The following is a 239,524-nucleotide window of genomic DNA, read 5'->3' as shown; positions in this document are numbered from 1 at the left end:
TTGTCCCACTGTTGGGCACGGGCCTCCTCTATTACTGAAAGGGATTAGACCTTAGTCCACCACGCTGCCCTAGTGCGGGTTGGTAGACTTCACACACCCTCGAAAATTCCTAATAGAGAATTTCTCAGGTGTTTACCTCACGATGTTTTCCTTCGCCGTTGAAGCAAGCGATAATTCACAAAGAATACACACATAATTTATAGAAAAGTTAGAGGTGTGTTTGGGATTTGAACCTGCGGACATTCGTCTCGGCAATCCGTTACACAACCAACTAGGCTATCGCCGCTTCTAAAACCAATAATACTTTAATTATGCCTAACCTGAAGCCGTCCTCAAGCCTGTAGGTGTGGCCTAGCTACAGAGCCAATACGCCTTTATACAATCGTGGACGCTCATTACAGAGAACTGAAAAAAAATATGGGAATGCCATCCTAACGACAATCCTAATAATAACGTTAACTATTAAGAAATAGCTACGGCCTCTGGAATATCCAGAGTGCAGTCATCAGTTACTTGTACACGTGCGTCCCAGAAAGTAATCGCGTGACCAAATCGAACACCCAAACATATTGTTAAACGCTCTTTTTACAGTAAACATATTAGTAAAATAATTACAGAATACAATTTTAGACATTTTTCTTGGCAACATCCAAGCAGAGAGAATAATAGAATAGTCGCCGCGTGACATATCTTCTCTTCTGCCAGCCTGACCGCGCAGCCGAATACTTCCGGAAACGCCCGATGTCATCGACTAGGATAGCGGCGCGTAACAATATATTAGTAGTGTTTACTGCATTTATGTATGAGGACCTAAGGGTTGTAAATATGGTTTGAGTAAGGAATGTTAGTAAGCTTTTTCGGACTTGAAGGCTTGTAAAGGTAGGTATTAAACCTATTAGGACATAAAGACATGTAGTCCATTGAAATGTTACATTTTTTAGGCCTTACCTTGCGTTTTTTAGAGGACGCAATTTTATTTTTTTGAAGTGTAGGGGGGGTCAGTCTAAAGCTAAAACCAAGTTTGTGGGGTCGCCACCCTTGTCCCACGGCCGCCATCTTGAAAATAGAGGTTGAAGTGGTTTTTACGATGTATCTCTTAAACTATTTATCTGACAAAAAAATTTATAAACATTTTTTGTTGCAAATTAAATTCTCTACAACTTTGGTCTAGTAACTTTTGTCGTAGAACTATAAATAAAAAAGTTATAAGCGAAAATGTTAAGAAATTCAATGTTAAGCAATGTCCATTGCAACGTCATCAGAACGTGTGTTTATAAGGTTCATAATACTTTTTTTGTACTATCATTAATACCCAAATACCCAATGGACCATTAGGGAACAAAAGAACATCTGCCTGCTATTATTATTATTATTTCTACCCTCTTATTGTAAGAATAGCTGATAATATTGTGTTGAAGTTGTCGTTCAAATTCAGATTGCATCGCTAGATAACAGAGCTTTCGTCGTGCAGTTTCCTTGCAGTAACTGTAAGAACGCATGTAGTAAAATCCTTTCTGCTTGTAAAAAAATTACTTGAGAACGGCTGGAACGAATGACATTTTCATGGAAAAAAATTGAGAAGTATATTATAATATACTTACTGTCCCACTGCTGGACATGGGCCTTCTCTACTACTGAGAGAGATTAGACCTTAGTCCACCATGCTGGCCTAGTGAGGATTTCTACACCATATTTTTTTTATATCTTAAAATGGTCAGTCAACTGCAGGCTGCCTTTGTTTACACGACTCACTGTAGAAACCAAAGTGCAAAAATATACAATGAAATTGAAATCATATTCGCGAAAGTTGAAACAATAATAGTCTTTATGAAGAACAATGAACAATTTCCTATTCATAAGGCAATATAATGATACCACTTGTTCAGTGCTATTTGTAAACTAGTTTATAAGGTTCGATGATTTAATTTTGCTAGAAATCCATGATATTGCATTTTAAACTAACTACTCATATTTATTTATTTATTTATAAATTTAATGAAAGTTTACAACACTAGGCCAAGACATTTATATCTATTTAACAATATTAGGCAATAAAAATAAAATAAAATTCATACAAATTAATTAAAGTAAACAACATTTTAATCGTTTCTAAAAATAACTTAACACTTTGTTACTTAGACTATATAAATGTAAACAAAATATCCTTAGTATAGTCGTGAAAGCAGCGATAGCCTGGTTGGGTGTGGAACGGACTGCCAAGACGAATGTCTGCAGGTTCAAATCCCAAGAGCACACACCTCTGACTTTTCTAAAATCATGTGTATTCTTTGTGAATTTATCGTTCGCTTTAACGGTGAAGGAAAACATTGTGAGGAAACCTGCACATCGGAAAAGTTTTCTATAGGAATTTCGAAGGTGTGTGAAGTCTACCAATCCGCAGTAGGCCAGCGTGGTGGACTAAGGCCTAATCCCTCTCAGTAGTAGACGAGGCCCGTGCTCAGCAGTGGGCAAGTATGCAATACAGGGCTGATATTATTATTATTATTTTAGTCGTTAACGTGATTCCAATACAGTATCACGGATTCAATGTAGGAGCTGTATTTAGGGGGCATAGGTAATATATAGAGAGAGTTATACGAAAAACTGACAAAATGCCTTTCATTAACTAACCTACATAAAATTGCGCATTACCCAAAATATAAGAAAATTAAACCGTGTAATAAATAAAAATAAATACACAGTCGGCGTTCTCATCCACATAAAAGAGATACCTAAATACTTACCTCAAATAACGTTCGCCAAAAAATACATTGCACATAGCTTTTTTAAACACAATTCCTTAAACCGTACATTATAGCATACCTTTACGTGTTTAAGCGGGGCAAGCGTATCAAATAGCGGAACCTCGCCTTCTGCCGATAGCCCACTTGAGTAAAACACTTAAGCCTACGTAAACATTAAATGAACACATTGGAAAAATAATCTTACCTAAGCAAGGGCACATGTATTAGAATACAACCTAAATTATGTGTTGTTTTACAGTCATTTTCAACAAACGATTCAAATTGATTTCTCCGATCTATCTCAAAAATAGAGCAATCAAAATAAACATTTCTTGGCATGCTTACAAATGACGTATTATGATTGGTTCATTCTCAGCATCGGATTGAAGTTTTAGATCGGGATCGTTTATTGAAAACGGTTGTTAGTTTGTTTAAAGTTGTAATAAAGTAATCATGACGAAAAAGGAAACTTAAAACATTGGGTGATATAATTAGCAAATGGTACTTGTAACAGAATCAGTAAAATGGGGGGAATAGAAACAAAGTTTCGAGGACTATTTCCAGATGAGCAACTTAACCATAAATAATATTTCATAAATTACTATGGGCGTGTAAATATGCATATCAAACATAATTTTTAAAACCTTAGTTATTATATGTACCTAAAAACACTACACCGCAGTTATCTTTTGTGTAGCAAAACACATACACATTCGTAGGTACTCCTTGTAAGCTGTTAAAAGATAACACATGTTTTTTTGTTTATTTTATTGTTGAGTTTGCATAAGCAAATATAAAGGCCCTTGGTGTTATGGGAAATGCCAACATAATATTATTTAAATTGTTGAAGTTGGAACGACTGAAATATACAACTGCTGCTGAATTGTGTGTGTCTTTTCAAAGCTGTTTTAGCATGTGTTTTTGACGTACCATGATTTGTCTACTAATAGAGGTTATTCTAATGGATATCAAGTTTGCTATCACTCTCTTAACACGCTAGTTCCGATGTGCGAGCCACTACGATATATAGCCCAATAGAAAGATGGTATACATATTTTCTTTTTTTATGTAGGAGGGCTTCAGAAGCCCCCGTGCAGCCGAAGGACGCTCTCGTGGTCAACGGCAGCATGAGCCCTACCTTCTACGCAGCCGTCCATCCTAGACGTCACCACAATGTACGAAATGTGCACAACGTACACTAAGGGCGGACGGTCCCCTGCCGCCCGCCGATGGCCCCTAGTACTCGCCTTTTACGACAGGCAGGTGATACCGTGGTGGAATTCTTCAAACGCCCCCAATCCACAGGACGGAGGTTCTTTTAAGCTAATAATCTTCTAACACCGTAGAACGTGACCTAACAATGCTTTTGAATGAAATTTGAAGTAGCCACGTGTCCTAATTGTCAAAAACATTACATGAATGGTGTACCCCACTCTTGGCACCCTGTGTCATGATGGGTATGAAAACAGAATAACATCTTCAAATGATAGGATAATCTTTTTCGTAAACAATTATGGTAGTGTATTAATTCTCTTGTCAATTATAAAGACACAAAGCAAAAATGTAATAAATTATAATCATCTGTAAATAACAACTGTAGCACAGGAACATGTGAAAATTGAAATAAAATATACATAAATAGGACCATGCCATTTTGTCTCTTGATATAAAACGTCACAATTAATTTGAGAAAAACGTCACCATATGGCTAATAATTTCACTGCAATGGTTGAATCTCACTATACTTAATTATTGTGTATAGTAAGTGAAGTTTAAATAGATCAGTCAGTCGGTAATGGTGCATCCACACCGCAGTTACTTTTTGTGGGGCAAGGCTTCCAAGTGTTACTCAGCAACATCTAATAGCAAGAAGTTATCTATTGCTATGTATATGAAACGGACTGCCAAAACGAATGTCCGCAGGTTCAAATATCAAAGGCACACACATCTGACTTTTTTTAAATATTTGTGTATTCTTTAGGAAATATCACTTGCTTTAATATTGAAGGAAAACATCGTGAGGAAACCTGCATACCTCTGAGGTTCTCTATGAGAATTTTGAGGGTGTGTGAAGTCTACCATTCCGCGCTAAGCCAGCGTGGTGGACTAAAGCCTTATCTCAATAGTAGAGAAGATCCTTGTCCAGCAGGGGATCCTTATACAGCGCTGATATTATTATAATTATAAGAAATCCGTACGCATGAATTTATTTTATACATGGCTAAAAAACAAATGTATTGTAAAATGTACGTGGATATTGTAACTTTGACTTTTCGAACATTCAACACCTCACTTCTCCCCGTGACCATGAAGGCTGTAAAGTCTTCGGAACGTCGAGAATAAATCATAATACTTCCAAAAAATCGCGATAAAATTCGAAAATTAATATTTCAATACGTTTTTTTTAATTAAGCTTAGATTCACCTTTAGCACATTACCAAAATTTTTACAAAATAAAATCGAATATTAGTAATAATAATTTCATCTACAAATAATTCGCCAATATTATTTATTACTATTAAAGATAGCCCTATCCAACTTACCGTATTCAATGTTCTAAGAATGTGAAATTACATATGATTCAGAGGTGAGTCATCGTTGACCCCTGGCACCCCCGGTACACCCCAAAACATAAACAGAGCGGTGCACACACGTGTTGAACTAATTTGAACTTTAAAATAATACTCATAAGTTTTTGTACCAATAAATCCGTCTTAAAGTGATGCCCGAAAAAAATTGGGTTCACCTCGGGTTGATTGTCGACACCTTTCGATAATTAGTTTGATTAGACCATTGATGTAGGACGAAATTTCAATCGCATATAAAATCAAATCCTTGCATTAAATAGTCCTATCCTAGTTTTACATAATTGTATATTTGTTATAAGTAAAAAAAATATTTTACTAATATTTAAAAATTATTAAATTGTAATAAAAATATGATTATCTTTGCTAAACAGCTGCACATTATCTTTACAGTCTATATAAATGTTAAAGGAAATAAGAAGGTAGGTATTTAATTTTTATCGCGTTTCTTTCTTACGTCTCGCCATCTATTCATCACAGAAAAAACTCTCTCTGTGAAAGCTGACGTAGCGGCAATCGAGATCTAAAATCTTTTTGATCACATGCTTCTATTTATGTACCTTTATTTGCTGTCGTTTTATGCAAAAAATATACCAACTTTTTTTATTTTACCTTTAAAATTAATCCAAGGGAAATCGAGTTACGCTAAATAAAGTATTTTCGCGTTATTTATTGTTCTCATAAAGTATATAGTGTAATTTCCCCAAATAACGCATCTACAATCCTTTTTTATCAAGTACGGTTGTCAACCTGATACGTGATATAGATAAGTACCTAAATACTTAATTAAAATAAAGGCAGATATTTCTGTAGACCGAAAAATCTAGCTCCTCTGAACTCCATGATTAATCTCACATTCTTGCTCGCTAAAATCGATTTATATTCAAAGTACATAAGTATGATTCTGCTCGTTTACACCTGATAAATTTTACTGCTTTATAGGCTTTTAAATAAAAAGTAATATATATTGTAAATAATATAATAACGCAGCATAAATAAATAAAAACGCTTCGCAAACAAATTTCTTATATAACCGACTACAAAAGTTACCATCCTTTAATACAGATTCCAGCGAAATAGAAAAAGTAATGTTTGCAAATCAACTTTGCGATGTTAAGAACATTAATTAAAAATACAATTTTCCGACTAGAGAAAAATAACAAATGGTCTTTGCGGGCTTCATAGTTGTTGCTAATTTTATAATTCCTTTGGGAAGACAGTATTTTTAGACTTAAGAGTGGTGACTGGTGTAGACATACCCCGGTAACCAGGCCCGCTACTTGCATCTGTTTGGTTGGTGAAGCTGTTCGATCTAATGGTATAGATACGACTTAAAGAAAGAAATCCCTCTTCTGGTAACAATGAATTGACAAACTGATCGAAACGAAAATCCAGCTTATTTAATAATCTCTTGTCGAAGATCTGCTTCTGTACGAGCTGAATCATGATTTCTAAGACAGAGCATAACAATCCAGCTCTCAATCCATGCTGTATAAATACATTTACCTTCAACCACCACTATAAATAGAACTGCTAAACAAAGCGCGCCGATATTTTACCTCTACAGGATATACTTAACGGCAGGATTTCTGTGATTTGATTAAGAGGCTAGCTTTGGAAGCCGATTCCCCTATTCCGACGCACACTCGAGGAAGCTTGCCAACAAGAACTCCTAATTGTAATTACACGAATGCACATTTAATGAAAAGGGTTTTAATGAACTTGCGATATGCTAGTCCTAGGGGAACACCCCCAACTTCGCCGGCCAATTTAACTTGGACTGCCTTTAAATGAGTCAGGTAAGCGGTGAAAGACCTGCGGTATTGGTGGCTCATATCACATGTTGGACGAGATACATAAAAGGCCTATTTATACGACATTGTTGCGTAGAAATGAGTTCTATTTTGTGGTTATTAAAGAACATATTGCGCCGAATACAAGAATAGTTTTTTTTGTAAACAAACACCCCAAAACGATGCACGTGACTGGACGTTAGGAAGATACGCCATTTTTAAATAATTTTGACAGAAATTAGGATATTAATATTATGTTTTCAATGAAAACTAAATAAATTACATGACTACGTTAATGTCAAGTTTAGTATCAAATATTTATTATATTGTTGTGAGAAAGTAGTTGTAAGTTAAAATATATAAGTATTCAAGTTATAATTTATTCTTAACTATTTAACATACTTCTCTTGGGGGCGGGGAGATATAAACGGAGCTATTATCTTTTGCTGCGGTATCATAATATAATATGAAATCAAAATTACATTATTATACTATTTATTTATCCATTATAAATTACTAGTGAAGAATTACCGTACACATACTACAAATGTAAAATAGGTCGATTTTTTATTTCACGTATGCCTTTATTTCTTCCGTAAGAATTTATATACTGCCTTGATGGAACTACATAAGTAACCGCACATTATAAGCGTGTAAAATATTTTAAACTTCATGTTATACATTTATGCATTTTTATAGAGACCTTGTCCACGTTATTCTTAACGTCGCGTACAGAGCAATACCTGGCATTAAAAGTTCCAGTAAAAAGTTTATTCCGTATAAAGTTTTTGACGGGATCACTCGTGGCAGTAGTGAATTAATAATAATCTCGAACATTTAACACTAAAGAAATCGCTGAATAAGAAACAAACAGGATTTAAGGTATGTAAAGAGAAAAAATAGTTATAAATAAATACGATATACAGCGATCGTGTTATTGACGCATTTTTAAATACTTTTTCTGAAATCTAAATTTGTTTTAATAAGGTTTTCCAAAAAGAAATAGTATAATTGTTATGCTATTTAAAAAGGAGTACTTAATTCACATAAGCATGCTAATTACATGTTCATCACGTTAGTTAAAAATTGGGGTTAAAAAAAAGTAAAAATTAAAAAAAAAATCAACGAGATCAAATTAAGGTGTTTCTTGCTTGTGGACATTTCTTGCTTGTATGTTTTTCACTATTAATATACTACTACTCTAATTGTGCACTGCGAGTTAGCATGATTAAAATCTTTGTTTTCTCGATTTTATAAACAAATTAACAGGTACAAACAAACCATTTTAGATTTTTGTACCTTTATCTTTACATGTCATGGTGGATAAGAATTTATTTCGATTGAGAAATAGGTGCTTATGCTACCTAGATTTCCTTTTGAGAACTTTGGCCTGAGAAGGCACAGTTGAACGTCATGTTCCATTAAAGTTAAACCAAGAATTTACTTTTTAAGATAAATTAAACTTTTCAATGAAGGTCTTGATTTAGGAATGGTTTTCAATATATTTATGCCAACAAATCACGAAACTATAGATAGTTTTGTAATTATGCCTCTGGTTTATTTATATCTTCATATTATACCTTCATATATATAAAGTACAAAGTATGGGAAAAATATAAGTTTATTCCTTAATATAAAATGTTTATCGATATTCATGACTCATTATTTTATTGTCGAATGGCAGTTGAAAGAAAGTATAATTGATAATACATATGGACTTCATATTTACACTATTTACTAGCTTATTTTATAATTTGTTTGGGGACAATGACTTTAAAGACTTGGAGTAATCTCCCATCATGTGACAGACCACTTGACCCTAAGGTTGAAAGGTATTAACCTTTCATCACTTTCAGATCCTGGTAAAAGTGCTCACCATGTTCTTCACTTTATAGTGAAAAGACTCCTCATAATATTAAGATTTAAGAGTGGTATTTTTTATGGTATATCCTGTAGATTGCTAAGCGGCAAAACGACTCTTAGGATCTACACTTTATACCAACGGTATATGTTATCGCGCGCATTTGATGCACAAATTCGTAAGTAGATTACACAGTTCAAGGACTCCGCGTTTATTTCGCGCGTTAGTTTTTGTAGCACGGCGTCGGCTCGTTTAAAAACGTCGTGTGCGGAGGCTTTTAGTTGAGTTGCTAATTTCAGACGAGTCAGAATATTCTTCTTTGTTTTCTTCATGACCGAAGATCGTGCCCGCTTTGGTAAGTTTGGTTGTGGCGGGAACGATCTCCACTCAACCCTGTCTTGTGCCTGCCGCAAAGCATCCGTGATTGGATTTGCATGACTTCTCTGACAGTATTAGACTATCGAGTAGGTGATCGATGATATTTGTCATTATCGTCTTTCTACGATTTTTGTTAATTACTAGTTTTATGCTAATTTACGAGATTTGCAATGGGTATTTTATACCATAATATCAACCTTTTCGAGTCATTACCGTAGCTTGTATCACTTCCGAGTTGGCTTGTGATAGCCCCTGTCAGGATGGCACTAACCGTGTGCTTTCAGTGAAAGAGAATATCAGAGTACAAATGAACACGATCTCACAAGTCGGTAACTGCGATGTTGATAACATTAAGCAGGCGAGGGAATAAGAATATAGTCCAGAAACACTTTAAAACCTTGCTATTACACCCGAAAATTATAGCTAATCACCTTCCAGATATTCATTATCTTATTTTTAAAAACCAGTAACCATCGTTTAATATCTTACCCTGTCTAGCAAAAACGTAGTGCTTAAAAATAAATTCTGGCTGTCAATAAGGGTCACATTATACTTGTTTTATTCATGGTCCCATCATAGCACTGCACAGCTATACTTAGCTAAAAAAATTCACGATCATTAAACCCTTCTTTTATTCTGATTGAAGAAAACAAACCAGTGATTTAGTTCTTACTTATTCCGGATTGAATCACGCCGTCCGCCCCAACCTCATCAAATATTTATCGTTCGACAGCCGCCTGCAAGGTTTAATAAATAAATTATTAACATTTTATTTTTCGTAATAATTGTTCCAATTTCCGCTGATTTTATAATTATTTAAAATAGGCACGGATTAAAGATATATTTGAGAGACATTTTTTTACAAAACAACTAAATTTATGTGCGTGCAAAAGAAGTTAATTAACATGCTTATAACTTGAAAAAAATTGCATTAGTAATCTTTTATGCAAAATAAAATCTTCCTATAACTAACTCCCGACTCTTTCGTCTTCTCATGATTGTAAATGTACGTGTCGTTTATCAGTAATATTTTTACGTCACATAAGAATCTTAGTTTTCTGAATATAAATTACTCAATGCCTATACGTGTTCATTAAAAAAGCTCTACAAATCGGAGCTTTTTCGTTTATTACCAGCTTTTACGATTTCACACAATGCATGAGTCACTTTGAAAAGAGGGTTGCGTGCGTTTCTGTACTTCTACTCCCTCCAGCGAAACTTGAACCACGCACCCCTTCTGCTCTATTGGTAATTGATTAAATAGAGTCCACGCTTCAGAGCTAACAGGTCAACATAAACTAGTTATATGCAAATTTACCGCTGTGCGTATTGTAATGTTTTGTATGACTCACGATTAAGAAATTTTTCTTTTGATGTTTATTATCTAAGATTCCCGCATGCCGTTATTTGATAGCCAAATAATCAGTAGCGAATACTCGCCATTTAATATGCAACACTATGGCGCTCGCATAGCTAGCGACTGCAGAAATGCATCAGAAATTCTTAATCTCGACTCTTTTTACCGTCTCGTTTATCGCTCGGTGGCTCGCTGCTAAACCGAGCGGATGAGTAGCTGATGTAACCAAGTGCACGTGCAAAAACATGTATAAACGTATGACATTTAGATTGTCCCTGCGTATGAATTTTTTATGAAGACGACTTACAGCTCGTACTACGGCAACGCAGTACCAACCGAGTGCATCACCAGTAACACTTGTTCGGCATCTACCCTCTAAACGTCATGAGGCGACAAGTTCTAAGGTCGCGTGGCCGGTACAGAATATTCAGTATAAAAATTCGTTCCGATGTTTTAAAAAGAATATTGTATTGGAGTAAGTCTTAATTTTATTTTTGACTTCTCATGCGACGGCAAATGAATTTAAATCTGAATCATTTATTGTGTCTGATTAGTTATTATTTGTTAGTAAAGGATTTTGCGACAGTTCGAAATTACTTTGTGCAAGGCGAATATTTTTTATTGTTCATGAATTCAATAAAATGTGCAAAGTGATTTTAGTTAGTAATTATTGAGAGATATATTTTTGTTTCAGAACTCATAACAATGTGCTTGTACGGTATTTTCTGCATCGTTTTTACATTGGCAACCGTTTTGTTGGCCGATACTGGTGAGTTACGATTCAGTTATTTATTTTGCCCCATTTTTACTTATTTATTTTTTCTTAGAAAAAGTGAAAAATAATATTGTGCCTGCATAAAACATTTGGATCTTAAGAAAAAATAATCAACAGATATAATAATTCGTATTATTATTGGTTATTAGTATTCAATACAGAAGATACAATTTGTCACGATAATAGAATTTAATTACAATTATTCTACATCTTAGACTGTAGAAATATTGTTGAGTACCAATTCGCCACGTATATATACATTCACCGACCTCCTAATTGCTGTTCATGAATTATATTATAAGAAGACTAAAGGCATCAAAACCTTTCGAGCACATCTAAATTTTATCTCTTAATCCAGCATTGAAGTGTGTATACACTTCCATGGCCTTTTTTTACACGCTTGGCAAAGTTACCCCTCTGTTTCTAGAAGTTGTAGTGCTCCGGGCGGTCCGCGGGCGCGACGCTCGCCTCCCCTGCGGACAAGGGAAGGTGTTCCTGGACGGACCCGACTCTTACGTACTGTGGCTGAAGAACGACCGCGACTTCCTCTACAGGTTCCCGAATGAGGAGTCCGAAAAACGGTAAGTGGAAAAAAATTGGGAGCGTTGAACAACAAGTTCCTTGCAAGCAATCTTTGAAGAAATATAAAAGGAAATGTATTTTTTATTCATAAGGTCTACTTGACTATCGGACGATGTGAGGGTAAAATTAGACGACAAACTTATAAGTTAATTACAAAAAAAAAAGTTCTTGGAACTAAATATAATTATAATTTGCCAATAGTTATTTCCTATTGATTTTTCTTTGAGACCGTCACCGGAGCAAACGGTCTTGAGAATTCCTTCTACACTTTTATAGCGCATGAGTTACAGGAAAGAATATGCGAAGATTTAGAAATCATTTCGTTATAATTTAATTTGTACGTTTTTTTAAATTATAAACTACCAGAATATTCCTTATTAGATAAACTAATCATATTGGTAACAAATTAAAATGCTGTTTATCTTAAGCGGTGATGCACGGCATTAACAATTTTACGTACATTTTATATCTAGAGTATATATAAAAATGCGGTTCGCATTAGCATTTTTTGGGGACAGCGCTTTAAATTGAGAAATGAACCAATGATCGAGCCCATATATAAAATATTTCTAAGTCTACTAACATCTGTCTTGGAAGTACTACCGTGAGTGATCCTTATAAAGAAACTTCTTTGCGGCGAAGGTAGAGTGTTTCTTGAACGAAACCGACTCCTCTTGTGCATTAGCGACTAAAAAGGAACCACCTTTCTCCACGCTCATTCATAATAAGTCACATTCTATAACATAAATTGGATAATCACAGTCACAAGTGTTAGAGAATGAATATATACTTAGCAACAACCGTAATTAAATGTCGTCAGCTATCTAATTACTATAAATGACGCTCTTGTCGCTAACGGTTCCGCATAAGTGAAAAAAATATTCCTGCAATAAAAGTTTGTACAGATTTTCGGTATAAAAAAAAAAAAAAGTCGATATGGTCATCCATAACATCTCCTGGAGACTATTTGTACTAAATATGTTACAATAGCTGTAGTTAATAACTGTCCCAGCCCGTCCATATGGCGAACGGAACGGCCATTCTAAGCGTCAAGGGTCAGGGGGTGCGCTCTGACCCTTGGTGGAGAAGGCTGCTATGTGCCACCTTAGCGTCAGTAGGGTAGAGCCAGCTCATAGGAAAGGCGTTTCAGAGCCTGTATACATATAATATACCTATGATTTAAGAAGAAGTCGCCGGAAAAAGAGGCGCCAAAAATTATTTCACTCGGGGCGCAGGAATAGCTAACGACTGGTTAATAATTATTTTGTGTGTGTGTTTTTACTTATGTGATATTCAATAAAGGATTGTCTATCTATTTAGTTATATATAAACGCAAGTACGACATATTTGATGTAATAAGTAAGTTTCTGCGTAGTTGAATAATTTCCCAAAGCATTTGATACCACAGCCTTAGTTAAAAATTGTCGTGTCTAAGAAATACCGCCGAAGTTACAGTATATCATATTCAAACCAATGTCCTTGCGAAAGTAAGACATGAGCTGATGATCTAAGTCTGAATAGATCTTCATAAATTATATCTAAGGACCATCTTGAACTCAAAAAATCTTTTTTTTTGGAAGCAGTGATGTTACAGACAGACATATATATATACCCACCTTAAACTTATAACACCCATCATTTTCCGTGATTCCTCACAGAAAATGATGGGTGTTATAAATAACTTGCTGAAATTGGTCAAGCAACTATTAGTTTCATGTAGTGAATCGCATCTGCGCAACTAGCAGAGAAGCCTTGCGCGTCAACAAAAAATTATTGATTTCAAAAGAAAGATTTCTTTCTCGCGATTTTTAAGGTCTTGTATGAATAAGTATATATGAGTAAATTTTTCTGTACGTTAGACATATTTGAATATTGTTTCCGTAAATTCTATGGAGGTAATTTACCTAACAAAAATTTCTCGAGACGCATTTTTATCAGTATCAAGTTTAATAAAATCGATAGCAATAGATTGAATATATCACGACCTTCCCACGGCCGTTTTATCATTTGCTAGGGTGTCTTGATAAAATTGTCTTTGTCAAGGAAATTTCCAACGACAAAAATTATATACATTTGTTATTCCGTTTATAGACGAGACGTGTTTTATTCTGCAGTAGGACCTTGACTTTTGTAATAATATATGTACTACCATGAGGAATATTGACCGTGAAGTCCTAAATAATAAAGTATATTATATGAAAAGACCATAAGCTGCTTTCCGGTGGTAAAAACTATTTAAAAAAGAAGCAATACTACTCATAACTTCAACTTAAAACGCCTTATAGCAAAGTATATGACATTATGTGATTATCACCAAAATAAATTGCAAAGAGCCATTCATAATGAATAGAATTATATTGTAGTGTTAATACTACGTAGATAGGTAACTATTTAAAGATTTTGCATAGTCATCGTATGGAGCCTTTACTAGCCCTCAAACGTTACAACCGCTTCAACTTTCCCAGAAGCCTCGCCCGGGACCGCATCTTCGGCACATCCTGCGTGTCCGGGACATGCTACGACGACACTTCGCTTTTACTCAAGCACATCAGCGACTCCGAGGCAGCGCTGTATCGCTGCCGCGTGCACTACCAGGCCTCGCCTTCCGTGGACTACGTCATCGAAGTCAGGCTAGTTGGTAAGTGGTTACAGGAATCTCCTTAGCTTGTAGTCCGTCATGCTACATGTCCATACTGCTCAAATACATCAGCGAATCCGAAGCTGGACTGGACCGCTACAGCGTTGACTACTATGCAGGATAGTATCCCAATCATAACAGAGCCACTCCCCTTTGCTTTCATGTTTTTTATTATAATATATTATTTTAAAAGGTTTGGTCTGAAAATCTGAAGATAATGGTACGAAGCTGTTTAATTTGAATACATTATAAGGCAACAGAATGATTTTTGTTTTTTTTTTTTTCACCAACAAGAATATCCATAAACGTAATAGAACTTAACCATAATGATGTAATGTGACCATATGGTCCAATTGTAATGACGTGCGACCCCAAACGATAACATCGGGGTTTAATAAGTGGTTAATTACTATAAACCGCATACTAGCTCTCGCCCCGCGGCTCTCACCGATATGCTTGGTTACGCACCTTGTTTATGTTTACCATCACGTTATCATATTTAACGTGTCTATAAATCAATGCAACTGACAAAGCTATTAATGAGCAGATGTGGAAGATTTTGTTAGAGCAGTCAGTGTTATGATTTTAAAAGAAATTACTGCTGGTTTAAAAAGGAAAGGGCTTTCCGGAAACGGAATACGACCATTTATGGAATAGAAAAATCGAATTCGTACCCCTTTTCAACCAATTGTTGTTTAAAAACCAGTTTTAATAAAGGATCACGGCAAAAGCAAAAAATTTCGATTTAGTAATTCTAAAAAAACGAAATGCCGTGAACTTTAGCATATTACAGACATTTGTTTGTAACCTTCAATTATTCGCTACCTCGTTCGAATCATGTGGTAGCGAAACATATTAAGTATGCATTATCCCCTTTCTAGTCGAAATACAATCCGTTCTATGCAATACCGCATTTACATGGATACTGATCGATGGCTGAGAGTTCGATGTTATTGCGTAGTTGTGAAAAAATAAGCGCAATACGTTCTGCACTTTGTGTAAAAAGGTGTGTTGCACTAACCCCACGTTTTAGTGGGATAAGGGAGCGTGACACATCGGGCGCGAGTGTGGCGCGTACATGGGTTTGCCCGCGTACGCAATTGAACACGCAATGTGTAAACGAAGCTGCGAACTCGAAAGTTTTCATGCTGCATCTTTTAGTATATTTAACCGACTACAATATTTTTGTATGGAACAGACAGGCGTTGGAGATAGGAAATTACAAAAAAAACTCATTATTTTAACTTTTGAGAGGTGTTTTGCGTTAGGGATAGTTTAGATTTTAGTAATTTTTGATGTAACTACCTAGAAATATTTTTTTAACTAACACTCAACCGACTCCGACAAACTGTGCAATCAAAAAATAATTAAACTTTATATTCACGTTAATAAGAAATTCTTAAAACACAAGCAAAGTAATTTTGCTTTCCTATACGTCTCTTCATTTTGTTGTTTTTTTTTTTTATTTTAGTCGTTTTTTAACTTTATTTATATATTATTTTTAAATCTCAAATTTAAGAAGACTTTGTCAATACACGTAGTCGTTGATCATTTCAGACTGCAACAGTCAATGTAAAGTCTCACTTAGAACTAAATACTTAAAACTAAGAAATACTGAGATTCTTAATTTGAACAAAGACATGTGCGTAATGAGCGTATGTTATGACTTTGTTGTAGATTCTCCTGGACAACCGAAAATATTCAACGGACAGGGCACAGAAATCACCAAGAGCTTCGTCGGACCGCTGAGTCTAGGGTTCGATCTTACTCTCGTATGCGAAGTTGATGACGGTAAGCTGTTCAAACATAGATATTTACATTGCGTAATATTTCCAAAAAATATTGTTTGCGGCTATTATTGCATCCTCGACGATAGTACAATAAGCATAAGTGACAAAAATAAAGTTTTTCATCAAAAGTTAAACCTGGAAGTGTCGATTATTTACTTAGCATTTAATGTATCTGAGTCAATTTGGCTTTTTCGTCACTTACTCTGTATTTAATAATGCTTTTGATATTGCACAATCCCCGTCAGAATTATTTCGTTTCACAATATCTTATGCACTACAATCTGATTGACGAATGTTATGATTATGATGATTTTACTAATGACGATGGCGGCAATGTTGGCGTTATATTCCCCTTAACTCTGTAATCTTGGTCATATGCCCCCCTATCTTGCAGACCAACCCGACACCCTGGTATACTGGCGTCGCAATGGCGTGGTGGTTGAACGCGCACAGTCCGCTCGTCCTGGTGTCTTGCGCGCTGAAGTCAACATTCGGAACGCCACTCGCGACGAGTTAGACGCGCATTACGAGTGCCTGGCGCAAAACGCTGACGTCACCGAACCCCTCACAGCCAGCGTAGTCATTAAGATGTATTGTGAGTGAATATGGAAAATACGACCTGGTTAAAATGGCAACAGGTCGCTGCATGGATCAGATTGGTCTGGAAATCATTAGGAAGTCCTTAGTTTAGCAGTTAAATAACCGAAGGTTGAAGGTGATGATGGTGACGATTATGTTCATAGATATTTATGGATGATGCAGTAGTTTACAACTTATCAGTAGTCCAAGAGGTGTAGGTTACTATAACTTTTTGGCTATCGAGATGCAATAAATAAGACTACATTAATACTTATCTTCAGATCTAGTTTACATATTTTACTGTGGTTTATATTGTAATACCTATATATATCAATAGACACATGATTGCTCAACGATACTCTACGGGATCAATATTTTTCCTCGCTTCATTTTAACCTCTTGGAACTACCTTATTTGAAACCGACGCGATTTCATACACCACATAGATACAGTAGGACTAGTACTTATATGATGACATATCATACCCAGTGGCGCCTCTAAGCGTCGAGATCCGACTGAACAATAACTTCGACTTCGAGGCCGGGCAACCACGCGTGGTGGATTGCGTGGTGGTGGGGTGCGTGCCGCCACCGTCCATTACCTGGCATCTGGGCGACACTATGCTCAGGCCTACCGTACACAAGGTTAGTTTATAGTGAAATTAGTCTATACTAGCTTTCCACTATATGCATTCCAGAGAAAATTAAAATTTATAATCTTCGGTCCGTAAGTATAGTTTATTACAAAATTTACGAAAAGCTTTTCCTAACTGTTATCGTCATTAGAAAGGCCAAAAAATTTTCTTATTTGAGTAAAAAAAAAATTACGACTATCAGCCTAATAGTTCAGTTATGAAATTTAGTAAGTTCGACTATCATAAAAAAATTACACAAATCTAAATAACTTGCAGTCTATATAAGCTCTCTTATTTAAACACCCTGTATATCCAAAAGACCTAAAAAATATTATACCCTTAGGAAAATGCATGATGATTCCCACAGGAACTCCACGATGGCAACTACACGGTTTCCTCGCTGACCCTGGCGCCGTCCCTGCGTGACAGTAGACGGGAGCTCGTCTGCAGGGCCCACAACTCGCACCAACCTAGCGTCGTATTCGAAGATAAGGTCGTGCTTAATGTTGGATGTAAGTTGGAAATATTTCTAATATATATAAATGGCCGCTGAAATATCAATGCGCAGTCGAAGCTAACAGAGTATGCACAGACAGACATGATACAGACTTTAATATAGAAGAATTTCTTTGGCATTTCTATTTCCAAATGTTCTGTAAACACTGATAATACGCAGCGAGTAAGGTTTTTAAAGGATAATCTTATATTAATTTACGAAGTGCAATGTAATTTAGATCGGCCAATATGCGTGTCGACTCGCGAGGAGACTATCGGAGCCATGGAGCGCGAAGCGGAGACGATCACGTGCGTGGTGGAGGGATCCCCGGAGCCGCTTCAGTTCAGCTGGACCTTCGCTGATTCTAGGACTCTCTATACTAGCGTTAAGGTGAGAAGTCAGATATTATCTTGAAATCTTTGTTATCGTAACCATATTATATTTTTGTATTTAAAAATATCCTATTGCTGAATAATATTAAAACAAACACAATGTAATGCTGTACAATAATTTCATAAAATAACACCACCATTTGGATTAGGATACTATCTGTAGGTGAATATATTATACTTCTGCATACTTTAGTATTTATTATTATGTAACAGAAAGTCCCTGGCCATCATCATCGCTACTCCTCGAGCTTGACCTGGCTCCCACGAGAGGGAGATATTGGGCTGCTTCTCTGTCGGGCCACCAACGCATTCGGGGAGCAAAAGAGACCTTGCACCTTCACCGTCTCCCCTGGAGGACCACCTCAAGCTCCTGAATGTGTCGTGCTGAGAGCATTTCCTAGTGCACTGCGCGTCCAGTGCAAGAAAGGTTTGTTTTTAGTTCACCAGAGACCATGCTTCGCTTTGCCTTGGCTAAAAGGCATGCATAGAATTTAACTGTGATGTTACCTACTTACTTCGGAAAAAGCAAGTAATGTCCTTGTTTACTAATATTTAAAAGTGATTGATGAACATTTAACAACCCTCATTCACATATGCACATTGGGTTCCCTACCTACTTTAAATTTAACTTGATGCTCAAACAAAACAAATAAATAACTTTAATCTTCGCAGATCTAGAATAAGGAATTTCAAGGGTTTTAATATATAACTTACAATGTCAAACTTAAATCCACCTACTTTCCCGACAGCATGGGACGGCGGACGCCCTCAGACAGTCCACCTGGAACTCTTGGATGAGGACGGCGCGCTGTTGCACAACATCTCCGACCCGGCCGGCCACTTCCAGCTGCCGAGCGTGACGGATGATCGCAACCTGACGGCTCTCGTGTACGCCACCAGCGAGCGTGGCCGCAGCGAGACTACCACAATGCATCTTAACAGCTTCAAACCCTTAACTGCGTCTGGTAAAATGTGGATTTCTTTCCCTACAAAGAGTTGCAAATAATTATAATGTTTAATTTCTTTGTTCCTGCTTTAAATCCTAGTGAAATGTTCTCGTTTATAATTGATTACTTGGAAGATTTTGCAGTGAATAATTAAAATTTCGAATATATACTTTATTATCAGACTTTCAACCAAAATCAATTATCACACAAAAAGAACATGACATCATACTGATTTCCTTAAGTGTCGAATCCATTATATCTTGATAAAAACTTAATATTGATAATTTGATATGTATGTTTTATCGAAAAATTATTGATGCGTTTGTATTTCAGCAGTGGTTGAGAAGGCGCCGATGCCAGTGTGGGCCCGCTGGCTGGAGGCGGCCGCTGCGACCATCGTCATCAGCGTGGTCATCGTCGCCATCGCGATGTGCATCAAGACGCTAAAGGGCAAGCGCAACAACTCCGAGCTCAACCCTGACCTCGTGCCGCGGTCTGATGGTGAGGATCATGAAAATCTAGTAGGCCACAGTAAGTTAGGAGATAGACTCCGAATACACATGACGTACCTGTATTTACGAATAATCTTTTTTAATGGTTTCTGCAAAGTAACTGGGCCTGGTGGTAAGTGGAGCGGCGACCAGATATAGCATCGACTGATGAAAGATGATTATCCCTGGCCAGTTGACACAATTATGCCGGCCTGTTCAGCCTTTACGCAGAAGCTGCAAATTAAAAATGTTCTAGTTTACAGATTTTGGAATCAAAATGTTGAATAATCGTTTTAACGTGTTTCAGAGTTAATTTGCTTTTATTTATCTATAGGCTCATTCCATCGCGAACCAGATTTCGCGCGAGAGGAGCGTCTCCTGGGCACGACTAACATCACTGTCAACCAACTGGCAGCTTGCCAGAACGTAAGTACTTTAGGATTAAACCGAGCTTTCATAACCAACCTCTTTTAATACGAACTCAGTCCTAATGTAACAATATCGTTTGTCGAATTAATTCCAAATTTTTTCTCGCGGAATTTTTGTTTGTTTTATGTATTATTTTTAACCTAAAATCGAAATGGATTCAATATGTAACACGGAGAAGAACTTAGCACCTCCATGATTTTTAATTCCTTCTACTATTCGCCCATGAAGTTACAACTATTTTACTTTGTCAAATTTAACTTCATAAAAATAATGACAAACTATACTATAAACCATCAATGATTACAATAAATATAATTTAATATTATAGAAAACGTTTTAATTAATTCTCTTCCTCAGCAATACTCAACAACGCCGGTGCCATCATGCCGCGTGATGGTGGGATGCGCAGGACACACGAGCACCCAGGACTCCTGCCCAGCCGCGCAGCACTCCTACTACGTCTAAACGTGGATATAGATCCGGCGTAACACCTTTACACGCGTATTGGAAACTGTAGGGCAGATAATGCCGTTCACCGAAATTAGATCAAACACACAATTTTATTTGGAATGTTACAAATTGTAGGAGGAAACTAAGTTGTTCAATGCAGTGTTATTTGGCAAGGATTTTCTCAAAGCGAGTTGAGTGTCACCTATTTAAATAAATATTTCTTGTTATCCAGATGGCAACTCAAACTAGTCTTATATTAAGTTGGGAAATATTACTGTATTTAATTGCTATCAGCTCGAATAAGTTGTGTGAAGTTGGTCAATGGAAATGCTAGGGTAAGGGCGCGGTTTAATGTGCGTTCAATTACTGTCAAGCATACAAAACGTACGTAAACCTTAATAAAGCGATTCTATAGGAAGTACGTGTAGACAACGCGTCACACAACGTTGTACATGTACGACTTAAACTGGACCTTAGAGTAAATGCATATAGTTGCATATAATTTAGCACAACATTAATGCGTTTATAGGATTATTTTAAATAATGGAAACCTAACAACGGCCGTGGAAAACTATAACTCGTTATAAACGATAAAAAATCTGTTAACTATAACACAGCACTATGAATCAATGTATTAGATCAATGAGGAAAAGTCTGAGCTAGTCTTTAGCGAACAGAAGCTAGTCATCCGCTCCACGGTCGCTGCCCGTTTTCACACATCTAGTCAGACTAGTCTATATTGCACATAAGCTGGAATAAGTGGTCTCAACCATTTTACTCTGTGTATTTAAAATAAACATATATTCCTGAATATGAATGCTTCATTTATCTTTTCCCCTAGAAAAAAGTATTACGTCTTCGTTCAATTCTTTTGTAAACTGGCGGGAGCCTAGTCGAGAGTGAATCGGACTACCGAGAGAAATGTCCGCAGGTTTAAATAACAAGGGCACTATAGCGTTTCCAAGGTTATCTGTGTATTTTTTGTGAGTTACTGCTTCCTTTAACAGTGAAAACGTCGTGCGTATGTTTAATATATGTATCTGCATACCTGAGAAGTTTTCTAAAGGAATTTCAAGGGTGTGTGAAGTCTACCAATCCGCAGTTGGCCAGACTAGGACTAGGGCCTAATGCGCTTCAGTACTAGAAGCGGCCGTGCTTAGTGGGACAGTAATTAATAGAGGGCTGATGTTATATATTAAGGATACTTTGGAATAAATAAGCAATTATTTATTTATCTTATAACCATCCATCTACTAATAAACTTTAATCGTTATCTACTTTAAAAAACATTATTTTTGATGCTAATCATGTAAAAAACAATAAGAATAAAAATCATTGTTTTTTATGTAAGAAAAATATATTTTCGACGGAGAATTGAACCCTGGTCCACTAAGAGGAAATGCGATATCAGCTGAGCTGCTGTTAAACTAAAGTCAGTATCTTAAAATAGTCGCTGTTTAATAAATTCGTATTAACATCAGTACTGGATGCGGGTCGCTTCTTATTAGAAGAGCTTGATCTGGAAATTTTTGGGGGAGGGTCCCATTTTCACCAGTGGACAGCCTACGGCTGATGACGTTCGTACATCAATAAACAAACTCAACAAACTACATCTTATGTCACAAAATGTCACGGATTTTGGCAGCTGAGTGTTATGTATTTTATAGCTGACTCAGCAGAATAAATGATAGCTTAAATTTGCGCTAACCCACCAACCGCAATTAGTAAGTGGTATAGTAAATTCGCTTCTTTATTGTTATGAAAGTACATATTTACGGTTTCTGATTTTTGCTTTATCCACTAACACATTGATTCTTATCGAATTTTATGATTCTAGGTCAATGGAAAGAATTCTATTTTTTTAATTCATTTGTAGAATCGGAAAATATAATATTAGTAACAACTCTTTTTACTATTAGCAAATATTTTCTGCTCTCTGGTTCACTACAAATGCGATATAGATCATTTCATCAACGAAAACGCGCCCCATTAACTTTCCTAATCGCTTACAATGTACGTGAGTATAGCATGAGTGTATACTACGATGGATTGCTTCGAGGCTGGGGCTTGGATCAGCCCCTTAACCTGAAACATGCCCGTTAAAAAAGTGGTTGAGCGCGTCTCCATGTATGAAATGAGTTATACCTTAGTAATCTTTTATGTGTATTATTATTTATTATGTACGTGTTCTGTGACAGACATGATGTCGGACACTCTTAATTAGTACTACCATCCATTTGTAAACACCTTCATTGGACTTGTCGCAATATCCTTGCGGAAAATATGACACCAATGTCTTAGTCATTGGCTACGGAACTGCCGTTCTCTGATATGAATTCACTGTGGTCACTTCAACACATGAATAACAGATTCATTGTAAAAGCGTTATGTCAACAGAATCCGGCTTGCAAAACTACTCAATAAACTGGAAAAATTATGCTTTCATCCTCACTATATCGAAGGAAAAGCAATCGTATTGCAATAAAACAAAGTCCACATTGATACTACTGTTCCAATCTTAAGTCAATTCATAAAGTATAACTCATGAATACGACAAAGGAAATTGCATTTTATGGTACATAATTAGAATTTAATTTGCCTTAATGAGTACATTCACAGTATCGACGAGTAAATTTTTATTAACGATTACCTAACAGAGCGTAAACGGAAGATTACTGATACGTATAATTGTTTATTTAATATTTGCAACACTTATCGAGCTTTGAATGACGTAGGATTTTATTACTAAACAAATGTGTTTAAAATATAGAAAATCATAAAATATAAATATTTAGCAAATATTTGTGATTTGCTATATTTTAAATACATTGCGTCATAATGGTACGTTTTGTTACCATAAGAACCTGTTGGACATATTTCAAGTCAATTAAATTAGTCAGTTATCATATTAATGTGGCTTTTTTGTGTAGTGCCTCAGTGCCTCTGTCACAATAATCAGGAACGGATTACTGTTATCCAGGGAACGCGAGGCCCTCGCGGTAGTAACAAGAGCGATGTGACGCCTTGAGTAGAGTAAAAAAGCCCCGGATTTTCCTACAACCTATCCTTTGTTCTTTCCTTACCTGGGAAGGAGGCTCAAGAAAGGTCTTCCATAGCACTGCAAGAACCACGACAAGGGGAACTCTTCTGCCTGCTTCATTTGTCTTTAAATTTATTGTAATTTAAACCTGCCACCAAAGTGATCGTAATTGAATCCTATTCCCAATTTTGTAACGGAGATTGAACCTACGAGCTCAGAAATCCGCACACGGACTTAAACTTTTAGCTAATTTCGAATCGAATTATAACACATTACGATATTACTCATAGCTGGCCTGTATTTTTACAAATACAAAGAACGTACCGTAATGCATTTCTTGCATTCATTTATGGACAAAATAGAACATTGCTTTGCACCGTTTAGAGGTGTACAAAGAAAACATCTAACGGAAACAAGGTCATCTCTACTTGAAGGCCTTTTATACTCATATTAGAGTTCAGTTGTTAATTAAAAATGAGAATTAAGATCACTGTTCGCAATAAAATTCTATTCACATTCTTAAACAAATTAGTGAACAATAAAGAGGTGTTTACGCCCGGATTGTGAAATAATCGAAATAGTGACCATTTCTTTTTAATTCCTAGAACTTCAGTTAAAAACTGACTAATATAATCTAAATCAGAAGCGACGAAATTAAATAACACACAGCCGACAGCACCAAAACGTTTTGACATTAAACTTGTACATTTTTATGGAACAACATGCTTGCAGGAGAAAACTCTGATCAGGTCTATAATGAGATCAGAGTAGTTCACTTAAAAATGAAACTACTATGTTAATGTATAACATTTGAGTGAGACAGTTTATGGAACGGAGTAGAAAGCAAGGGGTTAGGAGCGGCCGGGCGGCGCTCGTGGCCGCGTAGTGCGCGCGCGCCGTCCACTCGTCGGAGCAGCGCGGTACGGCTGCGCGCGCTCTACCTGCGGCGCGCACCTGCGTCATAAGCGGACGCGATTTTAATCACTTTCCTACTAGATTTAACAATATTAGAAAGACTTTAAATTTAAACTTATTCTACAGTAATTAAATAATAGCAATTCATATTGAAGAATAAATTATAATCAAATGAAAAATTATATGTTTGCGCGGAAAATAGTTCAATTAGGTATTATAATTCGGTAAATGCAATTCAAACTGATTGATATTTTTATATCAAATAATTTAAAAATAAACTCAAATACTTCAGCATTTGAGTTTATTTTTAAATTATTTGATATAAAATAAGATGATGAGTAGCATTCGCGTTTAAGCCTGAAGGCTATCATCTTACTAATATTATAAATGCTAGAGTTTATGAAAATGTTTGGATGTTTGTAGGAAGTAAACACTGATATAACTGAACGGATTTAGATTAGATATGGTACACGGGTGAACCTTGTCCTGGATTAACATGTAGACTGCTTCTTATGTCGGTAATTTGCTCTAATAAGAATTTAGGACTTTCAGTGGGAATGCCTTTTCGCGCCGGCGAAGCCGCCAAGAACATATAGTTGAGGATATAATTAGGGCAAATATAAGTCACTCTATTAATTACGATGTTAAACGAATGCTTTCATATCAGTCGTCTAATACGATAACTTTACTTTAAGATTCACAATAGAAATAAGAAACAGGCCCAAACCATGGAAAAAGTATATACTAAGAGATACAATCAAGAGTTTTATTTTTATAAACGTAAATCCAATCTAAAGCTGGTTTACACTCAGAATGACCTTAAATTGCCAATAATAATATGTCACATTATGATGAAATATATAGGTATTATAGATTGTGTATTTCCATTTATTAATTATTTTTTCTAATAAGAATCCTATAAAAATATTTACATGACATCCTGTATTATGATACTCATAATTTTATCTATACCTCACTGTATAACTCATAAATAAAGCACTTATTTACACAAAAGAACAACAGAAACAATTTTGGATTCACCGTCGTTTCGTTACGCATTCAGTTTTGTGTGACCTTTACACCGCATCTCTTTTACGTAAGGATAAAAAAGTTTTCTTCGAAATGCATAACTTTATAAACTAATAATGGATGCTGTAAAGAATATAAAGAAGTTACTTAAATGCCACTTAGAAACATCTGTATTTTTTGTTTACGCTTATTATTATCGCTTTTCTTATGACGCGACAGTCGCCTTAGACAGAAAGAGACGAAAGATGCCCAGAGTCGAGAAGTGAAGATCGAGGAGGGAGGCCAGTACCGCCGCAAGAGTGTTAAGTGTGCATGAGTGTTCCAAAAAATTGTGCGTTATTACGGTGTCCGATAATGTTTTAATATTATTAAGGTATGTATTATTTATTATAATTTGAATGTTGTAATTTAAGTATTTTAGAAAATTAAATATAATTTACTACCCAAATTGTGTGCGGATGCGGGCGAACCGGTTGGGCAATAAACCACTCTTACGAGACAGCCATGTTTAGTTGTGCTGTTTTTTTTTTAATTCGCAATATTTATGCCGGGATAAAAGGAGTTCAGATTGTACATTAGAAATTTTTTTTTCAGTTAAAATTATTTCGGCCAGAATTGATTTTTCAATTGATTTTTCGATACTGGCCGAAATATTGTTTTTTACTGTTTTTTTAATTGATATTTTGTATTATTTACACTTTATTCTAATTATTTAAATATTAGCGAATAACATTTAAAATTGGATATGTAGTGATTAAAATTATATTGTAACGCGTTTGAGAATGCTTTTGCAACGGGACTTGCGCCTGAAAGCGGTTGTTACACTAAATAAACATTGCGATGTAGAAAGTACAATAGGAGTAAGTCACCGTAATTTATTTTATATTTATTACGAAATATTTACGTCTAGTTATCATATAGTTTTCTTACTAGTATTTTTTGATAAATTGTTGTTAATTTATTAGTTGGAGACTTTGAAAATAAAGAACATTGCAGACATCCAATTGCATGAAAAATATAATAGATTACCCTAGAACCACACGAAAATTAATTTCTTCCTCATTCTTCTTTCTTCGTTAAAATACCAATCAATTTCACTTTTATCTACAAGAAATCCTTACTTCATGAAATAAGCAATTACTATATTATTTTTTATGACGTTTAACAACTATTAGTTTACATAAGTTGACGGAAAGAAAAAATTGCAACACCCTCTATTTGCCGAACATTTCAGAGGCTTAAGAGAGGCTTAAGTCTAAACTCTGCTGTCAGCTTAACCTTACACTAACACTATGCTCGAAAGTCAAGATAAAATTTTAATTTCCTTTGCTATAGACAAATAATAATAAGTTACGAATCAAGGCAACTAATCTATCGATAACGTTTTTGTGACTTCGTTTTCGGAATTATGTATTATGTAAATACTTTTTATATTCATATCATTGTTAAAACGGATACATATCGCTAGCTAAATATTACAAGGTCCTCTGTTATTATTTATTATGTAGCAAAAAGTAAATTTGTAAATTTTCCTTCAGGAATGATTGGTAATTTTCACTGTAAAATACATACGTATGATGTTTATAATTAAATTTATACGTCAAAAATAATACGGAACCTTGTAATAGTGAGTCAGCTATTTTATTTTACTCTCGGAAACTTTGTGGTTATAAAATATCGTCAACTTTAAGTTTACTTTTTTCTTCAAATCTTTGTTTAGTTCGGGGTTTTTTATTCATGGGCCGGAAAATATAAAAACCGTAATAAAATCCGAGAAATAGTTTAATTTTAATGTCTAATATTCGCATAAACATAAAAAAATATTACTAACGAGTGATTCTCATAATTTGTCTCAATATGGAAAAATCAGCGCATCGATATTTTTCTTCTAATTGCATGTCCGAATAATTTCCTACTTACAAAGCAATACATATTATTACTATTATTGTTTATTTGTATATGCTTTTTTATTATAGCAAGAGGAAATAACATACTCATGTCTCCATAAATTAAAAGATTCCCAATGTATATAAAAATTACAAATAATGCCGCTGAATTTTGGTGCTTATATTACAATTGGCAATAAATTATCTAATAATAGTGCATCTGTACATGTCAACTCGGCACAAAACTTCAACGTAGGTCTTACAGCACCAACAAACAAAATTCATGTATTATATTATCATTTGCAAACTTCGAAACGTATATTATTATAATAAGGTAGAATAGATAAGATGTGATCCGCTTGGATTTATTTTTAATATTCTATAATTTGAACTTTGAATTGTGGAAAATCCATGGAAGTCTTCCCTCGATTATTTCAAGCACCTGGAACGTAGCACCCGTTTTGCCCCCACGTGAAAGATTTTCCCAGATTAACAGTGAAAATAAAATGCTTTAAACTATATTATTTATAAATAAAATTTTAATATCTGGTCCCAGATATTGCCCCATCTATGCCTCTTGTTCCCTGGTGAGAACTGCTTTCCTAACTGGTGGTTGAGTTAATATTGACGGAATCTGAATAATGTATTGCATTTTACAAGTTCAAATAACTTTCATTTCATTGAAATTAAACTAATTTTCGGATTCTTTTGGGGTTTTTGGTATTTTTTTTTCTCCCGACGATTCGAAGACTTTGCAGCCTTTATGGTCACGGGGGGAACCATGAAGGCAAAGTCTTCGAAACGTCGGGAGAAAAAAAAATACAAAAAACAACGATAGCATCCGAAAATTAGTTTAATCTCAATGTCTAACATTCGCGTAAACATAAGAAACTTTCATTTCATTTCAAAACATATCTTCGATTCGATTTTCAATATATCGACGATTATTACCGATTCCACACACAAATAATCAGTTATATCAATATATGTATATCGGCGGAAATCTACGAATTACATTTGCAGCTGCGATCTAGTCCCCTGTTCCCAATTCGCCGCGCCGCTATTGGACGGAACACGTTTGCAAACCCTTACTTACATAAGTAATGTCCGACCGGTTTTCGGCCAACTGCACTCGAAAAACATTTGCAGCCGACAACGCGATCGGCTCGGGCAGCTGCGGAATATAGGCCAATATGCCTAGACATCTGCCTAGCCGTGCTGCGGCCATTGTCTACATACATATTTAGGGAAGCAGAATTGTAAAAATTGTAAAAGGTTGTACGAATTGTGTGGTCATTTGAGTAAGATTTCAATGCCATTTTTCAATTATGAAATGATGATATAATTAACTAACAAGTTTGATAACTAACCGATTTTGCACATTTTAATGTAATTCGTGTTACAGTACCGTAGCATAATATCTAGTATTATTTAAAGTTTCTGAAATTAAATTTCTATTTATCAAATTTCGTAAATATGGTTTCTCAACAAATGTATAGGTTTTTATTCATTCTGAAATTTAAAACTATATTGTCAATATTCTTGATACTTTTTATTGCAAAACATTTCTATATAGACAGAGAGGCGATAAAATACTTCAATAAATCATTCCCATAAGAGTTAATTATTTAAAATTTCCCTCCACAATATACATAAATGTAATCATGTACGTAATACGTAAATCACAATAATCGTAATCATCTAGCCAATTTCAAGAAAATTTTCTAAATCTTGATTCCAGCTTCAGAGAGTACATTTCAGATTGGTAGTGCTATTGTCGAGATATATTCTTTGAAAATTTCTCGTGAAATTTGTCTGAAACCAACTTGTATACCGAGAAAGGAATTTCGCGCGGGCGGAGCCGCAAGCAATAATATATAGTATATAATATATATACAGGGTGAGACACAACAAAGCGTTTGACTGAAGCAGGTCGATAGAGGACCTAAAAAAACATCGATCTAACCCCATAAGTTGCCCAAAATTTCATAGTTTAAAGGTTATTTAGATATGTGTATTTTTTATGAAAGTCGACCTTACCACGAAACTTCGTAATTAAAGGTGTACAATTAGGTCTCCAGTCGCCATTTCTTTTAAATAATTACAAAAAATTCCGTAAAGGTTTATACTATCTCTAAATACGCGAAACACTGTTTCTAACTATTATAATCATTAGAGGGGCCAAATATTATTACCATTGGAATAAAATATCACAACTGTAGAGCTAATAGTGTAGCTTTAATAAAGAAATTTAGTGGTAATGTAGAGTTCCTTAAAATGAATTTAAACTACGCAATATCACAACAAACTGCACATTAAAGCCTCTTAAGTCCTGCATCAATTGGACACTATTGTACTACATCCTGTATATATAACAAAAATAACACAAACAATATGCATAATATGTGATAGTTAGCTCGGCTAAAGAAAACCGGACCGGCTTGATTACTTTCACTCAAAAATACCACTGTTATACTGATATAAGCGGTGTTGATTCACGGACTTTAGCGGGCCCGGACTCAGGAGAACCGGGGGTCATTGTGAGGTAATATTATAATTGTCGACATCATTGCCTTCGCGCAGTGTGAACTCGACTTCACATCCATCATGTATAATTCACAGTAACTAAATGTTTTGTTTTTAGTTACGTTCCATTAACACACATTTTATTTTTCGATTTATACTTATTCTATTAATGAACATAAATTTTGTTTTTCAGTTTATACTAATTCTGTTAATTTCAGTCTTCTAGGGTATGGGAATGTATCCTGAACTGTTCGAAGTTCAAAAAAGTTCGAAATAAATATTTTGACTCCTCAAATCTGCCCTAAATCCGGGCCTGTGCTGCGTTACCTCACAATGATCTCGATTTGTATAAGGACGCCAATATTAACCAACTACTTTTACTGTTCGATTATGCAATCGTCAACGGGAAAACTGCAATATTCATTTCAAAATATTACTAATGTAATAAAACAATTTGTTTTATTATTCCAAAAATAAAATTCATTTATATTAATTTGTTTATTAATAATATAGGTTAAACAAGCCGATATAATAACAAATATCATGTATCTTTAATACTGTATCACCAAGCATTAATTAAATATTATCAAAAAAAATTGCCACTAATATAATAAGTTCATTACAATTTTTCAAACTGAATTACTGATAAATCGCATAACTTTTTTTCACTACCCTGTATTGAATTTATCTCACACCAGCCACTAAACTACAGCGCAAGTTCTCTATACTACGGGAAACACGTGATATTTATGTAAATCGTAGCCGGCTATCAAACACGTCTTGGATCGAGTTACTGTCGTTTAAAAGCGAAAATGCATATTTCCATGGAAATACTTTTAATGTGAATTAGAAATCGTTGGCATTAATATGTGGGACTAGATACTGAAGGTAACTAACTGTTTATAATATATATGTAATATTTTACGAGAAATATTAAGCACTTAGCTTTAAATAAGTAACCCCCGGCACGAAAAAATCTCTAAAAAGAAACAATGAACCTCACTGCACCTGACTGGAGATGAAAATACGTATTTAGCGGTCTCCGACGCCACGTTTGGATCAAATCAGTACGGAGTAATTATACTTAAAAGACAAACAAACTATTTTTTTTTTAATGTTTAGATATTCCTAATTTTTTATAGCTTTAAATGACGAAATAAGCTTGCCGTTCACCTGATGGTCAGCGATGCGATCGCCCATAAACAGTAGAAACACAATCCAACACCTTGAACTACAAAGTATTGTTTGGTATTTCACTGCACTCGCCATCCTGAGACATGATAGTCAATTCTTATTATATCTAGTAGTTACACTGGCTACAATGCGCTTCAAACCGGAACACAACAGTGACTACACACTGCTGCTTGGCAGCAGAAACAGACATTGCGGTTCTACCCACCCAGGCGGACTCTCACATATAGATCTACCACCAGTACCTTTCAAACATACAAACTTTCACATTCACAATAAATACATACTTAGTATATTAACATGCGCGCAATTGGTGACAAGTGAATCTAGAAGCCGACGTATAAAATGTGCCGTTTTGGGTCGTGAATATAATTTGAGAAACATACCGCATTGTGTGTTACATATCGAATTCAAACACTTAGTGCAGGGCCCAGGCTAGCTGTTTAAAGCAAGTTAAAGCTATTTGCATGGAATACGTCGTGAGGATGGCTTATAAGATGAATAAAACGATGCTAATGCTGAGAGCGTAGCGTGGGACGCTCTTTGGACAGATGGCGGGACGGGTTATACAAGAGGGCCGGCAGCGACTGCATGCATATAGCAGCAGACCGAGCTCTGTGGCTTACCTTGGGAGAGGATTGTCAAGTAATGGACTGCAACGGGCTGATAAATGCTGAGTATTTACCGGGTTTTTTATTATAGTCCAATGATATATAGTTCGTTGATTAGGTAGAGGGACAACACAACCGTTACCATTCTGCTTTAGAATATCGTCTTCTTCAGCCTTTGAAAGTCCACGGATATGCTTCCGTCAAAGATATAGAAACTTAAGGATGTAAAAAATACTTTTGAAATTAAGTTTTATCTTCGCATTATTTTTTTATTGTTGTTTATTAATATTTTACCTTTAAAGAAATAATAAGATTTTATCTGGTCAATTTATGTAAGTTTTAAAAAGGAATTGTATGTAATTTTTTTTTTTTCGTTTCATACGTAAAGATCGTAATCATGACAATATTCACTACAAAGTTGCAATACCGTTAAAAGACATCTTTTCGATATAATATAAAATGTTATTATTCTTAGTCCGGTATACAAAGCATTAGTAATAAGAATTGTATCAACTATACAAATAGAGTAAGTTAACGATCAAGTCATTTAAGTTTACATCAAATAATCATACTGTCATTTCCCACAATTTTTTGAGGTTTCTTTTACCATGGTCGCACGATTTATTTTTCGACATTTAATCGTGACCAACAATAACGCTAACTTATTTCCAAATAAGTTCACGGGGCACTGATCAAATTTCTATACAAATATTTACTTAAACGAAACTATTAAGTAGACGATACGATAACACGTGATCTCGTGCTTGGAATACAGAACTCTACTTTTGTAAAGGAGCGCGTTGATGTCTATTGTATGCACGTACTTATTTTACCGTACTAGATATTGTGGTTAGCACTTCATTTCATGATAAGGATTATGTTATGTTTATGTGTTTTACTTTTTCACATTTTTATATTCAATTTCTAATTTTTAAAACAGAACCGTATCGCTTATTATTTACGATCTAGATTAAAGTTTTTATGAACAACTTTTTTTTAAAGTTTGGCAAAGAACTTCATTAAAATTAAATAATATAAAAATGACATATAACAAGACAATACTAGTTTAACTTATACGTGCTAACATAACATTATAATAAAAACAAAAACACTCGATCCAACAAACCAAAAACACTCAAGCAAAAACAGCATATAATTTGTCACAGTACTATCTCGGGGCACATGCACGAATAACTCCGAAACAGGATACAGAGATAAAGAAACATTAACACCGTATGCAAACAGCACGCTCCAATAACAATAAGAGAAAGTCTTAGTATATAAAAATGTAACAGTGCGCAGAGATTGCACATTTTGTATGTTTTCCCATTGTTACAAAGTGTAACAATCGTATTCCTTAGTGAAAACTAGAGAGTAACGGGCGGTCTGGCGCGGATTTATGTTATTGTTTATTCCTTCGTAATTTTGTTGATTGATTGTGTTTTAAATGGTTATGTTTATATGCGAAAGTCGAATTTCACGTTCTGGGTTAAATTTAAAATATATTATTAAAATGAATTCCTAGATATGCATGAACTGGAGAGAACAATCAACCTATATTTTACGTTGTTTATATACTACGTTTTCTTGCGGCTCCGCCTGTGCCGAAAACCTTTCCCGTTATATAAGTGTCACTAACTATTTTTCAGATAAAAAGTTGGCTGTGAGTTAATCGAATAAGTTGTCTATCTCTTTGCTAAACTCCAAATTCAATCAGCGGCATGAATGTTTATTCCTAACAAACGTACTTACAATCATTTTCACAAAATATGTTACGATATTCATGTAATATATGGGTATTTTAAATTCTAGAATGAATAGTATATCATTTGTACTTGGTTGTTTTAATCATCAATCTTAAATCAAGTGGTCAAGGTCAACCAGATATTAAGAATTTTGAACACCCTAAATATAATCTATTAAAAATCATAGCACGGTGTCAGCACATTTATAACAGTGTAAATCTAAAGCCTCATTTAGATGGAGCATTTTTCTTGCGTCGCACGAACAATTCTTGAAAGGACGTAGAAAAGTTGATCCCGTCTGAACATCGCATTGGCAAAGTCATTTTCGCCGTCTTGAACAGGCTAACTTGTCATACCTAATATAATCGTATACTAGATTTTTTGACAGAGACTCAAAACAATTCGGAAGATTCTCGCATGTTCGAGAAAAATATTACGGTGCAGTCACAAAGGACGACAAATTAGCTCGAGCGATTATTTTAAAATATAAACGGTTGCGAGTTTATAGTTCTCGCCTGCGTCTGAACAGTATCATACCACAATCTCGTGACAATTAATTCAACAATAATGCGTACGATTCTTTCCCGCAATCGCTCCGTCTAAATGCTTCACTCACAAATAAACAGTAGTTTTGCGAATTTGCACCACTGTGATGGCTATCCGACAAGATGCTATTATTATTATTTTTTTCCTTTGAATGACGAGACGAGCTTGCCGTTCGCCTGATGGTAAGCGATACGACCGCCCATAAACAGTAGAAACACCATCCAACACCTTGAATTATAAAGTATTGTTCGGTATTTCACTGCGCTCGCCATCCTGAGACATGAGAAGTTAAGTCTTATTATGTCCAATAGTTACACTGGCTATAATGCCCTTCAAACCGGAACACAACAGTGACTTCACACTGATACTAGGCGGCAGAAGTAGACATTGCGGTGGTACCTACCCAGGCGGACTCTCACATGTGAGAGACCAGTTAATGTCATTATACTGTATCTCAATTACCATATAAAAGTATAAAACCTGAATAAAGTGGCTCTATGACACGTTCATCTGTTATACTATTTAATTGGATCACCATGAGCCGTGGGCCCTGTGATGTTTCAACGAACTTAGTAGCTTTGAATACGAAACAGTATAAAATTCCTTTTTTTTTGCCTTGGCTTCACAAATTGATTACAAATTTCAGTGCAAATTACAAATTACAAATTACAATCAAATTACAAATCAAATCATGTCTTTACCGAATAGCGTCAAATATTACGTCTTGTAATATTTGACGTTGTCAAATATTCGACTGTATCGTCAAAAAGCAATATCAATATTGAAAGAATTCCATGATAATACTGTGTTACCGCTCTATCATATAAAACGTTTGGAATGCCAACTACAATTCAATACTAACATACTACCACTTAAAGACAAAGCGTTAGCGGGTGCCCGTATCAACTTTTGTACCCGAATGAGATATCAATACAGTAGCGTAATAATAGGTTGGAAGAACGGGCAAAATGCTAAGAGACCTAGCTAAAGGGGGCCTGAACCGTGGCGGACTGCGCATTAATACACAGGACTAAAATATAATAAATCCTAACTGATTACGGATGTTAATTCATTCATGTGCCGGATCGTCCAGCTATAAGATGTCTGTCTCCCACCCTACCCGGTCCTGTCATGGGATTAGGATGATATCTTTTAGCTGGATTTACATCACAAAAAGGCTCCATCGCATATATTTGCCATGAGCCGCGGCATAGACCCCACTGACCTCTTAGTATACGACTTAGTTGAATTAAAATATATATTAGGCCCTGTCTATATACTATGAAAATTTCGATTGAACAACTATTATAACGTTATTGCTTCGTATATATCTATGAATAGATATAATATCCATTTAGAGGCTCTTTTATGCTGTTTTATTTTCCGTTTTAAATGTCTAGAATGCCATTTTTTGTAGCAAAGGTCAAATCAGAAAAGGTAGATATTTTATTACTTATTGCATCGTGTGTGGGGAATTTTAATTCGGCTTTTATAAATTCTGTGTGGATAACAAAAATATAATAGTTGAGATGAAGATGTTCCATTTATTCCTTGCATAACAAACACTGTAAAATATATAATAATAATTAGGCACTAAAAGAATTCATTCTGCTATATTTCAACTTCATTATAATGTTTCTCTCCTTGATCTTTATAACAAAATGTAAACAATATACATTAACGTTCAATACCGCGTCCTTATTGTAGTCAAGTAAAAAAATCAGCATTCTTTTCTTATTTTTTGCTGTTTCTCGTCGGGCGCAAATTGTTTGCAAGACTCGATTACAAAGTAAATGTAACAAATGATTTAATCACTATCAAGGTCGTGAGGGATGAGAGATTCGGCGCGAACATTACCTCCGCTAAACTTGTACCATTGAAAAAGGAATCGTCTAATAATTGACAAATGAAATATTGAATGTTTGAAAAAAGAATATAATAAAAGAATAAATATTGATAACACAATGTAGGAAATAAGAATGATTTAAAAACATGATAGGTATTATCAGTCCGTAGATGTTCATCTGATAGAATGATTTATATTAATTTGTATATTCGTGCTTCATCATTATTATCTTATAACGTTGCTGTTTAAATTACATACTTATGAATTCGTATAAAACATAATCACTGTTCAATTTATTTGTTAACGTCAAATTTTATTTTTGCTGTTACTTATATTCTTAAGTCTAGTCTATTTGTTGCAGGATGTCGGATTACGAGAAGATTAGAACGTCGTGCCTGCAACGCGAGGTCCTGTGGGAGGACCCGGACTTCCCCGCCAACCAAACCTCCGTGTTCTATTACCAGACGCCGCCCTTCCATTTCGTATGGAAACGTGCTTCGGTACGTACTGTATACTGTTATACAAGCCAAATAAAGCCCTAATCCAGGTTTGAAGAGACACAATTGCAAGAAATGTACAGATTTTACTTTAATTTTTGGAGAATTAGTGTAAGAAATAATAATTTAAATGAGAAGTGGTATTTTTACAATTTTGTTTTATATCAATACTAACACATATAAACTATTGCTAATTAGGTAGAGTATGCTGGCTTACCAATTCTCCCAATAATTACTGCCGAGTACTGTACACCGATCCTAAACATCTGAAAAGGCACGTGGGCGATATATCAACACATGCTTTAAAGAAAACAAAAACTAAAGACTAGGCGACCTCCACCGGTCGACTTTCACTCGCACGCGGCTTCGCGCGCCTCGTGTCCAATCGTAGCGTAAATACTGCGAGGTGTTTGAACTCCTTTTTTAACACAATTCTCTAGAATATTCGTGCGTTGCCGCCAATTGAATCATGAAGTACTACGAGAAAGTGAATTTAGAACAAAATGCTGCTTTTAAGTCAACCTAGTGTTGAATTACCCCGAATATATATCAGACTATTTCTAATAAGTTTATTCAGTATGTATTTTTGAGACCTATTTAAATACGCGACAGTTCATGCTTGCGTGAACGTTTTAAAAATAGACGGAAATAAATGACAGAGTAAACATAAAAAAGTATATTCTCCCAACGTGTGAGTACCCTTGTGTTATCTACTTATTTGACCCATCTTACAGTCATTACACATGATATTACCCTTAAACAGATCCGTTTTCCGTTCATACTTTAAACCTAGCTTAAGACTAGCAAAAATGACTAGATAATAAAATGGAAACCACCCACTCCATTCAAATATGTAAAAATCTGGTTACATATTTTCTCCTTTTTTTATTTTTATTGCTTTGAACGGCGAGACGAGCTTTTCGTTCTCGTGATAGTAAACGATACGGCGCCGCATACATAGTAAAAATACCATCTTTACTCCTTCAATTACAAAGTATTGTTTGATAAATAAATAAATGAAATAAAAGTATTCCACTGCCTTCGCCATCCTGAGACATAAGTTGTTAAGTCTTATTAATGTCCAGTCAAATTCTTATTATGTCCTTCAAACCGGAACACAACAGTCACTACACACTGCTGCCCGGCGACATAAATCGAAATTGCTGTGGTACGTAACCAGGCGAACTCTCACATATGAGAGATCTACCACCAGTAAGATCATCGCGTTATTTTACCACATTCTCTAACATAACTATTGCCTCACTTATTCAACTTACAATCACTTATATCGCCTGTAACATGAGTGACCAAAAACACTTTCATTAGACCTCTATCGTATCAAATGTCTAGCTGCAAGATTCGCGATAACATTGCGCAATCGCAGTTAATCATTATTTAACACGGATACCTGTTAAGGTGCATTTCCTTACTAACCGCACTGCAGCTTTTGAGTAAGATTTCTAGAAGAGAATATTAAGCTCACTTCTGAATGCACAGTAAAATTCTACACTAGCGCCACAAGAGAGTATCGGTGAAGTAACTTGTGTGGCGAAAAGACCATATTACCTGCTGCTGGCTTTCCTTTTGTAATTTATGTAAAATATAACATTCAGCGATTTGCTTAACACATTTATGCATATTAGAACCTATACGTTGTGACGGTTTTTCTTATGGAAAATTTCGCCCTTCGCCTCTGTCACTTATATATAAGTGAGATCTTTTGTGTATTACACTAATTATTCGGTAACAAATTTTTATAATATTGTGAATCAGGCGCTTCGCATAATCTTACCAGAGATGTTACTTACTTTGCGTATTTATAGAATTGCACTATATATCAGATTTATTTATAAATTATATCGCTTATGTGATAGTTTACTGACCACGGAATTGAATATTCAATTATACAGATCAGTACGAAGTTGTAGAACGCGCTGGTGGTGTAGTGTGCGAAATGACCCCTTAAGACGAATCAAAATTTGCTGTGGAAGTGTCCGAATTCCTCGTATGTTACGTGCATGTTTTCAATAATTCACATGGGACATTACCGTTTTTGGATTCATATTGCCGTAAAATCCGGAGAATTAAAAAAACCTTTCGTATATAATTGTTATGTCATTATAAAGAAGCCAAATGTCTAATCTACGAGCTGAATGAATAAGGCCTGGTCACATTACAGTCTTTAATTATGAAGAAAAATAAATTGTTCAATTAAAGTATTATAATTAACGACTGAAGTTACTCTATCGATGTAAATTGTATTCCATCCTGCAATGCGTCTTAAATAAGTCAATTTTAGAATATAAGTCAAAAGAATAAAGTTTCACCTTGTCACACGAATATGCGATTTAAGCTTTCATATCAGTGATGGTAAAATGACGTCATACAATATTTCACGCCATACGTTACTTTCATTCTAAAGTCAGGCCCATTAAGACGCTTCCCATAGCAAATGACCTTGAGCATTCGTTACCTACGTGTTCGGAGTACGACTTATGGCGGGAATATGCTAGGATTGACGAATATGATTTTTTTTAAATCAATTATAGGTATTTTCGAAAATTTTAAACTACTAAAATATTTCTTATCAAGTCGTCTATTTCATAGTGTTTGTTGAAAATTACAATTATGTGTACGATTAGGAAATGTAACGAATAAACGGTTTTAGTAACATTTGCATTTTGCAATAAATGCCACAATATTCCCTTTAAAAAAAATGTAACAACTAAACTTAAGGTACAATATTGTAGAAATAGGATGTTTAATTTATTTCTATTAGTTTTAAAAATTATGAATAAGTTCTAAAAATGCGGTTAGCGCGCCGTTTTGCTCGGGGAGCATCTAAAGCATTCTGATGATTATTTACCTAACTTAGCCGTGAGTAATTTTGGCTGCCGACACACAAACCATATAAGCCCATAGTAGTTTCACACGAACCTACTCGCTATTATGAAGGTAATTAACACCAACCCACACGCACTAAAATGGTTCTGTTTATTTATATCTTATTAACAGAATACGCAAAACTGATTTCTGACTTGCTTTCTTGGATATATAATTTGAATTCGTTATGCAAACAAAAAAGATGTATATATTCGCCTATTTTAGTCACAAATATTATCGATTTTATGTTTATTAAACTCATCTACGCGTGACTGGTTTTAGTTACATAACATAACATAACATCACGCATTTTTATCCCCGAAGGGATATGCAGAGGCGCAACTAGGGCACCCACTTTTCGCCAAGTATGTTCCGTCCCATGATGTGATAGGGGGCGAGCCTATTGCCATATCGGGCACAAATTCCAGACTCCGGGCTGATACTGAGCAGAAAAACCCAAATATCACTTTGCCCGACCCGGGATTCGAACCCAGGACCTCAGAGCGCTATTGAACCGGACGTGCAATACAACTACGCCACCGAGGCAGTCAGTGGTTTTAGTTAGGTTTGATTATAAGCGCCTATACCAACGTTATGGATAGGTATATGATTTAAAAATTCGCTATCAGCACATCGTGACGAAAATATCGGAATTTAATGTCACGAGTGCATAATTTTCTTAGTGTAATTTGCACGGCGCGTCAACGAACAACTGTAAATAAATGCGCATTTCGCATGAAATTGTTAGATCGAAGACCGGCAGCATCAAAGATGTCAGCGCCGTAGTGTGGCGAATGTTTTACCAAATCAAATTCGACCTTGTCCAAATAAATTAAACCACAAACTACAATCTCTGTATTCGCTCTGTGATGAGAGTGACAATAAGGTTCAAAATTATAAAACGCACGCCTCGTCGAGTTCAATAACCACGTGATAACATTGTGACTCGCTCCATTCGGACCATTCTCAAAAGGCCGGCTGGCGCTTCTCTAAAAGTCATCTCGGCCGATTAAATACAAGCTTTGACCTTGTCATGCATACTTATCGCGAATAGACTGACAACAGTTTATTATATAGATATATATAGATTATAGGTGGTATAATAACATTTTGTCTTTTTTTTTTAATAGCACGAGAAGGCTTTTCTTTATTTCTCTTTCCATTAAAATTTTAATACAATGTTCATCTACCTCAAACCTCCCTGATCAACTTTCTCTAATAATAATTCATAGCCATGTATCAATCATAATAGCTTGACCAATTCCCGGACTTCACTCACGTTCAACACTAAAATGTAATCCATATAAATGCCGAAACAAGACACTGTTGTAGATTCAGTGCGCACGAGAGCCGATGACGTCATGCGCAAAGTTGCGAAAAAAGATTATTAGCCAGGCGCACCACGCGCGCGATGTTTAGGGTTGTCAAGCTGTACAAAATGTTCATTATAGTATGTCACAAGAAAGAATACTAACATAAAACACACATGTAAAAAAGATTATAATGCATTATTTATTACAACGTAACGTGTTTATTTCTCACATCTTTGACTATCTTTATAATTTACCAATGCAGCGCCATATGATAAACGTAATCCGATTCCCCTAACATGTATAATATGTTGTGGGGCCATCCTTTATGCCTGGAAATAAGACTAGTACATGTTACCATCTATTTGAATGTTAAACAAAAAAGCAATCACATTAAGTTAATGGCACAGTTGGCAACCCTAGGAGTGTGGGACGCCGCGCTGAAGTGCAGTACCGTTAGCGAATGTGACCAGCCTTCATTATTTACTCACGTTTACCTGGATTTACAATTTGTTTTTTGTAGAATACTGAATTGTTTTGCTATATTTGTAACGTTTTTTCCGTAACAAAGGCTTTTTTTATTTTATATGAAGACTTTGCATGTTATACAGTGTCATTTTCACATTGCGTTGCTAAATTAAACCACATATATATTCTAGAAAATAATACCCTACAAGAAATTACTAGAACCGTTGATGTAAAATAAAAAGTGATAGTTTCGAGCAAAATATCAATAAAGCTATAATTCAAATTTTACACATACATACTACTCTAACAGAATTAGTTGCAGTGGCAACATCACATTCAGTCAGAAATACACTCACGCACACACTATATTCGCACTAAAATATAAATGATAAAAAAAAAAAAAACAAAAAATTTAAATCTGGATTTTTGTTGAAAATATTCGTTGTTCATATGTAAATTTTGACACAATGCTTGCAGAGGTAGAGACGATGTCACAATGTCATTTTTAACCTATCTGCTTGCTGAGAGCTATACAATATATTACCATAAAGCCAAGAGAATCAATCTTTCCATCTTTAACCTTGCGTGGGCTTTACAGATATCCTTAACAACAAACCCTAAATGTTTAGACCTATTTTATTGGAGCTATTTATAATGTAACTACTGTTGTAATTATAAATAAATAAACTCTGTAGAGAACTATAAGAGAATGGACAAACATGATTCATCTCACAAAATAGCAATATCATCTCTATTACTTAACTGTAAGCGATTGTGAACACGCAAGTTGTTTAACCATTACGATATCTTTACATCGACAATGTTTGAACACTTTTGAGCGATTATTATGTTAGTTATTCTTTTTAAATGGATTATGTTTTATCGCCATCTTCATTGTTTTAACGATGTAATGATGAAGAGTTATATACTATGGGGTATCTCAGAAATACAAACATTAACAGTTCCAAAACTGATCAGTTCTGCCTCCAATTCTGCCGTGCTAAGCGCAAAAGCGATGTGTCAGGGAAACCTTATTTCGAGATAATCAAAGATTTGTAAATATAGATTTATAATTTTTTAAGTAATACTGAGATAAAGAAAAGTCTTTTAAGGTTTAATTAAAAAGTTCTAAAGATACCGTTATTCAGATAAGTTTATTGGATGGGCATTTCTTTAAGCTATCTGACGCTAAAAATCAAGGTTTTGTTTTTTTTTTTGAGATACCGCTTTTGAGCTTAGCACATCAGAATTAACAATAAAACCATCCAACAAATAACCGCTAACTATTTAACCAGTAACAACTATCCAGGACGTCCAGTCAGGTCTCCTATATGAAGACTGCACTCGTCTATTGCAAGCCCGCTCCGTGACTCGGTCGGCCGGTCGCCCTTTCATCCCATCCCAATAGTGTTGCCAGCGTACGTAAAGTTAATTTGACTCCTTATACACATTTAAATTTATAAAATCTAATATTATTCATATATATTTTATAAAACTTTACACTCGACCATCCTGATGACGTATGAACATGTTGCTATCAGGTGGAATCTTGCAAGACATTTATTAGCACGAAAGAACCGCCGTTAGGTTAAGTTAGGTTAGGTTTGTTGGACTATAGTTAAGTTATCGAAGACGCCTACGCCAGACGGTACTGAGTGTGCACATCGGCTGCAAATAAGAGACCACCATTCACAGTCCCAACGTTAATATATATATAGTGCAATGTCTATTTCTGCCGCCCAGCAGCAGTCTGTAGTCACACACGTGGGACATCTCACGTCTCAGGATGGCGAGGGCGAATATCAAACAATTCTTTGTAATTCAAGGTGTTGGATGAAGTTTCTACTGTTTACGAGCGGTCGTATCGCTTACCAGCAGGCGAACGGCAACCTCGTCAAGTCATTCAAAGCAATGAAAAATAAAAACTAATTTACACGATATTTACAATCGCTGTATTTACAATCGAAAACGGTGTGATATCTTATTTGTACATATTATATCGGCCCAATCATTAACATAATGAAATTGTATATCATCTTGCTTAAGAACATTGTTTAAACTAAGTATTGCTATAATTTAAGAATTTCGTTCTGTTTAATTATTGAAAGAACTATTGACATAAAAAACTATGTTCTATTGGATAGTTCTGCGTAATGTAGAACTGCGAGATAGCGGTACCGTGTTATTTGCCCAGACAAATCGCGATACACTGCATGGAAATCACAAATACTCGGGAAAAACGACCTTCGCGAATCGGACGGATAATCTAACCATTTGTATTGAAGTTAATGGAAAACTATTCCTTGCGTATTATAGAGCAAAGTTCCCTGTAGCGTTATTCTATCTGTCTATCTGAACGCTCTGAACTCAAAAACTACCGAACGTATTTCGATTACCTAATACTTATGATGTTTTGGGATCCCAAGAATGATATGGGCTTCTGTTCATCAAAGAAACATATACAACGGGACTTCTATCCCGGAAAAAAATCTTACACGTGGCGAAGCGGCAAACAAAGCTTACATTATTATTCCAGAATGTAATATTTAATTTGATATAAAGTCAAACCATGATATCCACGGTTAAAAGGCTAATTGACCTAGGCGACATGTTATTTTCGAAAAAATTTAAGTAGGTTAAAAAAATAGTAAAAAGTGCTGATATTAATGTATGAAACATAGTGTCGCAAAAAAAAGTGCTTCAGTCAATTAACCTTTAAACCGTCGATATCATTATAATTACTGAATCTGGATGCTTTAAACTTTGCACCAGATACTAACTCAAATAGTATTGTGAGTAAATTATTTTAACTGACTACAACCGTTTTTTACAATGTTCTTTATCATTCTTGTTAGACTTGGGCATTGTGTTTAGACAATCGCTTGGTCAAAATAAATATAATAATATATGCGGTATGCAGGGAAAACTCTGCTGCAACCACTACACACTAAAAAAATCTCGAAATTTTGTAACCGCCGTGTGCGCTCTCCCTGACCAGAAAGGTTAGAGATTTTGCATGACGTCATTCGTCTCTCGACTCGCTTAATCGACTTTTTACATTCATTTAAGAGATTGGCTTTGATATTGAAGATATAAAAACTGTTATTTACTGTTGATTAACTTACGAAGCAATGATATTTATAAACTTAAGTGGTAATAGTGTTCCTCATTAGTAACAGCAAAGTAATTAATTATTTAACTTATATGGTTTCAAATCACATGGATTTCAATAAAATGGCTTAATTCGGTAAATACACGATTTTTTTCCAAATACTACACAAACTTTGACATATAAATCATCAAAATTATTATATAAGTAATATCCTCTGAGTATTAGAAGTAGGATGTAGGAGGGTTTGATTCCGATATTTAATACGTAGTTTAATACATATGAGTTAAGAATTGGAATATTATAGGGCATTAAAGCTTGACCGTGAGTACATTTGTTACATTTCTGCCTACCGTCTGAGGGCCTAAGCTATCTATACAGCATCAGCATGATTAGTAAACTATTATATGTTATGATGATGCATTATTTACGTATTTTGCGTCACCACAATCGAATGCATTCAACTAGTTTTGATTATGTAAACACGATGGGGCGATTGTATCACCTATAATTATTCAAAAGAAAAAAAATGCAACTAAGCATTTATTCTTATTTAGTCGCCAAGTTGTCGTAGTTCGACTGTCATTACAATTTTTAGTTGAAGTAACTTTGTTCTACTGGCTAACATTCCATTTCATATTGGCAGCAGTGGTAATAGGTGATATTTTTCAAAATACCCCGATGCAAAACTACCCTAATTAATATATCGCGGCCAATTTAAGAGAAATCGCGACAAACTTTAATAAACTTAAAAGGGAAGCCGGTTGGAATCGGGTTGTATGTACATTTCACCACTGATTAGCAGCATCTCGAACATAGGCCTCAAGTATGTATAACATAACATACCTACATACGGAGCGACATAATCGTGAAATAACGACCAAGCTCCTTAAATAAATATGTAAAAAGAAATACTGTACCTAGATAAAATTATCTTTAAAAAATTACGTAGTATCTACTCTACACCACGGGTACAATATTGAACACCTGCAACTTACAAATGCCAAAAATAATTGTAACTGAGGTTTCTCATCTTAAAAATTACTTAGTCGCAGCTCGGAGTCATGACATGGGCGGTGTGATACCCCCGTGCCTTGGAAAGCACGTAACGCAGTTGGTCCTGCGCCTGATCTCTCTTCAGTCATGTCGGATTACTGTCTTACTTGGATTACGAGTGTTAAGGAACAGAGAGTGCACCTGTTTATTGCGCACACAGTTGTATACTATAATATCTCCCGCGTACTTGGTTGATCTCCGTTGCTATTGGCTGCCGTGGCCGAATTTCGGTTAGAAGGAATTCTTTCACATAATAAACACACGTCATTAAAAAGTTATAAGTTAAGATAACGTTTAAGTCTTGTTGACATCGCGTGGGCAGCTGTGGGCCGACTCATTCACCTGCTATTCATTCAACCATTCATTCAAATGTCACCGAGTTTGTATTGAAGGTATGCTGATTACTATTTGAGACGATAACGGATTAATCACCGCGGAAATCGTATCTTCCTAGTATTATTAATGATGAAAGATTGTTTATATGTTAGAAATTTTAAATAAGGAATAAAAACAATACATGTACTTAAAAAATAAATAAATAAAATTACATTATTCACATAAGTAAAATACACTACTTTAGAACTTTGTAGTGCGCAGGCTAAACACATGTACTGAACATATACTACCAAAAGAATAAAAGAATATAAAATGTAGCATAAAGGCTGGTTGAACGCTGTTCCTTTTTCAAATATCATGACGCATTTTCGTTTCATCGAGTTTCAAATCATAAGGATTGTAAAGATGTTTCTCTTAAAAAAATCGCTAAAAATTAAAAGAAGTTTGGTACAGAAATGGAGTATGCTCGGGATTATTATATTATCAGCATTCGTTGTATAGTGAATGATAAAAAAAAAATACTTCGACAAACCTTAACCCCCATGCAAGTGTGAGCAAAAAAACCAAACCACTCTAAACGCGCCGAAATTACGTAAATTGGTAGTCTGTTATTTAATACAGCTAAAACTTTTATTGGGGACAGGGGGAATTGATTGCAAATATTTTATTAGTAGTCTTTAGTAACGCTTAAAAAATTCAAAACTTAAGTCTGGAAATTAGCATTATCATAAAGACTACAAAACGTAAATCAGTAAACAACATTTCGAAGAATTGAAATCAATTAGGTACAATCTACACGCTTATTTTGCATAACAACATTACAATGAACATGGCGAAACTTTGTGATTATGTCCAAAAATAAAACAGTTTCCGCTTCACTTCAGTTTTTTTGCGAAAAAAACCTAATAAGGTTTCTCTAAAACAACTACCACTTCACTTATGAAAAAAACTTTGTACAACTTCGTTTTTATCCATTGTTCAGGCGGATTGAAATCATAATATATAAACTTAAAATCTTTTCTTTCCCGGCAATGTCGAAATGGAACCTACTGATAAGAGCAAAACAGTTCAAATTAATAAAACATTGACTAGCAGAAGAAGCTGTATCGGTCGTCGATCGGCAAAATCATGGCGCTTTTAAATCCTTTAAAATGCAGCAAGTAAAGCCGTTAATAACACCGAGCAGTTTCAAAAGGCGAAATTTTCTTAAAGGGAACCAGACACAACATATAGAAACTATATGCATAATGTGGTCTGCAAATCGTTCTAATGTTAATTAGATTCTACATCAATTCTACGTAAAAGGAAGCCGGTAGGAATCGGGTTATATGGTCCCTTCGCAACTGATAGTCCACACATGTGTACACTCGCATCGTGGGCGTACACTGCACACGCTCGCCAAGGCTACCACCTACCACTTACGGGCTGTTACCTTTTACTTTTTAATACTCGTGCATTTATACTTAACAGTATTTTGGTCAGGAAAGTGAGTATTTCAGCAATAAATCTTTATGGCATAGGGTCCCCTGACCTTATCCAATTCTTCGCCAACGTGCCTGGTTTTACAAGTATTGGATAAGTATTAGAAATCAACGAAGGAATCAAGGCTACTTGTCTGTGTTCGGCTAAGTTGGCACCAACACTTTCCACAGGTACGTGGTCAAAATAGCGTCACGTCGGTGCCTTCGGTTGATACAAGGTCAATGGCCTTAAAACACAAGATCCTAGCGGAAAATTTATAGTTTATTAAATACATCATTGACCATATTTATGCTGTATACTATTTTAGTAGAAAACAAAAAGTAAAGGTGTCATACATTTTTCTGGTATACCAAATATAAATCAACGTGTTGAGAACTTTCACCTTTTTTTAAGTTCGATCAAATTCGAATTTTTTGTCATAATTATAGTTGAAGTACAATTTCTGGAACTACTGATCTGCATCTTATTCCATTACTCATAGACAATGACACAGTTAGTTCAAATTTCTTTTTTACACAGAAAAATCATTTTGATGTACCACTTTATTACACTAAAAAGGCACTGAACGAATACTATATTTCAACGTATTTTTTTCACATAAAAGGCTCTACACGGCGAAGTAGCACAAACAGGCCTATTTCAGTTTTCTAAAGCATAATTTACTTTCTATATCCCTTCAGACCTTAACTCAAAACCCGTGCAATAGTTACGCGACCGGCGATAATATACAATGGTCGGATAGTTCGGACGGAAGCCAATGTTTGAAAAGCGGATATTTGGCTACCAACCCGATTAGACGCTGCACCGTATAAATGCTCGGTTTACAGCTTTCTATTACACGAATACCGATTTTCTTTACGCGTAGCACTGACAGTTCTAATTGTATGCCCGCTTAAAAGTTTTCTGAATGAAAGCACTTTGTACACATTAATAAATCTTGTTGTAGGAATGATACCATGTGATGTTTCACATGGTATGTATTTACACATATTCTCTGAAAACATTATATATTATATAACTACACGAACATATGACTGAAGTCATTCACAAATAACATTAATTGGCGTTGTTTGTCTGCGCTGGAGAACACTTTGCGAAGTTTATTTACGCTTTCTACAAAAGGGATGACGATAATTTATTGATTAACACGTCATTATTTACGAAAAAATAAACAATAATATGTGACGTCTCATGCAAGACCCGGCTTTAATTATTGGAACACCGGTTCCTTATTTTTTAAGATTCCAACACTATTTGAATATTTCCTAATTATTGGCTTATTGGCGTGCCCAAAATATACCTCTCTTACCATTAGTTCGTCATTGATCTAGAAACTATTTGAAATATACGAAAGATTATTGAAAATCCTTTATGTGGTAACAGATGACACGAACTGACATCATTACTAGGTGGAACTGCTGAGTAACATCATTCTCGGAAATGTTACGCAGTATAAGCCTTCGCTTTACGTAATAATATGAGTAAATGGGAACTAAGTTGATCGCATTATCGGCTTGTCAACATACAAGCGTGAACAACAAAAAGAAACAGTAGGCATATTACAGATATTTCTTTTTTGTATTCTATATTTAATTCGGTTTTATAACGATATGATAGTGCTATTATCAACTTATACGTAAAATACACATATATAGATAGTTTCATCCACGAAGACGCGCCCCACTGCTTTCTCTAATCACTTACAGTGTGCGTGAGCAGTAAGCGTGTACACGCACACTACGATGAATAGCGTTAAGGAAAGCGCATGGATCAGTCCCCTTACCCCGCGACACCCCGCAACACCCCCGCTCAAAAGGAAGTGAGGCGCGTCATTGTGGATGAAATAATCTATATCGGACAGATCACTCGCCTCCATCACAGAAGGTAAAGTGTTACATTTACCAATTTTATAATCAAACTTAGGGAATAGTACTTATTTAATATCATGTCTGATAGTTAAGTCTATTTGACATAGTTTCTTTCAAACCTATTCGTTTATTGTATTAAGTTAATCGCTCCTATTACCTTAAGATAAAGATCGAAATGCGCTGTTAATAACATATATCTTTGCAGGAAATTTACACAAATCCGTCGTTCGTGTTGGATAAATGCGACACTTTCGACGTCGTTCCGGGGAAATTGGGTAAGAACAACGTTTTTTAATATTATACCGAAATATTACTTTGCACCTACGTGAATAAATACCTACCAAACAAACTTTTATACTAAAGACGGTTGAAACTATAGTAGTATGTGCAAGAATATGTAAATAAAGTTGTAATAGAAATCCTTTATTGCAGAATGTACTTAATATACAGGTGGTTGTACGTATAATAATGTTCCAATTCTACCGGGATAAGTACCGTTGTGCAATACTAATATAATACATAGTGTCTGTACTTTAATTTTACATACATACATACATAACATCACGCATTTATTCCCGAAGGGGTATGCAGAGGCGCAACTAGGGCACCCACTTTTCGCCAAACTTGTTCCGTCCCATGATGTAATAGGGGGCGAGCCTATCGCCATATCGGGCACAAATTCCAGACTCCGGGCTGATACTGAGCAGAAAAAACCCAAATATCATTTTGCCCGACCCGGGATTCGAACCCAGGACCTCAGAGCTCTATTGTACCGGACATGCAATACAACTACGCCATCGAGGCAGTCTTACTTACTTTAATTTTATTTTATATATAAAGTTCTCAGTGATTTTCTTATACATTTACGATATTCTTTGTAGAACAGAACATCGTTTACAAACAGCGCGATAATTTCTTTTTAAATATCGATCTACTGTTAATATTTTTTCCTTTTCGCTAAATGGGTATAGTCTATAGATATAGCAACATGACAAAGTTATTAGAGTATTGTTTTTCATACAGTTTACTTTCTATTTTCCAATCTTAATAATGTTAATTATCGACATATTATCAACGTTTATTGCAGTTGTAACTAACATAATATGTACTGTGTTTCTAAGTTAGTCACATGCAGCGAATTCTAAATATTTATAGACAATTTTTAACAATATTAATTATGAATTATATAATTTATAAAATTGTTAACGCGAAAGTGGATAGCTAAAGGTTACCTTCATAATTAATTCCGAGAAAATTATTGCATGCATATTATGAATTCAGAATAACACATAAGTTATATAATATAAATATTTTATTTGTTGGCTAAAGGTCAACCAAATTAGCTAGTTTTATCAATCCGTAACCAATTTGACGCAAAGCAACACGAGTGTTACCAGTCTTCATCAGTTCGCTGGTGTTAGGATATGTTTTATATCCGCCCGTATAGCGACCATCATAAACATGGTGTTTAAACAGTCTCACGTTCCGGGACCAGCCTGTGTATATCCGGATCCAACAGCATAATTGTGTCAACTGCCTAGGAGTAATCAGCTCTCATGAGTTGGCATTCTACTGGACCCCGCTCCACTTACCACTAAATGCAGTGGGGCCACATTACCGATAAAAATAAGTCTGGGTACTAACGATTTGTTTGTTTTGCTAAAAGCTGCAGTAGGCGAGCACTTTCATGTTCAGTTTGAAGTACATTGGAGCAGTTTTATTATTATATATACTAATACATTATTCAATATATCAGGGCAATAACTACTTAGTCTGGCCATAAATACTGTTACACTTAATTATAAAAAAATATTACATTTGAATTTCGAATCTGTCATTTTTATACGATTGTTCATTGTGTTTTCTCATTTTGGCGCCAATACATTGTAAAATATTTTGCGATATTAAAATGGTGTGGGGTGATAAAGAGAACCGAATCGCTGTGATAGCATTACACAAAGTAGGTATGGAGCCAAATGCAATTTTTAAAACTCTCCATACACTTGGTATTAGTAAAATGTTTGTGTACCGGGCTATTAATAGGTACAATGAGACCTCCTCTGTTTGTGACAGAAAAAGATCTGGCCGTCCACGTAGTGTTCGTACGAAAAAGGTGGTCAAAGCAGTAAGGGAAAGAATTCGAAGAAATCCTGTCCGAAAGCAAAAGGTTTTATCTCGGGAAATGAAGATAGCACCTAGAACCATGTCGCGTATTTTAAAAGATGACTTAGGACTTGCAGCCTATAAGAGACGCACTGGCCATTTCTTAACTGATAATTTAAAGAAGAATAGGGTGGTAAAATCGAAACAACTACTGAAGCGGTACGCAAAGGGAGGTCACAGAAAAATTTTGTTTACGGATGAGAAAATTTTTACAATTGAGCAACATTTTAACAAACAAAATGACCGTATTTATGCTCAAAGCTCTAAGGAAGCTTCCCAATTAGTCGACAGAGTGCAACGTGGACATTATCCGACTTCAGTGATGGTTTGGTGGGGTGTTAGCTATGAAGGAGTGACTGAGCCATATTTTTGTGAAAAAGGTATCAAAACATCGGCACAAGTGTATCAAGATACCATTCTTGAGAAGGTAGTTAAGCCCCTTAACATCACCATGTTCAATAACCAAGTATGGTCCTTCCAGCAAGACTCGGCGCCGGGTCATAAAGCTCGGTCCACGCAGTCTTGGTTGGAATCGAACGTTTCGGACTTCATCAGAGCTGAAGACTGGCCGTCGTCTAGTCCCGATCTTAATCCGCTGGATTATGATTTGTGGTCAGTTTTAGAGAGTACAGCTTGCTCTAAACGCCATGATAATTTGGAGTCCCTAAAACAATCTATACGATTGGCAGTGAAGAATTTTCCCATGGAAAGAGTGCGTGCTTCTATTGATAACTGGCCTCATCGTTTAAAGGACTGTATTGCAGCCAATGGAGACCACTTCGAATAAGCTTTTTATATTTTTAATTGTTTTATATTTATGTATTAAACTGACACACTGTAAAAGTAATAAATGTTATTTGCAGTTAACAATTTTCTTTTTTCTTTATTACAATATTTATGGCAAGACTAGGTATATAGTGAAATATTTTGTAAAGTAAGGCCTATTTGACCCTGTTGTTGTTTATATGTCATCAATCAGTATATAATATTCAGTTTAACTCCTTTTTAGTCCTTATAAAGTATTTGTCTACTGTCATGACGGACTACATAAGTAATTTTCAAATTGGCAGTGCCTTAAGAGCCAATCGCAGTTGCAAGTAATTTTTTGTTAGCAGATGCAGAAACCCACATTTGAGATTGGTTTATCAACGTTTAGAAAAATTTGCCACGAGCATAATTAGAAATTGTGTGTGCACGGTACAAGTACCACCATCGTGCTGAGGTCCTGTGTTCGATGCCCGGCACGAGACAAAACTAATTAAGACTAGATTTTTTCATTTTAAAATTTACTCAGTCGCAGCTCGGAGTCAGGAAGCTGCGGTGTGATACCCCCGTGCCTCAGAAAGCACGTAAGGCCGTTGGTCCTACGCCTGATCTCTCTCCGGTCATGTCGGATTGTCGTCTCAACGGCTTATGAGAGTGAAGGAATTGCGTATTGTGCAAACACTGTAATATATCCTGCATATTTGGCTGATCTTCGTTGGGATTGGCCGCCGTAACCGAAATTCGGTTAACGGAGGGGTGCGAATATAGGTTGGATCCCGGAACGGAACGAGGCAACAAATCTAGCAAGGCCTGTCTTTTTATGTTATAGGACTTCAAACTCATGTTGAATCAACAAGTCAATAATGGGTCTTAATATTATCAGAAGAAACAATTTTACAATTTCTAAATAAATAACTTACATGCAGCAGGTTATATGCTCGTCAAACACTCCGCGTTAATGGAAAACATAATACTTATAAATGAATGTGTAATTTATTAGAATTTATCTTTTTTTATATTTTTGTTTAAAAAATAAGCTCCTCGGCGGGGGATCGAACCCCGGTCTCCCACGTGACAGGCGGGTATACTGACCACTATACTACCGAGGATTGTGATTAATATGCCAACTTACGGGATAACATTCAAAGAATTGAAGCAATAAATCGAGCTAAAACCAACTTTTCGCGTTATGGAACTTCAAAAAGATGTAGTAGAATCCACAGAATCTTAATAAAATATAAAATCTTTGAAGAATACTGGTTAAGATTTTTATATTCGTTTGTAACGTAGACTTTCAGGGTGCCGCCAGGCGTCAGGCTGACGCACTAGGATACATCCAAACGAACCCAATGTCAATGCAATGGTCCGCAAACACGTGTAATAACAGCCTTCGATACGCTAAGCGATGACGCAATTTTGTTCCCGGCTCGTCAGATGGCGCTCCCCCTAAACCGAGAATGTAAAGCCTTCGTAAGAGACAGTTTTTAAAATTATAAAATTGTTTTTTTGTTACTAAAATCTGTTGGTTTCGCTGATTCTAGACCATTGGGAAATTTTATAACGCAAAAAGTAGGAGCTAGGCGGATCCGTTGCCTTGTTTGTCTGAAAGCCATCCTGTAACTTGGCATATCTTCACAATCCTCGGTAGTATAGTGGTCAGTATACCCGCCTGTCACGTGGGAGACCGGGGTTCGATCCCCCGCCGAGGAGCTTATGTTTTTTACCCATAAAATAAAAAAGAGGTATTTACATTCTTATAAATTTAATTTTTTTATATAAGTATTATGTTTTCCCTAGATGAACTTAGCGTGCGCGTAGAAGTTTGGCCAAGTGGGAGGCCGATTTCTTAATTGTTTCCTTCCAATATTGTTTAAACCTGCTAATGATTCGTTAATTCTGAATCAATAGGAGGTCCTTTAACGCAAAAAGAGGGTCCCAGCTGAATCGGTTGCATCGATTCTCTGAAAGCTTTCCGTAAATTTGCATACTGTTGGCAGTCCTCGGTAGTATAGCTGGTCAGTATACCCGCCTGTCACGTGGGAGACCGGGGTTCGAGCCCCCGCCGGGGAGTCATTTTTTTCACAAAAATATAATTTAGGAATTATTATTAAACGTTACTTTATTTAAATAATTTTGATCGTTAACCTGGACTGCGTTTTATCTGATTTGCGGTTTAATGAAGATAACAAGGCAGAATAATATTGTAATAGTATCTATAATAAAAAATTGGAAAAATTCCGAAATTATTTGTCATAATTGCCAACAAATTTTATATAATTTTACTCACAGCGAATTCATAATATTTTTCCAATGCGATTGCGAAGTAACTAATTTCGTACATTAAAATTATAATATTGTAATAAATAATAATACCTATAAGAGACCTAAGAGCATATTTGATAAAAAAAAAATAAAAAAAAACTTAAATTAGACTGCACGCAGTTTTGATGGGCAGACACCACGACTTTATCTAGCGATGTATGAACTCGATTCTTTTTCTATAAACTATATGGCCTATAATAGTTTCTCTTCAAAGCTCATAATTTACAAGATTACAGATTTATTTCTAGTTATTAATATTTGTTTGTTTTGTGTGATTGTTGACTTTCTATAGGAATAAATCACGAATTATTGAGTGAAACTAACTATAAACTGTAGTAAGTATTGTTTGCAAGAAGAATTAATTTATTATCTTTAATGAATCTAAATAGTAAGCGTTTTTTATTAACTAGCTTTTGCCTGCGACTCCGCTCGCGTGAAAATGTTTTTCCGGGATTAATATTACGGGATATAACGTAGCTTATAGCGCTTAGTAGTAATGTAGCTTCCTATCAGTTAATCAAAATCGGTTTAATAGTTCCTTAGTTTAGCGTGTTCAAACACACAAACAAACAAACTCCTCAGATTTATACTATCAATATCTCTACATACAATAAATAAATAAAAATAAAAAAACTCCTATTATGTCTGTCTGTATGTTATCGATTTTCTCCAAATCTACCGAACGGATTTTTATGATTTTTTTATGGAGGTAGTTTAAGACTCTGGGAAGGTTATAGGCTACATTCTATTCCAGGAAAATATAGCCAGACATTTATCCCGGAAAACTAGTTCACGCGGGCGAAGCCACGAACAAAAGTTAGTAAATAATAAAGTACTAATACTTAAGTTACAAGATGACTTACGTAATGTATTTTGTGCACCAAATACTTCACACTTTTACTTACAATATTAAAGCCACATTTGAAGCAAACCGCACTTAGGGCCGTATTAATCAAATCAATCTCACCTTTGAGTAGGATTTTAAATCGACATTTAATGTATGGAACTATTTAAAAAACAAAGCTTAAGTTCTCATTTAAGACTTAAGAGCATTCTTAGTTAAGTCATCTACGTTTAATAAGCATTTGATACAATCTGTCATATGTCGTGACGTAATATATGATTTGAGATGTTGATATTCGTTTATTATATAGCGAAGATCTTAAGATGCTGACTTTTTTTTATAGCGCCGCGTCTCAGTTGATATCGTACTTGAGAGTGTTGCATTTTATTATAAATTTTTTAAACAGCTTTCTAAATATGTATAGTATAATTATAATTCTTTCTTGTTCCACATACTCCCGCCCCCCCTGTCTTATCACCCTAAATGCCTTGGGGTTGTAATGTACTAAAGAAACATTTTTAATTAGCAGTTAAGGTAATCAAATATAATAAGAGGCTCTTTGGCTCTCAGTTACAACACCAATTTATAAAAGGGGGATTCATAGACGGTACCAACAAACTACACGGTTTTAGTCCTTGTTTATTAAAAGGCTCTCAAAACGCAGACGCTCAAAAATACACAAATATTATTATAGTCTAGATTGGTATTGCTTTTACGTAGTTATATAATGATAGGTAAGTGCAGCGCGTCTGTTCGGAGCCCGTTCCCACGATCTACATGCGAGCGACGTGTGCCTCGAATAATCATCGCCTATGTGGGTTAACTACTTAGCAGTCGGTGCCAACTGCCGGCTCACTGCTAGCATTACCCGCGTACGCTAATGTGCACAACATATAGCGGCCTTCGTTTATCTAATACATCTTGTGAGAGTATTAAAGCATCCGGCCGATGGTGTAGATCAGCTATAATTAACCTGCGGCGAGCTTTTGCAAAATTGAGCATACATTTGTTTTTTTTTTTTTTTTAATTTGCCATCTAAGTTTAAACTTAAAAACTTTTGCTAAGATCGCTAGAAGTATTTGAACTCTAATAGGATATAATTATTCAGTTTATTGCAAAAAAAATATTAAAATAAAGAAAAAAAGTTTAATATCATTTTTAACACCTAACTAGGTCAATGATTTCAGTTTGTGGGTTGCGAAGCTCTATAACTGAGACCTCATTATGGCAAGAATAAAAAAAAATCACGTCGAATTGATAACCTCCTCTTTTTTTTAAGTCGGTTAAAAAAGGTTAAGTACGACTGTTTTAAATAGTCAGCTAGAGGAAATATAACTAGGTGAGCACCAACTCGGATTGTAATATTGTTTTCAGTAATTTGAATTGCCACACAATTCCTAATATTCACTTCCAATGCCTTCCCTTCTGCTTCCTTCCGACTTCCCGTTCAAACCTACTGAACTTTTTGATATACGCGTCTGCGATTGTGATTTTTGTGTACTTTTACATTTTTAAACAAAATTTCATTTTTACTTTTTATCTGTATTACACTTTATTACCTTATGAGCGCTGTGTGCGAAATCATTTTATTTCTTATATTGTGTGAATGTGCTTATTGTAAACACAATCTTAAGACTTCGAAATTCAAATTTTAATTCGTCGTAATCATTACGTAATTTTACTCATTTCAACAAAGAGATTATGATTCTTATTAACAACAATTATTGTTTCATAATATTTTATTCACAATTTACTTACGTACAATGCAATGAAATAATGCGACTACTCAGAGATACGTTTTCTACATTTTGATCACGATTAATTGTAAGTCTACATACCCAATGCGCATGTGTTTTTCCTGTTTATGTGCAATTTGCCTTTTATTTATCAGTATGTATTTCACCTGCCAGTACCGAAAACCTAAATAATTAATAATTATCTACTCCTTTTTCAAATTCTTTTTAGATCTATTAATTCTTACTGCCACGTTATTTACCAGTCTACCTTCGTCATTATATTGTTCTGGTTTGAAATGAATATATTGTTTGTGGTTTATTTGTGATCGGTAGGCACGTTTACTCTTCGATTCTATGAACTTTTAAGTCGCATTACTACGCATAATATATTAATGGTGATTGATTTTATAGGTAAAACTAATATGCTCGTTATAATCATTATTTGGATATTTGTTTATATTCCTGGAACAATCTGGAAGAACACTATACCTGTATTGTAATGTTGCAGGCGACAAATGGTTCGTGTCTTGTCTCGGGGTCCTGTACCTGTGCAAAGGCCTATTCTACAGAGTGGTGCCCGCTGACCAGCGCATGGACACCTCCTACGCCGGTATATTTAGGTGAGGATAATTTTTGACAATAATTTTTCTCCTTTCTGGCTCCGCTTGTGTGACAAACCGTTATTCCGTCCTTTCGCGTTTTTTCCATGCGTATTATTGTAATCAAATCTAATAATGTGACCTATCACAAAATTAATAATTAAATTTTATGCGTAGTGCTTTACAAGTGGCTTATCTAGTTGTAAACGTCCCTATACTTGAGGTTAAAATGCCACCTTAGTTCACTATTTTGTCTCCGACTTTGCTATGGAGGGAAGTGGATAATTAATATTTCCAACTACTCTCTATTCTATCCCTATTTGTTTAATTTCGTTGCAAGATAATGACGAATTATCTTTCCCTAAGACTCGCCGAGCTTCACTGCTCGGCGAGTCTCAGGGAGGAGGTTACAACAACTTACAGGAGTTGTAGTGGTGCGTGTTATGGCTGGAAAGTAAAAAAAAATAACCAGGACTTTTCAAATGGGTAACCATTACAAAACTCCTTAAAACAATGCGATACAATACTCCTATACGAATTCCAATTAATAAATTGCATTATTTCTTATGGGCTTTATTTTTTAAGAAGCGGCGATAGCCTAGTTGGTCGTGGAACGGACTGCCAAGACGAATGTCCGCAGGTTCAAATCCCAAGGGCACACACCTCTGACTTTTCTAAAATCATGTGTGTATTCTTTGTGAATTTATCGTTCGCTTTAACGGTGAAGGAAAACATCGTGAGGAAACCTGCACATCTGAGAAGTTTTCTATAGGAATTTCGAAGGTGTGTGAAGTCTACCAATCTGTACTAGGCCAGCGTGGTGGACAAAGGCCTAATCCCTCTCAGTAGTAGAGGAGGCCCGTGCTCAGCAGTGGGCAAGTATATAATACAGGGCTGATATTATTATTATTTCTTATGGGAGCTTTCAAATAACCGCAGTAAAAAGTTGCCCATATGTCAATCCAGGCCATGAATCTCTCCATGTGCTAAATTACATCCAAATCCTGTCAGTTACTTGAACAAACATTCCAACGTCGAACATTTTCGCTAACTTTAGAATTTATATTATTAATAATATAGATGACGTGACGGGCCTGAGAAAGCGCATGGGCCCGGCAGCCCCGGGTCAGGAGGTGCATATGGGGTATTTTGTTATGTACATAGCCATCGATCGCGTCTGTTTCGGGCTTTGTTAGCTTCCGGCATATTGGTGGACAGTCACTGTTCCTATAAATGTATGTACCAGGTTTAGATATTCAAACAAGGAGTAACGAACTAACGTGATGGAATAAATGAGGTTTAAATACATATATGCAAGCTCTGAGTAACGAACTTATGTGATGATAAATAGAAACTATGGACTAAATAGTAGGTATGTAACGTCGTGTAAGTAAAGCTTTCCTATCTGTCGCTATCTTTATGCCGGCCAGTTTTACTAGATGTACCCCACAGACCCTGTTATGGAATTTTAAGTATGATAATCCTTAGCCCGGGTACAAAGTATATTTGATTTTCATCAGTTTAAAACTTCCTAACCCAAGCTTGGAAAAAAATACTATATAATTCAGATCCTCTATATACATCATATAATCTCCAGGTTCCGGCTGTGGTGGTGCGGGCAGTGGGTGGAGGTGTTGGTAGACGACCGTCTGCCCACAGTCAACGGCAAGCTCGCGTTTCTACAAACCAGCCACACGGACCAGCTCTGGCCAGCTCTCTTAGAGAAGGCGTATGCCAAGTGAGTTTCAAAAATACACATACTCACACCTTTTATACCCGAAGGTTAGCAGAAGCGGAACTAACTTCCATGTGGAAGTACCATGAGGTGATAGGGTGCGAGCATATCGCTTCATATTCCTTCGGGTAGATCTTAAATTTGATGGATCCCAGGGATCGAACCCGGGACCCTCGGTAGTCGTAATACAACTACGGCAACGAGACAGTTTCAAAAATATTCTCTTACAATCCCTTTCTTTATTTAATTCTTCCTTTTTTAAGTCGAAAATATTACAGTTTCTGTTTCTCTAGCTTTGTGTTCGTGGGTGATGGCTACTTAGGATTAGATGAACGATAAAAGGCGATGTCAGTCTAGGCTCTATAACTAATTAAAATTCCCTTTTCATTAAATAAATTATAGATACTTATAAAGTGAATTAAGTAATCCATTAAAGGATGTAAATCATCGAACATCAATAATATATACATTATTACTTCTGACATAAAGTTTTCGAAGCGGAAATATAATTCTCGTCTACCCGTTTACAGGAGAGTTCCAGCTGAACGATCTCCAGCCAATTACGAGTACATCAAAGAGCCGTTGCTACTAGCAACGAAATTGTAGACTCAAAATGGCCAGACGGCGTGCTAAATCGATTATTAGTACATACAGACCAGACTAGGAGGTTGGAGAGGACTATCCTCATAGGACACCTCATAATAAACGCATGCGCGATATATAAATCAATAACCAAAATTTGGTAACTGCGCACATCTGAGCTAGGTCCCCCTTTGTGAACCTAATGTTTATAACATACGGTCAGTCAAAACTGACCGTGCCGCTTGAAACACGTACAGCTAACTTCATAATATTAACGCTTGAACTCTACATCAGTATTTCCTCTTGGAAGTCTATATAACTTTCTATGACCCTACAGTACATAATATAGTTTCATACACGAATATTTTGTATTTAGGTAGTACGTGTAATTATGTATATCTGACTATATTTACCACCAATTAGTTTTGGTTTCTGACTCGCCTATACATTTCTATTTAATTAGTTTTATTGCAGATATCGACATATATGTACTACGTACTAGATTTCATGTTCACTAAGACTCGCCGAACTTCACCGCTCGGTGTCATATGATGCGTGTCTTCACATCCTGGTTAAAGGAATTGTAGTGGTAGGTGTAAGGCGGAATAGAATATCCTACAAAGACGGACCTAGAGCAACGCACGTGTTAAATAAATACTAGGTTATATGCAAATTGTATTGGCGGTAAGATCTCCAGACTTTCTAAAATAATTTTTATATCCCCTAAAATTTAAAGTTTGTTTACTTGGTGGCTACCAAAAGGTGTTGCATCACAGAGACTTTTAGTATATCATAACATTTATTACGATAATATTTTTCAAACAAGTAAGCAACTAGATTAGAGTCTAAACATAATTATTGGGTTTCGTAAATAATTTCTGTAAAAGGATTTTCTATACGTAAAATCCAATTGCTATAAATTTTAATATAAAAGCTTTCAGGTATAGCTACCAAAAATTATTTAATGTCAAATTCGGATCGCTCTAACACAGAAGTAATTTTAATTAAGTACATAATTTCAGCCCCGTATCTTAATTTTTTTCAAAGCGGGGCAAGATCTGGAAAATGCCGCGCCCATCCACCTATATATATTTGTCTTTGTCATCATCATCATTTCGAGAACCGCTGAAAATAATTTATGTGTTTAATTTACTGGACGTCTCACTAGTCAAAGTTGCGTTATTGATGAGTTGGGTATTCGTCTGCCAAGTTAGATTTTGCCGCCCTCTGAATTACTGGCATGGGTCTCGGCTTGCCCCCCTCTAGATCCGGGACTCCATAATTTATACAAAACAAAAAATAATAATAACTGGGTTCTATAGTCCATACAGTGAAAATGTAAGTCTATAATTCCAAGAACCATCGTGGCACTAGGACTATTACGTGCTTTTCGATAGAATTATCAAACATCATAGAACTAATAAAATAGACTAATAATTTACACACTCAGTTACACCAAAAACCTTTAAAAATTATGGTGTAGATTCATATTAGTTTTTGACGAATTCCTTTAAGATTCTAAATTGTTTTAATATATGTACAACTTGTTTTAATATATGTACCCCGTGTAATAAAAATACAGCTGAGTAAAATTTTTTATCAGACATTCACGTCATTTTATTTGTGGTACATAATTTAATAATCAATTTCGTTACTTTTAATATATATTTAAATATAAATTCTTCTTTTTAAACTTTTTATGTTGCAATTTGTTCTAAGTTGTTAACTCTTTTTGTTAAGGTGTGAATTTGTTATTTCCATTGCATAAAGACCGGCCTTTATATGATAAAGCACAGCGTAGAAAATTTTTTACTGTCAACCTATTATCAACATAAATTAACGCAACATTTTTTAATTGTGTTAATTTATGTTGATAACGTTTAACAGTAGAAAAAGTCTGCGCTGCGTTCCGCCATACATGCGCCTCTGTAATGTTTTTCATTGCAGGCATATTACCTTGAAGAACTCTATAAACTTGGTGCAGTAATCTATAAGATACTGTAGAAATTTATCTGTAGAACTATATGTTTTTAATATCATTGTCTCTCTTCTTATTCTTCTTCATCTCTTGGCACATTAATTGCTGAGGTTGTTTCAATAGGGAACCCCACCTTGGAGCGGTGTTAGCTTTGAAATTACAACGCATTTTATTGATTTTTTAACTGATTTTCCACCGGTGAAAGGCTGTACTTTCACAGGCGGAAAATCAGTTAAATCAATAATATATTAAAGGGAAAGTATCTATATACTTTCCCTTTAATACAGGTTTCATTCAACCTATCGATAGAGTTCACATGAAATCACAAAATAATTAGGCATTAATCTGCTACCAAACGAACATGAATTTAAATTATTGATTTATAGCTTAGTAAGGAAGTCCTTTACGGAGACTAATTAACCATATAATGACTTAAGTGTTTTAAGACAAATCCTTCCAAAACCCTTCTAGTATTGTAATTTTTTAATATAGCATAACTTATTTCTGAAAAAGGAAAAATCTCCTTTAAAATTTAAAAGCGCGCGTCGCAGCTCCGTCAGTATGAACTGATCATTTGTCGGCGCCCTTAGTTAGCAAGTTTAGTCCACACGGCGTCCTAGACGCGCCACGGGTTATACTTCCTCATTTCCTTTGTGATAAGTCAGCTCAGGTACACTATAATTTGCATCAGCGTTCTTTATAATTGAAAAATCTATGCTAGTAAAAGATATAGGATTCTTGGCCATGAGTTCACGAGTGGCCAGTTAACTATGACATTAGTTTTTAAAATGTAATTCAGTGTTTAACTTTGTACTTTAATTGGTGTGAATAATTAATTGATTTGAAATTGTAATGTGTGAATTTTAGTATTGTGATTCTATTCAATTTTTAGATTGTGGTTCATTATTGTGATTCGTGATTGGGATATTCATGTGATTTCGTTGCGACGGCACTGACCACGCCATCTTCTCCAGATTGCACGGTTCCTACGAAGCGTTGAAATACGGCAGTCTTCTCGACGGGCTGGCTGACCTTACCGGCGGCATCACCGAGTCAATCGTGGTCTCCGAGCTGCCCAACCCTGAAGTCCTGAAGACTCTTCTCTCCTGCACCAGCGTTGTGACAGCACACCACTTGCCTCTGGTGAGTTAATTTCTATAGATGCGCTAACAATAGTTTTCATAGCAAAGTCTAAAAGATATTAAGGTATTTTGGCCCAGTTCTGCAGCTGCTAACTCTTGTGTAGTCATTTTATTTGGGCAAGACAATTATAATGAATCAAAGTTACTTGTAGGCTTTCTCAGCTTTAGTTTACATATTTCTGAATAGGATGTAGGGCTAATTTTGCTTTCATTTTCAGCAAGCTGAAGATAGGAATATCCCTGGGCTAGAACTCGAAATGAACTACAGGATAACAGATATTCAGCAGGTAAGCAATAGTTCAGTTTTTACACAAGCAAATGACGCTAAATGCCAAGCCTACTTCTAAATATGATTATCCATTACACGCTGACTTTGCGTTCCTAACCTTCAGAAATCATATATGTCATAATGCACAATGATAACATTGGTCAAAAATACAATGTAGACTGCTATTTGGCAAATCAAATCAACAATAATACAGACGAAATGTTGTTTACGACCACCTATTTCGCTACAAGGACATATGTTACCCAGGTCCACACGACGGACAAGCCAGTATACCTGCTGCGCCTGCGTCGGCCTCCGACTCCTGGAGAAACGCGTGTCTCGCACATCGTAGTCGATCAGGCTCTGTACGTATAACTTTAATTACACATTTGACTACTACAGCAACTACACTTCAAGAAAAGCATTAAGTCATCAGTCAACTAGACACACACCTAAACGTGTTCTATGGATAAATCCATAGAACACGTTTAGGTTTATATTGTTAAAACAATAAAAGACTCCTCTGGTTAAACTATAGGGTACGCTTAGAATCAAAACGGTTTTATGAAAACTTCAAATAACTAGACAGAAAACTATAATAGTCAACCACGGCTAAGCTTCTCTTCTCTGATAACTTATTATCTCGACATCCACAATTCCTTTTACAAATATCACGATCGCCGTGTTACTCCTTACTACTAAATTACCAACCCTGCATGAATTGCCCATAAAAGGTCGTTGCTCTAGTAATTTCTACCACATTTCACCATAAACGGAGCAAAATTACCATCAAAAATATGTCTGCCCCTAGTTGGAAGACGGTTCTCCAATACGAACGTGATAGATTACTCAACACCACCAAGGGTTTCTGGATGATGTACGAGGACTTCCTTCGGCTGTTCCCGCGCATCGACATGGTGCACCTGGATGCAGAAACCAGCCGCGCCGAGCCATCCCTCGCTGATATCACCAAGTGGCACATGAAAACGCATCACGGCGCGTGGAAACGCGGCGTGTCAGCTGGTGGCTGCAGGAATTACTTTAGTACGTACAATAACTTCGAGTGAAATGTTTATCAAAATACAAATTACTTATCATAGGTCTTGGTTCTTCGCTACTAACATTTCTATTAAGTTGGATCATTTTTTATATTGTTATGGTAAATGATGAAAATTCCATGTCATGAAGCAGCAAAATAAATCGTGATTACAGACTCTTTACCTGATACCATAATTGACTTGAATTACGGGCGATATTTTATCAATGCCTAACTTTGATATGATTCCATTTAGCATTTCTATGAGCACCTGCTTTGACATGCTTCTTTTTTTCTTTATAGTGGCTATGCGTCATTACATCTATGAGCCAGTAGGTAAGCATAGTTAGCATTCCGCGCACCGCAATTCACAATTGACAAAAGACAGTGAATTTTACCTGCGCAAGAGCGGCGATTGGGAGCCACCGTTAAAAGCTAACTAACACATAATCTGAGTAGGGCGGTAAATAACAAAAAAAGGCCTTCATGCTAACTTATTGCTGGGAAATAAGGGTGCAATAACATGAAATATTGGTCTATAAACACAATAATTAGTCGGGTGTCATGAATCGTCTTTGTCGCTTGTACTTTACGCGGTGCGCTGAATGCTATGTCTTAACGTAATTCACAATCTCCAAGGATATTCGACGAACTTAACAGCTTTCATCAATCACAAGTGCGGTGCTGTGCTTCACGATTACTAAAACCAGGTCTGCTTTACAAATAACTTCAAGGTGTTTTTGGTAATTGGTTCTTACTTCTTAGCAAGTTAACTTACCTAATTCAATAGATTACTATTACTATTATTAACACTGTTTGCTTAACTCTTTGCATTAACCTTTTGGTGTAAGGTAGCATGGAACTATCGTGGCCAAAAGACGAGAACTCATAGTGGTATATTGTTTTAACTCTTGGCAAATTACTTATGTAACTTGAAAAAAATCTTAAAAACAAACAAGTACTTTACAGTGCAGATTTTTCAAGTTTTTTAAGGTTTCAAATTTTTTAAGTCCTCTTACATTTTTATTATTATGAATGTTCAACCTTGTTGGCACACCACAAATACATAACGTATCCGCAGACTTCTTCCACACCAATCCACAAATCCAAATAATCCTCACGGAGCCGGATACGGTGATCATCTCGCTGAACCAGCACAGCATCATGGAGCCCAAGGTGATCGGTTTCAGCGTGTACAAGATGCCCAAATTCTTAACGGAGACGGCACCGCAGTTGTTCTTCAGACGAATCAAGAGCACCATCAACTCTCAGTATACCAACAGCCGACAAGTCAGCCAGAGGTATGATGGATGATAGAAGGCATAAATGTCATGAATGTCTAATATGCAAACAATTTTTTTAATTCATCTTGGGTATAATTTTGTAATGAAAAATAAACATAGTTTTCAACATGTTTTGGTAAAAATATAGGGTACCCTATATTCTACATTAGTATAAGAGTCATAGTTTATAGTTTAAAATGCAATGTGTATTGTTGCTAGCGAGCTGCTTATTGCGAAATTTTGCAATATTGAGGCTTGAGCGAAATATCTCTGATTAGTACCTATTCCCGCACATGTAAAATATAACGTAAGCGAAACTTAACCCTAAAATAGCGAGAAACGTTTCACAGATGCGACTTAGATTCCGGAGCGTATCTGATATTGCCCACCACCTTCGAGCCGCGGGAAGTAGCCAGCTTCACCCTCAAAATTTACTCGGGCAAGACCCTGAAGATGAAGGTGCTGGATGACCCACCGCAAATGACGAAGGCGGCACTAATCAGGGCCCCTGCAGGGTCGGAGGGCAATGGCTTCTTCCAGTACGAGTCGCTGTTTCTCCAACTGGCTGATGAGCACAGGACTATCGACGTGTTCGAGCTGCAGGAACTGCTAGATGCTTGCCTTCCCAATGATTATATTAAGAGCTGTGTCTCCATCGATACGTGCCGCCAGATAGTGCTGGCAATGGATGTATCCTTTTCGTAATAAAAAAATTGCCTCGCAGAAGAACTATGCTATTTACGGGCTATATTGACTAATAAACACTTCGAATTCAGCCGTACGCACTTAGAGTAGATTAATTTACTTAATCCAAATATTTTTATGCAGCAATGACTAACCTTTATATTTGTTACTACTACGCCACTCGTTTCAATTTCCTGAACACAAGCCAGAGAAAGGGTACAGGGCGTATTTCCCTCACCGACTTTAAGGATCTGATCTGCAGCCTGAAGCACCTGCAGCAGGTATTCAAAGACCATGCTCGCGAAAAGATGGGCGTACTGAGGGTAGAGCGACTACGAGACGCCCTTCGCGATGTAGGGTTCGTGGTGCCAGAGCGCGCCATGACGTTACTCGTCTTCCGCTACATGAGGAAAGATGGTATGCTTCGGTTCGGGGACTTTGTCTCCGCTGTGATGCATTTGCATCGAGTTTTCGGTGAGTATGATGTTACTCGATAGCGTGAATGAGCGACTTCACCACCAAATATGGTGCACATAAGCTATGATATCAATGTCCAATCAGGTCCCGAAATACCCTCGTGACCCGAGAGCTTCGTTGTTGCTTTTGATACTGCCAATGCAAAGCCGTTGGTCCAAAATATGTCCCCCTTCCTCCCAATTCCCATTTCCTAAAGATTATTAACGCACCCATGAGTCCTCGGGCTTTATGTCTATTCCTGTTCAGACGATACCATACTCGTTTCACGCTCTCCGAACACACAATTGTGGTGGACAACGTTGGTCCCAAAATCAACGGACGATTTTATAATTATGAATATATTTCAGAACTCTTCTACATGAATGATGCCCGCCGCTCCGACATATTGCAGCTCAATCTTACAGATGTAAGTATGTAACAAGTGATAGATATGTCATAAGTCATAACACAGTTACTGTTTCGAAATTATACCTCTTGCTAAAATTTAATTAAGGTGATCTTAGGAGTCGTAAAATACTATGTTAAATATATTATTTACTTTTCGCGTTTAATATCACTCGTGGTTCCTGATAGCCACCCTACATAGAGTTTCATACCTCTTTAGGACTGTGTGTGCCGATGGATGTACCTACCTTATTTGTTATTAATTTCTATAAAATGGCCCCTTTATTAGTTTGATTTTCTCCTTTCCAGTGGCTGAAGAACGCGTTAATGTGTTAAGCTGCTTGCCATTTCCACAAGGAAAAGTAAATATTATGTGTGTGTTTGTGTTTCGTGACTGTGTCTATGCTATCATAAAAACTATAATCGGAACTCGTCGTTTCTTGACGCATGTCGAATAATATCTTTAGATGTAAGTATTCCTTCGCTGAATGAAGTGATTGCGTGTAACTTAATATAATATTTAATTGTGTACTTAATATTTTTCAATACAAGTTGCAGGCGATGTAAAAAATCTCATGTGAAATTTTATGAATACGCGAGTAATATAAGTGCATAAACTTAAAGATTATGCACCGTTATCAAAATTGCAATAGTCACCGTTATGTCAAAGATTTATCGTAATATTATTTAGAATTAATAATAACGAAAAACGGAATGAGTATTGATATAGAAGCCAATGCATTTACACACTTATTTTTGTTTACGAATTGTTTTAATGCCTAGCTTAATTAACCTTGTACGAAGTTTTGTGTAAAATGAAATAGAAACCTTGCAACACCATGGAACTCTTGGAAATTATCGTTGTGGGAATTTCGCAAAATGTATATATATATACAGCGGCTGCAAATTCTATTGAAAAATATTTTAAATAGGCGCGGATCTAAGAATTTAGAGATGAAAATAAACACTATTTGAATTTGAGCCTAAATATCATTGTGCACGAAGGACAGGGTGAAAAATCATGGATCCAAAATGGCTGGTTTGTCTTACTTAGCTGAAACCAATTCCTAAGCTAACGTAGGCGTGGTCAAGATGTCCACTTATACCTACTTCCTAAAACAAAGTAGAAACATGCAAGCCTGGGCTTGTCTAGGGAGTATCAAGTCGCTAAGAGAACCTTGATCAGCTTGTGTCACCAATGGCCTCATGTCTGCTACAAAATTGAATGATGATGTTGTATTGATGTCTTATATCCGCGCCTCGTCGAAAACGTACCGTCGTGTCGTTTTCTCATGAATTCTCAAGTCCTGTTGCCTTTTTTTACAATTATGTATTTTTAACATATTGGCGAACAAACTATGGTCGCCACGAAGTTTGGACTTTATTATTTTGGAGTGAAGCTCTAAAATCGTGAATTTAAAATAAATGGTGTCAAGTGGCCCAGATTTCTCGTCAATATAACTGAATTGTGTTTATATAAGAATGATCGAGCGATCTCTACCTTGTGTTAAAATCCAGATGCAACTTTGAAACGTATTTCATAGTCTGCCTGTAAAAACAGGTAACATTTTTCCTCAGAACTATATGATTTAAGTAATTTAAGCTATTTTAGATGTTTATGTTAAATTATTTCGGTTTGATTAATTTACAAAACTAGAATAGTGAAATAGTAACTGAAATTCATTTGTTAGACCTTTTGTATATACTTAGTGAGTTCTTTCTGTTCGTTCTATCTATGCGATTTATAAGTCCCTAAACCAATGAAATCTACATCATTATACCGTGTGATCTAGGCATAATGGAGCCTGGAAACCATAAATCTTAAAGTACTATTTCTTACATTCCGTATGATCGTATACACACTGTTTAATTAGTTATTATAGAGTCATTTCGACATTTTGTTACAAAATGAAACTTATATTCTTAAAATTACACTTTGCAGTAATTTACTCAAACCGTAGATACTTAATAAAAAAGTATATGTTTCGAACAGAATAAATATCAATTAAAAGTATTTTTTTACACGACCATTATTACTATTGAGCGTGTACGTCACACTTTCAGTCATAAATACACTTACGCACACCATATATTTGAATAAGTTATAAATTATAAAAATAAAAAAAACAGAGATGTAAAACTGGAATTTTTGTTGAAAATATTAGTTATTCAGGCATGTTTTTTTGGCACAATTTACTTATATATTTTATTTTCAATCATAATTTAGGAGCTTGGTAGTAATTTCATGTCCATCGCTTCATAGATCCGCTTTCACTTCACAATATTAGCAAAAGTAAAATTAATATTGCGATTTCTTAATAATGCGGTGTCAAAATGCCTCTATATGTATAGCAATAATACAGAAATTCATTTATATTTCGGTATTACAGTAGGGTGCTTACATATATTCGTAATAAGTTTGAGTAAACTCGTTCCGCACACCGGGCAAGATCGCGAACGATCACGAATATTGTGTTGTTATATATAGATACCTATTATTTATTTATTCTAAGTTATTTTCTTTGTAACTTCACAAATTGTAAATGTTTCTACAATTTAGTTTTTTTGTTTTTCAACGGGATCTTGAAGAACTCCGCTGCTATAAAGTGACGTGACAATAAATTATATTTAATAAGTACTAAGGATTAAGGAAGATTATTCTTACGTTTCATGCCCAATTGTATTTTTATGTCCAAAATTAATTTAATTCTAAGCTCACTCTCACGATCTTATGATCAACACTTTTTATATAAATCTTTTTGATGTCCCCAAAAGTTTGAGACGGAATACATTGTGTGGGGTGCCAAAAACCGAATTTACCTGCATAATATATAAGAGGAATTAGAGAGTTTTTGTACGTATCTACTCGTTCGGTACAGGGTGTTTACTGTTTGCTATAACTTGAACTACTCATTTAATGGTCTTAAGGTTTGAAGGTGATGATAATATGGAATTTTTATATTTACTGTTTTCGGACCAAAAAAACAATATGCACCTATAATATTATAAAATGTAAAAATTACTGTTAAGGCCCCCTAAACGGCCTTGAGCATTCGTTCCATACACATACAGCCCATAATTACGATGATACTTAATATGAAAAATATCACGAATAATTGCTATAAAACAAATCATTTTTAGTTCTTTTTAAAAAATTTAAACTACCAATGTGTGTACCTAATCGTGTTAGTTGCAAATTAATGTGTGTACTTTAGGAAGACATGCATGGTATGAACAATTTTAGTGTTATTTTCATTATGAAATGAATAAAACAATATTCACATTACACACAATTTTAAATTACCAAAGTACCTAAAAGATGACATACGGAAAATATATGGTTAGCGCACCGTTTTGCGTGGAGCACTGCTTTAATTGGCCTTAAAAATCACAATCTTCCTGCCAGTCTAACTTGTCTACAATATTTAAAACTTTAAATTTGCCTTTCTTCTGGACATAGTAATAATTCTTTTAAGCGTTTTTACTCATCACTAAAGGATTTTAAGTATTTATTTACGAAGACTTACGCCATACTTCATATTCATAAAGGTAAAATCATCCCTCACTTTACAAAGGGCCATAATATTCTTTCTCTAAAAAATTTATACGCAATGCATTTATTTTAGCATGTAATCTTTTGTGTGATTTTAAAAATACTTTACAATACAAAAGGCGTGCTTTTTTCTTTCCAAATTTGTATTATAGTCCACACGAGGTAGTTTATTACCTTGTGGCATTATAATATCAAAGGAGTCAGGTTAGTACATTGTATCAAAAGTTAGAGCACTATAATAATACCCATGAATTGTAAGGACGGAGTATCGATCTTGCTTTATTTAAACTATCGTCTAATCTAGATCCGGTCTTAGTTTCTAAGATTATGAAACAATTATTGGCTCGCATTCAGAATTCAGGCCCGAAATTCATATTCATATTTATGTCTAGTAATCATTTCTATATTATTAAATGTCAAACTATTAGTGAAGGGGTCGCTAAGAAAATGATACATTTTAATTAAACAATTGATTTATTAAAGTTTTAAAATATGCTCTAGCTTTTAAGTGATATAGTTGCAACACGAACTACGGTTTTCATTTTTGAGGAAGGTAGAGCTTACCATCCGTTTCAGAAACAGTATTCAAAAATACTGTTTCTGAATTCAGCGACCAATTAGTAAAACCCGACCGGCGGCCGATCACATCGTATGGGCGTTACTCAGGTCCCTTTTAAATTACGAGCTCTACACTACACCGGGTAACTACTTTTTAATGTAACGCACTTTTTCCCGTATATACATGGTAAGCCAGTAAGGACTCTCAAAAACCATACTTACCGTATTCCAAATTATTTCACGAACTTAGTATAAGTATACGTGTGAAAACTAAATTTTATAATCACGCTATATTACTGGAATGTGTAACTGTAGTTTTTTCGACGTGATATATATAGATGTAATTAGTTGTAAGCTATTATGTATTTTTATTTCGATCTAAAATAACTTACCTTAGTTGAAAATTATTTTTGTACATTCATTAGTTTACGTATTTAGCATCTATACTCCTGTGATTCAGTTAGGTTTCACTTTAATTTTATTGTACTTTACAATAAATAAACTAATAAATAAATAGTGGTGGATATGTTGTTTTATTACCCCATTGTTTTAATGTTGGGAAACATCATTCTACCGTATTATCTTAAACGAGCGAAGATAAAACTAACTAAAGCTAACAAAAAGACGATAGATCCTGACTGACAAACCCTACGTGAAAGCTGACAGATATGGTATTTATTTTTTTCGACAGATTTTTGTCAATTCTAGCTGAGCAACTCTACGAGCAAATATTTTAGCCGACTAAAGCAAATAGCTGGTACAAATATTTATACCGAATCTACTGAACATTTATAACAGATACGGGTAAATAAGCGAACCGATACCCCGAAATATAATTAATTAAATAAAATATCTTCGCAAACTACAGCGTAGCGTGGATATACATCCACACGCCCCATCCTCCCTCTACTGGTAGGTATTTTGGAAGTGGCAAAATACGTAAAACTGCTATAAAACAGTACATTATAGCAGACAACGGCAATATCTCTTATAGAAAACCTAAAATCCGCCGTGAGTCGCCACTCGTTGTCCTTTACGTTAAATTATAACTCTACAGTACATTGTATAGTATACCAGCGCGGCGCATTACCAAATACTGACCGAGCGCACTATCGTACTTAGGTTTATGTTAGGATTCTCTATGACGGTGCGACCTGTACCTCTGTGCATTTCCGTGGCGCGCTAGCTTTTAGCATTGACGGCTGTCACGTAGTGTTTGACAACTTTTACAAGCGTCACCAGGCGTCGCTGCAATCGTTTGCACAAAAGCGCGATCCGACATTGTGGAACGAGTTACCCACATTTAAATAGAATATAAAAGAGAACAAACGTTTAAAATGTCCGGTTACGAGAAATTCATGAGTAGCATCCTAAGAACAGGATATGCTTCTATAGAGCCTGAGCCTGAAGAATTTCTCATGGAGGACTCCGATGAGATGTTCGCGGAGGAGTCCGAAGAGGAGTTCGAGGAGCCCGACCAGTATATGGAGGACCCTAAGCAGCCAGAGCCGAAGATTCATGTGCAAGCGGACTCAGTATGGCCACCGCTCATCAATCAGTACAACTTCTTCGGGGCGACACAACAACCCGGCGAGTCCTACACGGACTTCGCGATCAGACTACGCGATTTGTCGCTCACCTGCAATTTGCCTAATCTCGAGGACTCTTTATGGCACCGTTTTTATTTGGGTATGTTGCCTGGACCGGAGAGGGCGATGTTATGCTCCGTGAAGCTGTGTCAACCCATGACGCTGGCTAAGGCGGTAGCTTTTGTCGAGGGAATGCAGTACACTCGTGGAGTGTCAAAGCAGTGGGTGCCGCCGCCGATGTCGCTGTTGACGTCCATGGAGGAGGCGGAGGAGAGGTCCCAGTCTAGCCCTAGGTCGCCGAGTAAGACCTACAAACCAGGACAGCGCTATAAAGCAACCACATTTAGGATGCCGTACCACAAAGGATATGGACGCTCTGAGAATGGTTTCCGCGTAGATTTTTTCGGGAACACCAAGGCATGGTACGGCCGTGATAATGAGAATAATTAAAGAAAAATAACAATTCTTTAAATTTCACAGAAATCCATTTACTTTTCGATGACGTGTATTTAAATCTTAAACTCTAAATCTACATCACACTTGGAACTAATTTAATTTACTAATCACAAAACACGATACATACATTAAAAATTGCTAACTTTAAATACATAAAAATAACAAAAGCTATTAATTACGTACAAACATATTTTAATTCAATTCATACTGGATTTTTTTCGTGGCAAAAAAAGTTCCCCCAACAAAGCTTTGGTAAATTAAATATTATAATTGTGTTAAACATTTTAACGGAGCAAAAAAATCTCACTGACCTATTATTTGTCATTACATTATTAGATCCACCATTTTATAACAAATAATATTATCCAGTGACTATGTGTAATACTAGTTGATGTTTAAATCATAAAATATATTCACATCAGTACATTTTACCTCAACATCCACAGGTTCTGTTTGTCTGGGGTACCATGATTTCACTGATTAATAGATTAGTTTGATTCTGACTTCGCAATAATACTATTTCTAATGACTTTTTTTCGATTTGTCCGGAACAACTCTATGCAAAATTTTGTAAATCAGGATGTTACAGTAGCTTAGTATGTGTGCTCAATTTTCCTGTTTCATAAACATAGTGCATCAAAACAAATTTGCAGTGTAATATTGTTACAGTTTGTTAACTGTTGTCGTCAAAGTGTGAGAGCAAATGAATAAAAATTTACCATTGCTGAAATCTCGATGATGCCTAAAAGCTAAAAGCTATATAGTCACAGGCGCTTTCAGGTGGAACTGTATAAATATTTTGTGCCTCCCACGACACGACGCCTTATGCAAAATACCGGTATAATAGCTTTGTGGTAGCCACTTTAACAAGCTCGGTCTCTAGTGAGATCACTAACACCTATTTTTTTTCTTTAACTATTGTGTCTGGTGGGTTTTCATCAGTTTCCGCTGCGGCTGCCTTGTGGAGCTCATAAAGCTGCACCAGCTGATCATCTGTCATATGTTCTAGCATCTGCGGGTCCAAGTACTGACCAACTCTCTTTGTCTTTGCTTGCTGTAGAGGTTTCATTTGTTTTGCAAGGTTTATTGCATAATCCTGGAAGTAGAAATAATGGTATAAAACATAGTGCATCATGATCTTGTCTATATATAATTGGTTTCTAAACCCAGCCACGCCCACATAGGCAATGTTCCATTAGGCATGTCAGATGACAATTACACTGGTAGGTTAAAATGTATACTCTTATATAGTAGTTTGTACCTGACTGCCACTTTCAGCACTACCCGCACCTTGCATAAGTGTGTAGTTTATACATTATTGTGATTTGACAGATCATAGCATGTTTAATTATTTCAGCCATGACAAAGGGCTAACTAAGTTCACATATTTAGCAATTTTATAATGTGAATTATGCAATTTGTAACTGTGATTTATTTTTTACACTATTTCCTAACTAATATTAAGCTGTGATGTTATGTTAAGATTAAATATCTAACTAAATTAATATCATTTAAGTTATTTCTTACATTTGTAAATATCATTAGTTCATCAATTCACAAATTCTTATTAGATATTTCATTTATAACCAATTGGCAAAAATAATAACATCCAATTGTTTTTAGAACATTTGATGAAAACAATGTGATACAAATAATGCTAACAATTTATTGTAACAAATTATGAATGAGCAACATTTTCTTAGTCTTTCAATGCTATGATCTTACCTCAATAGTATAATCCATATGGTATACAATAACTCTAGGTATATAAGAAAATAAAATGTCCTTACAGTCCACTCGTGGAGGAATATGTTAGCCTCCTGGGCATTACATTTCTTATGCCGTTTGAACTCTTCTCTAGCATAGTTATCACCGAGCACTCGTAGCTCTGCCGGCAGACCTCTGTGCAGGCGAAATATTAACTTGTACAGTCTGCGGACTCGTGATATGTGCTCTGAGGATAACATCTTCCTAGAATAATATACTTAAAGTTCATTTTATATATCTAAAAAGGCCACTTTTAGGCGATAAGGAAATGAATTATTACCATTTGATAAAGTCAATTTAAAATTTTATGATATGCTTTTTGAACTGATTAGGCGAATACTGTATGACCTTTAAGTGAGCCTTTTTAAGTGTGTAGGACATGGCCTAAACTGAGGCTTTATGTAATGTTTCATGTAATACTATGTTCATATTTAATCACATATCTAATGTATTTAATAATTAATTGTCAATTTTGACTAAGTATACTCTGCAATAAATAATCACTTTCATTTTAAGAGAATCTGGGTTTTCATTTCCAGATAATAATAGTGTTTGTATCATGTCAATTTTGTCTCTAAAAAACTGATTACATTTTCTTTTAAATGTATGTGATGTCCGACGATTATTCAACGAAAATACTGAGTTTCTAATACACATTGTAGTCCAGTACTGACGCTTGAGTAGCATGAATTGAAATTCATTATAAAATATTATCTACGTCGGAATAACAAAAAGTGAAATGTATGTTATTCCGCAAGTGTGTTCAAAGCGATCTCTTGATTATTATAAAGCCGAGTGTACTAACCACTAGAAAAGTATGTGTGTCTATTTATGAAAAAAATCTATTATGAAACCAAAACATAACCTATTAAACAAATTAAATATGATATAAAATATAATGTCACCTGTATTGGAGGTACTTATAGTTATAAATATTTAAATATATCAGTATTGTAAAAATACATAATTTATTTCAAATATGTGTACTAAAAATAAAATGTTTCGATTTCAATACTTCTAAAGACTTTCTAAATTCTTGACATTCATAGTTATAATTTCTTTCAAATCCAACTTGACTTGAGAAATGATAACAGCAAAGGGCATTAGCAAAAAAGAAGTCTAAGTGTTACCAATTTACCAAAATAAGTAGGTATGACAGTTTTTCTTTATTTTTATTCAATTAAAATATTTAGATGGTTCAAATACATGCAAACGCTTGCGATTTACGAGCATAGAAAATCACAGAATCTGCCCGGTTCCTTTAACATTTTTGGGATTAATAGGTACGCTCCAGTTCAAAACATTTTGCAGTAATTATGTTAATTTTCTAAACTTGAGTAAGGAACATAGACAACTAAATCGCGTGGCGTATCATACGCTATGTATAACTCGCTCGAGATAGGTCATAAACTACACAACGATCGCATCGACCGTCGTACCGTGGAAAGCGACGTATGGGTATGTATACACTGGGCTTTTTTGTGGGGGCACGCTGAGAGTTACCGTGCCCCCAAAGCAGTGCCGGATTTATATTTTTTATGAGTATTATAGGCCACTTTACTTCCGCTGCCTCATGTAAGTAGGTTTATGTATGGAAGGTGAACTGTATTTTTATGAAAGTTTCATACAAATCCGTTCAGTAGATTTTTGCTTCATGTGTGTTGTTTTTTGTTTCATACAAACGTTCATCCATCGTCACAAACTTTCGCATTTATATTAGTAGGATTATCAAGTATAATTAATTATAAAAGTAAGCGAGTTTATCTCCACTTTTCTTCGGGTAGCTATGGAAAAGCTAGTAAGCTAGTTTCACTGGGCCTGTTTGTCATCACCGATTAAGATCGCAACACGTAGGTAAGTACTTACTTATTTTTACAAAATATTGATCTCTCTCTATATTTTCTATTCTTACCCTCCCAGCTCGAGCTGGCTTTTTTACTTTAGTACTACAATATTATGCTTTGCTGTTTAATTTACTTCTAGCACTAAGTTACTGTTGCGTTATATACTTACGTAAGTACTTACTTAATTCCTTATTAAATATACTTAATTATTATTTTCATGTATATTGACCTGTCATAACCCATATGTAAAGAATAGAATGAACAATTTACCCTCACAAAATCCCCACTGCAATGGGAACTTCTCACCACCATCAAAAGGTGCTCTTCAGTGGAGTAACCAGGAACTATGTGTACTTAAAAATATACTTACTATAGTATATGTAAAAAAAAGATTAGTTTTATATTAAAGTATTTATCCAAGTCCGAGGCGTCCCGGTGCACTTCACCGCGTAGCTGTGTTGTAACTATGCCCCTGGTGTTTGAACAGAATCTAACAGCTCCTCAAGTCTGCATCTGTATCCTACTCACCTGAATAAATCCTGCAATGTTCTCACAATTACACATTTCCTTCATTTGCGTAACATAATTGTGAATATTAGATAAAAATGGTCACTTTAGCGTTACGTAACTTTAGGTGTGGGGGCGAACGATACAGAAAAACGTTACGGCGGGTTACCTGGCGGGCGGCGAACGTCAAGAATCTTCAAATTTGCGTGACGTAATACTTGAACGGCTCCTAATATGAACGCCGCCCCTCCATATCTAGCTTAGGCCCGGCTTTTACTGATCGCAACATGAAAGATCTGCCTGGCAACTGGCATTCAGCAATACTTTATAAAATATTAAGTCTTTTGCTATACTTACAGTTAGAATCTCAATAATAATTATGACTTGTGCCTTGTCAAAGTTTAAAGGGCTGGCTAAAATTCTTTCGAAGACTCCTTTTTCTATATAATAATCCTTAGATAATACCTATTATTTTGCGAATGTTTCTCTCTTTCGTTTAGAAACAAAACCCCGTAAACCTAAGTACTTAGGGTAAATAAAACAATATTTATCCATTGCTGTAATATAATTCAATTACTGCAATTACAACAGGCTTTTTCAAAATTTATATTTATTAAAATAAATTACTTCAATATTAATTAAACAAATTTATTTACTTTGAAATTATAAAAGCAAACAGTGTTTCAGTCTCTTCCATTATTTAAATCAACAATTCGTGTCTTAATACAGTAGGTATCTATCTAGGTAAACGAGTTATTCAATTCATATAGTAATAAATATCGCAAAAATACCACGAAACTATGGTTATTTTTGTGGTATAGTCTTCTTGGTGTGTTACTTTGACTCGCTGGGCAGTTTTGGCCTTGGACAACCACCTAGGGCCTCGCGCTTATAAAAGCACTCCGATGGATGTTACCAAACTCAGCGTGGCCTCCGCTGCAGAACAAGAGACCCGTGGACCCTTACTTTTGTTCCCTCCCGCCTGGAGCATTGCATTTATTATCTCTTGTCGCTGGAAGTAGCCCTGTGGTTGTCAGACAGTGGAAATGCAGCCCGGGATCATTTAACTTTCTTGGTAACTCAACGTTCTAGTCTTCATCTTCAATGTCAGCAGCTGTACAATAAATATTGCTGTTATCATATAAATACATAACAAACTGAATCCTAAAGAGAAACCAAGTGGACAGTTTATATGATAAAATTTTTGCACTAGCCAAAATTAATATCTTGTTATTAAATTAAGAACGAATGATTTTTTTCAAAGCAACAATTTTAATTATGCTATATCCAAACGATAACATTTAATTGAGGACGAGTACAACAAATTTAAGGTTTTTAGATAAGGTAAGTACATGCTTACGGCACGTACATTAAACAGCGAAATTTTGGTGGTAGATGACAATGTCATGTAGCTCAGGAACATCGGGAATGCAACTCGACTGGCCCCTAACGCCGCTCATGCCCGCCACCTGTAACAAAGGCGTCGCAGGATCCACAGTCAAGGATATCCACCATATAACGGTTTCAAACTTCGATGCCTTTAATTACACTGGTTGTTGATTCGCGCCGCCGTAATCTTTTCACTTGGAGATCAGCCGTAGAACTTCTGCATCTATGACTGTCCCAGGCGTCAGCTCAGTACCAGGTTCTGCTCGCCGGCGAGCCTCCCTGCACAGGAAAATACATAAGTGGAGCTGCGCAATGGAATTCGGACGAGACACTTACGACGGTGATGCAGTGGCGAGCAAAATATGGTCGATGTGTCCCTGCACCTCGTCAACCTGTACAGAGCGTAATATTTCTTCGTTACGCCGCCTCAGTCAGATGCGGTCCATGATAATATAATCAGGACATTCTTTATCGTGAAACTTTTGCCAGGATCCGTTAAAGATGTCCTCATTCATATTACGATTCCGTTCAATACAATATTTTGTTGACATCGCCCAAAGAAACTACATTGAAACAAGTAAGAAGTCATGAATGGAACAGACTCCATACTCGAGTCAATTTAGCTTCAATAAGCATTATTTCTTCCAGTCGTAAGCCTATATTATTATACAAATTGAAAAATATTAGTAATAATTATATTAGACGAGTTACGATTTTGTTTTCTTCTCATCATCCGTGCATTTCTTGAACTATACAGCATCAAAGAAGCAGAATTGATCCAAGCAGGGAGTCTTGTGAGAGTAAACAGACTACCTACTCAAGTCAATTAGGCCTCAATGACACATTCTTGTCCTCCGAGCTTCCAGTGCAAACACCACAAATTGTGTTGCAAAATTTAATTTCAAATGCATGAAGCTGCCCGAGCGCTTGGGAACAAGGTTAAGTTCAGATGTAGCGCACGTCGGCACACGAAAACGCGTGTCAATGTTCGCTACCTCCGAACATCGCCTCATGCGCATCTTATTAATACTAAGGGCATAACGTAAAAAGAAACGTAACTGAAATATAAATACCATTTTGGTATTTGTATTTCAACTCCATATTTTCATTACATTTGAATACTGTCCCATAAAATTATACCCACTTGCCTGTAAGTATAATTTTATTTTGCCAACAACAGGTTAATAAATAGCACATCTATGGGAATATGTATTTATAATCTGTTGACAAACTTATTACAACACACAAGTAAATTCCTAAAATTAAGCAACATTATTTCATGATATTACAATGAAACATAAACACATAATATAATTTGTAAAATAGACAATATTCATCTCTTCTGTAACAAATCAGTCTTCATTTTCGTTTTCTGTGATGTTTTTTTTCTGTACAGCACCAAAGAAATCGGATTGACTCAAGAAGAGAGTCAAGCCAATTAGACTCTCCTCTAAGTCAATTGGACATCAATGTGCTCCAACGTCCTTCTCTCTTTAAGTCTTCTTTCAATTTTTTTCCATAAGCGTACACTGTTTATAAAAGGTAACAATTACAAAATAGCACAGTAAATAAATAAAATGAATGTAAATAGTCTTCAAAATAATTTTCCGGCTTCAAAAACAATTCAGTTAACAAAAGATGTTACAGAAAAGTCAATTAGGACAATAGTTTAAAATCACCCCTAATAAGTAGATCTAAATTGAAATATCAATGAGTTTTTACATAATTTTGTTCTTATTATGCCAATATTTATTTATCTTGCTTAATTCTACAATATTATTTTTTTAATAAAACAAACATAGTAGTAAGTTCCACAACAAAAGTTTAATTATAATTAATTAATTGCTGGCTTCTTATAAGATTCTATGTTATATTTTTTGCACACTTGAATGATGCAATGTATTGCATGATTTGATGCCTTCTTCAGTTAAAATTTCCAACAATACCGGAATATAGGTAAAGGGTAACCATGCATTATTGTCTTTCTTAATATTTCCAAACAAAAAAATTTAAATCTCATATTTCCAACACAACTAAATATTATCACCGGGTTTTACATTATTGAGGCAATATAGGTATATTCCTCCATTTTAACTAATAAAGTAGCTGTATCATCAATATTTGTATTAAAACCAGCTTTAAAGAAAGGCATAATATGGAATTTAAACAAAGATAATTAAAGAATATATAATTATATTCCATATATTATTTTAAGACCAAGACGATATTTTTTTTATAAAATAAATGTCTTTTCCGTAATACTTATACTTGAATTTTGTGTGGGTTGCCAATCAACCACGCAAGTACTAAATTTAGTTCTCGATACGTATTTTACGCAACAACGTCGTTTTAAAATAATAAGTCTAATAATTCCAAGTATCAATAGAAATATTAAATGAAAATCTTCTAATAAAGTACTAGATAAAGCAAAAGCTGTACAAAAAGCTTTGATTTTATGTTCCCGGCATAGAGCCATTGGCTGGCAAATACCACCGGGACGAACGCACAAGGCAGAAACACAACTCTATGCGTGTATAGCGCAAACTGCTATTTCGACTATTAAATACGTATAATCAGTTAATATCTTACCTATGCGAATGGAGATCAACTCAGAAAACTGTATTCTACACTTTTCCATTAAATAAATGTAAACTTTATGTCATAATTGTAAATGAAAACCAAATTTTCCACTTAAATTTTCTTCAGCGCAACATTGCGTTCGCGAATTTACACGACTGTCAAAGCCGAACACAGTTGGGGTTGCCAGGTCAAGAAATTCTCCCGGCAAAAAGTGATAAAATTTAATTCGGGAAAAAATAATAACATACATAGCACTAAAATCAAAAATAATCCCGCGCCAAATGTACCTTAGCTTTAATTTTTTTTAAAACTGACCTAACTTCAATTTAGACCATACCAAATTTTTGTTATAACAATTTATGCAAGGATGAATATTTCTGGACATCAGTGTCAGTTACCTATTTATCTCAATCTGTGCGGAGTTTCTTTTCACCTAAATTTCTTTCAAATTATATTCGTTCTACACCATACGTAAACAAAATGATAAAAAATATTTATTGAAATGAAAAAGGTATGTATTATGAAGTAATATACTCCATAGATAAGTGAATTTTGAGATATTTTCATAATGTCATAAAATTAAATATATAAAGCAAAAATATTTGAAACGGAACTGGCAACACAGAACGAGGGAGTAGGGACACTCCCACCAATGGCAGGCGTAAGCAGGAGGTGCATAAAATCAATACGGCGCGACGCGACGAGACGCCCAGACACGATAGATACCTACCTGCCTATTTGCCTACGGTAACATGGCGGTTATATTCTCTTTGTCTGTCTACCTAGCGTAGTTGATTATTGATTCTTATACCCCCTAATGGCATTAAAGATGATGTTATAATTTAAAATAATATTAGGTTTAGATAAGTATTTGCTTTTCAGGACTATTGTAAGTGGGTTAGCAAAAGAATCCCAATTAAAATCGCATGTATAGTAAGTAATGCTTTGCGGGCATTTCTAACAAACGCAGTTTCTTCTCGTGATTGAAATTAGTCTCAAATATAATACAAATCAACTATGAAACTAATCCATTAGTTTATAGCTAAGCATGAATATTTTATTTATACCTCCGACTCTATTAATTGCTTACGCAAAATAAAGCCCATTTTTGTGATTTTGAATCCAATTATTAGTTTTGTCGTAATACGCCAAGGAATATTTGAGCAAATACGAATAGAAGAAAATTTCGAAGACTCTTGCGTTTAGTTACTAATTCAGTTTTTTTTAATATTTAATGTAGACACGACCTATTAAGATTTTGATACATGTATATATAGTCAGAGGGTTCTATTGCGTCTAGGGGGTACCTCCGTGGTCTTGCAATTACGGGCGTTTTTATCAAAGTACAGTTTTGATAGCCTTTCAAATAACTAGGGGATTTTTTACTCTTGGACATATGGGCAACAAAGCTGTGCTTCGACTAGAAAGTCCGTAACTGCAAAAAGACGGATATGCCTCCCTCGAAGAATAAGGCCCCCTGACTAATTAAGTTATTCAGTTAGTATTAGGGGTTTAAAAAAAAAGAAATATATTTTCAATAAATCATTTATTATCTTGTAATTGTAATTCAACATCATGTACAAGGCAGTTCCAGTAGTACAAGTATACAATATAAAAGTATGTTACAATACAACATGCAATAAATATTGTAAAACACAATGTTTTCTGTGTTAAAATATGACTATTACCATAACATTTTCTGACGCCATCTAATCTTTTAAATATTACAAAACATAATTCATAAAATAAATACCTACTTATTCGTAAAAAAAAAGATCGCTTTGCAACTAAAATCATTCGCCAATGCCAAAAAACTGATATGCAATCATTTAACAAAGAAAACATCTCGCTTAGGAATGGCAATGGAAAAAGCAATGCAAGGTTTTCTCAATAACGCTTCATTATACCCTCTAAGTCATGGGCTCTCGAAAAAATAATGGATGACAAGCACGTTTTTTATGAGACATTTTCTAAACCTGGTATTTGTGAATACCCAAAGAACTCTGAAAATCTGAAAATATCTAGACAAAACTTCATTTTAACGTACCTTAGACCTGGCAAATGTTTTATATGACTTAGCTCTTCAAACCCTTTATATATAATAGAAATAACTGCAAAAATTTTACATAATATATAAACATCCTATTTGTGGCAATTTATGTGAACCTGATACATTTTTCTTCTTCATTAAATCTGCTGTTTTTCTATTTAGCTATTGTAGCAAATTATCTGCTACTTTATCTAGCTAATGCGTAGTAGCTTACTAGAAACATAATATTTTGTTTAATTGTGTAATTATTTTTAAGACGCAAATATATCTTGAACATCAATAACAAAAAATATCACCCAGTATCTTCTAAACCATACACTAATATTAAAATATATCATCATTGTTACAACATAAAAAAATAATAATTATGTAAATATTAAGAGACTAATCTAACAATATTAATGAACAGCTGCAATATCTTGTTGACTTCTTCTGGATCTAGAAATTGCGCTGGTATAGTCATCATGTAGGTAAATCGACGCAATTAGGGAGTCGCTTAGGCAAAAGGACTCCCTACAATTGGTCAATTCAACCACAAGTACTATAAGTTCTTGTTCCAATATCATAACTGCCACTGGTAGATGAAGAGCTGGAAAATCCACAACCTTGAAGCCATAAATCATAATGGATAATATTATTGGAGTTTATCACCATTCTTCTTCTTTTGCTATGTACTTGATAAATAAATATTGCAGATATAATTAGATACAAATAATAGTTTTTTTTTGAGATCATCAAGAACAATAATACAAATAATGGAAAATATATGATCTAAATCTAAATTACTTTGTCACCCTCATTATCATATCACAATATGCACTCCAACACAAGTATATTAAGTTATATTTATTTAATATCAACAAGATAACATACAAATCATTTCCTATTATTTTCCTCCATGCTACTTAAACTTGAGTCATGCTACAGCGTAGTGAAATCGACGCAATTAGGGAGTCACTAATGGCAAAAGGACTCCCTACAATTGGTCAATTCAACCACAATGAGCTGTTACTATTCTTCAGTCGTCTACTTCTTTTGCAGGAATGTAATCATCTAACCAGAAGATATTTTATGTTAGCAGGTTAGCTTTCTTCTTATTTTAAGGTGATCCAGATGCTCAGTTTTATTTACATAATTCTGGAATATGAAAAAGTATTACTAAAACGATTTATGACTGCATACTATAGCATACACGGGGCACAAATAATGATACATGCAGGCGAAGATGAAATTATAGCAAAAATGAATAAATAAAATTAAAACAGTGAAATTATGAATGAAAAATGCTTACCATGAATTTGGATGTGAACTGTTTGATGTTTATGCAATGTAATCCAACAAAATCACAAAGCACCAAATGACACCGCAAAATGATAATCACATGTTGAATTGTATTTTTGATGTTATTTATGAGTAAAGCAGCATATCTAGCATGAGTGACACCCGGGGAGTATTTTAAGAAATGTTACTCCATAAAAATGTTGGGATTATTTCAACACAGGAAAAGCTGGTTTTTGTACAGCAGAGCAGAATTATTTTATTATATTTACTAATTATTTTGTAGAATTAGTCAATGTTTTCAATAGTACAATGTACAAATATCTGATTTTACACCAAAGGTGAGAGCCAGTCGAGGCTCGGCCTCCACCCCCGTACCCACTAAATAGTGTTGACCCTGACCATGCCTGGCTATGCCAATTAATTTCTTTAGGTCTATTTTAAGGAGCTTTGTTATATGTGGCTATTATTTCACACCATATTATGTCTACTTTGATTGAAGCCTTTCCCCTTATACTATTAAAATATTTTTTACCTAAAATCCTAGCCTCTTCTGACACATGAACAGACAACACATTATTAAATTCCTTTGTATTATTCTCCCACTCCACAGTTAGAGCAGGTTGGTGGACCTGTCACACACACAAGTTGTTTAAACATAACTGTCTGAGTGTGCCCAAAGCCGAGTTTCATGACTGCCAATAACTCCTGTCTGCTTAACAACAAAATCCTAGATATTGGCTCAGGTTAGAAAAGCAAAAGCAAAAAGCCCAAAGCCTTTTTCTTGAGAATGGTTACCAAAAAATTCCTTCCGCAGTTGCCTACAGTGATACTTCATTTGAACTAACAAAAAAGTATGAGGTGCATGGCTTAGTTATACAGTGTGTATGCCCTTTAATAAAATGGATAAAATTTCAACTATCATTAATTAAATCTAAAGGGCATTTAGTAAATCTTTAAATTGGGCATAGGCTTCATGGTCTTTTAGACAGGCATTGTAATAATTGATATTTATGTGATTGATATATTTCCGATATTATTGCAAAATACCTTTCATACAAGACTTCATCAAGTGGGATGAGGCATATGTGATTTAAGAGATTTTATTTAATATTAGACTTTACATGACCAAGCATTTATGTATACTCACATTTTCTGCTTACTGGATTACCGCCAGTCTTCTTCACCTCCCCACGTAGACTGCATAAAACTGGGAAATAATGACTTAAATAAGAAAGAGTATGATAAAAAAACACGATGTAATGTTAAGTTTTTTTGCAAGTCATCATGAAACAACTGCAAATGCACTGTGCAACTAAATCACGATATAAGGGAGGAGTACCTTGCTACTCGCTACATCACGCATGAACCGAAATGTACATCGTCGCAACAGAACCAATTATCACTAACACATATTTAATAGAGGAATTTAATTGTAAATGGTTTGCTACGACTTTCCAATAACGAGATGGGACTACATGAAAACTACCCTTCCGATTGCGAGGCGACGCACGCATTCGCCATGGGTACATAGGTGTCTATAGGTAATGTCCTGCGAAAATCGAAATGCGCAGTAAAAGGACCAATTTGGATGCGCGAAACATAAATTCAATATTTTGCGGTGGGACACACCCATACAATTTAATGTTACGACGAATTTCAATATCTGAATTCTTCAATAATTTCTGAAAATCTTATATGAATTTATAAAAATTTTAACAATATTCAGTTAATAATTTGGTATTCCATTGGTTTCCTCACGCGTTTCATCTTAATGAATTGAATTTCTTCGTATGAATAAAAAGTATTTATAATTTCTATGCTATTGTATTACTAAAACAAACAAGAATTTATTTTAAATATGCGATATACCTTGATGGGCGAAAGAAAAAAAATCCGAATACTACACGAAATGGGATTCGTTTAGTAACATATGAAAAACTCACCTAATGTATTACAATATCTTCATTTTGCAGTCTACAAATATTCACTTTTGGATTTTCAATAATTTTCTTCAGTGCAACGCCGCGCCGTGCAGTTTTCACGGCCATTTTCCGTTGAAGACAGTGTTGCCATTTGCTATTATGATTTTAACCAAATTTGACAAGAAATATCCCCATAAATTTTAAAAATCCCTAATTTTAGGGAACATTATAAAACAAATGGCTTATCGTGTATAAATAACATAAAACAATGCATAAAACAGATATCTCAGTACAACTAGATCCCTTACTATACAATCTTCGTGAATGTCCATTACAAATTGTTAAGTATCCTTAGCATGGATAATAGGAGTATAAAGTTTAATAATAGGTAAGTAAGTCGTAACAATTTAATTACAATGATGAAAAATAGTAGATAGATCCTTCTAACCATCAAACCATACTACACACACTTAACGACGGTCGCATGGACTATTACATGAGCCTATTCCTCCTGTTTCATTTAGATTATTGATAAATTACTTGGCGAATAATTCGTGCTCGAATGACACCAATGTAATTATATAAACCTCAGGTATAAACTCAGAGAAATGACAAGCAGGTATAAATCTATACTTACTCTTCACTTTTATATTAGGTCCTTACACATTTAGACGAGAGTCGATAATTTTTGAGTAAAAAAAAAATATCAACAGTATGGAACCCATTCGAAAAGGTCTTCCTTTTCGAATATTTTCTTAAATATAACAAAAATAGTTTACGGGCCATCTGAGGTCGGGCATGTGGGAGGGTGGGGAGAGTTTTTAAGGGTAAAAATGGTTTATCGCAATTTCCGACAAAACTATAAGTCCTATGAAAAAAGTTAAATAGCAAAGTTGTAGGCAATAAAAAAATCTTTTGTATTTAATTTTTTTTCACATAACCCCACAATTTCTGTAAAAAATTCCAACAACCAAGTTTTTGGTTTTTTTTATTTTTATTTCCGTATTGTTTTTAATGGTGTAAAAAAATATACATTACTGTGCAAAATTTTCTCAAAAAATTCAAATACTTAACCGATAACAACTTTTTTTCAAGACTATAAAATTTTGAGCTATTTATTAAAATTTACACTTTAATTACTCGAAAAACTTAAGATTTTACATTGATAAGCTAAAAAAAATCATTTGTAACCGTTATTGATAAAAATAATAAAAAAAAAAAAACAAAAAATGTTTTATATAAATTATTTATTTTCCATCAATATTGACAAAGATTTCGACATTCGAGTCATAAATGAATATGTAGAATTAAATACAGTTAGTGGACTACAGGGTACGTCCTTCTAATCACTACAATATTAAGTTGCACAAAACGCATTGCAATGTTTCCAAGCAAACAGAATAACATAAGTGACACAATACTGCAGAAAAAAATCTACGGGACCATAATAAGTCCACAAGTAAAAAAAATATATTAATAAATTCACTAGAAAATATCTTAGACAACCCGCTTTGGCAATATTTTTTGTTTTGATTATCGACAATAGTTACGAGATGTGAGTTGTACAAATAAACTATAAATAAAATATATACTTAGGAAAATTTTTACAAATTTTCTCTTTGCTTGACTAAAGTTTGCACCAACAAGAATTTATTCCTCGTCGTTTTTTTTTAATCCTTAACTAAAAGTTTCTAATAAAACAATTGACTTAAATTATATTCAACATATAGTATATATAAAAAATATTATAAGTGTAATACATACTACAAAGTAATTGCACAAAGATTTGATAAATGTATCGTATTGCCTTACTGCTAAAAGACTGGTAAACACTAACGCCCGTATTCATAAACGTTTTTTATCTAAGGATGGAGTAAAGCTGTGATAACAAGTCTGTTTCTCAGTGCCCAACGCCACTGGGAGTCAGACATAGAGCCGTTGTGATTGGCTAATATTGAGATACAACAATATTAGCCAATCACAACGGCCCTATATCTACGCACTGCGAAGGCTGCCATGCGTCATCACTGAGAAACAGACTTGTTATCACAGCTTTACTCCGTCCTTAGATAAAAAACGTCTATTAATAAGGGGGTAACTACACAGATCATTACTTCAAAAGTCCAATATATTATTCCGAAAACACATTTATCACATTTACTTACTTGCTAGTCGCACCAAAACAAATATTTAGAAATAATAATCACGAAACTACGCTCTATTATATTATTATTGATGGTAGGGTAATATTAGTTCCTTGCATATGAAATTGGCGTTTTGTATGGCAGGAATACAAAGTCCATTTGTTTTTTGTCCTTTAATTAATCAAAATTGGCACCATTATTATCTATGCACTTGTGCCATCTCATAGGGAGATCATTGATCCCTTTACCCAAAAAAACATAGGGGCTAGAATCAAAAAACTCTCTGTAGGCGGTTTGGACTGCCACAACGTAGTCGAATTTTTTTCCTTCTAATAAGTTATCCAAATTACAGTGAAGGTGGTAGTCTGTTGGAGCATGGTACGGGGAGTATGGTACTCGTAGATGTCGCAGACATTCCAATTGCCACTCCTCTGGTTAATCAGCCGTCTGTTGTGCAGTGTGTGGTCTAGCGTTGTCCTGCAGCAGCAGTGGCCTAGAGCGATTGACCAGTCTCGGTTGTTTAGCTAGATCTTCCATCATGGTTTGCAGTCATTGATAATAGATATCTGCCATCCAACACTCACAAGTAATTTCTTGTTTGTAAATTTTCGCTTGGGGCAGGATTTGTTTGGTTCACCAGGATTCAACCATTATGACGAGCGCTTTCGAATTTCGTACAAGATCCACTTTTCATTACAGGTAATGATTCGACTTAAAGTCTCTTGTTGTCGTGGCGGTTGAGCAAACAGCATTCGACGAGTGTTTGTTGGATTGATTTACTCAATTCATGAGGAACCCTTTCAAGCCTTTTTACTTTCAAGTGAATTAAAACAGTTATCACTCAAACCGAAGCCTGCAGCTAACTCTGAAGTGGTTTGCGATAGACCCGCTTCCATAAATATAACCTTCAATTTCTCATTTTTGTTTCGACACCAGCGCCACACAAATCGTTGATCCTTCGGGCTGTTTCTGCAGCACTGGTGTTACGGTGGCACACATACTCGCAAATATAGCGATATTTCATATTTTCCATCGTACAATATGAAAGATGCTAAAAAAAACTAACAGGAAAAAGCCAATTTCATATTATGTAAGGATCTAAAATTACATAGTCTATATTAGTGATGAAATGGAAGTGATTCAACGTCAGCATAAACAGAAATAGATGCCAAAAAAAAAATCTTAGCGGAAACGGAAACAGAAACGGATCTTGAAGCGGAAGTGGACATTATATTATGTAAAAAAACATTTATTCATTTTTGTGAAATTAAATTAATATTTAAAATTAAGTACGCAGCGGTAAGTTGTATTTCTTTTTAAGTAGTAGTACCATACCGCCACCGCCAAGCAAACCGTAACTATCGCCGCGCCGCGCTGTGGTGGTTCACCGCCACGCTGGCTAAATATTATTTTATTCTTGCAAAAAATGCAATTTTTATTGACTAGATAATTTTCAAAATCTGTGAATGGAAATGCAAATGTCAAAAATGATGAACAGTCTTCTAAGAAAGTTTTCCTGTACCTACAGCGGCTAAGGAAACTGCCCTCTCTGCTCCTTCTCAAAAATCCCTGGATACTGTTTACTATTATGAGATTATACGTTATTTTTGAGTATTTTGGCAACATCATCATCTTGTGACCGAGAACGATGTAATGTATAATTTTTGCACTGTTTTTAACATTTTATGAGGTGACAAGATGTCCCGTTTTAAACGGGATTTTCTCCCCCATTTCCACACAAACACATGTACTTATAATTAAGATGCTCCCTCAGCAAAACAGCACGCTGACCGAATTTTATTACCTATTCGAAATGTATAAAACATAAGGGAAACATTTTTTACATGATACTTCTACAATATATTGTTATCTTAACATTAGTTGTTTATTTTTTTTTATAATATTGATATTATATCATTAATTACACAAAAAAAATCACAAAAAATATTTGATTCTGTACATCTCCTCCTAAAATGCATATCATTTTAATTTGCAACCAACAATAATAAACAATTTTGTAAGGAATGTTTTGGTAGTCTAAAATGTTCAAAAACACCCATAATTGATTTTTTAAATAAATTATTCGTAAATTTTCATATATATTTCCGTCCGTAACTCTTGCACCGAAAGTGTATGAAACGAATGGCCAAGGCCGTTTGCTCGAGGGAGAGCCTTAAATCGAAATCCCAAAAAAAATATATATTTCTATTTACATTCCCATACCGTTTTGTTGAGTCATTAATGACCATAATTTCAATGTCAAATGTTGAACAAATATGGGACGTAAAAAGTGATTTGAAAATGTCTAACATTAATGGTAACAATAAAATTGTACCACATCTACGGACATTCCTTTTCGAGTCTAAAAATGTCACCTTAGCACATATTATCACATTTACATTACATTAGAAAGTAGAAGTGTTACTAATTATATACTTATAAATTCATTTTCCTTACTAAAAGCTTATCACGAAATTTTTCGTTTTGTTTGCAGCTAAGGCTGGCAATTTTATAACACCACTGACGGGTTTTTACAATAAACGGTTGCGATAACTTAATCGTCAATCCGATCCTGAAAAAGTGAATCCGATCAATGTAACCTTTTTTTTAGACGTGCACGTCAAATTGAACCCTCTGCGCCTGATGGTAAGTAGAGTGGGGTCCAATATAATGTCTATTGACGAGAGATGATTACCCCTCGACAGTCGACACAATTATGCCGGCCTGTTGGAACCGGATTTACACTGGTTTAGCACCTTGTGTACGGTGGTCGCTATCAGGGCGGATATAAATGATATCCTACCAGCAAAATGTATTTATAGACATTTAAAAGGCATGTCAAAAATACCTTGATCTGATTGGTCCATTTTCACGATGGACAGAAAATACGATCGGCGTTGTTTAATGACAACGGCGGTAAGTCTACATGTTTCGATTGGTGTAACAACGGCGATCATCGATCAACTTAATTATCACGGCAAAATATAAAAGTTAATAATAATAAAAAAAATAATTTCATTCAGTTAAGATATAGAACACGCATAGTTTAAATTTTATCGTCCATTACTACATAGTTCGTTCACATAATAACATTATATTGTTGATATTAATAGACACTCAATAAATTACGTACTAACATCGAATTGATAAGAGATTGTTGTAAACACGATCATAATATTATAACTAAGCACATGTTCTTGAATTCTATGTTTTAAAACACCAATTACTCATAGTAAGTGTTTATATTTCAAAAAATCCAATATAAGCATATTTATATCGGTAGGTGTCCTAGCAGTCAGCATCGGGAGAAACCTTCAAGTGGGATACTGGAATCCCCGGGCTTAGCGACTGAAGAAACCCCTTGGAGGGTGGGGATGGAAAAGGTGAAAGTTGGGGAACTTCCTAGAATATGTGGAGGGGATAATGAAGGGAAATGTTAGTGGGCTCTTATAGGCCTCAATGCCTATTTGCATTTTTTGCATAGCGTACTGTGTGCCCAGGGCCGCGAGAAGTTACCTCGTACATGGGCATGAATTCGGCATGTAAACCGGGGGCGGAGCGGGGATATGTAAGCATATTACCAATAAGTATGCAATAAATAAGACCGATTTTAACCACTGGCTACATAAATGATGATATGCGATCCATCTACATATGGGTTATGTTATCATAACCATATTATGTGTACAGTGTTACAACTCCAACTTAGAATATTTTCTACTTGTTCTCCGCTTTCTTCTCATTAGCCATGTGCAGTGATGGAATCAGCGTCAGTGTTTATATCTTCTCCTGTATGAAGGGGTGACTGAGGCAGTGGTTGACGGAGGCTCGCCTGGCAGGGTCCAGCATCAGCATGCGCTCCAGCAGGTCCTTGAGCTGCGTCATCTTCTTGGCCTCGGGCACGGGCAGGCGGTGGTGCGCCGGCGCCAGCTCCGCTTGCAGGTCGCGCTTCGCTCTAATACTTGGCATCACCAAAACTTTCACCTGTAACAAATTGAGATTCAGATGGTTGTTAATTATCCGCTCCATCACTTAGGAGAGCAAGGATGTGATCGCGATAAGCCTGTAGTTTGTAGGGTCCGACCAATTACTCAATTTCAAGAGCAAGATCAATGAGTTATGCAGTACTCTGCACCCATAAGTTATTTATTAATTAGATTCAATTGGCTATATAAGGCCAGAATAGACATTAATTTAAAAACTTACGACGGATATTCATGGAGATTTTTTTATGCATTTTTAATAAAATAACATAGTTTGTCTAATTCTTAAAGAATCATCTTGGTCTCTTAAAGAATAATCTCTATTGTTCTACATTACTTACCCTCTCCGTAATTTTATCCACCTCCTGATATAAGAAATTGTAATTTGCGTCAAAATGATGATCTTTGAATAGTCCTTTCTTGACAATCTTATTTGGCAACTTCCCTTTCAGATCCATGAAATATTTTAACATTTCATTATTGGATTTTCCTCTGAACATAATCTTGCTGGTAGACAGCTCGTATATGGTGCAAGCCGTGGACCACATGTCGATCCCGTGGTCATAGCTCACACCGAGGATGATCTCCGGGGCTCGATAGAAACGTGAGACGAGGTACGGCGTGATCTCGCTTTCGGCAACGTGAGACGCGGAACCGAAGTCGCACAGTTTGAGCATCAGCTTGCTCTCGTTCACGAGGATATTGTCGGGTTTGATATCTGTGGGAAAATATATTATAGAAACATAAGAAAATGCAGAGTGGTATTCCCTTCGCGTCTGCCTTACTCAACTGATTGCCTCCACCAGATATCGCATTTCTTACCTGTGGTATTCTTAACTAAGCGCCCATAAACAATAATTTCAACACACGATTCCGATACAGGCTCGCTCTCTCAGGAAATTCTTCACACTTCGCTTAAAAGTAAAAATGTAAATCAATACTCTGTTTTAATAAGGTTTTTAGGCTTCTAAATGGTCTAACAAAACCATGAAATAATAATTATTATATTGTTAGACGAGCCATGTACATTATACATTATGTGTGTACATTATGTATGTACATTATATGCTGACTTTTTTAACCCGCTTTAAAGATCCTGGGATTAACTCATAGTCTGACCGCGACTTTCCACGCCTTAGGTAGCTGCGCGACAATGCGGGAGGGGGGCATTACAGCCGACTACAAACTGTCATTTTGTCGCCAGGCGGCATGAGCCCTATTATATATAAGATAAAATGTCTAAAGATGGGTCATATTTCTAATCTCGTGATTTAAAAACCGTTATTGGTAATGTTTGTAAAATTTTGTAATGTCAATTAAATGTCAGCCGAATATTTTCTAAAAGGAAATTAGATAGGGAAAGCTATGAATACTTACGCAATTATGGAATATATATTGTATTTACACTATAGTTTTAATTACAACAAAGAGCGTTATCTGTTGATGTTACTGAAAACATATGGGCAAAAAATAATTACGATGTCTAAAAATGGTTAAAGTTACATTGATTAATATTTCTGGTTTTCTAGCATACATTAGCCACTTCTTACAAGTTGATAGCTTTTACAATGTTTTTTTTTTTGTGGCAATTAGTGCCGATGTCGACAATTCTGCCACTGTCAAATGTTCGATGAGTACTCGTGTGTTTTAGCGTTTAACATACGGCATTGAATGCTAAGATTGAATTTTACAATGTCTTATTGTCATTCCATAAATAATCGTCTCTTACGCATATTTCTGGATAACGCCACCTATCAAGACGCGCCACACTTCTTCTTCCCCGTTACCGCATGCAGCATGCGTGAGCACTATCAGAGCACACGCACACTACAATGAATAGCGTCAACAAAGTGCATTATCGCGTAAGTGACAGAAATGAGTATATGATTATCAAATAAAAGTTTTGTTTATTAAGTATCGATTTCAATTGTAAAGTTTTTGACACTTTCGCAGTACTGCACTATCGTTTACGCACCGCACGCAATGGAAGCTCGCAAAAGGAATAATTTTTTCTCATTTTTGCAAATGTTTTTATTGATAGTATAATGTTATATAGTCTAAAACCTTCCTCCATAAATAAGCTATTCAACACTAAAATATTTTTCCAATTTGAATCAGCAGTCCTTAACATTAGCGCGTTCAAACAAACATACAAACTCTTCAGCTTTTATATTAGTATTGACTGCCTCGATGGCATAGTTGTAGTATTAGCTATTACAGTACGACTGCAGTGCTGAGGTCTCTGTGTGTGTGCGCGTCTCTCCCTCTCTCTCACTCTCTCTCTCGTTCTCTTTCTCTCTCTCTCTCTCTCTCTCTCTCTTTATGTGTGTGTGTGTGTGTATGTGTGTTTGAGAGTGCGCGCGTGAGCGTGTTTGTGTGCGTACGCGTGTACTCGTACGCATGTGCTCATACATGTGCGTTTGCGTGTGCGTGTGCGTGCGCGTCCGCGGCCCAAATATATCTTGTTATTATCATAATAATACCTCGATAAACATCTCCCTTGGTAATGACTATACTGTGAGGTTAGTTTACGTGATCTTCATTTTTGTGGCAGATTTTTTGTAGAATTTCGTTGTTTTTAATATTGTACAGTATTGTATACTATAGTTTTTTTTAATAATCTGCATATCTATCTATATTGTCGAACGATCATCAAACTCAAAGAACATTATGATGATTTCACGCAAATATTTAGTTATATCAAGACTTTTATTTCTACTTATTTTTAGGCAAGTTTTACATATTTATTACATTTGAATTATTCAACGTTATATTACATAAAAATTCTAAATGAAGTAATTTAAAGTGGTAAAAGGTATTTTATATTTTAAGAAAAATAAATGAAAATATATCACTTTCGTAATTAGATGACCAGGCAAAAAAACATTAATTATTCTACCAATTGATTTGTTTTTTATTTTTATTATTTACAGAAGAGTTTCTTTCAAATATTTTTTTATTAAACGCATATTAATCGATAACGCTTACAATAACATACAAGCGGTAATCATTTTTACATATAATAAAAATTTGTCTCTAATTCCTTTGATCATCGCATCACGTGTGATCAGATGGACCAATTTCGCTTCTAATTTTTTTGTAGTGTTAAGTGAGTTAAATGGATCATTAGAAAATTTAAGAATACTTAACGACAATATTAATTTTACATAACTGACAGTTGTTTGAAATAACTGTCAGCGATTGACAGAATTAGACGACAGGACGTCTGTCGGGTCAGTTAGTACGGTTGTTCAACTATGTGAAGATATTATAGTAAGTTCAAAAGTAATTTTCGCTTAGACTTACTTACGTATTTACCAGTGGCTAAGGAAGAAATTTTTCAAAAGTTAACCCGAGGCAAGAAACCATGTCTTAGTTAACATATCTCAGTCAATTTAACAGAAAACAAAAACGAAGACAATCGTAAATAAACCTAAAAGGTAAGCCGGTAGGAATCGGGTCGTATGGACCTAATAAATATGTTTTCGGTTTATTGTTCAACAATTTTGCATGTGGTGTTTACCTACAATAGTGAATTATACATACTATGCTTTTAATTTGATGTTAATTTCTAAGCATTGGTGTGATAAACGCTGGTAAGCCCAATAAATAAAATAAAATTTCTGACAGCCCCTAACTGTTCACTGTAACTACTAAAATATTACACAGTCACTCCATTTTTCCCCGAAGGGGTAGATGGAGGCGTAGCTGGTACACCTACTTACAGCCTATTAAAATACTAAAAACCAAATTCAATAAGTAAATACCATAAAAACTAACCTGGCAGTATAGTGATACTGCCAGGTTAGTTATGGGGAAGGAAAAGCAAAATTAGACATTATAGTGATAATGTCTAATTTTGCTTTCCCTTCCCCATGACCAAGGCGCGGCAAATCACTTGTGGTCGGACTATACTAAAAATGCATGTTTAGTTTAGTGACTCTTATTAGTATCAATAAGCGAAGCGTGAAGAAAAATATATACAGTTTAAATGCTCTGCAACACACAGGTCCATTGGGCTGTTAATCACAAGGCTTACCAGCATGCAATATCCCGGTTTTTTTCAACAGCTTCAACGCCAGCAGTATCTGTTGCGTGTAGCTCCTGACTGCCTTGATGTGGATGCCGCTTTTCTTCCCGTACTTCTTTAGCACCTCACGCAGGTTCATCGACAGCGGCTCCAACACCATGCACAAGTGTCGCTTGTGGAAGAAGTGCCTAAACAAACGGAGACAGTGGAACTTGTCGTTGGGGTCCGCCTCGTTCAGCCTTTTCAAGATTTCCAGCTCACGGAGTCCGGTCTTGTGCCTGAAAAAATAATATTTAAAAAAATATATTTTTTTTTATGTTTAGAATCCGTGACTCCCACTCAATGTCCCCTGTCCCCACACGCCTTAAGGGCATGCTGCTCTCATAACAAATGATTTATATAAATCGAATACTTTTGGCCAAGAAAAGTTTAAATTTCCCTATATTTGTCGTAAATTGGAGATCTCATACACATTCGTAATGATAAGTGTTGTAAATGCTTGTATAATGTATAGGTACGTACATGATATCGTTGTTGCGTATGATCTTGACGGCGACATCAGCGCTTTCTTGCAACAGATCGCGCGCGCGCACCACGTTGGAGAACACGCCCTGCCCTGTGTACCCGTAAACGCTGTACCGCGTGTCCAGCGTCTCGCCCACGCGCACCCTACAATCGTAGAGTAGTAGTGATATCAAATGTGGCACATATTTGTAATTTCTTTTATTCGCCGCTACGATAGAGGTAAAGTTGTTTTACTGGCCACTATCCTCGGATCCACATTATCTAGGAGGCAAGGTAATGCGACGCCAGTGAGGTTGTTAACACTCTCGCCACGTCTCATCGTCACTCGCCTCGCGTATGTTCTGCTGGTCAAAGAAACAAAGCGCGAGACGAGCATACTAGCCACGCTCTCACCGACTCGAGCGCGTGCGCAGTGTGCTATTTTACCCTGATGCAGTGTATTATCGTCATTTACCATCTTTTCCTTTTTTGTGCTGTCTCCATACACTAAATTGACATTTATTGGACTCTCAAGGTGCATTCTCGAATCTGGATTCAGGGCTGGAAATAGAATTGCAAGAACTTGCCTAGATTGGGGATCCACTCGGACAGAAGATCTATTATTTGATATATGTCTGTACATGAATGCTATATTTAATTGAATTCTTGTATATGATTAAAGTTAAAATCAATTTACTTAATTTACCTGTAGTATCCGTCAGCATCGTCCCAATTGTCGGTGAGCGATGGGTTATCTGATGTGAACCTGTTTCGGGAGCTCCCGGGGGTTAATGCCTGTGATAAGAAAAGATATTTGGCTCAAATATCGAATACCAACAATATAAGCATTACTCCTTGAAATGTATAGTGGGGAAAATATAAATGTCATCCTTTATTACTCAATGTTCTTCATTTACGAATGTCACTGACTGTTTTATAAATAACTAGACTCAAAATACGGTTAACTTTAGGCGGATAAGATTGATGCAGTCATTAAAGTTGTACTTACTGCTGCGCCACCGAAGCTGTCCTGCTCGGCGAACATATCCCAGCCGGAAATATTAACACTATTTATCTCTTTACCGCTATTGTTGGCTTCTTCCGCGTCACCTTCCGTGTCCATTTTGCTCTGAGCCTCAGCCTGCTTTTCGTTAAAATCTGCTTTTTTTGACGCCGGTATCTCCGGGGTATCTGATTTCGGTGAGGCTTGGGTTGTTGTCTCGTTTTTTTCTCTGGGGTCGGATTTTGTAGGTGCAATCTTAACGCCTATTCTCTATGACAAAATATTGTATTTGTTGAGTAAATTATTTTATCTCCCTTCACTAATGGAATTAAATTAATATATCGCTCAAAACAATTAGAGGAACACGATTTTGGTGAATTCTATTAATCAATAGTAAACCACAATAAAGTAAAAAATAAATCATTAATTCCCAAAGTGCTCCAAGTGGGCCCCCAGGGGTCCACGGGACACTTGACGGGGGTCTATGTTGACGTGACCAAAAAATGGGAGTTCACAATTCGTAAGCGGGGTTCCACGAAAATGTATAGGTTTTATGGCAAAGATTTAAAATTATGGTAAAGATCTAAAATTATGATTAAATTCACTAAATAATGTAGGCAGATAATATTGATAAACAAAAAAAAGGTCTACCGGAACCAGCAAAATTTGGATAGTGGTATATGAGAAAAAAGTCTAGGAACCTCTGAAATAATTTTGTGGTAATTTATTTATTAAAAATTGTACATTGTTGACAAAAAACTAATTGATTTTAAAAAAATGTCCGTCAAAGAAATAGTCTTATATCGATTACATATTCAATTCAAGGACTTTTAGTAAAGTGTGTGGCCTCCATGTGCCCTGACACAGCTTGACATCGACGCGGAATGCCTCATATGATCCTCCGAATATCTTCTTCTAGCATGGCCCATTCTTAAATCAACGCTTCCATGAGTTGCTGCAATGTTTGACGTGTAATAGAATGCTTCCAAATGCGCCTGTCAAGCAAGTCTTCAATGTGTTCAATCAGATTTAGGTCAGGACCTATGCGATGTCATGATGCCGTAAGTAATCTGACGAGATGGCATGATGTGGCCTGGCATTATCTTGCATTAAAAAACTGGGCCGATACTATATGCCGTGGGCAAAACATGATCATCGAGTACGTTTCCGATGTAAGCTTGAGATTGTCGGAAATTTCTACACCAGTATCCGTCCTTAGTGTATTTTGAAGATCTCTTGCTGGGGTGCGGTTACGTAAGGCATAGTTGACGATGTAGGATCTTGCAAACGTGTTTTTATCTCTTTCACCCCTCACCACGCCTTCGTGAGTATTCTCCCGTCTCACAGTATCGCTTCCAAAGTCTGTAGATAACAAAAGGGGCTACTCCTAGATCATTTCCTACATAACGCATAGTTCGACCCTCTTCCAGCGAAAGAATAGCTCGAGAGACATGCAATTCAATCTCATCTGGCATTATGATCTAAATTTGATTACTTCAATGAATAACAATACTCAGATACTTCAATCTCTATTATTACTCAAAAGATTTGAAAAACCATTTAAAATGTGTTTTCCGAAATTAGAAAATAAATAAAATTCAATGGAGTCACTTCGTTTTTAGGTTTTATAGACTCTTGGCCACTTTACTGAGAACAACTAACGAAAACGCCGATGATCTTTTGTTTTTTAATTTTATCGTCAATGCCTACACATTATTTAGGGCCAGTTATCAATTAAAACCTTAATATAAGCAAAAAGATTAGTTCTACTTTAAAGTTTTGTTCCCCTAATTATTTTGAGCAGGATGTTTATTTGGTGCTATTTTATAAATTGTAAGTCAGAGCATCGTATCAGTCGGTCGGTCGGTCGAATAGAAATTTCCAGGTATAAATTCATTTTTCATCTGTCTCAATACGCTCGGGAGACTGGCTCTGTGTCCTCTTTAGAATATTTTTCCCAATTGACCTCTAGGTACCCAACGATAAATCTCCGCGGAGACCCGGGCAAACGGTCGACAACCGCTATACCAAGTCTTGTCCGACCTGGGACACGATTTTAGGTCCCGAGTCCAAGTACGCTGCCTTTTAACCATTACAATAATACATATTTCCATGTAATATTTACCTTGATTAGCAGTTCCCTCTCCTTGCGCCGACGTTCGATGATTTGCTCCTCTGTCTCTTCGTTATCCGAATTTATTTCAATGCTAAGCTCCTCGCTCGAGCTAGGCACTTCTTGCGGCATGGGCTCAGCAGACGGAGTCTAAAAAATATTTAAATCTTCAAGCGTATGAATAATATGTTGTTTTACTAAATATGAGGAACGCTATTTTAAATCCTGCATTATACAGAATCATCATCAGCCGCAGGATGTCCACTGCTAAACATGAGCCACCCCAAAGAGAAATTATATTGAATACTTTCTTTTTAACTAATGGGAAAGCCTAGCTGAGGAGCGTGCAATCTGTCGAAAAACTATCTTTGATGACGTAACCACACACTATAATGTCTGGCTTAAAGACCTAGTCGTGAAACGTGCAAATGGACACGAACATGCTAGCAACCCTTTATCGTCCTGGGCGAATTCTGGTAATAATGTCTATACATCGTGTGGCCGGATTTCCCCTTCTCGCGTTGGTCTATACAGCCATCGAAGAAAATACCCAAAACAAACTTCTATTGTTAACGCTGTTCAAATCGTGTAAATAGATAAACTAACAAAAAGAAATCCTTTACTTCTACTTGAATACTGGAGCTAATTAAATGAAAAGATCTGAATTAAATAATAGAGCATAATGCCTATATAAATTATTTCCTACCCTTTGAAAATAATGTTGATCCCAGCTATGTCCAGGAGCATCTAAGTCGTTATGTCGCTCTGGGCTTGACTCTCGTGTATGTCGTTCTCTATCGGAAGGTTTTCTATCTCGCCGGCTTCGTTCACGTAATTTCTTGCGACATTTTGATGGCTTGCTTTCTCGTCGGTTATGGTTGGGAGAAATACAATCTCTGTCTTGATCCTTCTCTTTATGCCTCTCCCGCTCTTTTACTCTATCGTAATCCCTGTCTCGGCTCCGATCACGATCTCGGTCACGATTTTTTTCACGGTTTCGCTCACGATCTCTTCCACGATCTCTTTCGCGATCCCTTTCGCGATCCCTTTCGCGATCCCTTTCGCGATCCCTTTCGCGATCCCTTTCGCGATCCCTTTCGCGATCCCTTTCGCGATCTCTTTGGCGATCTCTTTCACGGTTTCGATCGCAGTCTCTTTCACGGTCGCGATCGCGATCTCTTTCTTTTGGCATATCTCTTTCCCGATCGCGTTCTCTTATTTCGTTTCGACGCTCCCGTTCCTTCTTGTCACGGTAATCTTTTTCTTCCTGTCGCTTCTGTTGCTCCCTCCTGGACTCCCTGTTAATAGTATCTCGGAGATCCTCCTTCTGTCTTTTTGACCATAGTTTCTCCTTCTCTGGGGATCTGCCTTGGCTGACTTTATGTTTACTGCACCGTCTATGTGCGTGATGTTTATGTTTCTTATGTTTTTTAGAAGTTGGTGATGTTGTGTCATCGACAGATAATACTTCAACACTTCTAGGTTTTATAGTCAGGCACAGCTGATCATCACTTTTATCAGATTCATAAGCCTCTAACCTTGCTTCAAGAAGTTCTTTCTCCCTCATGAGTTCCTCAAGGTCTAAATGTTCATCTATTAATATCAATTCTGGGCTGGCGCAATCTTCCTGATAGTTTTCCTCACCAGAATCAGATGATGAGATTTCTAAAGTTTCGAGAATCTGGCTGTGAGATTTCGAACTACCGTTTTTCTTTTCTAATAAACTTAGTGGAAGAACGGTAGCAATAGGTTTAGTTGGAGATTTTGCTGGTGGATCTTTGTGATCTCTATCATTTTGTTTTATTTTTCTTTTTCTTTCCGCTTTTATTAACTCCTCAACATCTGTGTCACTATCAGATTTAATATCTTTATGTTTAGATTTTTTGTGCTTTTTATGCTTTTTGTGATGACTTTTTATCTCACCAGATTCTGTTGATCCCTTATGTTTTTTGTGTTTCCTGCTTTTCTTTTTCTTTTTTGCTTCTTCTTCATTTTTATCGCTGGACGTAGGTGTTTGTTCAGACATATGAAGCCTAGAAATAAACATATACATCATTAGTATACATTAGATAATATCTATTTGGAAACTTGCCATATTATGCAAAAGCACAAAACGCTATTTTTATGGCGTTGTTGCGTATATTAGTACGTTTTATAATTTATTTACTTGCACAATTTAGTAGGAAAATATGTTAGACGTTCTGTAAAGAGAAAGATTGAAAACAGTAGCTCCCTTCTGTGTTCACTATCAGAAAAAAATCAGTGGCAATTTAAATGCTGTTTTTTGTAAAAAAAAAATACAACAACGGGTTTTGAAGAAATAAATATGTTTACGCATTTATCAATAGCATCAGTAAACTCGACCTGAGGAATTAATACAGTCCTTTGACAGACCTAAACCTGAAGAGTTTATTAGAAGTTTTAAAATGGGTAATTTTATAGATTTCGATGCTCTTTCCAAACTTCAACTTTGCCACCTTAGTATCTTTGCCGGTTGCGACGCCATTTTGGTATTATAATAATAATAAATAATAATAATAAGTTTTTTTTATTAAAAAGTACATAATGTGTTTTACAGTTAAAAAAAAAAACAGTGGTATAACAAAACAAATTTCTAAAAACAAAAATAAAGTATTTACCAGTGGTACCCAAACTTAGGCGTATTCTGAGGCATATATGCATTTTTTTTAAAATATGTCTCTTCCAACTCATTTCATGATAACAATTTGAATACTAGATGGAACTAGACAAAAATCCTACATTTTATAGTATACTAATCTTTTTTCGTAAAATATGATTGATAGTTTTGGCGTAGGAGTGCCGCAAACCATTACACATCTACGCTATAACGTAACATTCAATTCTAACCAATAACATTTGTGAATGATAAGATTAAACTACATTGAAATACTGTAACTAACAATAAATACTCATATGCGTCAAAATACTATGGATTGTAAAGTCCACCCCAGGCATGGAGGAATGCGCTGTCATTTTATCGGGTCTCTCTATTTCCTTTCTACGAAACAACTGCTGGCATGTTCATGCCTATCGCTTTACAATGTAGTTTACATTTATATAACCATGGTTTCTAATGAAGTAAACTGTCTTATTTACAAGAAAGTGAACTGATCCTTGTGAAGGAAAGAAGCTTGGAGACTTCGAAATCTATAAAATTACACTTTTTTTAAACTACAGAAAAGCTTTCCAGATACTAAATTTTCAGTACCATATGACTGTACTAACGAGGTTATTGCAGAAATGACGCTTTTTTTTATTCTATCTAGTCAGTTTATGTAGAGATTATTAATATGAAATATCAAAACTTCACAAGTTTGCTCTAAATAATATTATATAAAATTATTTAATTGTATTCTATATTGGGCCCTTATTCTGTATGACACTGTAAACGCGTAACACGACCGCGTGGAATGCCTTTCTGTATGTCAATTCATATTGCCTAAGCGTGATGAGGTGCATTAAGTGCTTATTACGCACTATTAAAATAATGTGTGGAATGAAGAATAAGGCTACTATAATGTAATTTAATATATACACTAAAAGTAAAATCACCACAAATAACGCAAAAAGCGTCTGGTTCGTTCAAATAGTATCCACTGTGCAACCATTGTATTACTGCCGGTGAATGATTTGATAACTTAGAGATGAGAAACTCTAACTCCTTTTTGCTGGTGGTAGGCTATATTTTATATTCGTCTGGATAGCGTATACAAGGTGTTACAACTCGTCATGGTCGCCCAACTAAGTGTGTCGTGTTCTGGGATCAGTCTGTGTATGTCTGGTACCGACAGACCGGCATATTGTGTCGAATGCCGAGGGCGTTCTATTGGAATCCACTCTACTTACCATCAGGTGCAGTAGGATCATAGGCGTGACCGAAAAAAATAATAATATTATAAAGTCAAATAGAAATGAGGATGATTTGAGAATTTACCACACATAAATGTAATATACATTTGATATAATTATTTAAAAAAATACTTGACAGTTATTGACAACTGTAATATTATAATATTAAATGTACTCACTGCCTCTCCATCTTCAATGAAGTTACTCGTTAGTCAATAAGTAGTAAAGTCTTACTGCAAACTCTGAAAAAAAAAGTATTATATGTTTACCGTACAAAACCTCATTGATACCAGAACACATTATTTATTATAACATAAGCCTCTGCTATTTCACAGTCAAACCTCTGCTATTTCGCAGTCCCAGAAAACTCGTAAACCTTTACTAGTTTTAATTTATTATTTAGCAACTACATAATATACTAATTCGCAATAGAACTCTAGTAAAACCCTGTCTTACAAAAGCACGTAATAATATTATATGGTGAACGATAAAAAAAAAACGAACTACAACCATTACTACACCAAACCATAATTCCTATCCCACTCAAGATGGGGAATAGTTTGTTATCCACTTGTAAAAATAAACTTATTTAGACAATATTACCTGAGAATTCAACCTAGAAGATTCAGAGCCCAATCAAGCTACCACTAACTAAATCACTGATACAGATTGTTATAATATTAATGTGGTATAAAAGTGATATATTAATATATTTATTTAAGGTGGTAGCTCAAGGTCCATTTTCATACATTTTGTTTCGGCTTTAATCTGGGTAACTAAACAAGTATTGGCAAGTAAAGAATTTAAATTCACGTCTAGTTAGTGATTAGTTCTCGCAGTTGAAGAAAAATGTAAAAATAATTAATAATCATGGATATTTCTGCCTTTAAAATTTCGTCATATTAAATTTTAAAGGCCGAAATATCCATGATTATTAATTATTTTACATTTTTCTTTCAACTGCGAGAACTAATCACTAACTAGACGTGAATTTAAATTCTTTACTTGCCAATACTTGTTTAGTTACCCAGATTAAAGCCGAAACAAAATGTATGAAAATGGACCTTGAGGTATCGCCTTAAAGAAGAATAGAACAAAACGCTCTTGCAAATCCGACGCAGGGAGTTCATTCTATTGTGACATATTATATTTTATGTTACCTACTATAAATTGTATAGAATTTTAATCAAGTTAGCGTTTCTGAACGTCACATCTCTAGTGCGCGTGAGTGTCATTTCGGCGGGACGAGTTTTAAAACGCCACTTTCCTTCCATTGGCTCGAGAGCAGTGATGCCAGAAGGTTGCATTTCTTACATTTTTCGTTACTTTTGACCCCCTCGCGCAACATGTAAGTAATTTTTATATCTAAGGCAATTTTCGTAACTTTTGAGAACAACGATATTTGTAATACAAATTTTTTATTGTAAACAGTTTACAAACGCATTTCTACTCAAAGCATCCAAATTGAATGCACGTAAAACTAACGGATCTAAAAAGTATTTCACTCCTTATCACACTTAGAGATGGCTCGCCATGAAACGTATCTTGCATATATTAAAACTTGATTTTGCTTGAGTTGATTTGCTTGAGCATTTTTGTAGCTACAGAAATGCTTGCCCAAAAACGCGTAAATAAAAAAAAACAATAATGTTACTTTTGCAGCAAAAATTTAACATTTCAGGAAACGAAACGTAACTTACGACTCAAGGGCCCTGGCAACACTGCTCGAGAGTCAAGGTGATCATGTTTTAAATCTGAAGTGATCGTCGAGTATTTTTATAAATTTTGGCTTAAAATGGTCTAATTAAGTGATATTAAACACATCCCTACGTGGGTAGTTGTTATTTTTGTGTTTGTTGCTGATAAATCCAAAGGCTGTAATTTGCTTAATTGGAAATTTTGGAATGAACGGACGCATAGCGTTCGGTATTTTTATTTTATCCGACGTTTTACCCGCTGTTTTACCTGTCGTTTTACCCGCAGAGTATTATCCGCCGTTTTCAGTTGTTTTTTAGTTTATGTTACGCTTCTTTTTTATGATTTACTACAATCGGTTTTATAGGATTTCGCCTTGTGGACTGGCTTATTCTTTGTTGGAGGAATCTTCTATGAAACTCGCGATTAGTATTTTTCGCTACCATTTGGTTATTTAAGAGGTATATAAATATTTCAAGTTATTTTGGCTTCTATCGACTGAGGGAGTGCAACATTGACCAAAAAATTATAATGTAATAATAGCATTAATGTAATAATAACAAATTATAAAGTGTATTGGTTTGATTTTCCACTCCCCTAAAATTAAAAGCTAATATGCCTACCCTGAACTGAACTTGTCTGTTGGCTTATTTAGATAAATAAATCGGCTGTTTTAGTCTTTATAGATTACTCTGCCGGGTGCCCCAAATTTAAATTCTCTTGTTAATCTTATAACCCCACTATAACTTTTTTTTTTTTTATTACACTTTTTATAATTTTACTCCATTAATAAAACTACCATCGTCAAAGCAGAATGTGTTCATTCAATTGCAATAAAAAGAAAAAAATTGAAACCAAAGCTTAACTAGTATTAATATTATAGCAATACAATGATTTTGAGCAATAACTTTGTATTATTTGACTTATTTATTTCTATCGCTGAGCAAGCAAGCTCAAGCTTTCATGGAGCATTTGTGTCCTAAAAAAATTTGTGTATTACATTATAATGGTAACATAATGGTTTTCAAAATTTAACAATTGGGCTAATGTATTTAATATTAACTATGGGTGTTATTCTTATCAACTTATAAACCGTCATGTCTGCTCCATTTATTCTATTGTGATTTTAAAAGAACATATGTTCATCGGTTAATTATATTTGGTATTGATGTGTGTCATGAGTAATCTTTTATGTGTCAAAATGTTCAAATAAAATAATTAAATACTATATTGAATCTTGAATAATAATTGGATTATAATTAATGGTCTTTTGGACCAATGTAATCAATTAAAAGTACTGCAATAACTGCAAAAATCATTCGCTAAAGCAATGTGAGCAATATTCTAAGTGCCACATGACTGGTATACATGTTTTTTGTTTTATGACAGAACAAAGGCATCATTGTCTTGTACTAGCCGGGCATGGTGGATAAAGCCTTACATCCTATCAGTAGTAGAGTAAGTCCATGCTCAGCAATGAGTAGTTTAAAATACAGGTCTGACATCTTTATTTACATAAACAATTTAGTAAGTAGTTATATGAATGTAATTTATTATAATAAACATATATATACTTAGTTATAAAAGATTAAACATTTTTGGTTTTCATATTTTTTTTACAAAGTCTATCACTCTACCTGTGTATATTTAATTAATAACTAAAATAATGCATTGGCCATTTTATATATACCACTGTCTCACAGAAGTAACATTTGCCTTGCACTGTACACTAATTAGGGTTTTTTAAGGATCAAGAAATTTCATCCCCCCCTCCCCTCCCCCCTTCAACATTTTACCTCTTCCTTAATGTATAATGGAATAATCAACCCTAATACAAATTCTCATAGAGCAAGGCATCAAACTTCAACACTCACTCAGTGGGGTGGCGCTGTGGGCGCGAGCGGCCCGCCCCGGGCGACAAAATGCGTAAAATAAAACCTTTAATTTTTGCATGTACCACTGGCTAGGGCAGGTGCGCTTCTTTCTTATTCGTTGAAATTATTATTTTTTTGCTTTCGCCCGGTGCCTTTTGCGTAAAATCTGATATCATTCCCGGGCGGCTGAAACCAGCGCTGTCAGTGCATCTTCTTCATTATATGCTAGGCATATTTTGCGGGCGATGTATATAAAACGCGAAAAAATTAATATTCTATTTAACGTCATAAATCTTATACAGATAACACTCGCAAAATTCGCGTTAACATTGAAACCAATTCGCAATCTATAGTATTCGCATTTATTGATCTGCAAGTAGTTTCGCGTATTGATTTTCTCATCTTATAAATTACAAACGAAGCCTACATAGTAATATTATAATACCTGCATTTCATAGATGAAATCAATTGTATACTAGTGTATACCCATTGATAGACTGCATTGTTTAATACACTTTATAATCACCAAAACAATAAAAATTCACAAGGACACAATAGAACATTTTCACGTTTCTGTCATTCCGGAAATTTTCACATTTCCTTTCACAGATAATACACTTCATGTAGGTAAGGATTCCTTTTTACTCACTTGTTCATTCACTGGCTCCCGTTCCCGATTGATTTTTCCACAGACGTATAAAAAGCAGACCTAACGAGGACCCTGCGCGAGGACCTAACAATATAGGTGAAAAATCGTACCAAACACAGATTACTGATTCTATATAGTGTCAATAACACTTTCATCCTAGTGTAACTAGGGTTGCCACCTTTGGCAAATAAAGTTCATTGGTAAATTGGCTGTGGAAAAAAAAGTACATGGTCTCAAAATAAGGTACACATTAATTGTACTTTATTATTTTGTTTATAAACATACTAGCTGTTACTCGCGGCTCCGCCCGCCTGATATAGTTTTTTAACAAAAAATAAAGTTTTCCCTTATAAAGGTCCCGGGATAGAAAGTAGCCTTTTTTCTGTCCAAGGTTTGAAACTAATCCATACCAAATGTCATCTAAATCCGTTGGGTAGTTTTTGAGTTTAGCTCAGACAGGCAGACAGATGCGGCGGGGTATTTTGTTTTATAATAATATATTTTTAGAACTTTTTAACAGGAACATTTCCGTCTTTATTTCATAACTTTAACCGATTACTTAGCGTACGCAAAGAAAGCTCGAAGCTCTCGGAAGCGGAATAAATTTTCCCAGTTCTACCAACATTTTTTATTACTGCTTTGCTCCCAATGGTCATAGCGCAATGATATATACCCTACAGCCTTCCCCGATAAATTAAGTAACTTTCAAACATTTAAATATGTTTTCTATTCGAACCTATAGGTACGTCCAGATATTAGCGCTTTCAAATAAAAAAAAAAGTTCAATATTCCGGAACAATAACGGATTTTCCACTGAATATTTGTTACATTGTATAAATCATCGGATAAATCCAATTTCCCGGTTGTCATCGGTTTTATCGCTTTAAGACGTCTATCTCGGTCTTAGTCGTGCCACATAAATGCCCCAGTATTATATAATCGTTCGTCGGTCGAAGCTTACTATACTGAGGAAAGCTGCTGCAATTTTTCCATGGGTACCTTTTTCGCAGAGATGTGAAAAATGGTTTAGAAAAAGTATTTAAATACAAAATGCAAATGCTTTGTTACTTTACTATTTAAAATAGAAAAACAAAATACTTTTCAATAAAAGTATTTAAATACAAAATGCAAGATACGTAATTTCAAAATATGTTTTCCAAATAAAAAACCTTGTACTTATTTAACTGATTTTAATACTAATGTTTGTTCCAAGAGTTCATCTTTCATGTTGATTCTATGGGGCCTCATAATAATTATACCGAATGAAAATAGTCGTTCAACCGGTGCAGAACTTTGTAAGCAGGTATTAAATTTAAGGAAGAGTTTTTTTTACATTTGAACATCTGTTCAAGGATTCTAAAGCATTGTCTTCATCTTTTAAATATTGTAGGGTTTCCAGATCTAATGTAGTCATCGCTATTGACCTCAAATTTGTTTGATGCGCAATGTTGGCTTAATATTGTTTGTGGTGACAATAGTGACCACATTAAGAATCACGATCAGAGTGTTCATAAATGAACTAATTTTGGATGAATGAAAAATAAGAATGAATTAAAAATTTAACATCTTTTTGTATTTAGAAGATGTATTTGTATTTGTAAGATACAAAATTAAAAATTTTGTATCTTACTAATACAAAATATTTATATAAAGTATTTAAAATAAAATACTAAATACATTTCGAAAAAAGTATTTAGAATATAAAATTAAAATAAGTATTTTGAATTTTGTATTTATATTTAAAATACATGTAAGTATTTCAAATAATTCACATCTCTGCTTTTTCGACCTTAGTTGTCAAAAGTACAAATGTGCTGAACTTTAGCTTAGCTTCAGGTTCTAAAATGGCAAACTAGATCTAGATCGACAGAGTCATTTTAGCTATGTACACCCAGGACAAAATGGATTTACCTACTCAGCTTTCCACTCGAGGCTAAGGTGGGTAGGCAGGAGCATGAGTTATAGCAGAAATTTCATATAACAAAATAGTTCCTACTACAGACCTCCCAACGTGGGCAATCATTTAGATAGCATATAAATACAAAAGTTAAATGTGTCTAAAGTACTATGTGTTACAATCACATCGCTTGCTAGGATAATTCCCATAATTCTGTATTTTATATTTTACTAACTGGTAGTAATAATAATGGTGTAAACAATTTCTGTATTCTTAACCAAAATAACAACTAATCCTGTAATAAATATCAATTCTCCGAAGAACCTTATTTCATTTATTTATACTTAAGGTAGCCTGCCGACACCCACACTTACCTAGCACCTATTGCTAAGCGTACTAGTGTAGCGTAGGCGTGTAGAAGAAAAGTAAAATTCGAATTGTTTAATAAAAATAAAGACACATTTTACTTTATTATAGTATATTTAAAGTTATAAAAATATTAATACAAGTTCTTAATCCTTTGGACTGTATAAATATTGGACTTATAATAACATTTTATTTGTTTGAACTTTGAAGTTCTCAACATTTTTAATGCATCTGAGTATAGCGTTTTGTTTCCTAATTCGAGTTTTCTAAATTATTTGGATTGATATGTTCTTACCTCCTATTTTCCAAGGCCTGAACTCATGAAATGGTAAAAAGATATTGAAAGTCAAACTGCCGACACAGCTGTAACTGTGTATATGTATGTGTATGTGTGTGGATAACAGATAGCCGAGCCTAGCAAACAAAAATAGAGTTTTCTTTGTTTCTTCTTTCGATGATCTGGTCTCTAATATTCAGCGCCGATAAATCTTGACGCTAGCGTTGATTATGTAATCTCAGCTAAAGGTAATTGACCCGAGTAGGGAGTCCTGTGGAATACAGACTCCCTACGTAAGTCAATTTCCCTTCACTGAGATTTTGATATTTTTCTTTTTGAAGGATACAACTGTAAGAGAAAAAAGAATATATTTCTCATTTGGTCGCAGCTTTACCGTCAGTTCTCGAACTGAAAAATAACAGTGGATATAAAACACTCAGATAATAAAAAAAAAAACAATCAAATTAATTTTTTTTTTTTTGGAATTGGGTAACTTTTTCATCAACTTAACATTTTTTTACTAACATCCACTAATCTATACTTATAAAAAATCTGTAGAGAGGTCAATTCTGTACATGAAATATATTTCCAAAATAACTATCAGGGGGTGATTAGGGATCGATACTGATGCCAAAAATGCAATTAGTAAATTTTTTATCTATCTGTCTGTCTGTATAACCGTTATAGAAACAAAAACTACTCGACGGATTTTAACGAAACTTGGTACAATTATTTTTCATACTCCTGAGCTGGTTATAGTATACGTTTCATCACGCTACAATTAATAGGAGCAGAGCAGTGAAGGGAAATGTTGGGAAAACGAGAGAAGTTACTCAATTTTTTAAGCTTCCGTCGCGTGTGCAACCTTAATGGTTAAAGCTACACAGAAATCATGTATGATGAAAATGTTCTCCTTAAAATTATATAAAAAATATCCCACGACAGCATATGTCTATCTTTTATGGTTGACTCACAATAACACGTGTAACTCCCGATAACTTAGCAGTTCGAAGCTTTCTTATTATATTTGTCTACTCTTACGTTTATAACACTCTCAGTCATCCCTAATTAAAAAAAGTTAACATTATTAAATATTCCATAAAAAAGAATCATAGAAATCGGTATAGAAACACCAAAGTTATACATGAAATACGCTAATAATAAGCCATCACGCGTGAATACTGAATCATGCTATAAGGATTATTTTTGTATCTATACTATTATATAAAGCTGAAGAGTTTGTTTGTTTGTTTGTTTGTTTGTTTGTTTGTTTGTTTGTTTGTTTGTTTGTTTGAACGCGCTAATCTCAGGAACTACCGGTCCAAACTGAAAAATTCTTTTTGCGTTGGATAGCCCTTTGTTCGTGGAGTGCTATAGGCTATATATCATCACGCTATACCCAATAGGAGCGGGGCAGTAATGGCTAATCTCAGGAACTACCGGTCCAAACTGAAAAATTCTTTTTGCGTTGGATAGCCCTTTGTTCGTGGAGTGCTATAGGCTATATATCATCACGCTATACCCAATAGGAGCGGGGCAGTAATGGCTAATCTCAGGAACTACCGGTCCAAACTGAAAAATTCTTTTGCGTTGGATAGCCCTTTGTTCGTGGAGTGCTATAGGCTATATATCATTACGCTATACCCAATAGGAGCGAGGCAGTAATGGCTAATCTCAGGAACTACCGGTCCAAACTGAAAAATTCTTTTTACGTTGGATAGCCCTTTGTTCGTGGAGTGCTATAGGCTATATATCATCACGCTATATTCAATAGGAGCGGAGCAGTAATGTCTAATCTCAGGAACTACCGATTCAAACTGAAATATATTTTTGTGTTGAATAGTACTTTGTTTGTGGAGTGCTCAAAGTTATATATCATCACGCTATGACCAATAGGAGCGGAGCAGTAATGAAACATGTTGCAAAACCGGGGAAAATTATGAGTTTTGAGAGCTTCCGTTGCCTGCGCTGCGTAAACGATTAAAGTTATGCAACAATGATGTATGACGGGAATGTTTCACTTAAAAAGTTCTAAAAAATATATTATAAAACAAAAGTCCCCCGCTGCATCTGTCTGCCTGAACGTATTAAACTCAAAAACTACCCAACGTATTAAGATGAAATTTGGTATGGAGACAGTTTGAGACCCTGGGAAGAACATAGGCTCCCGGGAAACTACTACTTTTATAACGGAAAACTTTAGCCTGAAAAACTTTATAACGCGGGCGGAGCCGCGGGCAAAAGCTAGTATAATATATATAAGGTCGCGAACGCACAGGCAGGCGGCTTGCTTGGCACCAAGAGGCTAGCGAATCACCTAGCGAGTAGCTTCGTTAAACGAATATGCTCGAACGTTCGCGACCGGCTCCATTTTTGAAGTCCGAAATCCACGCTGGCGAAGCTGCGGGCGGAAGCTAGTCCTGTAATAATTTCGTCTACTTAAGTCAATTCTTCGAAGATCATATTTTTATTTATTTTAACATTAGCCTGCCTACACCTAAGCGTAGGTACTAAAGTAGATGAAAAATCAAATTAAAATTGTTTAATAAAAATAAAGACATATAATTTATCTATAGAATATTTAAAGTTATACAAATATGAATAAAAGTTCTTAATACGTTGGACCGTATAAATACTGGTCTTGTATGTTCATATTTTAATTGTTTGAACTTTGAAGTTCTAAATCTTGCCGATGTACCTGGGTATTGCGTTTTGACGTTTAATACGGCTTTTCTAAATTCTCGATTGATAAAATCTAGATTTTTATGTATGTACTTACAACTTTCCAATGCCCTAAAATAAAATGGCAAAATTTTTTTTTTTTTTTTATTTTTTTTTTATTTTTAATTTTTATTCCAAGTGCAACTGCCCACCCAGCTATAACTGTGTAATTGGATAACAAATGGCCCGGCCTAGCAAACAAAAATAAAATTTTCTTTGTTTCTTCTTCCAATGATCTGTTTTCTAATATTCGGCGACGATGAATCTTGACGCTTGCGTTGATAATAAACTTCAGCTAAAGGTAATTGACCCGAGCAGGGAGTCCTATGGAATACAGACTCCCTACGTAAGTCAATTTCCCTTCACTGAGTTTTTTTATATTTTTCTCTTTGAAGGACACTGTAAGAAAATAAATATATATCTCATTTAGTCGCAGCTTTACCGTCAGTTCTCGAAGTGAAAAGTAACGGTAGACATTAAACACTCTGAGATAATGTAGATTGTAGGTTCCTTAAAGAATATAAGTAGTAAATAAAGAATAAAACAAAAAAATAATAATCAAATCGTTTCAATCAATAGCAAATTTCATTGTAATTTTTTTTCGTAATTGCCTAACTTATTTGGCGCCTTAACAATTTTTAGAGTTTACTCCTTAACAATCGATTTAATATACGCTCATTGGTTATATTGCAATAAATTAATTTTTACAAGCCTTAACTCAAAAGCGTTACATTTTTCTGCACAATGTACCTTCCTGGCCGACATTTCACTTTGAGTTTATATTTCTGTCAATCATAATGTTACCGACATAATCGACCTTATTCACATTATTAAGAATACATACATGTGTTCAATATTATGTGAGATGCGTTTATACTGTTATATTTAAATGTTTATTTTCTTTCTCTATTGCATATTCCAAGACATCGTACCTCAGGAGTAAACTCCAGTCGTGCGTCGGAGCGACAAACTTATCTCTAGAACGTAATAAAATGAAAATTTCTACAGGAAAAAATAATTGTTATGTTACTTCATGGCACCAATGGACTGATATTCTAGCAAAATCGTGCAAGTAAAAAATGCATCCTGCTCCACTCAATTGACAGCTTGCTTCTTGCTCTTTTACCGTTCTTGAATTTTCAATTATTTTTTCATTTAACACCAAAAATTAAATATATAGGAAAAACATCACAATAATATAAGTAAAGGCATACTATTATTTAGATTTGTCTTCACATCGATTCACATTGTTCATATTATTGTCCTTGATAGTTGATAGCACCTATGAAGCGTTATTGACTGTATGCAGGTAGACGTGCGTTAAAGACAGACTACCTACACAAGTCAATTTAGCCTCAAAGAGCTCATTTATCATTCTTCAATATTCTCTTCTTTTCACTTGCACTTGATAATAAAATGAACAATTATTTACAGATGCGCTATTGTTTAAATTATCTACGTCGGAACTTTTCTCTTGCATTATTTCCTGAACATAGCTCCAATGAAGTGGTATTAACACAAGCAAAGAGTCATGCACGGAAAACAGACTCCTTCCTCATGTCAATTACACCTCAATGAGCTTTTAATACTCTTCTCTTGTTCTTCTTCTGTTTTTTGTCAGTCAAATATTTTTGCGCTCTTATTTAGGTACATTTGTCAATAAAAAAAGGTTCTACATTTAAGACATCTTGAACCTTACGGCAACATAACATTTTATATAAATGTGTCCCCACATATGATGTGTTTAATATTCAATAATATTATTTAACAAAATTTATAATATACTATGTTACAATTTCTGATTAATTGTTAAGGCCGGTTGCATTACAAAATTGAGTTTAGTTTGTTTAGTTCAGCTCATAGAGATGAGAAAACTACAGATTGCACAGTTTAGGCAACACAGTTCTCAGTATGCACACAAGTATGAACAAATATCTCGTCTATGCGAGTTAAGCTAACTCACTATTAGCTCTTGGTCTGCATTATGCAACCGGCTAAGAGCACATAATCGTATTTATTAAATAAAATTATTATATCGCTGGTTCACTATGGTAAGTAAATTCGTAAATTTTTTACTTATGTGGGAAAACTGAGATTTAAAATTTTATGGTTATTAAAAAAAATATGGTTCCCGCTCTGTTTAATTGCAGGGATTATTGGAATTTTTTACTGAAGGAGACATAGAAGAATGTGATATAGATATACTATTTATAATACAATTTGTACAAAAGTTATATCATAGAATCATGTAATAGTGAGCCAGCGATTTATACACAATAAATTTGGTCACAATTAAAATAAATTGAATTAAATTAAATAAAACGAAATTCGCGCCATGTAGTACGCGTGTGATGTATTCTCCGATATTGCCAACTGTAAAAAACAATCCTGAATATCGTTCGGAATTCGGGAAGACATTCTTAATCTCAAAAAACGAATTATATTATATTTTAATTACAAATCATGGTTTGATACATTATATACGGTATGTTATGTTGGGCGAGGGAGGACCCTCATGAATAGAAATTTAAGAAGGACATACAGCGTTCGATTCTCATCCCAAATATACATACAATATACTGGAATTTTATATCCCAAATATACCTACTATTTTACTGGAATTTTAGCATATATTTTTGTCTTCTCAAGCTGTGCTTGAAGAATGAAGGCAAAATGGATCATACTTAAAGGTTATATAAATACTCAATGACCCATAATGTAGGTGAAAAAAGTAGCAAGTTAGCACAAGAGACTCACACGCTCGCGTTGGGAGCCTTTTTACAATTATTGTTTTTTGAGGTTTACTCTATCATTTATCATTATATTTGCATAGTTATATTATTATTAGTTCTTGCAAGCATGAGTAGTGTGTTTAAATAGGTGCCTCTACTAAAATAGGTACAACTATATAGTTTTATATTTAATATACATGCCCATTATACATATTATATATGTGTGTGTCTGTCCGGTGTTGTAGCTGTATTACGGTACGACTGCAGTGATGAAGTCTCGAGGTCCATCCCGGATCGGGAAGGTGATATTGGGGTTTTCTACTCAGTACCAGCCCGGAGTATGAAGTTTGGGTCGGATATGGTGATAGGCTCACCCCCTATCACATTATAGGACGAACTTAGCGTAGAAGTGAGTGCACCAGTTGCAGCTCTGCCTACCCTTTAGATAAAGGGGTGTGTATGCATGTGCGTGTGTAAAATCCATATAGCTAGCTTCGGTCCTACATTTGTAGAAAACATGGGTGTCTACAAAAATTTCCCTAACCTTAACGTAGAGGTACGAATCTAGCTTTAATGATGATAATTGTCATTGACTTACAGTAGATACGTACCTACATACAATAAATAAGAATTCAATGTTTACTCTCATATCGTTTATTTACTGTTAAATAAATTTGATTATCTTAACAAAATTTCAAATCCAGTCAGTTTTACAAGACCAGAAATCGTCACATTTTCTTCATTTTAACTGTGAAGTTTTAAATCTTGCAGACGATGCAGCGCTTTAAACCTCTTCTACCTTTTACTATGTTGTGATTGATTTAAAGGATTTTCCACTACTCCAAATCTGAATTTGAAAAAAATACCAAAAAAAATAAATTTTCGAATTCTCGGGGACAAAGACTTTCCCGCCCTCACACCCACCACTACAACTCCTGTAAGCCAGGAGCAGCAGTGGCACGCATTTTATGACACCGAGTAGGGAAGCTCGGCGAGTCTCAGGGAAAACTAGTTTGTCATTATCCCGCAACGAAATTAATCAAATAGAAAGATAGGGAGGAATTGAAAATGTAAATTTTCGGGGACAGACCTATCGTTTCGAACCAAAAGAAACGCGATGCTAACGGCGTCACTCTAGTCTCTAATGCAGCCGTGCTAAAGTTTTTGGTATGCGGGCCGCAAAATATCTTAGTTATAGTGCCTCGGGCTAAAACATAAATTCATTGATTTTCTTTAGTATCTTATCACATAATTAGAATTATACGTTTTCTTTATATAAAAAGTTAGAAATAAGTACAATTAATCAAATGTTTTTATTTTATAGAATAGATCTTTGGAAAAGTTTCTTTATTTTAAATAATTTTTAAGAAAAGAAAAGCTAAGCGGGCCGCATATTGGGTATAGATGCTGTAAAGAAACTAGCTTAAAAAACGTCGCTAAACACCAAAATGAAACATAAAACAAAACTAAAAATATTGCATAAACTGAAGAAAACACGAATTATTTAACATATCAAATTAGTAAACATATCAAGTGATTAATTTTTTCAAGTTTTTAATATAGCATATACTTACATTTTTTACGGGATCATTAGAACATTACATGAAATTCCATTGCACTACCAAAGCATTTTTGAGGTCTTCTATCCAACCAGGTAGGTATTAGATTTTATTTTTTCTTTTGATTTTCAAGAGAATCCCATAATGCTCTATCCGAGATTTGACAAGGATATTGATTACTCCAAAACTTGCATCTTAATACCTGCAATGGTATTTTAAAAATATCGCTGCAGCGCGGAACTGTAGATTCGGCCCGAGCAGGCGCACGTTTAAATAAACGCGCGGCGTGGCGCTAGCAATTGTTAAAAAATGAGGCCACGTCTACTGGAAGGAGACGGTACCAGTGTTGTTGCAAATCTATTGAATTTTCTTCTTTCGATGTTAGCTTCTAATCTTCACACGTATTGGACTTAAGCAGACAAACTTATCAAAATGATATTGAAACAAACAAGGGACTCATGTGGCATACAGAGTCCCTAGCCGTGTCAATTGCACTTCAATAAGGATTGAGCTGTTCATTTTATTTGTCTTGTAGTTACAGTACGTGGAAAAACAATGTTTAGACATTGCTATAATCCTTACTCGCACTCAGTGATCAGGTGTGACGAAGAATATTCCATCACACAACATACAAACTTATAAGGACAGGTACTTACAGGTAATGGGCCTCTTGGATAGTCTATTAATACCAAAAAACTTATATGTTTTTAGGTGTTCCTTTCTGCATGGGTTTACGTGCACAATCACAACTTATATAAGCAATGATAATTAGGTACAGATCACTCACATGGCAGGATAATATATGACATTGGAGTCAGTGATATTGGAAATTAGTATGTTGTAATAGCGCCATGCAGTGTATTGTAATTCAATATACTGCATGGTATTATTGTTTATGGGCTGTCGTGTCGTTTATCAAGAAGAACGCAGGAAGCTCGTCGCATAATTTAGGTGTAAAAAAAAAATCCACAAAGGACCATTAAAACATTAAACATAAACAAGTAAATCCAAATTTCAGATCACTGGTTATCGTCGCGAATTCATAGGAAAATCCCATGGGAAAAACACTTGAAATAATTCTCGTTTGTTCCAATATTCTCAAATTCTATTCGAAATATTAAGGGCATTTCAAAAATAAGATTTAACCAAGTCGGTTCTGCTGTTCTCGAGTGATACGCTTACCAACGAATGGCACTTCCTATTTATATTTGCATTCTATATCGTGGTGACTCCTCTGTACCGTGATGTGTATTGTGTACGTACTTCTATATTTACGTGTTGCCATCTGCGAAAAAAAATTAAACGCATTTTTATTTTGAAACAACAGATGTCTCTAGCAAATGCTAGTAAACAAATACGAAAGTACAAAATAAACCATGACAGGTCAACCATCGTTGGTTGGTATCATAAACCATTCAAAAACGTGTAGCTGCAATACAGGAACAGTTTTTTTATACTTATGTAGTAAAATCTAAGGCTATTTTACATTTTAAATGCATAAATCAACATACAGTATTCTTCGTTCGTTGTAAATCGAGGTTCTTATTAATTCTTGAATGAGTTAATCTTACAGAAGTTACATTGACGCAAGACAGATGTCACAATGGCACACGGACATTTTACTCACGTCAATTTTACCTCTATAAGCTTTTGAGTCTTGAATTTCTTCGGTTTGAAATGATTTTTTTTCACATATAAGTCCATATCAGCTATAATATATTGTAGATAGGTTCTTAGGGCCGGCGCATACATGGCGGAGCGCAGCGCAGAGAACTTTACACTGTAAAACTATTATCGACATTGACTTCATTGAAATAATATTTAAAATCAGTTAACATAACATAAATTCCTGAAGAATATCAAAGCGACTACATGCGAATGGTAGCACCCAGGTACGCGACTACGCGAGCATGCGCGTTAATCCGCGCGCATCCGCTTTCGGTCGCCTGGTTTGACGAAAGGACGGTTGTGCGATATGGCCGGGAGCCGCCATTTTGTTGTCCACACTCGTACCTTATATTACTTTCGTGTAGCGAACAGCACGTCTCAATCCCTCCTTTTAATTTATGTAAACGTTATGACTGTCGAAAAATTGCAAAACGAATGACGATAGTCTCAATTTGTCCGGTCTAGTGCATACTCGTGCATCCGCATGCAGTGTCGAGGGTGCTCGCACATTCTCAAATAGAAATTCGTCTAACGTGTCACATTTAGAAAACTTCGCAAGCATGTTCTGCTGCGCGCCGCCGTATATGCGCCGGCCCTTAGATATTAATAATCAATACAAGAAATTAAATTAAAATTTTGTTACGATAGGATCCAGGAGGGCATGATGAGTTCTTTTTTTGTAGTAGGCATACACAATATTGCCATCCCTTCCCTATTGGACAACATCATTAATTATAACTATCTCTTTAAGTGAAAAGCGGAGGAGTCAAAGTGCAATAAAACATTTTTTTGAGTTTTGACCCTCTTCACTTACACACATCTGAACTAATCTCTTTTTTTAACAAACTTCTAATAATCGAAATATTTTATATCCTGATTCACTGATTTCTATTCCGTCTTCTTAAATAAATTAGCATCAAAGAAGTTTAATTAACCCAAATAGGGAGTTGCAATTTAAAAGCAAGCTCCATACTCAGGTCAATTTTACCTCTACGAGCTTTTGTTATTCTTCGGTCTTCTCTTCTTTTTTCATCCCAAAATTATAATAGGCAAAAATGTCTTCAAACTATCTAAAGACGCGATGAGGAAATATAATCTCGGTTTTCATTAAATCTTAAATAATTTTTAAACAGTTTATTCCTCACTCTATTGAGTTTGTAGAATTGGCGACCACAAATCATTCGCAGATCCATTGATTGTGAAAAACAGTAACGATTGAGAAGCCGATGGCGAAAATGGACAAAGTTTAAAATTAGATTGAAAAAGCCTGTCTTAGAAACCGTACTTACTTATTCATAGATGCAGCGTGTAGGCCGGGTGATTATTTTAACATGCAGACAGTTACTGGTCGGTATCTGGGTTGACAACATCTAAACACTATATATTCCGTATTTACTCGGTAATACTGACATAAAATCCGATGAATCTGTGACAACGTAAGGTTGGCGAGCATTAACAGATCTAGTTTAAAAATCCATCTCCTAATGAAATCTATAGATACCTAGCGGCAGCTCGGACTTCGTCGCATGAAAAGCCCTTAACTTCAAAAATCAGTAAAGCGAACTACAGCGCCATCTACTTATAAACAAAATCAAATACTTTTGACGGTAGCAAATTACTGAGATATAAGTTAGATATGTGTTAATCTAGGACATCGACGACATGATCTATCCGTGTACCAAATTCCATCCATATACGTGCAATAGTTACTGTGTTTACTTTTAACAAACATTCAAACATTTTCACAAATTTGCGCATTCATATTTGTAAGAAAGGAGATAAGATATAGGTAACTACAAAGGGAGAAAATTTAAACACATTTGCTATCTTACTATCAGGCAAGATCACGAATGGGTTAAACTCAAGCGCAAACTGATCCCACCAAAGCCCGTTTTGCCAAACTCGACTCGAAATTATTTTTCCTCAGCGCGGGAATATTATTTTCGGGTAGTCTTCACATCGTTGTATCAGCCATACTTCTTCGAACTCCCGGCACCAATGAAGCCGTATTGACGAAAGCAAAGAGCCGTGAAAGGGAACAGACTCCTTTCTCAAGTCAATTAGGCCTCAGTGGACCTTTGCTATCTTCATGCTTGCAGGCGCGTGCTTTTCCAATTCTTAGTAAATCCTTACCATTCTGCTTCCTGGTTAAGCTTTGTCGACGGTCTTAGCAAGCAACGGTAGGCATGTATATTGTAAATACATTGCACATACGTCGATAGAAAACAAAACACAGCCTAGTCAACCATAGATGTTATGAACCCGCGGCGCACGAATAAGCGCCTGCGAGCTGACGCACGCAGTATAACACGAGTTTATAGAAGTTACAAATATTAAGTACTTACAAAGTAGAGTATTATAATATAATGGATTAAAAGTATATAATGTACATTCAACACGATATAGGATATTTTGATACAAATACCATAATACCAGTTACCTCTTAGGCCGGTAGCAGCTTCTGCCAGTTGTGTCAAAAAGACATAAGAATCCGCTGTTGGATAATGGAACTAATGTACTTACTTGGTATAGTGAGATTTGAGATCTTATGTCCTAATGCAAAAAGCGCAGGGTAAATTTATCCTATAATATTTAATAGTTTCGAAGAACGTTGCTATTGTTTATAGATAGGCGTTTATTTTCAGCTGGCTGTTCTTTTAAGAGTTTTGAAAAATAAGTATAGAAATTATAGACGTTAGTGCTCTTTATATTACTCTACAGAACAGTGAAATTGTTGCGATAGACGATATACGGGCTTTATAACAGTTATGTAACTAATTCCATAATGGGATTGATCTGTTTTTAGAATTTCAGTGTACAATTAAAGTTTCCGTCGTTCTACGTTGTTTTTGAGCTAAGAGTCGAATGGATTACGTAAGGACTCACTCATGTGACATTTCAGTTTTGCCTTATTATTCAGATTTCCCCTTTCGTAACATGTATTATTGCCATTGACGTATATTCTATAGACACGAACGTCCATATAAACTATTTGTTCTAAATCTGAACTGAAATGGCGACCAAAACTTCACTGTCGTAATCTATTTATTCACTTGTACAACAAATAATTTTACTTATTTGACTAATATTTTTTATTCACACCCAGGTTTGCACTTAGACTCGCGTTTTTATATTATGAGCGTACTCCGTAAACAACCAAACGCATCAATATTCACACCATGCTGAAATACGTTTGAATGGATTACAGTTCGATTCAGTTGAACGCAATGAATGTTCGGAACGCCAAATCTAGTACATAGAACATATACTTATGATGATTGTTGCTCTTTATTTTCTCTATCTAGTATTTGTATTAACTCCAAGGAAGTCTGATACAATTGTTACAGGATGTACTTATAGTCATTTTAATTAAAGATAAAATAAGCAAAAACATTTACGTTTACCAGAAATTTAGTTTTATTTTAATTGATGGCGCCTCAAAGTTTGTATATGTTAAAGACCCTCTTTCAATATATGCTTTATGTTTTTTTTTGAGAATCTCACATATATATACAGATAGAATGCTCGCTTTGCCGGTTTAGGTATTCGTAAATTTCTCTTAAAATTCGAACACATAACTTTTTTACCATGGCAAAAGAAATTATTTTCATTCCTCATTTCATATAGGTAGATGAGACATCACTTGCATGTTTATTTCAAAATACTCTTACCCTTCGAGGTGGGAATTGTCATCATATATATTAATACCTACCAAATTTCTCTCTCAAACAGCTTTCCAATACATATTTTCGAATACAATGACTATGACAACGAACGTATAGATATGATTACACCGGAACATCTTATTTTGTTATGGAATCCTAAATAATGATAATGAACATGAAGTTACCTTTATAAGTGGGCCTGTACTGGCCTCTTGACGATGATCTTCTAGTCTATGGTGATTCCTATTCTAAGTTGATGTTGATGGGCCGCCAATTGCGCGACGTCATTCGGTGAATTCTGAAGAAAGAATTCATAATAAATAATAACGTCCAGGTCGATATTTTATTTTACCAGCAGTTTTTATCGTGATTTGTAAAAAAATTAAAACATAAGTACAATGGATAGGCCATTGTGATATCTAATATTCCATAAGTCTGGTCACACGGCTCGTGGTCAGTTATCGAAGACGTAGGCATTACGTGACGCTCCTCTCTATCTATACTATTATATAAAGCTGAAGAGTTTGTTTGTTTGTTTGTTTGTTTTTGTTTGTTTGTTTGTTTGTTTGTTTGTTTGAACGCGCTAATCTCAGGAACTACCGGTCCAAACTGAAAAATTCTTTTTGCGTTGGATAGCCCTTTGTTCGTGGAGTGCTATAGGCTATATATCATCACGCTATACCCGATAGGAGCGGGGCAGTAATGGCTAATCTCAGGAACTACCGGTCCAAACTGAAAAATTCTTTTTGCGTTGGATAGCCCTTTATTCGTGGAGTGCTATAGGCTATATATCATCACGCTATACCCAATAGGAGCGGGGCAGTAATGGCTAATCTCAGGAACTACCGGTCCAAACTGAAAAATTCTTTTTGCGTTGGATAGCCCTTTGTTCGTGGAGTGCTATAGGCTATATATCATCACGCTATACCCGATAGGAGCGGGGCAGTAATGGCTAATCTCAGGAACTACCGGTCCAAACTGAAAAATTCTTTTGCGTTGGATAGCCCTTTATTCGTGGAGTGCTATAGGCTATATATCATCACGCTATACCCAATAGGAGCGGAGCAGTAATGGCTAATCTCAGGAACTACCGGTTTCAACTGAAAAATTCGTTTTGTGTTGGATAGCCCTTTGTTCGTGGAGAGCTATAGGCTATATATTATCACGCTATATTCAATAGGAGCGGAGCAGTAATGGCTAATCTCAGGAACTACCGATTCGAACTGAAAAAATATTTTTGTGTTGAATAGTCCTTTGTTTGTGGAGTGCTCAAAGTTATATATCATAACGCTATGACCAATAGGAGCGGAGCAGTAATGAAACATGTTGCAAAAACGGGGAAAATTATGAGTTTTGAGAGCTTCCGTTGCCTGCGCTGCGTAAACGGTTAAAGTTATGCAACAATGATGTATGACGGGATTGTTTCACTTAAAAAGTTCTAAATAATATAACAAAAGTCCCCCGCTGCATCTGTCTGCCTTAACGTGTTAAACTCAAAAACTACCTAACGTATTAAGATGAAATTTGGTATGGAGACAGTTTGAGACCCTGGGAAGAACATAGGCTCCCGGGAAACTACTATTTTTATAACGGAAAACTTTAGCCTGAATAACTTTATAACGCGGGCGGAGCCGCGAGCAAAAGCTAGTATGAAATATTAATAAAATATGTTGCTGTGACCATAGGTAATATACAGGAAGATACTATTCTAAGCCTCTGCGATATAAGCATTAGTAGGTATATATTTTGTGAAGGGTCAGTACTAGTTTCCTTCCCATGTTGAAGAATAACTTGGGGGACAGCAATCCTAACTTACTACGAAGTCTTTTGGATACCTACTAATAATACAATGCTCGCTTATGTCATCTATAAAAAAATCGATGACAGAAAGCGCCTGGTTTTTCAAAATAGTTATGTCACCTTTAGACAGATATGTTTGTGATGTGAATATTTTATTTGCTAATATTCAACATTTCTATTATACCAATATTTGATATAAACATATCGCAAAAGGCGACAACGTTAACCACTGACAATGAGCGTCGAACTTCTAAATAATGTATGCAATGGGGCGAGTATACATGGGACATCCTATCGATTCTGCTGTCAGCTATGAAAAATTAATATAGTTTCGATTTTGTGCAGTATTGATTTGAAGCTAATCCAAACTTTACAGTTTACAAGGCCCTTGCACTGTAACAGATAAAAATATATCATTTTCTGTGAAGGTGAGCACTTATTACAAAAATAAGTTTTCATTCAATATAACAATCTTGCCAATTAATACAGTAATTTGTATCTGGTACTTAATTAACTTCGTGGCGTTGCAAAAGATTATTGAGCATGGCAAGAAGAAGTTAGTGAGTTCGAATCCCGCATTGAGGGATGGTTTTATATATTTAATAAATGATTACTTCCGGAATTTATATATTGGAATTGAGATTTTGAAACAGTCCTTGTAAGTTTATTTACCTTATGAATAAAGGGATTGTTTAATAAAATAAAGTTCAATTTGTCCGCCGTTGTATAGGGCATGTCATGCAAGATAATTTATTTAGATAGAACTCCAAAAAACGAGCCTATTGAATTAAATTATTCTATTTTAGACTTCCGATTTTGAGCTTTTTATAATTTTATATTACCTCATCATTACACTTGAAATAAACGCTTACGATATATAATTGTTTGTTCAATTGGAACGCACCCAAAAGAAAAAAATAGTAGTCAAAAATCCAGTGTTCTTGTCTCTCTTTCACAACAAATTGAAATTTGAAGTATAACCGCGAATGACCATATTTTATTTTTCCTTTACATCAACGAACGACAACTGAAAGCTACCTATTACACCTCTATTGACGAATCAATGAAGTTATTTTTATGAGTCTCATCGCCAGATTTCATTCTAAATATTTCTATAAATGTAGGGGTCTAAAATTATTCTAACGTACACATTTTTGCTACTTTATCATGGAATAAGTTTAAAGTTAGTTGGAATTTGTTCGAAATAAAGAATAGAAAAGAAGTACTTTTTACTATTGTGCCGAAATATTACCAGGTGCGCTTGCGACGGTCAAATTTTGTCATTTTTCGTTTTAACATTATCTTGCAGTAACTAAAACGCATCTCAAATACTTTATTTTTAATAGTTAGCTAGATGTTGCGAAGTACTTATAATGGGTTTTATATGAGTTTCGGTTGCTTTGCAAGCGTGTTTCTAATTTTATCGTGCAACGTTCAAGGCCGTAGATTTTTCACCATTTACTGCGACTTAGGGCTGGTTTAATAGAGATTTAATACCATCGTAGAGCTTTAGCCACGGTACCAAAGTATAAATAACAAAGAAATTTAAAAATATTTCCCTTTTGCTTATAAAGCCGTAGATGTAGTTTATTTGGTTTGTTATTTTACCACATTACTCAAAAATACTTGAATGATGATATTGTAACTGTATCTATAGTTTTGGGTTCATATATTAGTAGGAATTCTGGGTAAAAAGACACTAATCATCATTTGCTGCTATGCAGGTTAAATCAGCTAACATGAAAAAACGTTTGATACCTAAACATTTTATTAATCAGCAATATTGACGTAAAGAAATCAACAATCAAGTCACAGAACATTAACACTATTGGAGTACCTAGTCAGCAGACTGCACGCCATGTCTTATTCGATTATGAATTCACTAATATGTAACACAAACTTTGTTGATATTAAATAAAAATAGAATTCAAATTTTAGCTATTGTTACGGCCCAAAACAATCCAGAACGAAATGAATCATTCACATTACATACAGATACATAAAGGCCATTAGTAACTCGAGACCATGTCAGCAATAGATCGTAGGAACTAACAATATATGCAGCAATTTTATACAATAAATATATACTTATGTAAAACCGATTCTACTGCACCAAAACAACAAAACAAATATGTTTTAAAAAATGGCGAGATTTTCCTTTGATTTGCCATTCAGGCTACGCCCTACTCTTGTGGTAACAGTCTATTTCCAACAAAAGTATAGTAACAGTAGACTCGGCTTCTTGATATCAATAAACACAATTTATCTAAAAAAGCAATTTTTAACATAAGTTCCTTTGCACTTAATAGTATTAACTACTAAATCAAAGCGAAACTCTTACAATATGCAAAATAAAGTTCACAAAGTACACATAGCTTCAAGGAAAATGCATGCAAATATTCAGGAATGTGCAGGACAGCAGAGTTTAAGTTTGTGTGACATAATATACTTGATACCTTTGCAGTAGGGTATGTCGGGACAGAACATTGGATGATAACCATTCACAGCACAGGCTCGCTTATTGCCAATGTAGTGGCACGGAGACTTACATCGTGACCGTTGCTTTCCATGTGCATAGAATATAGCATTATCCCGCTACAGTCTACATAGATGATTACCATGATTATATACGTACAACACATTGTGCAAGCAATGTAAGTATCTCATTTTACTCAATAAATGAAACCAGAAACTATCCGATGGCCTTTTTTTTTCATTTTAAACTGTGCACGTTATGGCTAAAATTTACCATAGAATAACAACCGTTGGTTGTTGCACTTTTACTAACGCGTGCTAACAAATACAACTAAACTTTAGAAAATAATGCTTATAAAATATTCACAAATATCAATTTTATTCCCCTATTATCTATGTTGTTTACAAATTTCATCTGAAGGCAAAGTGTACATTGGGTGATATTGTAACACTGCTAGGTTAAAATAATTTTCAAATTGCTTCATATTATACTTGGATAATTTCATAGCTTTGAAAGTAGTAAGAAAAAAGCAATTGACGACTCTTATAATTACTGAAACCACACTATAATTACACACTATAAAATTTACATGTTGTTAATTATATTTGTATGATGTTATTAGGTGTTACGCTTGATCCACTGTGAGATTACATCCCCTCCCACCCCCTAAGCTTAGTGCGTTAACAGTCTGTTTCCTTCCTCTTCTTAACTCTTCCTTCCTAATATCAATAGTTGTCTGTCGGTCAAATTGAAATGCCATCGACGTTTATCGCGTCTTGTGAGTAAGTCCAAAGATAATGTAACACTATGGCACAAGAGGGCAGTTCCTTAGAAAAAACAATACGACGCTTTCAGAAACATGTACTAGACTTAATATAAAAAAAAATATGGGGCCCATGACGTAATGTAAGAGCTGCCAATATGATCACCTTAAATAGGGATGTACATTTTACAGGCACGCACACTTTTAATCGATAAATATGTCGCTGCAGAAATGTAGGGTTACTAGTATTTTGTTCATTTTGTATTTTAAATAACCACCAACGCCAAAGCTAACTCTCGGTTTAAACTATGGTTACGTGGCAATTTTCTGACAAGTACCAGTTAACGTTTGTGTAAGAAGAAAAATAATCCAATGTATAGTCGAATTATATAGTTTATTAGTAATAAAATCACTATATAAAATGTGTCAATGATTCTGCCGACTTTTAGTCTAAAGATATACAGATAGAACAGTAGTTTTCCTTAATTGAGCTTTTTGCAGTAATTTCCTTTGACAGGCAATAACTGCAAAAATTTTAGTTGTTGTAGTTTTCCAATGAGTATGTAAACAAAGTCTTCTTTTTCGGTATCTTTAACCCATTGTTCGCATCTAGCAAAATACGTTTAATGCATTATTATATTAGCAGTGCATTTATAAATTTTATGAACATAAAATTGTGAATGTAAATTTAAATATCGATAAAACTAATGACAAACACTATTCACACCGCTGATAGGGTATTTTTTAAAATTAGTATTATTTTGTAGCCTAAACCGGTTAAATTACGTAATTCGTTTACTCTAATAGCCTTACAAAATTGTTTCTGATGCTTTCCTATCTTCATCCAAAGGACATTAGACCATTAAAATTCGCTTTTGGTCATTAAGCCGACACGTTTTTATATCACATATTTCACATTTTCTTTAAATATTACTCCACGATCATTCACTTGACATAAAAACGAATTTATGTAATTAATTCAAAACCTACCATAAGTTTAAAACAATCAAACAATTTTCACAACATGATGACAAGACGGCATTTGAATTTAGTGACAGACAACTATTGGCATTATATATAAACATTAAGAAAAATAAGCAAACACACACCGCAAACGCAATGCTCAGGGGCGTAATCTCACAGTGTGCCGAGCTACGAGTGAAACCGATATATTTGTTTTCTATCCATCGGGGGGGAAGTTTCATTAAAATCAACATTTGGACTATACTACTCCGCGGGACCTGCGGTGTTACAAACCCACCGACAAAGTGGAGAGCGCGGATATCGGACTGATTTATACTCTTAAACGCTTGCCACCTGGTCCAGTTAAAGCAGACAAGTTAAGCATAGCCATTATATCTTCTCCTGTATGAAAGGGTGCGCCAGGCAATGGTTGACGGACGCTCGTTTGGCGGGGTCCAGCATCAGCATGCGCTCCAGCAGGTCCTTGAGCTGCGTCATCTTCTTGGCCTCGGGCACGGGCAGGCGGTGGTGCGCCGGCGCCAGCTCCGCTTGCAGGTCGCGCGTCGCTTTTATACTTGAAATTGTCACTACTTTTTCCTGTAGAAAAAACAAATATGTTCAGGTGATACCCACGGCAGGCCGATGTAATAACCGCATTTATTGGAGGGTATCTATTAAAAAATTAGACTACAATAGAAAGAAAGTAAACATTATTTTAGGATGTTTAAAGATTTGGTTGTTTATTTTTTTTAATTATTCGTAAATATTTGCACATTCCCGCTCGTACATCGTGCGGTCATTTACAAATGGGCATATCATGGATATAAAATTTGTATTTATTTTTGTTGAAATTGATTTTTGTAACATCAAATGAAACATGTAATGCCATCTGTTGAAAACAATGTTAAGTAGTAATCGAAACGAAGTGCATAATTCATTCAATTTTGGTTCATTAGTTATCATTCGGAACAAATATATGTTTCTTTTTATTGATTAGTTTTTATAAAATATATTGTGCACTGTTCGCCGTCTTGAAAAAAAGCAACGCGTTTTATAAATTTTTATACAATCGTATAATTTACCGCGACGAGTAAGTTTTTATAATATATGTTAGCAATAATTCCTGTATAGTGATTATATTCAAAAATATTTATACAACGCGCCAAAAATTCGTTACTCAATAGAAACTTATTAATGTATACTGAAACATTTACTACATTTATTACTACATTAAAACAATCCCGTATTTGGAAAGGCATTTCAGAATATACTATAATGGATATATATTTTGTTTTGTATCAGATTCGGTATTGTTCGCGGCTTCGCCCACATACAATGCCTTTCTTGTTACAAGGCTCCCTAAAACAGTACAGTGTACAAAGCGCAGCATATATTTCTGCCTGATTACTGCAGACTGTATGATCGCAGCTAAGGTCATTTTAAATGTCCAAATAAAAAAAAATGTTTATTTCCCATGCGAATAAATTTATTTTAGCAAATTACTGGGATACAGTGTACCCTACGTGTTAATCCAGGACACGGTCTATGCGTGTGCCAAATTTCATCCAAATCCGTTAAGATATTTACGCGTTTACTTTCAACAAACATCCAAACATTTTCGCAAACTTCCACGTTGTATTAGTTAAATTGGTTCGAAAATGTTCCTTGTAAATTGTCCTAATAAAGTCAAATCATGTTTTAAAGGCGAATATGTCTTCAAGACTATTTCAAAATATATTAAAACCTCGCAGTTACAGATAAAAGTAAACAAGTAAGATACAGTACCAAGAATCGCATAGACGAACAGTATTTTTTTTTAATTAACATTCGGAACTATACATTGATGAATGATGAATATCGGTAAAGTAACGCCATTTAACAAATTTTTCCCATACTTACCAATATCCATAACAAAATAATGTAACAATTTTCAAAAACAATATTGCATGGAACATTAAGTTCAACATCTTTGAAGTTATAATACTATAATACTATATTATGCATATTGCAGTACCTATATGGCACTGTGGTTCTTTTACCTGTCCCTACTTGTTTCAGGAGAAATCAAAGTATATTATCACGAATCACCGTATTATTGTAACATTGTTATAATTTTATAAAGCATCTTTATCACTGAATCATATAACTGATATACTGTAAAGGTACTCACTCTCTCGGTAATTTTATCCAACTCGTGGTACATAAAGTTGCAGTTTGAGTCAAAGTGTTGATCTTTGAAATGACCCTTCTTGATGATCTTATTTGGAATTTTTCCCTTTAAATCCATAAAGTATTTTAACATTTCGTTATTTGACTTCCCGCTGAACATGATCTTGCCAGTTGACAGCTCGTATATGGTGCAAGCCGTGGACCACATGTCGATCCCGTGGTCATAGCTCACACCGAGGATGATCTCCGGGGCTCGATAGAAACGTGAGACGAGGTACGGCGTGATGTCGTTGTCTGAGACGTGAGACGCGGAGCCGAAGTCGCACAGTTTGAGCATCAGCTTGCTCTCATTCACCAAGATATTATCGGGCTTTATGTCTAAAAAAGTAAAAACTGTTAACATCTATACTGCAGCAAGGAAAATGAAATTAAGTCCTCGAAGAGAAGTAAGTCTTCTGTTGCGCCTTAACACAAATTAAACTTACCTGCGTGCAATATACCAGTTTTCTTCAACAATTTTAATGCCAACAATATCTGTTGCGTGTAGCTCCTGACGGCCTTGATGTGAATACCGCTGTTTTTGCCGTACTTCTTGAGCACCTCGCGCAGGTTCATCGACAGCGGCTCCAACACCATGCACAAGTGTCGTTTGTGGAAGAAGTGCCTAAACAAACGGAGACAGTGGAACTTGTCATCGGTGTCCGCGTCGTTTAACCGCTTCAAAATCTCCAACTCGCGAAGACCAGTTTTGTGCCTGTACAAATGATCAATATTAAATTTCACTGCATATTAGCGACTACTATATTTTGTTGCGTTATCACATGACCTGTTGACCAAACTGGTGTATAAGTTGTCGGCGTCGCTTTATGATGTCAGCAATACCAGAACAAAGTCAAGCCACTGCTCATGATGGACGGTCTCTCTGGACAACACATTCAAAAAGATACAAAAATTTATCTAATTTATACTAAAACGTAGGAGATTATGAGGACATACATAATTTCGTTGTTGCGAATAATCTTCACGGCGACGTCAGCGTTGTCGCGAGCTAGATCGCGCGCGCGCACTACGTTCGAGAACACGCCATGTCCTGTGTACCCGTAAACGCTATAACGATTGTCCAGAGTTTCTCCTATTCGGACCCTGCGAAACGAGAGAGTTTATCATATTCCATTATGTTTCTATTTTAAAGCCTCATTACTGTTTTCATACCTATAGTATCCTTCAGCGTCATCCCAGTTGTCTGTAAGCGATGGATTTTCCAATACGTTTTTACTTCTAGGCTTACCGGCAGTAGGAGTCTGAAATAAAAAACAAAGAATGTAATATAACCCAGAATATGTTAAGATTATCGCCCATAAAGCAGCACGAAGTTATACTTTTTTGCGTTTTATAATTATAACGCGGCATGACACAGCTCACGTTCGTCATAATACTCACATCAACACTGTCGAAGTTGTCCTGATCAGCAAACATGTCCCACTCGCCGCTTTTGATGGACTTCTCAAGTTTTATGCCACTTGTCGCTTCATCGTCAATGTTTTTGATGAGTTGATCACTTTTCGTCTCAGTTTTCGGTGTCCTTTCTCCTTCTGCAGGTTCTGATTTGTCGTCAGATGCATCATAATTTTTAGTGCTTCCTAACTTTGTTGGGGAAGTGACAGCCATGGTTTGCTGTTCCGGAACGGAATTAGCGTGGTTCGCTTGGTTGTCACCACCTAGCCTCTGCAGCAAACATATGAATTAGGTTAATATTAATAAATGTTGGCAAATCTTTCTCATTCCTTTTACACGATTATAATTACAAAAGCAGCATTTTAAAAAGATTGAAGTGTTTCAAATAAGCGGTGTCATGTATACCTTCATGAGTTGTTCCCTCTGTTTGCGTCTCCTTTCGATAATCTGCTCTTCTGTTTCTTCATCTTCATCAGTATTGATATCAATATTCAGCTCCTCGTCGCTCGAGCTTGCCACTAACTGAGGCACTTCATTGGGTGAACTCTGGGAAAGAACGTCATTATGAACATATTATTCACGGCTCTACATGATGCTGTTACAAATGGTTACTTAAATATTCCAACCAGCTCTGAAGTAGTTAAGCGATCCAATGAAGCTGCAACTGTTTTTTAATTTAATTCTGTATTAAAACATTATCTTGCTACTTTTCTCGTACCTTTCTCTTATCTCTGGCGTCGCCTCGGGAGCGGTCGTGGTGTCGGTCCCGGCTGCGATCTCGCGTTTGCCTGTCTCTTTCGGAATGTCTGTGCTCTCTGCGACTCGGCGGCCGCTCACGCGACCTCCTCCGACTTTTCGATGGTTCTCGCTCTCTTCGCCTAAATTCGGGGGACCGTCGATCTCTGTCTCGCTCTTTTTCTCTGTCACGATCTTTCACTCTGTCTCTATCCCTGTCTCTCTCTCGTTCCCGTTCTCGCTCTCGCTCCCGCTCACGTTCCTTTTTCCTTTCCCTATCTCTTTCTCGTTCCCTTTCTTCTTGATGTTTCCGACGCTCTCGGTCCTTCTTGTCGCGATAATCTCTTTCTTCAAATTTCTTCTCCAACTCTCTTTTCGACTCTCTATTGATAATATCCCGAAGATCTTCCTCATGTCTTTTTGACTTATGTCTATCCCTCTCTGAGGATCGGTCTTTACTGGATTTGTGTTTACTGCTTCGCGAATGGTCATGGTCTCGATCCCTCTTTGATTTCTTACGAACAGGGGATTTTATATCATCATTTATACATACAACATCGTCTGTTTTGTCTTTGGCGTGAGCGCCTTCATCGTCGCTCCTATCAGAATAATAAGCTACTAACCTAGCCTGGAGAAGCTCCTTCTGCTTCATGAGTTCCTCCAAATTTAAGTCATCTTCTATCATCGTGAGTTCAGGACTAGCGCAATCATCCTGGTAGTTTTCAGTCTCAGAATTTGATGATATGATTTCCAGGGTTTCCGTTTTATCGGAAATTTTCTCATGATTTTGACTATGAGATTTAGCGTCTCCATTTTTAGTTTTATGGTGTGAATTAGTATTTTCTATCATCGGTGAATCTATTGATGAATGCTTACGAGACGATTTACATTGTTTAGATTTTTTTATTAAATCCTCCACGTCAGAAAGTGATATATCGCTCTCTGGTTGGGGACTCTTGCGCTTCTCCTTCTTTGACTTCTTTCTCTTCTTATGTGCCTTCTCCTCATCGTCTTCCATGACTCTTTTGCGTTTCTTAAGCTTTTTGCTTTTCTTTTTCTTCTTAGAGTCATCATCGTGTTTGTCGCCATTTTTGGACTTCTCATCTAATAAAGACCTGGAAACAAATAATGGTTGTACTTACGAAAATTTCATGCAACATCGGCTCGCCTGCGTCATTTTCCTTCACAACATATCGTCTAATTCTGTAACATGTGACCATGTAATCAAATTGATGTTTAGATAAATTGTATAATGGTATTTAATTTCAATTTGATTCATTACCTTGTTTTTGAATTCTTGGATTTAAATTCTATTGATATATTTATTGTAATTTCTGAATTGCTCATAGTTAAAATGTGTTTAGTATGTCATATTTAGGTATATTTTTTATTATATTAATATATGACAACTCATATGACAAAACATCAAAATCATTCTTCCAACCTTCTTTTAAATAACATACCAATATAAAATCGAAACGAAGCGAACTCATTGCCGACGACATATTACAGACCTATGATGTTTTATAATAAATGTATATTATTAATATGTTTAAGTGATAAATAAACCATAAGAATATACTTACTCATTTCCCATTATCTAAGATTGTGTCTCGTCCAATGATAAACACCGTGAATATTCTGAAAGTAAAACAATTAAGTAATATAACTTTATCAATGATATTGAACTTTACATTAGGTGAGCATTAAGAACGGTGGTGATTTTTCATCTTCGTTTTAATGAGTGAAATCATAGAAGTTATCAATAACTAAAATTAAACAACACTCTTCATTTCAACACAAACCAGTTGCGGCACGATGCTGCCAAGTCGGCACTTGCCACTAGTATAAAACGATTCAAGCCATCGAGTATAAATTACAGCATTTTAAACATATTATAGTCCGATCGAGTTCGCGCAATAGTAGAAGGCTCACAAAAAAATAATATTATAGAGCTGAAAATTGCTACGAATGTTGAAGATATCACATAATGCAATAGGTTTATTATTTTAAGAGCAGTGTAAAAGATTCACTAATAATTTTTATGCTGACAAAACAATTATATTAAGGTGGTAGCTCAAGGTCCATTTTCATACATTTTGTTTCGGCTTTAATCTGGGTAACTAAACAAGTATTGGCAAGTAAAGAATTTAAATTCACGTCTAGTTAGTGATTAGTTCTCGCAGTTGAAGAAAAACGTAAAAATAATTAATAATCATGGATATTTCGGCCTTTAAAATTTAATATGACGAAATTTTAAAGGCAGAAATATCCATGATTATTAATTATTTTACATTTTCTTTCAACTGCGAGAACTAATCACTAACCAATACCAAAAATAATAAAAAATTATACATAACTACAATGCCACGTCACAGCTTCACACCTTTAAACTTATAACACCACTTTTTTTTCCGTCGAAGGTTAAAAATGGAGTATTAAAGCACATACAATATATTAGAATAAAACTAGTTTTCGGATTATGTCTCGGTTTTTTACTTTCATTATTCTCTTAAAGCTTTAATTTCTAACCCCCTTATTCATAGACGTTATTTATCTAAGGACGGAACATTGCTGTGATAACAAGTCTGTGTCTCAGCTTTGTTAGCTGACAGCCAACTAGATTCGAGTTGTATCTCAATATTAGCCAATCACATCGGCCCTATGTCTACGCACTGCGAAGGCTGCCATGCCGTCAGCACTGAGAAACAGACTTGTTATCACAGCAATGCTCCGTCCTTAGATAAATAACGTCTATGAATAAGAGGGTAAGATTTTATACCCTACATGAACACAAGGCGGATTGAGGTGTTGGTCTTCCGAAAAAACCACTTTACAAAATTTACCTACTTTTTACAATTCTATTTTTTTTTAAATATAACGTTCCGAATTATGTATATGATAGATGGTTGGAAACTTGCACAAGCCTGGGGTCCTGGGACGGCTCACAAGTCAGTCCGCCTCGTGATTATGAGAGTTGCAAAATCATCGAAATGTTGGGAGAACAATAAAACTAAAAACCACGATAAAATATTAAAACTAGTAATATTTCAATGTTTAACATTTGCATCAATATTAGAGATGAAACGGATATCCGGTAACTATCCTGTATCCGGTCTATCCTGCGGCTTAAACACTATCGGTCGGATACCGGATATCTAGCGCCTATTCGGGTATCCGGCCAATCTAATACTGGAGTAAAAAAACTAATTATTCTTAGGTAATGAAATTGTTTTATTTACTTACTAGCTTTTGCCCGCGGCTCCGCCCGCGTTATAAGTTTTTCGGGCTAAAGGTTTTCGGTTATAAAAGTCACGCTATATATTTTACCGGGAGCCTATGTTCTTTCCAGGGTCTCAAGCTGTCTCCATACCAAATTTCATCTTAATACGTTGGGTAGTTTTCGAGTTTAACACGTTCAGGCAGACGGATGCAGCGGGGGACATTGTTTTATAATATATGTTTTATACTATGTAGTGATTTTTGTAGAACTTTTAAAGAGGAACAATCCCGTCATATATCATTGTTGTCGTTGTCGTTGTTGTCGTCATCGTTAACTTTTACGCAGCGCACGCAACGGAAGCTCTCGAAACAAATAAATTTTCCCAGTTTTTTGCAACATGTTTCATTACTGCTCCGCTCCTATAGGTCATAGCGTGATGATATATAGCCTATAGCACTCCACGAACAAAGGGCTATCCAACACAAAAAGATTTTTTCCAGATTGAACTGGTAGTTCCTGAGATTAGCGCGTTCAGACAAACAAACATTCAGCTTTATGTAATAGTATAGATTAATAAGCAAGAGTGATTGGAGTCACAAGTCGTCTTCCAGTAGCAATCATTGCTTCAGCATGGACTTTTAGCAACTCACTTATAGCTCTTTGAAGAGTATGTATAAAATATCTAGCAGAATCATGCTGAGCCAAACGAACACGCTTTACTATATTAGCGCCCGTATCATGAATGAGTAAATGTATTTTAAGTGCTTAGGTATCCGGCTAAACAGCTATTCGTTGCATCTCTAATCAATATACAATATATTTAATTGTATTATCTTCTAATTTGCTTGTCTTCATTCTCCATGTTTCTTGAGCAGACTTAGCATCAACGATATGTCATTGACTATGGCAGAAAGTCATTTAGATACAAGACTCCCTACTGTAGTCAATTTTACATCATTGCACTTTCATCTGATTTATTCTTTCTGATAAAGATGACGTTTCTTCATTGATAAAATAAATGAAAAACATAAAATTAATAAGAAAAATAGAATCAATAACTTGATAGCCAATAATTTGAAATTAACTTATTATAAATAAAGCCTTTGCCAGAAGTTGTTTAAAAAAAGTTTTGGTATCTTGCTTATTTAAACGTGCTAAACTTGTATATGTTTCTATGTAATTCATTCCTCCGAAATGACTGGTCCGATTGGGATGAAATTTTGCATTTAGACAACATATGTCCTAAAAATGTATGTGGTATTCAGTATTAACTCTCAAATAAAGTGGTTATAAGTGGGGAGAAATGAAACCGCTTAGCCTATTTAACTTAAATTTGGCATTTAGTTATTTCAAACTGTGCATAAATTAAGTGAGTAATTCTTACAAAATATCGAATTGAGTGCCTTGAGTAAGTGGTGCCTAGTTGTAATTTTTTATTAATATAATAATATCAGCTCTGTATTATATACTGTCCCACTGATGTGCACGGGTCTTCTCTACTACTGAGAGAGTTTAGGCATTAGTGCACCACGGTGGCCTAGTGCGGATTGGCAGACGTCACAGGACCTCAAATTTTTTATAGTGAATCCGTCTGGTATGCAGCTTTCCTCACGATGTTTTTTTTTCACCGTTAAAGCAAGCGATGATTCACAAACAATACACACATCATTTGAGAAAAGGCTGACTTGCATGCCCTTGGGTTTTCAACCGGCTAACATTCGTCTCGGCTTCTTCTTTGTCAAGTTCATCTTCCATAATTATTGTATTATCTACAAAAGTAAATCTCGTGACAAGCTTTTTATCTCCTCACAGTATAAAACAAAGTCGGATTCTAATTTAAAGCTTATTTTTTCTTACTAGAACATTTAAACAAAAGCTTGTTTTTTAAATATTTCTTTACTATTAATTTTCTCAACAAATCCTTTAATGTGATCAGTGATACCCATATTATAGGGGCACATAAAAATAACTTGTAAATATCTTATTTTAAATCTTATCTTACTTTTTTCTAATATTATTAATGCGAAACTTTGTAAAAATCTTTTGATGTTTATAAAAAGTAAATGCAAAAACAGCTGAACAGGTTTGGAGGAATTTTGGCACATGGGTAGATTATGTACTCGATTAACACATAGGGTACTCTTTATCCCCATAATTTGCTTTAATAGAGTGTAATGGGCCTAATCCCTCTCAGTAGTAGAGGATGCCCATGCTCAGCAGTGGGCAAGTATATAATACAGGGCTGATATTATTATTATTAATAAAAGTTTTTCATGATTTTTTATGTAAGTGGCGCTATAAATCGCTAGTGTTTGAAATCATTTTCTAACAGGCTTTTCACGTGAGAGGTGCGGCGAGCAAAACCTAGTATATTGTAATGTTAATGACAATGGAAAGACAAAACAGAAGAACTATTTTTTACTTTTTTTATTACCGTAATTAATGTGGTAGGTATTTTTGTAAATGAACTAATTAAGGGTTTTTTTGTAACCCAAAGTTGTTTCCGTAAAATAAACTAAGAAAATATGATTAATAATATATGTATATATTTTTTATTTTAATGGTAATTCAAAAATGCCCCAAACATAATTGTATATTGGATATCTCAGAGATACAATTATTTTCTTTAATAAAACTAGTAAATAATTAATAATACGCACAATATTTAGATAGTGCGTTTAGATGAGACGACAATTAGTCAGATAGTTACGATGTCATTTTCCAAGCTAAATATAGTAGTAGGTTAACGTTCTAACTACAAAAGTATATGAAAGAGGGCTAAAAATAAGGCTGTCTTAATAAATTCAAATAAACATAGCTTTTGAGTTATGGGATTTAATAATAAATTATAGATTTTTTTGCAACTTTAACGCGCTCTCCATTAAAAATCTAAAAATGAGATACAATGATCTTCCTAGCAGGTGACGATTTTAAACAATACTAAGTTTTAACAAGTTCAAAACAGAAACGTTCGGGACCACGCATATCTATAAATTAGCTTCTTTTAGTAAAAACCCCGTCTGCCATGCCAATCTTACTGAGTAATAAAAATGTTTTTTGGCCAATTTTTTTGTAATTTATATCCGATATAATTGTAATTGTAAACAAAATAATTATTTCCAATTAACGTATTCTTTTTTTATTATTAAAAATGACGTACCTAGTGTAGGTAAAGGCTAGGCATTAAATCAGTAGCGCAGCGTTGATTCTTGCCGCCCGTGACGGACCCAAAATTTTACGCACAAAGAACCAGGAAAATGGAAAAAATGGTTCATTCCAACAAAACAAAAAAAGATCACACGCGCTCTCCCTAGCCTGTACACTGGTACATGCAACAAAAGTAAAAAAAAATAAAGGTTCAATTTTATGCATTTTGAAGCCCTCCCTAAAAGTGTAGACCAAGCCCCTCCCCCTCCCTAACTACGCCACGCCACTGCTTTGAGAGAGTAATGTACCTAATTGGACGTCGACGGCACAGGGTTGAGCAATATTTGAATTACTTGTAATAATTAAAATATGTAAGTAAAATACAAATACATATATGGTATTCGTATTTCAATTACTTCCCCAAAATGTAATATGTGATTATTATTTTAAATACCTGACGAGGGATTGCAACCTAGCACGATTTTCAATACGGCCTAATCCGCTCTTGATCTGACTGGTGCCGCATTACTGTTTTTCCTATTTATTTCAATATCTACTATGTATTTATAAGATAGTTATGTGCATGGGGTAAAATTCGTAAAAGAAATGTTTAATTTCTATGAAAATACTTTTATTTATACCTATGAATTATAAAATGAATGAAAGTTTACGCAGGTATGAAACTATAGTATTTTAAAAGAGATAATTGGGTAATTATTATATTTTATATAAATGTTGCTTCCGATCCAGCCATAAGAATTACCTACCCGGGATAAAATAATTACTTACTTCATATATTATGTTAATCGGGACGTGGTCTAAGTGTTAAATATCCAACCACTTCAGTTCAGCGGTTTTTACGTTTAGTAGTTTACGAATTCAGTAGTACTCGGACCGATCATTTACGCCGGATCCGATGAATATTCAAACTGGCTAGCTCCGGTTTTTCTGATTCTTCGTTTACTTCTAACTAACTTTTCGGATTCGTAGCCGGATCCGATCATCTTCGCCGGATCCGGTGGATCTCAAAACTGGCTAGATCCGGTTTTCCGGATTGAAATCCCTATTTCAGACGCTGAGGTAATTTGTAGTTTGTACTATAAATGTTCATGGCTTCAAAAACATTTGAACATAAATTAAACGATTTATTTAATAGACGTGTGCTGCATACAAATTATTATTTATCCTCAACGAAAGTCTGCTTGTTCGACAATAAGTACATTTAACAATCTAGTCTTCATAAAGAGAAATTCTTTGACGGAGGAATAGGTTGGCCTGGATTAGTATTTACTATTCTATTTACATTACCTAAGACCTGACTGTATTATTTGTATTATCACAAGCAAAACATGTATTTTTCCTTAGTTCGCGTCGGCATATACGCTATTTTTTATAAAATTTTAAACCATTGGGCACATCAAAATGAATAGAGTAAACAGCATTAAACTGAGAAAGGAACTTTTAAGAGAGAGATTTTGATTACAGTGCCATCTGTAACAACAATATTGTGTTCTTTGTTATATAGGAATGTCGAAGCATTTACAAGCTTTGGTAGAAAAATCATATACCATAGTTTTGTAGTTTATTTTGAAAGAAAATAATTGAAAGCGCGTGAGTAATCTAGTAGCGTCATTGTACTGTTCAGACCTGAAGGTTTACTTCGAAAAACGAAATCCGTAGTTTCGGATGACAGATCGCACCTTTTGTTACAACGAAGTGTTACGGGTCCGATGACGGATTCGACGACGGATCGGATCGGATCATCGCAATATTTCAGATAAGGAATTTGTAAAAACTTATAGGGTTTCGCCATCCCTTTTTAAAACCATCTATGAGGACAAAGTTCCACTGCTTTCTCATAAAAAAAAATATACGAGGAATTGATCCTACCACTAAGGTAAGCTACAGAACGATGACGCATTCGAAGTAATTTGGTAGTAAAGCTAAATTCGAAGTTCGTAGTTTCTTCGTTTCAGGCCGAAGTGGATCGAAAAGGCAATTTTAGTGACTTAGGAAATAAATTTGTGTTTTTCAATTTTTTTCCGCTAATCGCTAGATATTATTAACGCTTACAATATTCATTCTTAGTCATTTTTGATAAACCTTATAGTTACGCCTAAAAAATATTTCATGTTTTTGATGTATGGAACGCACTATAAAAACCTACATTTCTGCGAAATCTTGAAAGGTCTTGCTTTGAAACTAGTTTTTACTTAATCCTAATCGATTCTACTATACTTCTGCACTTCGAACGTCTGCATCGACCTGCCACTTCTCCAGTTATACGAGTTGAAAAAATTGTGAAAATATGTAAATTTGTCACAAGATGGTAAGAGAAAATGCTATGGAAATGGCACAATCTGCGAGATAATGATGAAGAAATATACCAGTATGGATTGTCATCGTTGCACGCCTGGATAAAATGCATGGAGTGCCTACTCCACATATCTTATCGTTTGGAAGTTAAGAAGTGGAGCTGCAGGGTTGACGATAAAGATAAAATCAAGAACAAAAAGTCTGCAATACAACGAGCATTTAAAGAAGAATGCGGTTTATTAATTTATGTAGTAAAGCAAGAAGCAGGCAGTTCTAACGACGATACTGCCCGAAGATTTTTTTAAAATAAAGCCACAACAGCGCGTATCTCTGGCATTAATGAGCAACTCATAGAAAATTTTTATGTGATTCTTCAAGCCATTGCATCTGGAGAGCGTGTATGATCATATTAAATTTTCTTTATTCTGCAATGAAACCGCAAAACTATATGTTAAATTATATCCTTGGTATTATATGCCGTCCAGTGTACACAAATTATTAATGCATGGGGCTGATATAATTAAACATTTTGGGGCCATACCCATTGGGAAGCTGTCAAAAGAAGCCGCAGAAGCACGTAATAAAGACTTCCGACATTATAGAGAAAACCATTCCCGGAAAATAAATAGGATAGCGAGAAATGAGGACATCTTCCATAATCTTCTTTTGTCGTCTGATCCAAAGATTAGCCTTAGACCCCGCATGACGAAACAAAATGTATTGATACTCTCTCGAAAAGCCAAAGAATTTTATTAAAATAAAAATAAAAAAATGGAACTTCTGCATTTGCCAAAAGAACCAGAAAAGCTAGAATTTATTAATGTAGAGAGCAATTTAGAAAATTTATAAAATAGTAGTGGTAATGAGTAGGTCCTAAGGGCACACATTTCTGATTTTTCTAAAAAAATATGTGTGTATTCATTGTAAATTATCGCTTGCTTCAACAGTGAAGGAAAACATCGTGAGGAAATCTGCATACCTGAGAAGTTCTCTATAGGTTCTCTATAATATCTTGAAGGTGTGTAAAGTCTACCAACCCGCACTAGGCCAGCGTGGTGGACTAAGGCCTAATCCCTCTTAGTAGTAGAAGAGGCCCGTGCCCAGCAGTGGGACAGTATAAATACAGTTCTGATGTGATGTGATGAGTAAGTAGATAGGGATAATCCTTTTTTTAATTAAATAATTTGTTGTAATTTTCTCCTAAACATTATTATTAGCTGTAATAATCATCAATTTATTACATAATTTTATTTAGTAAGTGTTAAATTTTCCCAAGATAATCATAAAAAACGTTTTGAAAAATATAAAATATTATCATTTTTATCATTTTTTTCAACTCGTATAACTGGAAAAGTGGCAGGTCGATGCAGACGTTCGAAGTGCATAAGTATAGAAGAATAGACCAAAATTAATAAAAAAAGGTTTCAAAGCAAGACCTTTCAGGATTCCGTAGAAATTTAGGTTTTTATAGTGCGTTCCATACATCGAAAAGAAGAAATATTTTTTAGCCGAAACTATGAGGATTATCAAAAAATTACTAAGAATGAATATTGTAAGCGTTAAAAATATCTAGCGATTAGCGTAAAAAAAAAATGAAATTATTTCCTAAGTCACTAAAATTGCCTTTTCGATCCACTGTGCGACGTTTTGACGTTCGTTTTTCGAAGTAGACCCTCTGAAGCGTCAGTAAAATCATCGATTATGGGCAAAAGAGCCTTTTTGGAACCATAACCTCATCGAAAGACGAACTGAAATTTGGCGTTTAGAAATTTTCTGATTTGATCTCGTACATTCCTTTTCAGTGCTGTTGACGGTATTGATAAGATCTAAAATGACATTAACTCTTTATGGCTGTGAATGCAATTCTTTTTCAATTCTTGGGGTCTTATTCTTTAGTCATGACTTTTCTTAAAAACGCAAATATAAATGAAAGAAACGTTTGCGGAATTCCACGACCAGCGATTTATCTAGTCATAGTATAAAACAAAGATCGATTTAATTTAAAGTTTATTTTTTTCTTTTTACACCAATAAAATTTTTGCTGTTAAATTAATATTTCTCAGCAAATCCTCTAATTTGATACCCATATTATAAGATTGCATAAAAAAAATAATTAGTCCGCCATCTCGATCGGTCAGCCATATTCGATTTAGAGTGAAGGCATTTTTTTTCTATTCTTCTCAGCAAATCCTTCCATTTGATATGCAAATCATGGGCGTGCGCGAAAAAAAACTGATCCATCATCTTAGGCCTTCCACAATATTGGATTTAGAATGACTTCACTTAGCTAACCAAGCTTTGTCATTCAAACTAAATGTGTATGCAAAATTTCATCTTAATCAGCAGGGGTTAACTGTTTTAAAATTTATTTATAAGATTTGACCCAAACACACATATTAAAATTTTAAGTTAAATAATAGCTTTCAATAATATTTATAAGGAATCGCTGAACATGATACATATTACCCATAAAATAATTCATATAAGCTAAAGCAATGTTCTGTCATGATATTAACAATGTATTTCCGCATACAAAACTGCACTGTTACCACCTTATTCATAGATGTTATTTATCTAAGGATGGAGCATTGCTGTAATAACAAGTCTGTTTCTCACCTTTGTTTATATGACAGCTTGCTGTTTGGTCAGCTTTGTGTATCTGACAGCCAACTAGCTCCGAGTTGTATCTCAATATTAGCCAATCACAACGGCCCTATGTCTACGCATTGAGAAGGCTGCCATGCCATCAACACTGAGAAAGACTTGTTAACACAGCAACGTCCGTCCTTAGATAAATAACGTATATATAAGAGGGTTATTTAAGTCACACATATTTTTTTTTTCTTGGCTGATGTTGCTTGATAGTAAGCTATACAACTGCCCATAAACAATAGAAACATGGTCCAACACCATGAATTACAAAGTATTGTTTGGTATTCCACTGCGCTTGCTATCCTAAAATGAGATATTAAGTCTTATTATGTCCAATAGTTACACTGGCTACAATATCCTTCAAACCAAAACTCAATAATGACTACACACTGCTGCTTAGCTGCTAGAAACGGACATTACTACCCAGGCAGATTCTCACATATGAGAGACCTACAACCTGTAAAATTTCAAATGCTTTATTTCACTAAACACATAAATTAATGCCTGATTACCTATTGGTTAACAAATAAAGTTATATCTACATTTACTTGTTACATACTTTATTTATTGTATATTTAGTGTCTGTCCAGGGCATACAATATTATAATAGGATCATTAGAATATATGCTTAGAATGGTGGCATAGTTGTATCATTGCACTGTTGAGGTCTTGGGTTCAATCCCCACATCAGACAAAGTGATATTGGTTTTTCTACTCAATATCGGCATGGAGTCTGGAATTTATGCAGGATATGGTGTACCATAGGCAAGGCTGTAGCCTTAATGCATGCCCTCTTACTGCATTGACTACCTCTTTGGGGATGTTTTTATCCCCTAATAATTATTATTAGCATTTTATGTTTTATTTGATACAATATTGCCCAAAATATAATTTGTAAATTCTATTATATCAGTTTTAATCTATTTTGTACTTAACCTCTAAAACCATCATTATTATTCTAGAGGTGTGATATCACTGCACATTGTCAATAATTGATAACACTGTCAAAGGAAATTAAATGCAATATAGCCATGTCTATGGGAAAATTACATTCAAATAGCTAAGCCTAGCAAGATCGCGCATAATCAGAACAACTTATCACTTTTGAAAAGTGTGTCATGGTGTATTGTGTACTACAATTTCCACACCCTAGTTGTTTTCAGAATATAAAATACATACACATATTAGCATTTGTGAATTAAAAAAAAAAAGAACAAATGAAAAGTTTCATTATAAAACTTTTTTCATTGGGAAAATTATGACCTGTTTGGAAAAAAAAGTCACAGATTCAACAGGTACATGTTTACTAATAATTAGAGTGCAAGAAAAAGTAGGTAAGTACTATATTTTCATAATAATATAGTATGCTCACTATAAAAAGACATTATTTATATTTGATAATTATAATTGAATATCATTTCTTATAAAGATGAATGAATCCCTCCATATTTTAGTGCACAGGTGTGTACACAATACACAGGTGCAGTCTCTGCTCTTTCACTATCATAATTTGGTGAGACGGCAATCTGACATGGCCAGAGAGAGATCAGATGCCGGACAAACGGATCTACATGCTTTTGAGGCTTGGGCCTACCAGTCCGCTACTCCTCAAGTTTGAGCTATGACTGAGAAATATATAAGATGGAAAAACCTCAGCCACAATTATTAATGACCCGACCCGCGATTTAAATACAGGATCTTAGCACGTTCGTCGTATTCGTACCGCGTAAAATTTACAACTACGCCATAGTACATAGTCAAATGTCTCATAAAGATAATATTATAACATTACAATTTTAAACATTACAAATCTTAAAATATTCATTTGGATCGTAAAAGCAAGACACAAATTGTATTAATCTCATGTACTTTGCATTAAAATACACATCTATGTATAATCAGCATATCCTCCTTCAATATAAACTTATTTAAATAGATAGATATAAATGTTTTGTGCTATTTAAAGTAAGAAATAAGTCCATATACACAACTAAAAACATAAAGCGTCACACGGCTACTTCAGTTTAAAGTATTCACTACACGCATTCACAATCATACCAACCCGAAAAAATTTGTCGCAGAAATATATTCATCACATTTCTTTTTCAAACTATTCGTAGGTAATTACTTTATTATTTGCAGCTAATAACCTTATTTTCAGAAAATCAACGCAGACTGAAAGCAAATTAGGCGTTACTCCAAGAAATAAGAGGTCATCTACTCGTAAGCGAATAAATTGTGCAAATATGGAATAACATACCAGCAGAACAGCTTCAACTCGTTAATAATATCTTGCAACTGCTTCTTAATCCACGTTTTCATATGATTTTAACTTTATAATAGAAAATACGAAAATTTTACATGACACTGCCCATCAAGTTACCAAAAACAATTTTTTTCACAGCTCATCGTCAAAACGACCAAAGAAATATTCCATTATGCCACAGTCCACACATAACACTGTAACGAAAATTATTACCAGTCGCAAAAAGAATGGCTGCTAACACATCTGGTTGTGACCGTGCACATTCGTGGTTACTAAACATTCGTTGTCTCGTACTAGCTTCAGATGAGTTTTGTACTTCTGTCTCTATAAGCAATCGATCGCTTTTGAAATTTACGCATGCGCATTAGAAAATGACAACCCGACCCTTCTCAAATCTGAGCCCGAATATCGGCAACAAAGAGCATTTATAATACTACTGAAACTCGGTAATCTGCCACCAATCACACATCAAAGGACTATCGAATTTTGATCATCCTAGAAGTTTCAATTGTTCATATTATAAATATTGCTGTGATTTGAAGTGTAGAAATCGGTTTTCATTCAATTTATTCGTAAAATAAATTCAGAGTGTGCTAGAAACAAAGGTAAGATTTTATTCTATTTGTTGTAAAACATCAAGCTCTAGAAGTCTATGAAAAATTTAGTTTGTACATTTTTCAGACCCATTTTTTGTGATGGGCACTATTCGCGGGTTTTGTTGCGACGATGAGACGGGGGAGGTCGTAACATTTGATGTGAACGAAGAAACCGGAGAGCCGTCAGTTGAAAATGTTACACCTCCAGTGAGCAATGATGAACAGCAGAACGCACCTGAACAACCGAGGAGATACTTGCGTTTCCCTCGCGGCTACATCACCAGGACGAGACGGTTCCGATCGCTTCAGGCGAACATTATTGAAGGGGCCAACCCTATCAGTCACCGAATGCTCCTAATTCCCACTTTGATGGTCTTCCCTGGCCTCTTCTGTGTTATTCTAATGTTGTTGGAAGTATACCTTCATGTACGATGCCACAAAAAGAACAAGCAGCCTAAAGATCCAAATATGTACTACCGCAGTCCTTTCCATGTGGTAACAAGCACTTTTTGTGGTATGTGCCGCGAAACTGATGCTGCATCTAGGATTGGCCAGATGCAGGACCAGCGCCGTAACCGCTATGACTATTTCAGGGGTATTGCTATATAATATTTAATTACCCACCTATTGCTCATCTTTGATTATCTCATCAAAGGAGACTTCACAACGAGCAATAAGTATTAACAACATTGCCAGAGTTGCATGCATAATACATTTTTATGTAACCCCATCTCAATAAGGTACTTGTCTTTTGTAATGTATTATAAGGTTTTCTGGTAGTTTCATTTATTAAGATTATACTGTTTGCGGCCAAATTATTAGAGTTCTATCTAAGGTATTTGGAATTGTGATAATTTTTTCGTATATTTTCATACAAGTTTGCCCATTTTATGAAAGTTATTTTTCCTTGTTTCTTTGTACAATATTTTATTTTGGCCTGATTGAAATCTGACAATATCAGAGCATTAAGATTAATATCTTTTGGTGATTATGTTAAGCCATAGTTATAATTATATTTAACATAAGGCAATGGCTCAGTTTTGTAATGGTTTGCAATAGGCATTTATTACTTTAATATTATACTTTGTGGCTTAGATGAGTGTAATTATAATAATGCTTGTTACTATGTATTTTTTAATCACTATGTTATACTGAATGGACAAAAGGATACATGTAGTTACTTCTTCCTTTTGGACAGACAAGTAATAGTAGTTATTATGAAATAAATAAATGCACATCATTAAATATTGTATTTGTAATAATATATATTGTCTTTATTAGAAAATTTCTAATATTTATAAAGTATTGGCAACTATAAGTCTGACTCAATAGCATGGATTTATTCAATTATGATTCTAGATATATTTTCTATTACAAAGCTTTTGATCTCTAAACTGAATATATTTTGTAATTTATTTTCTACTAATTAGTTTTTAATAGGTGCTACTGTCTCTGTAATATGTAATATATGTCATATTGTAGTCTGGCTATAAAAATAAAATAATGTTTGTATCAATGTAATATGTTTGCAGTATTGTTCTTTTTATTAATATTATGACTAAAGAATGAATTGGGTTGAAATTCAGCAATACATTGTAATGTATCATCTATAGGTACTAAGTATCCTAAAACTGTTTGGCCGACTGTTTTTAAAAGAGGAGTATAATAACTAAGTATATTTAACTAGATAAGCCATAATATGTAATAACCAAGGTCACTGTATTTAGTGTAAACCAAGTAGTTGCAAACATGTTTAACCCATTGTAAATGTCTGGGTGTATTTATATTGGTGAAGGATATACCATAACCAAGGTCACTGTATTTAGTGTGAACCAAGCAGTTGCAAACATGTTTAACCCATTGTAAATGTCTGGGTGTATTTATATTGGTGAAGGATATACCATAACCAAGGTCACTGTATTTAGTGTGAACCAAGTAGTTGCAAACATGTTTAAACCATAGTAAATGTCTGGGTGTATTTATGTAGGTGAAGGATAATTACCATAACCAAGGTCACTGTATTTAGTGTGAACCAAGTAGTTGCAAACATGTTTAACCTATAGTAAATGTCTGGGTGTATTTATGTAGGTGAAGGATATACCATAACCAAGGTCACTGTATTTAGTGTGAACCCAGTAGTTGCAAACATGTTTAACCCATTGTAAATGTCTGGGTGTATTTATGTAGGTGAAGGATATACCATAACCAAGGTCACTGTATTTAGTGTGAACCAAGTAGTTACAAACATGTTCAACCCATTGTAAATGTCTGGGTGTATTTATATTGGTGAAGGATATACCATAACCAAGGTCACTGTATTTAGTGTGAACCAAGTAGTTGCAAATATGTTTAAACCATAGTAAATGTCTGGGTGTATTTATGTAGGTGAAGGATATACCATAACCAAGGTCACTGTATTTAGTGTGAACCAAGTAGTTGCAAACATGTTTAACCTATAGTAAATGTCTGGGTGTATTTATGTAGGTGAAGGATATACCATAACCAAGGTCACTGTATTTAGTGTGAACCAAGTAGTTGCAAACATGTTTAACCCATTGTAAATGTCTGGGTGTATTTATGTAGGTGAAGGATATACCATAACCAAGGTCACTGTATTTAGTGTGAACCAAGTAGTTGCAAACATGTTTAACCCATTGTAAATGTCTGGGTGTATTTATGTTGGTGAGGATATACCATAAGTAAGGTCTGTGTTTTGTGTGAAACGAGTACTGTCTATCTAAAATCTATAGTATAGAAATAAGAACCTATTATTTGATGGTCTATGAATTGGAATATGCTCATGTTAAATTTATTCTTAGTCAGTCTTAGGGGATATGACTTGATGATATTGTAATAATCTCTTTGTAATATGTAATGAAGACTTACTTAGCATGTACTTATTAAGTCAGAGTTTTTTAGAACAACATTTATTTATTGAATAATCCTTGTGAATCAATTTTGGTAATATTTTTTATTTTAATATGGCTGTGTTTGTCACAATCTGGCTTCAATATGTTCAGCTATTTTTGCCTAATCTATTCATGTAAGAGTAAAGTTTTCTTGGCTAGGGTGTATGTCCTATGGTCAAATACACTATATGTTATAACTGGGTGTGTTCCCGATATATCTATTCTACATATATTTTAAAGTATCTAGGTGATTTTTATGGAAATAAAGGTTTCAAATGGTATGATTTTTATTTCTTCGTCATACTACACTCAACACAATACGCAATGCTTAGTTATATTGTTCTATATAAAGAGACTATATATTGTGCCTGTGCGAATATAAGATTTTGTATGTACTAGCGATGTTTTTAAAGTTTTATAATGTAATAGTACTGTCATTTGCTTCGCGAGTACACAAAGCAGAGCGAGTAATACTATTATCTCTTTATATCGAATTGTTCTTTCCGTCTTGAAATTTCTAAGCGAATAAGAAACAAATATTTTTTTATACAAACAAATTCAGGTACTCTTGATAAATAAAACACCCTAACTGCGATTTACAACTGATAGTTTTAAAAATTATTAGTAAGCACCCAATAATGAACAAAATTTATACCAGATAATTGGTCTGCGGTTCGATCCCTGGGCAAAACCTACCTACCTATGCTGTACGAATATTAAAAAATAATAAAAAATAAAATTATTACAAGCTAGATTAAGTATTACTAAGGTCGGGATAATAATCCTGCAAAAAGATTATAATTCTTATAATACAATACATACTTCCTACCTATCTATCTACTTATTCAAAAATAGACTTTTTTTTTCAACCAATACGATAGTCATTGCCGTACATCTACAAAATATTTTAATTCATCGATACTATGGGTTATTCAAAACGTCGGACCCGACGTATTCCAAATTTGCAGCTTCCCGACATGATCGATGCACAGCAAACAATTTAATTATTTCGGGAGGGCGTAGGTATTAACTAGGGATGCTATGGCAATGCGCCCCCGTGTCTAATATTGTTGCCCGAGGTGGCGTGGGGGGAGATTACAGGGCCGAATTTAGATCCAGACAATAAGCTGGGATTATGCGCGTAAATTCTTCGCTTTTTTAATATAATAATAACACTAACTTGACCTTTAAATTCTTAGTATTTTATTTTTCATAAATATAAACAGACGGTTTTAAGTTCTACCTAGCAGGATAATTATTGAATTAATATTTACAGCACTTGGCCAAAACATTTATATCTAACTCTAAATATTTAATAATATTTCTGCGCCTCTTATCGACGTCTTTCTTTTGTACGCCGCGACAACATTTTTGCTGGCAAAAGCTATATTCACGTTCAAATCAGAGCAATACTTCCATCTCGAGCTTGTAAGCCATTGACACACATCGGGCGAAGCAAATTGGACATTTATTATGTACTGCGGTCTAAGTGGCTTTTCAAAATACACTTAGGACGTCTGATGCCGTCCTGTAATATTTACCTGTCTGCCGACGTATGATCTCCCTGACAAGCACTGTACAAATAATATGCCTATAGGAAATACATTATGGCATCCGGGGGTGGCAGTCTCGAACATATTGATACACTAATAGCTACCTATAGACTAGTAGTCTGGACGAGGGGTAAACAATTTAAAGGGGAAGCCCACGCTTTAATATTTTATTTATAGTACACAAAGTTCATATAAATCGTAATAATATGAGCTCTTCATTACTGTTTTGTTTGTTGGTAACATCGGAGCTTCCATATTATAATGCAATATTGGAATACCTTCCTTCCTACTAATTATTTAGCCGGTGTGTAATTGTACAAGAATTACCTGGCCTATGCTAGTATTTGTTATAGTCTGAAGACTTATAGGCTTCAACAATATCTGGGTTTACGCCTAATCGATAACCAAACGTCTTCACTAACTGCGCAGTTATAATATTAGTAGGAATGTACTATTTTTATCATAACTATGGCGTGCTTATGTGTTTGATTTCGAGTAGGCAGTCAAGAGTAAACGAAATCGATTCCCGATTTGTTTGTAAGATTTTTATTTGATTGAATTTGAATTTATTCCTTTGCCACTCTATTACATACATGTTATTTATATTATGTTTTTTTTACATACCTCAGAAACCTGTTTTAATTATTTTGCAATAGCCACCCTTTTAAGAAGACCCTACAAATTTAAATAGTTTCAAATTAAATTGTAAAGCCGCTATACGAGGGGTTGCCCTATCTCGAATTATAAGCACTAGACAAAGTCGAACGATACACAGACGGTCATACCACATATAACAGGAATATAGCTAGTAGTTCATAATATTATTATGTTGTCAATACCGACACAGGTCGTGGAATAGCATACTTTATTCTTAAATAATGTGTTCACACGAAAATGGACTTTACGTCTAAATTGTCGATGCTTTTTTAATATATACTTAATCGTTAAACTAGTTGGTCGGTTTGATTACTATAAAGGCTACAAAGAAGCAGTAGCACCGTTAAAAGGTTGAATTAAGTAGGTACCTACTGACCTACTGTAATCGACTTCTTTCTGTACAGCATGGTAGTATAAATTAAATAATAATACTTAATAAAAAAAATTGGACCAAAATAGACTTACAAAGATAATAACATTAAGAATTACTATATCTAAGTTAAGCATTTCAATATTGTCAGGGATTTCCAAACTAGGCCATGCCTTTATCTTTGGGTACTTATAATGAGAGTGTCAAAAACAAACAAACAAACTGTAATCAACAAACTCTTATATATAATAATCTCTACACATACTTGCTATACTTGATTAGAACGTAGGTAAGTACTTGGACAATAATATAATTCGAAATTTTAAAAGAAAATAATGCAAGATGTTTAAAAAATATTTAAAAAATATAAAAGAAGGAAGTTACGTATACACAAATAAGCTAAACTAATAGTAATAATGGGTGCCCCAAAAAAACAGAAATGCCAGTACGTGAGGGTCCGTCTGAGTACTGATTCATGAGAACTAACTTCCAATGTCTCCCACAAGGTACTATATACTTATTCAAGGTTCTGGATGATGATGACTTTTGCTTTAATTTATGAATGATCGTAGGTATCGCTTACTACCAGCCGAACCGCTTGCTCGTCTCGTCAAGTTGTATTAAAAAAAATTAAACGTACTTATTCATTTATTTCTCTTTTACAAATCATTATTATTCGAAGGTCTTACACCTACGTCGTAGATTGTTACTAACCAAGGTGTGCTAACATTATATTATAATGTTTAACTTTGTTAAGTACTAATTATCATTAACAGTATAAAGTTTGGACGTATACCTGACATAAAGTAAACAAACCCATTTGCGTACTTTGATGTTCAATAAACTCAAAACTAATGGAAGCTGTAATTTAGTCAGGAAGCACTAAGTACATAGACGTAATTGGAAAGGAAGTGGGCACATTACCGTACACCCGGCAGGGCCTACCGATCGATACAGCTGTTGCAGATGCAACAGATACATCCTATTCAATCATAGGAGGAGTGCCCCCCTGCGTTCCACCCGCCTAACTATACGGCTATAGCGATTCATATAGGTAAGAGCAGTACGCCTGACCTCTCGTTCCCCCTCGCCCGGCAAAGGCCATACAGCATTTCAAGACTATGATATAAAGGTATTCCAGTTATTGAAACAAGAGTTTTACGATAGAGCATATAAAATAATAAATATCTCTGAAGTAAGTATTTTATCCTTTTACTCATTAATGTTTCTACCGAAAATTATATGGGTAAGTACTAAAATCACACCAACAAAAATTCGCAACGAAGGTACGGTAGTTTGATAAAGCTTTGTCTGCAGCTGCTGATAAGGTAGGTATATAAAGTCTACGATTATATACAGCATCTTTTATCTTTATTCTCATGATTGAAATAAACCTAAAGTTTGATATCGATATCAATTGATGAACGTACATGTATAAAATAAAGGAAAATATTCATAAATAAAGTAAAATCAAGACACTTGCTGCATCTATTTCTGCAATTAGAATATGAATATATATATATTATGGGGTGTAATAAAAACTCCTTTTGGGGTAAATACAAACGAAGGGACAGACGAATTGATACACACGACCAAGTATCAAAATTTATACATGGGAGGGGTTATATTAGATTAGGACATAAAACATCAAAATAAAATCTTAGCTTGTATAGAATAAATGATGTATGAAAATAAACGCAAATTTTAAAGGATAATTTTAAATATTTAGTGAAATTGATATAACCAACTTAACGCCTTGATAGAATAAGAAAAGGTACATTATTTAACTTATCCTATTTACCTAGACGCATATACGCTACCTTTAGGTACTTATATTATAACAATTATGGAAAACGTACTGGCAGATATATGCTGGCATCAATTTTAAATTAAGTAAATGATGACACACATCATAAACTATTCAATCAGCCCAATAAATGTAAAACGATTCCCAAATCAATGTACCATACAATCAGATCACAATAAGTTTTTAAAAATCATAGCAGCGATACATAAACTGGCTGTGGATCCCCATTGCTGCACTTTAGTATTTTTTTAATTGTAGTTTTTTTTAGTATGGAAATAATCAATAAAAAATACGTTGTATCTATTCACTCCATTTTACGGTACTTCGTCGCGTCCAATGTCACAAACAATAACACGGTGGGCGCAGGAGAGCCCCTAAATTATTCAAAATCACTTCTGGTTTCAGCCATGAAATTTCTTTCATATATTTTTACAGTACCTACCTAAGGAATATTATGTTTATAGGGTCTTTTTTTATTTAAAATTTCGACGGAATTGGTGCTTAGGTCAAAATCGTCGGCCCAAACCATGTAAAAAAATCGAAGGCAACAATCGTGAAGAAAAAACTTTGTTCCCCTTTGCGTATTGTGCGCACGGAGCAGGAATGCAGAAGAACTTCAATAACATTCAAATTTTAAAATATTATGACTTGCGGTTGAATGTCGAACACTAAATAATATTAAATCACTTACCATAGTTCTGCAATATTTTCAATTGCACGTTTGATTGAAAATATTTTAGCGGCTTGGAATCGCGGCGAATATTCCGTAGCGTTCGCGTCCCACGTTTAGGGCTGGCACAATCAGAATAACTTAGGTTTTAGATACGAAGGCGTACCTACGCATGTACCTAGAGTATACTGTACACTATTTAGATAGGGGCGACGTCTTTACAACTGTACCTATAATAACACTGCTACGAATGCACCGGTAAAACGAGTTGCTCGTAATTACTATGCGATAGTTATCAAAAACGCAACATGAAACGTAATATTACTAAATATTATACCGAATAATTTTAATAGAACAAGCTAAATTGTCAACAGCTTTAATATCGATTTATAAACTTAAGTGAATGAAGATGTCATATTTTGAAGAGGCATAGACCTCGCGATTGCATTTCACCGAGCATTGAATTACCGATTTATATATATGAAACATCATTAATTATATTATAATGTACATTTGAAAAAAAAACTATTAGTAGTGTTTAACTCTGCGTGTAATTATAAAGCTTTCCATCCCCTAAATGGGTCAGAAATTTACAACAATCTTAGCAAAATCCTTATCCGTGCCCATTTCTCCCCCCCTAGTTTGTGCCCTCGAGTGTACCACTCGTGCCTATTTTGCGTTTGATTATCCACGATAAAATATTTAAAAAAGCTCATGATGGCTATATTCACTTACGTAAAACTCGACGGCCCATTCATCGTTTCCAGGAGCAATAGACCACATCAGCTACCCAGCACGGGGATTTGTTTATATTTTTCTTTTCTAGTACTGATTTCCACAATTCGTAAGTTATTTTTTCAAATACAAATCTACTAAGGGGTTGTGACGCCACTGCCAGCATGCCACATATGCGTGAGCGAGATAGCAATAAGTTCTCATTAGTGCGCCATTGTTTATACATCATGGTCCATTAGTATGGGTTTTGAATTTCGATACAAGTAATAAATGAATGGAGGAACTCAGGCGCAAGCAAATATTAGTGGCTAGTGGGAAAATGATGATGTATAAATGAAAAACAAATATAAAAATACAGATTATTTTTAATTGTGTATAGGTACATCTAAGCTGCCTTATAGAATAATAATAATACAAATGATGCGGATAATCCAATGATATTTCCCGTCATTTTACTATAATTGGCAAATGTACGCAATTTTCAAAGAACAAATAATTAAATATGTAACAAAAAATTCCATAATGCATCAGTTTAGAAATGTAATTTAGTAGCAGACACTTACGGTACCCCCAGTCGGGCGACAAGCGTCTCTCATTATCGGCCGCCTTACGCGGCTAATGCCGGCGCGCGTCTAACTTCAACTATATCGTAACAAAAATATATTATGAGCTTGGCCCTTAATTCCAAAGTCTTCTGGTGCGATGCAGAACAATCTCCTTTAATCACAATCGAATATTATCGACAATTACAATCGTAGAGCGAGCTCCACCGCCGCGGCATGCCCACTGGCACGTCTTACTTATGTCAGTTATTAAATATTTTAATAAAAAATTAACTAATTAAAAACCAGAATGCAACAGCAATGTGTTCTATATAAATATATAACGTTAATACATTTATATTTCTTCAATTGAAAAAATACCTATCAACAAAATAACATTAATATGTATTAAGTCTCTACTACTTATTGCCGGATAAGAAAACCAGACTAGACAATAGACATCCAATATGTAGATTGTAGATAGTAAATTTAATATTGTTTAACCATTTGCCTTTACCTAATTTTAACAATCGTTACAACAATAGCATATACAGGCCTCTTAAATTAATGTGCATAAAGCGTGATATGACGAACAAAATCATGTCGATTGTCAAAATTTGGAAAACAAGTCAGGCAAGTGCAATAACAGCGTGTATGTAAATAAAACAGGTATGATTATTAAATTGTAGGCCTAACGAGTAAAGATCTACCAAGAATATTGATACCGAGGAACTTATTAGCACTAAATCGCCGCGCGGCGACACACACACCACGGATCTTATATCGTTTAAATACGTTTAAACAACACATTTAGCACATTTATCGATATATACTCAGTAGTTATAACATATTTTTTTGGGATGGCAACTCGAATCGATGTCGTCGATTCAGATATGTTCATGTGAACTTCGCCCTCGTTTACGACATCCAATGATTTTTATTATTTTTTATTAAAACACACAACATCTAAAATGTATGTGGCGATTAACTATGATATATAAATGTTATCGATTGTAACACCAATTGGTAGTGTGATAATAGTCACATAAAGCTCGTAAGAGCCCTCGCAGATCTATCAATCCGCATTTAGTCAGATCAGTATTGAGAATTAACATAATTCTTCTGATTGGACCCGCTCCATAAACTTGAATCCTAGGTCAAATGCTGTCCCCATGTTCGAGACCTTCAATAAATCCATGTTCTGGATTTTTCGAATCCATTACATTATGCACACTTTAAATATGTTAAGGTTGACAAACGTCGTCTCCGAGTTTTGTTTTCTCAACGAAAAGCTATGCGTGGCATCCTGGACAAGTTGCTGTCTTAATAACACAGCACCATGGATGACAGAACGTCGAGGGTTACCACCTAATGAAAACTTCATTTGGCATCACAACATCATTGAAAATCCGATATTATTCTATAGAACAGAACAGAATTAGTTATAATAATTACATCATTTCATTAAAATTTAATTCACACAGCAATGTACGTGTTGTAACAAGCATTCAGGTTAGAGGTAAACCAAATCAGCCATGTAAAAAGTTAGCTTAATTTATCGATTTTTGGTTTGTCCTCTACATCTCAAGCTCATTCTAGGTGTTAGTTTATAAAGACGTAAACTACAAATCATTCTAAATGCATTTTTCACTATGTGCACCACACTGGTAAGAAGATCCCTTTTTATCACAATTTATTTTATTGATCGAAGTGTTTTTTTTTTATCGATTATCGACAGAAATATTGCGCGGTGTCGATTCGTGTGAAGCTCAATAAGATACTCTAAATGCTTTTCATGTATTTGATATTAAAGGCTTTGCTTTCCGATCCGTTTATTCTAAATGAGATTGTAATTCTATCTGCCCATTCGTTAACACATTGCATTTTATTAATAGTTTATTGCGGTCGTCGAATTGGACTCTCAAATTTTTCCATTTATTTACCAACATCTCGTTCTTAGTTCGAAATAGTCTTGTTTGCTTTTCTCAATAAGTACAACTAAATTAATTTAACAAACAATATATGTATTTATATATTGTCAAATATTAATTAAAGTACGAAAATTAAAACAAATGACAGTCATTTTTAATTCTTATTTTATTTATAAATCGGATAACAGTTACGTTGATTATAGCTCTTGTATTAATTTTACATATGAATTTAGGCTGTTTTTATCAAGCAATTTCATGCTAATTAATCAATAATTATTGATCAAATCGAATGGATTTCTTTCATGCATTATAATTATATAATTGTGCTATTCTATTTCATTTTCCACATTAGTACACACGCGATAACAATGTACTGGCTTGATTTAATTAGAAAACAAAAACTCAAGACTATTTCGATAACGAAATTAATAAATAATAATTTTCTTTTAACCAACACATATTAATTAATTTAAATATAAAAAGAAAACACTATTAAGAAGAAAGTACATAACACATTATAGCCAGTTGTCATATGTCATAATATATAACCATTTTGTTATCAGATAATATATTTTGATAAGGAACTAAGAACGGATGTTCTGTATATATGCAGTGATAATTGTAACATTTATAAACAATTAATTTATGAGCCGAATTTGAACTTGGTCGGGACTTGGGCGGGCACCGTGAATGAGTAACCTGCAATAGAAATAACATAATAAATTAACCATCATACTTCTACAATACTTATAACGGAGTAGTAGTTTATTAACTGCTCATAGTTTCGATATTGCTTTTGTATGTAATTTTAAGACTCAGAGGTCAAACGCTTCTTTCCCTTCTCCTTCCCCCCTAGAGATTACTCTATTTTATTTCTTTTAGACGCAATGGTAATTCTTCTGGTATTTGGGTGTAAGTGAGAGGTGGATATCGTTGAGCATCAATAAAAGTTTTTTAGAGAATGTCGGACCCAATTCCAGACTCAGCGATGAACCCGATATCATTCTAGACCTTAGCATTGCAGTAGTATTATATAAATGCGCCACCGACGCGGAGTCGAATTAAATATGACGATGTTATTAGTGAGATTGTACTTCTACAGAATAGAAATCGTATCGCAATGCAAGTATGCCATTCAAATAAAAATAATAGTATTCTGAATGCACCGACCTCCGCTCTGCTCGATGCGTTTGCTGTCCTGCTGCGCCTTGCGCTGGTCGGCGAGCACGAACACCGCGCTCAGCTGCTTGTGCTGCTCCTCGTTGAGCACGCTCGTCAGCGCGTGGTACAGCGCCGGCTCCGTCGTCGACAACGCTGCAATACATTATATATATGCTATATTTATCGTATACTCTTATCATAATGAACATATCATTCGTTCTCTTTTCCTATGTCTAACTATCGGTTTTCTACAATCATTCTTGGAATCGGTGAAATTTATAGCTGTTACTTGTCAACGGGTAAAATAAACTAATATTTGTAAATCTAAATTGTATATCCTATTAAACAGCTAGTTAGAGATTATTTTTTCAATGTATGTATTAGTCGTAATACTGTCGCGACACTATCGTACTTTTTTATGGTTATTAAGTGCACAATTATTGCGTCAATTAATGTGGTTACGAAAATGCACAAATAACGCGTTGCAATCGTGCACTGGTACCTACTATCACTCAGCTCAATTATTTCATAAATCAAAGTTGATTATAAAATTAATTACCTGACAAAGTGTTCTTGAACTTGATGTACTCATCGATGGGGCAGTCTTTCTCGTCGAGCGGCGTCGTGTAGCACTCGATAGCGGGGTCCTCGGGCTCGTAGTCCTCGTCGTCCTGCAGAATCAAGACATGTTACAAACAGTCCAGCCCGCGACGGCCCTATGCGCGAACGTTCACAACCCACCCACACATTAACGCTTGACAATTCAGTTAACACAGCATTTTGGCTGATGCATGACTTTCCGTTTCCCGTGTGTTGGGACAGGCGACTCAGATAGATAGTTACGGTTTTGTGATAAAATATCTTTTAAAGAATTTATTATTCTGACATTTAGATGGCATTGGCGTTTTAGGGATTTTTGTAATGAGAGTTGCATTTCGAAGTTGCAAGCAACATCTAGTTAATATATCTTTCTCAATGTATCGCGTTTTTCAGTAGAATATTCTCGCACCTAACTATGACTGTCCATAAGAATCATGATTTTTTAATTACAACTATTATATTGATAACAGAAATAAAAATGTGATCCAGCTACTATTATGTTGAATGTACAAACCGTCACTGACGCAATGCCCGGATAGTTAACACCAACTACTCTGCAACCGAGTAAGTGTAAAGGCAACAACTCTTTTGTATATTCACAGGGCGTGACCGCAAAGGATTTTAAAGAAATTACGTCTATCATTGCTTATACCACGGCAGCGCGATGCTCAAGTGTTATTAATGAAAATAATTTCAACTTGTAAAATCCTTTGCCACGCCAACGTGACTGCGAAAATACAATATAAAATAAACACATCAATAAATGACAAACGTAAAACACAGCTGACAACCGTTAATAAATAATCCCAAACGCTGTTTTCTATCCATCAAGAAAATTTACCAATCAGAACAAAGTAATTGACATGATTTCAAATTACTTGTTTTGATAGGCTTATTCTCAGAATCGGATCGAAGGTTAAGATTTGGGACGTTTATTGAAAACGACCGTTTTACCGATTAATTCTACGACAGAAGCGGTAAGGAGATAAGGACAGCTGAAATAAAACTTTTAAACGTTACCGATACTCTTGTGATTAGTGTTTTATGCACTTCACGTAGTTCCGCGATTGTCCACATCGCCCCGCTTGTTCGCCGTACTTGTCATCTAGTCGTGTGCGTGTCGCACATAGCTACACTTACAAAATAACCAGTCAATAAACAACGTCTTACAAGCCTCCTAAATATGCAGTTTTTACGTATATCTCTTTATTTCGCGTATTCGTTATTTGAATGAAGCTAAGTTCTATAATTATTTTTTTTTAAAATACGGTGATTCTTCAATCACTCAATTGGCATAGTTTAGAACTCCTTATTTCGATAATTGACAGTCAATTCACAAATGCCCGCATTTCTCATAGTCGCACAACTGTACGCAATCAGGCACTTTCCCCATATAGTTACGCACTATCTAATTTGTTTCACTAATCATTACGAGTAATAAATGCTGACGCCTAAGCATCAAATATCGACACATAAGACTTGTTTATATAAAATGTATGGACAAGGATTTTTATACACCAATACAGGAATTCCACAACGGAACTGGACGGACATATGTGAATACACCACAACCAAAGTTGTTAACTTCAAAGCAAAGCGTTAATAGGTACAAATCATATCGCTATAAAAACCACCACCTAGATATTTGATATGAAATAATTTGTTTGTGGCATAATTAGTTGTAACCGGGAGTCTGAACAAATTCTCACTGTATTTCCATGTGTACAAATCTTACTTTTTTAGTATTTTGATTCTTGCTAATATTATAAACTAGCTTTTGCCCGCGGCTCCGCCCGCGTTATAAAGTTTTTCAGGCTAAAGTTATAAAAGTAGTAGATTCCGGGGAGCCTATGTTCTTCCCAGGGTCTCAAACTGTCTCCATACCAAATTTCATCTTAATACGTTGGGAAGTTTTTGAGTTAAACACGTTCAGACAGACAGATGCAGCGGGGACTTTGTTTTATAATATATTTTTTAGAACTTTTAAAGTGGAACAATCCCGTCACACATCATTGTTGCATAACTTTAACCGTTTACGCAGCGCAGGCAACGGAAGCTCTCAAAACTTATAATTTTCCCCGTTTTTGCAACATGTTTCATTACTGCTCCGCTCCTATTGGTCAAAGCGTGATGATATATAGCCTATAGCACTTCAGGAACAAAGAGCTATCCAACACAAAAAGATTTTTTCAGTTCAAATCGGTAGTTCCTGAGATTAGCCATTACTACTCCGCTCCTATTGGTCATAGCGTGATGATATATAGCTTATATCGGTCCACAAATAAAGGGCTATCCAACACAAAACGAATTTTTCAGTTGAAACCGGTAGTTCCTGAGATTAGCCATTACTGCTCCGCTCCTATTGGTCATAGCGTGATGATATATGACTTTGAGCACTCCACAAACAAAGGACTATTCAACCCAAAAAAATTTTTCAGTTCGAATCGGTAGTTCCTGAGATTAGCCATTACTGCTCCGCTCCTATTGGGTATAGCGTGATGATATATAGCCTATAGAACTCCACGAACAAAGGGCTATCCAACGCAAAAAGATTTTTTCAGTTTGGACCGGTATTTTCTAAGATTAGCCATTACTGCTCCGCTCCTTTTGGGTATAGCGTGATGATATATACCCTATAGCACTCCACGAACAAAGGGCTATCCAACGCAAAAAGAATTTTTCGGTTTGGACCGGTAGTTCCTGAGATTAGCGCGTTCAAACAAACAAACAAACAAACAAACTCTTCAGCTTTATATAATAGTATAGATATGAAAGTGTGTGAATATGTTCAGATGTATGTACGTTCGGTAGAGATAAACACAGAAACAAATGAACAGATTTGGATAAAATTTAGCACACAGGTAGACTTCTTTCGAGCGGCATACTGATAACAAGTCTGGGTTGACTTTCAAGCATTTTTTAATCTGTTTTGGAGCACATGGCTGAGTGTATGGTGGAACTTTATCGATATAACGCTTTTTATATGTTACAGTATTAGACAATATATAAAATCTAGAATTAGAACATACAGAACAAAACCGAGAATTTATTCCAAACCCCTTACCATTAGTAAATAACTACAACAGGTACAAATAGACCCCATATGATTATCTAGTACTAAACTAGTAGTCATTCGCGCATTACCCAATAACATTTGTAAAATGTGAACTAAGTACAAAAATTAAAACTAAATCAAAGAAAAATTAACCGATTGTGGAAACTAATTCTTGAACAGTCGATCGACGGCAGGACAACAGAAATATGGGAATGCGCGATCGACAAACGTTGTTAATAAGCAAAAATAATACTTGCTAATGAACTAACGTCATCACTGTCCGTGTAGTCGTCGATCTTGGCGGTCATGTCGACGCCCTGCGCTGCGCTCGTCTTAACCGCCATGCGCGCGAGGTTCTCTAGATACTCGCTGTTCATATCCTCGATGTCGTCCTCATCGCTGGAAAGTACCTCTACACGCCAACATTTTACAGTTAGTTTCATATAACGGCAAATTCAGGTACAGTATCTTATCAATGATTATGATTATAAATCGATGGGTTGTTTGAAATGTTTACAGACGCAATATATTTCACAGGTTTATAGTGACAGTCTAGATTCATAAAATCATTTCTATGGCTTTGAACTGTTCCAGCATCTTGATAATTTAAATAATAACTATAAAAAATAAATCAGGTTCTGGCATTGGCATTAGTTTGTTAAATACGTATGAATCTTTATACAAGTAATTTTAAAACTGCAGATGCACTACTAGACAAGAACCTTGTTAGGCTGTCGGCATTGGTTGTCATTTAAGTATGTAAATTGATGGAAAATAAATATATGGTTCGGATTTCGAAGTAATTCCACAATATAATTTAAGAAACATTTCTACCTCTTCTTTATTTTTCTATTTGCTTAATAATATGAAATTTGATTTAACTAGCATATGTATTATGTATTGTATGTTGTTCGTATTTACGACTACTCGTTTAGAATATTTTTTAACTGTAAGTAATCCTGTGTTGTCTAACTGTGTCTGTTACTTGTAAACTCCATTTATTAGAGCGAAATATACCTTGGTTTCCCCTTCTCGCTCAAGGATTTTTTAAATGAGGGAAAGTGATATTTTTTTTTGTTTGTTAAACATTTAAATAAAAGTGTCAACTGGACACACACAATATTGATATGTTCAAAAGGTTACAATCCCACTACATGATGTATATCAGCTGAATGTATACTATAACTGATTTAGAAAAGGCAGCTGTCTCACTATGTGATGCGTCTTAATTAAACGTATTACTAAAAGATAGGTTTAAAAGGGTCGCAGTACTACTACTCTATGGGTATCAAATGGACATATATACAGACTAGATGATATAAAGGGATCCCACTTCGGGATACATTATCTTAGCACCTTCGTCTTCCTCTTCCTCATCTTCCTCCTCGGAGGTCTCGTCGTCCGCCTCGGCGCGCGCCTCGTAAGCCCGCTTGAGTCCGTCGAACAGCATCAGGCACGACGGCAGCAGCTTTGGGATGAACTCTTCAAGATTCGGCCTCTGGGGACCCATCTCGAGCAGAGTACAGATGCCTAGCACGCACAACTTTCTGTCATGTAGCCTGTGGAAAAATACAATAAATCATTGAATTGTGTGTACATTATGTTTGTGAGATATTTCAAACAAGATACATTTTTGTATTCTCTTTTTATATGTTCATCTTTCACCTTAGGTATCATGATAAATCTCTTGTTTGTAATTCAAATTTCTTCCTTCACACTTGCTTATTAATAATTTCACTTCTCGGACACCTGAGATCCATTCAGGATCAAGATGTAAGTATATAATTTTACGGTAGCTACATTTTGAATAGCATAATAATATGTTTGGAAATGAGAAATATCATAGAACAATGTAGACCCTGACAATCCCTAAACATAAATATTTAACCCTAGATATCTATACCCCACTGAGATCACATCTAATTATGGCTAAGAAAGCCGATTGTAGATGGAACAGATAGGGAAATTAAAAAATAAAAGAAAACCTAGATATCTACCATATTTTATAGGCAAATAATTTCGAAACAAGTGCTTGTGATTGAAAGTCTTTACCAACCTTACTATAAGCAGAAATAACCATAAATCTAGAACTTTATAATAACAACTCACCCCATAAAACAGTTGGTGTCGTGTATCCACTGCTTTATGAAGTGCTGTGTGATGGACGCGTTCGGGACTGACTCCTGCAGCTTGTCAAGGATTGAGAACAGTAGGTGCGGGTTGCAGTACAGGATAGCTATGAGGACCTGGGGATAGATGAACTTCTATTAATCATAGAATTCATTAGTTATGCTTGTATACTCAATGTATGCGATCCCTCTATTATAAACCAACATCTTTGCTGTTGCATATTTTCAAATTGTGCCATTCACACTCCAAAAATCCTTAAATTAGACACTGTTTTTGTGGGCATTGCTTTTTGTCACACTAGTTTTCACTGCCTATTATCATTCTACACCACACCAATTTATTTTTATTCTATTATACTAATGAGTTCACCGCTCATTTTAGCAACCACCCAGTATATCGTATCTCTTGATTTTCGGCACAATATATCTTCCGCATATTTTACCTGCAGTAACATAGTCCTGAGCTCAGAGGTCTTCACTTTCCTGGTGAGCCTGTTCAGCACCAGCTCCACGAACGAAGGCAGGCAGTTGTCGATCTTGCCCGAGCACTGCAGCACCATCACCTCCAGAAGCTTCGCAGCATATATCTCGGACTCATCTTCAGCATCCGAGTTGAGGACCTGATAGAATTACATAGTGTTTATTTTACTTATTTATTTACAATATTATCTTAATTTTCATTTTATGTTTTTTATTCAGTAACAGTTATTACATTGTATTTTCTAAATGGATATACATATGCACAGCGACGAAAGTAATATGATAATATATTTTACACACTGAATACTGTTTTATCATAGAAATATGCATGTCTAATGTTTTAATGCTGGTTATATAAGATAAATTTTGTAAAGCGAGAACAGTAAAATAAAAAGGCTCGCGTGTATTGTCGAAAATAATAAGACAAATTTCTTATACACCAAAGGTTAAGTTTAATAAAAGAAAGTGACATCAGGGTTTTTAATTTTACTGGTCAATTTATACATATTTATTAAATGTTTTCTCTAGCTCAGCTTTTATCACACAGAATATTATTTCGCTCTGATAGGTGAATTGTAATACGTTTTTATCTATTTTATGATCAAAAAGTACATTTAATTGTTTTATAGCAATGCAAATTTGCTTTGTTTGTAAATGTTATAGGATGAAACAGACATCTACGTACTAGGAATTTTCACTTAAATAAGGATTACGGTTAAAATAACCATATTTTAAGTTATGCTTATTTATACAATCGCTAGATAAAAGCGTAGCAGTAACCAATAACTAAATAAATTGCATTTCATATACTTTTTTAGTTCATATAAATATCTTAGATATTTTACAATACTTACATAATTATTAGCATTGCAAAATGTTTGTGACACCAACGCTAGCATCGTGCAAGTTTTGTGTTCAGATAACGAATTCGCATTTAAAATTATAATTTACCAAAGATCATAAATATACATACAGGATGCGAAATGGGTCGATGAATAAGCAAAAAGCCAATATACATATAAGTGATAAAACAGAAAGCAATAACATTATACCACAATCAATGGATTGATTTGAGAATAATAAATAGTAAATTATTCGTTAAATATCACACATCTGCAGTATAATCATATGAAGTTTTAACACTGTTCTGACTTCTTCATTATTGTATAATTTTATGATAAACTTCAGGATAAATAGAATGACAATGAGTATTATGTACTGAGATTATTTAAAAAGTTGGTGAAATAGTAGGCACCAGATTGGCTTAGACAGCTCATTGTGAGACAAAATGTTTAGAATTACATGCAGTTGAAATTCAACTCAGATAAACAGTCAAACAATAGGACATAAACACGATAAGCATTTATTAAAGTTATGCTGGGCTCACACTAAGGTTATTGCGACCAAAAATATTGCTTTAAACCCCAAACGACATATATTAAAATAAAAGAATATGCCGTATACAGCATATTATATTACATGGACTTCACTTCTATATTAATGTGATAATTAAAGGCATAAGACGTCAATGTGGCAACTGCACAAAAGATTGAGAATTTGTTGATCAACAGAGTAATGTCTGTGGAGTCATAGTCAAGGTATGCTTCTACCATCATTTACACTAATAGAAAACAAAAAATATATAAGAATGACATGTCCAAGTGAAAGATTTACCAAGTGATATATATTATTTTGTATTGCTTGTAAAATAGTTTTTGGATACAGCCTCTTAACTGTTTTAGACTGATATTTCAACGAATGATGCACAATTCAGAAATTGATTTAATCCATGTATATCTTGCAAAGCCGGAGACAATTAAGCAAAATCTATATCAGCAACAATTCGCTTTGCAACAATAATTAATACACATTAACCTAAAATATATATTTAAGCTGAATTTTTATATTTAAATCTGTCAAATATTAAATATCGTAGTACAAGGTTATTATACAAGTTATTTAACTTCCTTAATATCTGATTATAATTATATTGCCGTGTACATTATAGCTGCTTTGTTTTGTATGTAACTTAAAATCCATATCTCATATAGTCTAATCTGTAAATAGTGACCAGGAAACTTATTATATAATAGGTTGTTCGTAACTATAATCTGTAACGTGATTCGAAAAAGAGCGATAAAAAAGTACATCACTCGAAAAATATTTTTTTGTTTTATTTTCGTCGTAAAATTAAAGCAGTCTCATAAAAGAATTCGCTTTTGAAATTATTACCATAAAAGAAATCGCATGAGATTAAAATTACAGTTAAAATAAATTCTTCTTGCAATAGCCCAAATCTATAAGTATGTATAAAAAAAAGTGAAATTTTTCACATTTATCTGTACCTTTTTTTAATATCACAGGTACACGTTTTAACTGTATACTGGCCTCACTAATTAGATATTTAATTTGATTCAATCATTATTATGTGTAAAAAGAAAACTATCTTACCGCTTTAGCCATATTGAACATGGCCAGTATATGATTCTCGTTGGAGAGGAACGCGTTCGTGTCGACCGTCACGTAGTTGTGCAGCACCGGCATCATGTCCATGAAGTAGTCGAAGCCCTCCTTCTCAAACACCTGGTACAGCAGCTCCAGAACCTTCCACATGTCCTCGGAGATGGTCTTTGCAGTCAGGTTGCAGAGCAAAGTCATAGCTTCCTCGTAATATTCTGGAAAAAACGGTGCATACCCTAATGTCAATTATGTTTTGTCGTAAATGTTCCATCTTGAATAAAAAGGATGGGATGAATGTTCAGGTGCTATAGTAAATAAAATGTTCTACTGGACAAATAAATGCGTGATTAACTATTTTATAGGATTACTCCCTTACTTATAAACAAGTTTAAACAGTGTTTGTTTTTTTTTTATATATAAGCACTGTTATAAAAATCTATGACACTTGAGGCTTAACAAATTATCGATAACGAATCTCAATTTGTGAAAGATTTACCCAGTGAAACAAAACACTCATTTAAAATGTTTATAAGCAAGGGATTTAACATTAATTACCAATGATGTTGTGGTGCAATATGTGTCCGACGACACGCAGCACGGTCTTCTCGAGCTGCGCCATGATCTCGGGGTTGTCTTCCATCACGTTGAGCACAGTCTCCATAGTGGTGAGCAGGCCCATCGCCGTGATGGCCTTCTCATCGGTTCCGGAGTCCGTCTCGATCACTTTGCTAAATGTGGTAGCCAAGTGGTCGGTGATTTCGAATGCCATCGGCATCAGCTGTTCGGTGTACATTGGCACAATCTTCTGTAGAACGTTTGCGATGTTGTCGTTTTCGGTTTCGCGAATGACCTTTAGCAACTCTGTGGTGACCTCTTTGACCTGAGGCTCAAGGTATTTGTGCACTTTCTCCTGCGACGTGAGCAGCATCTGCAGCGCGATCGCGGCCTCCACCTTCACCGGCAGCTCGGCGTCCGTAAGCAGCGCGTTAATGGTCAGCCGCACTGCTTCGAGCAGCAACGGCTCGGTCTTGAAGCGAATGTTCGCGAAGCAGTGCAGGACCCAGCAAGCCCTGGCTCGCATGTAGCCCAGTGGACTGTGGAACTCTGGGAACACATATTGGCTGAGGAGAGAGTCGATTTCTTCTTTGTAGAACTTCTTTTTGATGAGAATGTCGTTGAGCGTTCCGACCATGTGCAGGGCGCCGTCGCGTTGTTTCGGCCCATACTCTCCATTCTGGCTGGTGAGCACCTGCATGCAGAGGTGCATAGTGCGCTCGAGCATGCCCTTCCGCTTTTTGCACGCGGATATGAGTAGTGTCTGAGCCCCCGTCACCGGGGATACGAAGTCTTCGAATATGTCTGCAAGAGAGTGGAGACTGTTATACACTGTATCTACGCAATAAATTTTATATTTACTACTATATATTTGATTATTATATCAATATTATCATGGATATAAGTATGGTTGTCCCCTTCGGTGTCGTGACGGTGTTGTGGGAGAAAAAGTAGGAATGTATACATTTTATATCAACGCGTTATCATGAGACGCCAAAGCTTTTATGCTTAATCTGTTTGAATATAAAATTATTTCCCTTATGGAGAATTGCTCTCCCACTACAATGCACAGATCCGCGGTGTTGAATTACATGCAGATATCGACGTCATCATAATTCAGTTTCACAAGCAGACACGACAGACCGTTATCGCCTATGAAACATTACCTCAAACTTTGCGAACGCGCAAATCTACCGTGGGATGTTCTCGTTTAACTGCGTGAGAAATTATTTACACTAATCCGATGACCCTCTATCGGCTTATCTAAGGTTGCGCTATATTTTTTTTTCGTTACGTACGTTTGTTAGCCTGACAAGAGTCATCTTATACAACTACACCGGGCTTTTGGAAAAGCGCTTATGGCACTCGCAGTCCTTGAAAATTAAGCGATCACGTTGAAAGCAATCCTCTAACTGGTTATGAACCTTAACCAGGACGCTCACTGGGAGAGGATAAGACATCAACGGTTAGACCTCTACTCCATATTGTAATATATTATAAAGAGATAAAGTATGTAAGTTTGTAGCGACGTTATGCACAGTTTTAATTTTGGACCCATAGAGGGCTAGATTACTTGTGAGTTATCGTTTCTTTTTTTACCAGCAGCGGTCTTTAATCGCATCGAAGTAATTTCTGCTAAACCTAATAAATTTATACTACATTAGGTAAAATTTTAAAAAATATACAAAAATGATCAATCTACTATCTAGTAAATTAGGGTAGTTTCCTATGTTTGGTTTAGTTTATTATTTAATATGTAACAGATAATAATATGAAAAAGAAATTCTTCTGTGAAATCAGCATCAAAATTGGTTGAGGAATAAAGCAGTTATGCGTATTCAAAATATTGTTGTGAGCAATAGTAAGGGCGTGGTGGGGATAACGCGCTGTCCTCTTCTCACTCATACAGCGTGGCACAGTGGCCAGTGGCACTGGGTGACGTCACATTTTAGTAGTACTGTAATTTGACAGTTTCCCTTTCGCCCAAATTTCAAACCTTTATAAGTTATTTATTATTACGTGGATTTTAAAAATTCTTTTTCCGATAGCTTTTGGATAAAAATGAGTTTTGATAAATGTATTTTAAAAAATTTGTCAACTACCTTATTCTTTATTCCTCCATAAAACACGTATATTATGAAGTGTGTAAAAATAAATTTAAATCCTGCGACTGAATGCAAAAATTACCTTAAAATTCGTTAGCAAATTAAACTCATCGTTAATAAATATTGTTATAAAATATTTTCATATTCCTACAAAGCACAATATCATAATTTAACATGATCAACCAACTGTAACGTAGCCCGCACGGCATGGGCCTTATTCTCTATGACACTGCAAACGCGTAACGCGGCCGTGTCATGTTATCTTCGTGATATTTGTGTGGAATGGTATTCTGTATGCCAATTTCTATTGTATTGAACGTGACGCGATGCGTTACGAGCTTGTTACGCACTGTAAAAATAATGTGTGGCATAGAGAATAAGGTCCCAGGTAAGTGAATACAAAATTTCTATAGAACGCCACAAATTGGCGTATCGCAATTACCGTTAAACATCCCGTGTAGCGTAATACCACGTATGATATCCGCTGCATTCATTGTTAGTGCCACCCTCGCTAACATATCCTCTGTATAACATTCACTGTTCATAACCTAACAATGCGTTTCACAGAAAATTGTTACTGGCTCTACGCAGGGTTGTCTAAGTTTTCTTGAATCTAAAACAACCTACCAATGTTAATTTGTTTCAAGAGTACTAAAAGGAACCGGACAGATTAGAACATTTTTAAGTTCGTGTGAATGAATTTTTAATAACGAAAAATAAACCTAAATTTAAAAAATCATGAGTAAAATATATCTATACCGTAAATATGTAGACTTAAATATACTTTCAGAAGTTTTGACGGCTTTGAACGAAATAAATAAGAAAGTGGCGACCCTAGTGCAGAGTGTTTTAAGTATTACCTTCATTGAGCGTTCAGTCGTATCGACATAGGGATGTCACTTTAATTGGTTAACCCCAACTAATGTAATAAGATAAAAGTTAATAGAGAGCAGGGCAGATATACATTAGAATATCTGCCCTGCTTTCTATTAACTTTTGTTGCATTATTCGTTATGCGTGAAGTAATTCTGACTAACGGTAATCTTTGAGGGCACATAATCATGGACTGTTATCTATTTTGATATAAAATAAAATGCGATTCGTACTTCCTTACTACTAATAATATACATTCTATTTATCTCTTTGGACTCCATTATGCAATAATAATATTATAATTATACATAACTTTTAAAATCATCTTTCACACAATGCCATCCACACTTCACCATCTTGCATCATAAAATTAACAAACAAACTCACCAAACTTGATCCGTATGTATTCGTGCGGGTCGGTGTTCCAGAGCTCCTCGTCGCTCTCAGAGTACGACATGAGCGGGAACAACACGTCCTGGATGATGGCGAACATATGCGGCTTGAGCAGCTTCCACGAGTGCGCGTGACTCACGCTGCAAAGAATAATAAACATAGAAATAGCGGCCAGTATAAATTGAGCTGTGGAAGCTCAAAAACGGTTGACTGAGGTATATTGTCATCATTGTATTGGACCATCATCATCAACTTCATAATTTCAGCCGGAAATCGTCCACTGTTGGACATAGGCCTCCCCCATTGAGTGCCACAGGGACCGGTTTTGGACTTCATCCTTCGGACTCCGGCGACCCTCACCAGTATTGGACCTACATAGGGTTTGATAAAGGTTCAAGTCCGAGACGAGCCGTAAACCGCAGCAGCAGGCCACAGGTTGGAAGCGACACTTAGTTTCTATGAACTCATAAGCAATACGACATTGTAGCGTGCGGTCGCGGCGCGCGGCTGCGACCAATCGCGGCACGAATGCTCACGCGGACCACAAGGTGCCATCATTTTATTTCGAAAGTCATCAGATAAAATGTTTGTTTAGTACATTTAATACATTTAAATTAAGCGGTCTTTAAATGTCAGTTTTCGAAATGGCACGTAAATTAAATTGGATTATATCTGATATAATTGGAAAACTTATGGAAAAGACAGATATGTCTGCGGTCTATATAATGCGGTCTGCGGCTTGTCTAGTATTTGTACCTTTAAATTGGATTAGAATATATTCAAAGATAAAACTTCGAAAAACGGTTAAATTTCATATTTGCTAAAATATATTTTTGTGACGCACGGTATTTTTTTATCGCGTAAAAGTCCGCAACTCTAATAGTTTCACACTCGCGCGCTGCGACGAAATCTCATATCTATACGAGCCGTCGAGATTCCGTGTCGTATATGTATTAAAAGACTTGTAGCATCCAACAGTACCACCTTGGGAACCAATTTAACATAAAAATCACCGTATCAGATTGTCACTGCAATCTCAGGACAATAAAACATAATTTATTAATTCTTGGCGGAAATTTTGAAACCCTAAATCATTTCCAAAGTCCGATCCATAAAAGTATTATCTTAGGACAAAGAATATACAAATGAGTTGCTAGAGATTATATTATGTACCCAATTTGGCGATAGGCGCTTCCCCATTGGATCAAGGGATGGATTATAAGCTTGACTGAGCGTGAGTGCACTGGCTGCACGCCAATACAGGCGTAAACTTAATGTTGTGTATGAAAACTTTTATGTAAGTGCCTTCGTACTATTCTTATGATTTAGCCAATATAAAGTCTGTTTCACAACTTCTGAGTAAATGCTATTTGTCACATAAATGTATAAGCCGTACAAAAACAAAAGCCACACTCTAATCTAGTCTCCCAGATAAATGGTAGTGAAATGAGTACGATATACATTAGTTGTTTAATACAATAACTGACAAATAACATTTAATTGAATCTTGTGAGTGTCATAATACCTTATTCAAAAAAATCCATTGTCTTTCACGGACACACATTCGTTTCCGACCACAGCTGCTTTTTTGGCTGTTAAGCGTTGGTGTGTACTAATAAGGTCCTTCGTGTAAACCTACAGTAAATAACATTCAAAATGCACAAATATGGTGCGCTCGTAGAAAATATTCGCATATTCGGAAACTGAGAACTTTGATAACAATACGGCCACGTTGGTCCAACTTTAAATTGCCACTCCCGTTCATGTCAGCAAAGTTCGATGTGTCCATTATAAGATTAAACGCAGGTATATAGGTTTCATATTGTTAGGCGGGTATGGGAATATGTTTTGGGCCCAAATGGATATCGACCAAGGTGCACGTGCATGGAAACTCGTTATAGCGGCCTGTTCAGGGTAATTGAATCACGTCCCATTCGGCCGTCGAGGGATGCAATTTTCGTTGGCCGACATATTATATAGAATGCACTACTTTTAGCTGTGGCATGTGGAGTGGACAATTAATTTTTTCAACTCCTACCTATCTTTCTATTGATTCAATTTCGTTGCGGGTTAACAGAGAGGTTAGTGTTCACTGACACTTGCCGAGCTTCAATACTTGGTAACATAAAATGCGTGCTACAGGAGAACCTGGCTTACAGGAGTTACTGTGGCGCGAGACAGTCTCCGATACACTATCTTTAAGGATTAATGTAGTCACTATCAAAACTACAAACACTTTAATGCCTATATCTATACACTGTTAAGGAAGCTCTGAAGTCTACTAACCGCAATGGACCAGCGCGATCGCGGTATGGTATGATAACAAGGGTAGACTTTGCCCCCCTCACACACACCACTACAACTCCTGTGAGCCAGGATCAGCAGTGCCACGCATTTTATGACACTGAGTAGTGAAGCTCGGCGAGTCTCAGAGAAAACTAATTTGTCTTTATCCCGCAACGAAATTAATCAAATAGAAAGATAGGGAGGAGTTGGAAATATTAATTGTCCACTTCCCTTCATAGCAAAGCGGGAGACAAAATAATGAACTAAGATGGCATTTTAACCTAAGTATAGGGACGTTTACAACTAGATAAGCCAGTTATAAAATACTACGGATAGAAATTAAACGAAAAGGGATCAGATAAGCTGTTAGATTTGATTACAATAATAGGCATGGCAAATACGTCGGAAAATACGGAAATCACAAGGGTAATAAAAATTCTAATTCAATTTTCATAAATTGTTCGGTATTAAAACTAAAACACAATTTCTCGACCCACATAGTTACGATACAAATTTAATATCTCCTGTATTATGTACACATGCTTCACAGAGGAAATTTAATAAAATAACGACGATCTTCAAGTCTACATTCCTTCACAACGGGTAATATTGCCATGTCAATAACGCAACGAAATTATTTATTTTTAACAAAACAACTACCATAGTGAAGGTTTACGTCGCCCCCGCCAGCAAAACGGTGCGTAATCAGTATTGTTAGAAGTTATCCATTTTAATTTATAATTAATAGAAAAAAAAACATATTTCCAAAATATATATTATCTTTAGTTAGGGTGTTAATTTTTTTTTATATCATAACTGTGCAACTAATTTCTAAAAAATAAAGGAACGTCGAAGAACCCAGTTTGGTTTGGCTTTTTTATTAGGCGTCCCTGAAGTCTTCCCCGGGGGAACGTGCGAACGAGATACTGGAATCCCTCAGCTTAGCAATCGCAGGAACTCGGAAGAAAGTTGGGAGGGAAGTGTGGGGGAAGACCAGACAGGTACCCTCACCAAGGACGGGCGGAGGGGTCCTTATAGGCCTTAGTGAACTTACTCCACGAACTATACGCACTAACTGTGCCTAGGGCCGCTACAAATGCATGGAGTTGCATTCGGTCTGAAGACCGAGCGCACAAGAATTGCCTCGGGGGGACGGTTTCATGTTTGCTACGAGACGACTGAGACACCATGTCCTGAGTCTGACACTACTGTGAATACAAGTTCATTATAATAAATTTGTCCTAAGAGGAACTTTTTATTGGTAAGGGTTTTAAGTGTACAGTATGTTTTCCATTCATTTATAAGAGCAAAATTTTACAATCGAAATTTTTTAAGAGACTTTCCCGCCCTCACACCCACCACTACAACTCCTGTAAGCCAGGATCAGCAGTGGCACGCATTTTGTGACACCGAGCAGTGAAGCTCGGCGAGTCTCAGGGAAAACTAATATGTCATTATCCCGCAACGAAATTAATCAAATCGAAATTTGTTGTTCAACTTTCAATCGCGCGAATTCCATACAGTATGAACGGTCCTTTAAGTGATGATAAATTTCTTTACACTTAGCACAGTTGCCGGGCTCCGTCCCTTAGATACAGTATTGATCGACAAGACAAGTAATAATAGAACTGTCTGAGCGTAGTCCGTGCCGGGCTTGTTATTGATATTCCCCACGCAGAATTTTACATTCATACGGATGCAGAAGACTCTTGTGAACAATAGGTTCTTCAATTTGCTATATTTGTTTCATTGATATTATATTTTATTGCGGAAAGCTGGCTAACAACGTGATATTGTCTATTGAAGATGGAGTTGGTAGTTGAAAGATATTCGCGAATACATGATGTTAGTTGCGGAATTGAAATTGCTCGATCAAATGATTTGAATGTTCAATTTGGTACTGGCTATCAACTAAAAAACTAAACAAAATGTTATGAAATCAGCTGATTACACATTATATACTACTAAAAACCATTAATAACAGACTCCAAACAACTACCTATAACTACATAACTTTACATATATAACGCTATCATCAATAATTAATGGACGTTGCATCCTATTTCAGCGTCGGTACATCACTCCCTACATAGATATATGTCCGTAGCTGATCCCTACGATATGGACGTTGGTTCGAATTGGATTGTCGCTACACCTGGTACGTAGTCCGTCAAATCTAATTTGTACAATTAGTCCCGTCAACGGTACATTGCAAACAATGATGTCCTTAGTTCGAATGCCAGTTCGGACAAAAATGTGTTACGTACACGGGGTAATGTGATTTTCCCTTAATGATAATTGAGTACAGCGTGACTGAGTTTGCAGGATAGGATTATCGTCAGCTTTATGGCAGTGTAATGAATGCACCTATGCCTAATTTTTTTAATGTAATTAGATGATCAATTTGGCTTGCTTTATGACGTACGAAAATGAATCTATTTCTCTAAGTCGAAAAAAATTTTGACAAATTTTGACATGATGGTAGCCTGCAAAGAATATTTAAGTTTTTTTGTCATATTGCATGCCAACCCGGTGATGATTTCCAGAAAGTAATAATTAACGGGAAAATTAATGGCAAGAGACCGAGATGTAGGAAAACAATGTGCTGAACGGATGAAATGCGAAGTATGCTGGACATAAATGTCGCTGAAATTTATTAAGCCGAGAACCAAAGTAAATGACAAAAAATTGTGCGCGAACTAAATTCCCTGATGATCCCGACCCTCTGAATTAGGGAAACGACCCAAGAAGGAGGTAAGCCTGAACCTCATAAATGAATATAGTTTTAAACTTTTCCTTTAAGAACATGGAATAGAAGCTAATTTATTTGGCATCGTGATATTTTGAAAGCTGAGAATATTATGGTCAATTAAATTTGGGAACTTAGCCTAAACAGATAAAATAGGAGAGGAATTGGTTGTTATTAAATCGGATGTAATATTAGTATTGTAAATATAAAATTGTCGTTAAAGCACATAGGTAGCGCGCGAGATCGTCAATAGACACTAGTATAAAATAATTTAAAAATGTAAATGGCTCGGGATCTCATACATTATGCAGTGTGATCTAAAAAACGTGTCAAAAATGACTTGCTGAATGACGTCAAAGTGGTCAATCATATGCGCCGATCGGAGACCAGCGGACTAAACCGACGGATATCTAAACATTCATAAAACACTTTATGCATAGAAACTGAAAGATTCCGATTAGCATACCATTACGGAACGCATAAAACATTTGAGTTTAAATGACATTTATTTTGTTTCTGTAATTCTTGAAAGTTTCTTGGGCCATTCGTTTTATGGTCCTACTCCCAATAATACGATGCGCTATCCGTATTTATAGAGGCTATTTTTGAAATTTGTGATACAAAAAAAATATAGTATTTTGAAATATGTCTTTGCTTGATTTGGTTATTTTTTTTTTATTATATGGATAGTTTCGTAATTTCATTATAAAGGTGCCACAACATTTTTTGATTCCGTAAATCTTCTACAGTACACATAATTCTAATTTGCAATCAACACTATTAGATGACAACACAACCGAAATTAGATTCTTAAGAAATTATTCGTAAATCTTTGCATGTTACAGGGCCCCGTCATATATGAGACGTATTGCTATATCCGTTTGTTCGAGGTGGGCCTTGATGCTGATATTACACTTGGCGTATTCGTCAAAATATTCGCAACTTGGAGCAAATCGATATCAACTGATCTTTATGTACAAAGTTGATATTGCATCGGCCAGTTTTAATAACGCAAATAATCGCTCAAATACGCACGTGTAGTGAAGGTTCCATGAGACTCGTAGGGATACAACGCTCTGTGTTATAAAATGCATGCCATTGCCTATTTATTTTACTTTACATTTTGTACACATGGTACACAGGCGGACTTAATGCCATGAGCATTCCCTCCCAGTCAATCTTGGGGTGGTGTAGAGATGACGGAGGCTATTTAACATATAATTGTTATCCCTGGCATTGGATGTTATTGGATAGTGGCCGGTGATGACTCGTCAAACAACCCATATATACCCATATAATGTTAGGCGAAAGCTAACAATACTTTTTTCAATAAACAATTTCAATTACTTTTTTCGATAGACATATTATCAAACAAAGCACCTCCTGTCCGTCTGGGCGCGATAAATAAATAAATAAACGGATATCGATGAAAGGACATTGTTCTGTGCCCATACATAATTCGCCCTGGAACCAACAGCAATGGAAAAATGTTTGTAATATTTAGAATCATTAATAAATTCTCATGACATATTATTTATAAAACGGACAAGCTGGGATATAGCAATAATCCAAAAAAACGATGAGATTTTGAGGTTATAATTGATAGTAAACATTGAAAGCTTTTCAATGTTCAAGGTAGATTTATAGTCCTATCATTTACGCTTTAAATATGCTTTTTATTGATATAAGTACCTATCTTATATATATATATATATATATATAAGCCCTAAAGATTCATCACTATGTAGGTATCTGATTATTTTTTACTTAAATCAGGCTATTTTAAGACTTGATTCATATATTTTTTTATAAGTAAAAAGGTACCTAATTATGTAATTATAGTATTTACATCCTCTAAGAGTACCCTTCAGATTTTATGTATTTTCTATATATACGTAAGTATTCCCCGAAGAGACAGACAGAGGCGCACTGTTGAGCATTCACGCTTCATCAGAATCATGGCATATTTTACACACTTTTGGTGGACTCTTAGGACATGTAGGATTAAATTAAACAAATAAAAAAATATTTTTAGTTCATATTATTTATTTCCTCATCACCTACATTGTTTTATAAAATATTATCTGAGTATTGTGCAGGAGGGTTGTTGTTCTGGTATTATTTATCAATTCAGTTTTGCCAATCACAATCACCGAGTCCGGAGTTCCAACATTCTATTACAGAGCACGCAGCTTCTACAAACATTGTTACAGCTGAAATATGTATAGGCTCTTGGGCCGTGGTCCAATATGCTGTACATATAAGATCAAGGGCTACAACCTGAAAAAAAACAAACAAACACATTATGCTCAAATTAGAATGGCAATATATTAATATTGTGTCACACGGAAAGCAGATTTATGTATTCAAATCTTCCAGCTGAATTAAATGTAAGAAACCTTCAAGCATATGACACACATTTTTTAATCAACAATATTCTTGCTAGTTCGCTCTTAAGTTGCCACAGCCACATGCTAAAGTGTGTAGTAGGCAGTATACAGACTCTGTTCACTGTCTCCACGCAGTTACCAAGAACAGGAACTGAGGAGCGAACTAGAAGTTTGGCGGCAGTTAAAATTGTACGATTAAAGAAAAATGTGCTTACCAAACGAGGCGCTGTCCATTGTTGTATACAATGGCGAATCTGCTCGTTCTCCAACACCATGGATCCGCCAGCAGAGCCACAATTAATGCAAAAAGCAATTTCCATTTCGTATCCGTTATCAATGCCAGGTAAATTGTTACATCAGTTCACAAAGTTCAATCGAAAGTAATCAATCGCACAGAGTCTTTATAATAGCCGAATCGTCAATGATATAGTGAGACTTGAGAGTCAGAGAATTATAATATATTATATGGAAAGTGAGAGTCTAGTTTATTTGTCTCTAATGAGTGAAGTGTGAGTGACATTGAAAAATGAAGTAAGAATTAGGGATACTACTCGACTAGATTCTGGATCGATTATATCGATCATTTATACAAAAATCGATTTTATTCAATATAGGGTTATTTTTATTCGGAAAAATATTTAGCGGAACCCTTATCCCGGAAAATCTTTCACACGGGCGATTCCGATAGTAATTTAATATGGAGAGAGTTTGAGGCCCCCGGATGGAGGGACAGAGAAGAACGCTACTTTTTATATGTATAATTCATAAATATTTTGTACGACAGAAAAATAAATGTTCGCATAATATATTATGCTCTGCTATCTGTTCGAAGCCAGGGCAGGTCGCTAATATAGAATCTAAATAAACAAAGTAAATCAATATGAATTAAAAACTAAAAAAAAACTTTTTCATAGATGACTTAATCTATAATCAATTTAGTCCTAAAACTAACTACTTATTTATTTGAGACGCATCCACTGCTCGATTAAATATTATTATAATAATTAAAGAACATATGGCCTCACAAATCGAATATATTAAAATGTTTCAATAATTAATTATCGGTAATTAGATTTATCGTTTTGTCAAACCGGTACATCTCTATACACAATTAGTTGTAAACATGTCAGCGACTTTGACTTGAAGTCGTTACAATATTTTTATTTTTATATATTCATTTTGGATGTAGCAGCTTGTCCGTTTTATACACATATTTGCAAATAATATAAAAAAATACATAAATAATTATGGTGCTAGTCACACCTTTGTTGGTTCTGGGGCCGTTTTCGACAATGTCCTTTGGTATGCAGATAATTTGAGACCAATGGATGGTGTTAGGCTACTTATTATCCCGAGAAAATAATATATAGCGGGACTTTAATCCCCGAAAAACTATTTCGCGCAGGCAATGCCGTGAGCAAAAACTAGTTTTTTTTTATATGCTTACAAAAGAATTATTTTCATCAGACTGGTCATTTGTTGAAATCGGCGGTAAATGTACTATTTTTGTCCACAGATCCAACACTCCATAAATTTCAGAGGATATATTTCGAGCTCGCGTCCTTCGATGTTCCCGACTGTTATTCTCAGCAGCACTGACAGTATATTATTTAATTAGAGATTCGTAAGAAATGTGTTTAGTGGGGTTCACGCTTTTTAAGGTAATGCACAAAAACGGTTTTTGTTTTTATTTCTTTGAATGACGATATTACCGTTCGCCTGATGCTGAGCGATACGAACGCCCATAAACAGTAGAAACCCCATCCAACACCTTGAATTACAAAGCATTGTTTCGTATTCCACTGCGATCGCCATCATGAGACATGAGATGTTAAGTCTTATTATGTTCAGTAGTAATACTGGCTACAATGTCCTTCAAACCGGAACGCAACAGTGACTAGACACTATTGCTTGGGGGCAGATATAGACACTGCGGTGTAGTAATACTGGCTACAATGTTATATCATTGAAAAGCCCGTGTTGTTTCATCCGTTGTCAAATGTTACCGGTCTTATTACACTGGACGAGCGCGCCTCGCTTTGGATTCGCTTACAATTCACCAGTGTGATAGAACCCTAAATTTCCCCCGACCACGGCTAAAACACCTCGGCCTAAGTATTATTTATAACCGACAGTGCAGCTTACAAAGCGATAACTTATACAATGACCTGACGCTATGTGTAAGAATATAATTATTGGTGTTTTACTTAACGTTTTTTGCTAGAAAATGAATCAAGTGTTACTATACAGAGAAAAATTATATTGAAGCCGATATTAATTCATCTGTAATGTTCACTTGTAATAAATCAAATTGTTTCGTTTCAGTTCCCGAGAACCTCTTCTATCAATATTACTCTTGAATCTCTTACACTCGTAATAAAGTGACCTAGTTTCGTTGCAGCACAGACATTCTCCGTCGATATAGCATTATTAGTCAGTAGTTACTATATTTTGCCTACGGCTCTGTTTCACAGAACGATCCCGTTAAAAGAAGACAATCTCTAAGGAATGACGATCTGTAGTAGCGAAAGAATATTAAAACCCGGATGAATGGTTCCAGAGACCTCATCGTAAATTCTGTCTTGTAATTTTAGGTATATGATATTCGACATAGAAGCTTACTTCAGCATAGAGCTTGATGAAGTCTTGGGATTAATCAAGTAATATAATTATATCAGCTCTGGTGACCGTAACAAAGAAAACACTTTAAAATTATAAACGCTAATGTTATGCATTATAATGACGTCCTAGCGAAAGATTTATCGATAGGGAATGTCATTCCCATACATTCACTGTTCTATTAACGTTAGCTATTGTAGAAAGGTATCTTGGTTACGGCCACTGTTTTGGGTACTGATCAGAGCTGAGCACAGGTCTTCTCTACTAGAGAACGTAAGGACTATTGGTCCATATGAGCAGAAAGTTTCAGAATGTTATTGACTTATTCAGATACCGTACTGAGTACTGACCTCGTCATGACAATATACTCTGTCAATAACTAAACCTTAACAACCACGTCGATTCCTGCACAAGATACACTCTCACCTTCCCTTTCAGGTATAAATATTATACCGCGTGTTATAGACTGATATACTAATGTATGACGAACGTCTATTATATCTCTAATCGGGACATGCATACAGGTCACGTGTTGTTAGCAAGCAACAATACAGCTCGTTGTTTAGTGATAACACTGCAACCCAATGTCTTGGAATTTTCTCAAACATTTCGGTATGTAATACTGTAAAGTATTGAAACGATCGTTTTTCATATAAGACTCGACTGGGCCAGCAGATGACATCTTCAATAATAGTCGACGAAGCGTCCAGCCTTTACGACCGCTTATTACTTACCCCGTAATTCATAGAGGTTTCTTACCTAAGGACGGCGGAGCATTGCTGTGATAACAAGTCTGTTTCTCAGCTTTGTTTAACCGACAGCTTGCTGTTTGTTCAGCTTTGTTTATTGACAGCCAATTAGATTCAAGTTGTATCTCAATATTAGCCAATCACAACGGCCCTATGTCTAAGCACTGCGAAGGCTGCCATGCCGTCAGCACTGAGAAACAGACGTGTTATCACAGCAATGCTCCGTCCTTAGATAAAAAAGACTATTAATAAGGGGGTTGGAATACATGCATAGCATAATAATTATTATTGAGTTTTTCACCATACTTTAGATGATTTAGGGTAAGTGCTGTTAACAAGTTTGTTGACGCGCCACACAGCACCATGCAGATCTTTAAACTATAGACAACATTTCCAACACATATTTTTTTTTTTTAATCTGGCTGCCAAATCAATCTCTCTCGTATATAAGCCTGAAGTAAAACTATTTAACTAAATGGGGAATGAATTGCGTGGCAGTGGCAGTGGCAAAGTATCGATATAGCCCGAGTCCTGCCCGCTTCCCTTTACTCAGAATATAATCTTCATCAGAACGATTTGCTGACCGCATATATGCATATTAGTACGTGTATATTGTGTCCGATTCCCTTCTGGAAAATATTCACCATTCCCCACTGTTATGCGGCAAATATGAACACCTCAGCCTACCAATAAAAATGTCTTATGCTTTGCAAAAAAAAACTCACCACTGGTCGATATAGCTGATCGTCTGCTGCAGAACCCTTGGCGATATGTAGACCTTGTTTCTGTACTGATCTAGCACTTGCAGCAGAACCTCCAGTATGCCTCCGGTGAACGTCGTGAGGTACCACTCAGCGAACTGCACGTACTCCTCTCTAGCGTTAACGGGACTGCCGTATCTAAACAAGGAGTTGGGTTATTGTTTTATAATTTACGTATAATGTGATTACGGCGATGATGGTAAGCCTAATGTTAATGAGATCGCTTGTTAGTATTAATAAATAATAATATCTGCCCTGTATTATACTGTCCCACTGTTGGGCACGGGCCTCCTCTACCACTGAGAGGGATTAGGCCTTAGTCTACCACGCTGGCCTAGTGTGGATTGGTAGACTTCACACACCTTCGAAATTCGTATTGAAAACTTCTCAGATGTGCAGGTTTCCTCACGATGATTTCCTTCACCGTTAAAGCAAACGATAATTTACAAAAAATCTTGTTAGTATTGAGATTAAATTTTATAATAGAGATGATGAATGGGTTCAGTTTAAGTAATTGGATAATTGTTTCTTTTGTTACATCGTGATTTTTGTATTTTCATGGTAAGTTATTGGGGTTTCATATAATTGTCCAAGAATAGCAATGAAAAGATAATTCTTGTTTATTTATATTATAAATAACCCGAACTGTTACCTAAGGTGTTTTGATATAAAAATGTTTGCTATTTACAAGTTTATGAATGTAGATTAAGTACAATTTTAAGCAAAATTTTATCGGATATTTGTATATGTTTGTTGTTTTTTTTGCCTTTGTTTTGTTATAAACTTCATCTAACTCAACCAAATATAAAAATAATCATTCAACACTATTTCATTTTGAGGAATTTCGTGCTGCATATTCGAAGTTCAAGGTCAAACATCAATATTTTTAATATTCTGGAAGTTAAATTATACTAAATCTTTGCCATGGTTGTATCACGAAAGTATATTGGACCCAACAAAGAAAAGTCATAAAAAATCCTATTTGATTTTGAGGAGTTCCCCTCTGCATTTTCCAAGTTCAAAGTCCTTTACCAATGAAATTAAGATGAGGCCATTAGGAAGCAATACGTAATCGAAGTATAAAAAATATAATTTAAAACGGACTGTGAGGTAAAACATTATCGCTGAACAACATAATAAAAATACCACAAATAGATAAAGCTTCATCTTTGTAGTTACCTTCAGTAAGCAGAAAATTATTTTTAGGTCAAGTAATTTAAATCTAATAACATAAAAATAAATTGTTTTCATTTAATGACTTATGAAAGATAGGGATTTCTTTTTGGTAGTATGTATGATGCATGTGAAGTTAGTTTGAACGAAAAGTGAAACGGTATGATTGAACCTTTATGAAACCAACATTATTACTATGTTTTTTATATGAGGACAATGTGACTCCACTGCACCCTGGTAACTGTAGCAGCATGATACAGGATAGTCTAAATTGACCAATTATACACCATCATTCCCACTAACTGCTCAGCAGCAGATCCAAATATCGGAGCGGACATTGAGTCAATATCACTGTCTTAATTATTTATTTAGAAAATCTTCCAAATTTAAAGTACTACTATGTAAATAAAGAGGGGTCAATTTAAGTTTCTATAATTAAAATCCAGTAAAATAAAAATAAATAGTCAGCTATCCAACCCTCGTAGAATGATATACTTTAATACCTAATTGTACATATTAACATCTTAGCAATTGTTTTCTATCAATTGCATTATTATTAAGAATCAAGATCGTTTCTTAAATTTTGTTCAACATGATACTGTGCGAATCTATGCACCATGGTATATATATTTTTTAGACTAAATAACTGCCTAATCTGCTGTGTGTATATTCAATACGCGCATGAGGATTACCACTGATCAGCACCTCAAACACCAGGTACCTACACACAGTACCTTTCGAACAGTCTGTATAGTGTGTGCACGGCCCACTTCTTGCATTTCCACCACGGCAGCCCTTGTCGCTCGTCAATGTCCACTTGCAGCGTGTGCTCAGGGACCGGCTGCTCCATGACCGCCCGGAGTACCTCCATCCACTTGGTAAATGTCTCGCGGCTTATCAAGTCCAATGGTAGTATGTACTGATGACAAATAAATGATAAATGAATTAAGAAACTTACATTCCCAATCATTCCAAGATATTTTAGGTTAAAAGATTCAGCCCATAATTTGCGTTTAAACGACATATATAGGTCAAGAATGTAATAAATAAGAAATGATCCAATCCATCACGGGACCAATGGTAAGTAATTAATAAGTGTTAGGTATAGCTAGGTGCAGCAAATAAGTAATTTATCTCATCCGTCTAGACCCGAACATTATTGCGAGCGGTTCAATGCGCGAGGGATCAATATAGCCGCAGGATGCATCCACTTACTTTGATTAAACCATAGAAGCACTTCAGTATTTGCTTCTGGATGAGCACAGATTCAACAGAATGGTCGGCTTGCAAATTCACTATGAGATTGTACATCATAGGCAGGAGTAGATTCATAGCCTCAATCAACGGTACTCTCTTCTCTGCTAAATGATACTCGTAATTCTTTATCAACTGGTATAGACAGAGAAGCGCTCCCATCCAACTATTAGCATCTGGATTCTGGAGGTAAATGTGAATTTTATCTACAATCTGCGTCCAGCGCTCTGGGAAATCATATTTTATGATGGTCTTGAGACAGACACACAGTTGCACCCTGATTATGTCAGGGGCCTGTATAACGGCGTCGACGATTATGTCCCTGATCATGGCTCGGTCCTGCTCGTGGATACTGAAGGGTATTGGCTCGCCCTCCTCTGGCTCCTTTTCCTGCCATCCTGACGTGATTAGGTTCTTGAGGTACACAACGCCAGCCTGACGGACTGGTATAGCTACCTCATTTAACATCACCACTTGCAGGAGCGACGGCGCGAACCCTATTATCTTGTGGATCTGTAATATAATTTCTTGTTAGTATTCCATAATTTTCAAATAATAATTGTAACTACATAGTGATTTAGGTATGTCCTGATGAATTTGTTATAGATCTAATTTGTTACATTAGAAGTTAGTGCATTTATTTTGTGTGCACGGTTTCATAGTAAATTGCACTTGATTTAATACCAATCTATTCAATTTGACAGTTAATTGATGTTGGAAATAATGAGTAAGAAAGAAGAAAATTGAATAAATTAAGTCTTTGTTTACAATATTGCATTACAAGTTATACCAGCTGTTGTTATCACAGATATTAAGCCGTAAAAAGAAATCAAATGTTCAATTGAGACTTGCGTACATAATATGTGATAAAGAGAATCAATTAAAGACCAATACATATTTATTCAAAGCAAACACATTATTGATTGGACAATCATTGCCACTTGTTGCAGACAAATAAACAACCTGAGACATGTATTGCTTTGTCAGTTGATTTATAAAAATACATGTATTTTTTGTTTAATATTTATTCAAAATTAAAGATATTCATCATTAATCTAACTTATAGAAATATTTATATTTAAAAGAACAAAGCCCTTACCCCTAGAAAATGTTCAAATAAATACTAATTAAATAGATCTAACACATTTATAATGTAATGCCAGGGATATTCAAATCAAAACACTTATTTGATGCTTCTTGTTTCTAAGATCTAAAAATTAATTTAATTTATTTAATTTATGTTTACTGTTAGTATTATTGTTAAAACTTAATGTAGCTACTGTTTTTTATTTATATCCACAAAGTGTAATTAACTGCTGTGTACAGTAGTAAATGAATGTTATGAATGTAACTCTATGTAAAATTTTATTTGTTGTCTGTATCTATCAACAAATAGAAATCAACAAGTTTAAACACTAATAAATATTTATTAATATGAGGCCAAATTACCAGTATTTTAATATTACTTATTCAATTAGTAATACAGAGATATTCAGCTAGAAACACTGCATACATTTGGACAACAAATGAATGTATCATTCAACAATCAATAATTTTAATGTGGCAGTATTGGAAGGGTAAAATGTTAAATGGCTTATGGCACATCAATAATTCCCAAGTAACGAGTATGGTGAGAAATCAATATTCAAAAATAGAACAAAAGAAATGCAACTCAAGTGTCAGCCTTCTGCATGTTATCAATATTTCATTTGAAGGACAAGTAATTGGATCAATAATAATCAGCAGAGAGCTGTGTTTGTATCATTCAGGATACAAAGATTACATAATCAAAGCCATTGTCAACCAATTTATTTATTTATTTTTATTTTGCCAACAATATGTTGACAAAGACATTATTCATTGACCTATTATATCAATTATAATTAATCTGATGCAGAGCATGTTACCGGTATTACATTTGAATTGTCACATATTAATTAAATATCCAAGGTCCTTGAAGTGCACATAAATGATCAATAATGTATGTCCTTATTTATATACTGGTTAATATTCCTCAATACACTTTAGTAACTGAATATCCTTGTGTAAATAATGAATCTACAGAATTTAGTTGTGCTTTTACTTTTTCAATCTGCTAGGTGTTCGGAGTAAATTAGACCTCAAGCATTTATAAGGAATATTTGATAAGAACAATATCACTATTTGTAAAAAATAATACATATGTGCGCAAAATTAGGATGCAAGTATTATATACTTTACTTGTGTAAAAAATTTGTTTATATCTTATTTTATACATTTTTCTTTTTGTCTGTATAACATTGCTCTTGGTATTGTAACTGTTAAGAAATATATGTAAAAATAATTCATGTGTAATGATCTTGGCAAAGTTCATGCTGGCAAAAAAAAAAATAACATATTAGACAAGATAGCATAGTAGTTAATAAAAATGTGAATTATGTTTTCAATGAAATCTACAGTTGCAATACACTAACTACTCAGTGTTCTTGTATTACATGAAACCTCTATTGTTTTCGCAAACTGTGCGAAATACTATCAACAGGAAAACTGCTGACCAAACAGAATTTTATACCGCGTAAAAAAATTCCCACGAAAGTGAAAAACAGTAACAATAATTTTAAACATCCGATTCAAAATACGACAGTAGACAATAATGTTGGGTTCATCGACAACATACGAAAAAAAGAGCGGGTAGACAACAACAAAAAATAACCTTTCAATGTAGCCAAAAGTGACATTACCGTGTCTACACAACACGTGTTTGGCGTAAAATAATGGAAACACAATCTATTTTTAGGGTATCGTATACGATTTTGCTACCAAATGCTTGGGTTAGAATATCTAAGAATCGATGTGAGCACAGCAGCGTCTGCCGCATGTTATATGCGAGGACGGAAATAGCCATATCCAGATCAACGGCCAGCTTCGTAATAAAATAAAAACAAATTCTTATACTGATGCGAAACATGGTCCCAGAAGTCCACACCAGCGCGGCAGGTGATACGTGAACAAATCAGGAAGCTCTTCGCACAGTCAAATATTGTACATTCGACGTAGTCCTCGTACATTCAACAAAGTCATACAAATCAGACGGGTTATAACCGAGCATGTGGATCATTGATAGCAATTACCTGAGATAGTTGTTCCTCAGCTTGCTGCCGTTGATTTGGATCAATGGTGGCACGTAAAATTTCCGTTAACTTTCTCGTATCCATTTTTAAAACTTTAACATTAAATAACTTAAAAATCAATTTTCCACACGGGGCACGAGCCGCCGGCACCGGGCGTGGAGGTAAAAAAGACGATTTGTCTATGGACGTGGTCACGTGACATCTGATAAAAATTGCTATTCACAAAGATTCATGACATTACAGCTAGTGTGTTGCCTGTATTGAATTTAAACAGCGTTTAAAGATGTTTATAGACAGATTGACTGTAACAATAATTATTGACGCTAATGGGTAAGGGACAACATTGAACGCGGTTGACTGGCGCGTCTGTATAAGCAATGAATTATATTAGTTCTTAAATCTAGGGAATTAGGCGGTAATAAGCAAAAAATGTGGAAGAAATATCTATATTACCAGAATACTTTGATGCCGCAATATGGGAAGTACCAACTAAAAGCATTTGACGAGCAGTAAATATTCTAAATAGGGCTAATGAAGGCTGAAAATTGATACATATCGAGCCACTATTGTCGCATTGTATGTGTTTATGCCCGTCGGTCACTGAAAGCTACTGAAAGTGATATTTGGGAATGGGAAATGGAATGGGAATAATTTTATCTCTATATGTTTCCATTATAATAAGCAGTAAGTGATAATAGTTACATAAATCAGGCTTAAGAACCATAGACCATTTTATAGAAAACCAATTCACAGGCAATTTTTTGTAGAAACAAATAATAAATACTGAAACAAGAAGTAATTGCTTGATTTATTCATTTGAGAAAGATGGGATGGAAACATTTCATCATGGAAGCATAGGTATATAATCTCTGTATTCGGAAGTCCGGATGTTAGTATAATCCCAGCCTAAAAAAAACATTTCACTAGGTACTAGATATTTCTTTTAGATCGATGAATAAGTATAATTATAGAAAATATTGCGATTCTTAGAGCGCAATTATAGCCGTTTAGATAATTTCACATTGAAGAAAAATCCTAAATTGAAGTAAAAAAAAGGTAAAATATATTCTTATAATTAAAACCAGCTGTACTGTGTAATTTGTATTTCCTTTGCTTAAGAGAATACGAAGGTACACAGAAAAATAAAGTGTAAAAGAGCAATATTGTCAGTTGTCAAAATTTTCCAGTGACAGAGAAAATCGCATGAGATATCGCGATAAAAAAATATGTTTTTTATAATTTTGTAAATTATTTAAAAAGAATGACGAGTGGTATCGAGGAGAAAATTCTTGTAGTCTCAAAAAAAGTCTTCCGTCTTATTTAAACATTCTCCAAACCGACAAAATGATCGATAATTAGCACTAATGACATCGTAAAGTGTCGGATCTTTGTTTATATGCTAGAAAATAAAAAGTAACGATAGTTTTATATCAGACTATCTTATAAAATAAACATGAGGTACAATAAGCAGGAATTGGTAGCTCTGGCGTCGCAAACGTCGCAGAACTTTGACCGCGAGGGAGTCCTTGTCGTGCGCGAGAAACAAGATGGATTTTTTCGGAGATCTGAAGGTTAGTGGCATTGTTTATTTATCTAAAATAAGTATTGAGCTCATTGTTTATAATGAACATATAAGTTTTGCTGAAAATGTTAGTGTAGTGGCAATTTGGAACAAAATGTTAAAAACATGGAATATATCTCAGAAACGATAGCTGTTTGCTAGCTTATATTGCTAAGGAGCAATTTAGTATGTAAAAACGTATTGAGTGTACACATAATTCTTTGAATTTTATGGATGATGGAATTTTATTTTAATACAAAAATAATATTATTAATTGTAATGAAATAATAACTAATTATAGTTTATAGTGTTTAATAATAGTTTAGTTTACTCACCCTAATTTCATTAACCTTCAATGATCATGTGCTTATAAAAAAGTGGGTCAGAGAGGGTGCGGTGTTAATCAATATAGGTGGTACCTCTCTCATAAACAATAAAAAATAATTCACATGCTATGAAAGAATAAACTCAATATTAAATTCAAATGAATATGTAGAAAAAATAATATTTAAATGTTTTCATGAAAAAATGAATGAAACCTTTCATTTTATTATAGTAAATTATTATAACATTGAAGTGGCTTTTCCATATGTACAAGCTAAAGTAAACATTTCCATTTTATAATATGTGATGAGATGCATGCAAGATTCATATCTTGTAATAGGGAAGATGCAATATTGTTTTTTGATATCATTTGAATGAATTTAATGTTGAATGTATAATAAAAATATGAAGTGACTTCACACCTTCAGTCACTTTATTCATTTAAAAGCACACAAAAAATTTATTATTTGAATATCATTGAATTTAATTAAGTTATTGCAGATATTTTAAATTTCAGCTATTATTTCAAATTTGAGTGTGTTGAGATATTGTGTTAAAATTTTTCATGAGATCGAGAAGGGCTCAGGAGAATATGCAGTGCCGATCATGTGTCAGTAGCTTATGGAAGAAGTGGGTAGTTGCACAATAATCTTTTTAATCTCACGATGAGCAAAAAATATTTATGTCTCAGGGGATGAAGTTTGCGACGCACAGCTCTGCCTACCTCTAGCTTTTAAGCTCTTGTAAATCACGATCATTTATACTGATACTCAGCCACATTTCAGTAAGAATAACTACATCGTAAGAAGACGAAAGAAAGATAATATTATTGGTAAACATTTGTTATTATAGATAAAAAATATAGCAATTAATATATCTTATAATAATAACTCCAATGTATGTTGCCCAAAATTGTAGCATACTTTAAAAGTTACTTTGATTTGTGTTATATTTTGATGAAATTTTAAATAATCAACTTTTAACCAAAATTTGATAATGCAGGCTAAACTATTAGTTCTACAGTCGTGATTTTTACTCAAATATGAGTGGAAATTGGCCTCTCTAAGGACCGTAAAAGATAGAACCAATATTTCGAAAATTTTGAGGTAAACATCTTTACGGATTTTTTTAACTGCATAATTTTTTTCGAGTTTACATGACTAGATTATAAAATTTACTGATTTTTTTTTACATACTATTTCAAAAACTTCCTGCATTCAAGGAGAAATAATTTTCTAATTAAGGCAACATGTCTATGTACTAGAATCACATAAGATCGAAAATGTATTATTTTTCTTATTGTTTCAAGTCCACCTCGAAACAAAAAAAGTTACGCCTCTGGCTACCCCTTCGGGGACAAAGGGCGTGAGTGATTCGTGTGTGTAAATAAGTTATCAATATGGGGAGAACTGTGAGTTAAACTCGCCGTACCGCTAGCCTGATGCCTGAGTGTGTAAGCGACGGCATCGCCATAAATGACATCAATTCCATGTCCTAGACATTTAAATTACAAAGCACTGTACCACGATCGTCCTCTTAATATAGGAAGATAAGAAGAAATATAATTACACGCTATCAGTGGCGAAGGGTGACATTGTTCAAAAGGTAACCCGAAGCAAAAAAAAAATGCCTCAGTTTACATATCGCGGCCAATTTAACTGGAAATCAAAAATTGAGACAAAGGTAAATAGCCTAAAAGGGAAGCCGGTAGGAATCTGGTTGCATGGACGCTTCGCCACTGCACGTTATGGTGTCCTTGAAACCGTGACGTAATGTAACCTAAGTATAATTTTATCTATCGATTGTAGGAGTACCTTACACGATAAGTCCTTACTATTTGCACAGACGCCACAACACATAAGCCATGTGTGTGCTAATCTGCGTGCGTAGTACGGACGTCATGGGCTGCCTATCACAATAACATCTTTCGTCATTGTCATGTACATTGTCTATTTTTGTATAGTTTATGAGCATTTATTTGAATATTTTATCATTTACATTCGTCGTGATGTGCGTGTGCTTGTTCTTATGCATCTTGTTCGTTATTTAAACTTGCGTATTAAAATTGGGGTAATTCACTAAGTACTTTTTTTTTACCAATGTGCTAACCAACATTTATTTAATAATTGTTACTAATGCCTGCTACTAAGGGTAAGATTCACTTCCCCATATGGTTCTTAGACAAGTTTAGAGAGATAAGGGATGCTCAAGCTGTATAGTGACGTCACCGGCATTACGGTATATGCGTGCGAACAATACAACAAGATAACAGCATTATGCACGCAGAGCTGCGCATCTTAATTATCAATGTTTGAAATACTGTCAATATTGCTCTATCCTATATAATCGATGTTCGTGCATTCCGTGGGGTTTCATTTACGTAATTGCTGTACCTACGTGTGTATGTGCGTGTATAACCCGAAATTTTTTGGGTTTGGATGCGATTGGGTGGAAAATAGATTTTTTTAAATCTTGGTTTTAATTTAGGGATATTTATCTTTAGCAGACATGATAACCCCATCGTAACTTGTTATAAAGTAAATACATAATATAAATAGCATAGTCTTAATTTTAGATAGGTATTAAAAATAAGTCGACTGACTGCTGAACAACTGTTAATAAGTTACAAAATTTAGCGATCTCTGTTTTTGGCTTGGATAAAATAGTTTGTTATTGTTCTGAGGTTCTTAATGTCCATAACACAAGACTTGTGTCAGCCAGTAGTCAAGACCACGGAAATAGCATGTCAGCAATTTAAAAGAAAACCAGTGTCACCAAACTCACACATTATGACTAGGGAAAGTCATCAATAGAAAAAAAAATGGCATTTAATTTAGTCTTACTGTTATACAAAACTCATATTAACACAACTTTGTTCGAATTTTTTCCTTTTGTATTAAATTACGATTTCTATGAAATAGCTACTACAGGCTAGATGGCGTTTGCCATATTTTTTTTAAATAACTATATTCATTATTTAAAAAAAAAATCGAAACATAACGCTACGCATGTCGGTAACAGTGTTGCACTCACACGATACCTTGTAAACATATTGATGTTGCTTCTATTTTAACTAAAAAACGTAAATAACACTAATAAACGGAATGGACTTAACACAAACGAAATATTAATTATATGCGTATTTTTCGCTAATTTGTTTCCTTAGGAAATATTTTTTTTTTACCTATTATTTAAATAGGTAGCGCTGGCCTACAGATAGCACTATGGATCGCTACATTCATTTACAACCTTTATTAGCAGGGAAAGATTTTCCCGGGGGCGTAGCCGCGAGGAACACCTCGTAATCGATAATATTTCGACGTAATGGTATCTTCTGTTTACGCGAACGTTAGACATTGATATAAAACTATTTTTAGGATTTTATTGCGACATGGTTTAATTGCATAATGTAGGTAGATATTGTAACTTTAACTTTTCGGACGAACAACTCCCAAGTCCTCCTCTTATAATAAAAAACCGCAATAAAATCCGAAAAAATAGTTTTCTTTCAATATTTTATCGACCATGCATGCACTAATTGAGTAGCAGTTACATTATGAATTTGTAAGAAATTTGTTTAGAACAACTAATTCGCGTTTACGAAAATTCACCATATAGTGTTAGAAATAAGGAACACTTAAAATTGTAATTATTGCGCCACATTCGAGATAAAAAATCAATAAATGACTAGTTCAATGTTACATTTTACAGTTTCGTCGTGGTACAATTTCTTATTTAAAATTTACATATCGACAAAAAAAAGTAGTTATAGTAACCCTTGTATCAATAAATCCTAGAGTGTACTGTTTTCTCACTGTTGTCACTTTCATGAAAGTAAACTTAAGAAGATTATACGCAAGCCTACGTGAGAGGAACCACGTTGTGTTTTTAAAGAACACCTTTACTTTTGTTTCACCATATTTTGAAGGCGCATGATGTAAAACTAGTTTTACCCCGTGACCTCTTATTTTGATTAAGATTGTGTAAACACTTAGTTCAGTTGGATGCGTGACGTATGCGAGTAATAAATGGTTGATAACAAGATAGTGTTGAGTAGTCTCCGGTATTTAAGTCAATTATATACAAACGTGCAGAGTCCGGTCAGTGGCACGACCGTATTTCTCTAACCAACTATGTTAGGTTCAATAAGACTTTAGTTATTTACAATGTATTTCTTATTTTATACTTATATTGTAGAGTAATTTTACAGTCGTGACGCCATGACTAAAGAGAGAGAAGCAAAGAGAATAGATTAAATCATATATCACAACTTGGCGGGGGCATTATTTTTGTAAGTGTACACTATCGTACAGAAAAATCCCACAACCACGCGGCAGTGCGCTCAAGTTGTTTGCCTCTTTATAAGCGACATGGCATCATCGACGACTGACTCGTTTAATCGCGTTCATATAGTCCTTTTTTGCACGGTGTTTCCTACGCCTAGACACTGAACAGTTGCGTGTGGCCATGCCTTAACCTTCCGACCTTTGGGATTGATTTAGCTTTGCCTTTGCATCTTAGTACTGTGGTTGATTTTGACATGGACTGTTTTAGTGTGTTTTGTATGGACAATATTCTACAGTGATTATGCATTTTTAGGTGTAATGGTGTGGTATGTGATAATGGACTTTATAGCACAATCTTTAAATGTGAATTTATGTTATTATTACAAATATAAAATATGTTGTAAATTGATTGTGGAAAGGACTTGAATTGCGCATAGTAACTAGTAAGCCGGGAAAATATTGTAACTTCGATTTATTTATAAGGACAAACGCTTTATGGACGATTGGTTTATTATCTTTTTCCCCGTTGCTGCGCATGTCGATGTACGTTATTTTTATAAAAAGGACTTACTTTTACATTCGTCGTCTTCAATATAATATGATGACGATAGGCTCGCCTTCTATTACAAAATAGGTATAAGATTAGTGACATGTGGGGATATTGCTATTGTCTCCACACAACTCGTGAGGGATATCGTCATGAACTTATATGCACTGTCCTTCAACTCTCTGTGGCATTCCCTAGTCTTTAAATATAAACTTTTGCCTAATCCCAACTAACGTTAACCTTCTCGGTAGGTTTCTATAGTGCCGATGAAATCGAGTTAGAAAAACGACAGTGTTCCACGGCCTAAATATCGAACCTTTGGCCTTTCGGTCCCCATCCCATATACCACGCTGCAACTAGACCATGGAGACCTTTTAAGTATGAGACGGAAATTTCCAGGTCATAAAATCTTGCATACTACATTATAATACGAGGTGGAAGTGTTTACACTAAGGGCGAATGATAACAGTGCTGTGACGTATGCTAATGGCATTGATAATGGCCTGACGTTAAATGATTTCGCTACTCGTTGATAGATGGCGTTTGTATAGCAGCCGTCAAGGTTTAGCGGCCCACCTGGGGGTAACTGTCACAAATGGTTATTTATGTATAATAAACTATAATTAATGGCATGCGTCGTATGAAAACAGTTCTTCCTCTGTCCAGCTTATCGAATGATACTTTTATCTGTTTCCAGTGTGTGTGCCACGTGTGGTAAGTGGCACACGACGTAATTACTAAGCAATATTCTAATAATGTTTTCTAATCTAACCCATAGGCATGGTCTGACTTCTTGTTTTGATGTTTCCGACTGATTAGCCCCGAATATTAACCGCCTTGTAGATAGAGATATAGTGATTGAGCGACCAATTCATGTTCCTTTCTTGTACACTGATAGGTCATAGGAAACAGTGATAGATTATACTACGGTATACCCAAGACTAAAATACATCAGGGCCCTTATTCTGTATGATAGTGTAAACGCGTAACGCGGCCGTGTCATGTTATCTTCGAGAAATGTGCGTGGAATGGTATTCTGTAAGCCAAATTTCTATAGTCCTAAACATGACGCGTAGTGTTACGTGCTTGTTACGCACTGTCAAAATAACGTGCGGGATAGAGAATAAGGCCCCTGGTGTTAAAACCAGCCATAGTGTCCCGCGTAAGTGTGTCGCGTTCCGGGATCAACCTGTGCATATCCAACAGGTTCCAACAGGCTGGCATGATTCTTTCGACTGTCGAGGGATAATCCTCTCTCGTCAGTCGACATTCTATTGGACCCCACTCCACTTACCACCAGGAGCGGTGAGGTCACTTGGCCGTGCACTTAAAAAACCCAACAGACTCACATTTATCGACCAAGATGTATCCTAAACGTGGTTATTACAACTTCATTATATTTGTTGTACAATGTTACCTGAAACTAACGGCAGATATGCAACTATTTTAATGAATAGTAGTTATGATATTACTGTGTGACTTTCAGACCTCGGCAGACATTTTGTTCGTAACTTTCCCGACCGGTACGAACGTTTGCGCACTGCATTAAAGTTTAGTTTAGTTTCTTCTATTGTATTCCAGGATTCAGGTGGAATATATCTGGCAACGCTATTTGGTTAGATACACACATTCACGACATTTTCCTCCAAGGGGTAGGTAGAGGTGCAACTAGAGCACCCACTTTTCGGCCAATCTGGTTTCGTTCCATTGGGATAGGAGGCGAAGTAATGCCATAAGATTGTATTTTCATTATTATATTATTTTTAATCTATACATTTTTTTTCCACTCGAAGTTCATAAATGACCACCATAGGTACACAAGGTGGAAATCCACCAAGAACCACATATAGAATCAGCTTTGGTATCTCCGTCGAACAGGTGGACTTAATTGTATAGTTTAGCGAAGGATAATCAGCATTCATTAATTGATAACCTAGTCTTTACACTTATGCTATCAAGTGCACCTGGCAAAGTGCGGGGAAGTCACTTTGTCCGTATAAAAAAAAGATATTTTTGATCTTAATACACTAGATTATTGACTTAACATACCATTCCTTTTCATCGTGCCCGTTTTAGTATTATCCACCTTATTGCACGCGGTTTATGGTTTCCTTTCTTGTCACTCAGGTTCTTCAGTCCGGTGGTTTCGTCTGCGTGGTAACCTACTGTTCTACCTGAAAGGTCCAGAGCCGTGGTACGAGCCGATGGGCGTCATCGTTCTGGGCCAACATCAAGTCAAGGTGCAGTCTCAGGATGAGAACGGACACTGGCCCTTCCAGATTTGTGAGTTTTGCATTAGGTTTATTAGTAACGTAAAATAGGAGGATGGAATGTGCGAATGAATCGACAGGTTAAATTTACACGTATTTTATTGAAATAACAAAATTTCGTGATTAAATTTTTTTATAAGTTTAGGCAAAAATGATCCTTAGGTTATAGTTTTTTAAAGAAGTCTACGAAATATACTCGATTTTTAGTTTTATAAGATAATTGCTCGCGGCTCCGCCCCCGTGAATGAGTTATCGAGGATAAAATTCCACATTTTCCCCGGATAAAATACTTTTTATCCGAGGAAAATGTGGAATTTTATCCTGATAAAATTAAATATGAGACCCTGGAACGGACATAGGCTACTGCCTATGTCCGTTCCAGGGTCTCAAACTATCTCTATATAAAATTTTATCGATTAATCTTTTGAATAGTTTTTGAGTTTATTGCGTCGAGATAGGCAGATAGATGCGGCGGCGGACTTTGTTTTATAATATATATTTTAGAGTTTTTAGGTGAACAACTGTGTCATACATATTTTTTACATAACTTTAACCGTTTATTCAGCGCACGCAATGGAATCTCTCAAAAAGAATAGTTTTTCCCTGTTTTTGCAACATTTTTCATTGATGGTCCGCTCCTATTTGACATGCCGTGATGTTATATAGCCTATAACTAGTGGGCTATCTAACACTTGAAGATGTTTTCAATTCGAAGCAGTCTTTCCTGAGATTAGCGTGTTCAAAAAAACAAACAAACTCATCATCTTTATATAATATATAGATTCTGTTGTACAAAAACAATCTCGCCAATACAGTCGAAAATCTTGGATCTACACGTAATAGTTTATATGCTATAAGGGATCTCTTTTAGACCCTCATATTAGGATTTTTTTGGAAAACTTTAAACGGATCATTATCTGTTGTCATTGCCTGAATGAAAAAATACAAGAGTTCCATCGGTAAAAAAGAATTAAAACAAAGAAGGATTTACATAAAACCCATCAGTAGGAATTTTCGCTTCGCCGGTCTAGCGTCGGCTGAATAAAGCTCGATCGAGGCGGATATAGGTCAGAGTATTTGTACCTAGGTCGATGTAGAAACCTTTAGGTGTTACGGAATACCATCAGTTAAATGCTCTATGTAGAGCAGTGCCCAAATAGATGTAGCGAGATTTCTGGAAAGGTCGCAAAATATCGGAAATTCTACTTTATTATTCTATTCAACACTAATAGCCACCGCCCGCATATTCAAAATTAAAACTATGAATGCAAAAAAACTGCATCTCACTAAGCTACGCTCATCATATAAGGCTAAAGGCACTAGAGATTAGAGAAGGTATATAATCATATAGATGTCTCATATGGTACACTAGCTTTTATATAATAGTATAGATTATGCTTTGTCAGAAAATAACAAAACATAACATACGGTCTCTTGAATACTACTTCACACCTCAGGGGCCATTTAAAAATGACTTCCCATGAATTCAATGCCTTTTTTAAACCCTTCCAGTTCATACGTGGCCACATTTACAAGACCCCTTTACCTTTTTGAGTGACGTCACACGTTATGCACTTTTACATATACCTTATGTAGAGCCAGAAATAGAATACATTTCTAAGTATTTTTTTTTTTAAATGAATGTTGTTTTAATACTGAAGACGTCATGTGACGTCATGAAACTTATAATCCCACCCTCTCACATAATGTCACACTTTGTTGATCACACCCCCCCCTAAAAGTGTGACGTAATTTATAGATCGCACCTTAACGAGTTGATCGCTTTAATTACAAATGGATAATTTGTTAAATGTAAAAATTGCAAACTCCGACATAAATGTATTAAGTTGCATACATTGTTGAATAACACTGATGAGATAACTCCGAGAAGCAGTACAAGAATTGGCTTAAAACAACGCACGATGTTTGCATTTGCAGTTATTTTATGCAATGAAAATTTTTCGTTAGCGATTGCAGCGATAGCCTCTGTATTTACTCCCGTACTAACTTTGTACTGGAAAAGTGTTGCATTGTTCTTTTATGAAACTCGAATTGTAATTTTAACGAACTGAATATAGCTATCAGTGATATCGTTGTTCAAGTATATGTGTAATAATAGAGTGTAGAGGAAGGACTTCTATGAAGATATATTTTATTATTTGCTTGTTTTGAGATACCTGTGTTTATGTCACGTGTTTTAATTTGGTAAAATACGTTAAAGTGTCTCCACTACACCTGATGGTAAGTGGAGTGGCCTCTAGAAGTTGCCGTGAGGCTGACTGACAATTCTGTCATGGTCGTCGAGAGGACAGTGAGTCAGAAAACGGGGTTCTGCTCTATTACATGGTTGACTAGATTATCTTACTGTTCTTACTGCCGTTTATCACACAAGAAAATGCATTTTTAATTTACATAGATGTATGAAACCTAGAGAGGAATAAAGTTCATTTAACGTACATTTCAATAGCGGCGATAGTCTAGTTGGGTGTGGAACGGACTGCCAAGACGAATGTCCGCAGGTTCAAATCCCAAGGGCACACACCTCTGACTTTTCTAAAAAATCATGTGTGTATTCTTTGTGAATTTATCGTTCGCTTTAACGGTGAAGGAAAACATCGTGAGGAAACCTGCGCATCTGAGAAGTTCTCTATAGGAATTTCGAAGGTGTGTGAAGTCTACCAATCCGCAATAGGCCAGCGTGGTGGACTAAGGCCTAATCCCTCTCAGTAGTAGAGGAGGCCGGAGCTCAGCAGTGGGCAAGTATATAATACAGGGCTGATATTATTATTATTGTTAACGTACATTTCAAATCAGTAATAATAATTTGCCGCCTTTGACTTACTTTCTTCTCGATTAGCACGGCAGAGTTCATCCTTGTCTTTCATTTTGACTATGTTTGATAACGCGCCCTTTGCCCGTACATGCGTGCACTTTCCGTGGGAAAATATAAGCGAGGAAACCTGATACTAATGCCTTGTTATAAAAGGTGATATCGAAAGAGTATACGCAGCGCAATAATAAGTAAACAATTCGCTCCTGTTACCAATTAGATGGACTTAGTTACGTATATAAATATTAAGTAGTTTTGTATGTTTGTACACTATGTAACAATGAGTATTTTAAGGTTTTCAATTTAATTTTAAATGCAGTTTGAATAGCTGCATCTTGAGGATGCAATCCAGGTCGATGCCATCAACCCTAATCCTGGCATTCCTTGTTAAAATGGCCGATCATAACTCTGAGATGTGCACACACTGTCATCTATATATTTAATATAACTGCAGAATCTAGTATGTCTGTACATTGAAATAAATGTAATCAAAAGGGGCTAATAAGCGAGGTAATAAAACAAAACTTGGCGTTTTTTAGAATCATTTTCTGTCTGTTTTGCAGTTTGTACGAACACATTTTTAAAATGACTGATTCGATTTTCATTTAGTTTTCATATGTGGACAGAATATAATAGAGCTTTGTTTCATGACAATCTTATATCGGAAAAAAGTTGTCGTCATTTTAATTTACGTTATTATTATAATAATATTTATACACGTCATATATTTGCGTCGTATTTTCACCTACTCAGTAACCGTGAACTTTATAGCGGGTTATAGACCAAAAACTATAAGTTAGTTTAGGTTAGCTCGCATAGCTGATATATAATATGACTACCTCAGTGGTAGATACTTCAGTGATTTAAAATAATTTAGAGAAGAATTTTTTTTTTATAGAAAATGTTTGTATTCTTATTGACTTCGAGTAATATTAAATTATTAAAAACATATAAATATAACAACAAATAAATAAATTTAAATTCAACAATCAGACACACGTGCTGTGCTATATTTTGTTTACAATTTTTCCTTTTACGTCGATATAACATATCATATTGTGTGTGAAGTACTTTATTTTTGTGCCCCGTCAACACCGTGCATGCGTTATTGTAGAAAACACGTCGAGTGTTTGCAAATGTTATTTATGCGGATCTATCCTCTTTTCGTTTAGGGCTAATATTAATTAAATTAACGTGTAAAGTAATGCAATAAACTTAGGACATCTGATTGGAATAGTACATTACCTTTGAGATTATTAATGATAACACTTGGAATAATGTAGCTTCTTTTTAGTGAAAAGGAATTCAGAAACGGTGTAGTAGTTCTGAGATTAGCACGTCGAAACAAAAAATAATGTAGCGGGATTTTCCGAAAAACTGTTTCATTATAAAAAAATATATATATTACTGATTAAAATTAATATAATTTTCCGGATTCTATCGCGGTTTTTTGTTTTTTATTTTTCTCGCGATGTTTCGAAGACTTTGCAGCCTTCATGGTCACGGGGGGACTTGCAAAGTCTTCGAAACGTCGGGAAAAAAATAAAAAACAAAAAACCGCGATAGAATCCGGAAAATTAGTTTAATTTCAATGTCTAACATTCGCGTAAATATAAGAAATCATTATATTACTGATTACCAATTTTGGAATCGGTACCTAATTATAATCGTAATACCTAATACCTTAGTCCACCCTGTGGCCACGAAACCTGGGCCCTTATTGTGTATGATAGTGTAACCGCGTAACGTGGCCGTGTCATGTTATCTTCGAGAAATGTGCGTGGAATGGTATTCTGTAAGCCAAATTTCTATAGTCCTAAACATGACGCGTTGTGTTGCGTGCTTGTTACGCACTGTCAAAATAACGTGTGAGATAGAGAATAAGGGCCCTGAAAAGTCTTCGAAACGTCGGGAGAAAATTATAATATAAAAACCGCGATACAATCCATTAAATAGTTTTATTTTAATGTAATATTTAAGACGTGATTTCAATTTTTTTGTTTGTTACGTAGTCGCTTTATTAATCTCTTTATAAATCTACCCTGCAGATCGATGTATACAGATCTAATAAGGTTGAACAATGAACATGCCACATAATGTTGCGAGACGTCCGTATTTACCGGGATGTCCCGTATTTTAGGCACATTTTGAAATGTCCCGGCGGGACAGATTATGTCCCGTAAATCGATCGATCTACGATTGACAAGTACTCACGCACGCAACGTCCGCATACATATCAATACGACTCGGTTTTTAACAAATTTAATAAAAAGCGAGTTGATACTAGTTTTTAATTATGACTATAATTGTATTGATTGTTAAAAATATGTTAAAATTTATTCGATCCTCGGAAAATATAAAAAAAAAATGTCACAAAATAATTTAGTTTCTTATTTGTCCCGGGTAAAAAACTGAAGTCTTGTACTTTTTTCCCATTTAAGCATAGACTGAAAAAAAATTGGCATCCCTAATGCCACATGATATTCTTACCGCCCACAGACCTATGGCGGTGTCGTGGGCGCAGACTACGCAGCTTTTACCATCTTTTGTTTCTTTATAAGTACTGTGTTAGTTTACTTTGTGTCGGTGAGAAAATATTGTGGGTATAGAATTGATTTGTTGTGATACAATGTTTTGTCTACGTTATTATCCCCTTTTTTTATTAATTGCCTCTTTTTATTTCTGCTCCACCTTGAGGTTGGGAGAGATTGCTTTTGGCATTAAGTCCGCCTGTGTACTATGTGTAGAATGTGTTTTAAATCTATACTATTCTATAGAAATACATAAAGTAGATTTTTTTTTAACAAACTAATCTCAGGAGCTTCTAAATCGATTTTAATTCATTTTTCACTACTAGAAAGCTACATTATTCCTGAGTGCCATAGGCTACTTTTTCCCTTATCAAACGCGATTCTTTCGCGTATGTTTCTTGTGTTTTCATAGTTGTCTATATATCTCTGGTTATTATTGAGGTGCGCGGTTCGTTTTATTTTATATCAATATCATACTGTTTAAAAATATAAATAGTTATGTCTCCATTTCAAAACGTCTCTGGTTTAAGATATATTAAAAAAGAAACGATTTAGAAAAATATTATATTTGGAGCTGTTCCTGACTACTCCTGAAGATTGCCTATTTTATGTATTTATTGACGCGATTAGAATAGACTAAATCAATGATAATTATTAAGTAGCAATTTCCCGTAAAAATGTTCCAATCATTGCCTGAAAACCTATAGCTTATAGCGCAATATAGGAAGCACGTGTGCACCGATAAAAGGTGCATAAAAATAATATCGACGGTTCAAAGGCTAATTGACTTAATCGTCATTATTTTTTTCAATACATTTTAACTAGATTAAAAAAAAAACATAGATAAAAGAGCTGATTTTAAACACGTATGAAACTTAGGGTTGCTAAAAATGTCGCTAAAGTCGAATAGCCTTAAACCCGTCGATATAATCATTTAATATATTATGCATTAAAAGTATTTTTCAAACGGCCTTAATGCAACACCGTACCGCCCAAAGCCGCTTGCACGGTAATTTTCAACAGTAACCGTATACCCGTGATAATGAAGTACGTGTACATACAGTGTGGGATAACGGCGTGTGCTATAGAATGGCAACGTTCCACGAAACCGAACGGACGTTGTGGCTGAAGGCAATACAGTTGGCGTCCTACGAGAGCATCCACACGCAGCTCGCCGCGCTGAAGGACCGCCTCAACAGGATCAGACCCACCGTCGACATAGACACACACAGACTGCAGAAAGGCGTCGTAGTCGGTGAGTGCAATTTATATTTAAAAATTTAAAATTCGAATTTTATTTATTTCTTTTTTGAATAGTGGCTGTGATTTTGTTGTTATTTTTCTTTAGTCATTTATGTTTTTCGTGCTGGCCGTTTGGAAGTTTATGTGAATGGCGAATTTAAATTTTTTTTAGTGTTTGAAATAGCGTATAATAATTAAATTTCATGGCTTCTTAAATATGCGTATTTCAAATAATTTTTAGGGTTTACAACAAATTATGGGAAATCAATCAATATTAAATTGCAGTTATAATTCAATATAGCATTTATTTATCAAGTACGTGGTATTTATTTATTTTATAAGTTTTAATATTCAATAAAGCCATATTGAAGAAACTTATCAAGAATTGTTGGATTTAATAATAATATATTCTTATTTTTCATAAAAAGTTATGCCAGTCAGGAATTTATGTTAATTAATAAATAAGAAAATTTTAAATTGTTTGTTGGTAAAGGGAAAGTTAATTATATTTCATAGTGAAGAACGTTCCATTTTAATTACGAGCTTGTTTCATAAAGGCAACATAAAAGTAGAGCCCTAGGAATTCCGTTCCGTTTATAAAGTCATTCAGTTGTAATATTTCAATTAGAATGTAGTAAAAAGGATGCTTTTTATTGTTATTCTCATGAATGTTTGTGTTAGATTCTGGTTTCTTTCGCTGCTATGTTGCAAAATATGGGCAGACAGTATAGGGCCCTAACCAGAAGAATATTTAATGAAACGTCATATGTTTATTTTTGACCGTATTTTAATATTACATTGTTGAAGTAACAAACGTATAAATTTACTAAATTTTAAGCATAGCCCCGTGTTTGTCACTAATTCCTATACTACGCGGTAAAAGTTAAATAAAATCACTGAAAAAAAATATTTAATCAATTCGTTTATTTAACATCATTTTGATAATGAAAATGTTGACAAGCTATTGTTGAGTTGATATTTTTTTATTTTACGTAAACATTTGTGTTGTTTTCGCAACTGTTGGAAAAATTTGAAAAGAATTGCGCACTTTTTAGTGAAAGCGAAATCCCGAGCAACAACGATTATGTGATTTATATATGAATGCCTTTCGGGAACAATAAAACGCGAAAACAACTTTATACAATACGAATATTGTAAAAGGTGTTTGAGCGTTTTATTGTTTCGTGTTATAATTGGTTGAATTGTGTTAAATGCCGTACGGTTATTAGGTTTGGTGATATCTTTACTGTAGCGTTGAATTTTCGGTGCTCGGCATTTATTTCGGCGAATGAGTGAAACTTACAATTAAAAACCACGTCAATTTGAATAGCAAAATGACACATTTTTATTTGTTTGTAATTCGTACATTTAGATAGGTGCAACACGTGCGAACTGTTGAATAGATCCATGTCATTCCGCAGTATTTTTTTAAACTAGAACTTGAATCGATAAAGGATACCTTTTTGCAATAAATGTCAATTGAATAACTGAGCCGGGATAATTTCCATCTGGATCCCGCACAGTTTCAATTATTATAGGGATTAAAATTATCGGATTCAACTCTGAGCTTTAATTAAGAACTCAGTCTTGGCAGGTTGGTAATGAAGACGGTATCGAAGATTTGTCGCAGTTGTTATTTCATTTTATCTTGCTCTTTTAATTAATATTCAAGGGGATGTTTCTTTCGCGACCTGTCGTTTGGTAAGGTTGTAGTTCGATAATGTTCAGATATACGAGTAGAAGACGCGGTACATTGTCATACAGCCGTACAGACGTGCAGGCGGCAACTTTTCACCATAATCACAGACAGACAAGTAGATTTTATTCACATGAATAGATGTATGATCTACGAATCATGAATAAATACTTAAACTATGAACAATTATTTGAAAAAATATGTGTTATTTGAATATCGCGGTAGTTAATGTCATAACATGATTTTATTTCATAGCGAAGTATATACACAATGTTATTACGATTAACTGTTACTATTCGTTATAAAATAAGCTGCCATGAATTGTAGATAAGAAAAAAATATTTTGAAATTTTCGCTACCAAATATGGTATCTCATCCGTTTTGTTCATGTATCAGAAATTTTGAGTTATAATAATTTTGCTTTTCTAGAAATTGCGTCGTTTAAATAATTCGTGTATTTATACATTATTTTAAATAGTTACGTAATACATTTCTGATTTTTTTATTTAGTGTTTCCATTATGAATAATTGCTGTTTGTGAGACATCTTTGATGATAATTTGCACAATGCTGTGGTGTCATCATATTAAAATATTTTTTAAATTAATGATGTCTGGTAACCGTTCGTTGGGTCTAAAGTTTTAGTGATTCAGTTTGACTTAATATTCTTCTGGACCATAAAAATATTTAGAAAATAGATGATTAGATTTAGCTTAGGATAAAGGAAGTTTATGACAATCACGTAATAAATTTCTATTAAAAAATTGTAAGTACACTAAAATTATAAACTTTAGTTAAATAGTAACTTATACAGAACAAAAAATATTTTTTTTAAATTAAATCTTTTTAAATACTACAATTTACGGTAGTTAAATAGTAGCTAAATAGGTAATTAATTAGTACAAATCTATCTTCATTATTATGTATATAGTAATAAGACATTTTGTACTAATAGTATTGAGTCAGTCTTGTACAAAAATCATTTGTTTTTGTTAACATTTTATTTCACAATTATCGACTTAACAAACTACTTTAATAATAAATCAATTGTTTGTTTAATTATTTTCAGCAAAACAAAGAAATTATTGCTGGTCCTTGTTAAAAATATATTCAATAAATTTATTGGATATTTATTATGAGACAATTAGGAATCATTTGTGCATATAAATAAGAGGTAATTATGTCTGTGACGGTAATTATTTACGAATAAGAGCCGCCGCTGACTGATTTCGCGCTGCTTTTTTTTATTTATGCTTCCGCACGCCGCGCGACATGTTGTGGCACCCGCAGAACGCCCAGCTACTCTAACATTCAACCAGTTTTGCTCAGCGCGGTTTCCAAGTTGTTGTGTCGTTAAGATTGACTAGTATTTCGTATTAATAGCAGTTCTTGCTGAACATGAAGAAAAAAAAATACGAACTGATACGTTGAAGATAAAACAATTGTGGGTACATAAATTGAGGGAGCTCGCGCTTTAAGCCTTGCCTCCGCACTCAGCACAGCTACGCGAGACGCCGTGGAATAAAACGGCATGCCGCGACGCGGCGTCCCGCGGCATGTCGTGACACATCGTGATGTGTTGTGGCATAATTGTATCGAAATAAAGTAACATGAATTCTAAACTCATTGAAAATAGGATTAAAAGGACATTAGCACAAAAAAAAATCTGTGCCGTGAAATACCGCGACGTCAGTCAGCGTCGGCCTAAGTAACACCCCACATTAGATCCGGACGTAGACCTACTTTTAAATGACATATTTACATACATACTAAAAAACAAACTTGGTTTAGGATTTTTCTACAGTAAGTAAATATTCATAAATTCATCTTATTTTCAAACAACACAACGTCGTATCGTATAAAAATAATAACAATGAATCGTTTATTTATCAAATAACTATGTTTAAGATGTTACAGTTTATAAAATTACCCAGTATTCAGTAGAATTTGGCACTAAAATTGTCTGTGGTTGTTAATAGAGACGCGGCGCGAATCAATTGCGAGTTCTCATCATAAACTTATGATCATTTCTGATGTAATACTACGACTACCTTAATTAGCGGCCATTATTGTCATTATAAAGGGGGTGAATTGAGGAACGAGTTTCGCGCAACATCCTGCGTATAAACAAGACAATGAAAAATATGGTAAATGACATCATAACTTTGCACTACGCAATGATACTTAATACCATATCCATTGTAGTCACGTAGAATAAGAAAATGCTTTGCTTCTTGTCATAATCTATCTATTATGTTATCAATACACACGTATGCATTTGCGTTACTGGCAAAGTGCAAGGAAACTTTGCTGTAAATACGTGTTCATAACGAGGTCGCTGAAACATTAATTAACTCGAAAATGTATGTTCCGTCGGCCATGACTCTTCTATAGTTTGTTAAACGACTTTGAAACAGGAATTGTTGTAAAAATGAAAACATATCAGTAACTTAGTAATTACCCAGAACTTTCGATCAACAAACTAAAATGAAATATTAACGGATCACGAAGTATCCATTTGAAGGTCGCATTCGCGGTCGACTCGTCGTGCGCTGCACCGCGAAATATGTTAGGGCCGAGGTTAAAGGCAGTTAATAGCTCTCATAGTTAAGTGAAGATTGAAGATGCTGTCCACGAATACCAAGAGACTTCCACACTCGACCACTTACGCTCATCACTCTTAATGGATGCTGTGGAACATAAAGGTTCATATGACGATATTATTTTGTTGCTTTTAAATTCAGATATCATTGTGGTCAAATATACGACTAGTTTATAAGGAAATAATTAAAGACTGAGGTGTTTTGAAAGATCGTTTTTTTTATAACAATATTTTTGGAATATCTTCGCTTGGAAGAGGTGGATCATGGTTTAAATAGTCATATTTGGGATTCGAGACGTCCATATATTTTAGTTCAGATCTGTCAAGGTTTTATTGAAAAACAATTGTATGCTAGACATTTTTGTAATGTAGGTACTTGTGTTCATTACGTAATCGACCTTCAATTGTCCCGCGGGACGATTGCTTCCTCTCGCGTCGCGAGAACGCTTTGCATAAACTGACATTTCGCTATATCATTTTCATAAAGAACATTTTTCAGTAACAGTCCAGTGTTTCCTCTATGTATTAGGTTTTGTTTACAATTTATTGTCTATATTTATATTTATTACTATTTGCATGTGTTATCTAATAGTTCGGTGCGTTCAGAATTTTTCTTATTATTTTTCCATGTTATAATGTATCGGTAACTTGTGATGAATCACTCCACGAACAGTCCCTAAAACTGGTTTAATGTCATTTTTTACCATTTGAAAGTGTGATGTGTTGTGATTTAATGATGTTGCCGTTCTCAGGTCGGCCCGGCCGGATGTATTGCACACATTTCATGCAGTAAAAAGTTTTCAGTTGTCAATCGATACGTTATACATTTAACATTTGAAAGGTGCCTTCCAGTGGTATGTGTTGTTTTGTTGTTTTCGATCCGACGCGAATATAAATATATTAAAGCACAGAAGTCGCCAGTCCGTTTTATTTACGAATAAACGGCAGCAGTTGAATTTTGAGTGATGCACGTTTACGTCAGATTTTACATGTGTACCAGTGAAATATTTACTTACATGATAATTTTCTTGGCTGGAAGGTGGGCTTTTCAGGGAAGGTTATAACAAAGAGGATTTCCGAACCCTGCACTCTTTTTAAACAACTTCAATAGAGAGAGGTTATCTATTCGTCGAGTTTTTTTTTTATGTTTGTTTAGTGATAATTTTTTACTCTGTTGTCCGTTTTAATTGATTATTTTTGCATAGAGTTTCATATAGCTCCGAAATGGACCCATTTTAATTTTATTGGCATGGGACTTTGGACTGCGAAGATGCAGCGGGGAGACCCTCAAAACCAATAGAATTTTGATGATTATTTTGTGTTCGATAATATTTCAAAATACTATCATATTAGAAAATACTGTTGTTCGACCTTGAGCCTCGAAGATGAAGCAGGGAACTCCTCAAAATCAAGTATGATGAGAATGATTCCCTTTGCATTCGGTTTAATTATATGTAAAATATAAACCCGAATCAGAAATAAATTATATTGCTTCGGTTTTAATAATTTTTCATATACTTAGTATCATAAGGCGCGCATAGATACCTAATATATGAAAATTCTTTGCTACACTGATCAAAATTCAGCTGAACTGAATAGCACGATGTAATTTTTCGTATTCAATGAAGTATCCTTTATCACCAGAATAAATATCGGTCGCATTCAATTTTGTTAACCTGAAATTAAATTCACATTTATCATCGATGTTGTGTGGTTTAGACTCGTCTCATTTTTGAGTATTAATTTTTTTTTTTACTTTTCCATATGATGTTTCTTCATTCGGAAATCAGTAAGAGCCGGCGCATATATGGCGCAGCGCAAAGCGGATAATTTTTTTACTGTCAAACTATTATCGACATAGTCTTCATTAATATAATATTAAAATTCAATCAACACAACAATGCAATGCAACTTATTTCAGCTATAAAGTAATGAAACGGTGATTATTATGGAATAATTCGAATTAGTGGATATAATTTACAACTTTTTGGAAAACGGTGCTAGTATTAGACGTTTGTGACTTACTGGTCGCGGTAAGCGTAGCGTAGCATGACCTCCGACCCGCTGGCCCGACGACATTCGCAGGATCGCCGGTGGACACTGGATGAGGAGAGCGGAGGACCGAGCAACGTGGCGCGCTCTAGGGGAGGCCTATGTTCAGCAGTGGACAGTTGTAGGCTGATGAGATGAGATGCGACAGCTTTGATTCAGTTGGCTGTCAGATAAACAAAGTTAACAGGACCAAAAAATCCTTTGAAATGGCTGACGCTAGGCGTTAGGGAAAACTGTGCTACTTCATAGCGTTGTTTGTGAATACGAGTCTAAGTGTCTGTTTCTCAGCTTTGTTTATCGGACAGCCTATTTCTTAAGTAGGGGGGGGGGGGGGTTGTCTTATTTTCTCGTTGGCTCAGGATAACCACTTAATGTTGTAGATATGAACGAGGTACCGCTGTGCGAGCTAGCGCTCTCGTGCGATAACCTGCTGTGTGACGCGCACGGCCGGCCACCGTCGCCTATGGCGGTGCTGTACGTCAAGAATCCAAAGTCGCAGTGCATCAGATATGGCACCACTGAGGTTGTTGAGGTGAGTGTTTCCACGTAGCCTCTAGGTCTAGCGCGAACGGAGACGAGAACCTGGGTACGAATCTCTCACCGCGGTATCATCGGGACTAGATTTCGCAGAATGGATAGACATCTGCATGTGGCCGGATGTAAACTATAATGAATCCTTACTGTAACTTGGTTTTGTTTAGGACGGATCGGCCATTAATTTACGAGAGGTGGAAGAAGAATGATAGTTTATAGCGGTTAATGTTTTTATACCCAGCTTAAATTCGTTTGCCGAATAGTAATTTCGTCTAGACATTAGCCATCTATCAAAAGCTTTACATAATAAAATACAACATTCCCACTGCATTGCGCGTGTTACAATATTCAATTGTTACCAACTTAAATACAATTGAAATAAAAATATTTTACGGATATTATTGCGGTTTTTCATATTATAAACGCCCCCCGCCCCTCGTGACTATGAAGACTGCAAATTCTTCGGAACGTCGGGAGAAAATTATAATATAAAAGCCGCGATAAAAACCATTAAATAGTTTTATTTCAATGTCTAACATTGGTGTAAACATTAGAAATCATTATTTAACTTGATACAAGTTTCCCACACTGCTTAGCGGCAATTTAACCATTGTCGTGATACCTACCTAGAAGCGTTCATGCATTCAATAGTCTAACTACTACTAAAACTTCTGCGTCAGGGATTATTTGCACAATATATGTCGCGAGTAGGGACTAATTGGAAAACTTGTTGAGTCTCGGATGCTGGATCTAATTTCGTGCCAATATCGATCCTAATTATAGGCGTCTCTAGATTTCTATCTTTATGTCTGTTTGATAGTCTCCATCATTTACTGGTGGTAGGTTTCTCATATGTAAGAGTCCGCCTGGGTAGGTTCTACCGCAATGTCTGTTTCTTCCGCCAAGCAGCAGTGTGTAGCCACTGGTAAAATAGTTAACTATCATCGGTCTCTATGATGTTCAGTTCTCTCCAGTTACTGCTGATATCAAATGCGCGCCGATGATAGGGTACAAACTACAAACACAAGTTGATACTTTGCAATTCTATCTGCGGAATTGTTTTCCTCATTGCGTACGTGTAACACACGTGTAAGCGCATCGTTTTTGACACTTACATCCGGTCGCATGTCTTTCCAATACCTTGTAATGTTGCTTACGTTTATGTCTATATTGATTATTATGCATATGTTTGTGCAGGGTTATGTATGCTTTTGATTTCTGGCTGTCTGTCCTGGTCACGGGAGACTGAGGTGTTGGTCGTTTGAAAAGTCAAACTTACAATATCTATTTACATTTTACAATTATACAATTTTTTTTATAAAAAAAATATATATGGGGAAAAAGAAAATTTCTTCTGGAAATTGAATACGGAGAGTAAAAAAGTTGCTAGATATAGATTTTTTAGTGATACTGACAAAGTTTCTCAAACAAAGATAAAAAATAATGTATTCAAATGAATTGTGATGAAAACATATTTTTCCATACTTTTCTTTCATTATGAAGTTAGTATTCTAAAATGTTGTTTGTATAAAATTTGTATACAGACGTGCAGCAACCCGTGCTTCTCTCGTACTATAATGTTCCGCGCAAGCGACGGTCTCGCGGGTGACACTTTAGTGCGCATCGTGCTGTACGACGTGCGGGAGCCAGTCTCCGACACCGCCGTGCCCATGGGCTTCACTTCATTGAAGCTCACCACTATACAGGTACGCATCATCGACCATAGGACATCCACTGTAAAAGTACTACGTTATATGTACGTTACGTATTAGTATGTTATCTTGTTTTGTGTAAATACTTATATTTCATAAACGGATGGTAGTTGCAATATAATCTTATTATTCCGTAAGCCATAAAAAATATAATTTGATTTATAGTGCTGAGATTTTTTTATAAGTTTCCGCTCAATTAATTTGCGGTATTGTATACTGTCCATTGATGAGCACGGGCCTCCTCTACTACTAAGAGGGTTAAGGCCTTAGTCCACCACGCTAGGCTAGTAATTGGATTGACTTCACATATTTTCCAGATTCTTCTTTCTCGAATTTTCAGGTATGTAGGTTTCCTCAGGGTGTTTTCTTTTATCGTGGAAGCGAATAATTCATAATCAATACACAACTAACTTCGAAAAGGCAGATGTGTTTGACTTGGGTCTTGAACCTGTGGATCTTCATTTCTGCAGACCGTTCCATTTCCAAGTATTCTATCGTGTGAATTCTCGCTCAATTATTTCATAAAATTTCACAAGCTGTTTAAACATCAACCAATTTAACTCTAGGAAGCCCAACGGCTTAGGGTGGCGCTAGTGACGCGCGACAACAAGACCGTCGGCTTCGTCACCATCAACGGCTGGAGCCTCGAGCCTTCGTACATCGGCACCAGCCCCATCCACAACACCACCAGTATCGACCTGCAGCAGAAGGTTCTCTGCCACCGTAGGTCGCAGTCGCTCCCCCCGCGACTGGGCGTGAAGCTCAAGTTCCCCTCGTACAGCAGCCTCATCAAGCAGAACTTCGTAAACAGCTTCCAAGTGACGTACCGGTTCCACTCGGGCCTCGGCGGCGACATCACCGTGCACGAGGTTATGGCTGAGCCGAAGATATGCTACACCCTGCCCGCGCAGTTACTGTGAGTACTGATGCAGTACTGCTCATTTGTAATACATTTTATGGGGTCTTTGGGATAATACCGTATGCAGTTGTTTCAAGATTACTTCTGAACCCGACAAGATTTCTTGAAGTGTTTTTGTTTCATCTAGCATCATTACATGCAACTTTATTGTTTCATGTTGCAGTCTAACAATAATCTTGAAACGGCGGAATTATCCCGTGACTCAGTATTGTCCTAACGCCTTCTGGTTGTGTATCATGTACTGTCTTACATTCTTAATTGAAACACTATTCTGTCAACGCGATCGAATAAAATGTTTGTTATATAAGAATAAGCATATTTTTTGATTGTTCGAAACCATCAATTTTGACTCGCTTTATGGTTGTCTATTTCTGTACAACATGGTGCACAAATCTGCGATGCGCTACATTACCTGATATGACGTCATTGGTATCCAGGAACATCTATATCCAGCGAGAGCGGGAGCTCCTTGAAGAATTGTTGTCAGTCGCGGATATATGTGGCCAGTGGCCTGGGAGGCAGGTGGAGCTGGTCGGCACCCATGTTTCGCTGCTCAAGCACTACTGCCACGTTAAGCGCTGCATGCAGGGGCTGGACAACACGTTCTTCAAGGCGAGCAGCAGGAAGGGTAGGTAGCTCTCGATGACAGGTTTTTTGTTAAAAATACATTTTATAGGTGCCCAGCGAGACTTAAAATCGTACACGATACACAACGAAGTAGTTTGAACATAAACTTTCTGTTAAAAGATGAACATGAATATTGTCTTAAAACCAGCTTAATGAAGGTTTTCCAAACTGTGACGGTAGAATTCACTTTCTTATTTTTGAACGGAACTTTGACTCTTATATTCTCTCACTTATAACATAGCATCAAACTGCTACATATTATTTAAAATCAAATATTCTACCACGCATTGTGCAGATGACCCTAGCTTGGAGTTCGCGCCAATCAACCTGCACCTACAACGCATGTGGGTGCACAACGACACCCTGAACAAGACCGGTTTCCATGACGTCATCACCGTCGGAGCCTTTGCTGCGCACACGCACAAAGCTGAGAGAACCGGTGGGCTGATAAGGTTAGTCTTTATTGCGGCTGTGCGTATTTTTCCATTTTTAAAAAGAAATATTTTTCTTCGCCTCTTTGGCGTAATTGTATTTCTTGTGCAATACGACAATCTAATTTCCCGGGTTCGAATCCTGGGTCAGGTAAAGTCACACTGGTTTTATTCCACTGAGTATCAGCCAGGAGTCTGGGATTTGTGCCCGGCGATATACTCGCTCTCTATAACATCATTTGACGGAACACAATTGGAGTAAAGTTGGTGTCCTGAAGGCACAGCTGTCTGGGATAAAGGTTTAAGATGCATGTGAAGAATAATCAATAATCCTTTACTTACTCGAATGTTAGTGTCACTTGCCGCACGCCCTGTTTGCCTGGTGACCGGTGATAGTGATACACCATTGTGCGTATACGCGTGACGCTGGCTACCTAGCACTCGGGACGTGTGGGAGTGTATATGCTCGTCCGCCAGGATTCCGGATACCACTCGCCAACCGGGAAGAAATGACATCACGCTTTTCCGCGAAACACACAACTCCAATATGTTTCCGGTCATATTAGAGTTCTGTGCTTCCTGGAACGGTGTGTATTTCCATTTAGAAGAACGAAGTTAAGTTTGCGCTTGAAGATGTACGACATGAAGTTGCCGACTTGGAGAATGAACAATACATCTTATGACGTCTATACGCTGCCGCTGTACCAAGGACGCGATTCTGCAATCAAGTATTCAAAATTAAATTTATGTGCCATAGATAAAGATATGCCACAGACAAACACTATCGAATATACAATAAATTATTTTTAGTGTCTATCGGGTTACCTATGAAACGGGTTTATTCAGGTGGATTGGCAATCATGTAATCACGATGTAACTGGTGTTAACGTTTCCAGGCTGGTGCAACAAGTAAAAGACATAAACAGCCCCAAGGCCGAGATGAGTTCGATAACGAATAAGATTCACGCTGAGTACGACAACGTGGTGGCGGTGCGGAGGCTGCGAGACGAGATCAACGACGACATGGACCGCGTGCTGATGATGTTGCAGGCGAAGCAGCCGAACGGGATACCAGCTTATGTCGAGGGTAAGTAAGGGTACTTCACTATTGAGAGTGATATTATTTGAGATGTATTTGTTTAAGTAGTGTTGATTTTAAGATGCTAACATGAACTTGAGTGCGTGCAACTCATTCGAGTTAGTTTTATTGGTGGTCATAAGTTTTGTCTTGACTCGACTAAGTGGTTACTCCACACACAGTTGATGCCACAATTTTCAATTTGTATGCCATATTGTTTGCAAAGATTTTTTTTTATATTCAGCTAAAATTATAATATGAAATATATTATCTTACAGCCGTAAAGAGCAAAGTAAAGAGTATGCTCACTTTGTGGGATCCGTACGCCGTCGAAGATTCGCTCTCTTACATCAGCTGTCCAAAAAGCAGTCCGAGCGATGACCCCGAGAATCAGGTTAGTTGTAGCTCCGAAAATTATTGATAGCGTTTTTTTAGATTTTGCTATACTTGAAATAAATTAATGATGTATTTTCTTTCATCTATATCTTTAACTATGTCGGTAATACGATCCAATGATAAACATGATGAAAAATTTAAGTGTAATGTTCCTAATCATTTTATAAGTTATCAGATGCTTCATGTGGAAAATATTGCCTTCTATTTGTAATAAAGAAATCAATGAGCAAAACATTTATTTGCAGACAATGTCGACAGTCGTCCGCCTCACCGATCAGTTAAGCATGTTTGACACAATAAGCTCCGATTGCGACACTTTCGACGCGTCCTCAGGGTCCAGCTCCAAGGAGACCTCACCCACTGGGGACCTCCCGACCTTCTCTTCGAGCGTTCCGAATATCGATGACTGCTCTGCAAACGCCGAAGCTGTAACAGAAGGGGCACAACTACACTTCCACCACGACTACTTCAAATGCGAAAGGGAAGAGCGAAGCAGTCTGAACCATTCATTCCGTTCGTTCCGCTCGGTCAAACTGAATGAACAGAGTCTGTCGTTCGATTCGACGAAGACTCGGCACGGGAGTTTGAGATACGATTTTCGTTGTTCCGCGTCGCTGGAGCAAGTGTCGTATCGATGTTTGGTCGACAATGTGGGCACCAGTGATAAGAAAAAGGTGAGATATTTTCATTTCAATATCATTTTTTTAAGAACAGTAACTCAATTTGTGTTTTTTTATTTTTTCGCATGTGCGATTTTTATGAAGTAAATAATGTGATTTTTATGAAAGAGTTTAACAAACTTTAATTCCATTCAGGCTACGGTATTATTCAATATTTAAAAGTTATTATAGAAGCCAATAAATTAATGAGCGAATGACTAAATTACTTTGTAATTTTAATATGCTCAACTTTAAATTGCGTTGAGCGATATAAATATAGTTGTGTAAATAAGAAAATCGATACTATCGATTGTAATTTTTTTGCTAAGCGCCTTTGGGGTATAATGGTATGTTATACCATGTGAATACGTAAGCGACTTGCAATTTGTTTCAATAATGCACTTTACGAAAAATATTTACCGGCACATTAAAGCGATGTCGTACCGCGCATGCGATATAATTACGCCACCGATGAATGAATAATGTATTTAAAAAATACCTTGATTTGAGCTATTGATTATCAGATGATATTTATAAGACATACAAATTCAACAGCGCTTGAGCGAGATTACATTATTAACCGCCGATTATAGTAAATGATCCCAATTTGAATATTCGATTCCGAGAATTAACCAATCAAAATACGTCATTTGTGAATGTGTCAAAAATACTTTATTCTGATTGGTCCGTTTTCGCGAAAGAACGATTAGGGTTTATTCAAAGCAGGCCTATTGACATATTGGTGGTAGGTCATCCATATGTGACAGTCCGTCTGGGTGGGTACCACCGCAATGTCTATTTCTGCCGTCAAGCAGCAGTGTGCAGTCACTATTGTGTTCCGGTTTGAAAGACATTGTACGAAATGTCACTACTGGACATAATGAGACTTAACATCTCATGTCCTAGGACGGCGAGCACAGTGGGATACCAAACCATACTTTGTAATTGAAGGCGTTGGATCGTGTTGCTACCGTTTATGTGCGGTCGTATCGCTTACCATCAGACGAACGGCAAACTCGTCTCGTCATTCAAAGCAAAAAAAAAAACAACTAATTCATGTGGTTACGAGTGGCCTAGTTTATGAATATATAATTATCTTACTAACATAAATATAAGTATTGTTTACTAATCCAAGTGAGTCTAAACTTAGTCTACTGGTACTTGAACAATAATTAATTTTCTGGTGTAAACTGCTTTCCAGCCCAATCTAGACAATGTTTAACATTTTATGAAATCATTTCATTTAAGTCAAACCATATATGTAGAATCTATTCATCTACGAAGACGCGCCCCGCTATTTTCCTTAATGTGTTACAGTGTGCGTGAGTATCATGAGAGAACGCAAACTACGATAGGTACCGTAAGAGAAAGTGCAATGGCGCGTAAGTGACAGAAAAAAAGGAATATCAATCAAAAGTTTAATATAATAAGCATCAATTTTATTTGTCGTTTTTGTCATTTACACTGTATTGCACCATCACTGACGATTGTCAAATGACCGAAGAGCGTCACGTTACGATTGGGTAGATGCTCTTCTTAAATTTTATTATTTGATGTAGTTGTTAGGTGTGTGTATTTTCTTATATTATTTGTAATAGTACAAGAATATGAGTAGGCCTATAGAATCTTTATCGCCTTTAACGTAGGTTGGTATATGTAACTATCAACATGAATGCTTCTCATATGGTTTGATGGGATTTTTAAACAATGTAACAGTGTAACGTTGAGTTCTTTAAGAGTATAGTCATTTAAAAAAATAACAAAACAATTTAAACTTTCTTCAAAACCTCTAAACCCAAAAATCGTTTAACATTATAATATAATACGGGTTACCAAGAAAGTATAAAAAAATTGCAGTGTAATTGTAATTATGTTTGTATGGTTATTAAACACATTTTGAATTCGGCGCCTAGTTTAAATAAAATTGTTGTTGTTTTATAGGCAGTTTAATTTTTGGTCATGAGTTTTTCCTTTTTGTTAGCAAGAAACAAACCCAACAGAATCAATAAAAAAAGAATCATCCTAATCTTATTTGGTTTTGTGTTCTCTTCTGTTTGTTCGAATTCTTAGGTCTCATATTATTGAAATTAAAATTGTACCAATTTGAAGTTAAATGAAATCTAAAGCAAAAAGCCTTTTCTAAATCGTCAAATAAAATACCTGTAGAGCAACATAGAATCTTGTTTTTTTTTTAAAGTGTGTAAAAATTACAATAAGTATACATAATAACAACAAAAAAAAAAATACGTGGAGTAACTTTCGTTATGAATCAATTGATTTGCCGAATGTGGATTATACAACTCATGTGTGTGAACCGCTGACGGCTCTCGACTGAGGCTCGGATCAGTCCCCTTACCCCGCGACCCCCGGCAATACCCCCACTCAAAAAGTGGTGGGGCGCGTCTTCGTGGTTGAAATTACTTATACTTTGTTTTGTTTGTATGTATGTATTTGTCTCATCAATTGTAAAAATATAAAATATTTTTATAACTCACTATGTAAAATTGGATTTTGTGTTAGTACTGCGAACGTGTGTTTCACTAGAGTTACTCGACCTGTAAATGTCCCCTCCCAATTTTTTGCTTGGGACTTAATGTAGCTCGCGAAATTTGGGTGTAATGACAACTCTATCTGCCTTTCGAAAGGGTACAAGGTATGGTATAACAAATTATCGCTTTATAGCTAAGCTGAATTGACCATAACATTTACAGTCCACCGAAGTACCTAAGGCGGCTGAGGAGCAATTGGTTACCCAGCTGGACCAGGTGACGCGAGACAACAACCTGGTGTACCTGAAGGGCGTGGCCACACACGTGGAGGACACCCTGACGCCGGTCCTGGACACCATGGCCGACATCATGGGCAATAAGAACGGTTGGTAGTCCCCAGTAGATATGCGGCGACCAATCTACGTAGAGTGATTTGACGGGATTTGGGGCTTTATTCTCAACACCACGCGTTATTTGAACAGTGCGTAACAAGCACGTAACGCACCGAGTCACGTTAACACAATATAAATTTGTTATGCAGAATACCATTCCACAATTTATATATTAAAACTATTCACTGTTTTTTTTGGATGTTACTGTTTTATGTCGCAGTAATTACTCTTAAAAGATATTATTATTAAATTAATAATCTAGATTTATAAAATTTCTATGAAAATTTAGATACCTTCAAAATCAAATTAATGAATTCGTATTAAACATGTATTTAATGTGTTTTGTAATGCTAGCCATAAAAATAAAAAGAAAAAACAATATTATATGAGAAATGAGCAAGGGGCATTGCCCGTTGTTCAATATATTTATAATAATTTCCAGGTATATGCACAGACGACGAATTAGACACGGTCCGTCTGTACATGGACAGACTGCGCACGAGTACGGACGCGGTGGCGCGGTGGTTGCGGCTGTCGCACGCGGCGCTGCGGCTCAGGTGCGAGTCCCCGCAGTGGGCCAAGGAGCACGCAGCGTTGCAGACCAGGCGCGACACTTGCTTCTCGCAGGCGGTGGGTACATTTTTATATTTTGAAAAATATTAAAAAGTGGTTGCACCAGTTGCGCACCTGCCTACCCCTTCGGCGATAAAAGTTGTGAGTATATGTGTAATAAAATTACGGATGTATAGTGCGGATATTATATCATATATTCGCAAGTATGTCCCATTAATGGAACGATAAATTAAAAGGGGAGATTGGTTCGCTGTATCCCGATGCTTGATCGTCGTGTAAAGGAAACTTCCCTGGATTTACTAGTTCTATATTTTGTTGTTTCGATATTTATGATTATATTCAGTTTTTTCATTTGCCACTTTACCTACCTGAAAGTGTTACATATATTTTTTATCTCATATTTATTTCCTAAAGTGCTCTCGTATTGCACTGAATTATAGAATTAGCATGGGTCTTTACATATTGAAAAAGCTATATAGTAATTAAGTAACAAATGAAAATTTTGTCAAAATCGATCGAGCCGTATTGGATTGAGTAAAAAAGTGCAAATAATCATATAAATACATATCAATTAAGCCTACACTACAATTAATTTCAGTTGACATCAACAACAGCGGGTCTAGTATGCTGGCTGAGTTCAGTACCCGGCGACGTGATAGTGAAGGTGTTGTCTTCGGGCTTGGGTCCGCTGTGCGGGTTCGAGGGTCTGCTCAGCCTCTACTCCACGGAGAAGGCGATGTGGGGCGACATGGTGGTGGCGGTCGAGGATCTGCAGACAGTCGTGTTCACGCTCACCAAAGTGGGGCACAGGTGGGTTTTTAATTGTGTAAAATTTACCATTATTTTTGTATGATGCTTATGGACCCGCAATCAACATTGTGTAGATTATTATTCCTTTTAGTTCTCGACAATAGACATCACTATAGCGTTAAAAAAACTGTCCTGTCTTCCAAACTGAAACCAACGAAATACAATAACAAAAATGAATCTTCAAATTTTTTAAAATTATTCTTGTATACAATTGACAAGAACGTAATGTCTGTTTTGCAATTTTGTTGGCCAGAAACATGCAGTTTTAGTCTTTTTCTAGAACATGGATTACTCGTCACAAGCATCTTCGAATATTGACTACAGTTCTAAAGAACAGAGAATAGTTTGGACTCCACAGTCTTTTTGTCTCGCTCTACAAAACAGTTAATTTCGTGATAGTATTTATTGCTCAGGCAATTTGTATAGCTTTGCGATAATCTTAGGGCAAGATGAAATAAGACACGAGCTGGTATTTGGTCTGATTTATTCTATATACATGGTGCTCATATACTATTTGGTACGTGACGTACGTGAGTTAACACTCATCCAAGCATCTACGTAATACTATGTGCGACGCTGTCGCTACATAACTATCAGACAGACGTACGAAAGTCCGGGAGAGTAAGAACCATACCAATGAACACATTTTCGCCTTTATAATATCAGTATGGTGAATCAATCAATTCATAGTTATTGTAAAACGGTATGATACAGATATTTATTATAAGGAACGACTCACAAAACATATATCGATACCTGATTAATACAAGGTTTCAAACAAAAACCTAAATGTTGTTTCAATCACGAGTCGTCACAGCATGCACATAATACAAACTGAATGAAAGGATAAAACGGTGAAAAAGTGGGTGGGAAATGGTGGGGTGGCTAGATAATTATAGTAACAATGGCACAAGGATTAATTGTAAAATTAAAATAGTTCGGCATATGTAGGTTTATTTTCGCTTTATGATAATTTCTTAGAGTCTGTGTTGTATCATTTGATTGTACTTTTTCGTGCAATAAAATTATTGTTATTCTTAATTAATCAACCCGTCGCCGTCCTCTGCTGAACGTAGGCCTCCCCAACTAAGCGCCAATCATCCCTGTCTTCAGCATAACCGGACGTAGATATGCAAAAAGGATGGATCCAGCCCACAAAAAGAATTGGAATAGTGAGGATTGAAGTTTAAATCGTAATTTTGCTCATTGATATTCTATTTTATATTTTGTTAATATAAAGTTCAAATTAACATATTTTGACAAAGATGTTTTTACTAATGGAAAAAAGACCTTATAGACTAGAACTAGTCGGCTCATTTTCGACCATACTGTGGGTTGAATCCTTGCGTGTCTACGTCCAATTATACTTGTGTAACGTATAGTTTGTTAATTAATTTCGTGTTTATGTGCAGTAACATGGCATTGCCGTACGTGAGCGGGACGCGCGGCGCTCTGAAGGTGCACCTGCCCGTCTCCGATTCGTTGTACGCGAGGTTCACTTCTAAGGAGGTAAGTCTACTCATCGTAGTACCGTCTGAATTATTCATTAGCAATATCGATAATTTAAAGTCTAGTATCCATTAGCGCGAAGGTACATTTCCGTTCACACACACACACACACACACACACACACGCACACAACATCACGCATTTATCCCCGAAGGGGTATGCAGAGGCGCAACCAGGGCACCCACTTTTCGCCAAGTGTGTTCCGTCCCATGATGTGATAGGGGGCGAGCCTATCGCCATATCGGGCACAAATTCCAGACTCCGGGCTGATACTGAGCAGAAAAACCCAAATATGACTGCCCGACTCGGGATTCGAACCCAGGACCTCAGAGCGCTATTGTATCGCGCATGCAGTACAACTAAGTCACCGAGGCATTCAGTACATTTCCGGTCACACGGCCAGTAATAATTATTTAGTGATATACAATTATTATCATAAAACTTGGTGTGTGCTTTGTGGAGCTGTTTGGCTGCGTGAATATTTTACTTGACGACGACGAATAAAAATATTCGAATAGGCGAATTCTAAAACTAATAATTTACAGCGAACATAACTACAATATATTAATATTTAGAGCATTTCATTAATTGTCGCTATTTATATGATTGTTGTCGCCAGCACCTCTCGTTCACCATAACGGCGGTGTTCTTCAACGTGGGCATCAACGAGAAGGCGACGCTGGCCGAGGCGCTCGGCGAGACCACGCCGCAGTACCACTCCAACAGCGACAACCTCGACAGGCTGAACAAGTACTATCTCAAGCACAACAAGACCTTCCCGCCGGACCACATGGCCGCGAATAGGGGTGAGATCACGCAACATATCATCATCGTCATCATCATCATCGTCATCATCATCATCGTCATCGTCATCATCACCATCATCATCACCATCATCATCATCATCATCATCATCATCATCATCATCGGCTAGTCGATGATGGTAGGATATATATCCGCTCGTATAGTGACCCTCGTACATAAGGTGCAAAACCCGCCACAGTGGCCCACGTAAGTGTTCCGGAATCAGCCTTTGTTTATCCGGTTCCAAATAAGCCGCCATAATTGTGTCGACTGGCGAGAGGTAATCACATTTCGTCAGTCGACAGTCTATCTGGATCCACTTACCATCAGTTTGTTATGGAGGGAAGTGGACAATTAATATTTGCAACTCCTCCCTATCTTTCTGTTTCATTAATTTCGTTGCGGGATAAAGACAAATTAGTTTTCCCTGAGACTGGCCTAGCTTCACTGCTCGGTGTCATAAAATGCGTGCCACTGCTGATCCTGGCTTACAGGAGTTGTGGTGGGAGTGAGGGCGGGATAGTCTCGTACAATCAGTTGTAATGTGGTCATTTTGTAGAGTCGGTACAAGAAAAGCTTCATTAAAATAGAACGGTCACCGAGCGCTATTAGTAGTCCTGATTGTCCCAAAGGAGTATTAGTCCAAATAACGCAATTAACTCATTTGTAGGCACCCATACATAATAGAGTGAAGAAAGGCAATAATACTTACACAACACTATCGATATGGCCTATATATGCTTATCGATGCATCGGATTAAGGAGGCCGCTAGGTTCTCCTAGACAGAACTTCGGTTCCTAGCCCCTTAGGTGGTATAGTCAGTACACACACACTAAAATCTATATATATATAAAAATAAATCCCTATTTCCCTCGGTCACGCCATCACGCGTGAACGGCTGGACCGATTTTACTTTTTTTTTGTTGTGTTTGTAATTGTCAGGAGAAGGTTTTTATGAAAGAAAAAATTCAAAAAATTGCGCGAACAATTAGAAGAGTTAAGAAAACTTAACCAAAATATTGAATTTAACTGTCAATTGTTTGAAATAACTGTCAGCGATTGACAGAATGCGCGCTGCAAATTCATAGTTAAGACGGGACAACGTCTGTCGGGTCAGCTAGTTTATAATACAATTTATATTCTAACACGCATAAAGCCATTACGTCAAAATTCCCCAAGCTCGCTCGCGGACTGTATCTTGCTCTACGAAAGAACATAAAAAATAATTTATGGTTTTCAGCATCGTCGAGAACCAAACCACTTGAAGAGGTGATGGAGAACTTGCGCATATCTGTTCACAAGAAAACGCCTAGGAACGTGGAAATTTTGCACCTCGCCGCACTTGCCACCAGGCTTATGAACGGTATGTTAAAAGTTTTATATTAAACAAACACTGCCAGATAGCGTTAATGATATTTCGTTGCCTCAGAAATAGATTTTGATAATTAATTTCTAAAGTTTGAAATCTTTGAGGTCGTCGATTCGATGTATGTATTTTGAACCCAAATACGTAATCAATGTCCCAAAACAGGGCATTATCGATAATTAATCGATAATTAAATGCATTTTATCAACAATCAATAATTGATCATTCGTACAAGAATAAGATCTTAATACGCCGCTATAACGCCAGCATGCACAACTATTAGCTAACTTGTTACCACCCTTAACACGCAGGCATAAGGTTCACATCGTGCAAGAGTGCGAAGGATAGGACAGGCATGTCGGTGACATTAGAGCAGGGCTCCATACTCGCTTCAGAGTACCATCTCGCCGAGCATGAGGTGAAGAAAGCTCTCAATATCATGAGAAGGTTGGTTATATTTATATTTTATTGTATTATGGTATGATTAAAGATGGCTGAATGTTACGTATATTATACCTCATAGAAAGTATGTAAAATACAAGATACTTGCAAAAAAGTGTTAGGATATGGACGGCAATAAAACAGGCTCTTCGATTGATTCGCCGTTTATATTTCTATTATAACTTTTACTGCATCCATCTTGTACATTTTTAACCATTGAACATAGATAATTACCATAGCCAACACGATCATTCCTAATAACATTTTTCATAGACAGCAAACGCGGGAAATACAATATCACCATTTCAACAAAAAGTATTTGAAATAAATAAAATAAAATAAACTTTTGAAATGGTATTTAAAATTGTCGTTTTTAGATAATTTAGATTTTCGTGAGATAGATTTTGATGTTACAGTATTACTTATTATTCCAGATAAGTCGTTCCATTCGTGTATTAAAAAATGAATACACCGCTGTTCCATTAAAAAAACATCTATCTAACCCTGCATCATGGTTACCCTAAGAGCATTGGTGCATAGTACATTCTCATTAAAATTTTAATAGTATTCAACTTTAAAAAAAACAAACGTTTTGTCTACTTTACAGCGAGGGCTGTCGCCGCGAGAATACGTACAAGAATATTGGCACGAGAAAATACGCGTTCACGAAGAAACAAGTGATGGCCCTGCCGGAGGAGTACAGACCTCCGCCAGGTACCTACGGATCCTCTCATACCTAAACGACCACGGCATATAAACAATGATTCGGCATAGAAACTTAAATACATACTTATCATTGAAGTGAATATTAAGATATCCCAAACACGAACTATAAATGCAATAGAAAATTATTATGGGATTTTTTTAGTGGCCAAGTTGAAATCGATTATTGAACTGGATATGATTACGACACGAATCGATTTGTGTATCGATGATGTAACTAAAATTACAAAGTTGCAGTGATTATATTTCGATCATCGTAATCGCTTATATAAAATTTTGCGTTGATTATTACCTTCAGCCATGTATAGATTTTATCATTATTTTTACTTTGAAAATTTTGTCGATATAATATTACATCTGACAGTAACTTTAGATATAAAAAGATCGACTGTTTTTTATGTTTAAGTCAAAACGATAGGGGATATCTCAATATTCGCATATTTTAAATAAAATAATATATGTTCAATGTTTGTTAGTTTATATATAAAATCGATACATAAGTATCGATATGATTATTCTGTACGCACCATCGGTGTCTTTTTTCGATGTTTGTTAGTCGATATTGAGGAATTCATCGTAATTGTAGTCTTTAGATACGGAGAGATGTCTGTTTTATTGATAAGCACGGTTTGTGTCAAAGAATTGCCAAGAAATAGGAAATATATCTGATTTATTACAGTATACCAAATATTTTGGTAAAAAAATATAATTATACGTCGGTTTAGTTTCGCTAGAAAATTCGACAGATGTTTCTATATTCATAACTATACTGGTACAGCTCGATTCGAATTTCTTAGTGGCTCTGAAAATCGTACGTTTTGATGCGCAGAACACAATATTAGGTGCCAGAGGTGCGCATTCCTGTTTGGGTATAGAGCTCAATAGTTCAATAATAGTTAAATTTATCATTTTGGATCACAAAACTAAATACTATTTATTTGGCATATATATAATTAACTTTCTACAAAATAAAAATATTAACTGTTCGAACAGCATAATAACTTTATTATACTTTCGTATAGAGTTTCGTCCTACAAAAAAAAAAAAATAACGTTAATGAATTAGTATTTCATAATTTTATCAATGGAGATATAGAAATGAAAGAAATATGAAATGAAAGTGAATATATTGTCGATTTGATTGTACTTGCGCTCGAAGCTTACTTCACATCCACCAAAAAGTTTAAATCGAACTGTACTATGTTTTACACAGTTTTGGTTACATACAGAGGTATACGCATTATGATTGAAAAGAAATAGGAAAATATTATATTGATTTTACATAAACATCATAATTTTAATTTTGAATGAAGCGTTTGCATTTTTCAAACATAAAATATTGTGGAGTACTTGCACAATACACATAATAGGGTACCGGACTCATTTTTGTTCTTTACTATTATCAAATATTCACGTTATATAAATTATAACACAAAATGAATGATTAAAATCCGGTAAAAAATCAACAAGTTATAAGTCTTTGAATGTCGGTGGAAGGGGTAATTAACAAGAAACAGAAAAGAGACGAAATACCCACATTTGACGTCTTTGGGAATTAAGACGCGTGCGAAAGAAAGAGATGAAGCGATATCCCCACATCGCGCCCACTTCTGCGCATTAAAATATTTGAAACATGAATTACTCGCTCATTTTTTAACCAATTTTTATGCAGTTTTCGCAGGAGTGCTTCTTTTTCGTATTATTAACCATTACATGTAGAATAATAAACAAAATCAAACATAGGCCGGTTCCCTATTATGTTAATGACCCAAGGCTTATAGATTTCAATTAATGACCAAGTACTAATATGCTGTATTACTACTTGGTTATGAACGTCGTCACTGAACATTTAATGATTAAAATTTAAAGTTACTTTAAACTATAATCAGAATGGTATAAACAAGGTTGTTTAATGTTACGACATTGAGTTTCTTTACTTCTGAAAGCAAATGTTTGCTAACCAGTTATTGAGACCTCATTCTAATAAAAAAAAAAATGATTATCGTTTCCTTAATAAAATATATTTTTAATTCATAATATATAATATTCTTTAAATATATTCATTTTAATAGCAATTTTATATTTATCAAACATATTTGACAATGGATCTTGCGCACTGCAGTTTGCGTAAAGTCGATGGACTAACAGCCGCTTTTATTAAATGATCTCAATCCTAAATCGTCTTCCGAGAATGAAAAATCAAAATAATTTATTTATAAGCCTTTGAAAAAGAATTGTTCTGATTGGTCCATTTTCGCGATAGATCGAAAAAAGCGATTGGGATCGTTCACTGAAAATGGCGGTAAATGTTGTAAGTATAATTGGACGTAGACACGCAAAACGGATCCAACTCACAGTATGGTCGTAAATGAGTCGAGTATGCCAAACTAGTTCTAATCTATAAGGCTTATATTTCCATTAGTCAGAATATGTTAATTTGAACTTATTATTAACAAAATATAAAATAGAATATCAATGAGCAAAAATACGATTTAAACGTCGCTATTCACTATTTCAAAAGTGTCATTTTGTGGGCTAGATTCTTTTTGCGTATTTAGGTCCCATTACGATTCCATGTACCCATCCTGTAATCTACTTAACATTCGTCGATATCGATCTTAAGAATTTAATCGATTACGCGATATAGATTCGTTCGCGATTCACGTTTGACTGATAAACAATAATCGATTGTTTTTATATTCAGGCGAGACAAAACATTTTTTTGCGAAATTCTGTTGAGTGACGGAGACAGGTATTTTTCCTAATTTTAATATGTATTATGCAAAGATAACAAGACAATACCAATATAGGATTGATACAATGCTCTATTAGCATGCTAATGAAATACATACTGTAAGTAACACTTAAAAACATAGCGGAAAACAATACGTTAGTAATCTCAAGACATATTTTGGAATGAACATACTAATATAGTTATAAAAACGTTCGCCTCCTAGAGCGGTCGAATAAAAAGACTAAACGTGCTCCTTCTTTTTAATGGTAATCTATTACTGATCTTAGAAGTTAGTTTGACTTAGTTATAGTAGAGTAGTATGATTTACGTTTTTGTTCGCGTGGTCTCAGTGTACTTTGGTGTTGCTGGTTATAAATATAAATAAATATTAAATAAATAAAAAATAATGCGGGGTTGAAGTATGTTGCTACTTATACTTAAAGGTAATTGAAAAGTACTATCTATTATGATATTGAGAAAGAAAAGTACACTAAGTTCACGCGAAGGACGACGCGTTAGGCCCACTCATAATCTAAATGTTTAATATAGGATGAATTAGGTTAGAATTTTGAATGCTTTTTATGCTTAGTTGTAATAAGTTTCTAATATAGTACTTCCATCTTGGCATATTCGTTAATTGATATGTACTTATATAAATTTTTCAAGAAAAATATTCGAAACGCACTGTTTTAAATGTATTGCAAGAATCTTATATCTTTAAAATATGTTTAGTTTTCTGCGCTCCAGTGGACGAATTGTGATGGTATTATAATAAACGCATTCAATTTTTTATACAAAAAATCAGTGAAGATTGTTTGTAATTAAAAATTATGGAAAAAATTATATGAGTGATAAGTGTAGTTTATATCGTATATTTAAATGTAGACCAAATTCTTCCAGTGTAGTTGCCAATATTACTAATATGTAGTTAAGTTTTCCCAGAAAACCACCGTCTTGGTTTATATCGCGCGTGGCAATAACTAATAAATACAGAATTGGGTGAACACGAAATTTTGTTATTTCAAACCAATAGTAAATGTATAATAAAGTTAGTTTGGGCATTATACAAAAACAGCTGAACAATTTTTGATGCAAGTTTTGCTATCATATTAATTTGGAATGCAGCATATTTAGTTACCTCCCTATTCATAGAGGTTATTTATCTAAGGACGGAGCATTGCTGATAATAAGTCAGTTTCTCAGTGCTGATGGCATTGCAGCCTTCGCAGTGCGTAGACATAGGGCCGTTGTGATTGGCTAATATTGAGATACAACTTGAATCTAATTAGCTGTCAGATAAACAAAGCTGAGAAACACTTGTTATCACAGCAATGCTCCGTCCTTAGATAAATAACGTCTATGAATAAGAGGGTTAGCCTTTAATGTTTACAAAATCTAACAGACTGATAATCTCGATACAAATTTGCGTGGACGGTGGCGATAGCACACCTAGTATTCGAATATAAATATAAATAAGATCCAATGATAACATCGAAGTAAAGTGCAATGATTTACCGTTGTATTATTATGTATAAGATAACATAGTCTTATAGTGATGATTACAACGAAACTGATTATCTACCTTTCATATAAATATTAGGCTCAATACAAAATTAATCGACATTAATATTTATTTTTAATTTTCATGTATTGCCACATGCGAATAAATCCGATAATATCTTTACCAAGTACTTAAAAGTATTAGCAGTGTCATAAAATGTTTTCATATACGATAGTAGTTTTCTAAGAATTATCGATAATTGTTAATATTAATATTTAACTTGGGATCAGGGATGGGCTGAGCCATGCCTTAAGTGGGACGGTGTGCAATATTATATTGGTATTTACTTACTGTCGACAACTCTGGTGCGAAAGCATTATAGAATGTTCATATATATATCGATAGGCCGGGGCGAATAATCAATGGTGAAAAGAATTGAAACCTAAATTTCTATGTTTACGCGACAATACGACTTAGGGCTGATTTTAAAATCGTCAAGTAAATTTATTGGACGAATTATTGTTTTTTTTTTATAGAAAATATTTCTAAATAACTAGTCTATTCGTTAGATAGAATTTATGCGATGATTTAAAATCAGCCCTCGCACGTATATATTCTTAAGAAATATTTTACAGATCATTCTTAATAGGTTTAGGTTCTAGTTAAATCTGTTTTCTCAGTAATGACGATTTGTCTTTAGTTTATTTTCTTCCACGTGTTATTCACTCAGTTGATTATGTATGCTGTTACGCGGTATTAAAGGTTGAGATGTTTATTGAAATCTGAATTCTGAATACCTTATATGTTGCTAATCACATTTTCAGCATATATTATCTAAAATACAGCAAATCTGCAGTGCATATATATTATATTATGATGTTGCGGTTAAAATTTATTTGTAAAATAAGGACTTTTTTTATAAATTATGTTATTAAAAATGTAGAATTGTCGCTGGACTAATGGTTACCTTTGTTAATAAATAAAGAAGCGTATTTTTCTAAATTGTTTTAAACAGCAAAGTGTTTCAAAAAATGTTTAATTGTGGACAGAACATCTAGAACTTTACATTACATTTCGGTACAAAACGCAATATTCGTTTATGGCTACATTAAAAAAATAATTATAGCGAAAACATTAAATTTTATTATAAATTTCATGTAAAGGGTTTTTTATTTTTTTTTTATTTTATTAGTAAATGGGTGAAAGGCGTGGATTTCAATATTAATATATTCATAAATATAATAGAAAATAGATGACGATGGTGATTATCAGTTGTAATCACTTTTTTAATGACATACGCGATTCCACAATTTAAGCATTCAGAAATATTATTTTCTTTTTTAACTGACCCTTAACTTTCAAACATTAATTTTTCTTTACGTCCTTTTAGTTTTTTAGTGATTATTATAAATTTTGTTTAAATAATATATTTAATATATTGATTACTTTTATGAATTCCTATTTAGCAACGATATATTTATTATGGATTTTGTTTTAAATAAATTAGGTGTTATATTGACTGTGTACTAGAAAATGGCCATAAAAATAATAATGAAATTTTATTGCAGTGAGTAAATATACAGGTATATACTGACTGCAGTGTTTGTGAAGTATGTTCTTTCAATTCCTAAGCTTGTTCTTCCAATGTTCTAGTTAGGTCTATTGCATCATATTTTTGTATTCTATCAAATTGAAATAACTTCCTCACTTACAGCAAAAGGTAAGAGTGATGAACCTCCATTGCGTGTGGGTCCTAAAATAAGCTCTGCCAGTGATACGAAATTTAGAATCACACTAAGCTTCTTAAATAGGTCTATTAACACTACCCTAGTTAATATAACAACTAATTCATTTCCTCTCGCAGTGCCAAAACAAATGTGACTAAATCAAATATTTACACTTCATTAATACACAATAAGTTCTCTTTTCTCATATATCAAGTATTTTAAGCGAACAGAAACTCTGTTGGCCTTGTTTGTAATGTATGGAAAGGGTTCTATCGCATATTTATATATTTGGTACGTGGTATTTTGTCGTAACAATTGTTATGGATGACGCCGTCAGTGGCGCGCGGTTGTGCACAAAACGAGACGTTAGCGTGCGATTATCGAAAAATAAATTCAACAAATAAACTAAAACCTTATAGTTTGTGTTTTTGAAAAACTTAAAAAAGAATCATTATTAGTATAACCCAGAGGTTCCCAAACTTTGTTCCCATAGATCTCTTATAAAATTTTGCTGGTTCCGGTGGACCTTTTCTTATTGCAAAGAGTGCATTACAAGTACCGCTCAGCTATCTTTGCCTGGACCATTATGTTCGAGGTCACCGTGCCATACGACCCCAACAATTATTACCTGCCTACATTGACAGGGGAAGTCAAGCCAACGTTTTAGTACTTTACATCAAACCATATACATTTCCGTGGATCCCCGCTTACGAAGTGTGGAGCCCCAGATTTGGTCACGCTAACTCAGACCCCCGTCAAGTCTCTCGAGTACCCCTGGAGGTCCACCTGGACCACTTTGGGAATCAATGGTATAACCTAATTTTTGTATAAATATATCATTGCATTAATCGCACGCCGGCACTCAGAGTGCGACTGGGCACGTGATATTGTATTTACTGTGAAATGTCTGATATATTATAAGGGACTTGCTAATAAATGGTGTATACGTCGTTATAGTTACACAATGTTCTGTCTCGCTTTCTCTATCGGTAAATGTCTGAACAAAGCGAGACAAAAAACGATATAAATATAACAGACGTATACAAAGAAATGCGGTTAGTATGTTGATTAAAATTAAAACACTTAGTAGTTTTAAGTAGCTGCGTTCGTACATTTTTATGCACTATAGTCATTTTCTTACAGAATTTATTGCTATACTATCAGAAGTCTCTAGTTTTGAATTATAATGAATAAAAATTCTTATGAAAATACAGTCTGTCTTTAATAATGTTTAAATATAGCTCTGTTTTCCCCGAGGAAATGTATGATCCTACATTAATGTTTTTTAATGTTTTTTTAGGCAATTATAGCCACATCTCAAGAATGTATCGATCGTAAGTAATTTCTTTTTTAAATGTTACATTGGTCAACAGGTTCGTTATATTATTGATCTTGACAACTTATGATCTGCATTTTATTGCTTATTTATTTTCTGTTTGACCCTTTGTACCATAATTTGTGGCTACATTTCGTAGCGCACTATATTATGTTGTATAAATTTAGGATTATAGTGATTTTGGAAATCATTTTTTTATTTTGTGGTTTAATATGAATTCTAGCAAGTAGAAATCTGTCATTGAATTTTGGATAAAATATTATTATATAAATAATTTTCGTGGTATAAGTTTGCTTATCAGTTGTTGTACTTAATTATGGATTTCAATGTACTTAGTATTTTAAGTGTTTATGAGCAATGCTTATTAAATCTTCTTACGTTTTCTTGTTTCGTATGTTACGAGTAGTTAAAACCACATAAACGTGTATATAGTTCACCCGCAAAAAGGAAGGGACAAATGTTTTTGACTAAAACGCGTCATATTAGTATATCTTATTTTTACGTTTAAAACTAAACGTAGTTCAGTTTATAGATGTATTGTTTGATAATTTGAAAATATTCCAGCCCAAAGGATTTCGACATTTATCGAGTGTTTAATTTACTTTGAATATGTGCTATTTGTTAGTGTTTAGGTATTAGTAACGTAGTTTTACATGGTAAAACAAATTCAGTTTCATGTATATATATCAACTTTTTTTTACAAATGCACGACAAAGTAATCCCACTGCTCTGATGGTAAGTGGAGCGGGGTCTAACAGAATGTCGACTGACGAGAGATGATTACCCCTCGACAGTCGAAACAATTATGCCGGCCTTTTGGTACCAGATGTACAGGCTGATCCCGGAACGCTTAATACACTATGGCGGGTTTAACACCTTGTGTACAATGGTCGCTATCCGGGCGGATATAATATATATCCTACCTATCATAAGTGATAAAATTATTTGTCAGTAAATTTCAAGTATCAGAGTGGCTCCTTAAGTTATTCAACATTTTTGTACCGTGATTATGTGTTACCTCTTTAGGAGAACATTTGCACTCTGTGGTGTTACACTATTCCCTGTAGTTTTTTTCTAAATCGGATCAGATTAGACCAACGTATTTTCTTATGTAAATGTAGTGTTTATTGTACCAATTGATATAAGTTTGTGTTATAAATATATCAGTGAAACGAATTGGTGTTTTATTGCGGATAGGTTAATTAACTGCAGTTAGCAACTTTCCATCGTACATATTTCATGTATGTTTCGGTAATAAAGATTATTGTTTTTATATTCCTATCTCTATGTAGTTCAACACGAGATGATACAGCAAAATCATTGCTTTTTTTATTTAAAATAATTTCGCAGATTTATTGCATGCGGCGATAGCCTAGTTGGGTGTGGAACGGACTGCCGAGACGAATGTCCGCAGGTTCAAATCCCAAGGGCACACACCTCTGACTTTTCTAAAAAAATCATGTGTGTATTCTTTGTGAATTTATCGTTCGCTTTAACGGTGAAGGAAAACATCGTGAGGAAACCTGCACATCTGAGAAGTTCTCTATAGGAATTTCGAAGGTGTGTGAAGTCTACCAATCCGCACTAGGTCAGCGTGGTGGACTAAGGCCTAATCCCTCTCAGTAGTAGAGGAGGCCCGTGCTCAGCAGTGGGCAAGTATATAATACAGGGCTGATATTAATTGCATACGTAATATTTTTCGAATACATAAATTAAATTACAAGGCTTCTAATGATTATGGTCTTTAGATAGACTTCACACACACACAAACACGCATGCGCGCACGCACCTTTAATCCCCGAAGCGGTAGGCAGAAACGCAACTGGCACACTCACTTTCCGCCGCGCGTTTCAAATAGGTGAGCCTTTCGCCATATCGGGCGAAATTCCAGATTCCGGGTTGATACTCAGTAGAAAAACCCAATATCACTTTGCCCTACCTTGTACTGCAGTCAAACTGTAGTACAACTATGATGGACTTCACTCTGCAATCATTGCGATTTTGGATGTTACATGTTAATTTACCTACTGTTTATTTATTAATTTATAATTGACTGGTGATGTTTATGTTTATGCGTCAATAATAACATAACGCTTTCCATATTTCCTCAATCTTCTGACTCATAAGGTGATAGCGCGAGCTTGTCGCCATGTTCGGCGAAGAGTGACTCGAAATATCTTTAAAAAAAACATCTAATTTCAACACAATACAGGGCCTAATGTACAGTTTAGTTATGAGAATTTATACCACAGTATATTACTCACAAATGTATCGTATTTTGTATTAACATAGAGGCTATTTTCCAACAATAGATAGTCTGGGAAATTTATTTTGGGAAAGCACTTGCAAGTGGGCGAAGGACTTACAAAACCTAATTTACAGATATATGCACGTAAAATTTCAATGAATAACGACCAATACTTTAAAATAAGTGCCAACAGGAATAAAACAGTTACATTTGCGCATCGTTCACCAATTGCTTCCAACTAGATGCAATTGCAACTGATTGTGAATATTGAATAATCACTTGAAATTGTTAACGATGAGCTGGTACATACGTTCGTGAAGAACGGCTGTTACCTATGGCATATATGTAAATACGGAGAGATTGCACGGTATATATTTCATCATGAGCCACGGGTATTCGCTACTAATAATAGACTAGATTTCTAGACGTAAAAGCGGCCTGTATAGAGCGTTTTCGTGTTGGACTAAGTGATCTTTGATGGACCGTTTAAGGCCTTGAACAAGTTTCATTAAATGTAATAAATAATAATTACTATTAAAATTATTAAAAATCATACATCATCATCAGCCGCAGGATGTCCACTGCTGAACATGAGCCTCTCCAAAGGATTTCTTACAATAAGTCGATGTGGAAAATCAGATTTGCAGGAAATTATTATAAATATTGCAAGTACCAGGGATTCCTAAACTAGGCGAGGCCTGCCGCGAGATTACCTTATTATATCTTATGGTAGCCGCTTCAAAAAGAATATCCACAACTTTTCTATGCATATTACCTTATGGTATACCATGCTTTAATATAAAAGCTTACTTTAAGTTCTGATATGCAAATAATGTTTTGTACTTTTACAACATTTAAAGTACATTTGGTTTGAGATGAGCCTTTCCCCAATTTTACTTCGTTGCATTTGAGTACCTCAGGTGTGACTTTAGGTTTTAAAATTGTAATTAATATTACCAAAGGTACGATCTGTCCATGAAACATCATATAGCACCTAATAAATTCATATTATATAATGAGCAAGGTGACTTGATCAGTCGTGCGAAAAAAAAAGAAAAAGGGCGCGAAACCGCGACCCGCAGAACATTACGTTGTCGATATACTTTTGGCTTGTATTTTGCTTTATATCGGACGGACGTTCACAATCGTTGAATATCGCTAGCTATATTTTTATGTTCTTGCTTATTTGCTTAATTGTTGTTTTCTTATAAATTAGCTAAGTTTTTGTTATAAGTGAGTAAGTAAGTTTATATAATTTTAACAATACCCGCCATAATAGTGACATCTATTAATTGTGGCATAATACTTATGACTAGGGCCCAAATAAATATGTATAAAAAATAGAAAATATGTACATATAATATGGACCAAAAAATCTAAAATATGGAGTATAAAATAACAATACCTTTCATTTTAAACATTCTTTATTTTGAAAAATCAGTAACTGTTACAATAAGAGATATATTTAAAAAAAAACTTTAAAAAAGGTAGCGAAATGTTGTATTAAAATTCTATAAAAATTATCGTTTCATCAAAAATAAATCATTTTTTTATTCTATAGCGGTTATTTATATTATATTTTTCTCCCGACGTTTCGAAGACTGCAGCCCTTTCGGACGACCTACACCTTAGTCCGCCCCGTGACCATGAAGACTGCAGTCTTCGAAACGTCGAAAGAAAAATATAATATGTAGTAGCGCAAATGTAAGTATGTAAGTACGTAAAAATACAACGACGCCCAAGCAGCTCAAAACGTCACGTACGTATGCTATTTGAAAATATGGATGATGGTGATATGTTTTGTAAAATATGGAATTAACCTTAAAATATGGAAAATAAAAATTTGTTTCTCACAATCCAAATACGTTAATAGATATAGAGAATAAGAGCTAGAACGAAAATCGCTTAAATTAAAAATATGTATTTACAGATTAATCCGGGCCCTACTTATGATGACCTTTTAGAAAAACATAGTCTATACACCTAGGTAAAACCTAGTTCCAAATATCAAATAAAGGTAGTGCAAGGCGTTATGCGATTCCTCATAAGCATAAGTATTTGATATAGATATTTTATATTTTATTCTCATTGAAAACCATACGTGACATTTGTTTTGACTTTTGATATAAACTGTGTGAAACGGTATAAATTCTGGATCTAAATTCCGAATGCTTCCATCGTCATTCGTTATTGCTATAATAATCTACGCGGTATAAATTTGTGAAAATAAAATAACATATTTTTTATGTTAAAATAAAATTTGTTTAATAAATAACATTACTAATACTCAGTGCAAAAATAAAACGCTTGGGCGGGTATATTACCAGCGTTATGGGTGTAATCTTTTTTGATCTCAGTTTTTGATATTGAATCAGCAGTAACAGTCAGCGTAACTCTTACTGTCGGGTTGAAAAGGCAAACTGTAGATG

The 239,524-nt window shown here is 35.2% G+C and overlaps 8 protein-coding genes, 1 long non-coding RNA gene and 2 other non-coding genes across 18 annotated transcripts; 5 read left to right on the top strand and 6 right to left on the bottom strand.

The window, feature by feature from the left end:
• The first annotated feature begins 11,415 nt into the window (after positions 1–11,415).
• On the top strand, positions 11,416–21,732 carry LOC115439949. Its single transcript, XM_030164039.2, has 13 exons — positions 11,416–11,487; positions 11,921–12,074; positions 14,541–14,713; positions 16,391–16,504; positions 16,898–17,098; positions 17,572–17,726; positions 18,084–18,228; positions 18,451–18,602; positions 18,818–19,031; positions 19,354–19,569; positions 19,885–20,052; positions 20,377–20,468; positions 20,829–21,732. Exons 1-13 carry the CDS (start codon positions 11,424–11,426, stop codon positions 20,934–20,936), a joined length of 1,956 nt encoding a protein of 651 aa, XP_030019899.2. The 5' UTR covers positions 11,416–11,423; the 3' UTR covers positions 20,937–21,732.
• Positions 21,733–26,187: 4,455 nt separating this feature from the next.
• On the top strand, positions 26,188–71,898 carry LOC115439932 (calpain-C). Of its 2 annotated transcripts, XM_030164013.2 has the most exons (15): positions 26,188–26,278; positions 36,618–36,756; positions 49,471–49,540; positions 57,604–57,715; positions 59,292–59,432; positions 62,964–63,132; positions 63,350–63,418; positions 63,667–63,764; positions 64,211–64,443; positions 64,739–64,771; positions 65,517–65,736; positions 66,069–66,408; positions 66,612–66,876; positions 67,227–67,285; positions 67,573–71,898. In XM_030164013.2, the coding sequence occupies exons 2-15, from the start codon at positions 36,619–36,621 to the stop codon at positions 67,597–67,599; spliced, it is 1,974 nt and encodes a 657-aa protein (XP_030019873.2). In that variant the 5' UTR covers positions 26,188–26,278; position 36,618; the 3' UTR covers positions 67,600–71,898. The 2 variants fall into 2 exon arrangements, with proteins under 2 accessions (XP_030019873.2, XP_030019874.2); XM_030164014.2 differs by lacking the exon at positions 64,739–64,771.
• Trnad-guc lies at positions 53,231–53,302 on the bottom strand. The gene has a single exon. It is a non-coding gene; the product is annotated as a tRNA-Asp (tRNA).
• Trnad-guc lies at positions 53,832–53,903 on the top strand. Its single transcript has one exon. It is a non-coding gene; the product is annotated as a tRNA-Asp (tRNA).
• A 1,537-nt stretch (positions 71,899–73,435) lies between the features above and the next one.
• LOC115439937 (succinate dehydrogenase assembly factor 3, mitochondrial) lies at positions 73,436–76,297 on the bottom strand. The gene is made up of 3 exons (XM_030164019.2): positions 76,092–76,297; positions 75,210–75,390; positions 73,436–74,515 (listed from the first exon to the last, which is right to left on the bottom strand). The coding sequence occupies exons 2-3, from the start codon at positions 75,384–75,386 to the stop codon at positions 74,318–74,320; spliced, it is 375 nt and encodes a 124-aa protein (XP_030019879.2). The 5' UTR covers positions 75,387–75,390; positions 76,092–76,297; the 3' UTR covers positions 73,436–74,317.
• Positions 76,298–78,118: 1,821 nt separating this feature from the next.
• LOC119190880 lies at positions 78,119–86,895 on the bottom strand. Its single transcript, XR_005113259.1, has 5 exons — positions 86,781–86,895; positions 85,985–86,044; positions 79,086–79,205; positions 78,907–79,006; positions 78,119–78,651 (listed from the first exon to the last, which is right to left on the bottom strand). It is a non-coding gene; the product is annotated as an uncharacterized LOC119190880 (long non-coding RNA).
• A 4,813-nt stretch (positions 86,896–91,708) lies between these two features.
• Positions 91,709–108,813, bottom strand: LOC115439944 (serine/threonine-protein kinase PRP4 homolog). The gene is made up of 10 exons (XM_030164030.2): positions 108,421–108,813; positions 104,586–104,648; positions 101,243–102,569; positions 100,549–100,686; positions 98,430–98,693; positions 98,127–98,215; positions 97,439–97,585; positions 96,926–97,194; positions 93,228–93,604; positions 91,709–92,887 (listed from the first exon to the last, which is right to left on the bottom strand). Exons 2-10 carry the CDS (start codon positions 104,594–104,596, stop codon positions 92,681–92,683), a joined length of 2,829 nt encoding a protein of 942 aa, XP_030019890.2. The 5' UTR covers positions 104,597–104,648; positions 108,421–108,813; the 3' UTR covers positions 91,709–92,680.
• Positions 108,814–127,059: 18,246 nt separating this feature from the next.
• On the bottom strand, positions 127,060–156,177 carry LOC115439915 (serine/threonine-protein kinase prp4). Of its 3 annotated transcripts, none has more exons than XM_030163986.2 (10): positions 156,058–156,177; positions 135,457–135,511; positions 133,854–134,985; positions 133,541–133,681; positions 133,121–133,405; positions 132,893–132,981; positions 132,677–132,823; positions 132,166–132,434; positions 131,682–132,058; positions 127,060–130,108 (listed from the first exon to the last, which is right to left on the bottom strand). In XM_030163986.2, exons 2-10 carry the CDS (start codon positions 135,465–135,467, stop codon positions 129,902–129,904), a joined length of 2,658 nt encoding a protein of 885 aa, XP_030019846.2. In that variant the 5' UTR covers positions 135,468–135,511; positions 156,058–156,177; the 3' UTR covers positions 127,060–129,901. The 3 variants fall into 3 exon arrangements, with proteins under 3 accessions (XP_030019846.2, XP_030019845.2, XP_030019844.2); XM_030163985.2 differs by lacking the exon at positions 156,058–156,177 and adding an exon at positions 147,469–147,715; XM_030163984.2 differs by lacking the exons at positions 135,457–135,511; positions 156,058–156,177 and adding an exon at positions 135,153–135,283.
• Positions 147,714–151,260, top strand: LOC115439916. 2 transcript variants are annotated; one of them, XR_005113189.1, is made up of 3 exons: positions 147,714–148,079; positions 148,156–149,783; positions 149,883–151,260. XR_005113189.1 is itself a non-coding variant. In XM_030163987.2 (2 exons), exon 2 carries the CDS (start codon positions 148,170–148,172, stop codon positions 148,677–148,679), a length of 510 nt encoding a protein of 169 aa, XP_030019847.1. In that variant the 5' UTR covers positions 147,714–148,079; positions 148,156–148,169; the 3' UTR covers positions 148,680–151,260. The 2 variants fall into 2 exon arrangements, 1 of the variants encoding a protein (XP_030019847.1); XM_030163987.2 differs by having other exon boundaries at positions 148,156–151,260.
• A 941-nt stretch (positions 156,178–157,118) lies between the features above and the next one.
• LOC115439914 (importin-7) lies at positions 157,119–190,354 on the bottom strand. Of its 2 annotated transcripts, none has more exons than XM_030163982.2 (14): positions 190,147–190,354; positions 186,998–187,549; positions 186,517–186,701; positions 184,574–184,747; positions 173,050–173,195; positions 169,685–170,488; positions 169,121–169,344; positions 166,633–166,809; positions 166,170–166,306; positions 165,417–165,619; positions 164,318–164,472; positions 160,965–161,076; positions 160,415–160,558; positions 157,119–159,943 (listed from the first exon to the last, which is right to left on the bottom strand). In XM_030163982.2, exons 1-14 carry the CDS (start codon positions 190,228–190,230, stop codon positions 159,888–159,890), a joined length of 3,153 nt encoding a protein of 1,050 aa, XP_030019842.1. In that variant the 5' UTR covers positions 190,231–190,354; the 3' UTR covers positions 157,119–159,887. The 2 variants fall into 2 exon arrangements, with proteins under 2 accessions (XP_030019842.1, XP_030019843.1); XM_030163983.2 differs by having other exon boundaries at positions 164,330–164,472; positions 190,147–190,230.
• A 955-nt stretch (positions 190,355–191,309) lies between these two features.
• On the top strand, positions 191,310–236,023 carry LOC115439928 (inositol polyphosphate-4-phosphatase type I A). 3 transcript variants are annotated; one of them, XM_030164006.2, is made up of 19 exons: positions 191,310–191,717; positions 198,992–199,147; positions 205,559–205,750; positions 212,467–212,618; positions 214,165–214,326; positions 214,899–215,248; positions 215,689–215,879; positions 216,174–216,330; positions 217,206–217,396; positions 217,666–217,781; positions 218,029–218,457; positions 221,154–221,316; positions 221,766–221,953; positions 222,495–222,706; positions 224,119–224,215; positions 224,835–225,021; positions 226,261–226,383; positions 226,698–226,833; positions 227,435–236,023. In XM_030164006.2, the coding sequence occupies exons 1-19, from the start codon at positions 191,600–191,602 to the stop codon at positions 227,565–227,567; spliced, it is 3,453 nt and encodes a 1,150-aa protein (XP_030019866.2). In that variant the 5' UTR covers positions 191,310–191,599; the 3' UTR covers positions 227,568–236,023. The 3 variants fall into 3 exon arrangements, with proteins under 3 accessions (XP_030019866.2, XP_030019867.2, XP_030019868.2); XM_030164008.2 differs by lacking the exon at positions 191,310–191,717 and adding an exon at positions 196,392–196,643; XM_030164007.2 differs by lacking the exon at positions 205,559–205,750.
• The last annotated feature ends 3,501 nt before the right edge of the window (positions 236,024–239,524 follow it).

The sequence above is a fragment of the Manduca sexta genome, chromosome 27, assembly GCF_014839805.1.
Source record: "Manduca sexta isolate Smith_Timp_Sample1 chromosome 27, JHU_Msex_v1.0, whole genome shotgun sequence".
NCBI lineage: Eukaryota > Metazoa > Arthropoda > Insecta > Lepidoptera > Sphingidae > Manduca > Manduca sexta.
This window is presented reverse-complemented; position numbering and strand designations above follow the sequence as displayed.

Bases quoted from the DNA above. Each gene is read 5' to 3' on its own strand.
- LOC115439937 (XM_030164019.2), bottom strand. From the start codon at position 75,386: ATGTTATCCTCAGAGCACATATCACGAGTCCGCAGACTGTACAAGTTA. The intron at 74,516-75,209 runs GTAAGGACATTT...TTCTACTTCCAG, and splicing joins TATTCCTCCACGAGTGGACT to GATTATGCAATAAACCTTGC.
- LOC115439915 (XM_030163984.2), bottom strand. From the start codon at position 135,217: ATGAGCAATTCAGAAATTACAATAAATATATCAATAGAATTTAAATCC. The intron at 133,406-133,540 runs GTATACATGACA...TGTTTGCTGCAG, and splicing joins AGAGGGAACAACTCATGAAG to AGGCTAGGTGGTGACAACCA. The intron at 132,824-132,892 runs GTATGAAAACAG...CTCGTTTCGCAG, and splicing joins GACGCTGAAGGATACTATAG to GGTCCGAATAGGAGAAACTC.
- LOC115439932 (XM_030164013.2), top strand. From the start codon at position 36,619: ATGTCGGATTACGAGAAGATTAGAACGTCGTGCCTGCAACGCGAGGTC. The intron at 59,433-62,963 runs GTGAGTTTCAAA...CATCTTCTCCAG, and splicing joins TTAGAGAAGGCGTATGCCAA to ATTGCACGGTTCCTACGAAG. The intron at 67,286-67,572 runs GTAAGTATGTAA...TCTCCTTTCCAG, and splicing joins TGCAGCTCAATCTTACAGAT to TGGCTGAAGAACGCGTTAAT.
- LOC115439914 (XM_030163982.2), bottom strand. From the start codon at position 190,230: ATGGATACGAGAAAGTTAACGGAAATTTTACGTGCCACCATTGATCCA. The intron at 169,345-169,684 runs GTAATTAATGTT...CGTTTTTTCCAG, and splicing joins ATTGCACCACAACATCATTG to AATATTACGAGGAAGCTATG. The intron at 164,473-165,416 runs GTGCTAAGATAA...GTTGGCGTGTAG, and splicing joins TGAGGAAGAGGAAGACGAAG to AGGTACTTTCCAGCGATGAG.
- LOC115439949 (XM_030164039.2), top strand. From the start codon at position 11,424: ATGTGCTTGTACGGTATTTTCTGCATCGTTTTTACATTGGCAACCGTT. The intron at 18,603-18,817 runs GTGAGAAGTCAG...ATTATGTAACAG, and splicing joins CTCTCTATACTAGCGTTAAG to AAAGTCCCTGGCCATCATCA. The intron at 20,469-20,828 runs GTAAGTACTTTA...TCTCTTCCTCAG, and splicing joins AACTGGCAGCTTGCCAGAAC to CAATACTCAACAACGCCGGT.
- LOC115439944 (XM_030164030.2), bottom strand. The intron at 98,694-100,548 runs GTAAATATTACA...ATTTTGTCATAG, and splicing joins AGAGGGAACTGCTAATCAAG to AGAATAGGCGTTAAGATTGC. The intron at 98,216-98,429 runs GTAAGTACAACT...TTCTTATCACAG, and splicing joins ACAGCTTCGGTGGCGCAGCA to GCATTAACCCCCGGGAGCTC.
- LOC115439916 (XM_030163987.2), top strand. From the start codon at position 148,170: ATGGGCACTATTCGCGGGTTTTGTTGCGACGATGAGACGGGGGAGGTC.
- LOC115439928 (XM_030164006.2), top strand. From the start codon at position 191,600: ATGAGGTACAATAAGCAGGAATTGGTAGCTCTGGCGTCGCAAACGTCG. The intron at 205,751-212,466 runs GTGAGTGCAATT...TTAATGTTGTAG, and splicing joins GCAGAAAGGCGTCGTAGTCG to ATATGAACGAGGTACCGCTG. The intron at 222,707-224,118 runs GTGGGTTTTTAA...GTTTATGTGCAG, and splicing joins CTCACCAAAGTGGGGCACAG to TAACATGGCATTGCCGTACG.